Source organism: Sorex fumeus, unplaced genomic scaffold (genome assembly GCF_029834395.1).
Source record: "Sorex fumeus unplaced genomic scaffold, SorFum_2.1 ptg000045l, whole genome shotgun sequence".
Taxonomy (NCBI): Eukaryota; Metazoa; Chordata; class Mammalia; order Eulipotyphla; family Soricidae; genus Sorex; species Sorex fumeus.
The window spans coordinates 14807456-15059104 of NW_026606102.1; the positions used below are offsets into that span (position 1 = coordinate 14807456).

At 44.1% G+C, this 251649-nt stretch overlaps 4 protein-coding genes across 6 annotated transcripts; 2 read left to right on the plus strand and 2 right to left on the minus strand.

The window, feature by feature from the left end:
• Positions 1 to 3526: 3526 nt before the first annotated feature.
• Positions 3527 to 19754, minus strand: PRPF38A (pre-mRNA processing factor 38A). The gene is made up of 10 exons (XM_056122319.1): positions 19560 to 19754; positions 16701 to 16860; positions 13549 to 13670; positions 11197 to 11282; positions 8717 to 8827; positions 7602 to 7714; positions 6847 to 6873; positions 6631 to 6728; positions 6142 to 6190; positions 3527 to 5500 (listed from the first exon to the last, which is right to left on the minus strand). Exons 1-10 carry the CDS (start codon positions 19687 to 19689, stop codon positions 5458 to 5460), a joined length of 939 nt encoding a protein of 312 aa, XP_055978294.1. The 5' UTR covers positions 19690 to 19754; the 3' UTR covers positions 3527 to 5457.
• A 4922-nt stretch (positions 19755 to 24676) lies between these two features.
• Positions 24677 to 51006, plus strand: ORC1 (origin recognition complex subunit 1). Its single transcript, XM_056122220.1, has 16 exons — positions 24677 to 24774; positions 26110 to 26234; positions 28579 to 28757; positions 29871 to 30186; positions 34409 to 34766; positions 36835 to 36933; positions 38399 to 38585; positions 40716 to 40813; positions 41534 to 41635; positions 43889 to 44060; positions 45403 to 45510; positions 45768 to 45917; positions 46377 to 46496; positions 48261 to 48427; positions 48932 to 49019; positions 50794 to 51006. The coding sequence occupies exons 1-16, from the start codon at positions 24677 to 24679 to the stop codon at positions 50983 to 50985; spliced, it is 2559 nt and encodes an 852-aa protein (XP_055978195.1). The 3' UTR covers positions 50986 to 51006.
• Positions 51007 to 51809: 803 nt separating this feature from the next.
• On the plus strand, positions 51810 to 62833 carry CC2D1B (coiled-coil and C2 domain containing 1B). Of its 2 annotated transcripts, none has more exons than XM_056122311.1 (25): positions 51810 to 51909; positions 53319 to 53387; positions 54930 to 55074; positions 56001 to 56107; positions 56354 to 56491; positions 56800 to 56925; positions 57052 to 57211; positions 57325 to 57497; positions 57574 to 57649; positions 57755 to 57859; positions 57944 to 58074; positions 58156 to 58228; positions 58337 to 58464; positions 58615 to 58732; positions 58825 to 58997; positions 59237 to 59362; positions 59812 to 59870; positions 59957 to 60073; positions 60271 to 60344; positions 60430 to 60488; positions 60685 to 60736; positions 61011 to 61110; positions 61219 to 61309; positions 61993 to 62126; positions 62239 to 62833. In XM_056122311.1, exons 2-24 carry the CDS (start codon positions 53328 to 53330, stop codon positions 62119 to 62121), a joined length of 2520 nt encoding a protein of 839 aa, XP_055978286.1. In that variant the 5' UTR covers positions 51810 to 51909; positions 53319 to 53327; the 3' UTR covers positions 62122 to 62126; positions 62239 to 62833. The 2 variants fall into 2 exon arrangements, with proteins under 2 accessions (XP_055978286.1, XP_055978285.1); XM_056122310.1 differs by having other exon boundaries at positions 61993 to 62122.
• A 3417-nt stretch (positions 62834 to 66250) lies between these two features.
• ZFYVE9 (zinc finger FYVE-type containing 9) lies at positions 66251 to 219607 on the minus strand. 2 transcript variants are annotated; one of them, XM_056122308.1, is made up of 19 exons: positions 219482 to 219607; positions 182678 to 182781; positions 173310 to 173415; positions 165545 to 167646; positions 142365 to 142464; positions 139399 to 139575; positions 137538 to 137707; positions 134059 to 134179; positions 131198 to 131320; positions 127781 to 127936; positions 99301 to 99525; positions 96730 to 96812; positions 83130 to 83234; positions 79006 to 79156; positions 75216 to 75296; positions 73709 to 73871; positions 73072 to 73177; positions 68884 to 69060; positions 66251 to 67706 (listed from the first exon to the last, which is right to left on the minus strand). In XM_056122308.1, the coding sequence occupies exons 3-19, from the start codon at positions 173377 to 173379 to the stop codon at positions 67545 to 67547; spliced, it is 4272 nt and encodes a 1423-aa protein (XP_055978283.1). In that variant the 5' UTR covers positions 173380 to 173415; positions 182678 to 182781; positions 219482 to 219607; the 3' UTR covers positions 66251 to 67544. The 2 variants fall into 2 exon arrangements, with proteins under 2 accessions (XP_055978283.1, XP_055978284.1); XM_056122309.1 differs by lacking the exon at positions 139399 to 139575.
• Between the last annotated feature and the right edge of the window lie 32042 nt (positions 219608 to 251649).

The following is a 251649-nucleotide window of genomic DNA, read 5'->3' on the forward strand; positions in this document are numbered from 1 at the left end:
CTCAGGTGGGACACGTGCAAGGCAAGCACCTTATCCACTGCACTATTACTGGACTAATGCTCTGGCCCCCGTTTTAAACATGAAGAAATTGGTGTTTCCCTTACTATTAAAGATGATAGAAGAATTTTAGTATTAGTAATAATTTATATTTGTTCAACTTCCTGATGGGTCAACATTATTGCTATTCCCAGTTTTTCTTGTGTATATATGCACATACACATATACGCTATAGTGTGTGTATACATATATATACATATATACATATACATATATGCATACAATAGATGGGATAAAGGTGCTTTTCTGCATGTTTGGGGGCCACATTCAGCTCTGCTCAGGGATCAGTCCTGATGGACTCGGGGAACCATATGGGGTGCTGGGGAACGATCCTGGGTCAGCTGTGTGCAAGGCAAATGCCCTACCCACTGTACTATCTCTTTGGCCCCAATGTGCACACTTAATTGTAATCACTTTTTTTTTTTTTTTTGCTTTTTGGGTCAGGGTTCCTCCTGGCTCTGCACTCAGGAATTACTCCTGGCGGTGCTCAGGGGACCATATGGCATGCTGGGAATCGAACCCGGGTTGGCCGCATGCAAGGCAAACGCCCTACCCGCTGTGCTATCACTCCAGCCCCTTAATCACTAATTCTTACAAATGGAACTGGAGCAATAGCACAGCAGGTAAGACGTTTGCCTTACACGCATCCGACCCAGGTTTGATTCCTCCATCCTTCTCGGAGAGCCCGGCAAGCTAGCAAGAGTATCTTACCCACATGGCAGAGCCTGACAAGCTCCCCGTGGCATATCTGATTGGCCAAAAAACAGTAATAAGTTTTGCAATGGAGACGTTACTGGTGCCCACTCTAGCAAATCGATGAACAACGGGAGGACAGTGCTACAGTGGACAGTACTACAATTCTTACAAATGGGACTATTAAGTAAAATGTTCTAAGGTACTGTTAACACATTGCTGGAATGCTCTATAGAAGTATTAACCAGTTTGAAGTTCCACTTGGTAAGCTTATAAAACATTTGAGTTATAGGTCCGGAGAGCACCACTGCCTGAGCGCATGCCTTGCACTCAGATCCGGCCACTGCATTGTTCTCCTGAGCACTGCTGTATGTGGCCCTAAAATTCAAGCTAAGACCAAAGCTTCAAACTCCAGATAACTGTGTCCTTACAAAATAGATGTTTATTAAATTTTTTAAAGTTGTATATAGAGGGTTGGAGCAGTAGTTGAGCAAGTAGGGCGTTTCCCTTGCACACAGTACACAGCCAACCTAGCATTTCAATTACCAGCATACCATATGATTCCCTGAGCACCACCGGGGTGATTCCTGAGCTCAGAGCCGGAACACTGCTGGTGTGGCCAAAAAATGAATAAATAAATAAAAACCGTAGTATATAAAAAACAAGTATAAAAAATGAATTATTAATGGACTTCATTCCAACTACTGTTTTTATGCATAATCAAATTTAAATTTTTAAAAGTGGACTTTTTCACTTGAATTTAACAAGAGTACAAGATAAAAGTGAAATAATGTTGAACTTTAAAACTTTTTCCCGGGGCTGGAGCAATAGCACAGTGGGTTGGGCGCTTGCCTTGCACACGGTCGACCCAGGTTCGATTCCCAGCATCCCATATGGTTCCCCGAGCACTGCCAGGAGTGATTACTGAGTGTATGAACCAGGAGTAACTCCTGTGCATTGCTGGATGTGACCCCAAAAAGGCAAAAATTAATAAATTAAAAAAAAAGACTTTTTCCCAAGAGAATCTCACATTCATTTAACATTGTAAAGTCTCATATTCACTATTACTCATTTTAAGCTGCTTTACCAACCTAGAACTTTGTTAGGCAACCAAGCCCCCCCCCCCCCCCCCCCCCCAGGTGGTTATATGCTTTTACAAAGCACTTGAATATTTGAAAGGTCTGTTCTTTTATTTGTTTAGTTTTGGGGCCATACCCAGTGTTCGGAGGCTACTCTTTCCTCGGGGGACCACATGTGCAATGCTGGTGTAAGAATCTTTAATTTTCTGTGCCCACTGGCCCTCTTATTTTTTAAAAGACAGCTTTGGCTGCATATTAACTTCCTGGCAGTTTACCTGACCTTCATTATCTTCTGAAATTACGTGACTAACCAGTATTTCTCAGACCAAGAGATACCTCCCCTATCAGTGGAGGAATCCCTTCCGTTGGAGAACAGGAACTCTTGCAGGCACCTTTGCTTAACGGTTTGATTTCTAGCGGGTGCTGAGTGTAGTTCTCCTGAAAAGGGGACAGAGGTTCCAGAATTTCTAGGTGGGTTTCCTGTTTTCTACATAACTTCTCTGCTTGCATTCACAGAATGTTTTAAATTAAGTGTCCTGATTATTTCAGAGAATTTTTCTTTTTGTCCTTTGGGATCACACCCAGCGATGCTCAGGCATTCCTAGCTCTGAACTCAGGAATTTCTTCTGGTGGTGCTCAGGGGACCATATGGGATGCCAGGGGTTCACTCGGGTCAGCTGCATGCAAGACAAATGCGCTCTGTCCCTCAGAGAATTTGTCTTTTTGGCCATTCCTGGCCTTGACCATTTTTGTTTCCTTTTTTTTTTTATTACTGAAACACCATGAGGTACAGTTTCAGACTTACAAATTTTTGTGCTTGGGTTTCAGTTATACAGTGATCAAATACCCATCCCTCCACCAGTGCCCATTTTCCACCACCACAGGTCCCAGTATCCCTCCCACCCCCATCCCCCCATCTCACCCTGCCTCCGGGGCAGGGCATTCCCTATTGTTTTCCTCTCCTTTTGGGTGCTGTGGTTTGCAAAAGAGGCATTGAGTGGCAATCATGTTTGGTCTATGTCTACTTTCTGCCATCCTGGGAGGATCCTCCCAACACCCTTTATTTGGTGTTCCCTTCTCTATCTGAGCTCCCTTTTCCCCTAGCACGTGTGGCTGGCCTCCAAGTCATGGAGCAAAATTCCTGGTACTAATCTCGGCCACTCTTGGGTGTCAGTCTCCTACTTTGTTACTTTATGTTCCCCAGATGAATGCAATCTTTCTGTGACCTTAACCATTTTTGACCTTTTTGACCATTGCCTTGCACACGGCCAACCGGGGTTTGATTCCGCCATCCCTCTCAGAGAGCCTGACAAGCTACAGAGTATCCTGCCCACACGGCAGAGCCTGGCAAGCTCCCCATGGCATATTTGATATGCCAAAAACAATAACATCACAGTGGAGACGTTACTGGTGCCTGCTCGAACAAATTGATAAACAATGGGAGGATGGTGCTACAGACTGTGCTACAGTGACCATTCTTGGCAGTCGGTCCTTGAAACACTCTTGTAATGTTCAGGGAACCATGTAGTTCCAAGGACTGAATTTGGACCTCCCACATGCAAAGCATGCACTCTAGTCCAAGTTCTTTAAATTCTTTTCCTACCCCATCGTATGTTTTTAAAGAAAAATAAGCATATGTAAACATGTAAGTAGAAACATTTTCTGAGTGGTAGTCTTATATTACAAGTCACCAAAGCTCTTAGGAACATCTTTTATTAGGTCACATATTATCAGTCAGTCATGGAAGAATATGAAACAGATATCCCCCAAAATGCTTTAATATTTCTGCAAAAGTTTTTTAGTAGCCAAGTGAGATAGAATGTTTATCCTCTGATCAGTATGACTTATCAAACTGAAACCTATTGGCAGTTCTTCAGGGTTATTGCTGGGACATGAACTGCTGGTGTAGTTGGATTACTGAGAAATTATTTAATTACTTTTCTCTTTTTAAAAGAGTAAAGTTGGACAAATGAAATTTTTAGCAAAAATTCCTATTCCGTGATTATCTGTACCCATTGGAGAGTTCATTTTGCTCTGTATTCTTAGACCAGATTCAAATAGTACTTTCAGGGAGGAAAAAAAAATACTCATTCGCCTCTGAAATCTTTTTCTGAGGAGTGGAGCAGAGGTATGACTTGTGTTCTGGGGCACACACAGTGCCAGAGATCAATCTGTATTACATGCAAGGCAAGTGCTTTAACCCCTGCACTCTCTGACCCTCAAGATTCTCCCTGGCATAGGATCTTAATGAATTCTCCATCTGCAATAATTACCTAAACATTATCAATTCAGGTCTATGCTGCACTCCAGCCCTCATTTCTAATTGCCTAGCCTTATCTGGCTGACTGACTGCTGCAAATTTATCATTCCCTTAGGTGCTGGAGATGGATCCAAGGGGCTCACGAACAAGGCCAGCGCTCTGTGTCGCCGAGCATTATCCCCAAACTCTTGACTCAGCATTTTTTACATCGAACACATCGTTTTCATTATCACTGAAACTCTTAACACCCGCTCCTAGTCTCTTCCCACTAAAATTTATGACTGTAGCTAGCACTACTGTTGTGCGGTAGTTGAGGTCAAGACCGTGATTCATACTACTATTTTTCTCAAGCCTTTCCAGTTTTGTTGCCCTGCTGCTGTTGACTAGACTTGGATGACACTGCTTTAGGAAAAACATGAACACCACAACTTGGAAATCAAGACTTCTAGGTAAAAAGAAACTCAGTATGGGAATCCTATATAATGGGTATTAAATTTTGCTGCTTCTTGAACAAGATCATCCAGGGGGTATCTTTTTCTTTAATGTTCTTTGTTTGGGTGCTAGAAGTTATTCGTCGCTCTGCTGAGGAAATATCACTGGTGGTTCGGGACTATATATGCTGCTGGGGATCAAACTGGGTTGGCCATACGCTAAAGTCAAGTGCCTCCTATATTTTCTCTCCACGCTGCAGCTAATCAGCTTTTATTTCCAGTTAATCGCTACTGAAAAAAAAAAGTAGGAGCTACTATTTATTTGATGCCTGAATCTAATAACAACAGCAATACAAATACATTTTTCTCAGAAAGAAGCAAAAACTCGAAGTATAGAAAAGTGGGATATGGGTATGTCATATTAATAATGAAAGAATCACGTGGTGACCACATCTCTTCCTTGTTCAGTCTTACCCTCCACGTTGGAAATTCTATCCTCAAATCTCAGTAAAGTTCAAGGTTGGTGCCAAAAGCAGCCCTTCCTTAAATAAGGGATAACCCTTATTTAATGAATTAAAAACCTCAGCACCAGAGCTAGGAGTAATATAGTGGGCAGGCACTTGCTTTGCAAGCAGCTTTGATCCTGGTACACCATATGGTCCATTGAACCCCTCCAGGAGTGATCACAGAGCACAGAGACAGGAATAAGCTCTGAGCACCGCTGCTGGGTATGGCCCCAATACCAGTAACAACAACAACAACAAAAAATCCCAATTATAATAACAAGCACCTCACCACCTCTTTCCCCTGAAGAAAAAAAAAGTGAGAAACTTGGTTAAAAAAGTTGCTGCCTATGGAGTAGTTCTTAATTCTTCCACATAGACCGACTCCTTCAATTCCATAGGAAGTCATTTGGATTAAAAACAAACAGAATCCATTATTCATTCCCTCTTCGACTCTTCTTATGGCTTTTCTTAGATCTGAAATGGCAATATACATAAATCATTAAATTAACAACTCTTGATAACTGGGTATACTGAAACTGATAGGGATGGCACCATTATCTAATGAACCTACTTGCTGGTTTTGTCTCAGGGGAACACAGACAAGTATGCTATGCTATACCACAGAATAAGCAGTACAGAAGTTTCTAAGTAAAGCTTACCAAAATAACTTGTCCAAAGTCCTCAACTGTTAAATGGGACTTAACATGTCTCCAGAAACCAGAAACCAAAGTTCAAGCCTTTACCATTACCACCATTCAAAGCTATCATCTTACAAGGAAAAAAATTTCAGTAATTCTTGGGGCAGTAGGCCTATGCTCTTCTATATGAGGGGTTCTTAAGAAACCCCATGAAAACAAAACATTTGTGACTGACACCTCAAGTTTTTTTGTTTGTTTTTTGCTTTTTGGGTCACACCCAGCGAAGCACAGGGGTTATTCCTGGTTCATACACTCAGGAATTACTCTTGGCCGTGCTTGGGGGACCATATGGGATGTTGGGAATCGAACCCGGGCAGGCTGCGTGCAAGGCAAATGCCCTACCCACTGTGCTGTCACTCCAGCCCCACCTCAACTTTGGAATGGGGCAAGATCCTCCAACTATAGGTCAATCCATACCTTTCAGGAGACTTTGAATGACTTCTATGTCTATGACTACGGTGATGACCTGAGGAAGAAAAGACCAATAGATGAGTAATAGTTTTACTACTCTTCTGTCATATCATCTGCTTTAAAAAGGTCTTTCATTGGCTTAATTTTTTGGCCTTTAACAGGGACACTTAGTGCATCTCTTCAGGTATGTCTATGTGCGCTCTCTGGAGTGGAAACCTACTTGCATTCAGGGTTGATTTCACAAACATCACGTAGTGGTATTTAGTGGTATTTACTATTACTTCATTAGGTCTTATTCTTATAAATTCAGATGTAAAACTGAAGGTCTTTATCCTTCAAGTGATAAGTGTGAAGATATGAATTCTTAATTTCAAATTCTAAGTCCATTTCCTTTTCTAGGCAATATTATGGCCAGACACTCCCTTTACTGCACTAAGCTAACTTTTATTATATACTTTTTAAGATAACAAATAACAAAAGGCCCAAATACTATACCTGGGGACTTGGAGCGGGATCTGTGGCGTCTATCTCGGGATCTGCTTCGGTGACGTCTTGGGCTCTTGCTCCGATGCCTTTCTCGTCGAGGGGAGGGACTATGGATACGATTAATCAGACTTCTGTATCTACCTGATGATATATTCACAGTAAACCACCCCCCCCCAGCCCCCACCCCGGCTCTGCAAATCCGCATCAGAATCACTGTAGGCCTACCTCCTCCTCTTGGGAGATCGACTCCGTCTATGTGGAAGAGAGAAAGAGAAAAAGAGCTTTAGCAGGAGCACTGGATATTGTGGACCACAAATCCTGCCCCAATTCTTCCTTACCTATTATTCAGATGTTTTGCCATGCAACTTTTAGCATTTCTACTCATCCTGGAATGAACTTGCTTTGGCCAAGTGGATATTCACATCTGATAGATAAAACTATCTTGGAAAACTGGTGCCACTGCTATAAAACGCCTACCCTAGCTCAAATATCGGAACAAGATGAGTTGCCCCAGTCATCCTAAGTCAAAGTTATATTGGCCTAGTAAATACCAAGTGGGTAAATGAATATGACTTACACTAAAAAAACTGCCTATTGGAGACCAGTGTAAATAACTGCTGGAAGACTTGTAATGAATTGGTTATTGTCTAGATCTATGATTTGGGGTAATTTTACAGCCGCTTACACACTGGAAAAACATTCTTCACTGGCTGGCTGGCATTTCCCCCCCAGAAGTCTGTATTTCTAGACTACAGCACTTTTTCCTCAAAGCCAGGGCCTCACCTCTGCAAGCCGTGGCACTAAGCCACAAGCCCAGCCCTAGGCTGGAGCACTTGAAAGTCTCCCTGGAGGGACCAGAGAGCTAATACAGCAGGTAAGGGCTTGCCCCACATGTGGCCAACCTGGTTTAATCTCTGACACGAAATATGTCAGGAGTGACCCCAGAACACCAGTGGGTAAAGGTCTGACGAGGTCCTTACCTTCTAGGAGACCTGCTTCTACTCCTCCTATAGCGCAGAGTGGGAGAGCGCCGGGGCTTGTCTAAGTCTCGGTAGCTTCTCCGGCGGTGATCAGGTGATGGCACTCTCTCCAACTGGCAATGAGATAGGAGGGCAGTGATAAGCAAAGGATGCCAGAGCCATCTGTTTATATTCCTAATTTATTTCAATTCTGTCACCTAATTACTTTAAACCAGTGATTTCAACAGGGCAAACAAAACTGTTAAATTCAGAGCCAGAGACTGCAGTGGAAGGGCACATGGCCAACCCAGGCTCAATTCCCAGCACTGCACATATGCCCTTTGCCCTGCCAGGAGTGATCCTTCAGTGCAGAGCTAGAAACATCACTGGGTACTGCCCAAAAACAAAACCAAGACACAAACTAATTCCAGTAATCCCACTATTATTCAAGTGTTACTGCCATTATACTGGGACTAGATTAGTGTTTGAAAGTTAGATTTTCAAATGTGAAAGAAAGAAAATTCCCTGAATGGCTCTTAACATTAGGGACAACCAGACTTTTGTTTCATCTCAGGGGTAATGCACACTTCTGCCTACTATGTAGTGTGCTCTATTCCAAGGTGGCAAAACAAGCTCTAGAAGTAAAAACTAGTTTACAAGAAATAGAGGGGAAAACGGACATGTGAATTGTAGAGACATAACCAGGAAAACTAAAAATATGGAGAAACAGCCACGACTAAACATGCTACAGTGTTACAAGACAAAAATGATGAGAACTGGCAAGATTACAGGATAACTGAAGGGCTGGAGTATCTGCCTTGCATGTTGCAGCCCCAAGTTTGATCCCTGGCACCCTATACTGTCTCCAAGCACTGCCAGGAGAGATTTCTAAGTGCCCAGAGACAGAAGTAGCTCCTGAGTGTTGCTAAATGGAGCCATGAAACAAAACAAATATATGAAGTTGTGATCTGCTTCAAAGTAAGCTTGGTGACAGCTGACCCAGCATAAGCGTTTCTACTTATCATTTCTATAGTTTTACTATGGCATAAACTATAGTTCGAATGATCTATGAGTTGAAGTTTGGAAACAAAACTACTTCTATCCTCTTCCAAACCGTAAGCTCCCAGAAGCCTGACCTTCTCATCCTCCTCTTCCTCTTCTTCACTGGATTCCACGTCATCCATGTCTTCTTCCAGAGCACTAACCCGAGGCTCCAATTGCTCAGCTTCCTCTAGCACGTAGCGTTTCTGTAGAGAACATTGAGAGTTAGGAGACCTCGCGAACTTCTCTGAGTCTTGATGGCCAACACTGGTAGATGAACAATGAAGGCAAGAGCTGGCAATTTGATTCAAACATCCAGATAATTAATGATTTTCAAATAAGGTCAAGTTTCCGAATGGACTTGCTGCATAAGACGTCAGAGCATTTTCTTGTGACAAAGACATAAAAAACAATGTTGGATTCTCTTAGAGTAACAGCAACGTTGTTGTTGTTTGGGGGCCACACCTGGCAATGCTCGAGGGTTACTTCTGGCTTTATACTCAGGGACCACTCCTTGCAGTACTCAGGGGACCATATGGGATGCTGGGGATCGAACCTGGCTTGATCGTATGCAAGACAAGTGCCTTACCTGCTGCACTATTGCTTTGCTCGCTTAACACTTGTATGCAACTTTATTCCTTACAAAAATACTATGAAGATCGGGAGACTGAGGAAAGATGCTCCTCAGTGAAGCTGCCCCTTGGGAAAGTGCTCTCCAGTCACGGGACCATTACAATTTGATCTAGGGCCAGATTCAGAATCCCTAATGCTCATCAGATTTATATTCAATAATCAGAGTTCTTCCTACAAATCATTCCTCCTTGCTACTATCAAGACACATCAGAAACCAGATTGTTCACCTATGGGTTATTTGAAAATTAAGATCAGAACAAAAGATAGACTTAAGGGTCACTTCAGGACATAGAAAAGCTTCTCAGTGAACATTCCTGGTGATTTACGTCAGATTTTGATTCTCAGTGAGGCTTGTTTTGTGCTCTTCTAGGTGCAATACAGACCACCTCACTGACACCAATAGTAGACTTTGAAACTACGCTACAGACCAATTGCACTTCAAGCTTTCCTTTTTTAAAATTATGTATTTCTACAAATAAAAGCAGTTAAGAACAACAATAGTAACAGCTGTTATCATTCTCACAATAAGTCAGTATGAGAATTTTGTCCTGTGAGTAGATTCTGAGGTATGAAAACTCACTGTAGCACTGTCCTCCCATCGTTCATCTATTTGCTCGAGCGGGCACCAGTAACAAGACCATTGTGAGACTGGTTCTTACAGTTTTTGGCATATCAAATATGCTTGCTAGGCTCTGCTGTGCAAGCGGGATACTCTCAGTAGCTTGCCAGGCTCTCTGAGAAGGACGAAGGAATGGAACCTGGGTTGGCTGCGTGCAAAGTAAACGCCCTACCCGCTGTGCTATCGCTTCAGCCCAATGCAAAGCAGCTAATATGGAACTGGAGAGCTACATCACAATTATTTTCAGGATTTTAGTTTTAGAGAATTGTAAGTAGAATTGTAACTGAAGAAGAGCTGGTCTGCTGCCTGTAAGAGCAGGCATTTCCTCAGGATCAGGAAGACTTAAAGGGCGAAAGTGTGAGCTTTTGTATCCAGAATACCAGATTCTACCCCTGAGCGCGCTAGTATGAGCCATCTCTCAGCTTGAAATAATCTTGTGCTGTGTATGGTCCATGAACAAGGAAGAGTGAGCACCATTTATCAAATACTTCTATCCAGTTGGTTTGCTGCCTTGAGCAAATCTATTTTATCTATTCTGTTTTCTACTCTGATCATACTTGGGGTTCAGGGACTACTACTGGCTCTGTGCTCAGGGATCATTCCTATGATGCCTGGAAAACCATGTGCTGGGGAGTGAACCCAGGCATCCTGCATGCAAACATGCACTTGACCCTTCAAGCTCTCTTGCCCCAGTAAAGCATTTTAAAGCTGAGAAAGAGAGATATAAGAAAAAAAATTCGGGTTAGTGGTAGTGTTCACTATTGATTGTGGTGACAGCTCCAAGGGTGTTGTCAAAACTTGCCAAACTATATTTAAATGGAGTTTATTTTATACTTTACTAAAGTCATCTAACAGAAAAATAGCCTTTGTTTACATGAATCTCATTCTGAGCCCTAATATAGAATGCAGAGAAAATGGGTGCTGCTTTCATTCCAAGAGACGTGTTGTCACTTCTTACTCCTCTTAGTTCTCAAACAGTCCCACAAGGAAGTTAAAATCAGAGGTACCAGTTGGCTATGGCCCTGAGGATCACACACTCCATCAGAGCCAGAGGTGACATTCAACCTCATATACACTACGAAAGGGATTCTACCACTAAGTCACATTCCTGACCCAAATGTTTGGTTATAAAGAGAGGTCATACAAATTCCTTGGATCTCAGGGGGAAGGACCATGCAGTCCCAAAGATGAAACTCAGGGCTTCACACAATAAAGCTTATGCTTTACCACTATTTCCCTCGCTCTCAACCTGTTTTACTGTCTGATTTTTCTATTTGCCTGTCTATGCAGAAAGAAGGGTAACTAACTAAGAGAGATTTTTACCTGTAGCCGAGGCAGAATGATATCACAGACTCTCTCGCTGTGCAGTAGTTCATCAATAAACTCATCTACATGCATCAGTTCAAACTCTGAAAGAAAAGTAAGATCAAGCAACTTGGGGAAAAACAAAGTAAAATAATAAAAGATAAGAATCTAGAGATAAAATATCTAATGGATTACTTGGCAAAGAAAGCCTGCCTGCTCTGCAGCTTCACTTTCCCCAACAGTCCCTAGTCAAGCTACAACAACGTTTTACTACACAGAAGATACCATCAAACATGCACTCAAACCACAGCCCTTCTTCCCTTAGTCTCATCATCACCTATCCTCATTCTTCTCTATTTACTAATTTTTTGGTGTTTGGGCCATACCCAGCAATGCTCACAGCTTAATCCTGGCTCTGCACTCGGATCATTCCTGGCAGGGTTCACGGGACCATGGGAACCTCGGTTGACGACAAGCAAGGCAAGCTCCCTACCCAGTGTTGTTATCTCTTCAGCCCTTTATTCATCTTTATTGAGACCATCAATGTATCAGCCTCTTCTAGGGGCCTAGGGAAAAAAACCGAAGTTCTTTCAATTAGGACCAAACAAGCAAATAGAAAATAATCCTGATGGGGCTAGAGATAGCACAGTACAGGGTTTAAGGTGCTTGCCTTGTATGTGTACAAGGTTGTTTGATCCCTGGCACTGCATATGGTCCCCTGACCCCCACCAGCAGTGATCCCTCAGCAGAGCCAGGAGTCAGCCTTGAATACTGCTAGAAACAAAAAGGAAAGAAATGGTACTAAACGGTATAGGGTGATGTGTTTGTTCCTGAATAAATCATATAATTCAAGTATTATTTTTCATGGAAACCCATTACTGAATACAAATCGGGAATCTACTATGGCAAATGGAATAGCAATTTTTCACAATTTCTATAATAAGCATTACCTTAGTCTGGTGGTTCTTAACCACCGATGATTTTCACCCTTCCCTCACTGACACCTACAACAGAATTATTTGGCCCAAATTGTCAACAGAGTAAGAAACCTATCTTAGTTTGAAATAATTGTAAGTAAGCAATTCCATGAAGGTCATAACCATTTCCATGATTTTATTTTCAGTATACTTTTTAAGTACCTGACATACGTGCAAGTTGACATTTAATATTTATTTGTACAATGAACAGTTAATGAAAGCTTAAAGTGGGGTTGGAGTGATAGCACAGTGGGTAGGGCGTTTGCCTTGCATGCGGCCGACCCGGGTTCGATTCCCAGCATCCCATATGGTCCCCTGAGCACCATCAGGAGTAATTCCTGAGTGCAAGAGCCAGGAGTAACCCCTGTGCATCACTGGGTGTGACCCAAAAAGCAAAAAATAAATAAAAATTAAAAAAAAAAGGTAAAGGTAAAAAAAAAAAGCGTAAAGTAGAATATCAAATTCCTGGCCTACTTAGTGACTTGATACAGAGGGGCAAGGTAAATCATTTTCTACCCTTCTGAGAATACTTTAATTACATTACTGGAAACTCACGTTACAAAAAGTGAATTTTTGTGCAGGTATGAAGCTGCCTATCTTGTCTCTTAGTACTTTTCAGCAGGGTTCCTGCATTAGGTTGAGTACATTCACCTAAATATTCCGTGGATTTAGAGTTACAGGAGAGAAATATTAAAGAACTGAAGATCTAACACATGGAAAACTAATTTTGTCCGGGAAGGCTAGGGAAGATTTTTATAGAAAACCTAGAAGTAGACTTTTTTGGTCCTTGAGAGTCCTTTTTTTGGGGTCCTTTTAGGGCTGGAGCGATAGCACAGCAGGTAGGGCATTTGCCTTGCACACAGCCAACATGGCCGACCCGAGTTCGATACCTCTGCCCCTCTCAGAGAGCCCGGCAAGCTACCGAGAGTATCTCGCCCACACGGCAGAGCCTGGCAAGCTACCCGTGACATATTTGATATGCCAAACACAGTAACAACAAGTCTCACGATGGAGACGTTACTGGGCCCGCTCGAGCAAATCGATGAACAACGGGAGGACCATAACCGTGACCTTGAGAGTCACACCCAGAGGTGCTCAGAGGACCAAGTAGTGGTGGTGACAGGGCTTTCCATAGGCAAAGCATGGACTCCAGCCCTCTGAGCATTGCACTGCAAGGCAAGCATTAACATTAGATGCTCCTGGAAAGGTTTGTGAGCGGGAGCAAATGGGTAAACAAGGTCGACAGAAAGCTAGTGATAAAGTAGGGAGATGGAGGGCCTGGATGAAGACAGTGACAACGAAGATTAAAGAGCATTCTTATGTGACAATGTGAAATATTAGTGAAATAAAAACTGGTTCAGGAATTAAAATATAGACATGTTACCATACTCACCCCCATTACGGTTCTGACTCTTGATTTTTCTGTAGTCATTGTAGAGAGGCTCTAAGTACTTGTAGCAATCAATGGCAGTGCCTGTCAGTCTCATGTAAAGTGCACCCAGCATGCGGACATACCTGACAGAGAGCACAGTGAACAATGGGCTTTTCTAAGAAGCTCCTGGATTTTGGGACGGGCTTGTCATGGGAGTAGTGGACAAAGTAAGTTTCTCCTCTTTGGAAGACAAAAGAGCTGATGTTTCAGAGGCATGATGGGGCAGTAGAAAAATAAAGAGACCTAGGTTCAAATTCACATTCTATCCCAGTTGTGGGAACTTGGGAACTGCCCACCTTTCAGGTCTATTTAGAGGATCTATAAACCAATATGGCTAATAGGATCATAAAAGAATCAAATAAATCACTGACTTTGTTTCTGCTTGGGGGCTATACTTGATGGTGCTCAGGGAACCAGAGAGGGCCCAAGTGCAAGGAAAGCATCCTACTCACTTGGCCCCACTTTTAAAGGAGGAGAAACCAGGTGAGCACTGAAGCCAAGTGTGCAAAGAACCAAAACCTGGTGTGCAACTCCCAGTGAGCACCAAAACCGGAAATGTATAAGCCTCATAGCCAAGCCCATGTGTGACTGCGGGGCATAATAATGACAGCAACAGTGGGCAAGTAGAGTAGGGAAGAGAATTTTTTTTCTCACAAGATATAAGTCAATCTTTTGCTAAAGTTTTTTTTAAATTTTTTATTAGTGAGACACCATGAGGTACAGTTGTAGACTTACAAATTTTTGTGCTTGGGTTTCAATTATACAATGATCAAATATCCATCCCTCCACCAGTGCCCATTAGGGAAGAGAATTTTTAAAAAATGGTTTTAAGGCGCTCTGGTCAAGACGGTGGCAGCGCACTGGCAAGCCCCAGGGATGCCAGCTCTCAGTGCTCTGAACATCCAGTGGGGTCATAAAATTTCTGTGTAAGTGAACATGGGCGCCCCTTAGATACCGTCTCAGGGAAAGTGCCATTGAATGAAACTGGCTGAGGATGGTGACAGTGTAGCCGCCAGCAGGCGGAGCAATGCAGCTCTTGGCCTCTTTGAAAGTCGCTGAAGGGGCCAGAGCGATAGCACAGCGGGTAGGGTATTTGCCTTGTATGCGATTACTCGGGTTCGATCCCCAGCATCCAATATGGTCTCCCAAACACTGCCAGGGGTAATTCCTGAGCCAGCATAAACCCCTGAGCATTAGTGGTGTGACCCAAAAAGCAAAAAAGAAAATCACCTGGGCCCTATGTTCCTACCATAGGGCCCAGGTGACATTTCTTCCCCAGACCAGCCCACACCGCCTGCTGCTTATTATGGAAGAGAACTCCCTAAGCACCAATTCTGGAAACCGAGGATGTGGGAACGTGCCCCCTGGTCAGGTTCTGCTGGACTGGTGGCTGTGGTCTGCTTGGAATGCGAACAGTAGCACCCCTGACGCTGGCTCCTGTAAGGGCTGCTGCCATAGTCACTAGGACGAGGGGGCGGGGGGTGGGGGTGGGAGGGGGACAGCACCACCGCCACCAGCAGGTCAGCTTGGATCTGCGAGGAGATTGCACTGCCAGCCTGATGGTACCCATCGGGCTTCCTGACACCCCGAAATCACCATAATGCCTTGGGCTGGATTCCAACTCAGGGCCTAATTTTCCAAGAAATTCAACCACCAAAAGTAAGGTGCACAAGACCCAGGCCCACAAAACATCTCAAGTTCAGTCATACAAACTCATTTATCAACCAAGCTTCAGAGAGTTCATCTCGGACCTGCACAAGGCTGAAAAACCCAGGGAGCAACAGAGGGTGGGAGGGTTAGCCCAGTGCCCACCCAAAGAGAGCCCCTGGCAGCCACTTGCTCCCCAATCCAAAACCATCTCATCCTTGCCCTTGACCGGACCCCAACGTCTTAGGACTGATCTCACCAAGAGATTAACCTCCTGAAAATTCAGGTATGTGGATTTTATAACAAATCTCCAGGCTTTCTCGGAATTGGGGTGGGCTACCTCCCCCCACTTCCCTATACTCTTAAAAGCCTTGGCAGTCATTTGATGAACCAACTCAAGTGCCACCATGTAAGCTTTTCAACAGGACTTGCTTCAGAGACCCATAAATAAATCTCAAAAGAGATCAAAAACGACAGTTAATCTTGGATCTGTGTAGAGCTGACTGAACAACCCAGGGCACATCGGAGGGGAATTAACCCAGTTTCCGCCAAAACAAAATCCTGGCAGCCACTTGCTCCGTGTCCCCAGCCAGACTCCACCGTCTCCAGAGGGACCTCACCAAGATATTAATCTGCTGAAAATTCTGGTATGCAGATTTTGTGACTGAAATCTCCAGGCTTTCTTGAGGTTGGGATGGGCTACCTCACCCCACCTCCCTATACTTTCAGAAGCCTGGCAGTCACATCCCCCCCCCCCCCAAGTCACCACCCAGTTAAAAAAAAGCTACTCCAGCTGTATCTTCCTGATAAAAATACTAAATGCCGTGAACAAACAATGACTCCTTAGTATTATATTGCAAACCATAATGCACAAAAAGAGAGGGAGGGAGAATGAGAGGGAGGGGGGAGGGGAGGAGAGAGGAAGGGAGAGAAGGGGGGAGGGAGGAAGGGGGAAGGAGAGAGGGAGGGGAACGTACGGGGAGTGGGGTGGTAGGGGATGGTGGTAGGAAAACTGGGGATCTTGGGTGGAAAATGTACACTGGCGGAGAGATAGATTTTGGAACATTGTATGACTGAAACCCAATCATGAGTACCTTTGTAGTGGTCTATCTCGTGGTGATTCAATAAAAAAACAAAACAAACTTTTAAGTTCAAAACATACTCATAGGCAAACTAGCTTTCACAGTAACTAATAGATATTGCACTGGTGCACTGCTCTCCCATTGTTCATTGAGTTGCTCGAGTGGGCCCAGTAACGTCTCCGTTGTGAGACTTGTTGTTACTGTGTTTGGCATCTCAAATACGTCACGGGTAGCTTGCCAGGCTTTGCCATGCGGGCGAGATACTCTTGCCGGGCTTTCCGAGAGGAGTGGAGGAATTTAACCTGGGTCAGCAGGGTCGTCCGCATGCAAGGCAAACGTATTACCGATGTGCTACCGCTCCAGCCCCTAATAGATATTACTCACTTGAAATCTTCATTTTTTATAAATTCTACAATGATATCCTTCTCGGGCTGGATCTGTAGCATCTTCAGTGTCAAACACAGGAAAGGAGTTGGCTTTATGTTGCCTCCATAGACACCACCGACAAACCTTAACTCCATGGCTTTATCAACTACAAGTTCAGCTGAAAAACAAATACAGTGCGTCTTAGATTCGTTAGGATTACGATTTTCCTAATGTGAAGTAGAGAGAGATTATTTCAAGGTTTGGTGTTCCTCAATACTTACCAATAACTTAAGATAACATTATAAGTAAAATTAATAATAACTGGCAGTTTACACTGTGAAACTTGATTTCTCTGCTGAGCATGTCATTTATTCTCTAATAAGTCATGAGGTTTAACTTCTAGCATTGTTCCTATTTTCAGGCAGTAAAAAAGCGGGGGGGGGGGGGCTTAAGAAAGGTTAAGTGGGGCTGGAGAGAGCAAGTGGGTAGGGTGCTTGCCTTGTATGTAGCTGACCGAGGTTCAATCCCTGACATCCCATATGATCCTTGGAAAACCTCCAGGAGTTGATTTCTAAGTGCAGACCAGGAGTAACCCCTGGGTGTAGCCCAAAAAAAGTAATTAAATAACTAGCTAAATAAATTAAAGGCTAAGCGATGTCACTAGACTACAACCAGAAAGTGGCAAAGTTTAGCTTTAAATCTGAGCAATTTTAACTTCAAGTCAATGTTTGTCACCATCATCTGTGGGGAAAAGAGTGACCAGATAATGAATGAAACGAAACAACAAACTGAAAATAGTTTTGTAACCTTGAGTATTCTACTCATCCACAGAATGGGGAAATTAACTTTCCAGTGTTTTCGGTTTGGCCTGATTTCATAGGCCATACCCAGCAGTGCTTAAATACCTGGCTGTGCTCAGGAAATCATTCCCGGTGGTGTTCTGGGGAACATCTGTGGTACCAGGGCTCGACCCTGAGTCAGCCACGTGCAAGACAAGCGCCTAAACCTCTGAACTATCTCTCTGGCCTTCCAGTGTTGCTATTTAAAAATCAAATACCAGCTATGTTAACCTTGGGAAATCACTTTGCCTCTCTTTAATCCTGTAATTCAAATTTAAATTAAAAAAGGTAAATAATTTAAGGACTATTATATAAGGACAACACTTACCGTAGTTACTACTATACAAAGCAAATAATGCTAATTATAAATAATGGGAGATAATTTTATAAACTACACTTTAAGATTCTTTAGGATAAATTCTATTCTTCATTCAACATTGACAATTTACAGCAGGGCAGCCACTAAGTACTTAAAACAATCATGTCCCTGATATAGGTAGGGGGATTAAAAAAGAGGAACAGGGCTAGGTAGTATAAGGGGTAGGACCCTGGCTTTGTATGTGGCTGAGCCAGGCTTGATCCCCGAAGTCTCAGACGGTCCCCTGAGCACCACCTGGAGTGTTCCCTAAGAGCAGAACCAGGAGTGAGTCTGAGCATGGTTGTGTGTGGTCCCCAAAACAAACCAAACCAAAAAACAATCGCAACAACAACAAAAAAAGAGGGGCGGTTAGAGAGATGGTAGAACAGGTGGAATAAGTGTCTTGCACGCAGATGATCCAGGTGAAATCCCTGCCACCCCACGATTTCCTGAGCACTCCAGGAAACTAAGAGCCTGGAATAAGCACTGAGCACCACCAGGTCTGGCCCCCAAACAAAAACAAAACAAAGGGACACAATTACAACTCTTCGTAAGTTTACACTCTGGCAAAGCAAAAAACCACTCGATAAAATAACTGAAAGGGTGACTTACGTGCAGTTGGAACACAAAATACAATTAAACTGTTTAACAAGGGTTCACAGTTTCTCCAGTTTAGAGAACGGGGAGTGCATCTTGAGCATGAGGTGTAGAAGAGGGCACAGCTTTGGGAGAAAACATCACGAAAAGATCAAGAATCTCCTTCGGGACAAAACTGACAAGTCTCAGAACTTGAGGTCTGGATCTTGGGAAATTATCTGGGCGGGACAGCTAAATTGGAAAGCATGTAAACATAGCGCGTGACTGTGCTTGACAGTAGCTCATTTAAAGAAAAGGACGGAATGAAAAATCTTACATAATTCCAAAATTTAATGGCAATTCCGAAAAACCGAAAGAGGCACGCACGGCGGACAGCAAAGGGCAGCAGTGGTCAGCAGCTGAACATCCAGCGCTATCAGCCCCACGGACCCCACTCAGCTCTTTTTCTTTGGGGGAGGCAACCGAAAGGGGTGCTCCGGCCTCAGAGGCCGGCCCGAGCGATACTCTGCCACCAGGCTGGCAGGTCAGTGCCCAGGAAGGTACCGTCAATTGGGGGCGGGGGGGCAGGTAAGGAACCTCGGTGAGGGTGCAAGCAACAGCACCCAGCGCCTATCTCAATCTCCGGCCCAACGCGTTTCTTTTAGAACCCGCCGACCACAAGTTTAAGGTCCTGAACAGAATCCGCACGAAGACTGGGAGGCTATCTGGAAAGGTTGTGAGGAACGTTTACCTTCCACTAGGACTCGAGGAAGACCCCGTAACTCGTCTAAACGGAGGGCTTCTCAGAGGAAGCCGGGCAAAGGTCGATTCCCTTTGATTTCGAGCGGGTCGACCTCCCGTCAAGGCTTTCCGGTCCGATTTCACCGCGGTTCGGAATCAGCAGTTATAAACACGGAACGACCCAACGGCGGAAAATGCATAAAGCCTCGTGAAACAAAGTCAGAGCAAAGTCCCCTGTGCCCCCAAAGACTGACTAGATTCCGACGTTTCCGAACGGAGTTTCCCCCCCAGCGCCCCGCCACACTCCCGGTCAGTGCCACTGGGCCCCAAAGCGGCCAAGGAGGTCCCCGCGCTGCCGCTCACCCGTGAGCCCGAAGCACTCTTCTTTCCAGTACTTGGACTCGTAGATTCGCGTCCGAATGATCTTCTCCACCAGATACTGAGGGTTGGTGCCGTGGATGCTGTGCGCATCCTTCACCGTGCGGTTCGCCATCTTGGAACAGCTTCCGCGCCAACTTCCGTCGAGCCCTTTAAGACGTCACGGCGAGCGGAGAAACCCGCGCGGCTCGAAACGAGCAGAGGCGCGCTCGCGCCACAGCCGGGACGGCCATCTTGGGACCGGAAATGCCGCGCCGACGGACGGCACTTCCTTCCGGCGACCTGCGCCTTTGCGTCCCGGCGCACGGGGGCGGGCGCGCGCCGTCGGCACGTGACGCCGAGGGGGCGTGCCGGGCAGGCTGGCTGGTGACGAAACGCGGTGACGGCCCAGGGGGCGGGGCCGCGGCGTTTGGCGCGAAATTTCCTCTGCCTCCTCGCTCCCGGTTCGGCTGCTCGGGCCGGTGCTCGCGGCCGCCGCCTGGGTTCACGGTCCGGCTCGGGCAGGCTCGCGAAGCTACACCCCGGCGGCCTCTCAGGCGGAGGCGCGGGAGCGGAGGGCGTCCTCCTAGCTGCGAGAAGCTCCGAAGCGCGGTGAGTGTGGCGTCCCCCGCGGGCTGCACGGGACCCGAGAGACGGGAGCCGAGAAGAGCTCTGTTGCCCGACTCCCCACTTCCATTGATCGATCGATCGATCGATTGATTGATTTTCATTTGCGCCCACACGCAGCAGGTAACTTACTCAGGGCTTACTCCCGGCTCAAGGATCTGTTCTGGCGGGGCTCCGGGATCGAACCCGGATCGGCCACATGCCGAGGAAAAGGGTCTTAAACGGCTTCACCTCTCCGGCCCTGACCTCGGCCCCTGGTTTATGCATCCGGCCGGTATGGATCCGAGATGAAGCCTGGTAATGGGCCGCTGCTGCGCTTGAAATCCGCCGGGAGCGGCCCCGTTTCTCCCGTCGGTTGCCCGAGTGAACGGTTTCCCGCCCCGTCGGGGCCCGAGCCTTGTGGGCAGGAACCCGAATGTCGCGGCCCGGCTGCTGGGTCTCGGCCGACCTGCAGTCGGTCCTTGGGAATGCACTTTCCCTCCCGTGGGCGGGACTCGGCGGGAAAGGTGGCTCGTCGGAAGTGCTGGTCCCATTTCGGAGATGGGACCGTGCAGAAGAGGAGGAAGCTGGCGGGCGGCTGCGTGTGACTCGGTAGCCTGAGCTCTTGCCCGGATCTTTTCCAAACGAGCCGCACTCAGCTCCTGACTCCCCACCCCTTCCATTCCACGAGAGAGGATGCCTTTTTGCAGCCCAAGTCTAATCTTGGAAGAGAAGAGCTCGAGACGATTTTGGTAGTTGGGAAAAGGCCTGACTTTCTTTTTTTTTACCAGCTGTCAAATGGTGGGGTGAAGGATTCTTAACCTTGGGCTGCTGCTTGTGAAACTGCAGTAGATACCTTCGTTTTCCGTTTTAGCGCTCAAAAATGGTGCCCTCTTCCTTGTCTTGCATGCCGATGGAAATGGGAGCACAAAGGGCCTCTAGAAAGTTTTTGAATTGCCCAGAGTAAAAGGCAAAAATTTTGTGTAAATTGTTTCTCATGGCATCGGATTAAAAGCCACTGCAAGTGACAGTCCCTTGAAAAGAAATGCGAGAGTGAATTTGCCACTTGATAATTTCACACTCAATGCTCAGTAATCCTGAGCAACTGGCAACAATGAGGGGCTAATAAACACTGCTGGAATAAACGACTTTTCTAGCCCCATTTTGTAAGGAAATTGAGGTCCGTTTTGCTTCTCAGTGGGCAGTAACCCTCACTTCTTGTAGAAAGCACATCCCTCACACACGTATCAATATCCACTTTTGCACAGGTGTCTTAAAGTGAAGTGGTTAAGAGTAGTTATTGAAAGTAGTAGTTATAGTAGTTCGAACTATTCAAACTTGAGTTGTCCCGCCATCACTATAATATTATTATCAGCTACTATCATGAAGTGACAGTAGCGTCTACCTTTCTTTCAGCAAATATTTCTTATTGATTACCTATTGTGCACTTAGTATGTACTAGCATTCTTGCAGAATTATTCTGAGAACTAAAAGATAAAAATGTCAAAAATTTTGGCTGAATTCCTTGCTATGTTGCCTGAGTGTCTGCTGTCATTTTTACTACTACTTTATCTGTTTTCACTGCATACTGCCCAGGATAATGGTGTGTATGTTGTAGATTTCTAGTATCTACCACATAAAGAACCTGTCCTGGGTATCTTTAGATACCAAAGCCTGGGGGCCTGAGAGTTAGTATAGCAGGTAAGGCAATTGCCTTACACAAAGCTTGCCAAGTTATTCCTGAGTTCTGCCAGGAGTAATTTCTGAGTAGAGTAGGGAGTAAGTCCTGAGCACTGCTAGTGTGGCTCCCAACTCACCCACACCCAAATAAATAAAAATGACTGTGATTTAAAAAAAAAATCCCTTGCTAGGTTGGATCAGGTCTGCCTGCCTTTTCTACCATGTTGGGGGATCTCCCCATTGATGGTGGCTGATGAAGTGCTAGGTTAAGGGTAAGAAGAGTGGGGTAACAATACAAAGAGACCTGACTTTTGCTCCACCAGAGGTAATTGGCTGTGTTGGAAATCCCCTGCCCCACATATGGGCCTCTGGGCACTGATAGGGGTCCAGCCAGAGCATTGAGCCAGGAATAGCTCCTGACCACACCAGGAATGGCCCGTAGCCTCAACCTCTCCTACTCCCCCACCAAAAGAGCAAAAGAATTTGATTAATTTCTTGGACTTTTCATTGAAAAACAACATACAGGGGTCAGAGCGATAGTTTAGCGGATAGGGCATTTGCCTTGCTTGTGGTCAACCTGGATTTGATCTTCGGCATCCCATATGATCCCCCGAGCATCTCCAGGAGTAACTCCTGAGTGCAGAGCCAGGACTTAACTCCTGAGCATTGCCGTGTGTGACCCAAAAGGCAAAAAAATAATAAAATAACATACATAAAGAAAAAAGGTAAAGGCCCTCCCGTTGATCGTCGATTTGCTCGAGCGGGCCCAGTAACGTCTCCATTGGAGACTTTGTTGTTACTGTGTCTGGCATATCGAATACTCTGGGTAGCTTGCCGGGCTCTCCGAGAGGGGCGGAGGAATCGAACTCGGGTCGGCCATGTTGGCCGCGTGTAAGGCGAATGCCCTACCCGCTGTGCTAGCCAACATGGACAACATGGCCAACATGCGGCCAACATGGCCGACCCAAGTTCGATTCCTCCGCCCCTCTCGGAGAGCCCGGCAAGCTACCCAGAGTATTCGATATGCCAGACACAGTAACAACAAAGTCTCCAATGGAGACGTTACTGGGCCCGCTCGAGCAAATCGACGATCAACGGGAGGGCCTTTATTTATTTTTATTTTTACATAAAGAAAAGTGCATGAATCATCATAAGTTTATAGACCTCTAACACCATAGATTTCTTTTGTCTGTTTCTGAACTTTATATATATATGTGGACTCAATGAAGTGTATTTTCAATTAGTGTCTTATTTCTTTGGCCATTGTTTTGTAAGATTTTTACCCACATATGTGCTGTTGTCCCTAGCTTAATTTCATTTCTGTATAGTGCTACTGTGAAAATTCTGTTCTTAAAGGTATTTGTTATCTTCTGTTCCTTGTTCTGCTGAAATTGCTGGATCATAGGAGATGCTTACAGTCAATTAGCACACAACTACTAGTTTCACAGTAGTTTACCACTTACATGCTCTGCACAGTAAGTCAGGCTGCTTTATGTCTTTATCATACGTGGTATCGTCCTAATGCCGAAAACCAGTTTACTTATTTGCTCACTCACTAATGTGCTAAATTCTGACAGAGACTTGGGGGTGCAGTTGTGAACAAGAAAGACAAGGTCCTAAGACCTGTGGGAGTTTTTTGTGGGGGAGTTAATGTTCTAATGTGAAAAACAAAGTATGAAAATATATAATGGTTATTTCTCTGATACAAATGTGACAGTAATGAACAGGACCCAGAAGGCCAACATATGTGAAGGAGAAGGTGACTTTGTGACTTTCCATTTATTCTTAGTGATTGTCTCTGAGTAAATTCCATTGTCACTGAGACCTGAGCGATCCTGCAAAGACAAACACTGCTGCATGCAAGGGATGTGCCTGCTGCTCTGTCTCTCCAGCCCGTATTTGACAGCTTTCGAGAGTTCTTCAACTTACTTGCCTCTTCTGTGTCTCTATAGATTAATTATATTGGCTGTCTTTTATCGTGAAAAGGCGAAAAGTTACAAGTTTACTTCAATACTTCTGCTTTACATCATCCATTAAAAGAAACACATATCAAAGGTAAATTAGTATTATGTATTCTTGAACACTTATTGAGATTCAGACATCAAATTTTACCAAAAGTTTATTTTATTTTGGATTTTACAGTCCAAATTTATCTTTTACTTGGGCACATCTATTAGTTTTTACTAGTCATCTTTACTGCTTTTTTTTTACATTTCTACAGATAAAATTAGCTTGATTTTAATGGTACTAAGCTATTTAAATTATACTCTGTTCTTAATAGCAACATTGAGGCTTAATAAGTACTAGAGTTAGTAAGTGCTTCTAAGTATTTCTAGTTTCTATTCTTACATCTTTTTTTTTTTTAATTTTGCTTTTCGGGTCACACCAGGCGATGCACAGGGGTTACTCCTGGTTTTGCACTCAGGAATTACTCCTGGCGGTGCTTGGGGGACCATATGGGATGCTGGGAATTGAACCCGGGTTGGCCGCCTGCAAGGCAAATGCCCTCCCCGTTGTGCTAGCGCTCCAGCCCCTCTATTCTTACATCTTAATCCTTATATCTTAACCCTCTTAACCCTCCTAAACCTTACTTCTTTCCCTAGATAGGAAAAGGTATATTATATTATATGCACAATCATAATAAAGTGTCTGTGCTTGAGCTTCATAGTATTTGACTTTTTCCTTAAAGAAAATGTTTTTGTTTATTTCAGTCTAAAATATTTTTGAGTGTAACAGAGACAGAAAAGACTGAATTTGTTGAAAGTAGTAATTGCTTCCTGACATTCACTAGAACACTGTTATGCTAACTCAGAGTTACTGACTTTTACACAGGAGTCATGAACACATCTTACGCTACAAGACTGAGGTCCAGGAATATCTATTCATGGGTTGGAAGGCCATCGCTGGATCAAAAACTAAGGAACCAAATCTATCAGTGAGTGACAGTCCTTTGGGCCTACTTTTCCGAGCTTGACTTATGTTATCAAGTCTGTTCTAGTTATTCCATCCTAAGAGTATTTATTTGGTTATAGTTACTAGAGATTGAAGAATAATAAATATGAGTTTATTATAAGGAGGAATTGTGTTTGATTCAAAAAGATAAATGAGGTAGCATAAATGTAGTGCTTCATGATAAAGAAATATCAGTTAATAAATTGTCTTACGTATAGGATCAGAGCAAAAATGGATAGAGTGTTTGCCTTGCATGCTTCCAACCCAGGTTTAATCTCTGGCATCCCATAAGGTCCCCCAAACCCTCCAGGAATGATCCCCAAATAAGCCAAGAGGAAGTCCCTTGGCACCACTGGATGTGGCCCCAAAATAAAGTCAAATATATAATAAAATACTTAAGATATTTTAACATCGGGGCTGAAGTTACAGTATAGCGGGTGGGGGTGTTTGCCTTGTGCGCGGCTAACCTGGGTTCAATCCCTGGCATCCCATTTGGTCTCCTGAGCACTGCCAGGAGTAATTCCTGAGTGCAAAGCCAGGAGTAACACCTGAGCATTGCCGGGTGTGGCCCAAACAAACAAAATCTTTAATATCTAAGCGAAAATATCTATATAATGCTGTATAATAACAAAGTAGGGTTAAATATTGTTCCTATATTCCTCCCAATCATATTAATGTCAGAATAATTTGATACTGTTTTTGGGAGATTTCATGTTTGGGGAAGTCTTTGTTGTTCTTTGTCAAGAACTGAGAGAAGGGGGCTGGAGAGAAAGAATAGCAGGTAGGGCACTTACCTTGCACAAGGCCCACCTGGCACCTAATATGAGCCCCACCAGGAGTAAGCTGGGTGAACACAGCTGGATGTGGCTCGAAAACAGAAAATGGGGCCAGAGCAATAGTACAGCAGGGTAAGGCACTTGCCTTTCATGCAGCCAACCCGGGTTTGAGCCCAAGCATCCCATATGGTACTCTGAGCCCGGGCACCAGTACTGATCCTTGAGTGCAGAGCCCGGAATAACCCCTGATCGTCGCCAGGTATTACCCAAAAGCCACACAAAAAAAGAACAGAACAAAACTTGAGAGATGTTAGGAAAGGGTTCATATGAAGGCATATGGATTAATTATATTAAAATAATGTATCCAACCCATCGCATCTACTTTTGCTTAAAGCTAGGTAAACTGGTTTGCCGGTAGAACTGATTAGATGGAAACAGATTAGGGTATTTTCCAGCTGCAAAGCACTTTTCTCTATGTTCAGAGAGTCAGAGCAGCTTGTTCCATCTTAAGTGCCTAACATAATTTCTTTTGTTACTTCTAGAGAAATGAGTGTGAAAATAGAAGGTTCAACCAAGATTCACATTCAAGTTGGACAGTTTGTGCTTATTGAAGGGGATGATGCAGAAAAGCCATATGTTGCTAAATTGAAGGAATTGTTTGAAGATGGTAAATTTGGGGTTGGGATGAAAATCTTTCCTCGTGATTGTGGTAGATGGTGGGAGAGGGGAGGAGGTTGATTCTTCTGTTTCAGCAGCATTTAATCTGGGAACCCTGGATTCTGAAGTGGGATCGTTTAAGTACTCGCTATACCTTTGTCCATCTAATAATTTACTCTTTTTCACTCACTAGTGTAGTATTTAGGTAAAATGGGATGGGTATGCATGAATTTAGTTTTTCTGTACTGTGTAGGAGTGTTATGACAGTATTTTTTAGGATGGAAAAAAGAATTCGGAAAGAAGGGAGAAAATTAAAAATAGGTGATGGATGGAACAGGAAATGGCTTAGAGGCTAAAGTGCCCGTGTGGGTGTGAGACTAAGTCAATCGCAGAGTCACTGCAAGCATCAAGCATGATTCTTGCAGCTCTGCCTCTCTGTGGTCCCTGGTACCCTGAGTAATTTTCAGCCAAGCCACACTATAGGGCCAGAACTAAAGGATATGATCTCTGGCCAGCATCATGCAGGAAAAATGAATTGCAGTACTGTGGCTTGGAGTGACACAAGGAGAACATGTGTGAGCATGCATGCATGCAAGCAGAGTATAAATAAGTGGCCACTCCCACTTGTCAGTACAAGTGTGATCCCCAATGAGGGAGCATCGCAACAAGGCGGGTGATCCCCTGGGAGCACCATAACTAAATGCACAAGCACCATGACCTAGTGTGTGTGCCTGCCCTCGTCACTGCAGTCACAGCGTCAACAGAAAGAAGGGAAGGAAGAAAAACCAATTAGAGGACTTGCGCTGTTTAATTTTTCTTCCTTTTGTCTTAAATTTTGACATGAGGAAGTTAGTAATAAATTTGAAAAGTTTTTAGAAAAGAAAAGGTGAATTAGGTCAGGTAGGTATATCAGGAAAACAAAAGTCTTTAGATAATTTACCTAGAAGGACTGTAGGGATCTAAGAGATAGTGCAGTGAATAAGGCACTGACCTTATGCAGCAGATCCAGGGACCAGCATTGCGTGGTACCCTGAGCATGGAGCCAGGAGTAAACTCTAAGCTCTGCCAGGTGTGCACTGCCCCCGGCCCCTCCTCCCTCAGGAAGGGTTTGTGTATGAAGACTAAAAAGACTAGAAGAAAAAAAAGCTGAGGCTGGAGCAATAGCACAGCGGGTAGGGCGTTTTCCTTGCATGCAGCTGACCTGGGTTCGATTTCCAGCATCCCATATGGTCCCCTGAGCACCACCAGTGCTGAGTACCTGAGTGCATGAGCCAGGAGTCACCCCTGTGCATCGGCGGGTGTGACCCCTCCCCCCCCCCCAAAAAAAAAGGCTGTGTTATCCAGAGACTAAGTGCAGAAGGTCAGTAACATACCTCAGAGTCAGGGAGCAGAAGGGAAGGCAGTGCCTGCAAGTGCACATAGCCTCAAAGCAGTGTTGAGGTTTTAGTCGGAAAGGTGGGATGGAAATGCATCTCTTATAAGATGGAGTAAGGAGAAAGAAGAAACATATTTGGTGATTTCAAATTGCTAAGAGCTAAAAGCGGAATGACATGGTAGATAGTACTGTGGAAACTTGTATGCCTAAAGCACGAACTGATAGAGTGGATGAAGTGCTTTACAGTACAAAGTAAAGAGGTGACAGCAATGATGATGTCAAAAATGAGTATATGTCCTTCCCCTTGTAGCTAATGTGAGCACAGGACAAAATGAAAGGTATAATGATAAGGCAGAAGATTGTAAGCATGCCATCTCAGTAGCCAGAACTCTAATTCTTGCTAAAATTTTTGTGTTGCTACTGTTCGAAGGCTTCTTTAGAGTTTGCTTTGCAAGACCATTTAGCTCTTGTGATTCAAAGGTCCTCTCAAGTAACATTTCCGTTAGGAAGTGAAGCAGAGTAAGAAGAGCTTGGACACTGGTAGCATTTGATAATGCTGGTTGGTCCTGGGCATTGACAAACTATTCAAGATCCCTGTAACTTGATTATTTTATTTGGAAAAGGGAGATGGGCACCATACTATTCTTTAGGATTATTAGAGGATCAAAGATAATATCTTCATCAAGCATTAAGTACTTAATATGGTACCTAGTACACAGAAGTAGTCATTAAAATATTCTTGCATTTTTTTGTTCTTATTTTTTTGAGTCACCCACCTGTGATGCTCAATACCGCTATACTCAATACTCAGTGCCTCTATACTCAGGAATCATTCCTGATGTGCTCAGGATACCATGTGGGATGCTGGGATTCGATCCTGGGTTAGCTGGGTGCAAGGCAAACACATTTCTGCTGTACTATCTCTCTGGCCTTGTTCCTGCATTTTTTTTCCTAAGTCCTTTTCGTGACTACCTCCTAGCTTCTGAACTTTATTTCAAGAAGCGTGCTCGAGTACAATGGTTTGTCCGATTCTGTGAGATCCCTTTGGGTAAGCAGCATTTGTTGGGCCGGAAGCCTGATGCGCAAGAGCTGTTCTGGTATGATTACCCCAGCTGTAACAACAACATTAGTGCTGAAACCATCATCGGCCCTGTTCAGGTAGGTGTCACCTTATCCGCAGTTTTATCTTGACTCTTTCTTGTTGCAGCTTAAACTTAATCGCCTCAAATAAATTATTGACTCTAATTTACCTGGCAAAATGCGGTTTTCATCTTTGCTTGCCTGCCTACAGCACCTCATCATGTATTTGTTGGAAACATGTATTATGTGTTAGAGACTTCTAGAGGAAGTAACATTTAGATTAGGACCTGAGCGATGAAAAGGAGTTAGCCAATGTATCTTGGTAGAAAATTATATCCCCCTTACGACTGTAGCAAACATAAAGTGTTGGGAAACTGAAGAAGCTTACTTAAATGAGGACTTCACTTTGAATAAACCTGTAGAGTTCAATTTACTTTAGGCAGATACGGGTTATGAAATGTAATGATGAATCAGGTTCTAAAGAGCTGTAGGCTATACTGAGACATAGATTTGGAGACCAATACAAAGGTTATTCAAGATAAAGGTTTATTCATTCAGGCGTAAAAATAACTGCCCAAATGAGATCAGACCATAATGTGAAGTATGGTTACCTAGTGAACAGATGTTGCTTTAGTGCTAGGGCAGCTACACTTTGATCTAGCATGACCATAGTTATATTTTTTTTTCTGATTATGGGCCCAGCATAATATATGCCACAAAATGATTTATCTCTGTTGCATGAGTAAAATGCAGACATAATCTTAAAAATAGGCAGGACCCTGATAGTGGAAATAAGAACGTAATGAGCCAAATTTGACTAGTGACCACTATGACAAATAGTGATCATTCAAGAGATACAGGGGGCCAGATTGTAGAATGCATTGAGAATGATCTTGCTATATAGGGAAGCCATTTTAGACTGTTAAGGAGGGGGGAATATCTAGAGAAGGTTTTGTGGAAAGGCCTGGCTTGCATGAATAGAATGAACTAGAAAAGAAAGCAGTTAGGGTATGGAGGTCAATGAAGAAGAGTCTGCAAAATTATGCTATGCCATGTTTGTATCTCTTGGTTTCAGAAAAGTGACGTAAAATGCGAACAAACGCTTTTAATCTTAGCTTTCCTGGAGCATTATTTTGGCTCTTTTGTTCCTCATTTTCTCCTATTCATAAATATACCTATTTCTAAATTCAGGTTATAGCTTTAGCCCCAGATGAAAAGATACCCAAGGATCTGAAAAATGAGGAGACATTCTTTGTGAAACTGTCTTGGAATGAGAAGAATTTTCGACCACTATCCCCAGAAGTATTTGCTGAGTGGAGTAAACTACACGAAGACAGCCCGAGATACCAGATGCACAGAAGAGGCAAATCTAAAGGCACGGAGAGCCCCTGGACCACAGCAGAGCATGGGGCCGTAAGGATTGAGTCAAGGCATTCCACCTCCAAATCGCGTCAAACTCCTACCCATCCTGTCACCCCACAGGCAAGGAAGAAGCTGGAGCTTGGCAGTAAGTATGGAATGGGTCACTGGAGGGGCAGTATTGAACATCTAGTTATATGATCAAATAATAACTCATGGGAGAGTGTTGATTCAGTACAGTTATGAGTCAGATTACTGAGTGGACACATGTTGACATATACTGTAGCACTGTAGCACTGTCCTCCCGTTGTTCATCGATTTTGCTCGAGTGGGCACCAGTAATGTCTCACAACAAATTGTGAGACTTGTTATTATTTTTGGCATATTGAATACGTCATGGGTAGCTTGCCAGGCTTTGCCGTGCAGGCATGATATTCTCAGTAGCTTGCCAGGCTCTTGAAGAAGGGTGGAGGAATTAAACTCGGGTCGGCCTCATGCAAGGCAAACGCCCTACCCACTGTGCTATCGCTCCAGCCTGTTGACATACACATGAAATTAAAATTTACCATTTAACTCATTTTTTATTTTAACTATTTAAAAGTAGAGTTTATCGATACTAAATATACTCATACTATATACCCATCGACATTATCATTTGTTTGCTTTGTTTAATTTTGGGGGCCCAGGCCCAGCAGTGCTTGGTGATCTACCCCAGGGCTCCCAAATGTGAAGCAAGTGCTCTCACCTTTTGAATATTTTCCTCATCCCACTGTCATCTAATACTGAAAATCAGCACCCATTAAATAATTTCCCATTTCCCTGATCCCTTATCTTCTGGCAATCACCATTTGACTTCACCTTTGAATTTGACAGATCTTAATGGCTCATCTCTGTGGAATCATACAGTATTGTCCATTTCGAAAAAGCTTATTTATATTAGCAAGATAGCCTCAGGTTGATCCATTTTGTTCTATATGTGAACATTTTTTTCCCTTTTAAAATTGAGTGATATTCTTCCTTGTGTCTCTTCCACATTTTGTTCATTCATTTGTCCGTGGATTGTTGGGAAGCTTTCACAGTTTTGCTTTTGTGACTCTTGATGTAGTAAATATTGGTAGGCAAATACCTATCTGAATTCTTGCTTTCAGATATTTATAAGTGGAATTATGGGATCATTGGGTAATTTTCTCTTAAAAGGTTTTTTGTTTTGTTTTTGGGCCACATCCAGCAGTGTTGAGGACTTACTCCTGGTTCTCCACTCAGGGATTACTTCTGGTGGTGCAGTGGGAACCACATGGGGTGCCAGAGAATGAACCTACCGTGTATAAAACAAGCTTTCTACCTGTTGTACTATCACTCCAGTCCCTATTAAAATTTCTTGAGAAATCTTCATACTGTTCCACAATAGCTCTGTAATTTTTCATTCCCATCACTCATGTAGGGTGCTGTTGTCTCCTTCTTTCCAACACTTGTTCTTTTCTATTTTGACGGTAGCCATCCTAGTTGGTATGAGCAATATGTCATTACACTTTTGTTTTGCATTTCCCTAATGATGAGGGACACTAATTATTTCTTTAAAAACCTTATTTTATTTAATGATAGAACTAAGAAATATGTATCTTAAGCCTCTTTAATTCATACTGCTGTTTCTGATCTATGCCACAGGGTTCCACTCCTCCCTCCATGTTCCAGAATTGGTGTCTCCCTTCACAGGAAGAGGTCTGGGCCTCAGGAACAATTCTTTATTTTTTTTTTTTGAGGGGGTCACATCCAGCGACACACAGGGGTGCATTCAGGTTCTGCACTCAGGAATAATTACTCCTGGCAGTGCTCAGGGGACCATATTGGATGATGCTGGGAATTGAACCCAGGTTGGCCACATGCAAGGCAAGTGCCCTACCCACTGTGCTATTGCTCCAGCCCCCAGGAACAATTCTTACACAAAATATCTTCAAAAGAGCCCTACTGCTACCACACCCAGCACTAAACTTACTAGTCACGTTCTATGTTTATTTGTAGTACTTTCTGCCTTTATTAAAAAAAGTATTTTCAGGGCTGGAACTATATTCAAGTGGGTAGGGCACTTACCTTGCATGCAGCTGACCCAGGTTTGATGCCTGGCTTCCCATATGGTCTCATGAGTACTGCCAGGAGTGATCTCTGAGTGCAGAGCCTGGATCCAGCTCTGAAGCACCAGAGGGTATGGCCCCCAAACAAAAAACCAATTTATTTTTCTCTGTATTTTTGGGTCACTCCTGGTGATGTTTAGGAGCTACTCCTAGCTTGGTGGTTGGGGTCAGTCCTGGTGGTACTTCAAAAAGCAGGCAGTGCTGGTAAAACCTGGGACTCCACAGGCAGACTGTTTCAGCCCTTTAAGTCATCTCCCCAACCTCTAATGTATTTAGAATATGTTCCACTGAAAAATTTTCTCCTGATGATTTACGTTATTAGCAATATATAGCTAAGCTCTTACTTCTATTTTCGGGCATTTTCCATCTTTGCTTTAATTTTTTCTTTTGTTCTGGGGCCCTACCTGGTAATATCAGTGCTTCCCCCTGGCTCAGAAATCACCCCTGGTGGTGGTCTGGGGCCCATATGGAATGCTGAAGTTCAAAGAAGGTTTGGCCACGTGGAAAGCAGGTGCCTTACCCCTGTGCTGTTACTCTAGCCCCATGCTTTAGTTTTTTAAAAAGTGACACATTACCATAACTGAAGAGTCAAATACATTCAAAACAAGTATAGGTAGTTCTCACTTCCTTCTTTACCCTTGTGTCCTGTTTACTCTAGCCTCATGCTTTAGTTTTTTTTAAGAAAGTGACACTTTTTGGGGGCTGGAGTGATAGCACAGTGGGTAGGGCTTTTGCCTTGCACACAGCCAACATGACCGACACAGGTTCGATTCCCAGCACCCAGTGTGAGCACCGCCAGGAGCAATTCCTGAGTGCATGAACCAGGAGTAACCATTGCCGGGTGTGACCCAAAAAGCAAAAAAAAAAAAAAGAAAGAAAAAAAAGTGACACGTTTTTTGGTGGTGGAGAATGGGCACTGGTAAAGGGACAGGTGTTTCATTTTATGACCAAAACTTAGACCCGAAAGCTTTGTGACTGCTCTCACAGTGATTCAATAAATAAAATTATAAAAAATGGGAAAAAAAAGTGACACGTTACCATAACTAAAGAGTCAAATACATTCAAAACAAGTATAGTTAGTTCTCACTTCCTTCTTTACCCTTGTATCCTGTTTCTCTACCCCATCTTTGTATGTAATTACATAGTATGTGGTCAATTTTTTAATTTATAGTTTATCTTTTCCTGTGGATTTTGCAATAATTGGCATCAATATATAGGAACAGGAACATATCTATTTCTCAATATATCATAAACATGCCTATATACAGAGATGCATGTAATTTTATTTCCCACTCTTAATACACTGGAGTTGTATATACTGTATTTATACTTTTCTGTTTTTTTTTCATAGTTGCCACCTCAGTTGGTGTGGGCCTAACAGTTTAGTGCTCAGTCCGTGTTGCTCTGGTGTCACTGGAACCATCCCAGTGGTGCTTGGCAGGGGGACTCACTGTGGGACCCAGGGTCTCACACTTGCTCGACATGTGCTCTGCCACCTGAGCTCTCACCTTGGCCCTCTGGATATATTTTTTTCCATCTTACTTTTTCTTCAGTAAAATTGATCTGCAAGCCACTTTTTGGTTGTTCTGAAAAACTTCACCCTTTTCGGTATCATTATCCCTTTTGAAATTTTTGGTCTACCTGTCTGGTTTTTGTTTTTTTCTTTCCCAGTTTTGGGGACCATGCAGTCTTGGGATTGAACCCAGGGCTCCAGCATCCCTAGAGTGAGATTCAGCCCTTGAGTTAGCTCTCTAGCGTTTTCTTAATACTTCCTTAGCACAAGCTATATGTCTTAGAGCTGAAATGTATTAAATGTTTGGGAAATGAATAAAAACTACTAAAGAAAACAATATGTACTTGTGATAGGCAGAAATAACAGTTTCTTTTGACTGCTCAGTTTGCAAGACCTTGAAACTGTAAGATGTTTAGACTTGACAGTTGCGTAACTGAAGGAGGAGGGTGCTTATTTGGGCACCTGTTTGTTCAAATGAGGTCAGGAAAGAGGTCACTAATCTTCACAGGCTAAACTCTAAGTGCTCTTTTAAGAGTGCTCTTTTGAGAACGAAGCCTCTGAGGTCACACCAAATACTTGGTGTGAGCAGGGTTGTCATACCTGAAGTGCTAGACAGCAGCTCGGAAAACTGAGTTGTTTTTCACAGAAGTTGTTTTCTCTTCGCAAGCTGTGTAGAGTGCTGGTGATAAAATTAATGCTGTGTCTTTGGCAATTTCCCTTGGACTTAGGTTTGCACCAGATACCCAACAGTAGGAATTCCAAACAGACTTCATGGACCTCATTGGATTCTCCTGGGAGAAGAAAACGGAGTGTTGCCCTCTCTGAGGTTACCTCTCCTTCCAAGAGGTCATATTATGATGGACTTCTGACCTTGTCTCCACGTCTGAAAACCCCGGAGAAAACTAGAGCTATTTCGCAGTCATGTACAAAGGATGAGAAGGAGGGCAGATCTGAATGCTGTATAACTTTGAGAACTCGAGTTCCAGCTTTGAAAACTACAGAAACACCTGACAAAATAACGCTTTGCCCTATAATAAGGTATTGGATACCCTCCTTGGTGATTCTGAAACCAGAAAGTATGAAGAGGTGACTGAGACATGACCCTGCCCCCAGAGAGCAAATCTCCATCTTTCAAGTGATAGGAAATGGAAGGGGCTCAGTTAATTCTCTTAGAAGAGTAGGTTGTTTTAGCACGCAAAGTCTGTGTCACAGACAGAAACACTGTTCTCCCGTTGTTCATCGATTTGCTCAAGCGGGCCCAGTAACATCTCTGTTTTGAGACTTGTTACTGTGTTTGGCATCTCCGCATGGGAGAGATACTCTTGGTAGCTTGCCGGGCTCTCCGAGAGGGGTGGAAGAATTGAACCCGGCTCGGCTGGGCTGGCTGCGCGCAAGGCAAACCCCCAACTGCTGTGCTATCCCTCCACATCAGAAGCTTTTTGGAAACAGATTTTAAACCTCTTTCCAGAGATAACAAATTGATCTCCAGGCACTGGGCCCAACAATCTGCATTTTTGAAATGCTCTTTGGGTGATTGGTAAGCCCAACACTCCTATAAGAATCAAATGACTGGTGCTGGGAGCATAGCTCAAGTGGTAGTGCATAATCATACCATGTACAGGGCCCTCAGTTTGATCCTTGGCACTGCCCCGATGAAGAATAATAAATAAGGCAAGACCTGAGCATAGTGCTAGAGTTAAGGCCCTTGCCTTGCCTGTTGCCTACTCAGGTTCACTTCCCAGCACACAATGGTGCCCTGAGCACTAGCAGGATCTATCTCTGAGGGCACGTCAGATATGACCCAAAACACAACAAAATGAAAAGTCCTGGATTTCATTACTGTGGCTCCTTACCACATGTTAGCCGTCATTTTCTTTGTTATTTCTTTAAATGAAACTAGACTCAAAAAATGAGGTACAAGGAGACAGTAGATCTAGAACAAACTACAGCTTGACAGCATTCACTGTTTTATAAATAACAGACTGTAAATAATGTGACAAGCCCCAAATCATGCATTTCACTGTCTCCTGCTAAGAAATGCCAAGACGAGACTGGAACAGTTTGCTTGATAAATGCTGTATATGAAGTATAGAGCTGCTTCGTGCTGCTCTTGAGTCCAGACAGTAAGTTTATGGAGCATCAGAAACAAAAGAATGAGAAACTCTGCTAAGATTATTATGTTCTGATTTCTAGGGCAATGAGTTAGATTTCAATTATTACAGTATGTTAGGGAAACTTTGATCTCTATGTTTGGATCAAACTTCAGTTAATAGCTGTCCCTAAGTATCTGGTCTGAGATTGGCTCCAGGAACTATAGAGATACCAAAAGTCCCGATACAAAATGGCAGAGTAATTACATGCAATTTATACACATATACTTTAATCTAGATGACATAATTTTACACTGTAAATACTACGTAAGTAGTTCCTCCTGTATTGGTTAGGGAATCAGAAAGAAAAGTCATCTGCATGTTCAAATGCAACCATCTTAGACCTGTTGACATGGTATGTTGTTTTTGTTTTGTTTTAATTAGGTTTGGGGTCCTGATGGTACTAAGGGCTTACTCGTTGCTCTGCACGTAGAGGTCACTTCTGGCAGGCTTGGGATCAAGCCCAGGCCAACTGTGTGCAAGGCAAGCGCCTTACCTACTGCGCTGTCACTTATCCCCGTATATAAATTTTTTTTAATCCAAAGTTGGTTGTATTTGAAACCCAGGGATAAGGAGTATTTTTGTTTCATATTTGTTTGTGAGTGCAACACCAGTGATGGTCAGGGCTTATTTCTGGCTCTGTTCAGGTATTACTCCCAATCAAGTCAAGGATACTAGATGTGGTGCTGGATATTGAACCTGAGTTGGCCTGTGTAAGGCAACGTCCTACCTCTAGCCAAGGGTAAGGAATTGGAATTCTATAAATACTTTTAGCAAAGTGTGATCCTTCCAAAATAGTTGTAAGGGGCCAGAGTGCTAGAACAGCAGGTAGGGCACTTACCTTCCAAGAGGCTTGCCTGGGTTCAGTCCTTGGCACCCAATATTGTCCCCTCCAAACAAAACAAAAATAGTTGCAAAAAGAATAAAAGCTAGTCAAGGCTCCTGGTTATCTTCTCGTACCTGCCCAAAATTGCATCCCTTAATTTTGCTGTGGTATCTTGCAGGAAGGCAGAAGAACCAGAAGCTCGGGATGAATGTACTCCCCGTCGGACAAACAGAAAGAGTTCGCTCTTGACCTTGAAGCGGATTAGACAACAGCTTCGGTATGACTGCTCCTTGATAAGCAGGCAAACATTTGTCACTGCCATCTGTGACATCTGTCATTTTATTTCTCATGTTGTTTGTTAATTGCTAATCTAAGATTCATCTTTCATGTCTACAATTCTGTACATTTTACATAAAGTTCATAGTTTGAATGGGGGGCAGTAACCCCTGTTCCCACTCAGCAAGACTTAAGCAATGAACGCTTAAGAGTTTGATTCTCTTAGATTCAGGTTTGAACCCATATCTCAGTTATTACAGTCTCGGGTTGGTTACGTAACACATTCTATTTTTTTTTTTTAATTTTTTCTTCTTTTTTTATTTAATAAATAAAAAAAACCCCTCTTCTTTAAATTAGTGAAAAACCATGAGGTACAGTTATAGGCTTACAAATTTTGTGCTTGGGTTTCAGTTATACAATGATCAAGTGCCCATCCCTCCACCAGTGCCCGTTATCCATCCCCACGGGTCCCAGCATCCCCCCCCCACCCTCATCATCCCCCCCCCCACCCCCCCCGTCCCATCCTGCCTCTGCGGCAGGGCATTCCCCCTTGTTCTCTCTCTCTTCTTTTGGGTACTGTGTTTTGCAAGAGAGGCTTTGAGTGACAATCATGTTTGGTCTATCGACTACTTTTAGCATGCTTCTCCCACCCTGGGAGGGCCCTCACAACACCCTTCATTTGGTACTCTCTTCTCTATCTGAGCTTCCTTTTCACCTAGAGCCTGTGGCTGGCCTTCCATTCATGGAGCAAAATTCCTGGTACTAATCTCAGCCATTCCTGGGTGTTAATCTCCCTTTTTGTTGCTTTATGTTCCCCAGATGAATGCAATCTTTCTGTGTCTATCCTGCTCTTTCTGACTCATTTCGCTTAACATGATACTTTCCATGTAGTACCACTTGTATGTAAATTTCATAACTTCATCTCTTGTAACAGCTACATAGTACTCCATTGTGTAAATGTACCAAAGTTTCTTTAACCAGTCATCTGTTCTTGGGCACTCAGGTTTTTTCCAGATTCTGGCTATTGTAAAGAGTGCTGCAATGAACAAACAATTGCAGATGTCACTTCAACTATACCTTTTTGCCTCTCTGGGATATATTCCCAGGAGTGCTATAGCTGGGTCAAATGGCAGATCAAATTCTAATTTTTTGAGAGTCGTCCATACTGTTTTCCAAAAGGGTTGGACCAGCCGGCATTCCCACCAACGTAACACATTCTAAACCCCCATTTCCTCATCTATAAAATGGGAATAATAATATTTCTAAGTCACAAAGTTAGAGTGGGGGTTATCGGAATAACAGGAGGTGAGCCTTTACGTCCTATTATTATGTGTCAGGAACAAGGACCCATGAAGGGCGACTTCATCCCAGGAGAGGCTGCAACGCCTCTAACCCATACTGGCTTGTTTTGCTTGTATTTAGAATCAAAACATTGACTACCAGAAAATCATGTGTCTTACATTTAGATTTTTAGGAAAACCTGAATGTGACAAAGAGAGTAATGCAAGTGACGAAGAGGAGGAAGAATTCCTGCCAGCAGCAGAGAATTCAGACTATGAAACCGAGGAGGAAGAGGTTCCTACACCACCCGTTGCTAGAAGAACACCCAGACATTCTTCCTTACAGACCCCATCCAAGACACCAAAAAAAACTGTATGGTTCTTTTAGATTGATTTTCCAGTGAAACATTCATGCCTTAATTTTAAAATTGTATAGTACAGGGGTTAAGGCACTTCTCTTAACACACTGACCTTAGTTTGTTATTTTGCATTGTATGTTGTTCTCCAAGCACTGCCAGGAGTGATCTCTAAGTACAAAGCCAGGAGTAAGTTGTGAGCACAACTGGGTTGACCTAAACCAACCAACCCCATCCCACCCCACCACCCCCTCCAAAAAAAATTGTGATGTGATGCTTGGGGTCCCTTCTTATCAACAGCTAGATTTGAGCACAGTTCTGTTATATTCAAAACTATTCCACTTGGATTATTGATGGAGAGGCCCTAAGTGAAATTCAGCACTGAAAATGAGGCCAGTAGATACTATGGTATTTTCCATTCAAGTTCATTTTAGTAGCTGAACTTCCAGAGGGAAGAATAAGAACCCGAGTGCTCATCTTTGTGTTTCCCACAGAATCTTGAAGAGGGACCAGAGAAGTAGTAGGGATTCAGGGTTATGCTTTGCATGTGACAGATCGTCTTGATCCTTGCCATATGCTGGGTGCAGCCCTGGAGACCCCACAGAGCATTGCATTCTCAGCCTCTCACACTGAACCATAACAGATGACCTGAGAATTGCTGGGAGGATCCCTCCCCCACAGGCCTTCTGACCAATGCTTGGGAAACTCCTTCACTCCCCTCCCTACTTTGCCAGTAAATTAGGTCGCAGAACAGTTTTTTCCTGATTATTGCTCAGTGGACTTTGAAACCAGAGCTGTTGGCCATATTGCTTTTTTGGTACCATATGGTACACCTGAGTAGCTGGAAACACTACTTAGTGCTGTGAATAGCAGGGAGGTGACGAGATGAATGCATGTCTTTTTTCTTTGTACATGTGGGGTGTGTGTTTTGCCACTGAGTGTCTCAAGACCCTGAAGTCCAACCCGATAATCTCCGGAGTTCAGAATTTCTTTTTCTTCTCCTGACCAGGAGCTCATAGATGTTTGGCCTTTAAATGGGCAGGTCTAAGTGCTTTCTGGCTCAGGGAGACTGGGGGAGTTGCTGTGGCATGGAACCAGGCTAGAAGCAGAGGGTGGTGGGCGGAAGCGAGTCATTTGTGGAATCCATGTGCAGATGGGGTAGCAGTCCTGCTCCAGTCAGCAGGAAAACACAGGGAAAGGCACCGTTAGACTACACTGACGCCGGTCGTTCGCGAGAAATCTTCTAGACTGCAGAAGTACCATGCTATAGTTTGACTGTCTTTTCAAACAATTCTAGGGGAGAATTATAAGAATTGAACCATTTGTACTGCCTATTCTACCTTGTTTGGGGTAGAGAATTTATAATTTCTTAAATATTTCTTGTCTTCTGGGACTAGAGAGAAAATACATGGTTTAAGACACTTGGTCTCATGCATGGCTGACCCCAGTTTGATTTCTGGCACCTTGTCTGGTTCCCAGAGCACTGCCAGGAGTAAGCCTGGAGCACAGCCATGTGTGGCCCCAAGAGAAGAAACCCAAGTAACTTTGTAATACTCAATCCATGCTTTTTTCATTCCTTTCTCAACTTGATACTGTTTTCAAATCCTAATTATGGAAATTAGACAAAAGAAATGTAGTTTGGGGGGCTGGAGCGATAGCACAGCGGGTAGGGTGTTTGCCTTGCACGCAGCCGACCCAGGTTCGATTCCCAGCATCCCATATGGTCCCCTGAGTGCATGAGCCAGGAGTAACCCCTGTGCATTGCCGGGTGTGACCAAGAAAGCAAAAAAAAAAAGAAATGTAGTTTGGGACTGGAGCATTAACACGGGGTTAAATGCACGCAGCAGAACCCTCTTCGAATCCCCAACACAACACATCGTCCTCCCGGCACCACCAGGAGTGATCTTTCAACATCAAACCAGGAATCAGCACTGGAGCAGCTGGGTGGAGCACAATAACAAGACAAATAAATGGTGTTTTGATAAGTGCAAAGAGTATCCTGCGAGGTGACACAGGGACAGGGCTTTCTGGAAGAACGAAAGAATTCACCGCTTTGCTATACGAGATTTGTTCTAGATGATGTTTTGCTGCTTTTCCCTTCTGAAATGTATTCTCTCTCTCTTTTTTATTCTCTTTTTTAAATGCAGGCGAAGCCTAGAGCAGCACGTGATGCCACACCACAGATTCGCAGCCGTAGCCTGGCTGCCCAGGAACCAAGCAGCATGCTGGAAAAGGCCAGGCTGAGGTGGGGAAGCTTGCACGTGAAAAGGGACCCCCTCCTTTTCACGTAGAAGGGGGTGTTTTATAGTCCATTGTGGACATAGTAAAGGGAGAGAGTTGAGTGCGTGTAGAAAAGAACATACCTCAGAGCCACACAGAGGATAATATTGGGCTTCAGGCTTTTCCCTTACATGTGGCCAACCCTGGTTTGATCCCTGACAACTGCATATGATCCCCTGAGCATTGTCAGGTGAGGCCTAAAAACCGGAAAAAAAAAAAAGAAATTCCAAATAGATCCTTCTCGAGTAGAGCCTAAGGGAGCCAATGTAGAGGTTTCTCCTTCTGGACAAGTTTTTCCAGATTACTGCCCTATTTTCTCAGAGAGAGGTGATTGGTCAGGATATTGCTTCTCAGTTGGAATCTCCTTTATGTGGGGGGAAATTTGTAACCCAGGATCTTGTCAGAAATCAGCCGACTCCTGTGAGATGAAGTTTTCCACACATGATTTGGGGGAGACGCCCCAGGGTCATTTACCCTGGCTTAGAAACACTGAGTTGAGTGGTGTTGAGGAGGGCGTGGGGTGGAGGTTTGCTTCTGATTCTGAGGCCTAATGAAGGGATTTAGGATAAAGGCATCATCTTGGATTTGTGAATGTGTTTTCCTTACCACCTGTGAGTTTGAAGATGGTATAGTCTTTCTAAAGTCTATATATTTTAGTCAATACTAAAACCGTTGCCTCATTTAGGCTGCATGTTTCTGCTGTACCTGAGTCTCTTCCCTGTCGGGAACAAGAATTTCAAGACATCTACAATTTTGTGGAAAGCAAGCTCCTTGACCATACTGGGGGGTGAGTTATATTGAGGCGTGTAGGAGACTGGGGTACAAAGCCTCTGCTGGTAATTACTATAACACCTCGGGTTTATATTTCAACTAAGTAATATTTCCCTGTTATCAGGAGAACTGGCAGCCATTGCTTAACATGAAAGCTTCTAATTGTTTTTTTTAATGTAGGAGTACTGCTATTTATTCAGCCACTGATTAACTGATTGAATTGTGCATGAACTCCACCTTACTTTTTTTTCCATTTTTTTATCATTTTATTTATTGAATCACCATGAGAGCAGTTACAAAGCTTTCAGGTCTAAGTCTTGGTCATACAATGAAACACCCATACCTTCACCAGTGCCCATTCTCCACCCCCAACAACCCCATTATACCCCCATCTCACACCCTCCCCCTACCTGTGGGGCAGATGATTTCCACATTACTCTATCTCTACTTTGATCACATTCAATATTTTGACACCAGACCCATCATTATTATTTGAGATTTTAGCGATAGCACAGCGGGTAGGGCGTTCGCCTTACAAGCGGCCAACATGGCCGACCCGAGTTCGATTCCTCTGCCCCTCTCGGAGAGCCCAGCAAGCTACCGAGAGTATCTCGCCCGCACAGCAGAGCCTGGCAAGCCACCTGTGATGTATTCGATATGCCAAACACAGTAACAACAAAGTCTCCAATGGAGACGTTACTGGCCCCGCTCGAGCAAATCGACGATCAACGGGAGGGCCTTTACCTTTACCTTTACCTTTACCTTACCCCAACATTCAGATATGCTGAAAAGGCAACAGTAGACAATTTGTTTTCTATTGCTGGCTATGAATAACATATGATGTTGCGTGGCTGCAGTAGTGATCACACGATTTTGAAATTTTAACTCTTAAATCTGGAGGGATTTCTGCCAAAACCTGCTGGGTTCCGAGATTTGCTCCTGAGTCTCTGGGATCATGGCCGTTAAGCAGCTTGATCAGGAGCCAGAAAGGCCGTTTGTGTGCGATGACTTGGGGTCTCGTTGGGATGGGGAGGACAGGACCAGCTCCACCCCCATCCTGTGAGGCCCAAAATGTCTCGTCACTGCGGACCCAAACCTGACTGCCCAGTGGCCTCTGGAGGATGACGGCCACCGAGCCACCAGGGGGAAGCAGGCGGAGGGAAAACACCCTTCCCCCCCTGGGGTGGCCTGGCGACAGTAAACTACTGTGTGGTCTGGACGCATTTCTGCCAAAAGCCGCTGGGTTTCGATATTTGTTTGAGTCTCTGGGATCATGGCCGTCAGGCAGCTTGATCAGGAGCCAGAGAGGCCATTCGTGGGCGATGACTTGGGGTCTTGATGGGGTGGGTAGGACAGGACCGGCTACACCCCCATCCCGTGAGGCCCTGCGTGTCTCGTCACTGCGGGCCCAAACCTGACTGTCCAGTGGCTTCTGGAGGATGGCGGCCACCGAGCCGCCAGGGGGAACAGGCCAAGGCACGAAACCTATTCCCACTTGGGTTGGCCCAGCATCGGTAACCTACTGAAGGGACCGGACGCATTTCTGCCAAAAGCCACTAGGTTTCGAGACTTGTTTCTGAATCTCTGGGATCATGGCCATTAAGCAGTTCGATCAGGAACCAGAGAGGCCATGCCTCCAGTTATATAGCTGAGCCGGAGGTGGTTTGTGGGTGTGTTTCCCACATACCTAACTTTTGGCCGTTTACTTTCTTGGTAAACTTTGCCCAAGTTTTTGGGGTCTGGCCAAAGGCACAGCAGCAATTTTGGGGTATCTGGAAGTCTGAAGGTGCCATCAAGCTGCTGACTCACAGGTACAGATTGACCTGCTGGTGGCACCATACCCCCTCTGACATGGTTTTTGATAGAAATAGAAGTTCTGCTTTCAGAGCCTTGCATGTGGCCGGCTTCCCATATGGTACCCTGAGCACCGCCTGGAGCAATTCCTGAGTGCAGAACCAGATGTAACCCCTTGAGCATCACCAGAGGTGGCCCTTCCTCACCCCCTTACTCACAGCCCCCCCAAAAAGTTTTCTGCTTTCAGAGAAAATGCAACTGGCATACAGCATCATTTGGGGATAGAGTGAATCTAAGTATGCAGACCCCGCTCGGACTAGCCTAAGGTGGTCCTTGCTGCCCTATGCCTACGTCTGCTGGGGGAGGAGGAGAGGAGGGCAGCTCTGCTTGTCCTTCAGGACACATTTATAAAAATCCTGACAGGCGAGACAGGTTCTGGCACACACCTAACCCACACGTCTTCCTTCTGGCCTAGGTGCATGTATATCTCTGGGGTCCCTGGGACCGGGAAAACTGCCACTGTGCATGAGGTGATGCGCTGTCTGCAGCAGGCAGCCCAAACAAATGATGTCCCTCCCTTTCAATACATCGAGGTGAATGGCATGAAGCTGACAGAGCCCCACCAAGTGTACGTGCAAATCTTCCAGGTAAGCAGAGCTGCTTGGGCCTCGGTGGCACACGAGAAGGGAAAGGTTTTTTTGTATGATTACTTGTCTATGACATGCCAGGCATCACCCTTTGTGTAGAGGGAACTAAATGGAGGAGGAGGAAGAATGAATACCTTCTAGGATCTTAAAATCTAGGAGCCAGTGAATGAATAACTGGATGAAATTCAGGACTTTGCAATAAAGTGAAAACCACTCACAGAGGAGACAGTGTGATAGACTATATAAAAGATTTAGAGGTTGGTTAGGGTTTGTACTTCTCTGTTTTCATTGACCGACTGTTTTCTTGGATAAGTGACATCTCCGAGTAGGGCCGTGTGGCAGCGGTACATTGGGGCAGGTATGTTTGTCTTGCATGTGGCTGACTCAGCTTTGCTCCCTGACACCATATATGGTTCCCTTCCTGGAATCCACCAGGAGTGAGCCCTGAGCGCAGAACCAGGAATAATTCCCGAACACTACTGGGTGTGGCCCCCCAAACCAAAAATAAGTAAATAAAACCATGTAGTGGTGTTTTTTGAGCGGTAATTTTGGCATCTGGTCTTTTTGTTTGTTTTTAAGATTTACCCAGCCTTGCTCGGTGCTACCTCTTGCTTAGTGCTCAGCAGGTCACTCTTTGACCTGCTGCATTGCACCATTTCGTTTGCATGTTAAACAGAATTTCTCTTTCTTTTTTGGTTTGTTTTTGGTTTGGGGCCATATCTAGTGGTGCTCATGGCTTACTCCTGGTTCTGCACTCGGGGATCACGCCTGAGAGGGGATGGGGGACCATATGGGAGGCTGGGGATTATACATGGGTTGGCCATGTGTGAGGCAAGCACCCTTCGTGCTGCAATATTGCTTCAGTTCTTAAACAGAAGTTGTTTTTAAACTTCTTGATCCTTTCTGTCTCAGCTTAAGGTTTAGGTTAGAGGCTGGGAACTGGGGGTCTGACTCAGTGACAGGGCACTTGCCTTGCTTATATGAAACCTTGGGTTCAATTCCTAGCACTGCCTGGTCCTCTAAGCACCCGCAAGAGTGACCTGCTGAGCACTAAGCAAGAGGTAGCACCGAGCAAGGCTGGGTAAATCTTAAAAACAAACAAAAAGACCAGATGCCAAGAAACGTGGCTCAGTGGTAGAATGCATGTCTCACTTTGGTGTAGTTGATTTCAATCCTCTGTGCCACTAACGAACAAAAACCCAAAGGCCAATGGTAGAGGACAATGAAGTCCTTAGCCTAAATAGCTTCTTCTATTTGAAAATCGAAACCCACGAGTTTAACATAACTCTGTATAACGATAACTTTGCATCTACTGTTTTCTCCCCATTTCTTTCCACTGCAGAAACTGACAGGCCAAAAAGTGACAGCTAACCATGCCGCGGAACTGCTGGCAAAGAGATTCAGCTCCCGAAGTTCTTCCCAGGAAACCACCGTGCTGCTCGTGGATGAGGTAAGGAATTGCCTGTGGCAGGATGGGAAAGGTGGACATGGTTCCTAACGGCACTGTTTCCGGTGCAGTACTGGCCCGGCAAAGAGGCCTCGCTCCCTTATTCTCCTATACTCTTCTCTGGTGGTGACAGGCACATAACGGTGACTTCCTTGCTCCTTGGTGTGTCCTGAAAAGCTTAAGTGGTGGTCACAGATCCTTCCAAGGGGGCCCGGCTTTGTCTGTGGTTGTTCCTGCATCTCTCTCCATTTTTCTGGCAGCTTGACCTTCTCTGGACTCAGAAACAAGATGTACTGTACAATCTCTTCGATTGGCCTTCTCACAAGGGTGCCAGGCTTGTGGTCTTGACCATTGCCAATACCATGGACCTGCCAGAGCGTATCATGATGAACCGGGTATCGAGTCGACTGGTAAGTTCTAGAACTGCTCTCATACAGATCCATAGAAGCTGGCTTAAAGAATCGCAGAAATGTCTGACTAGGGCCTCAGCGGCTAAGCATGTCTGCCTTGCAAGGGTAAGGTCATGAATTCGGCTGTCAGGGCTGCTTCTGGTGCTGAGCATGGTTCCGACAGCTCTGGTGTCTTAGATCCCTGGTGCTGCAAGCAAGAACCGGGTGTCTGAGAGTAACACAACTAAAGGGGCGTAATGTCTGGTGATCACTCCTCGTGGGGCTTGAGGAACCACGTGCAGTGCTGGGGCTTCAAACTGGGATTTTTGGGATACCAGGCCTTACCCACTGTGCTATCTCTCTGGCTTTGTCAATTGTTTTGTGAGGCTTGGAACAGGTTTGGGGGCTCAAGGGTGGCTTCCCATTCTGACTACCGGGGCGTGACCAGTGACGTTGACCCTCTGTCATCTTGCCTCCCAGGGTCTCACCCGGATGTCCTTCCAGCCCTATACCCACAGCCAGTTGCAGCAGATCCTGCTGTCGCGCCTCAAACATTTAAAGGCCTTCGAGGACGATGCTGTCCAGCTTGTAAGCAGGAAGGTAAGCGTGCAGGAAGTTTTTAGGGTGCCATAAGCCAGTTGGTAGGTTTGTGTGGATGGTCTGCTGGATGCTCACATCCTTGTGCCGAAGCAAGGAATGAAGAGAAATTTAGAAAGTAAATCCTGATAAAAGCAAGTAACCAAAGGTAAAGGTAAGGTAAAGGCCCTCCCATTGATCGTCGATTTGCTCGAGCGGGCCCAGTAACGTCTCCATTGGAGACTTTGTTGTTACTGTGTCTGGCATATCGAATACTCTCGGTAGCTTGCCGGGCTCTCCGAGAGGGGCGGAGGAATCGAACTCGGGTCAGCCATGTTGGCCGCTTGTAAGGTGAACGCCCTACCCGCTGTGCTATCGCTCCAGCCCAAAAATGAACCAAAAATGAAACAAAATTCTACGATAACTTTTTACTCTCTTTAGAAGGCTTTGAAGTATGTGGGGCTTAAACTGACTCAGGTAGCAAGCAGCTTTGTTTAACAAAAAGACAATATAGTTCATCAAATAGGGAAATTTGCTTTGAATTCTGACTCTAATTATTGAAGAGTTACTTTAAAATTTCCTGCACCTCACCTCTTTGCTGGAAAAGAATAGTAGTAATATAAAGCTGCCAGAGGTCATCGTGAGGATTAATGAGGTCATGTCTGTCAGGTAAGGAGCAGGGGGCACAGCACTGAATGCAATGTATCGATTCCTGCATTCTCTAAGATCACCAGAGAGTACCAGCTGAGAGACGGTCCCTGCAGCTACTGAGCAACAAAGGTTCGGGACTTCTCTCCAGCTGAGGGAAAGAGACCACACATACTGATTTCCAGCATGTAAAATAATTCTGGGGGGCTGGAGAGATTAAGACTGCAGTGGTTAAGACCTTGTTTTTCATCCTGACCCAGGTTCAGTTCCTGGCTCCATGTTGTCCCCTGAGTTCCATCAAGAATAACCCCTCAGGGGCTGGAGCCATAGAACAGTGGGTAGGGTGTTTGCCTTGCATATGGCCGACCCAGGTTCGATTCCCAGCATCCCATATGGTCCCCTAAGCACCGCCAGGAGTAATTCCTGAGTGCAAAGCCAGGAGTAATCCCCTGTGCATCACTGGGTGTGACCCAAAAAGGAAAAAAAAAAAGCCCTGCGCACAGCCAGGTGTAATTCCCTCTTCACCCCAACTCATAGCTCTCCCCCGTCGCCCAACGGAAAAAAAACTAGAAATAATAATAGTACATTATAAAATGTTTTGAGCCAATCTTGTGAAGATAGTGAGATGCACATTAAATAGCGCTGCCTTGCACGTGTCCAACCCAGGTTCTGTCCCTGGCACCACATATGGTCCCCAGGAGTGATCCCTGAACTCAGAACCAGGAGTACACTGTGAACACTTCCGGGTGTGACCCAAAAACAACCACCACCATCATCCCCTCTCTTTTTTTTTTTTAAAACTTATTCCAGGAAGGGAACGGTGGTGCCAGTTCTAAGAATTTAAGTGACAGATGCATTGGATATCTTACTGCAAATTCGTGCAGTAGGGGTGCCCCAGCTGCAGAATGGAGTCGCAACGGGGCCTCTGAGTCTCCTGGCTACTGCTGATGTTGTCTGATGATGTTTGCAGGGACAGTAGAGCTGATGGTGCTAGCAGAGACTGTCTCAGCCTGTTGGGTGTAAGGGAATTAAGTGAGGTATCACTTTAAAGGCTTTTGCTAGACCACTTCACCCAAGTTCTTGTGTTTTTCTCCTGGGCTGAGATGGCCAGGAAGCCTCAATAAAATGTTCCTCTTGTAGGTAGCAGCCCTCTCTGGAGATGCACGCCGCTGCCTGGACATCTGTAGGCGGGCCACAGAGATCTGTGAGTTCAGCCAGAAGCCCGGCTCCTCTGGCCTGGTCACTGTGGCCCACTTACTGGAAGCAGTGGATGAGATGTTTTTGTCATCATACATCACTGCCATCAAGTAAGATGCTTTTGCTTCCTGATGCTGACCTGGGGCACAAGGCTGGGAGGTTCAGGGAGACGTGTGTCCCTTCTTGTATTCTACCTACATTTATTGAAGACACTTCCTTACAGGCATAGTCTAGTCAGGGACACTGAAATTTAGCCCAGTAATAGATGAATAATTACTGTTTATTGTTTATTTCTAGGACTTTAGCAAAATAAAGTGCTGTAGGTCAAAGATGGAACCACTTCCTTCCCTTGGCTCTGACTGGTACATTCAGCTCAATGCTACATGAGATGGGGTGCTGTTATACAGCCAGACAGTTGCTATGTTCCCTCACTTGCAAAGTGGCTCTTACATATCATTTTGAGACCTTGGGAGTTGGATTCTCATTGCCAAATAGTACAGGAGAAATATTTCCTGGTTTTTTTTCCACTTCTCTAAAGACACAAACCGTTTTTGCTTTACCTCTTGGCTGGTGGTGCAACCACTGAGGAGAATTCACACTTTGTTCTCTTTAAGAAATTCTTCCGTTCTGGAACAGAACTTCCTGAGGGCCATCCTTGCAGAGTTCCGTCGGTCAGGATTGGAGGAAGCAACATTTCAACAGGTGATTGATCTCTTTTTTATTTTAAGTTTTGGGTCTGGGTTTTTTTTTTGTGTGTGTGTGTGTGTGTGTGTGTGTGTGTGTGTGTGTGTGTATGTGTGAGATACTCAGGGGTTATTCCTGCATCGGCATTTAGGAATCATTCCTGACAGTGCCTGAGGGAGCATATGGGCTGCCAGGGATCAAACCTTTGAAAGGCAAGTGCCTTACCTACTCTGAGGGAGGGGGCTAGAGCCATACTTTCATACAGGAATTACTCCCTGGCGGTACTAAAGGGACCATATAGGGATTGAACCTGCGTTAGCCATGTACAAGGCAAACACCCTACCTGCCGTACTATCTATCACTCTGGCCCCCGGGAGTAATTCCTGAGTGCAGAGCCAGGAGTAGTTCCTGAGCATCTCTGAGTGTACCTCACCCTCCCCCCCCCAAAAAGAAGTTATGTCATATTGGGGGCAAAACTTTCAGAACAATTTTATGCAGTTTAAAAGCAAAAGATCTGTCCAAACACTCCTTGGATTCATTATGGTTTATGCTATTAGTGGTTTATTCAAAACTGGTATTTACATATAATGGCCTGCCTTAGCAGATGAATTAGGTTTTGTTTAATTTGGTCTTAGGGCCAGACATAGCAGGACTCAGGGACCATGTGTGGTGCCAGGGATCAAACTCAGGTCATCCTTATGCAAGGCAAGCGCCTACCCCTTTACTATCTCCAGTGCCAGAAAAGAACTGGTAAAGACATTTGAGTATAATTGGATTATGTATGACTGTTTTCCATCTCAAAAGCAAGTTAGGAGAATATAGCAGCTACTTCTTTCCTTCCTTTTTGCTTTTCTTCACTTTATATTTTTTGTTTCACAGTAGGGGGCAGTATTTATTCATATTACATATTAAGACACTGACATCGTTCCTCATAGTTGAGTTTCGGGTATACAATATTCCCACTTTGATCCCACCACTAGCATCAACTTCCCTCCACCCTTGTCCCCAGGTTCCCTCCAGTCTCCTTCTTGTCTCTTTAACGGGCATGACAGCATTTAATAAAAATAAATAAATAAATAAGTCGGGCCAGAGCAGTAGTACATAGTGTGTTTGCCTTGCATGCGGCTAACCTGGGTGCAGTTCTTGACATGCAGAGCTCACAAGGAGTGACCTCTGAGTGCAGAGTCAGAAGTAAGCCCTCAAAACCATTGGATGCAGCCCCAAAACAACAAAATTTTCCCTTTCCTTTTCCCCTCCCCCAGTTGTTCCTCTGAATAGGAATCACACTTGGCTGAGTGGTGTGTTATTTACGATGCTCACTGGGGTTCCAACTCATGGTTGTGACACCGGGGATCACAATTGGCTCTGCTGGTCTGGGAGCAAAAGTACAGCGGGTGAGGCACTTGCCTTGCACACAGCTGATACAGATTCAATCCCCAGCACCCCATGTGGTTCCCTGAGCACCACCAGGAGCAATTCTCAAGTGCAGAGCCAGGAGTAAGCCCAAGCTTTACTAGGTATACTCCTACCACCTTTTTTTTAAAGCACACACACACACAGTAACTTGCTTGGGGCTTGCATTTTTTAGTAACTGAATGAAGATTCGGAGCTGTCCTCTAATTTTGAAGCCAACACTGCAGTCTGCTCCTGCATTTATGCCCCTCTGGGCATCCTTTGTTACCCATGAAGCACCTGGACTAGAAAGTGTCTGATTTTCCTAAAAGAATAAGCAGGATTGCTTTTCCTTTTAGCCTTTCTTGCAGCTGACTTCAGATTTGCTTCTTGTGTCTAGATTTACAGTCAGCACGTTGCATTGTGCCGGATGGAGGGTCTACCCTATCCGACCATATCAGAGACCATGGCGGTGTGCACTAACCTGGGTGCCTGCCGCCTTCTCCTCATGGAGTCCAGCAGGAACGACCTGCTCCTCCGGGTGCGGCTCAACGTCAGCCAGGATGATGTGTTGTACGCGCTGAAAGAATGAGGTGTTTCAGAGCAGTGACTGATCAAGGATCTGGATTTCATCTCAAATGTATATGAAACTGTCATGTGTTTTGAGACTTTTTTTTGTCCTGGTGTTTGGTTAATTTATGGATATTATAAAATGGCATTTGTAAAATTAATAATTTGGAGACGTGGGTTGGGGAGGCCCAAGGGGAGCACACACCAGAGGCCCTGGTCCAAGTATCCAGAACACGCGTGTCTCCCCCGAACCCAAGATGATCATAATGAAATGAAATCATTCTGTAATATGTCCTCTGGCTTTTCATTTTTGTCATTTCACATCACGTATGTTGGTATGCTAAATTGCACATTTTCGTTCTGGGAGTAAATATAAAACTTGGTTACATCTGAGAAATAACTAGATGATCTATCTGAGCAATCATCTAAGACTGAAAGGAGGTACTGAAAACTGTCCCAAGCAAACAGGAAGATCTTTGAATCTGCTAACCTGAAAACAGGCCAGTGTCAGGGAGTGGCTACTTCTGGAAGATTCCAGCTCCACTCACTGCATTTCTGGGTGTTAAACGGTGTCACGAAGAGGTGCCCCCGTGACACTGCCTGGCTGAAGTGTTAAGTGCCCTTTGCAGGGAACAGGTGCGCTCAGGTAGCCAAGGGAGGATTCTAAAAGCCCTGAGAGGGGCTGCAGCGCCCCGCGCCGGGGCCCTTCAACGGAGCTACCTGCCGGCCGGCGCCTGCGCGCCCCGCGCCCCGGTCACCTGTCGGCGCGCCCCGCCCTCTCGCCAGGCGCATGCGCGAGCTCCGCCGCGCGCGGGCCGATCACGTGTTCGGCGCTGGGCGTCTCCCGGGGGGCGCTTCCTGTCAGTGCGGCGGCGGCTGAGGGGCCGCGGGAGCCGGGGCGGTGCCAGGCGGGACAAGGCCGGGTTGGTCTCGGATCCGCCGCGAGGTATGCCACGTCCCCGCCCCCGGCGTGGGGAGCTGCGGGGCCGGCGGGGATCGGAGGCGGCGCTGCCCCCACCCCCGCGCGTCCCGCTGCCCACGCTCCCGAGCTGGCCCCGGGGCTGCCCGGCCGGGTGGCGTCCCGAGCCGGCCCGGCCCCCGCGCCCAGTCCGGTCACGGCGTCCGAGCGAGCCCGGGCGCCCTCTGCCGTGCGCCCACGCCTCCGCGACCCCCGGCGCAGGAATCCTCTGGTCTGCAGCCGGCGCCGCCCCCGCCGGCGCGGGGACCGTTGCAAGCAGCGCCCGGCGCCCGTGCGCCCCCCTGCCCTGTCGCAGACCGAGGCGGCTTCCGAGCCGCGCCCCGCCCGACGCGCGCAGCCCTCAGCGTAGTGCCCGGCCGCCTCCCCGGCCCCGGGCTCGCCGCCTCCCCCTCCTGCCCTCCGTGCGGCGCGCTGGACCCACTCCCACCTCCCACTGGATGCCCGCCGCCCAGCACCGCAGTTCCTGGTGCCAGGCACACTTTCTGCCCCCAGACCCAGCATCAGGTGGTTCCTCCGCCGTAATCCCATTCGCTCCCGCGGCTGCTTCCCCGCTCAGCGCCGGCCTCTGGCTCAGCACCTGCCGGGCTGCGTCCCCGCTTGAGGCCGTCGCCCCGAAGGTCTGCTGGACTGAGACCGGACGCCCCACCCCGCCTCCGCCCCGACCCCACGCCCCAGCCCTAGCTCGGCGCCCACCCACAGCTGGGCCCGGCAGCAATGAACGGCTGTGAAGAATCCGAATGCCGGGTCGGGTTTCTCTAGCGCAGAACCCTCCGGTGGAACTTTGTGCAGGGGCAAAAGTGTCCGATATGTGCAATGACCACATCCAGGCCCCTGGTCATCTGTGTGTAGCGTGGCTGGGGAACTGGATGCTGGACTTGACAGAATTTGCATTTTCACTGCTGTGACAAGACAGCTCTAGAGCCTTTATGAATTCCACCTGGCCTGTGGCCGCCCCGTACCCAGAGGGACTTTCTTGAATCCGTCTTTCCCCTTTCAGCCTCTGGGCTTTACAGCCATAGTTGTTGTCTTTGACATGTTGTTGGATTTCGGGTAAGTGCTCAGAGGCTGGCTCCTGGCACTGTGCACGGGGCCCCTCCTGACAGTCGGGGACCATATGTGGCAGCCTACCTGTGCTACTGTTCTCTCTAGTCCCATCAATAACGTCTTAATATGTGCCCACACTTCCTGCCACCCCCATTCCAGGTGGTTCCATCCTCTGGCTCCCTTGTTGTAGGCTACGGTGCTGTGCTTCCAAGATCTGGGCTAGCTCCCCTTTTTCCTTTTGTGGTGGTCACTGACCACATGTCCACAGGTAACTGCAGCTTGGGGGACAGTGGGGAGTGTAGCACGTTCCAATCTCATCCATTCCCCAACAGATTCCCAAGATGCCAAAACCAAGGAAGGGCCCTCGAGCCGGTGGTCAGGGTGTGGCAGCTGCCAAACAGGTATGGATGTGGTCACAGCCTCCTTCACCCCTAAGCTAGTCTGGCCTGCGGGGGGCACAGGGCAAGTAGGGGGGCCCTGGAGTACAGCTTGGGCAAACTGGGTCACCTGATAGTTTTTCCAGTGCTGCCCTTGGGTTGGCAAGTGCCTGAGATCTCTTTTTTGTGTGTTTTTGTTTTGCGGCCGTACCCCCGTACCCGGCAGTGCTCAGGGATTGGTGCTGGGGATTGAACCAATTTTGGCCATGTGCAGCGAGGCAAGCGCCCTACCTACCGTACTGTCCCTTACTGCCCCCTGTTTGTATTACCTTAAAAGAGGCAGGTAAGGTGGTGGGATAAAGGACCGAGACTCAAATCATAAGATTTTGTTTCAAAAATCTGCTCTGCTGCCCACAACGCGATCTCAGTTTTATCTGAACATAAAAATAGTACGTGGGGCTAGAATTTCTGTTTTGCCGGACCGAGAGTTCTGTGGCTAGAGGGTAGTGATGGCAGCACAACGGCCTGAAACTGCCACTGAATTGTGGCATAAAATGGTTGGACTGAGTGGAGTTCATGCCCAATTCAATCAGCCTAATCAGTGACTGAATAAATAGCAATACTCCTACATTAAAATAGCATTGTAGCACTGTCCTTCCGTTATTCATCGATTTGCTCGAGCGGGCCCGGTAATGTCTCCATTGTGAGACTTGTTGTTACTGTGTGTGGCATATCGAATATGTCACAGGTAGCTTGCCAGGCTTTGCCATGCAGGCAAGATACTCTCGGTAGCTTGCAGGGCTCTCCGAGAGGGGCGGAGGAATTAACTCGGGTCAGCCGGGTTGGCCGCGTATAAGGCAAACGCCCTACTCGCTATGCTATCACTCCATCCCACGTTAAAAAAAAAAAATGGTTGGACTGAAGGGACAGTAGTACCAGAAAGAAGGTGCCATGGGCAGGGCACTGGCCCTGTGCATTTGGCTGACCTGGGTTCACTCCCCAAGCACCACCAGGAGTGATCTCTGAGCACAGCCAGTGTACCCGCCAGCTTCCCCTCTCCACGTGGTTAAGACGATATTTTTTTTGTTTTGCTTTTTGGGTCACACCTGGCGATGCTCAGGGGTTACTCCTGGCTTTGCACTCAGGAATTACTCCTGGTGGTGCTCAGGAGACCATATGGGATGCAGGAATTGAACCTGTGTCAGCCACGTGCAAGGCAAATGCCCTACCTGCTGTGCTATCACTCCGGCCCCCAAGATGATAATTTTCATGTTTATGTATATTTTTACCATGCAAACCAATCTGGGCCTTCCTCTGAGAATTGTGGGGACAGATAGCCAGGTGGCCTGCTCAGTGCAGTGCTCGGCGGCGCTTGCCGTTATTATCATGACAGCACTGTAGCCTTCCCATGGCCTTTCTACTGCCACCAGGAAGATAAGTGTCCCTTCTTGCACACTGGACTCACAGAGCTTGAAGGAACCGCTAGCCGGGCCATCGGGAGCTCAGGGCCGTGGACTGTCTCTCCCTGTCTCCCCATGTCCTCCCTGACACCTTCTCTGCTCTCAGCTGGGGCTCTTTGTTGAGCTCAGTGAGGACGACATGCTGATGGGCGTGGAGGAGCCTGTTGATGACGCGGACCTGGAGGCTGAGCTGCTGGCCCTCACCGGGGAGGCAGGGACCCCAGATCGGAAGCCAAAGCCCCAGGGGCGGGGTGAGTGTGATGTGCCCAGGTGTGGGGCTGGCATGGGACTCCAACTCACCTGCGCTTCTCATAGCACTGCATGACCCCTCAAACACTGCTTGGAAGGGCCTCTGCCATCACAGAGAAAATGGCCCTCCCTCTCTGCACTGCCCTCCCGCATTAGACGGGTGTCGCCTACCTCCTAGACCAGCACTTCAGCTCTCAGGCTGGCCCTCGTTGGGCCCCACGGAAAGTAGGCCGAGGAGGTGTGTGTTTTGGGCACAGGGGCAGGAGAGAGAGTGAGGCTCAGGAGCATTCCTTGCAGGTAGCTGACCTGGGCTTGATCCCTAGCACCACCTGGTACCCAGTGCATTGCCAGGTGTGGCCCTGGAGCCCACTGAGCGGTAGCCTGAGGAATCCCCGCATGGTAGAGCCCAAGCAGCACCCCATACTCAGACCCTGTTGGCTGTAGGTGGCTGACTGTTGCTGAGCTCGCCTGATCAGCACCAGGAGGAATTCCTGAGTGCAGGGCCAGGAATAAGCCCTGAGCATCGCACTAAAACAAAGTGCACAGTCTTTGTATCAAATGAATAAGCAGATCTCTCTCCCTGCCTTTGAAGAGACCAGAGAGCTGGGGCCTGGCACTGTGGGTCTTCGTCTCTTCCGACCAGGCTCCCAGAATGGCACCTGCCATTCCATGGGCCCCTCTGCAAGGCGGGAAGGGGTGCACTGGTCTGAGAGGACCACAGCTCTCCTTTCTCTCAGTGCAGCCCTGTGGGGGTTACACAAGCCAGGGCCTGACCACTAGCTGGCTCCCAGAGGTGAGCAGGCATGTGGCGGTGGCAGGGCCATGAAGGACGGTGTTCACGGGGCACACCCACCATCACAGCACTGGAACCTACTCGGCGCCTTGGCCCATGGCTGCATCGCCCTGACCCTTTGTGCTCCTCACCCAGCCCCTCTGCCTATGGCGCACATCGAGAAGTTGGCGGCAGACTGTATGCAGGACGTGGAGGAGGAGGAGGAGGAGGAGGAAGGGCTGGAGGAAGATGCAGACTTGCTGGTATGTCTGCTGCCGGGCCGTCTGCGGAGGGGGCCAGGACATGTCCCTGTGTGCTGGTGTGTGCTAGTCACCCCTTGTGGGCTTGTTCCTAACCCGACTGTGACACTCGACTCCTGTGAGCCCAGCACACGGGGACGCTCAGAGCGGGGACATCTTCATGGTTTTCAGGACTGAGCTTGACTCACTTAGTCTCCCAGCTGAGGGGGTGGTCCTGAGGTGCAGGCTCTCGGCCCCGTGTCTCCCCAGAGTGAGCTGCAGGAGGTCCTGGGTGCGGAGGAGGAGGGTGAGGAGCCGGCCAGCGCAGGGGAGCGTGAGGAGGTGCAGGAGGACGCCGAGGCCCCGGTGTCGGCAGCTCCCCTGGCAGCACCAGCCCCTGAGGCCCAGGTAGGTTCTGGGGCTCCCGGGTTCGGGGCGCGCTCGCGGGCTCTCACAATCATTGTGCAGTGCTGCCCGAGCAGAGGCTGAGCACAAGAACGCCTTCGTGACAGGCGGGCCTCAAAGGCCTCTCTGTTCTCCCGGGCCGCCCCCCGCCACCGCTTCCTGGCTCCACAGATGGTCTGGGCCTGTGTTGGCCGCGGACACAGCCTCTGGCCTCTCCCGGGTGTCTTTGCCCCGCGCCGGGAGGCCTTGCACCCCATCTTCTGGAACCCTCGTGGGAGCAGGCAGCAGGGCCCTGACTGACCCCTCTGCAGGCTGCAGGGCCTCCGGGACTGCAGGCGCTGCTGCAGGATCGGATCCACAACTACCGGGAGGCCGTGGCCAGTGCCAAGGAGGCTGGGGACGCGGCCAAAACCAGGCGCTGTGAGCGGGGCCTGAAGGTGGGCTGGGCTGGGGGGCGGGCAGGTGGGCGCGGGGGGTGGGTCGAGGCGGCCCTGCACCGCTGCCCGTCCCCCGCACTGTCCAGGCTGAGGTGGGGGGTCTGGGTTTCTGGTTGTCGCCGTCAGACTCTCGAGTCCCAGCTGGCTGCTGTGAGGAGAGGCAGGCAGGTATGCGAGGCAGAGATCCCCCCTCCGGTGGCCTTGGGGAGGAGGACCGCAGCACCCCTGGAGAGCAGTAGCCGGAGTTCTGAGGCCGACGTGCCAGCCTCCCCCAGCCAGGAGCCAGGTATCCAAAGACGCCGGCCCTTCCCAGAGAGGCCCCCCACTCCCGGGGGGACCCCAGGCCAGCCCCTTCTCCCTGCGCCTCCTGCCTTCTCTGGACCAGTTGCTTCTCTGCAGCCAGTCCCTCTGCACCAGAGACGAGCGTCGCGGGCAGCCCCAGCATGTCGGCTCCGGCCCCGGCCCCTCAGGCGCTGCTGCTGGCCCGCCAGAGAGAGTACAAGCTGGCCGCCTTGAACGCCAAGCGGGCCGGAGACCTCGACCGCGCCCGGGAGCTCATGCGCATCGGGAAGGTGGGGGCGCCCAGGGCAGCTGGGCAGGGGGGGGCGGGGGGAGGCGCTGTGCTCAGCCCGCTTTGCTCTGCCCCAGAGGTTCGGCGCGGTGCTGGAGGCGCTGGAGCAGGGGCAGCCTGTGGATCTGAGCGCCATGCCCCCCGCACCGGAGGGTCAGTGAGTGGCGGGGGACCTGCCGGGGCTGGAGCTGGGGGTGGGGGAATCAGGGTCGGCAGTGGCTCAGCACCCCCACCTACATCTCTGCTCTGCGACCCCAGATCTGAAGTCCCTCCCGCAGGCTCCCAAGGCCCACACGGCACCCGCCACCCCAGCAGTGGAGCGAGTGCAGCCAGTCATGGCCCCGGACACCCCAGTAAGCCCAGGTAGGATGGGCCCAGGGGCCCGGGCTGGGGCTGGGGGGCTTGGGGTCTGGCGAGAGCCAGTGGCCGATGTGCTTCCACCTGCAGGCGTCCCTGCGGAGCCCCAGACCGTGCTCGATGCCCTCCAGCAGCGGCTGAACAAGTATCGCGAGGCCGGTGTCCAGGCTCGGGCCAGTGGGGATGAGCGCAAGGCCCGGATGCACGAGCGCATCGCCAAGGTGGGCCTGCTGCTCAGCCCCCGCCGGGCCGTTCTGTTCCCCGTCCTGGCCATCGGCCCACACAGCCCCCTTCCCTCCCAGCAATACCAGGACGCCATCCGGGCACACCGAGCGGGCCGCAAGGTGGACTTTGCTGAGCTACCGGTGCCCCCAGGTGAGCGGGACTGGGCCTGGGGCTCTCGGAGGGGTGGCAGAGGGGGCTGCGAGTCCTGGGAGACCTGCCCCGAGACCCCCTCAGCCCTGAAGCCATCTTCTTCCGCAGGCTTCCCCCCAATCCCAGGCTTGGAGCCCGCAGCAGGCAGCGAGGAGGACGCAATGGCGGCAACTTTAGCAGCTGCTCAGAAACTGGCTTCGGAGGATGCGGCCCCAGCAGAGGATGACGAGAATGAGGTTTGGCTGAGGGACGGGGAGGCTGAGGCCAGTGACAGGTCCTTCCTGCTGTGGCTCCTGTGGGGGTGGCCTTGAGTTAGCCTTGGAGATTGTACCAAGGGCACAGGCAGTCCAGAGCCAGGGCCGGGCACATCTCTGCATCCCCGACAGGAGGAGGCCAGTGCCCAGGCTCCGGTGGCCAAGAAGCCAGCCCAGCCACTGACCCCTGCCTCCCGGCCCCTGCCCGAGCCCAGGGCCTCCAGCTCAAAGGAGTCACCGAGTCCCTCTGGTGAGCGGGAGGAGAGGCGGGGGCAAGCGGGGGCAGGTGGGGGTAGGCGGTACCCAGCAGGCGTGCTGCAAGCCCCACTCCTTCCCCTGCAGTGCGGGAGCAGCTGGCACTGCTAGAGGCACGGAAACTGCAGTACCAGCGGGCAGCGCTGCAGGCCAAGCGGGGCCATGATCTGGAGCAGGCCAAGGCCCATCTGCGGGTGGCCAAAGTCCTGGAGGCCCAGATGGCCCAGGTCCGGGCGGGCCACCCTGTGGACCTCTCCAAGGTGAGTCCCTCCCACTGATGCCGCGCAGGCACCAGCCTGTGGACAAGATGGGCAAGGGAGTGGGAAGATGTGGGCAGCCCTCTAGGCCTCTACCCTCAGGTAGTGGCCTGTGGCCGGCGGCAATTGGGAGGCGGGCAGCAGAGCCTGGGGTCAGCGCCTGCTTTGCCTTTCTACGTTTGTCAGACTTGGAGGACTAATCTGACTCTTGGGGGCCCCTGAGGGGCTTTGTGGCTGCGCAGGTGCCTTCACCGTTGACGGACGAGGAGGGGGGCTTCATCCTCATTCACCATGAGGACCTGCGGCTCTCGCAGAAGGCTGACGAGGTGTATGCCCAGCTGCAGAAAATGCTCCTGGAGCAGCACGAGGTCAGCGCGCCGCCCTTGCCCTCCCGCTCCCCATCCCTGTTCGGAGAGGGGGTGCAGACTCCTCTTGGGAATTCCACTCAGTAGTGTTGGAGGGGCACGATGGCAGAAGCCGCGAGGGAGGCAGAGGGACCGGATTTCAGCATTTGTGAACCTGTAGACAGAAAAAGTCTCGGCGTGTCTTCCTCTTGCTGAACTTCTGCAGAATGTTTCTGTCAGCACTTGAAGCAAAACTAAGAATTTGCTAAGTAAATTTGGGAACTCGCCACCCTCTGGATAGCCAGAACAGAAGAGTCCACCCATACGTGGGGAAGGGAGATGAGAGGGGAACGAACCAGGGCATGTGTTGGCGGGGTGGGAGGCGGGGGGCACAGCAGAAGGTGGGGAGCTACCAGCAGGCAAGCCTTGAGCTGTGCTCTAGGCTTGGCCTTACTTGGGGCTCCGGTTTCCAGAAGTGTCTGCTGTTCTCCAAGCAATTCATGCACCAGGGCAACGTGGCCGAGACCACCCGGTAAGTGCTGGGCCTGGACTCTGGCCCGGATTGTGGGGGTGCATGGACAAGCGGCCCTGCTACTCGCCGTGCTTCCTCCTTGGCAGGTTTGAGAAGCTTGCTCAGGACCGCAAGAAGCAGCTGGAGATCCTGCGACTGGCCCAGGCCCAGGGCCTCGACCCTCCCGCCCACCACTTCCAGCTGAAGACGTTCCAGACCGTGAGGTGCTGAAGTCTCGGGAGACGATGCGGGGCTGGGAAGGAGGCCTGGGCTGCGGCCTAAGGGGGTCACAGACCAAACACGCTCCTAGCTCAGACAAGCCTTGCTCTCCTGGAGGCTGTGCAGTGGGGCGGGCGTTGGGAGACGGCCCTTTCCCCGCCGTTCTGCAGCTAACTCTGTCCTTGCTTCCTCCCTGCTGTAGGATCTTCTCAGAACTCAACAGTACAGAAATGCACCTGATCATCGTCCGGGGAATGAACCTCCCAGCGCCCCCAGGTAACCTCACACCTGCCCCTGCTCCGGGAAATTCCTGAGGAAGCTGGCCACTGGCTCTGACTCCAGCTCCCTTTCTCCATCCTAGGGGTGACCCCTGATGACCTGGATGCGTTTGTGCGGTTTGAGTTCCACTACCCTAACTCGGTGAGGTTCCAGTGCAGGAGGGATCTCTTCCTTGCCCAGGCTCTGCGCTGTCTCCCTGACCCAGGAGGGTCCAGGAGCCTTGGGCACGTTCCCAGTAGGGTTCTCTCCTCTTACTACTGACTTTTCCCAGAGTCCTTGGCCCTATAAGCCCTTTTTCTCAAACCACCCTGACTCCTGCCATCTCACTGATTTTTAGGATCAGGCTCAAAAAAGCAAAACAGCTGTGGTGAAGAACACAAACTCTCCAGGTAAAGTTCCTGCACAGGCAGAGCTCTGCAGGCCAAGCATATGCTTTGCATACTGGAGGGCAAGGTTCTCTCTCTGGCACCACATGGCCTCCTGAGCACCCATGTGTGACCCCCAAACAACACCCAAGTCCAAGTGGCTCTCAAAGGCCCGGACCAAGATGCTCTGCTGCCCTCTGGTGGCAGCCACTTGAGTTGCAGGGGAGGTCTGGCCTGGGCCTCCATTCCAGTTTCAACAGTTGCGCGGAGCCAATCCTCTTGTCTTCCCCACTTGTAGAGTTTGATCAGCTCTTCAAACTAAACATCAACCGAAACCACCGGGGCTTCAGGAGAGTGATTCAAAGCAAAGGAATCAAGTTTGAAATCTTCCACAAAGGGTGAGGGCCTTGTCAGTCATGTGTGCCCCGTGGGCTGGTGGTGTCCTCCCCGCACGGCTCCTGTCTTCCCCGTGCGCCTCAATGGTCTTCTGACTCTTGGCTCCCCAGATCCTTCTTCAGAAGCGACAAGCTGGTTGGCACAGCCCACCTGAAGCTCGAGCGCCTGGAGAATGAGTGCGAGATCCGAGAGATCGTGGAGGTGAGTGGAAGCAGCAGCCACTAGCACTGAACAGCAGTGACTCTTGTGGAGATTTCCCGTTAAAAATATCCCTAACTTTGTAAAATTCCTATTTCGCAAGAGGTTCTGCAATGTTCTAGGCCACTCAAGTCCCCAGGGGTGGTGAGGACAGTGGTCATGATTGTCGGATTCCGTGGCACAGGGACTGGGTCGGGGTGGGGGGCTGCTGTCTGGCCGAGAGAGCGGCTCTGGCCGTGCAGTTGACGAGATGTGTGAGGACCAGAACCCAGCAGGAACAGCACTGTGTGCCCCAGTGCCACACGCGGGGCTCTGCTGGCCTCTGACCACTCTGGACACTGAGATCTAGGCAGGACCCCACCCAGCGAGTCTGCGGGTGTGGTTCACAGTAGGGCCTGGGATCTGACCCTGCTGGGTGTGGTCTGCACGAGGCCGTCCTCAGCCCCTTGCCTGTGCAGGGCTGCACTGCAGCCTTCCTGGGCCGTGGCTGGTGCCAGAGCATTTCTTGGGCCATTGCCATGGCGACCCTGAGGAAACTGGATTGATGGCCAAGTTCCTCCTGCTCTCCCCTCCGAGCCTCTGGATGCCACCACTGCCAGCAGAAGAGCATGTGGCCATGCGTGCAGTGGAGACAGTCGGTACCTCACCTCCTGCAACAGCGGGCATTTCCCTCTGCTCCCTCACAGGTCCTGGAGGGAAGGAAGCCCACAGGGGGCAAGCTCGAGGTGAAGGTGAGGCTGCGGGAGCCCCTCAGCGGCCAGGACGTGCAGACGGTCACCGAGAACTGGCTGGTCCTGGAGCCCCGAGGCCTATGACGTGGGTAGCTCTGAGCCAGGCCTCGCCCCTCACTAGACCTGGGTGTTGGGGGCCCTCCCTTCTGCAGTCTCTCAGGCGTGCTCTGCACTGTGGCTGACCTATGCCTTGTCCCGCAGGCAGTGTCCGGCCCTGCAGTGTCGCACGGGCAGCTCTGTGCTCGCCCGGTTCTGCTGGCTGCCGAGGTGATGCTGCCGTCCAAGTGCCAGAGAGTGGGGCGCAGTGGCTCGGCTCCCCGCCCCTGGCCCAGCCTTGCTGGTGCCAGCTCTCCGGGACCTGCCCCGCAGCTGGCTGGATCCTAGGTGTCCCCACTCCCAACCCACCCGGTGATGGCAAGTACACTCTCACTGCTCTGTGCCATGTGGGGCTCCTAGCCCCGGTGCAGCGACGGTGGCAGCACCTCCCGTCCCTGCTGCGTCGTTTCTGGATGTGCCTTTGGAGCTGTAAGGGATGCAAGTGCCAGCATGGGGTTTGGAGACGCCTCCTGCACTGTGGCCCCAGCTGGCCCGTGGCGGCCAGTCCCCGCTGCTGTTCCCCGGCTCTGGCTGTGCCTGTGCCTTGGTTCCTGAAAGCTGCTGCATCAGCCTCTGCTTCCCACAGCGCTCTTTGAAGACAGACGTGACCCTCACATCTTGGATTTGGTCCCTGCACCTAAGACTCAAGACTGCTCGCTAGAGGGGGAAATACAGCTGTCTGACAGTTTGCACAGCCGTCTTTCTTTATTGAGGAAACTGGGTTTGAGTCACTGCTGGGTTTCAGCACACGCAGTGCCCATCACCACCCTGGCCCGGGCACAGAGCACCGCCATCGAGGTGGGGGTGGGGCGTGGGGGGCTGCTCTCGGGAGAGGCCGCTGACCTCACAGCCCAGCAGCCCCTACAGAAAGTCCCGCAGTGCTTTCCAGGAACACCTTAGGGTTTATTTTCCAGAATGGAGGGAGACATGAGGGATTTGTAGTTGCAACTGATTTAATATTCAAAACTGCAGAATTCTACATTTCTTAGAAATAAACTTGAACGACCCACCTTCCCCGCCCCTCTTTTTGAGGCATTAAATGAAGGTTCACAAAGCATTCCTTAAGATCGCTCTTGAAAGGCTGTAAGTGAAGGAAATACATTCAGCTTACTGGTCACTACAGTATTGCATAAGCAAGCTCAGGGGACGAGCTTCTGTGTCTTTTTGGGGGGTTAGGGCTGGACCATGCTTCCTTGCCCTTATGAGCAGAGCTTTTATTGGGTAACAGCAGGGATGACAAATGACTTTTTTCCTGAGAGCTTTCAGTCTTACTGATCTCAGTGACCTGCCATAGTTTCCACAGATTTGAGATATAACACTTAATTGCAGTCGCGTCTATGTGTCGAACAAACAGGAAAATTCAGAATGAAAGGAAGGCCTGTGAGCATTCCTGAGCAGCGTTCTTCAACCACCGGTCTGAGGCCAGGTGTCGGTCCACAGGTGCAGGAAGTGAAAACCATTGGGCCATTGCCATGGTCCTAATGCCAGGCCACAGTACCCAGCAGGACAGGTGCCTAGCAGTCTGCAGCTGCACACGGGTTGAGGGACGCTGGCCTAGAGGAAAGTAGCCAGGAGGGTCCTGACTCAAGCTAGTCCCCCACATGCCCTATACCCAAGAGACCTTGGGGCCTCTGCTTGTCTTTGAAAATTAAAGAAGACTTATTTTTTGGTGGGGGTGAGGGGTCCTCCCAGCTCTGTGTCAGGGATTGATCCCAGCAGCGAAACCCTGGCCTCCCATATGCAAAGCAAGCATGCACGCAGCCCACTGCGCTATCCTAGAAAGCTGCAACCATCTAGGCATGCCTACATTTGGGCCCCTTCAGGAATTATCTTTTTGCAGCTGGGTAGATTTTCTGTGGCCCCAAAGAACTCCCTTCACATCACTCTTCCATCACCCTGTAGGCTGTGGATGCCAGACCACGCCACCCACTGGAGCTGGAGGCTGTGCACTGCCAAGGTGCTCGCTGCAGCCAGGCCGGGTGTGTGGGGCCCAGCCATGGTGGGAGGAGCCTGCTCGAGCCACATCTGGTTCTAAGATTTGCCCAAATGAAACTCACCCAGCGAATCATTTGAAAATGTAAATTATCAGGGATGGAGCAGGAGTACAACAGATCGGGAACTTGCTTTGCTTACGGCCGACCCAGATTCGATCTCTGGAACCCCATCTGGTCCCGTGCCTGATCAGGAGTGTGAGCGCTGAGCTCTGCCGGGTGAGGCCCAAGTCCTGCGTCCCACCTCTCCCCCAGCCGTAAATTACTGAAAGGGAAACTTTCTGATATGGTCAACTAAATAAGACATGGGAGAAATATAAGACCCAGGAAATCATACAATCGGAGGAAAACCTTTTGCAACCCTGTTTTCTTGCAGCACCACTCTGAAACATAGTTGCTTCCAGATTTTGAAAGCTCATTTCCCAGACACAGGCAGCTCCTCCTAAGCTATCTCCCTTCTTAAGGAAAGGAGCTGCTTTACAGGATGGAACGGGAGAAGATAGTGGAGCTGGGGAGCTTGCATGTGGCCCAGCCCCATCAGATTCTCCCCTTGCTGGGCGTCGGTTTCCCAAAGCTCTCCTGGGCCTCTTGGTAGCCTGCGTGCCTTGACAAGGAAACAGTTCCATGATCATTAAGTTCGAAAACACTGTCACAAATTTACTGAAAATGTTCAGCGGATTATCTGAAGCAAATGCGTTTGATAAGAATTTGGTTTTAAGATAGGAAGTCAGGTAAAGAGCAGCTGCCTCTCTTATACGCAGCTCTATAGCTCTACATTCTAGAAAATTCTGTCATATGCCAGGTTCACAAGACGATACTCCTGAACAGTAAAGGATGTCTTGAGCAGCTAGGAGCAGAGCTGACCGCAAGGAGTCGGGCTTGAGGAGGAGAATCAAAACGCCCGCACGTACGGATCTAAAGGAAACGGGACAAGAGAGGCAGCCCCATCCACACTCATACTGCACCTAGAGTGAGCAGGACACCCAAATACCTGTCCCTGTTAGTGAGCGTTTCCTGCTCCTGTCAGATGAGTGATGATGCCGGACAGTCTTTCAAGCGCTGTTCTGTGGGCGCTTTTTCCCCTCTGAAGCTCTGACCATGAAGGGAGCGGCCACATCCCTGGTTCTCTGCAGCCGCCATCACCACAGCCAGTGACAGGGGAGGTCAAGTATGGGGCTCCCACTGCGAAAGAGGCCAGTCCTAGCCAGGCCCACGGCCTACTCAGAAAGCTGCTGCTGCCTAGATGTAGCCCCCATGGCCTGCTGAGTTCCCAGGGGACTGAGCCCCAGTGCCTGGCACAGATGCTCGATCACTGTCCTCCGGGACGGCATGCACATCCATAGGGTTCCGGTAACTGCTGCTCTCTTGAAGGAGAGCCACTCCTCCCTGTACGCGCTTCCAGAAAACACCACCAGCAGGAATGAGCTGCTTCAGAACAGTGAACAGATTTAACTTAAGGACTATGAGGTCCCTGTGGTCTGTGACCAAAATAATTTGGTTTGTTTTTATGGTGCTGGACTGAACCCAGGTCCTTCCACATGCCAGGTGAGTGAGTGACTCCCACGGAGCTCTCTCCCAGCCCTCCAAAACAGTACGGTCAGGACATGACAAATAACATGGGGAGGTGAAGGCCTGGTGTTCAACACTAGTTCCAGTAAAAGAAATCTAAGCTCCTTGGAGAAATTGCTGATTTCCAGGATGAGAGATCATCTGCCATGTTAAAAAAAAAAAATTCCCAAAGTGGTAGTATGGCAAAGGATACAGGAGGGCTCTTAAGGGGCTTCTTCTGGCAAAACGTAGGACATCTGAGCAACTTCAGCAATGCAGGGACGGGGGTGGGGGGGCTCAGTTAGTAGAGCACTTGCCTTACATGGATGAGACTCTGGATTAAATCCCTGACATCCCCCAAATGAAACAAAATAAAAACGCCCACCAGCCTCTCATGAAACTTAAATACACACAAAAACATGATCACCAAGAATAACTGGAAAAGGTGGAGAGAGGCTATAATTTGAAAATCAGTTTGTAGCTGTCAGTAAAAGCAACTCAGACAAGAACCATCCACTAATGCTAATCATTCTAAGGGGGAAATTTTGATAAGGAAAAGATTTGCATGAACTATGATCTCTACACATACTGTTTATTAGTTCCAAGGGGGAAAAGACAGCAGGGAGACTGGACAACACTTGGACCAGAGGAACTGGACGGGCCATCATCAGTTAGGTGCTGTGGCTGTCACAAAGGTCACAGCCTCACAAGGATTCCCACCGGAACATCTAAGCTAATTCCAGCTAGGATGACACCATCAAATTCAAAACGATGTGTTTCTATCTTTAAAGGGATTGGGGGGGGGGGGACCTACCATTACTAAAAATAGTGATGCGAAAGATAACAATGAGTTTTTCCAGCTATCTGCCATGTCTGACCTTAGGCTGAAGCTTTACTGGAGGGGGACATGCCTTGAAAGTCAGCCTGGACAAGCGGGAAAGTGCTCTCCGCAGCCAGCGTGGGGTGTGGCTCGTAGGGAGGGCAAGAGCCCGGAACAGCTTTCCCAGAAATAAGCACTCAAGCACTTGGGGGCAAAGGTCAATGCGACAAACACTCCAACGGCTCCACTGTTTCTGGAGAGAGGACAGTGATCAAGCAAGGGAGGCAGAAGTTAGCGTGTGGCCCGTCTGCAGGAAGTCCGGGCAAAGAGAGCATACCTTGGATTTTCTGTACTTGCAACTTTCCTGGAAGTTCATTCCCCACCTCCCCATTAAACTGTTCTTGAAATACTTGAAGTCTGCACTCTTAACTAAAATTGGGTGGATTCCGTCAGTTCAGTATCTGCCATTCACCTGTGTCCCCCGCTCTGGCTAGAAGAGAATCCCGTGGGTGTGGGATTCATTTCAGCCACAGTCTGGAGAAAGCCAACACCTTTGTGTGGCTTCTCCCTGGAGCAGTGTGCGGCCGGCGAGGAGCCTGGCGGGGACTTCTCCTCAGAGAATGCTGTACAAAGAGTGCAAGACTGATGCTTCGGATTTTATTTCCCCTCTGCCTCCCGCCCCTCCCCTGGCTGTGGGTGTACCCATTTGAACATTTCTGCGCATGTGACCATAAGTCTGGAAACGGAGGAGGAGCAGAATTCTCATCTAAATAGTAACAGAGGGGGTTAGCTGCGAAGATAGCGTAACTTTGTGCAGTAACAGAAGCTGCCCAGATCTTTTTGGTGGACGATGCATAGAAGACTTAGAATTATGGAACATCTGTCCCCCCAGCCCCCCTCTCCCAGCCCGATTCCCCACCTCCCACCCCCAACCCCCCCCCCATTAATAGTGTTAACAAAAGCTTAATGATCTTCCAGTTCTAAAGTGCAAATGGTTTGGGTGTGACTGCTGCTGCAAGAGGTCTGAACAGAAACCAATGACGTCCTCCTGTCTAGGCGATGTTTTCCAGGATATAGAAGATGAGTTCCATGACCACGGGGCCCTCACTCAGCTGGCAGGCCCCTCCGTGGATCACCGGCACCAGAGCACTGTCCAGGTCGTTCATGTACTGCGAGGGAAGGGGCTGCCCGTTGCTCCCTGCTTGATAGCCAACCTGCAGCACGGAGAGAAGGGGCAGTCACCAAACCCCCCCCCCCCCCAACTCCCCGCAGGAGCCAGGGCCCTGGCAGCCCAGCAGCTAGGGAGAGGGAAAAAGGCAGTGACCACAGAGTCCTCCCTGAACCGCCACTTATCACTGTAGCACTGATTCACCCTGAACATGCTCCTTAGGACTAAGAGACGCTAGCTAAGACATTCCATCTATCACGGTCTTAATTTCTCAGAAAGAGGGTGTGAAGGTGGGTGCCACATGGAGGTTTGTAATATCAGAAGCAATGTCTAGAAAATTAAGACTGGCTGTGAAAATTAAAACAAGAAATGTACTTGGAACACAGCAGGAACTGAACACCTATTGTTTTTTGTGCTGTTGTTATTTTTGAGCCATGTCTGGCAGTGCTCAGGGGTTACCCCTGGCTCTGCACTCAGCAATGTTCGGGGGACCGTATGGGATGCCAGGGATCAAACCTGGCTGGGCTGCGTGCGAGGCAAACACGCTACCAGCTGTACTATTGCTCGGGCCCCAAACACCTCTTCTGCTCATCCACGCAGTGTGTTCTTGAAACATACAAGGAGGGACTCTGAGATGAAAGAAACAGGGCCCTGCCCTCAGTGCTTGTTTTTTGCTTCATGCGAGCCCTTCTCTCTCCAGACAGGTGATCAGGACACACGAAAAAGGAGCCTGTCTCATCTCTGGCGTGATTACCCAGAGAGGCTGCGAGTGAGCAAGGGGGCATCACAGTGAAAACTTGGTGACTGAAAACAGAGAGAGAGAGAGAGACAGAGACAGACACAGAGAGAGACAGAGACACAGAGAAGAGAGAGACAGAGAGAGGGAGAGACACAGAGAGACACACACAGAGACAGAGACAGAGAGACAGAGATAGAGAGCTGATCCTTATTCCGCTGATAATGACAGTACTCTGTATCTAAGCAAAGATGCTGGCACATATCATGGGGATCTTCTCAGCTACTGGTACAAGGAACAGAGGGTGTGTGTGTGTGTGTGTGTGTGTGTGTGTGTGTGTGTGTGGTAGCAGGATCATAATTACAAACAGCAAACAGGAAAGCGAGCGGGCAGAAAGACTGAAAGGAGACTCAGCAGCACTGGCAGCGGGAAGGCCAGACAGACATGCTAGGGCCGGCTCTGCAGGGCCCCCAAAATTTCTTTCTACCTGGTCAGAATCCAGGGTCACACGCAGTCCCAGTTTAGTCATCCCATCTTCTTTCAGAAGCTTCAGATGCGGGCAGAGAGCCAGGCAGAAAGCCTTGGCCACATGCTCGGTCAGTCGGCTGTGATCCGCGGGGTCACTCAGGCAACTGTGCTGGTCATCGTTTTCTAGGAAAAACACCTGTTCCCCACAGAAGAGACTCTGAACTCTGTGCCCAAGAGAGGGGCAAGACACGAGCATGTCAGCTCCCAGAGGCCCCGATTCCTGTGAGGGGCAAGGTTGGCCTGTTCCCCGGGTCTGGGCCAGGGCGCCGGGGCCTGTGCTCTCAGAATGAGAAAGGGCTTATGGTTTGCACTGCACCTTTAAAAGGTAAACCTGACGCCCACGAACTACCTCTGGAGCCATGTAAGCCCTTTCACTGACCATGATCCAGAGAATCAGAAATAATCAAGTGGCAGAATTTCTCCCAGATACTGCACAAGGCTGAGTCATCCCAGGGCAACCTGGAAGGGGACAGGTGAACACAGCACCTGCCCAAACAGAGCCCCAGGAGCCAAAAATCTCCACACTCCACAATCACCACCATGGTCCCAGTTGGACTCCATTGCTCGGATGAGCCTCATCCAGAAATTAATCTGTTGAAAAACTCAGGTATGCGGGTGTTGTGACTAAAATCTCCAAGCTTTTCCAGGGTCAGGGATGGGGTATTTCTCCCCATCTCCCTGTACTTCTGGAAGCCCTGTAGTCACGTATATGACCCAAATCTGCCGCCCTGTTAAGAACTTAACTCCAGCTGTATCACCCCATTAAAAATTTTGGCCAAGCACAAAAATATATAAATATATATAATATATAAATTTGTAAATAAATATGTTTCAAAAACTCAAGCACAAAAATTTGTAAATCTATAATTGTACCTCATGGTGTTTCACTAACAAAAATTTTTTAAAAAATGTAAATAAAAAAAAATTTGGACACACTTGGAGCTGCATGACATCTCAAACTCTACAACACTGATAAACCAGAAGTAGCACACCAGATTGGATGGGAAATAATGCAGCAAGCAACCAATCTGGATTAACAAAATATACACACAGAAGGCTTACCCTGTAACAACATCCTAGTAATCTCTTATACAAGGATTTAATGGCTCCACGGTGAGATACAACAACTTTCACTAACTTTCTCCTAAGGAAACATTTTTTGATCACCCTTTTAGCAAATTATTTATAACAAGCAATGTAAAATAAATTCCTGAGGGCCTGCTTATGGGGTCAGGCTTGGGGTAGTTGGGAAAATTGGAAAAAATGGTACTACAGTGGTGGGATTGATATTGGAATATTGAATATCTGTAACTTAACTAATGACTTAATAAGGTCATATAAAAACACACAAAAAAAACAAACAAAAATAAATGGTAAACCTTATGGGGCTGAAGCGATAGTATAGCAGGTAGGGTGTTTGCCTTGCAGGTGGCCAACCTGGGTTCGATCTCTGGCACCCCATATGGTCCTTTGAGCCTGCAGGAGTGCTCCTTGAGTGCAGAGTCAGGAGTAAGGTATCACTGTAGTACTGTCCTCCTGTTGTTCATCAATTTTCCTGAGTGGGCCCAGTAACGTCTCCATCGTGAGACCTGTTGTTACTGTGTTTGGCATATCGAATACGTCATGGGTAGCTTGCCAGGCTTTGCCGTGTGGGCAAGATACTCTCGGTAGCTTGCCGGGTGAGAGGGGCGGAGGAATCGAACTCGGGTCAGCCGCATGGGCCATATGCAAGGCAAACGCCCTACCCGTTGTGCTATCGCTCCAGCCCCAGGAGTAAGGTTCTATGAGATAAAGTTCACCCAGATAAAAATCCAGTAGATGGAATGATAGTGCAGCAGGCAGGGCATTTGCCTGGCATGCAGCTGACCTAGGCTTGATTCCCGGTACTCCATATGGTCCCGAGAGAACCACCAGGAATGACCACCAAGTGCAGAGCCAGGGGTAAGCCTTGAGCATCACGAGGTGTGGCACAAAAACCAAACCAAAACAAAGAAAAACAACAAAACTCCAAAAAAAACACCTCTGTGCGGACAGTTTCCTTTGCATCTGACCTCAGATTCACACCTCAAGGTTCTGACTCAGCCCTTCAGGTTCCAGGTCACTCTCAGAAGCAGGTGAGGGCAAGCCCAGAATCTTCCGTCTCCAGCCTCCCAAGACAGAGCCGCTCCTGCCTGGGGCCCACAGAGGTGGAGGCAGTGCGGAGCTGGGTCCTCACCGCGGGCACTGCGCTGGGCACAGCAGACTCAGAGCGGATAGAAGCTCAGGAACAAGTGCTCCCAGGTGAGAATTGCCAGTGCGTCTTTTTGAGGAGAGCGCCAGCCTCTCCGGTCTGAGGAGCAGCAGGGGTGCAGACAGCCCCGGCTCAATCGGGAGTTCCCATCGAGAATCCTCCTGAGGGGGCAGCTCTCATGCCCAGGAAGAGGGACAGCAGGAGAGAGCTCCGCCTGGGAGCTGGTCTCTGGACTCAGCCTGGCCAGGAAGCAGCCTTAGCCGGCCACTGGCTCCCCACTCTGGGAATGTCAGGTTCTGTTTTGCGGGGGGCTACACCTGGCAGTGCTCCTCTCGGGGGGTGGGGGGAACATACGTGGTGCCAGGGACTGAACTCAGGGCAGCCAAGAGCCTTGCCCGCTCTACTATCTTGGTGCCCCCTTCACATACCCCCGCCACCCCCAGGACCAACTTCTCTGTAAGTGACGTCTGGCAGGAGCTCCAGCCTCGAGAAAACGCTCAGAGAGCTAAAGTCTGGGGCGAGAAGCGGTGCCCCCAGAGGCCTGCTGATGGAGCAGGAGGTGGGGGTCGGGGTGGGGGGCTCCAGTCTCTGCAGACACAAGCATGACGCCATGACATGAGATGAGAATGAGAAATGAGAAAAATCAGGCAGGCCTCAGGTTCAGTTCCTGGAACTGAAACAGTTTCGGTTTCCCAGAAATTAAACAATGTCGCCGGCCTGACCCCACCTGGAAAGTTCCTGGGTCCAGCAAGTGCGCTCAATTGCTCACAATGTACCAGAAACCATAGAGAATGTAACCATACACTGTTACTGGAAAATACTGTTTAGCTATTGGCTGACCACTGCTGCCATAGTGCTTGCTAAACTTTGAAACCTATATAAACGCTTGTGATTTGGAGTGGGGGTCCTTGTCAAGACTCCACTGTGTTGGATGAGACTTGGGCCCTAGCTCAACCTAGCAATAAAGTGCCTCTGCTTTTGCCTTATCGTGTGTGGAGTTGCTCTCTCGCAACTGGGGATCTGAAATTTGGGCGCAACAGTCTCTCTGTGAACCCGCGCCGAAGGCTTAGCTGCTCTTGGCCTCAGATACTGTGTGTGTAAAATGGAAAACATTCCAGTCACAGAACTTTTTTAAAAATTAAGACCCTTAGGGGCTGGAGAGTACAGTAGGCAGGGTGCTCTGTGTTGCATGCGGCTGACCCAGGTTTGATCCCAGGCACCACATGTGGTCCTCTGAGCCCCGCCAATAAGCTCTCAGCACTGCCAGGTGTGGCATCCAAATTAAATCAGCAAAATCAAGACTTGGAGATAGGAAAGGAACCCCAGAGATCTTAGCAGGTAGACAATGCTTCATCTTACAGATTTATAAGAGGGGTTTCAAAGGAATGAGGAGGCCTTGCTCTTTTATTCCCAGAGACTAAACTTGCTGATCTTTAAGCCTCAGACACATGGACAGGGGCCCTTCCCTGCCCCTAAGTGCTAGCCTGGCCCTGCCCAGTTGGGAGCTCAGGAGACCCAGACTGGGCTTGAGTCGGGTCTGTACTGTCACTAACTTGCCTTGTAATCTTGGACAAGTTTCTTGGTCACTAACTTTAGTTTCGTTACTGAAAGGAGATGTCTGATTTCAAGACTGTGGTCACTCACAAGAGCTGCTAAGTGAGGCAGTACAATTAGCCCGTCTTTGAGACGACAGCAGAGATGAGACCCTGGAGAAATGCCCAGAAGCTGCTGTGAGCAAGATCACCAAAGAGACCTGGGGGGGGGGGGGTGCACTCATGGAGAGACCTGGGGTGCTGCCCTTGCTGGCATCTTCCTGGAGGGCTCAGACTACCGAGGAGAGAAACTGACTTTTCTCTTGTACCCGAGGCATGGTCCAGATGAATCTCTGTCCCAGGGGGGTCCAGCATCAGCCCTTACCTCTGTCCATCGGATCACTTTGCCGTTGGCTTTATACTCTGACCCGTGGAATATCTTCACACTCGTTATGGACTCCATGGACTTCCCATCGATTGGACTGATGACACTGAAATGATAAAATAAAGATGCAAAGGAGATCCAAGCACCTTGGAGGCCACTCACCCGGTCCGGCTAATGACACCGGGTAGGTCATCTTGGCATGAAGCCAGACTGCAAAACCCTCCAGATAGTGCCCCCAGGAAGGGCTGGACAGGGATGCCTGCCTGAGGTCACACCTGTGTACCAGAGTTGCGGGCCAGGGGCTGGTTCTCTCGAAGGGGAAAGAACCGTTTCCTCAAACCCACACTCTCTCCCAGCGCCCACCCAGGAAAGGAGTGTCCAGCCTGGCGGCACAGGAAGAGGTGGAAGCCCCTCACTTAGGTCAGTGGTCAGCAGGCCATGAGAACAGCCTCTTGTCCACATCCGTCGCAGCTTGCAAAGGGGCTTGGTAAAACACGAACGGTGTTGGGAGCACAGGCGGTGCGGGCCCCTCAGCGTCCCTTTCCTTCTCACTCACAGGCCACGGCAGAGTCACGTGTCCCTGTTCCGCAGACACAGCCTGTCCTGGAAACCAGGAAGCATCAGTGTGGGCACTCACCCCTTGTTGACATTCTTGTCGTCGTCCACCCACTGGATGTGGAGGTGCTCCTGGGGCTCCTCGGCGTCCGCCTTCCCGCAGGTGACGCTGAAGTCCTTCATGTCCCGCAGAGCCTGCCGCAGCGCCTCCATGTTCTCAGCGGTGATCTGGACCATGACGCCGTCTGCGAGTTAGCACCGAGACAGAGACAGGGCGGGGAGAAGGTCAGCGCCTGCCTGGACGGGGGTCCTGGGTCTGTCTCTGCATGAGGAGACTGCAGGGAGGTCTTGTGCCCTAAGCTGAACGTCTTAAGGTCAGTGCTCGGAGAAGGAAGCACAACACCCCTACCTGACAGAGGACATGCCTGGGGGACTCCCTTTGCACCCACAGGGCTTTCTTCTGAGGCTGTGCACATGGGGTGCACCCCCTCCCGAGTGGGGGACTGAGTGGGACTTTCCACGCAGCCTCTGCCTGGCAGCGGAGATACTATGAAAGCAGAAACCGTACTGGGCTGCCAAGCCAAGCAGTGTACAGCCAAACGCTGCTCATCATCACTGCGCCTCATCCCAGGCCACGAATGAATCTCCAGATAATCCCAGCCCCAACCGCCACATCACCGCCAGGCTTCCATGCATCTGAGGGAGACCACGGGCATCCTTCTATTCTCTGGGGTGGCAGTGGCAGAGGGAGTTGGCACCACGCTCAGTGGTGCTAGGGGCGACGCCTGGTCTTTGGGGATGAACCAGGCTGGGCCGCATGCGAGGTTAGCACCTTAGCGCCTGGACTATCTCTCTGGACCATGGACATCCCTGTGCAGGATCAGGCTAAGCCTGACTAAGAGGAATCCGCCAGCACAAGAATGAGTTGTATTCAGTCACTGAGGTCTTGGGTTGATCTGTTATGTAACAGGAGTAACAGATCAAAACACAGAGAACAACAACTGGCAAAGAAAAGAAACAGTCTGTTCATGAACTCACTTAACTCCTGTTAGAACACATGTCATGTCCACTTACAGGGAACCGGCTGCGGCAGCCCTTCCCCCTTCCCGTGCCCAGAGGCAGGTCACAGTGTTCTCGTCTACCTAGTCCCAGCTGCCTTTCGAGGTGTACCTGAACTCAGACTGTGCCCTGGGGTAGCAGTTGCTGAAGTTCGGACAGGCTCTCCCCTTCCCTACGTCACTGTCCATCCTAAGTGTACCACTCACTCACTTGGCTGGCGCGCTGAGCACCCACTAGACGTTTGAAAGAGCTCAAGGCTGAAATGCTACGGAATCACAGCACTGAGAGTCAGATGGGGCCAGAGGGCGTGCACAGGGGTTCCCGAGGATTCGTCACAGGGGGAAGCCTGGAGGCCAGAACAGCGGGCACAGCAGGGGCTGCCGCACCACGGTGTCCTTGGACCCACGCTGCCTGCCCCGCTGGCTGCTTGGGAGAAGGTCTGGCCAAGCTGCTTCTCTCAATGCCTCTTGTTTTCAGTTGTACAGCTGGAACCTGACGAAAGTGCAAGCGAGAAATAAAGCATCCTTTACCTTCCACAATACTGGACTTGGCAAGATAGCCTGAGGAGGATTTCAGAGCGCCACTGAACACGAAGAAACTGGCACCAGTCACTGAAACAGGAAGAGAACTGAGTCAGTGACTCAAACCCTGGTATGGAGAGACTGAGAACAAAAATGAAATACTTGCCAGGAACTCCGATCATCAAAACCCAAAAACAAGGCTGGAGAGAGAGCACTGTTGGTGAGGAGCTAGCCCAGGTTTGATCCCGGTACCATATGGGGTCCCTGAGTACCACCAGGAGTCATCCCTGAGCACAGCGGGGTATGCGCCTTGTCCCCCCCTCAAAAAAAAGGCAAAACAAAAAATGCCAACTCTATATAGAGCAATATTTTCATGACTGTCATTCAGATGCTTATGATAGCTTTGAGAATGACGTTTTGAGAGATGTGCCCAGTTTTGTTTTTTTTTCTATCTCCAATCAAGTATCAAAATACAATCAAGTATTATAAGAAATCTTTTTGGTCTAGAGTTTAACAAACTACAACTTATCTGACCTGCAGCTTAATTTCGTGAATAGAATTTTATTGGTTCGGGGGACTGGGGAGAGAATCTACAGAGGTGAAGCATGGGCTTTGCCTGCATATGACCTGCAACGATCCCCAGCAGACTCAGGCCACATCACCATGCTGGGTGCCGCTGGGATTGAGGTTGGGCCCCAGACCACTGGGGGAGGCCTCTATTTCAAAAGATTATGGGCTCATTCTCTGCTGCCTGCATCACAACCTATGATATTCTGTCTCTGTTTCTGTCTCTGTCTGTCTCTCTTTCTCACTCCTTCCTAGCCCCATCTACATTATTCCAAATAAAACTATTCTACTTTTAAAAATACTGGAATATAATCATGTCCATTTGTGTGTGTGTGTGTGTGTGTGTGTGTGTGTGTGTGTGTGTGTGTGTGTGTGGTCTCTGCAGTAGTTTAGGAAGTATAACAGAGTTGAGTAGCTGGCAAAAACAAGCAAACAATAAACAGACCTTCAAAATCTAAAATATCTGCAAATCACCAATTTACAGGAAAAGAATGCTGAGCACTGATCACTGGCTCCCAAGCTTCTTTAGATCAACGACAACTTGAAGAGTGGGAATTTTTTGTTTCATTTTATGTTTGGGCCGCACCTGGCAAAGTTCAGGCCTTACTCTTGGCTCTGCACTTAGGAATTATTTCTGGCAGTGCTGAGGGGGTGATATGGGGTGCCAGGGATCGAACCCGGGCTCACCTCATGCAAGGGAAGTGCCCTACCCACTATACTATGGCGTCAGCCTCTAAGAATGGGATTATTTTTAAAGAACAAATCAAATAATTATTTAAAAGACAAATACCTGCATCATTAACTCTCCATAAAATAAAGGATAATTATATTGAGGTGTTTGAGGGTTTTATTTTTATTTATTTATTTATTTATTTTGGCTTTTCAGATCACACCTGGTGGTGTTCAGGGTTACTCCTGGTTCTGCACTCAGGAATTAACTCTTGAAGGTGCTCAGGAGACCATGTGGGATGCTGGGAATCAAACCTGGGTTGGCTGCATACAAGGCAAATGCCCTATCTGTTGTACTATCACTCTGACCCCAATTATATTTAGTTTTATAAAAACTTTATTACCCGGGGCCAGAGAAATGTGATTCAAAGGGCGGGAGCACAGGCTTTGCCTGCTGAAGGCCTGGGGTCCATCCCCAGCACCGCATAGTCTGTGGGGCACCGCTGGGAGCCAACCTCAGGCATCACCAGTATGGCCCTGAATTAAATATACGAAAAGAATAAAACAGTCTGAAAAATGAAAACACTGGGGTTGGAGGGATAGCACAGTGGGTAGAACTCTTAATTTGCACATGGACAACCCACATTCAATTCCTGGCATCGCATATGATTCCCAAGTCTGTCAAGAGTCATCTCTGAGCAGAGTCAAGAATAGCACTGTAGCACTGTCCTCCCATTGTCCATCGATTTGCTCGAGCAGGCACCAGTAACGTCTCCATTGCGAGACTTGTTACTGTTTTTGGCCTATCGAGTACGCCATGGGGAGCTTGCCAGGCTCTGCCATGCAGGCGGAAACCGCTCGGTGTGGCCCCCAAACAACAACAACAAAAAAAACACCACACTATCTTTATTTCACCTGTTTTTTTTTTGTTTGTTTGTCTTCTTGGGCTCCAAGAGTCAGTGTTTAGGGCTTATTTCTGGCTCTGTGCTCAGCCATCACTCCAGGGCAAGAAGGACCATATGGGGTACTGGGAAATAAATCCGGGCTGGCCTTGTGCAAAGACAAGTGTTCTACTCACTGCACCATCTCTCTATCCCCCTAGTGCACCACGTCTTAAACATGACAGCGATAATCCAGCTCCCACACCTGGCACAGTAATGTCTCTCCCTGGTGTACTGTCCACGCCTTTGGCAGGACCCTTCTGAGCAGGAACCCAGAGCAGCACAAGGAAGCCACTTCATTTGCAGGGAATCTCTGGGTGTAGACTGTGCTCAAACCCAAACCTAAGACCCCTCAAACTTCTTACCCACGACTGGACGCTGGGTCTAGGCTTCTGTAGCTACAGAGAATCAACTGAATCTTACTTCCACACAGTCAAAAATCTTTAAGTCGAGAAAGTCATTTCACCTTCTTCCAATGCATGCTTTCTGGGTAGATACTTAGACATTAATCCCTTGGCTAGTCTGCAGATTTCTCACAGTTTAGAAACCCCTGAAGGCCCTCAGGCTTATCAACAGAGACCAACTGCATTTGTGCTCTCTGGTGTTTACCCAGGCACCCCGGATGGGAGCTGGCTGGATCCCTCCAGCTCTCTGCACTTGTCACCTTCCTTATTTCAGTGAGCAGACTTGAATGTGTCTCTAGCTATGCCAAACGCCTTCTATGCCTTTGCTAGATCCTGATCTTAAACTTAAGCGAAAGGGCTGGGGAAGTAGCATAATGAGATGAGTGCATGCTCTGCATGAAGGAGGCCCAGACTTGATCCTCACCCTCTGAGCACGGAGCCAGGAATAGGTCCCAAGCACCGTCAGGTGTGGTCCCCACAAAATTAAACCAAAATGAAAGACAATACAAAGGTATACTAGAGACAGTGACATCCAATATGTACTCAGCTCACTGAGTGGTCTCTGGCCAGAGATACCACACACACACACACACACACACACACACACACACACACACACACACTTTCTCTCTCTCTCACACACACATACACACACACACACACACTTTTATTTTTGTGTGCAGAGAGTGTACCCTGGAAGCTCAGGGGCTACTCCTGGCTCTGTGCTCAGTTGGGAGTGAATCCTGACAGTGCCGAGGGGATCACATGTAGTACTGGGAATCAAACCAGGGTAGGCTGTATTGCAAGGCAAAGGGCCATCCTTCCTGTTTCCTCTCTCCAGTCCTGTGAGACCACACAGAAGTCACCTTTAGAACCCTGCCAGCCTGCTAAAGAACATTCTCTGGGGGCGGTCACCTGACCAGTTCCAAATCTACCTCAACACATTCTTAGGGTGGGGCTAGTCTTCCACTTCCAGCAGCCATGCTGGTCCCATCACCACACAGAAAGGATTTTCAAAGTGCCCCCCTCAGTAACAGAAGGCCCATCTGCAATTCTGGGTTGCGTCTGGCTACTTAGGGACATCAACTGGAGGAAAATGCTAGGAAATGCTCACTTAATCCCACTGGTCACTGTCCCCCCTTGGAAGGAGAGCACGAGGGAGAAGACACATGTTCCAGGCCAGTGCCCCGCCCCGCTCACGCCTGCTCTAGTTCTCACCCTTCCGGGGCTGGTTGTGAATACTGATGGCCTGAGTCTGGTAGTTGCCATCGTCATTCTGAACGCACACGAGGTGGGAGTCGGCCTTCTCGTTGAAGCACGCGCCCCCCGCCAGGACATGCTCGTTGGACTTGTTCATGGCTTTCATCATCTGCAAAGGAGGAGAACACTCTCATTCTATCAAGAGCAGGCTGGATGGGTTTGGCTTTTTTTGCTTCATTATTTTTTTTTACATAAATTCCTTCACCTTTTTTCAAAGACGAAATAGAATATTATATATTAAAATGGCAAAAAGAGCGGAACTGACAGTACGGTGGGTAGGGGACTTGCCTTGTACCCAGCTGGCCCAGGTTTGATCCTCAGTACCTCATATGGTCGCTCAACCCCACCAGGAATAATCAATGATTGCAGAGGTAGGAGTAAGCCCTGAGCACTGCCGGGTGTGACCCAAAAGCCAATAATAATGATAGTAATAAAATTAAGTGGCAAGGGGTTCTTTAATAATAAATAATAAAAAAAAATGTGAAAAGTCACAGTCCCTTTGAGAGAATATCCTAACCCCACACCAGGCTGTTTTTACCAGGGCACCTCGGAGGGGAACAGGTTGAGTTTCCCTCCCCACCCCAAGCAGAACCCCAGCAGCTGAAAACCTCAGCCACCATGCTCAAGGCCACTCTCTCCACATGCTAGGATGACCTCACCCAAGAGGGGACAAGCCTCACCCAAGATGGGATGAACCTCACTTGAGAGAAGACCAGCATGAAAACCCAGGTATGTGGGAACCTGTGACTGAGATCTCCATGCCCACTCGGATCGGGACTGGGTCTCCTCCCCCTAGGCCCCCAGTTTTCCAGTAGCTTGGCAGTCACACCCACAAACTGGCCCCGGTGCCATATAATCTCACTAATGGCCAAGACCAAGAGACTATAAACTAAAGCTCCTGGAAGACAGCGCCACAGAATTTCATGGAGTGTTTGCAGCCATGAGACCTCTACCTCAATTACTTATCAAAAAAAGTATCACATATTTGTTTGATTTCTAACATACTTGCTGGTATTCTCTTATATTCGGGTTTAAATGGCTCCAGAATGAAATACAACAACCCTCACACACTTACCTTTTATTGTGGTGAGAAGATGCTCGGTGGTAGGACTGGTGTTTGAATATTATCTGTAATGAACTACTGTGAACTACTTTTATAGGGAAAAAAAAAAGAAAGAAAGAAGAGAAAAGAAAAGAAAAAAAAGAAAGAAAAAACCTTTCTTTTTTGGTTTTTGTTTTGGGGTCATACCCAGCAGTGAGTACTCAGGGCTTACTCCTAGCTCTGTGCTCAGGGATCACTCCTGGTGGGCTTGGGGACCATACTGGGTACCAGAGATTAATCCTGGGTCAGCAGTGTTCAAGGCTTACTGCCTTACCTGATGAGTGTATCTGGAACACAGCCAACCCGGGTGTGACCTCCAGCACCACCTAAAGATCCCCTGAGCCCTGCTAGATGTGATCCCTGAGCACAGAGAGAACTAAGAACAACCTCTGAGAACCTCCTCCCACCCCAACCACCGAAAGGAAAGAGAGGGACCTGTAGGAGCCCAAGACTTCTGGTGGTCTCAAAGCCCAAAGTAACAGGGCTGACTAGGAGTCATTTGTCACTCTTGTCAGAGGGCAGGAGTAGGGGCAGTGCTGAGCTCAGTGGGGACCAGCTGCTGGGGTCAGTGGACTTACAGCAGCTAGGGGCGCCTTCGTGGAGACCCTTTCATTTCCATTTCTTCCAGGGGTGAAAGACGCTCTTCCAAAGAGCTTTATTGATTCCAATCCTCGTGACTGGGGATCACTGCTCTCCCCAGCAATTCTCCAGGGCCCCTTCCACCAATCCCTTTTAATCTTTTGGAAAGAAATTATCAACTTCTCTTTCCCTAAGGTACTGGATGGGACTGCATTTCTTGGAGACCAAAAACTAAAACATTTCTCAAAGAGATTTCAGGGCCATCTGTTCTTGCTAGAGATACAACGAATCTTGGAAATCAGATATATGTGTAGCTTTGAACTGAAATAAACCTGAGCTCCTATTTTAGAATCCCAGAGTGGGAAAGAATATTAAGGGCCATTCAGTTTGTATTATAAAATATAGGGAACTGTACAGATGTTTGATTTCACAGTATCTACCACAATCAACAAAAACTATTCTAATCCTATCTCTCCAGCTTTGGTAAAGGGTTAGCAAAACTTTATATTCCTTTTTGCTTGTGTCTCTGTTTTTTTCTTTTTCTTCTTGGGCTACACCCACGATGCTCAGGGGTTACTCCTGGCTCTGCACTCAGGAATTACACCTGGCAGTGCTAGGGGAACCATATGGGATGCTGGGGATCAAATCGAGGTTGGCTGTGTGCAAGGCAACGCCCAACCTGCTGTGCTATTGCTCCAGCCCCTATGTTTTCGTTCTTTCAATGACCTGAAGATGGAACGTTCACTGCATTACTAGTAATAAGCACTTTAAATTTTTATTCATTTTATTTATTTTTAAGGTTTTGGGCCACACCTGGGAGTGCTAGGACTTATTCTTGGCTATATGCTACACTTAACAGAACCATAATGAAGGGTTCATTTTTAGGACAGAGTCTGAAAAGCTCTAACAGTCCTCACAGAATCTCCATAAAAATGGTGTAATGACTTCAACCATGAGATTGGAGAATACTAAACTGGAGTCTGTGAAAATCAGTTTACTACGGTGGTTAAGAACAGGCATGCTGGGGCCAGAGAGCAAGCTCATGGTACTGAGTTCTTGCCTTTGCACGCAGGGACCCAGGTGAAGGGCAGAAGTTTGCATCAGCAAGGAACTGGACGCTGCAAAGGCAAGAGATCCAAAGAGAGCCAAGCAAAGGAAATAAGACACAAAAAGTGAGGGGAGAAAAATTCTGTGGTGATTCAACGAAGTAATTTATGCAGAAAGTCCAAAATAATTCAATTATGATGCAAAATAAAATTATTAAACACAGCAGAGTTCAACTGTCCAAGATTGTAAAAGACAAAAGCATGCTGAGTTGAAATAAAAACGGAATTAAAAGGGAAATTAATTTTCTAAATCAAATAAGAAAAGTAAGTGATATATAATAGACAAAATTCACTGAAAACCAAATACAATTTCAAGTTAATCTGAAAAGAGATTCTGAACCTAAACCTAGGAGGATAAAGTTTGGCTCTCTCCTCAGGGATCACCTCTGGCAGTGCTGAGGGGCCATATGGGGGTGACAGGGATGAAAGTCCAGGTAAGCCTTATCCACTGAACTATGTCTCGAGGGCCCCAAAACATTTTTAAATTCAAGAATGACATAGCAAATGGGTAAAGAGTTTGTATTTATATATATACTTGCATTCACATATGCGTAATATATATAAGTTCAGCTTAATTTTATTTATAAAAATATAACTTGATTTAAGATAAAATCATTTGTTTTGGAACCTTAATAAAAAGTTAGGAACTTGGGGGCTGGAGCGACAGCACAGTGGGAAGGGCGTTTGCCTTGTACGCAGCCGACCTGGGTTTGATTCCCAGCATCCCATATGGTCCCCCGAGCACCGCCAGAAGTAACTGCTGAGTGCAGAGCCAGGAGTAACCCCTGAGCATCGCCGGGTGTGACCCCCCCCAAAAAAAGTCAGGAGTTGTGCAGTTGCCTTGACTTGTGCACCCACAGTGACACCAGCATGGGCATTAGCATAACCATTACCTGGCGTCGAACACCTGAATGTAGTTCAGTTAATGAAACACAATGCAGGACTGATGTCAACAGAGAGCACAGAAGAGACAGTGAAACTAACATATACTTATCGTCAAAGTGGAAAATGAAATGATTCTACCTCCAGTATTAATACTACATCTTAATCAGAATACAAAGCTATCAATGATTACCAAAGCATCAGAAGGTAAAAATCACCACCAAAGAAGCAATTAATGACTAACAGATGACAAATATGAAATCTTGCCTTTCTGCAATGAATTCCCCATTATTGTTAAGTCATACAATTCTAAGAACTGATTTTACTGACAATTAAAAACTGTCACATTCAAAATTTACATAAATCATGTATTTTTCACAACCAGAAAAATATTACTTCATAGTAAATCTTACCTCATTGTATCTATTGCTGGGAATTTTGATGCTGGTTTTTCTAACTTCCATATCAACTACTAATCCCTGAACTACTGGCAATGTATATTGGTAATTTCTGAAGTCCTGGACAAAAACACAAGGAGAGAGAATAATCAATCAATGGCAAAGATTGAGTCATAGTAATACAATGAGCATAAACGAAAAGAATGTCGATAATGAAGGATCTTATTGATTTAAAGAATAAGAAAATGTGTAATCAAAGTCCTGCTGTGCATATCCTAGCTTTCCTGTTAGACTGTAAACACCTATAAGAAAAATAGACTAAACAGTTTCATTTCTCCTTGAAAATATCTAACAAATGTGTGACTACTTAGTTGGCATTTTAACCACTTCCCATGCTTTTTTCATCATTAGTTATTAATGGATCTTCCTTCTAAAGTAAGCTGGAATAACAAAAGTATACTTAAATCTTTGGAAACATATATGGCAGCTGACACTGGAAAAAATAAATAATACAAATTGGCTTTAAAAATGGAAAAACAAGGGTCGGTCCAGCAATCTCATGCTACCATTAGGACCAGAACGGTCATCACGATCAGGGACAGCGAAGACCTGAGGAGCAGACACACAGCCTCATGAGGAAGGCCCACTCCTTACTCATGCTCGCACACACGCACTCACACACTCAATCACACTCACATACTCATATACACAATCATTTATGTATACTCACACACTCAGACACACTCAGACACATTTATATACTCATGCATACTCACACTCTTATATACTCACTCACACATTCATACACATACTTACTCACACATTCACGCTCACATACTCATACATACATACACTCAATCACACATACATACACACTCACACTCATGATACAAACTCACACACACATTCACACACACTCACTCACATACTGGTCCCCAAAGATGCACAAAGAAGGGAAGACGGATGCTGGGGACATATGTCTATTATTACAAGGGTCATCTAGAATATTTGAGCATTGGCCAAGGATACCCACTACTTCTCAGTAAAGAACAGATGACAAGAGAGCAAGGCTAGAAGGAGATTTAAATAAATATAATAGGGTCAGAAAGATAGCTCAAAAGGCTGAGTAAATGCTTTGCATGCAAGATGCCCAGGTTTGGGGTCAGAGTGATATTACAGTGGATAGGGTGTTAGCCTTGCATGTAGCTGACTCGGGGCGGACATCCCAGCATCATATATGGTCCCCCAAGCATCACCAGGAGTAATTCCTGAGTGCAGAGCCAGAGTATCCCCTAAGCATCTTCAGGTGTGACCTAAAAAGCCAAAAAAAAAAAAGTGGGTCTAGGTCATTGCTGACCACAGAAGATTAGGAGGGAGGCACTGAAAATTTGAGGACAGAACGTGCAAATGGTCATCTACAAAGAACTGAATGTGCTACAGAAGAGGAAAGTTTGTCAGGTTCCTAATGAACACTGGCCATTAAATTGAGGAGCTTCTGCACCTAAAAGGAAACAATACCCAGAAAACAAAGACAGCCCATGGAACAAGAGAAATTATTTAGCCAACACTCATCTGATAAGGGGTTACTATCAAAGATATATTAAGGCACTGGTAGAACTTTACAAGAAAAATACATTTAACCCCATTGAAAAGTGGGGAGAAGAGATGAACAGAAACTTCCTCAAAAAAGAAATACAAATGGCCAACAGGCACATATTGAAAATATGCTCTGATCATTAATCAGGAGGGAGAAGCAGATCAAAATAACAATGAGATGTAATATCTCATGCCACAGAGACTGGCACACGTCACAAAGGACAAGAACAAGGAGCAGAGCAATAGTGCAGCAGGTAGGGTGTTTTGTCTTGCACATGGCCAACCCTGACCCAGGTTTGATCTCTAGCATCCCATATGGTCCCCCAAGCATCACAGGATAATACCTGAATGCAAAGCCACAAGTAATCCTTGGGCATCCCTAGGTGTGGCCCCAAAACAAAACAGAAAAAAAAAAAACCCAAAAGAATAAGAACCAGTGCTAGCATGGATATGGGGAGAAAGGAACTCTCATTCACTGCTGGCAGGAATGTTGACTGGTCCAGCCTTTCTGGTAAACAATAGGGATATTTCCGTAAACAATAGGGATATTCCTGAAAAAACTAGGAACTGAGCGTCCGTTTGACCCAGCAACCCACTTCTTGGAGTAACCCCCAAGGACTCAAAAATAAAATGAAGAAAAGACATTTGCAGTCCTATGTTCCTTAAAGCACTATCCACAATAGCCAAAGTCTGGAGACAATCCAAATGTCTAAGAATAGTTGACTAGATAAAGACGATGGTACAGGGGCTGAAGCGACAGCACAGCGGGTAGGTCATTTGCCTTGCACGCAGCCAACTGGGGTTCGAATCCCAGCACCCCATATGGTCCCCTGAGCACTGCCAGGAGTAATTCCTGAGTGCAAAGCCAGAGTAACCCCTGTGCATAGCTGGGTGTAACCCCCTCCCCGCCCAAAAAAATCTATGGTACATATACACAGTGGAATATTACTTGGCCCTGGGAAAAGATAAAGTCCTGAAATTTGCTGCTACACAAAGGTACCGGAAGAGTATCATGTTGAGAGGTTAATCAGAGGAGAAACATGGACACAGAATGATTTCTCTCATACTGGAGGACACAAAGAAATATAATAGCAAATGAATACCCAAGGCAATGGAAACAAAGATCATGAGAACTGGTCTTTAGTAGGAAACATGCCAACTGAAGGAGCTGGAAAGGCGGGGAGGCAACGATGTTGGTGGAGAGAAGCATTCAAGTGAGGGGGTGGGGTGCTGAATGATGGTAGTGCTACGTATGAAACCTTATCAGCAACAGTGTTGTAAATCACACTGCAAAAACGTGCTTACACCTCTTGTAAAAGCAGGATGGGAAGCACATGAGGGCAAGGATTAATGAAGGGAACTGGACACTGGCGAAGGCATCAGTGTTGAAACAGCCTATGCCTGAAACCCAATCATGAATAACTTTGTAATTTCATGAATAACTTTGTAACTTTGTAATGGTGACCAAATTAAAATGTAAAAAAAAAAAAAGGGTACTGGCTATGAATTTAAATTGAGGCTAGTAAGTGTGCTACTGCGGGCGCACAGAGCCACAAGCACTGCTGAGTGGGGCCCCTGAAAGAAACAATAACAAAACAGAGATGGAGAGAGAGAGAGAGAGAGAGAGAGAGAGAGAGAGAGAAAGAGAGAAACAAGAGGTCCAAAATGGAGTGAGTTATGCAAAAATCACGAAAGACTTTCCTTATCTAAGCCCAGGGACATTAGGTACAACACAGGCTTGAGAACAGTGTTTATTTCTGGGCGGAAGCCTCCACTGAAACAAATCTTTACTGATTTGCCACTGTTTTTCACCTGTATCAGATCTGGACTCGGGCTACATGGGGAATACTATTAGTATCAGGAATACTAAGGCACAGTCCCATGCGTGCATTAGAAATGCGAAGCCACAGTCCCATGCATTTATCAGGAACACTAAGGCACAGTCGTGTGTGTGTATTAGGAATATTATGGCACAGCCAGTATAACCTCTCTGCACCCAGCACCAGTTTTAGAGCTGGTGTTTTCCAAAGAGAAAAGGACCTCACCTCCTCTATCTCTCCTCCCATCCCACTCTGGTAACCATCCTATTCTTCCCAGAATCTGAGTTCCTTTTATAGTGTTTGTTATTTGCTTTGGTGATTCACACCCCCACATGAGTGAAGTCAGCCAGTAATTCTCTTTTTCTTGATGCGAGTCAAGAATTACTTCCTGGGGCTGGAGCAATAGCACAGCGGGTAGGGCGTTTGCCTTGCACGCGGCCGACCCGGGTTCAATTCCAGCATCCCATATGGTTCCCTGAGCACCGCCATGAGTGATTCCTGAGTGCATAGCCAGGAGTGAACCCTGAGCATCACCAGGTGTGACCCCCCCCAAAAAAAAAAGAATTACTTCCTTATTTGCATCTCCTAAAGCACAATCTACGTGCCTCTCGGAGAGCAAGCTACTGAGAGTTCCTGCCCGCATGGACAAAGCCTGGCAAGCCCCCATGGTGTATTTGATAGGCCAAATACAGTAACAACAGGTCTCAGTCCCCTGACCCTGAAAGAGCCTCCAATCGTTGGGAAAAGACGAGTAAGAAGAGGCTGCTAAAATCTCAGGGCTCCCTTTTCCCCTCGCATGTGTGGTTGGCCTCCAAGCCATGGAGTAAAATTCCTGGTACTAATCTCGGCTGGAGCGATAGCACAGCGGGTAGGGCATCTGCCTTGCACGCAGCCGACCCGAGTTCGATTCCTCCGCCCCTCTCGGAGAGCCCGGCAAGCTCCCGAGAGTATTCGATATGCCAGACACAGTAACAACAAAGTCTCCAATGGAGACGTTACTGGGCCCGCTCAAGCAAATCGAATCTCGGCCATTCTTGGGTGTTAGTCTCCTCTTTTGTTACTTTATGTTCCCCAGATGAATGCAATCTTTCTATGTCTATCCCTCTCTTTCTGAGTCATTTCGCTTAACATGATACTTTCCATGGAACACCAAATAAAGGTGTTGGGAGGATCCTCCCAGGATGGGAGAAGCATGCTGAGTGGACTGTAGACCAAACATGATTGTCACCCATTGCCTCTTTTGCAAACCACAACACCCAATAAGAGAGAGAGAACGGGGGGGGGGGGGGGGGATGCCCTGCCGCAGAGGCAGGATGGGATGGGGGGGAAGGGGGGTTGGAGGGATGCTGGGATCCGTGGTGGTGGGAAATGGGCACTGGTGGAGGGATGGGTACTTGATCATTGTATAGCTGAAACCCAAGCACAATCTGTAAGTCTACAACGGTACCTCATGATGTCTCACTAATAAAAATTAAAAAAAAAATCTCAGGGCTGGGAGGAATAGAGATATTACTGGCGCCTGCTCAAGTAAATCAACGATCAAGGGGATGACAATGATACAGTGATACAGTGATATAGCAAATTCACCTCAAGCTTCATGCATGTTGTCATGAAAGCACAGTTTGTAGTAGGTGAGTATTATTCTTTTTAGTAGTTTATCTTTTTAGCAGTTGAGTATTATTATTACACTGACTACAGAAACCACAACTTTGGTTTGTGGGTCAGACCCAGTGTTTGGGGGTCATTCTCAGCAGCGTGCAGGGTGTGGTCCCAGAGATGAAACCCAGGCCTCTGCCTGTAAAGGATGCACTCCAGCCCTTTGAGCTATTTGTCTAGTCTATAATATATAACTTCTTTTTATTTTTTTTGGGGGGGGAGAAGGCACACCTGGCAGTGCTCAGAGCTTACTCATGGTTCTGTGCTCAGGGACGAAGCTTGGTGGTGCATGGGGGACTAGATGTGGTGCCAGGGATCAAACTGGGGTTGGATGCAAGCACACCAAGCCTCTTTTTAATTTATTTATTATTACTATTACTATTACTATTACTATTATTATTATATTGTTGTTTTTTCAAGTCAAGCCTCTTAGCCCCAATAATATCTCTTGAGCCCTAGTCACAATCTTATCTAGTCATCTGTTGGTTGGCATTTAGGTTTATTGCATGTTCTGGCTACTGTGAATAATGCTGCTATAAACAGAGGTACAAATATCCAAATTAATGTTTTTGTATCCTTTGGACAAATGCCTAGGAGTGGCACTGCTGAGTCACGCAACATTTCCATTTTTAATTTTAGTTTTCTGTTCTCTGTGTACCAGGGATCAAACCAGGGCCTTGCCTATGAAAGGCACGTGCAGCACCACTGAATCAATCACACACACTGCAACTGACATTCCCACCGACTGCCTCCACCCGCTCCTTTCCATACATGCCTGCTTGATCCCTGTTTTCCATCTGCAACACAGGACAGACTCACAAGTATGAGATTCTCTCAGTGTACTTTAGATTGGCATTTCCCTGATGATAAACGATGCTGAGAATTTTGGCATCTGCCTAGGGGATTCTGTATGTTTGGAGAGGTGTCTGGCAGGTCTTGTGCTCATGACTGGGCTGTGTTATTTGATTTTTGATGCGCTGTGAGGGCTTTCAACTCTCTTTGTTGGGCCTATTCTGTACCAGTATCTTTGCCCAATTCGCAGGTTGCCTTTCTGTTTTTGTACTTGTTTCTTTACCTACAGAGAAATCTTCACCCACACGCTCCCTACTTTTTGTTATAGTTTTTGTTTGGGGGCTATGCCAGCTGGTGCTTAAAGCTTCCTCCTGGTGGGGATTGGGGGCCATACTGGATACTGGGAGCGGAACATGGGTGGGCCAGATGCACTGCAAATGCCCCTGCCTCAGTGCAATTTTTAAAATTTTTATTTAAATTATTTTATTTAAATTCATTTAAATTTTATTTAAATTATTTCATTTAAATTTATTTAGTGCCGTCTCCTGCCCCCGCGCCTGACTGTCCTCGCTCGCCGGGACCCCTTGGAGGGGTGCGGGTTGAGGGTTGCGCTTTCCTCCCCACCCCGACCAGGGCTCCGGCAGCCAAAGACCTCCAGGACTAGCCACCACCATGCTGAGACCACTCTCCGCACACATGAAGGTACTGGCAGAGAGACAAAGTCACGCGGGTTCCGGGGCCGAGATCTCCAAGCCTACTCGGATTTGGGCCGAGCATCCTCCACCCAGATCCTCCAAATTCCAGTAGGCGGGAGTCACACCCACCAACTGGCCCCCTGGTGCCGTGTAATCCCACCAACGGCCAAGACTCAGAGACTATAAAAACCAGCTCTCGGAACCTGGCGGCCGTGCGACATCTTATTATGACATCTCATTATCTCATTCCTACTTTGGACAAACTGGCAGGTTACCAAATGTAGCCTGCCCACACAGCAGAGTCTGGCAAACTCCCCGTGGCGTACCCAATATGCCAAATACCAGTAACAATGATGGGTCTCATTCTCCTAAAGAGCCTTGAATATAATCTCAGGGCTAGGATGAAGGAGACGTTACTGGGGCCTGCTCGAGGCAATCGACGAATAACAGTATGATTTGTGATTTGTGATTTATTTCACTTCATTTAAAATGTTTTAGCATCCAGCAATGCTCAGGATATACTTCTGGCAGTGCTTAAGGGGCCATATGGGATGCAGGGGATCAAACCCAGGTGAGCCACATGCAAAGCAAGTGCCTAACCCACTGTACTCTCTCTCCAGTACCATGAAAAGCTTTTTATTTGATGTGATCTCATCTGTTTATTCTCACTTTTATTTATCTGAGTTGAGTCTTCAGAAAAATCTCTGTGGTCAGAATGCACCTATGGGCGTTAGAGCAATAATACAGCAGGGAGGGCACTGATGCTGCATGCAGCCAATCTGGGTTCGGTCCCTTGCACCCCGCAGAGTAGACTGATCCCCACCAGGGGGGATCCCTGAGTACAGAGTCAGTAGTAAGTCCTTAGTATTGGTCAGTATGACCCAAAAACTGTCACTGTCACTGTCCTCCCGTTGTTCATCGATTTGCTCGAGCGGGCCCAGTAACGTCTCCATTGGAGACTTTGTTGCTACTGTGTTTGGCATATCGAATACATCATGGGTAGCTTGCCAGGCTCTGCCGTGCGGGTGAGATACTCTCGGTAGCTTGCCGGGCTCTGCTATCGCTCCAGCAGTAGGGCATTTGCCTTGCACGCAGCCAACATGGCTGGACCCAAAAACAATCAAACAAAATTCATCTATGCTTTATGTATTTTATGTTTTCCAGTCTTATATTAAGTCTTTAACCCAATGTGTGCTATTTTTTTTCTGTATGGTTTTATAGGGTTATTCAGTTATTCATTGAGGTTTCTCGGGAGTTCAAGATGCCGCTCTGCTTAACGTTCATTGATTTAAAGAAGGCCTTTGATTCTGTTGAGACGGAAGCGGTCATTGAAGCCCTAGCCAATCAGGGCATTCAAGCCCAATACATCAGGATCCTCCGTGAGCTGTATTGCGGATTCACTACCAGGATCTCACCATTCTACAAGGAAGTGATCGTTGATGTCAAGAGAGGGGTGCGGCAGGGTGATACCATTTCACCGAAACTCTTCAGTACCACCCTCGAGAACATCATGCGACGACTGGAATGGGAAGGAATGGGAGTGAAGATAGATGGTCGGCAACTACACCACCTCCGCTTTGCTGATGACATTGTTTTAATAACAACAAACATCAGCCAAGCGGCACAAATGCTGGCCGACTTTGACCGTGAGTGTGGAAAGGTAGGACTACAGCTGAATCTTACGAAGACAATGTTTATGAGAAACAGCCTCGTTCCTGATGCCCCATTCGCTCTCAATGGAACGACCATCTCCGAATGCAACAGCTATGTGTACCTAGGTCGAGAGGTCAACATGACAAATGACCTGGCACCCGAGCTGCGCAGGAGGAAGAGAGCGGCTTGGAACGCCTTCAAGAACGTCGAAGAAATAGCTAAGAGGACGAACAACCTCCGGCTCCGGGCACATCTCTTTGATTCCACTGTTCTTCCTGCATTAACATATGCCTCAGAGACCTGGGCCCTACGCAAACAAGATGAGAACGCTATTCAGGTCTCCCAAAGAAGAATAGAAAGAGCTATGCTTGGAATATCACGTTTCACTCAAATGAGAGAACGAATCTGGAGTTCTGACATCCGTCGACGATCAAGGATCAGGGACGCTGTTTCATTTGCCAAGGTGTCGAAAATCAGATGGGCTGGTCACGTAATGAGATTTAAAGACGACCGTTGGACTAGAGCTGTTACTGATTGGATTCCACGGGATGTCAAGAGACCGCGTGGCCGCCCACCTACCAGATGGTCAGACTTCTTTGTCAAGGTCATGAACGATCGGTTTGAGGCCCTCCATGTTCCCGGAGCGAAGAGATGCCATTGGGCTACACTAGCACGCGACAGGGACAAATGGAGACGTTACTGGCGCCCGCTCGAGCAAATCGACGACTAACGGGAAGTTAAGTGATTAAGTGATTAAGTGATTCAGTTTCAATTTGTTTACAGTTTTTAAAAAATTTTTTTCTCAGTTTTCCCAGCACTATTTGTTGAAGAGGCTTTCCTATAGCCATTGTTTGGCCTTGAGTCCTCTATTATGTATTAAATATCTTTATGTGTCTGAGCTTAATTCTGGACTATCGATTAGTTTCTGTGTCTCTTTGTTTCAGTACCATTCTGCTTCCATAACTACTGCTTTGTTGCATAGTCTGGAGTCAGGACTTTAGTCTCAGGATGACCTTTAGCTACGCAGGATCTTCTGTGTTTCCATACAAATTTTATAATAGTTTATTATACTTCCCTTAAAAATGTCTTTGGTATTTTGATAAAGATTAAATTGAACCTTAAACTGCTTCAGTTCATATTCATATTAATATTTTAACAATATTTTTTAGTCCATAAAGACAGAATATCTTTCTATTTCTTTCTATCTCTTATTTCTATTAACAATATCTTAGAATTTTCTATCTGTAGGTGACAGTGCCTGGGGGACCATAAGGGATTCCAGGGATTGAACCCACATCCTTGACGACACAGAAGTCTTCTATCTGAAGCTCTCTGACACCTACAATGGGTTTCAACTTGTGGCTGGTCCTCATCGGTGTTCCCTTTGTCATAATAAGAGTGTAATTGAAACTGCAGAACCAGAATTAAGTTCTGCTAGTTACTCCGAGGTGTGGGAAGCTGGCCCTTTAACTGACCAAGGGCCTACGTGCCCGTGCTATGTATGGTTATCTTGGCCTACGTGACCCTGAACAAGCAGGTCCTGACTTGTGCAAATCTGGTACTGCATCTGCTCTGACCACAGCCTATGCATATCCTGAGCTATGTGTGGTTATCTAAAAGAAAACATTTGTCACAGCTAGCCCAAGAATAAGAAGTAACTGACATTGACTAACCAAGCATATGAAACATGTAGTTTTTGTAACTCTCCTAACCATATATGATATGACCTAGTGATGTAATTGCCTTCCGTGATGTAAGTATGGTTTCCTGCGTTGCAAAGTATATAATACCCCTGCTGCCCTGAATAAAGTTTTATCCTGTCCTGTCCTATCCTTTCTGCTGTCCTATCCTATCCTGTCTGCTGTTCTGTCTGCTCTGTCCTGTTTTCTCTGCATTATGCCTCTTGTGTCTTGTGTTCATTTGGTCAGTCCCTCCCTGCACCTATGGACCCTAGGGTCACCTCCGCGGGCTGGAGAGTGGTCTGGTGGGGGCCCCCAGCACCGAGGTGATACTAAGAGCCCACAAGCTTGTACCTAGTTGGTTAGAAGTGCGAATTGCCTGGGAACCCCTGAGCTTGCAGGCTCCCAGAAGGAAGGGCAGTCTTGTGAGGGGCTTGGCCCTTACCCTGGCTGGGTGGCTTAATTCCAAATAGTCAGAAGTCACTGCAAGTAGTGGGGAATAATTAGCTCTATAGTAAACATGGCTTTAGTTCCACTTTAAAAATCTTTTTTTTTTTTTTTGGCTTTTTGGGTCACAACTGATGATTCGCAGGAGTTACTCCTGGCTTACACTCAGGAATTACTCTTGGTGGTGCTCAGGGGACCATATGGGATGCTGGAAATTGAACTCAGGTCAATTGCATGCAAGGCAAATGCCCTATCCACTGTGTTATCACTCCAGCCCCTCCACTTTACAAATCTTAACAGTTTTGAAACAGCCAAAATGTTGCTAGTAAAATTAACTACACTACTTAGAACTCAATAATATTTCAATGACATAAAAATATCTAACTTCAAGCAAAATAAAATCACAATGTCTGGTAATGAACAAAAAATTCTGAGAGAAGGAATGGTTTGTAAAACACGTGGAGATGCTTAGGGGCTACTTTTAGTTCTCTGCTGAGGGAAGAAGCCAGAGGGTGCTCAGAAGACCGCAGTCAGTGCTGGGGATTCAAAGTGGGGCCAGAGGGATGTAAGATAACCACCTTAATCCCTGTGATTAAGACCATAATGAAAGTTTAGAAAAATACCAAACAAGTGAAAAAGCAGAAAGACACAGCTCAAAATACGGGCGGAAAAAAAAATCAATTAATGGAAACAGAGAGAAATAACATAGACATAAGCTTTTCTAAACAAGGCACTGTAAGAGTTACTTGAACTATAATCCAGATTTCTAAAAAGTTAAGTACAGCTGAATGGACCAAAAGTTGTGATCTATATACGCAATGAACTATTATGCTGTGGTAAGAAAAGATGAAATTGAGGTGGAGCAATAGCACTATGGGTAGGGCAATTTGCTTTGCATGAGGCTGACCCGGTTTTGAACCCTGGCATCCCCATCCCATATGACCCCCCAAGCACCATGAGGAGTAATTCCTGAGTGCAAAAAAAAAAAAATCGTGCAGTTCACTGTAAAATGAGTAGAACTGGAGGGCATTATGTTGAGTGAAATAAGTTAGAGGGAGAATGACAACTATTAGATGATCTCACTACCATATACAGCGAGGGGGGGGAACCCCAAGGGAGTAGATAGAAATAAATGATGATATATACTTGACTTTGGATTAAAAAACTCCAATCACCAAGCAAAGAATGCTGGAGGGGAATGAAAAGGTGGACTTGAAGGAACATAGAGACTGGTGGAGGGTCCTGGACACTTTGGTGGTGATGAGTTTGTGGTAACTGTCCACCATGACCATAAATATGAAAACCATTGTAAACAGGCTACCTCAGCTACAACAATCAATAAAATAATGCAAATCAGGAGACAGAGGAACAATGACTTGCAAATACTCGAAGAACAAAACCATCACCCGAGAATTCTTTTTTATTGGGTCACACCCGGCGATGCACAGGGGTTACTCCTGGCGGTGCTCAGGGGACCATATGGGATGCTGGGAATCGAAGCCGGGTCAGCCGCATGCAAGGCCAACGCCCCACCCACTGTGCTATCTTTCCAGCCCCATCACCCAAGAATTCTTCATTCGACAAAATATCTTTCAAACACAAAGGTAAAATAAAGGTCTGAGAAACAGAAATGATGAAACAGCTCATTGTGTACAGACCCACACTACAAGAAATGTTACAGGAAATCTTTTAGGCAGAAGGAAAATGACACCAGATGGGAATACAGATTTATACAAAGGAATGCAGAACACTGGAAATGTCAACTACATGGGTAAGCCCACCATAGTTTTTTTTTTATACGGTTAGAATCTTTTGAAAAGAAAACTGGCAAAAAAAATAAATAAAAATAAAAGACAGCTGTATAACAGTGTGAGAAAATAAACTAATCGAATTCTCCCGAAAGCAATTCATAAGCTGGGTAAATGTGTTTTAAAACAACAACAAACATTTCAGGACTAGAGAGATAGTACCGGGGTTAAGGTGCTTCCCTTGCACATAGCCGACTTAGGTTCAATCCCCAGCACCACAGATGTTTCCCTAAGCACTGGCAGGAGCAATCCCTGGGCACCGAGTCAGGAGTAAGCCCTGAGCACTGTTGCATGTGGCCCCCAAACCAACCAAACAAAAACCAACCATTTCATGGCTGAGATTAGAACAACATATCAGGGCATGTTTATTAATGCAAACTACTGACTTTAAACATAAGAGCAGTAGAGCTGATTTTGTGACCTTCTTGCCTGGGCCTGAGCACACCCTGCTCGCTAGTTCATCTACAACAAGAAAGTGAAGAAGCCCTCTCAGCTGGACTAGGACAATGAGCTTTACTACTTGAAAGGCGATTCAGAGTGTTGTCAGGTAAAGTAGTAACATCAGTGGCTAGTGGGGGGGTGGGGGGCATGAGGAACACAGTTAGCTCGAGGAGACTCATCTTTTGGGAGCAATTGCCAGGCAGGAATAGTAGGACACTTTTGAACAAGGAGTTCTGGGAGGTGAGAGAATCAGAGGAAACTTCATAAAACTCCAACTACACAGCATTGCCTTTAGGCTTTGCACACATGCAACAGACCTTAATTGGACGCATGCTGACCAATGACTCTGCGCCACAAAGGCTCAGAGCCTGCACACACACAGAAGGGCCCAGCAGGAAGGAGAAACATGAGTTCTAAATCTCAGTCCATAAACAATGAACCGAGGTATCAGTGCACAATCTATCACCAATCTTTGGTAAAGAGTAAGCTCTGCAGACACAGAAGACACTCCTAGGATATCAGCCTTAAAATAAAAACAAGGCAATGTGCTAGGTGCTTAATGACACAATACCTCCAGTTCCCGCACCAATCCTACAAGATCATTTAAATGGAGAGTGTGGAATCAGGACTGGAATCCTGTATTATTTTACCCTTGAGTTGCACATTCTTTCTTTTCTTTTTCCTTTTTTTGGGGGGGTGGGGTGGGGGAGTGCAGAACACTGGCTGTGCTCAGGGCTTACTCCTGGCTCTATACTCAGGGATCATCCCCGGTGGTGCTTGGGGGACCATACAGAGTGGCAGGGGCCAAACCCGGGTTATCTGAATGTAAGGCAAGCAAGCGCCCTCCCCACTGTACTATCGCTCAGCCCAGGCTACATCCTTTCTAAAGAATCCAGATGTTTTCTCTCCTCCAGCACAAATTCTCACCTGCCTGAAGCAGCAGGGCTATGGCAATCAAAATTCTTAAATCCTCTTTCTTCTCTGATGCAAACCCTTAAGGAAAATGAGAACAAAACCCTGCAACTTACTGCAAGAAGATTCATGATGGTGTGTCCCGTCTCTCCAAACAGAGGCTTCCGGAACCTGACACTGAACAGCGGGCAGGGGTACACTATGCAAACGAGAAGTGTTAGAGTGAGCTTGGCAGCTTATCATTTTGGTAAAAGAGACATCATGGCTGATACTTTTAAAAAAAATGTAACAATGCATAATTAACGCACACAGTGTTTAGGGCCTGAAAAGTATTTAGCATGGTAGTCCCACAAATTAATCCTGAGCTTTCTACAAACCATGCCAGAGTGTGTGTACATGTATGTGTACATACATAAATTTTAAGTCCAGGTCTCATGATTATAATAGTACTAATCTTTTGTTTGTTTTGGGTCACATCTGTCAGTGCTAAGGCCTTACCCCTGGCTCTGTGCTCACTCAGGATCACTCCTGGTAGATCTCGGGGGACCATTATGTGGAGTTAGGGATAGAGTCCAGATTGGTCACATGCTAGGCAGATGCCTCACTCACGGGGTTATCTCTCCAGCCCTGTATAATCGTGTTGATTTTAATGTTTTAGGGCACAGGGTGTTACTGTGCCTCATCCACCACCAGAATGACTATTCCTCTCGACCACTGTGCCTCCATCCTTTCCTTCGTGCCTGCCCTGCCACTGGTGGTGGGCTCAGCAATGTGGGCAGGATCTCGGGGCTGGTTTTCACTGGCCATGGTCTATTTTTCCCTTGATTTCTCTACTTTAAAATTTTATTACTATTATTTTAAGCAATAGTACCAAATACTGTTTCAGATCTGAGTGCTGCTATCCCCTGCTCAGTACCAGCAGGCCACAATCCCTCCACTATTAACTGTCCCGCCCCCTAGCACACTCAGATCCTAGTTACATTGGCCTCATCACAACTTATTTCCAGTGGGGACCGTCTAATCGCCTCCTTTGTATCTTTATACTCCACTTATGAGTGAGGTCATCTGGCCTTTGTCTTTTTCTTTCTGATTCCCTTCACTTAGCATGACATTCTCTGATTCCATTCAAGTTGCAGCAAAATGCAAGATTTCATCTTTTGTCATTGCTGAGTAGCATAAGCCTTTGAAGGCATCTGTTTCCAAAAATGAACCATGAGATCTGAAGAAACACTCTTCTTTAAACTAGATTAATAAGATTCAGGAAATATGTTTCTCCAGATTCCGTTGAACTCAAGACTTTTTAAGCTTTTTTTTTTTAATGTTTTGGGGTCATATTAGGCAACGTTTCGGGGTCATATTAGGCAGTTCTCAGGGCTTAATCCTGGCTATGCTCTTCGAGACCACCCCTGGCACTGCTTGGGGACCATATGTGGTACCAAGGATCAAACCCAGGTTGGCCACATACAAGGCAAATACCCTACCAGCTGGCTACCACATTAGCCCCTAAACTCAAAACGTCTATGAATTCACTCTTACACTTCTCCCACAAAGATCTCATTAGAAAAGGCTCATTTCTTGAACTTCCAGATTTCAACTACATATACAAGACAGAAAGACACACATATTGTTTTTGTATAAACTGTTTTCCTACTTCACCTAGCTAATTCATACATGCCTTCATAGATAGTTCAATCAGATACATTTTGGTCCAAGAAATGATTCTTATCCAATTCCTCATACTTAGTGAAGTTTGAGCCCATCTTGGAGGGCCCAAGGAATGTGGGTAACTATGTGCTTTACCAGATCATTCCATCATAATCATACTTCTATATATTCCTTGTAAAGACTCCTAGGACCCTGTAACCATGTCTCAGTCAGTTCAATTCCTAGATAATAAATTCCCATTTAGATACATGGTAGAACAAAATTAAATTCTTGTTGAATAAATAAATAAATAAAGCATACACTGCTTTGTGGTTTATAAAATAATTATTTACTACAGCATCTGATCCTCTAAACAATCCTATTTTATGCAAAAAGGCACCTCTTATCTCTAGTTGCAAAAGAAATAGACAAGACAACCTGAGTGTCTTTCCCTAAGTTATAAAGCTAGTAAAGTGGCAGAGCTAAGAACCTTATTCAAGTGGGTCTGACTCCTCGACTAGGGCAATTCTGATTAAGCGATGACATAAAATTCAAAATACATTGCATTTAGATCTTAATGTCATTCAAAAGTTACAACTTGGTCCTCCTATTATAACCATAGGCAAGGAAACTCTTCTTTTGCTCACCTTACCGACTAAGTAATCTCTATAATACTAGTTTCAAGTATCTTTTTCTAGCACATAAAATACAACTTATGAAAACATTTTCCAACTAAATGACAAAATATGCATGCCATGCTATAAAAATACAGTGAAGCAACTTTTTAAGTTTAAATTCATTTCTTCTATAGAGAATTATGCATTCATCAAAAAATTGTAAAACCCGTATGTTTACGAGGCAATAATCAGTAACTTTATTTGATAATTTCAGTCCTTCCCAATATCACTAAATAAGTAGAGACAATGGCCAAATTCAGCTTCATTATTTCAAGACTATTTCTGTTAAATACTGTATCACAGCAGGATTCTGAGTACTTCAGGCCTTAATTTGGTCACAGTGTAAGAAGTTATTTTGATACTTACAGCGATATTCAGCTCCAAGTCTCAACATCAGTCGGATGGGAAATACTTTAGCCCAAGGAGTTTCCCACTTCTGGATGAGAATCCCAAACAAGTAAGGTGGGGTTGGGAGTACTAGGTCTTGCAGGGACTGGTAGGTAGAGGTCACATATAAGAATCCACCATGCTCTTTACTGCCGAGGAAACTTTGACTGAAGAAGGAATGTCCCAAGTTGCCCACAACATTTCCTAGAACAAAAATGTTCATTATTTCCTTATGAATAAATCATCATCACGTTCTTCATATTCATCATTACTTAATAGTAATGAAACACTATCAAACACTGACTTCTGACCATCTATCAGGAAAGACACACATATAAAGTTGTTTTCTAAATAAATGACATTTGTTATTAAATGAAAACTTTCTCCAACCCAGGCTGGATCCCCAGCATCCCATATAGTACCCCCAAACACCACCAGGAGTGATCCCTGAGTACAGAGCCAAGAGTAACCCTGAGCATAGCCAGGTGTGGCCCCCAAACAGAAACAAAAACACCCAAATAAATAAAAAGTTTCTTCCAATTTTCAGGGCTTTGGTCATCAGACTGTAGAAGTTGGTCAAGCCAAAACACGAAGGTCTCCCTCAGTGAGACTGTCCAGGTCTTACGTGGGAATTACTGGCTCTACCCTTTTCCCACTGTGGCCACCTTTCAACTTCCTTTCCTTCCTGTGGCCCACGCTATCCCAATGATGGGTCCCGTAGTCTCATGTTGGGGTGCTCATTTGTACAATTTTCACCTGTGGCCTCTTGGAGTATCCTGGGAACCCACAGGGGGCCATATGACTCCCAGCTGAGAAATGATGCTTTAGAGTCTCAGGATAGAAATTACTGCCTCAAGTTTGGATCATAAAAAATATCCCTAAGATTAGGTATCTTGGGGCTGGAGTGAATAGCACAGCAGGTTGGGTGCTTGCCTTGCATGAGGCTGACTCAGATTTGATCCCCGACATCCCATACGGTCCCACAAGCACAGCCAGAACTATCCTGGGCACAGAGCCAGGATAAGCTCTGAGCAATGTCTGGTGTGGCCCCAAACAAAACAGATTAGATATCTTGCTCTCACAGGATTTACTACCTCACTGGGTGAATAAAGTCAACTCATGAATTAATGCATTTGTAATCTTCCTTTGAAACCTATGAAAGGAATAACAGCAAATGTAGAAATGTCCATAAGAGAAGCTAATGCCCACTTTCCTGGAAAACCAGGGTCTCTCTACAGAACAAATGCGGCACATAGTTGGTGACGTGGGCAGCTAAACAGACAGCAGAGTCACATGTTAAGGGGTCGTACCTACCCCCATAGAGCTAAGGGGAAGTTCGCAGCCAAGACCATGTCCATCTGCACAATGTCAGCTGCCAACTTCAATGAGGGGTAGAACTCCTGCTCCAGGACTAAGCAGGCCTGGGCTGCAGAGCTCAGCTGCTAGTGAAGGTCAGTAAGAACAGTTAAACAACCCGTATCAGGGAAGCAGAATACACTTCGGAGAAAATCACAGATTTTGGAGTCACTGAGACATGGATTTATATTCTAGTTCAGTTACATATAATATTGTGTATATAATCTTATGTAACTGGGGATAAACTACTTCTATAAGCCTCTAGTTCTATAGAGACTGGGGAAATTTTACTGAAGTTCAGACCTGTTATGAAGAACAAGTGGTAGAACAGATCTGCATTTCTGCACACAATGTGTTTTTTTAAAATGTGGAATACTGGAACCAGAAAGATAATACAACGGGCAGCGCACTTGCCTTGCAAGAGACCAGCCCAGGTTTGACCCCTAAAACCTGATATGGTTCCCCCGAAGCTTCACCAGTTGTAATCCCTGAGCACCACTGGGTGTAGCCCCCAAACAAAAAAATTAAATATTACTTTGATGGGAGGTCTGGGCCACATCTGGGGGCATTCAGGGGTCACTCCTGCAGTGTTCAGGGGACCATATAGTATTAGGGACCAAACTGGTCAGCTGTGTGCACGGCAAACGCCTTATCCCTGTAGCACTGCATGTTGTTCTGACCATGGACTATTACTCTTATAATACAAAAACTATCAGTTATACATTATGTGCAATTTTTTTCTTTATCTGAGTTTTTTTTTAAAGTTTATATAGATTTTTTAAGGGGGGAGTGTTACAGTCACACCTGGCAGTGCTCAGGGCTAGTCTTGGCTCTGGCTTAGAGATCACTCCTCCTAGCAGTGTTCAGGGAAACATATGTGGTATCAAGGACTGAACTAAGGTCAGTCCATACAAGGCAAACACCTTAATCTCTGGACTATCTCTCTGCCTCCCAATATTCCATCATTTAGCCTGAGGGTACAATGGAGATGGGGGAGGGGGCTAAAGGGATGAATGATTTCTTCCTCCCACAATGGAGAGTCATAATAACATATCTCTTGGGCTCTGATGCAGTGTAATGTTTATGTTTCCAAGATTACCCAAGGGAGTCCAGCTCAGAGGTGAGAAATATGTTGCCTTAATGCTCAAGGGAGTCACACATCACTGCTGTGCGAGAATGCCGCGAGGGACTGGAGTCTATTACTGGCTTTTTTCCCTTAATCACCTTTCGCCTTTGGCCACCTAACAACCCTCTCTCCATATCCATACTCACATTCAAATTCTTACTCTGTCCCCACTTAAATTATAAAATCCACCTTTTGTCCTTTCATTAGTTTCTTTCTTAAAAAGATAGATAGATGTGGGCTGAAGAGACAATGTTGCAGCGTGCCTCACAGTGACTGACCTGAATTTAATCCCTGGTACCCCACATGGTCCTCTGAACTCTGCTAATAGTGACCCCTGAACACAAAGCCAAGACTAAGCCCTAAGCACTGCTGACTGTGAAACCTCCCCTCCACACACACAAAAAAAGACTAATTAGAAAAAATAAGTAGAAAGGAAAGGTAGTACAAGGATTAAGGCTTTAGCTTTGCGCATGGTCAGGCCTGGTTTGATCCGTAACACCACATATGGTCCCACACACACTACAAGCAGTGATCCCTGAACAGAGTCAGGAGTGATCCCTGAATGCTACTGGGTGTGACCCAAAAACGAAAAGGAAAGGAGAATTCTTGCTCAGAGTGATAGTACAATCAGTAGGGAGTTTGCCCTACACAGCAGCCAGATTTGATCCCTGGCACCCTATGTGGTCCTCCAAGCCTGCCAGGAGTGATCCCTGATAAGAGGCAGGAGTAAGCCCTAAGCACTACAGCATGTGGCCCCAAAACAAAAGCAAACAAAACAAAAGCAGAACTCTATAAACCTAAGGAGTGATTAAATTTAGACTCTCTCTTACCACCTCCTATACAAACAAATAACATTATCTAAGTAAAATATTGGAAAAAATAAAATAATGGGTATGAGAATATGACACCAAGGACATAAAATCTACTATACACTTATTTATATAGGCACCTCTCTGTGTGAAAATTCAGCACAATGAACCCACTGAAAAAATTACCTGTACCTGAGATCTGAAAACATATAATTAACACCAACTTTTGTTCTTGAGATTCAGTGATCTGGTATGGAGGTGAAATGCTTTACACAATAGTTTAGAACGCAGTTTTACATAGCATCATTCAGGCAATCACACTTTCTTAAGACACATGCACGCACACATTGACACATATAATACATATGCAACACACACACATAGCAAGGGGATGTGGCTCAGTGGTATAATGCATGCCTTGCCTGTGAGAGACCCTGAGTTTAAGCCATGGCATGGCACCACACTGCCATACCAAGGGCAACCCTGGCACCACTCACTCTGACCACCTGTTCACAAGTATGATACTGGCACTGGAACAAAGTGTGTGATCCAGCGACTCTGCAACAATAATAGCTATGTATGTGTTTATGTATAGTCTGTAAATTTCTCCTTTTTCTGTTTTTGAGCCCACCTGGCTACGTTCAGAGTTTACTCCTGGCCCTGTGCTCAGGGATCGCTTCTGGAGGACTCAGGAACCATTTGGAATACAGGGAATTGAACCCAGGTTGGCTGTCTGGAAACTCTACCCCCTGTACTATCTCTCTGGCCCCAACTTATAATTTTCAAACCCAAATCTGGAAAGTAAAATTTATTTTCAAAGTGCTTGCCCATAGTCATCTTTGTTTAATAAGATGCAATCTTAAACAGCTATGTGACAAATCCCTTTGATTTTAAAACATAATCTTAAACAGCTATGTGACAAATCCCTTTGATTTTAAAACTTAATGATCAGTCTTCACATCAACTCAAATAGAATAATTTTCATACAGATGGTTTACTTATTTTTTAAATATCCTTGAACATTAATATTTAAGGCACCATAAATCATCAGAAAAAAATTAGATCATCTCTCAGACACTTTGGTAGATAACTGCAATTAAGCACAAATACTTCATAAGAGGCCACTTCCTACGTTCAGAGTATCTGTGGGATCTTAAAAGGCTCAAGATGTTTATTCTCTCTAATGATTTAAAACATAAAATTCAGAGAAGACACAGCTGGATTTAAAGCTGCTTACCAGCTGTGTGTGTCTCTGTGGGCATATTTAGGCTCTCGGTGTCTCTCAGATACACTCAGTACAATGCACACAAGGACAGTATATATGCCATAGAGTTGTCGTTAAAAAGAAATTAAGCAGTGTGCATAAAGCAATGAACAAATTGCACAGCACGTAGTAAATAATAAATGTTAGGTGGCAGAGATTACCTGGGCCACCTTGGTGATACTTTGAGGGCCTCGAGGGCTAAACCCTGCAGTGTTAGGGGGCCCATATGGTGTTGGGGATCAAACCAGGATCAACTGCATGCAAGGCCTATCTTTCTGGCCCCTATATGAGAAACTTAAATTAACTGAAAGTTCATCTGGATTAAGTCACCAGGTAGAAACAATTAAAAGATACAAAATAAGGATGTCATTAAAAGAAGAGTCCTGTGACCAAAGGAGAAAAGTAAAAAGAAGGTATTTCGAAGTTAAGTGACAGAAATTTTCCAAGTGACCTGCTTCTGTGACCTAAGGTACTTCTTTCTCAAGTACCAGAAACACTGCACCTTAGAGAAGCACTTGGGCTGATCTAAATAGGATTTTCCTTTGAATCTAACCCCCATGGGAACAAGAAGTCAGGACTGACACGAACAGCATTTTTATTAATAGACTTGTTCTCTCAGGATTCCTTTCTCCAGGCACTTTTTTCCTCCAAATAATAAAAGATGCTTCCTGGTGACATTGCACCAATTTATTAATTCTGTTAAGCCACAGCTGTTTTTCTTTCTTTCTTTTTAAAATTAAGCCCTTTTCAATGTTCTGTTTATTCTAAGGACATATACACAGAGCTGAGTTAAATAAAATTCTTGCCCCCACAGAGCTTATATTCAAATGTAGGAAGACAATTTTAGCTAAATTCATGATAAATACTTTGAAAAACTAAATAAGGAAGAAAATGTAATGCATTATGAGGGGGGAGGGAGTAGGGGGATAGGAGGAGGTGGGAGGAGGCAGGGGAGCTCTTTCTTAGCCAAAACAGTCATGGAGCATCCTGGAAGAAACATCTGAATACAGACCTGCATGAAGAGAAGAAACCAGATAATAAAAATCTGAAAGAATAGTGTCCCAGATCTGGGAAGAGTTAAGTAAGAAAGTCAATCCTTGAAATTAAGGCTGACAGTTTAAAAGGTCCAAGAGATGATCAATACAGCTGAAAATAACAAAGGAGTGAATGGTGTGAGGTAAGGTCAAAGGAGTCCATGGAATAGCACACAGGAACTTGCAAGCCAAAGGAAGAGACTGGAGTTCTCTCTAGCTGCAGTAGGATGCCGCTGGAAGGTCCAAGTCCATGCAATTGTAGCCTCATGCCTATCACCTCACCCCTGTACACAAATATGCCCTCAATTCTCAAGGAGTAGATGCTGAATCCCCAAGGGCTGGAAGGAGAGAAACATGTCTACAAACGTGTGAAAGAAAATAAAAAGCAGTTTTCAAATGTCCAAGTGATTAGCTTGCAAGGTTGATCAATCATTTTCGACTGTCTTATAACTAACTGCTCTCTTGCTTTGTTCTGAAATTAACTTCAAAAGTCAAAAATAAAAAAAAGTCAAAAATCAGAGAGAGAGAGAGAGAGAGAGAGAAGAAGAAAAGTGTCTGCTATAAGCGGCAGGCTGGAGGTGGGTGGTGGAGGGGTGATTGTGGGAGGGAAACTGGGGACCCTGGTGCTGGGAAATGTACAGTGGTGGAGAGGGATGGGTGTTGGAACACTATGACTGAAACTTAACCATGGAAAGCTTTGTAAGGATGTATCTTACAGTGAGTCATTAAAAAACCATAAAAAATTACAATTAAAAAGTTAAAAATCAATAGTAATGTACTTTATTATGCCCCTGCAGATATTAATTAATTCACTTCAATGTTTCTTTGAATTAATATTGGAAGAGAGAAATTTTAACTTGGAAGAATTCACGGAAATGGGGCTGGAGTGATAGTATAGCAGGTAGGGCATTTGGCTTGTACACAGCTGACCCGGGGTTCGATCCCTGGCATCCCATATGGTCCCCCGAGCACAGCCCGGAGTAATTCCTGAGTGCAGAGCAAGGAGTAACTCCTGAACATCTCTGGGTGTGACCCAAAAAGTTAAAAAAAATTACTAAAGAACATGCCCTAGAATCCATCACAGAAAGACAAAGAGAAAAATTATATAAGAGAAGTTAAAACATACTTAAACTGACTTCAGAAGCTCCAATTTCAAAGTAATATTTCAAAACACAACAATATTGGGAATGAAAGAGGGGTAATATTCAGCGTTAACAACTGATAATTTTCCAAATAAGAAAGAATGTGTTAAGGCTGGAGAGATAGTACAATGGGTACTGTGCTTGCCTTGCACAAGGCTGACCAGAGTGTGATCCCTAGCATCCCATATAGTCCTCCAAGCAGAGCCAGGAGTAACCTATGAGAATTGCCAGAGTGGGGAGGAAGGAGAAGAGGGAGGGGGAAATGGAGAGGGAGGGGAGAAGAGAGAAAGAGAGAGAGAGAGAGAGAAAGAGAGAGAGAGAGAGAGAATTTGTTTTTTTAAATATTTGACCAACAGAATAGAATAGAGTGCAGAAAACAGACCTTATGTGGATTAAGGTAAAATAACTTTCTCACACAGTGAGACCAGGGACCAGGGGTCAGCTCAGTGGCTGTAGATCCTGACCCCACCTGAGGTCACAGAAAATCTGGCAATTGTGAAAAGACTGAACAGGAATCTGAGTAGTTTCAGGCACCACTGGCCTGTACTGCTTTCTGGCAGAAAAGAGATTGCAAGCAGAGAAAGTTTAAGAAGTCATAACTTTGGACTCCAGCCTTGCAGGCATCAATCTGACCCCGAGCGCTGGTGTTGCTTCCTGAGCACAGTCCTGTCTGCCTGGCAGCTCTGCTGTCCGGGATCCCCAGCACCACATGCCACTTCCTGCTGCACCGCAGCCAGGTGTGTGGAACACTGCAAATAAAAGACACACAAGCACCATGGCCGGCAAGTGTGAAAGTGTGTGAACACCACAAACCACCCATCAGGGAGTACCACAACCAAAATGCCAGCAAGCACCAGAGCTAAAGGAAGACAAGCCCCCAGTTAGCACTGCAGAAAAAGTGGTAGCACCACAATCAGATAATCGACACCCCCAGCCAGCACCACAACTGAAAAATGTGTGAATATCACAGCCAGGCTGGTCATTACAACAACAACAAAAAATTAATGAAGGGAAACAAGGAAAATAACAGGACCATACCAATCATTCAATGGGAGAGTTTAGGAGAAAGAGAGAGAGAAAGTGTGTTAATGCTCAGTCCTTAGAAGCCTCTCACCCCAGTTTCATCCTCAGCTCCATATGGATTCCCGAGCATCATCAGGTGCAGTTCGATTCCTCCGCCCCTCTCGGACAGCCCGGCAAGCTACCGAGAGTATCTCGCCCGCATGGCAAAGCCTGGCAAGCTACCCATGACGTATTCGATATGCCAACTACAGCAACAACAAGTCTCACAATGGAGATGTTACTGGGCCCACTGGAGCAAACTGATGAACGCAGGAGGACAGTGCTACAGAGCTACAGTGCACAGGTGCAACCCTGGAGGTACCTGGGCCACAATTCCAAGTAATCCCTGGAACTGCAGGACCCAAGCAGTAGTGCATCTTTGGGCCCTTCCAATGAACTGCTTGCTCAGCTGACGCATATCACTTGGGGGCTGGGGAGGGGGAGAGGAGTACACCTGTGCCTCCTAAGCACTGCTTGGGACACTCTCCCACCACCACCCCCTCGAAAAGAATAAACACAATTGGAACAACCGGATATATACCCTGTACAGAAATCAACTGAAAATAGACCATAGGTAAAGGTAAAGGTCCTCCCGTTGATCGTCGATTTGCTTGAGCGGGCCCAGTAACGTCTCCATTGGAGACTTTGTTGTTACTGTGTCTGGCATATCGAATACTCTCGGTAGCTGCCGGGCTCTCCGAGAGGGGCGGAGGAATCGAACTCGGGTCGGCCATGTTGGCCGCTTGTAAGGCGAACGCCCTACCGCTGTGCTATCGCTCCAATAGACCATAGATCTACATGAATGAATTACAACTGCCTGGCTTCTGGAAAAAAAAAGAGAAGAATTTTGTGACTCCAGGTTTAAAGCAATGATGTCTCAGGAAATTAAAGTATAAACTATGAAGTAAACACTGATAAATTAGACCTCAAGAGTTACAACTCCCACTCACTAGAAGATAGTGAAGAAAAGCAAAATTAAAGTCATGGATTGAAATAAAATATTTCCAAAACATACGGACAAAGGACACGAAACCACAATTTAAAAAGTACTATAAACTTGTAATAAAAATAACGCAATCATTAAGTGAACAAAGACTGACAGATGGCAGGTAAGCTTATTCAGGAGGCTCAAGTATCATTAGTCAGGAGCGCAATGCTAAAATCGAACCATAATACCGGGTGTAAGGATGGCTCAGTGGTAAAGACCTAACTGGCGATGGTGAGTATGCACCATCCCCATGAGATTTGAAATTCCTAGTGCCGCAGCAAAGTGTGTTCTCTCCAGTGCATGGCAAACAAGCACGTGGGGTAGCACGGTCACCCAAGTGTGCGTGAGCATGTGATGAGGCACAAACAGCTTTGCAAGCAACACAAACAAGTGTGTGCAACAACCAGTCACCGCAAAAACAAAGGGGGGAGATTCGAAAACAATCTAAAAACACAATGAAGGATCACTATACTCTCATTTTAAAAAGAAGAAATAAAAAAGTTTTAAGAGGCAAGACTGGAGTATAAATCCAGAACAACAAAAAAAGTCTGTCCACAGCAGGTAAAGGGAAAAACAAGCGGTGGGCCATCCATCCTTCCATCCGACAATACGGACGACTCTCGAAAGTAGTACGCTAAGGGCCCGGAGATGGCCCAAAGGACTGGAGCAGCCTTCCTCGTCGAGTCCTGGCGCTATCTGGTCATCCGAGCACCACCCTGGAGCCCCAAGCACATGGATGTCTGTGTGAGTGCAGGGGTGCGGGGAGAAAAAAGTTCTATGCTAAGTAAGCCGAAAACGAATGTATCATTCTATTGATTTTCTACAAAACACAGAACTATGATGACAGAAATCAGATTATAATTGCCAGGCACAGATGGCAAGAGGGGATTAAAGGCAAGGGAGGAAAGGCCAGAGTTAGACATGAGGGAAATACCGTGACATGTCTGCCTAGACTACTCAAATTACACGGCTGGAAAGGCGAAGAATACTGCATGTAAAGTCAATAAAACAAGACTAAAAAACAAAACCAGACTTTTAACGGGGGCGTGCAGAAAATGAACAATAAAGACAACTCTCCCAAAAGTAGACACCAAAGAGAAAAAACAAATAACTACCTATTTAAAAAGAAAAAAGAAAAAACCCTAAGGGCTGGATGGTCCAGTGGGTAGGGCACTTGCCTTGCAGCGCCTGACTCAGGTTTGATCCTTGAGCAGAGAGCCAGGAGTAAGCCTGGAGCACCTCCAGGTTTCCCACCACCCTCCCAGGCCTAAAAAGAAGAGAAAAAAGCATACCGTAGGGGTTGCTAGAAGACAAAGCAGTGACTCCTTCTAAGTACTTGCGAAAAGTCGTGAAAGAAACAAAAGAAACAAGGAAGACAAAAAGGGAAGGAACTATGAAACTAGAGTTCTATGACTGACTGCATAACTCTCCAGGCAATGACAAAATAAAAACAATTTTGGGGAATGGAGAGATGGTTCTGCAGGTAGGGCATGTGCATGCTGCTGATCCAGGTTCAATCCTCCAGGACCCTGAAGGGTCCCAAGTCATGCCAGGAGTGATTCCTGTGCTCAGAGGCAGGAGTATGCCCTGAGCAGTCAGATATGGCCCCAAAACCAAAAGAAAATTTCAGGACTCGGGACATAGCTCAAGAACCAAAGCGCATGTTTTGCATGCAGAAGGCACACACAATTCCACAGAGTTTCCTAGCACCGCCAGGAGTGGTCCTGAGCACTGAACCTTGGTAGCCCCTGAGGACTGCTGGGTGTGGTCCAAAAGCAAGAACAAAAACTCAGATACATAAAACTTAAATTTAATGTAGTTTTTTCAGTAACAAACTTTTATTAAGAGAATCAAAAGATGTATCTAAGAAAAGAAAGCAAGACCTAATGGAAAAATGTGACACTGAAATCAAAAGAGCAACCAGGGATGTGGCTTGGTAGGCGAGCACTTGCCCCATATATGAGGCTGTGTTCAATCTCCTGCACCACTAATACATCAAACAAAATTTAAAAGTATATAGGCAACAACAAAAGGCACAAGAAAAAATGCTCTACATCGCTAATCATCAGGGAGATACAAATCAAAACAACAAAGAGATATCATCTCACTTCACAGAGACTGGCATTCATTCAAAAGAACAAAAGCAACCAGTGTTGGCATGGATGCAGGGAGAAAGGGATGCTCTTTCACTGTTGGTGGGAATGCCGACTAGACCAGCCTTTTTGGAAAACAATATGGGCATTCCTTCAAAAACTAGAAATTGAGCTTCCTTACGACCCTGCAATACCACTTCTGGGAATATATACCAAAGGTGCAAAAAAGCATAGTAGAAATGACATCTGCACCTGTATGTTCATTGCAGCACTGTTCACAATAGCCAGAATCTGGAAACAACCCAAGTGCCTGAGAACAGACAACTGGTTAAAGAAGCTTTGGTACATCTACACAATGGAATACTATGCAGCTATTAGGAAAGATGAAGTTATGAAATTTGCTGATAAGTGGATGGTCATGGAGAGTATCATACAAAGTGAAATGAATCAGAAAGAGAGGGGCAGACACAGAATGACTGCACTCATTTGTGGAATATAAAATAAGACTGACACTCAAGGACAGTAGACACAAGGGCCAGGAATATTGTTCCATAGTTGGAAGCGTGTCTCATGAGCTGGGGGAGAAGGCAGCTGGGAAGGCAGTTTAGAGAAGAGATCACTAAGTTAATAACGGTTGGAGGAATCATTCGGGATGGGAGATGTGTGCTGAAAGCAGATAAAGGACCAAACATGATAGCCTCTCATTATCTATATTGCAAAACATGATGCCCCAAAGTAGAGAGAGAGTATGGGGGAAACTGTCTCCCATAGAAGCAGGGGGAGTGTTGGAAAGGGCGGGGGGCATACTGGGGACATTGGTGGTAGAGAATGTGCATAGTGGAGGGATGGGTGTTTGATCACTGTGTGACTGAAACTCAAACATGAAAGTTTTGCAACTATATCTCACAATGATTCAATAAAAAAATTAAATTAAAATTAAAATTTAAAAAATTTTAAAAGGAAAAAAGAAAAGAGACAGCAAATAAAGTTGTCTTGATTAATGAATATTGATTTTTGATACTAATTTTATATTGAATGTTAAACTGACATAAATATGAACATTATTTTTTTTATTAAAGGCAAAACAAGGCAACAATCCTAAGACTGGATAAAGTGTTAAAGGAGCAGATAAAGCATATTTCACTTGTCAATGAAATATGTCAATACGAATCCTGTATGGAGGGCAAAATTCTGTTTGCCTCCTGGTATAAGAGACTTGTTTTTTTGTTTTTGTCTTTGTTTTTATTTTTTCAGTTTTTATTAGTAAAACACCATGAGGTACAGTTGTAGACTTACAAATTTTGGTGCTTGGGTTTCAATTATACAATGATCAAATACCCATCCCTCCAACAGTGCCCATTTCCCACCACCACGGGTCCCAGTATCCCTCCCACCCCCATCCCCCAACCCCCCCTGCCTCTGTGGCAGGGCATTCCCCTCTGTTCTCTCTCTCCTTTTGGGTGTTGTGGTTTGCAAAAGAGGCATTGAGTGGCAATCATGTTTGGTCTATAATCTACTTTCAGCATGCTTCTCCCACCCTGGGAGGATCCTCCCAACACCCTTTATTTGGTGCTCCCTTCTCTATCTGAGCTCCCTTTTCCCCTAGCATGTGCGGCTGGCCTCCAAGCCATGGAGCAAACCTCCTGGTACTAATCTCAGCCACTCCTGGGTGTTAGTCTCCTATTTTGCTACTTTATGTTCCCAAAATGAATGCAATCTTTCTATGTCTATCCCTCTCTTTCTGACTCATTTCGCTTAACATGATGCTTTCCATGTAGAACCACTTGTATGTAAATTTCATGACTTCATCTTTTCTAACAGCTACATAGTACTCCAAGGAGACTTGTTTAATTTCCTGAGTGGAGGCCACACTTGAGACTAGGAGGGGAAGTCGCCTCCATTAATACGAAGATTATCAAAGTGTGAATGACTTAAAATTTTTACATCTATCTTGATTCTCAGAGCTGGGAAGACAGCTCAGGGTTCAGGAGCCAATGCCTTGCAAGCACAAAGCCCCAAGCTCAGTCCTCGGCACCGTGGCCCTCCCATACAGCCACAGGTATAGGCTGGGTGGCTCCCAGAGTCGGGGCCTGAGCACTTCTGCGTCCTGGAGCCTAGCACTGAACTGCCTCTGGACCCTGCTTAGGAGAGCCCCCCATACAAAAAGACTAATTTGGGTTGAGAGGTCAGTGTTGCTGATCTGAAAGACAGCAAACTTCTATGCTATAAACTCTCTATGGAGTAACAGGGTAAGGAGCCTTGAGGAGCCGAGGGTTTCCAACCTACTAAGAAAACTGGACCTGCAAAGATCTGAATTCAGCCAACTGTCAGACCTGAGCTCCAAAAGATGACCACAGCAAGGCAGTGTGGCATCTTCAGCAGGAAAGTCAGCAGAAAAGCTATGTCTGAATCCTTGAATGAATATGTGAATATATGAATATGTGCTCAGCCTCATTAATAATTAGAGAAATGCACATGATCTTGTGAAACCAGAGGTCTCTACCCTACTAAGCAGCAATTCTGCTGTGAAGTACAGATGTACATAGTGTTCAAAGAGCATGTCTTTAACAATAACAAGCTTTACTAATAATAAGCTAATACAAACAGCAACTTGCTCATCAGATGATGAATAAATTCTCATAAACATAAGGAGTATGTATAAGACATGAAATGTAAGTGAGCTAGGATCATTAGAAATACCAATGGAAATAAAAACTGTGGTTAAAAAAAAACATATAGACCGTTATATCAATCATGCAGTTTAAAAGCCTGCAGGATAGAGCTGAAACTCTTAAGAAAACAAACATTTGCGAGAAAATAATTTCAAAACACAAGGACAATATTGCCCCCAGATCAAATACGGTGGCTAAGCGGAGGTTGGTGATGAGAAGTTTTGGAAGAAAATGCAATCAGGAAAGTCAAAAAGAGCTCCTGTGATTCAGTCACTTTTATTTCCCAAGTTGGATGTTCGTTTATGCGTAACTGGTTTGTAGTTATGTTTTATAGCTCACATAAATACTAAATTGTGTATCCATTTATGTACTTCTGTATATACCAAATAATGTTTTAAAGGTAATTAGAGGCACTCAAAAGAAACTACCATTACCCTCAGGGAAGAACTCGTGAAGAAAATGGCCTTTGAATAAGACCTAAGAGAAACCACAGCAGTAAAATAGCTGTGGGGTTTGAAAATAGCATAGCATGGGGGCAGGCACCAAAATCATGGGTAAAGATGAAGAAAATAATAAGAACATATAAAGAGTCGAAAATGATTTATTCTGGCTAAAATGGAAATTTGGGGAGATTACCAGAGTGAAGTAAGACCTTCAGGTCATATAGAACACACCTAAAGAGTGGAAGGCATGGACATGGGAAGGGGATCTAGGAAGAAAGAATTTACATTCTAGAATCTCCTAAGGTATTTCAAAACCAGAAGCATCTTGAAACTCTCAAGAAGTGATTTCTCGAGGCTGGAGCGATAGCACGGCGGGGAGGGCGTTTGCCTTGCACACGGCTGACCCGGGTTCGATTCCCAGCATCCCATATGGTCCCTTGAGCAATGCCAGAGGTAATTCCCAAGTGCATGAGCAAGGAGTAACCCTGGTGCATCGCTGGATGTGACCCAAAAAGCAAAAAAAAATTTTTTTTTAAATATGTGATTTCTCAGAAAGTATAGTTTCTGAGGCCAGAGCACATATTTTGCATATGGGAGCCCCAGATTCAATCACCTGCCACGCATGATTCCCCAACCACTGCCAGGAGCAACGTCCTACCCCTTACTTGTGAATAGCCACCAGTGCTTCTAGAGGTGGCGCCCAATAATAAGCAAACAAAAAGTTCCTCCCTTCAAATATGGAGAGCAAAAATGTACGGTCAAGAGATTATGTATGCGAAATAAGAAACATTTAAGCAAAAACACATGCACAAGTCCTATTATCCACCAGATCATAACACAAATATCAAGATTCTTTTTTTTTTTCTTTTTGGGTCATACCTAGCAATGCACAGGAGTTACTCCTGGCTCTGTACACAGGATGCTGGGAATCAAACTCTGGTTTGCTGTGTGCAAGGCAAATGCCCTACTCGCTGTGCTATTGCTCCAGCCCCGACACCAATACTTTTTGAGATTAGTACTGGTAAACAAACTTTCATACTCATATATGATTCACCTCCGTGTTGGTAACGCTCAGAATTCCACACACAGCCCTCATCTCTTCACACTGGCCTGTCTCACTCATAATTGTGGTTTAATTATTATATCAACATTGGGCCCCTCAAAGCCACATTTTAGCCCCAATCTACTTCCATGAATTTCATACTCATGTTCTGTTACTGTCCTCCCATTGTTCATTGATTTGCTCAAGCGGGCCCAGTAACGTCTCCATTGTGACACTTGTTACTATGTTTGGCATGTCAAATATACCACAGTAGCTTGCCAGGCTTTGCCATGCGGGCGGGATACTCTCGGTAGCTTGCCGGGCTCTCCAAGAGGGGCGGAGGACTCGAACTCGGGTCAGTCATGTTGGCTGCGTGCAAGGCAAACGCCCTACCCACTGTGCTATCTCTCCAGCCCACTCATGTTCAACTTCTACATATATATTCCAATTTGTTGCCACTGTTTCAAGCCCAATACACTGAACGAAGAACACACCCTCTCTGCCTGGAACTGGAGTTGTGTACACCATTCTGCCTAAATAAAAACTGGGGGGGGGGGGGGAAGGGGGAGAGAACCCATCTCTCTCTCCTTTGTCAAGTCTGCTCTTTTATTCACTATCTACCTGAATAAGAACATAGGTCCCTCAGGTGCCCAAGTAAGAAATCTGAAAACAATTTTCACTGTTTCCTCCCTTCAATACTAAATCATATTGAATTAAAGCCTCACTTTCTTTTATATCTGAACACTTTTTTAAAAAAGGCATCAGGGAACAAACCCAGAGCCTCACACATTAAGGTATATGCTTTACTAAGTCACAGTCTGCTCCTCTTCAACACTTTTTAAAAAAACTGTTTTTATTGTAGTTTAATTAGGTAGCATTGTTGCAATCATTTTTATCACTGACAGTTTGGGGGCCAGAGAGACAGTACACAGGGTACAGGTGTACTTGCACACAGTTGACCCCAGTTTGATCCCTGGCACCGCATGTGATCCCCCAAGCACCACTAGGAATAATCCCTGAGCACCACCAGGTGTGACCCCAAAATAATAGTTATGGTTTTGATGTACAAAGTTCAGGCACCTTCACCATCACTTAAGTGCTTAAGACCCTAAGTAGGGCCACTGTCCTCATGTCATTTCTAGTCTACCTCTTCCTTCCCCTCTCACTGTCCCTCCTAATTTCACACTCGGCCAAGTGGTCATCATTATTAGATACCGTCAACTACCCTATTTGGTCGCTCTCTATACCACAGCTAAGTGAGATCAGCGAGCGTTTGTTCTCTAACTCATCTCAATATGATGCCCTCCACTAACAGGCGTATGAAAAACTGCTCGACATCCCCCATAGTTATGGAAATGCAAATCAAAACAACACAGATATCATCACACACCAGTGAGAATGGCACGTATCTAAAAGTCTGGAAACAGACAGCATCGGCGGGGGTGTGGTGAGAAACTTCATTCATTTCACTGGTGGTGGGAAAACCATCTGGTTCAGCCTCCATAGAAAAAATGTGGAGATTTCTCAAAAACAATTGGAAAGAATTCCCATTATGATCCAGCAATGCCAATTCCTGGCATCTATCCCCCAAACACAAAAACATTAATTCAAATGGATACATGCGTACCTTTGTTCCCTCCTGCACTTAGTACAATAGCCAAGTTATGGAAATGAGCCATAAGCCCAATTACAATTGAATGCATCAATTAAAGATGAATGCATCAAGTGATGTATGTACAAAGTGGAATATTACACAGATCTAAGGAAGGATAAAAACATGCAATCTGTAGCAAGATGCGTGGAACTAGAGGGTATGATGCTGAGTGAAGTCAGAAAGAAAAGGATAGATGCAGAACAATCGCTCTTTTACGTGGACTTAAATATACACATCAAGGTAGCAACAAAGAGCCAAAGAATTGACCCACACAACTGAGTTAGGGGGAGGTTTTAAAGAGAGGGACACTGGAGCCCTTTGGCGGGGAAGAAGTACACTGGGAATGTGTCTGGTGCTGAATGGTGCATGAGAAACCATCATTAACAGTATTGGAAAGCACAGAACTTCAATCAAAACAAAGACCAAATTATGCCCCACAGTTCCATCCAAATGTGATAAACTAAAACATATTTCATCTTCCCTTAGAGCTCAACAGCATTCCATCACACATACATATATAACCATAACTTTTGTTGTGATTTTGTTTTGAGGGTATACCTGGCATGCTCAGGGATAACCCCTGCCAGGGCTTATAAGCATAACTTCCTTAACTACCCACCTATTATCGGACATTTATTTCCATTTTTTGGCTATTATACTGCACTGCAAAGGACATAGATGTGCATATATATTTTTTGAATTAATACTTTTGTATTTTGTTTTTGGAACCATGTCCAGTGATACTCAAGCGTTATTCCCGGCTCTGCACTCAGGAATTACTCATGGTGGTAATTGGGGCCCATATGGGATGTACAAAGAATTGCACCAGAGTCAGTTTCATGGAAGACAAGAGCCCTACCCACTCTACTATATCTCTGGCCCTGTTTTTGTATTTTGAGAGCAGATGCCAAGAAGTAGAATTTCTGGGTCAGGGACTGGAGCAATAGCACAGCGGGTAGGGCATTTGCCTAGCACGCGGTCAACCCGGGTTCGATCCCCAGCATCCCATATGGTCCCCTGAGCACCGCCAGGAGTGATTTCTGAGTGCAGAGCCAGGAGTAACCCCTGTGAATCGCTGAGTGTGACCCAAAAAGCAAAAAAAAAAAAAAATCTGGGTCACATGGAAGCTCTACTTCATGATTTTTAGAAGTCTCCATACTGATTTTCAAAAAGGTCAAACACGATATTCCCACCAACAGCTAATGAGATTCCTTTTTTCATTGCTCCAAGACTTCTTGTTCCTTTTTCTTTTGATATATGCAATTCTCTTCGGTGTGAGATGATATCACATTGTGTTTTTACTTGCATTTCCCTGGTAATAAAAGTGGCAAAGACCACTTTTTAATACGACATCTGTCTGTATGTCTTCACTAAGAAAGTGTCTGTCCATTGATCCTCTTCCCATGTTTTGCTGCTGAGCTCTGTGAGTGCTCTATATATCTTAAATATTATCCCTTTATCCAATACAAAATGTGCAAACTTCTCCCATTCGTAGGGTGTCTTTGGATTTAGTCCAAGTTTCTATTGCCATGCAAAAACTTTTCAGTTTGTTATAGTCCCTTTTGTGTATTTTTGTTTTTGTTGTCTTTGCCAATCAAATCACATCACTGAAGATACCACTGAGGTTTACATCCTAAAGAGTTCTCCCTTGGTTTTCCTCTAGGATTCGGTCCATGGATACTGGTCTAATCCCAGGTCATTAATCCACTTTGAATTAACTTTCATGCATGGAGTGAAACAGGCGTTTAACTTCTTTTTTTCTTTCTTCTTTTTCTTTTCTTGGCTTGTGGCTATCCAGTTTTCTCAGCACCATTTGTTGAAGAGGCTTTTTTTGTTCCACTTCATGTACCCAGGTCCTTTGCCATAGATTGTAAAGGTAAAGGCCCTCCCGTTGATCGTCGATTTGCTCGAGCGGGCCCAGTAACGTCTCCATTGGAGACTTTGTTGTTACTGTGTCTGGCATATCGAATACTCTCGGTAGCTTGCCGGGCTCTCCGAGAGGGGCGGAGGAATCGAACTCGGGTCGGCCATGTTGGCTGCGTGCAAGGCAGACGCCCTACCCGCTGTGCTATCGCTCCAGCCCATAGATTAACGATCCATATATCTGAGGATTTATCTCTGAGATCTCAATTCTACTCCATTGGCCCAAAACTCTGCCTTTATTTCAATATGACAGATTTGTTACTAATGCTTTACAGTATAATGCAGAGTCAGGGAACTCAATACCTTCTACCTTTCCCCACTCCCCCTTAAATGAACTGTTTTGGCTTTTCTGAAGAGTTTTATGATTCCATACTAATTTTAGGAACATTTGTTCAAAGTTCGTGAAGAGAATTTTGTTAAAAGATTGTACTGCATCTGATTAATGCTTTGGGTAAGATATCATTTTAATGTCATTCCAATCCTTGAATATGGAATGCTTTTCCATTTCATGGTGTTCAACACTGTCACCACATAAGCCTTGATAGTTCCCTTCTGGGTTCCTGCAACAGCTTTTTAAAGTGTCCATTTGATAGTGTGTGTGTGTGTGTGTGTGTGTTTGTGTGCGCGCATGCACAAGCACACACGCACACACCCACACACAGTGCTAGAGGTTGAGCCCTGTACCTCACACGGGCAAGGAGTGTGAGGTACACGCCTTGCACGTGTATAGGGATATAGCTCTAGAGCTGAGCTACATCCCTAGCCCCACTTTAAAGCACCAATTTTAACATAACAAGTGCTGATGAGGCTATGGAAAAAAGGAGTTCTTGCATCATGATGGTGAAGATGTAAATTGGTACAGAAAACTAACAAACAGTTCCACAAAAAAGTGAAAACAGAGCTACCATATGGTCCTGCAGTTCCATTTCTGGGTATTTTCATTTCTGAAAATTTCATTTCTGAAGGAAATGAAAACATTAATTTAAAAAGGTATCCTTACCCCATGTTTACTATGATTTATAATAGCCAAGATACAGAATCAACCTGAGGGTCCATCAAAGAAAACATACATAAAGAAACTGTGGTACTCCTGGGAATATATCCCAGAGAGGCAAAAAAAGTATAGTCGAAGTGAATCTGCACTTGTATGTTCATTGCAGCACGGTTTATAATGGCTAGAATCTGGAAAAACCTGAGTGCCTGAGAAGAGATGACTGGTTAAAGAAACATTGGTAAATCTACACAATGGAGTACTATGTAGCTGTTAGAAAAGATGAAGTCATGAAATTTACATACAAGTGGTACTACATGGAAAGTATCATGCTAAGCTAAATGACTCAGAAAGAGAGGGATACACATAGAAAGATTGCATTCGTCTGGGGAACATACAGTAGCAAAATAGGAGACTAACACCCAAGAATAGCCGAGATAAGTATCAGGAGGTTTACTCCATAGTTTGGAGGACAGCCACACACGCTAGGGGAAAAGGCAGCTCAGATAGAGAAGGGAGCACTAAATAAAGGGTGTTGGGAGGATCCTCCCAGGATGGGAGATGCATGCTGAGAGTAGACTATAGACCGAACATGACTGCCATTCAATGCCTCTTTTGCAAACCACAGCACCCAAAAGGAGAGAGACAACAAAAAGGAATGCCCTGCCACAGAGGCAGGGTGGGATGGGGGGTGGGAGGGATACTGGGATCAGTGGTGGTGGAGAATGGGCACTGGTGAAGGGAAGGGTGTTTGATCACTGTATAACTGAAACCCAAGCACAAAAATTTATAAGTCTACAACTGTACCTCATGGTGTTTCACTAATAAAAATTAATAATAAAAAAAAGAAACTGGTATGTCTACGTAAGCACACTCATAAACATATAAAACTGGATATTACTGAGCCATAAACAAGCAATCAGGAGCCAGAGAGTAGTACAGTGGGTGAGGTGCTTGTCTTGCAATCGCCTGACTCGGGTTCAATCCCAGTCACCCTGTATGGTCCCCAGAACCTGTTAGAAGTAATCCATCAGCACAGATTCAGGAGTAAGCCCTGAGTAACACCAGGTATGGCCTCAAAACAAAACAAATCATGAGGTTGAAGAGGTAATAAGTGGGCAGGTCATTTGCCTTGCCTGTGGTTGACCCAAGTTCAATTCCTAGAACCCCATATGGTCCCCTAATCACTAGCAGGAGTGATGCCTGAGCACAGAGCCAGGAGAGCACAGAGCCAAGAGTAAGCCCTACGCACTCCTGGCTGTGACTCAAACTACCCTTACCCCCTTAAAACAAAGAGAAGAAAATCATGATTTGTAACAATAGTGATGGACCCTGAGGACATGATACTAAGTGAAATAAGTCAAGACAGAGAAGAATAAATACAATATAATATTATATTTAAGAAAGCAAAAAATAACTCATAGATAGAGAAAAAAAGACTAGTGGTTGTTAGAGGCAAGAAGTAGGTGGTAGATGAAATTAAAGAAGACAATCAAAAGATACAAACTTCCATATATCATGTTACTGTAACCTTTGAGAGACAGTACCATGGATAAGGTGTTTGCCTTGCATGCAGCTGACCCAGTTTGATCCTGGCACCATATATAGTCCCCTGAACCCCAACAGAGGTGAGCCCTGAACACAGAGCCAGGAGAAAGCCCTGACCACTGATGGGTGTGGCCAGAAATGAAAAAAAATTGTCCAGTTATAAACAAATAAGTACTAAGGATGTATGTAGAGACAGTGAAATAAATACATTTAAAACTGTTTTGTACATCTGAATGCTGCAAAGCGGATGAATTTTTTTTTCTGGCGTTTGGGTCATACCTGGAGATGCTCAGGTGTTACTCCTGGTTCTACACTCAGAAATTATTCATGGCAGTGCGTGGGGAGCCATAGGATGCCAGGGATCAAACCCGGGTTGGTGACATACAAGGCAAATGCCCTGCCGGCTATACTGTCACTCTGGCCTGGGAATAGACCTTAACAATTCTCTTCACACAAGATATAACTGTCATATGGCAATGAGTTCAGGTCTGACCTTGTCTGGGCCGGGTGCTGTTCGTTTCTTTACTGATGAAATGGCGTGTCGGATTTCGGAAGGGAGAACGTTGGGAACGACATATCCATCCTGTGGAATCTGGTATGTCAGCAAGTGGATATGGCTATCGAAGAGATCTGAGTAGAAGTCATGGATAATCTTCTACAATGCTGTTCTGGAGGATGTGATAGATCCATCAGGACGTCGGAGGGCAGTCATCTTGGTCTTGTAGTTGGCAAAGGACAGGCGGGCGTTACGAATACTTTCCCTGGCTTCTGCCGCTTCTACCAGTACTTCTGCTCTTCTCTCTTTGAGGTCTTCCTTGATCGCATCTCTGCACTGCTTTGCAAGCTCGGACTTTAGCTTGCGGTTGCCTGAGGCATGCACCAAACCACGTTGGTGAATAAGCTCAAGAGTTTTCGAAGACAGGCGTTTTTTGGTGGCTATCTCTCTCTTGGCGTTCCTCGCACAATCATGGAGGTGCTGAACCAGTCGATCGTATTCCTCGTCAATGTTGTCAACAATGGCATCTTCCCATGTTGCCGCAATAGTGCCAAAGAGCTCCCAGTTGGTGGTTGTTCTGGGAGTTCTCTTTTTAAACTTTGCAGCCCTTTCTCCCCGCTCTGTGAAGTAGAATTTTGCATGAAGGAGACGGTGGTCCGATCCCGTTCGGAATTTTGGGACAACAGCGACATCGGTCAGGCAAAACTGTTGATTGAATATGATGTGGTCTATTTCGTTGTGGAATCATCCACCGGGAGACTCCCATGTCCAACGTTTAGATTCTGCCTTCTGGAACTGTGAGTTACCATGGATGGTCTTGGTCGACATGATGAACTCAGACAGTCTCTCACCCTGTTCATTCCATTCTAGGCCATGGGTCCCGATGTGAAGTTCTTCAGCTGATCTTCTCGGTCCTATCTTGGCATTAAAATCACCCACAATGATCTTGTAGAAGGTGTGGTCTTCTTTATAGAACTTCTCCAGCTCCATGTAGAACTTCTCAATTTCTCTTTTATCATAATGAGATGTTGGTGCGTAGACAACGAAGATAGAAACTGCCAGCAGTGAGCTACATCTATTCGAATGTAAACATCCGATTCGGGTTATTAGGCATTCGAATGAATCAATGCTCATGGCCAAGTTTGTGTTGACAAGGACACTGACGCCTCCGACACCTCTTTTATCACATGTTCCGAGGAACAATTCTCCAGTGTTGAAAACGGCATGGTGAGATTCGTGCATTCTTGTCTCGGTCAGACCAATGATGTCGTACTTGATCATTCGCGCTTGTACCATCAGGTCCTCTATGGATGCATCTGATGCTAGCGTACGAGCACTGAAAGTACAGACGATCATTTTTGTCTTCCTTCGTTGTGGCAGCCTAGTTCAGCCTTGACATTTTATCGGCCTCTCCTTTCTCATCCTTCTCAGTGCTGCCTTGTCGGTGAAGCCTTCAGGGTCAGGTGAATGAGACCAGTTGTAATTACTGGTTTTGGCATATCGAGTACACAACGGATAGCTTGCCAGGCTCTGCCGTGCGGGCGGAATACTCTCGGTAGTTTGCCAGTCTTTCCGAGGGGGATAGAACACCTGAAGAACCTGCCGTCAGTACTCATCAATACACTGGCTCGGCTCTTCACACGCTACCTGTCTGAATGCAAGGTTCCATCCCAATGGAAAACCAGCAGGACCGTACTACTGTTCAAGAAGGGAGACATCCATGACATTGGCAACTATCACCCGATCTGCCTATTGTCTGTCATCTACAAGTTGTTCACTCGAGTCATCCTAAATAGGATTGGCAGAACACTAGATGAAGGTCAACCATGCGAGCAAGCCGGGTTCTGCAAAGGATTCAGCGCCATAGACCATATCCACATGATAACCAAGCTCACTGAGGTTTCTCGGGAGTTCAAGATGCTGCTCTGTTTAACGTTCATTGATTTAAAGAAGGCCTTTGATTCTGTTGAGACGGAAGCGGTCATTGAAGCCCTAGCCAATCAGGGCATTCAAGCCCAATACATCAAGATCTTCCGTGAGCTGTATTGCGGATTCACTACCAGGATCTCACCATTCTACAAAGAAGTCATCATTGATGTCAAGAGAGGGGTTCGGCAAGGTGATACCATTTCACCAAACCTCTTCAGTGCCACCCTCGAGAACATCATGCGACGACTGGAATGGGAAGGAATGGGAGTGAAGATAGATGGTTGGCAACTACACCACCTCCGCTTTGCTGTTGACATTGTTTTAATAACACCAAACATCAGCCAAGCGGCACAAATGCTGGCCGACTTTGACCGTGAGTGTGGAAAGGTAGGACTACAGCTGAATCTTACGAAGACAATGTTTATGAGAAACAGCCTTGTTCCTGATGCCCCATTCGCTCTCAACAGAACGACCATCTCCGAATGCAACAGCTATGTGCATCTAGGTCGAGAAGTCAACATGACAAATGACCTGGCACCCGAGCTGCGCAGGAGGAAGAGAGCGGCTTGGAACGCCTTCAAGAGCGTCGAAGAAATAGCTAAGAGGACGAAGAACCTCTGGCTCCGGGCACATCTCTTTGATTCCACTATTCTTCCTGCATTAACATATTCCTCAGAAACCTGGGGCCTATGCAAACAGGATGAGAACGCTATTCAGGTCTCCCAAAGAAGAATTGAAAGAGCTATGCTTGGAATATCACGTTTCACTCAAATGAGAGAAAGAATCCGGAGTTCTGACATCCGTCGACGATCAAGAATCAGGGACGCTGTCTCGTTTGCCAAGGTGTCAAAAATCAGATGGGCTGGTCACGTAATGAGATTTAAAGACGACCACTGGACTAGAGCTGTTACCAACTGGATTCCACGGGATGTCAAAAGACCGCGTGGCCACCCACCTACCAGATGGTCAGATCCTCATCAAGATCATGAATGACCAGTTTGAGGCTCTTCATGTTCCTAGAGCGAACAGACGCCATTGGGTTACACTAGCACACGACAGGGACAAATGGAGACGTTACTGGTGCCCGCTCGAGCAAATCGACAATTAACGGGAAGTTAAGTGATTAAGTGATGGCAATGAGTGTTAATGAGACTTATGCTCATTTTACAAGCTAGATAAAAACATCAAATCATGCTGTATACTTAAACTGAAAGTCATATCTCAAATTATTTTAATCAATTCTATCAAAGCATGATTTGATGGAAGATTTAGTGTGCAATCCAAGAGTTATGATGAATAAAAATAGTCATGTAACCCCTACTACAGTCAAGGTACAGAGTATTATCATTCAGAAAGGAGCCAAGCCTCTTCCGTAGTCATTTCTAGCATCTGTGTCCCAACTTCATCCCAGACGAATGCTGATCTAATTTCTATCTCAACAGCTCATTTTCCCTGTTCTAGAGAATAGAATTATATAACCTTTATTTGGCTTCTTTTGTTCATTATAGAGTCTATACTGCAATGTAAGACAAGTTATTAATAACCTGCACGTATCAGCAGTTTGTTATTGTTGAACAGTATTTCTGTGCTTATCTGCTATAATTTGGTTTGTCTATCTATTACTCTGTGTGTGTGTGTGTGTGTGTGTGTGTGTGTGTGTGTGTGTGTGTGTGTGTCTCCATCTGTCCCTACACCCAGCAGTATTATGGGATCCTAAAACCACTCTCTGGCATGTTTGACCCACAATACCTGGGTGGACCCACAGCCCTAGCTGGGGGTGCTGGAGGGATGGGAGCAAGAGGTATCCTGGGTCAGGCTCAGCCTCTCTCGTGCAAAGCTTGAGCTGCAGCATTGAGCCACATCGCTAAACTATACAATTGTTTCTGAGTTGTCTACCTGTCACAGGGGACTTATGAAATGTGTAAGTTTTCAAACCACTTATAGAATTAGCTTTCTAAAACACAAATCTAATGATGTTACTGTCTACTTTCACTGGTTTTCATTAGCCACTGAATCAAGGCCAACCCCCTAAACCAGACACTCGTGCCTTAAATCTCCCATGCCTTAAATCCTAATGTCTAGCCAAACTCCAAATGAATAATTACTTGAGCCACCAATGCTCTTTTTTATTTATAAAGTTTTATATTAAATACATTCAAATTACTAGAAAAGTAAATGTTCCAGGTCACTTCCAGAACTAAGTTTAGGTCCTGGGGATTATGTGGCCTGATAGCACCAAACAGATAAACCCTGTACAATTTGGAACTGAGACTGGGTAAATGATGAAGTGTACTTCACAAATATCATGTGATCTATTTCCAACATGCTGCTTTGCCCTCACATATTATTATGCCTAAATTATTACAGAGACTAATTAAGCTAAAGGCCTAATCTTCCATGGTTAAGCTATAATCATTCTTTTTTTTTAAATTTTTTTTTTTTGGTTTTTGGGTCACACCCAGCAATGCACAGGAATTACTCCTGGCGGTGCTCAGGGGGACCATATGGGATGCTGGGAATTGAACCCGGGTTGGCCGCGTGCAAGGCAAACACTCTACCTGCTGTGCTATCGCTCCAGCCCTGCTATAATCATTCTTGTTTGTTTTTGGGTGACACTGGGCAGTGCTTAGTTCTGGTTCCTGGCTCTGTGCTCAGGAATCACTCTTGGCAGGGCTTCAGAGACCATATGGGGTGCCAGGGATCAAACCCAGATCAGCCCCATGTAAGGCAAATACTGTATTCATTGTATAATTGCTCTGGGTCCTCTAATTATCCTTAAGATGCAAAGTTTTGGGATTTTTTTTGAGTCACACTTGGCAGTGCTCAGTATTCTGGGGACCACACAGCACCAGAGATCAAAACGGGATTCCAGCATGAAAAAAAAAAATACACTCCAGATCTTTGAGCCATCTCCCAAACCTTAAGACAGAATATTTTATCTTGATTTTGTCTTCATCAAGAGCATTTCCATGTTATTAAATTCTATTCATAAATATTATTTTTAATGGCTAAAACATGTTCTGGAGGGCCAGAGAGATATTACAGGGGGTAGGGCATTTGCCTTGCACACAGTTAACCCAGATTCAATCCCCAGCATCCCATATGGTCACCTGCACCCATCACTTGTAATTCCTGAGAAGCTAGGATTTACTCCTGAGCATCTCCATTGTGGCCCTCCAAAACAAACAAAAGCATGTTCTAAAAGATATAGATATCTAGTAAGTCTAACACAATAAAAATTTTCTGGGGGGTTAGGGGGAGGAAGGCGCACCTGGCAGTGTTCGGGGCTTATTCTAGCTCTGAACTCAGAGACTACTCCTGATAGTACTTGGAGGGCCATAAGAAGCGTTGGGGATTAAACTCAAGCGGGCCACAAGTACAGTAAGTGCCTTACCCTGCACTATAATCTCTGGCCTCAGAAAATCAAACTTTTATCTAGAGCTGGGCAATTAGTTACCTCTACATTTTCACATACTAAATTTATGTTAATTCTATAATAAGCACTTTGAGATATACAAAATATGTTTTATATTTTGGGTAATTTCTTTAGGACAAAATTCCACAAGTGACATTACTACAGTCAGAAAGTATGCCTAATTTATGGGATTAATATATGCATAAAATATTATCAAGCAAAACAAGACATGCCTTGTTTTACCTTGTTTTAATACCCTGGCCACTCTAACATCCCTCTCCAAGAATTGTTCCTCTTCTTTTATTTTTTTTAAGTGTTTGGGCTACACCTAGCAGTTTTCAGGGCTTATTCCTGGTTCTGTGCTCAAGGATCACTCCTAGTGTAATCAGGAGGCCATATGGGGTGCCTGGGATCGAACCCGTGTCAGCTGTTTGCATTGCAAGTGCCCTACCCTCTGTACTCTCTCCAACCCAATTGTTTCTGTTCTACCTCTTCTATTACCTATCTGTTTCAGTTCTTATACAATACTCCTCTCTAACTTATGAACTTTTTCAACTCTCCAAATTTGTCAACATATTACCTTTTTATTTTTCTGCTATAGCAATTTATCTAGCTCAATTACACTACTTACTACATCTGTTAAATGAAGGGGAAGCTATCTTTGTAATGTTAAATAGCAAGCTCAAAAATTAGTATTCTTAGTCCTTTTCAACATTTAATAGGTATTTACTTTTACATGATTAAAGTTAATATTTATACTTGCAGCTGGAGAGACAGTACGATTGGTAGGGCTCTCACCTTGCACGTGGCCAACCTAGATTCAATCCCCAGCACTACACGTAGTTCCTTGAGAAGAGCCAAGAGTAATCCCTGAACACAGAACCAGTAATCCCTGAGCCCAGTCAGGTGTGTCCACCCCTTATGAAAGAGGAAGAGAATGAATAACATTTATAATTTTAAAACTTTAGGGGCCAGAGTGATAGTACAGTGGGCAGGGCATTTGCCTTGTATGCAGCTGACCCAGGTTCGATCCCCATCACCCCACATGGTTCCTCAAGCACCACCAGGAGTAAATCCTCAGTGCAGAGCCAGGAGTAACTCCTGAGCATTGCTGGGTGTGACTCCCAAAAATAAAAACAAAACAAAAACCCAAAACAAACAACAATTATAATCTGTTCATGTTAGTGGTTTTAAAACTTAAAAATTAGTGATTAAACTTCCTCCTCCCAGATATCAGTATCAGGACCCCAAAAATTCTAAGAGGAAAATATTTTTGCATCAAGTTTAAGGAATTCTCTTACAATTTTAGTCTTTGTAAAATAATACCAACCATACCTGGACAAGTACTAAAGTATATAATTTCCTTAAACACCAAAGTCCAATGTCAGATTTCCAAATTCAAGCCCATTATTTTACATCTGAGTCCAAAACAGTTTTATCATTAAGGGTGTCTTAATCATAAACATTCCCACCTGCCAGAGCATCCCGATAAAGCTGCACAAAATGATTAAAGATATCTTTCGGCAAACACTTTTCATCTGGTAGACACTGTAGAAGAATGACTATCTCAGACTGACCCACGGCGTGCATTCCCTTGGTTGTGAAACACCAGCATTTCCTATTCACATCTACAGAAGAAATAAAAAAAAAAGTAAAGACATTTCTTTCAATCCTCCACTTTAAAAAAACAAAGAAATCTATATTAAACTACAGTGCAAAGTAATCGGTCTTTCTCTACAGTATTCCACTGTCAATTGTGAACTGCTGATCTCAATTCAAATATGAACTAAGACAAAGAACTAATACAGATTAAAAAAAAAATACCACTACCTCTAGTTCTCTGCAAACATTTAAGAAATGCAACTATGAGGGGTTGGACAGATAAGACAGGGGTTAAGGTGCTTGCCTTGCACGTGGCCAACCCTGGCTTGAGCCCTGGCACCACATAGGGTACCCTGAGCACTGCCAGGAGTAACCTCTGAGTACCACTGGTATGACACGCCCTCTCCTCCCCCCAGAAAAAACTAAAAAGTAAAAGAGGGCCAAAGCAATATTACAGCAGGTATGGTGCTTGCGTAGCACAAGGCCAGCCCGAGTTCAATGCCCTGAGCCCTGCCAGGCATGTTCCCTGAGCACAGGGCCAGGAGTAAGCCCAGAGCACTGCTGGCTGTGGCTCAAAAGTTTAAAAAGAAAATAATAAAGGAAAAGACAATGTTTTATGAGGGAAATAAGAGAAATTAAATGCACTTAAAATTTATAATTTCTCAGCTAAACAAACAGCACAGGAGCTAACATGCTTGTATTGCATGTGGCAAACCCAGGTTTGATCCCTAATACCACCAGGAATGATCCCTGAGCACAACCAGGTATGGCCCAAAAAGCAAAAAAAAAAAAAAAAGAACCACAACAAAAAACCTTTTAACTCCTATTATTAAAAGGTGCTATAGCAGGGGCTGAAGAGATACTACAGTGGGTAAGATGCTTGCCTTGCATGTGGCCGACACGGGTTCGATCCCCAGCATCCTGTATGGTTCCCCAAGCACCACCAGGAGTGATTCCTGAGTGCAGAGCCAGGAGTAACCCCTAAGCATCGCCAGGTGAGGCTCAAAAGCCAAAAACAAAAATAAAAAATAAAAGGTGACATTGTTAAAAGAATCAACATTCTTTTAAAAATAAAAATGAACTGTGTATAACTAGACCATAATGATGAAAGTGCTCATTCCTTGGGCTTAGAGAGTTAATACAATGGGTAGGGTACTCGCCTTGCACATGGCCAAACATGGGTTTAATTTGGTATCTCATATAGTCCCCCAAGCACCTCCAGGAGTAGTTCCTGAATGCAGAGCCAGGAGTGATTTCTGAGCACTGCGGGCTGGCCCCAAAACAAATCAAACAAAAAGTGCTCATTCTTACCTATATTTAAAAAATTCCTTTATCATGGGAAATAAGAACAGTAACAATAAAAATCAGCATTTAAATTTCTGTATTCAGATTTTGACCTAAAAATAAGTATTTTTTGTTTTGTTTTCTGGACCATACCTGTTGCCGCGCACGGACTACTTATGGCTCTGTGCTCAGAAATGACCCCTGGTAGTGTCAAGCTGGGGTTGGTTGCATAGAAAGCAAAGACATTACCTCCTACTAATCTCTTTAGCCTATACTTCCTTCACCTTAAGGTTCTACAGGGTCCTAATAGCATAAGCCATGTGCAGTTAAAAACTGGGCTAGAGCGCCACTCAATGCCTCTTTTGCAGACCACAACACCCAAAAGGAGAGAGAGAACACAAGGGATTGCCCTGCCACAGAGGCAGGGTGGGATGGGGGTGGGGGTGGGGGGGAGGGATATTATCCATGGTGGTGGAAAATGGGCACTGGTGGAGGGATGGGTGTTTGATCATTGTATAACTGAAACCCAAGCACAAAAATTTGTAAGTCTACAACTGTACCTCATTGTGTTTCACTAATAAAAATTTAAAAAAACCAAAAAAACAAAACAACAGGGCTAGAGCAATAGTATGGAAGGCAGGGTTACTTGCCTTGCATGTAGCCAATCCGGGTTCAATACCCGGCACCACATATTGTTCCCTGAACCCAATCAGGAGGGATCCCTGAGTGCAGAGCCAGACGTCACTCTGAGCAATGCCAGGTGTGGCACAAAAACCAATAATAATAATAATTACAATAATAATATGTTTAATCATTGATACCATCTGTACACTAACACAATAGGATCCCCCAAAGGGACTGAAAAAAAGAGTCAAATAAAAGTAAGGATACTGTAATAAAACTGAAACTAATAGGAAACCACTTCCTTTCACTTTAAGAACTGCTTTCTTTTACTTTAATAAGCCTATACAAGAGTTTCTTAACACAACCATATTAAGATGATAAACATATCAGGAATTCTAGTTAGCCAAAATTTCTAAACACAGATTATAAAACTAGATAAGGTAAACTGAAATTATGACCAAATTATTCTTAACAATGACACTAGAAGAAAGCATGACAGGCTTTAATAACTGACAATGTATATAAAGATATGATCAATAAGTAAACCAAAAATCATCAATGTAGAGCTATGAGAAAGTAGGATAGGAGTGTTTCTGCCTTTCAATATCAACTTAAAGCAAGTACTTAGTGGGAACTCAAGGTCTATCTCCCAATGCTCCCTTCCTCTTCCCAAAATTCTGCCTAGCATTCATCCAGGATAAAGGCGTTCTCTATGTTCCAGTATCATCTTGGAATCAAGTTTCTAAGTTAGTGTCCTCCCATTCAGATGCCCAAGAACTAGCACCAAAAACCAAGAAGTTTCTTTTGGTTATCAACGAAGTTGATTTAGTACTTACATATGGAAGTAATAAGTACCTACAAATGTACTAAAGGTTCACTGTATTAGTAACTAACTCTTCTCTCCAAATAATTTTGCATCATGATTAAGGTTTCTTAAATGTCTGAGGTTTAAATATAACACATACATCATTTACACTAGTTATTCTGAAAGAGAGTTGTGATTTAACATACTCATCTGAGGAAGAATTTAGCTCAGATCCGTTCAAGTTTTGTTTGGCTTGCCTCCATGAAGACCTCATGTAACTCATTCCTGTGACTTTTTACTTTGCTTTGTTGTTCTGAGGTCAGAAGACCTGGTGGTGCTTAGCCCCTGTACCATCTCTCTGGAGCTACCCCTGTGACTTCTGAAAGGCAGTTTCCGCTAGTCCCACAACTATCCTCTTGGATATATGCTATTTTATAAAAACCAATTTCCTCAGTACCCAGTTTTCAATCTGATGTGATTCTATATAAAAATACTACTATGTAATACATTAGAAAGCATTATTTATTATCTATAAATAGCCCATCCAATGTTGAAAAGCAAATGTCTAACTTACAGTTTACAATTTTAACCATTGATAACAAATTTGCATTTAAAACAAATACGAGTGGGTCAGGGCCACCATCCTCCAGTTGCTGCATGACTGAGATCTGTGAAGGTTTCTCTTCCACAGCATAGTCTGGGAGGGGAGAGAAACAGTGTTAAAGACTGGTAACAGGCATAGGTCAGAGAAGAAATCTTACGGTCAAATGTGCTGGTTATTCACAGCAGAGGCAAGCATCTGACTTCCAGACAGAGTGAGTGAAGGTTTGTACCCGCTGTCCCGGCGTAATGTCCCTTTCACTCTCAGGAGAGACCCAACCCCATTAGAAAGGTAACATGGTTCCTCCAGACTCCTTCACACAACGTTTTATGCCATAATCTAAAAACAATCCACTAATTAACACAAGAATTCTCCAATCATATTACATGTTCTGAGATGAACATTAAATAGTCTATGATATACCAGAAACCAGTAACAGTTTAGTATCTCTGAAAGGATGTCTAGGGGTGGAAGTTAAAAAAAGAAATCCACTTTTCATTCTATATACCCTTTTATATTCTATGATTTTTTTCATTAAAAAATTAAAATTTACCCACACCCTACAACCATCACCGTTTAAGTACATCGATCAGCCCAGCTTTATAGACCCATGACTAAATCTTTCAAGAGATCAACTAGCTGCAAAAATTCATGGATACACTGGTCTCCTGGCTGAAAACTGGGGCATCCTCAGCATGAAAATGGGCAAGTCCTTCTCCTACCCCAACCCCAACAGCCACACTCACATCCCAACAGCTGCCTCCATGCCAATGGCCAGACTCCACAGTCCCACAGCTGAGCTCCACAGAGACTCCAAACTGCCAAAAATTTCAGGAACATGGGTTTTTTTGGCTGAGAACTCTGGGATATTCTCCAGGTAGGGGTAGACAACCACCCCTCCTTTACCCCCGCTCCATCCCCCCCAAGCCACACCCACATCCCACAACCATGGGATGGTGTGAGCCATGGAAGCCCACTCTCCAGTTAAATGTCCTGAAGTTTCTGGAGTGTCTGGCCATGATTCCTGCAACCTCTACAATACTTACATCGCAGTAGGAGCACACCAAATTAGATGGGACAGAAAAACTAAGCTCAATAAACAAAAACATTAACAGCAGGCTCAACAAGCAACAATAGTTTAGTAAACTCTCAGACAAGGATTTAATGTTCCCACTGTGAGATATAACAATTTTCACAATTTTTCTTTTACCAAAGTATTTTTTGATAATTCCTTTAGCCCTTTAGTTGTGACAAGCAACATAAAACAAATTACTTTGGATCTGAAAAGGGGATTGGCTTGGAAGTGGTTGAAAAATGAGGAAAATGGCTGAGAGGTGGTCGTACTGGTGGTGGGATTGGTGTTGGAATATTGAATACCTGTAATATATGCACTATAAACAACTCTGTAAACCACGGTGTTTAAATAAAGTGAAAAAAAATTTTCTGAATTTAGATTTTAAAAATATTTGCCTAGAAAACAAACCAGAAGTATCATAAGTGAACTAGTTTCATGAAACAAAGATTTCTCTAAGTCAGAATTCTGTATCGGGGCTGGAGAAACAGTACAGCAAGCAGGGCACTTGCCTTGCATCTGGCAGACCTGGCTCCATCCTTGGCACCACATATGGTCTCCCAAGCCTGACAGGAGTGATCCCGAAGTGCAAACCAAGAATAAGCCCTGAGTACTACTAGGAATGGCCCAAAAAGAAAAAAAGGAAAAAAAAAGTAGAATCATTGCACTTTAGAGCAGAAAAGATATATTAAGTCAGGAAACAAAAGGATGAGCAGAATATTAATAAAGACACTCTCCTGAAAATGTACTGACCAGGTAATGATCCAGATATATCAACAAATTTTTATATAAAAGTAAAATAAACCTCCTTCTGACTAGATAGTAACTTAATTTACCAAGATTCAAAAAACAAATTGGGTTTGTTTTTGTGCCACACCTGGCAGTGATCAGGGTTTACTCCTGGCTCCACAGAGATGGATGACTCCTGGGGGTTCATGGGGAAACCATATAGAGTTCTGAAGACCAAACCCAGATTTGGCATGTACAAGGTAAGGGCCTGTTTGCTCTACTTTCTCTATGGTCTCCAAAAAAATATTGTTAAGAGTTAAACTGTTTTGTTTTGTTTCAGGGTTTACCCCTGGATCTACACTCAGGGATCACTCCTGGCAGGGCCTGGGAGACTGTATGGGGTATCAGGGGTCATCAAAAAAAATTTTTTAGCACAAAGTTCTCTACTTATTATATGTATAATTCAAATAAAAAATTAACATGATGATTCAATCAGGTAGACAATCCCAGCACAGAACCTAAGCGATTCTGAGTATAATGTGCTTTGAAATATAAAGAAAATATGGCAATGAGCGATAGCACAGCGGTAGGGCGTTTGCCTTGCACGCAGCCAACATGGCCGACCCGAGTTCGATTCCTCCGCCCCTCTCGGAGAGCCCGGCAAGCTACCGAGAGTGTCTCGCCCGCACGGCAGAGCCCGGCAAGCTCCCCGTGACGTATTCAATATGCCAAACACAGTAACAACAAAGTCTCCAATGGAGACGTTACTGGGCCCGCTCGAGCAAATCGGTGAACAATGGGAGGGCCTTTACTTTACTTTACTTTTAATGAATGAAATGACATTATAATAGAAAAATACAAACATCTACCCTGAAACAGTAAGCACAGCAATACAAGTTTTCACAGCATTCAGTAAGTTGCTTTTTGGTATTGCTATTGGAGGGCAAGTTTCACTCTGACTTGATTTCTCCAGGCCTGAAGGCAATATCTGGCATATATAATAATGTCTGCTTAAATATGTCAGTCTTCATACCTCCTTTCACGCCAGTGGAGATGAGAATGGGAGGAAGGCCATCTTCTGGAATAAGGTTCATTGCACTTCCAACAGGACTTCCAACTTGGGTTACACTTCCAGAGAATAAAGAGATATCCGTCTAGGAAAAATTAAAGTGAGGATTACAGAGAGTTTAGGACTCTGGCAGAATCCAGCCAAGAAAAAAAATGGGAGGGGGCTGCTGTGGTAGGCTGAGTCTCCTCTGGGGCACCTCAGAGTGCGGCAGGTGAACCCGGGCAGCTGAAAACCTCCATAATTCAATCACTGCCATGCTTATGGCAGGACTCCACTGGCTTGGAAAGAGCCTCATCCAGAAATGAATCTGTTGAAAAACTCAAGTATGTGGGTTTTGTGACCAAAATCTCCAGGTTCTCACAGAGTCGGGGATGGGCTACCTGCCCACATCCCCATGTTCTTCTAGGAGCCTGGCAGTCATACCTCTGCTGTCATATAAGCTCATTAACCGGCCATGATCCAGAGACTCATAAATAAATTTCAAAAGAGATCAACAAGCTTCAGAGACGCTTCTGGACCCCAGAGTCACAGTCCAGTTAAAAATTTAACTCTAGCTCTCTCACCTCTTTCAAAATTTTAGAATTCCTGGAGCAACAGCTCAAATTCTATACCACTGATATACCAGGAGTATCACACCACATTGGATGGGACGTAAAGTAGAAGGAAACCAATATCGATTAAGAAAATATTAACACACAGGCTTAACCTGTAACAACATGTTAGTAATCTCTTATACAAGGGCTTAATGGCTCAGGATGACATACAACAATCTTAACATACTTTCTTCTAAGGAATCCTTTTGGATCATTTTTAGCAAATTATTCATAACAAGCATACAAAATAAATAATTTAGAGTCTGCTATCAGGGCAGGCTTGGGTGGTGGTTGGAAAAGTTGGAAATAATTGTGGTGGGAAGGTGTAATGGTAGTGGGATTGGTGTTGGAATACTGAATGTAAGAAATCATCACAAACAACCGTAAAAACAAAAGAAACTACATAAATTTCTTTCAGTTTGGGAATATTAACTAATACGTCACATCACATTTTCAGGCATCTCTTTTATTTATGAGTTTTCCTGAACCATTTTATTCTTTTCCCACTATAATGCCATAGTCAACATATCATAAACGTTTTTATAATTAAATAATTCTGTAATGCTAAAAAGAAAAAAAAAGGTGAGGAGGGGCAGGGAGAAACTGCACAGTGGGTATAGTTCTTGCTTTGCACACAGTTGATCTGGGTTCAATTCCTCGAGCCCTCCAGGGGTAGCTTTGAGCACCATCAGGTGTGACCAAAACATCAAACAAAGAATAAAAATGCATAAGTCAAAATCTAGAATTCATGCTTTTATTTTTCACTAACACAGTGAAAAATAATATCGTTTTTGCTTATCATCAAATCACAATAATTAGAGCTATTGTAGCCTGGATTAAAGCTTTATTTACCACGGTTTCTTCTGACATAAAAAGAAAAGCTGTTTATTTGTTTTGTTTGGGGGCCACATCTGACTGTGCCATGGGATCACTCCCAGCAGGGCCCTGGGAAACATGGGGTGCCGGGGACTGAACCCAGGTCAGGGTGGCTGTGTGAAAGGCAAACATCCTATCCTTTGTACTATCTTTCCAGATCCAAGGAAAACTCTTGTTTCCCTTTTTCTGTTTTAGGACTACACCTGCCAATGCTCACGGGTTACTCCTAGCTCTGCATTCAGGAATAACTCCTAGTGGTGCTCAGGGTACAATAAAGGATGCCAGGGATCAAACTCAGGTCTTTCTTTGTGCAAAGCAAGCACCTTACTTGCTGTACTATCTCCCCAACCCCACAAGGAAAGCTTTTAAAATTTTTAAAAACTGCAGCAGCAACAAAACAAAATGCTAATATAATATTTTCTTATAATTTCTGAAACTTGAATGAGACTACTTAAATTCTTTGGCGGGGGGGGGAGCGGGAGGGGCAAACCCAGAGATGCTCAAGGTTTACTACTGACTCTACGCTCAGGGTGGGCTTGGGGGATCATACTGGGTGCCAGGAATTGAACCTGGGTTGGCTATGAAGGCAAACACCCTACCTGCTATACTATCGTCTGGCCCCCTCTTTTTCTCTCTCTGTCTTTTTTTCTTTTTTGCCACATTTGAGAGGTGGTCCAGGCTTACTCCTGACTCAGTACTCAAAGATAGATCATTTCTTGGGTTCATATGGGATGCATGCAATTGAATCCGGACTGGCTGTGTGCAAAGCAATGTCTTATCCACTGTACTGTCTCTCCAGGAAAAACCTGATCCAAACTTTGATCCTTTTATTAAAAATTAAAAGATGGCCATGTCCTTAACTGGAATTGACAGCATTACCTTCGACTATCAAATTCAAGGGGTCACTCAGCAGTTGAAAGGGACTCACTAAGGATCCTAGGTGAGGCCAAAGAGATAATGAAGCAGTAACAAATTGTGTGCTTGCCTTTCACACAATTGAGCCTGGTTCCATCTCTACACATTGCATATGGCTCCCTGAGCACTGCCAGGAGTGATAACTGAGCACAGGGTCGGGAACAGGCTCTCCCACCCCCAAAAAAGGATCCTAAGTTAAGACTGGTCCTAGGTGGTTCTGTTCTCTCAAAAAGAGAGCAGATGATCTTCGTCCCTGATGAAAACCAGGCCTCAAGATAAAAGAATTCCAAAGTCTGACTAGTGTATTGTGGAAACAAGGAAGAAGGGCTGAGCCAATCTCTGTAGATAAATGATGAGTCTTACACCCATTAGGTCAGTGGTTTTCAAGTTATGTCTAAGATTTGGGATCCTTTTAAACACCTGGAAATGAAAATACAACAAAAACAAAAATTGAAATGCTCAAGTGGAAAAGAGAATTCTTTAGTCACGCGGACAGTGCCTGGCCCACCCACTATCAATGGGTGGGTAACCACTGACTCTGTGAAACAAGTTTTGATGGTCAGTATATTAGGAGCCAGGTTCTCCACGCTCCCCAGAGAACAACTTTTTTTTTTTTCTTTTTGGGTCACACCGGAGATGCACAGGGGTTCCTCCTGGCTCTCCACTCAGGAATTACCCCTGGCAGTGCTCAGGGGATCATATGGGATGCTGGGAATCGAACCCGGGTTGGCAGTGTGCAAGGAAAATGCCCTACCCGCTGTACTATTGCTCCAGCTCTCCGAGAGAACAATTTCATAAAAATCTTTCTCCTGAGAAGACACCCAACTCAGGAGCAAACAAAAACAACTGATTTTACATTTACTTCATCCCTACACATACACACACACACACACACACACATTCATTCTCTCTCTCTCTCTCTCCCTCTCTCTCTCATATACTCCAAAACCTATAGAGTCCCACAGAAAGATCACTCACCTTAAAAAAAAGGCAAAACAAAGGAAGCACAACGCTGAGGAAAGCATATACTCACTGTCAGCTGTAGTTTCGTTTTCTTACCTCTGCAGGTAGAGGGCTGGTAGTTACTGGCTTGACTGGGTCATGTGACACAGCCAAGGTGCCTGCAGAAGAAGTTCCATTTGTTGTTAATTTGGCTGCATCAGCAACTTCTCCATTAGGCAAGATGCCATCAGCAAACCAGACTCGCCTTTGCTCTCTGGGCTGAGCCACTTGAAGAGCCAGAAAAATAAGAGAGGCATAAGTGTGACATTTGTAGGGTTTCTGATACCAAAAAGAGACAGTCACTAATTCCAGTTGTACAAAGAAATCACCACTTTGCAACTTATAATCACAAATATCAGAATTTAACTGTACATAGAGGTTGCCACAAATTAAAGTATACATTTAAATATATTGCTCACCTCTATAACTAAGATGAAAAAATTTAAAACACTTCTCCAAATATTAAGAGGACTGGATATTTTTTATGTACAAGACCCACGGTTTAATACCTGGCACCCTCCAAAAATTAAAGAGTTTTTAATATACTTATGATAATGTCATATATTCTATTTCCATTTCACATTCAGTAAAAACTAAGGAAGACATTTAAAAGCCTAGGAAATAAATAGGTTTAAAAAAATCTAAAAAGAGACATCCATATTTCCTAAAAGTATGAGGCTTCTGCAGAAATTCAGTATTTGAAAAATTAGTAGAGTATTTTAAAGGGTGGGGGATACCCTCAAGAATGCTGAAGACTTTTAACTGGTAAAGGAAGAGTTAGCAGAAATCTGTAAGACAGGGAAGCAAACAGACCAGATCTTTGGCTCACGTGTACCTGAAGAAGAAAAAGACTGATCTGGCAGTGTACACGCAGTTAGCATTCTAAAAGGACAAGGGGGAAATCTGGAAATCTGAGTCTGATGAAATGGTCTCTTTAAATCAATTTTCAAAATCCACTTTGCAAAATCCTTCAGACACCCAAAACAAAGAGAAATTAGAGAACAAAAAGAACAAATGAAGAGAGTAAAGACTTTCGAGAATAAAGACTAAACGCATAAAAATACAAGGACTATGATTAAGGGATGGTCTGAATACAGGGAGAGAGGAAAAAGATAATGTCAAAAGAAGTCTTTGATCTTCAAAAGGAGAGGAGAATTACTTAGCAAGGGGAAGGGACTATTACTAGACAGAAAGACAAAACTAATGAAGGAAGCCTGATTTTAATTATCAAGGGAGACTTCTTAACAAGATCATCTTAAGAAATATAATTGTTATTTTTACTACGCATAATACTCTGAACTTACAAAAGTACCTTTCATCTGACAATATCATAACTGTAAAGGTATAATAAACTGAAAATAACTTGAGCCTATAATTTTCTCCCTATCGTAGGATATAATCTGAATAACAGTTCTGAATTTTATAAAGGTCTATGTACCTAACACAGTACTTTCATATTTTTCCTATTTTTTAATGTACAAATTAAAATGAAAAAAATGGCATGTATATTTCAAAAGGCAATATTAGAAGGAACTGGTGAGAGGAAGGAACTCTCACCACTTTTCATCACTTACTAATCCCCTACAAGTACATTAAGTTAAAGCATGATGCTCGGGTTTTGCAAGCTGACTTCAATTCTACATTTGTTTTCAAGTTAAAACAGCATAAATACTCCATCCTAAGATAGAAAGGGGATCAGCATATTTTTAGAAGTGCCTCCAGAATACCAGGCAACACAGTCTGAGTCTTAACTTTCCCAGAAATAGTCCTGACACATTTCTCACCTTGTTCTTCCACTTTAATATCCACCCAAAAGGACTTATCTGCCGTGTTTTAAAAGACTTGTGCTGTAAAATCACATCAGCACCTTTTCAGAAGAATTTGGCGAAGAAAAAGAGAATAGCACATGATCCCCTACCTTCTGCTCCAGGGTGCTTTAAAACTCCCACAGGTACCATCACAGTGGGAGGTGGAGAGCTCAGGGCTCCTGAGGCCTGAGCTTGCTGCAAGGGAGGGATAGTAGAACAGTATTCAGCAGGATTGTTAGGGTTAGGGCTCTGGCTTGAGGCACTCATCATGTTCTCCCAGGCTTGAGCTGAAGCAAATACAGACACAATCAATGTGAATGGATTGCAAAATATGGACATCAGACCTCCATAATACTGGGTCAGTCATGTAACTCCTTCTCACTAAAACTCGCTGTACATATCCCAGAGAGGTGGTATTAAGGAAATAGGAGTTTTTATTTTTATTTGTTTTTGGTTTGGAGGTCACACTCAGAGGTGCTCGAGGATCATTCCTGGAGGGGCTTGGGGGAACCATGAGAGGTGTTGGGGATTGAACCCGGGTCAGCTGTAGGCTGTAAGCAAGGCAAGCTGTACTATCTCTCCAGCCCTGGAAACAGATTGTTTTATTCAGATTGTGACACCATTTCATTAAGTACACTATTTGGAAGTAGCAAGTAAGAATTACTTGATATTCTGATGCAGACTGACAGCAAATCAGTTTGTTAATGACTAGGTGTCTGATTCTTTAAAGGAGACCACTCGTTCCCTCTGGAGGGGGAAAAGTATCAAAATTATGAGGATTTTCAAATGAGATCACATTTAAACACTGGAAGGGGAAAACATTCAGCGCCTTTGGAAACTTTAATTCAAAGAATCAAAATCAGAGACAAAGGCAGCATAACTATTGTACGCTATTTATGTTTCATTTCTAGACTCTTGGAGTCTTTTTACTTGAGGTTAAATCTCATTTGAAAAATTTTGAAGCCTACAGCTCATGAGAACACATCTCAACATTTTTGTGAATTCTGTTTTTATGTAATCGTAATCCTGTGTAAAAATATTCAGCAAAAACAACCACTTCACATCTTTTGTGTGTCTCAAAAGCACAGGACCCAATTGAACATGAAAATGTGCCAATATTACCTAGGTGCCTTCAACTAAAATGAATGATTACAAATATGTCAAGATTTTATATATTCGATCATGTTACTAAGTAAACACTGACATATCAACTGTTCTCTTTAAATAAGATGATAGTTGCTATAGAAATGAAAGGCACCAAATTTTATCTTCTAGGTTCAGGTAATATCACATATCCAGCAATGGAAACCATCCATTTCTGAGATTTTTTTCTTTAAAGCCATTCAGTATCTAAGAATGACCTATATAAGATTTTGAATATTCATTGCTTCCACACTGCAGGACAAGGCTAGTAACAGTAGCTAATGTTCCTTTGAAAGCACTGCAGGAAGAGGAGAGGAAGAGAAAAGAGAAAAGGAAAAAGGAAAGGAAACACTGAAAAGCATCAAATGAAATATTTAGTAAAAGACTGGGCTAAGCCATGCAAGAGGGAAGACACTGGAAAACCAGGAAAAGTATAAATGATTTGCAGACCCCCCCTCTTACGGGCACCCCTGACTTAATAAAAAGTATTCTACATGAATCCTTTGCAGTTCCTTTGTCTTTAGCTATGCCAAGTTAAAACAAACAAACAAACAATCAGGTTGGAAGATCTCATCAAATAAAAAAGGCGCTTAATTAAGCAGCATGCTCTTATCTGTGGAACTATGTCTGAAAACAAAGCAGGAATAAAAACCACCAATTAAGCAACTGAGTGAAATAACCAACATCTAAAAAGTGACCCTTAAAAGTAAAGAGAGTGACTCATTTTTTATCAAAATGATGAGAATTCAGAAATGGGAGGGAACTGAATGGATCACAGGAGATTAGAACAGACCAGATTTAACTGACATGCAATAGGTTAATAAGCTAGCGACAGGAAGACATCACCAGGAGCAACACAGACAGACAGAGCAGGAGGGGCCGTGGGCAGGGAGTACCTGCCTCAACGAGGCACATGACCCCAGCGCAGGCAGCAGTGCTGTCCAAGTTCAATGTCTGACATCTATTATGTCAACTGTGCTGGCAACTGTACAAAGATGCACTCAAAGAGAAAATACCACACCTCATCGATTTGACTGTATAAGAGTACTGTTTCTTTTTCTTAAAACTGAAAATGTTGTTCTTGGATTCATTTTTAGCCCCCTAAAAGATGGATACTGCACTGCACTAAATAAACTATACTAACCGCTAGTAACATTCCCACATAATCATTATTGTTATAACCGTTCAAAATCTTTATCTCTATGACAGAAGGTAAGTAGTGTAAGTAGTATCAAGGAAGTAAGTGATAAAAATACAATTTTCTATTTGTTCCTATACTAAAATATTAAGTTTTTAGAGATAAAACAGTTAAGAACACTTTTCTAGTTTTTTTTCGTTTTCCTTAAAAAAAAGTTCTCTTGAAGAAAACGTCAGCCTGGTTTTAATATTTTATCGTTTAAAGGGTTAATAGCTATCTCCCTATCCACTCTGGTTATTGCACAGAAACTTTAAGCATTACATAGCACCATATTTGCAAAAGAACTTCCTTTGTCCTACAAAACTTACCTGAATTTGGCATTCATTCTATTAGGCATTCATTCTATTAGTACTCAAATGCCAACGTATTTTCAAAACATGAATACGGGGATGGAGAAATAGTACAGCAGGTAAGGCACTTGCCTTGCATGCAACTGACCCAAGTTCAGTCCCCAGCACCCTATACGGTCCCTTGAGCCCCACCAGGACTGATTCCTGAGTGCAGAGCCAGGAGTAACCCCAGAACATCACACCAGGTGTGGCCCAACAACAACAAAAAAAAAGAAGAAGAAGACGAAAGAAAAGGAGAAAACATATAACTCAGTTTTTCTCTGAAAGTTATGACATCTGAGATGATGAACAACTTACAGGAAAAGGCAGGGGGGAAACAACAGTCTTTTCATAGAAATTCTTTTTGTTCTTCATAATTATGACCTGACACTGTTGTAATACTTACCATTCATTAGCACTGAATGGCAGATGACACATACTCTAGCTTCCTTTCTGTCCATGTATAATAGTTTACATTTCAGGCTACAGCAGGACGCACAAAAAACCTGCAGGGAAAAAAACTTATTTAGGACTCCCGTACCAAAGACGTGAACCAACAATGACCAGTACTGACTGGCAGCTGTACACTGCTAAAAGTTTCAAAGGTAAATGCAGCTGACAAGTTGAGCATAATGACCATGCCCAATAACAAGTCAACAGTAAGGGCACTGACAGGCAAAATAACAACAACACAACAAAAACCAGCAAATACAGGAGGGGTGCGGGTGAAAACTGAGCTGCCCTTAGGCAGAAGATCTATTCATAATACTGCATCACACAGATGCATCACACAGTGCATCACACACTGCTTGCTACCACTGATGTGGGAGCACCGCCGCTAGTGTGAACCCTGGTAGCATACACGTGAGTACCACAAGGACCCCTACCAAACACTGCAAAACAAAACTGTATGAGCACCATAACTAAGACCCGTGTGTGTGCACGCACCAGAGCCTAAAAGGCTGAGTGTGACAGCACCACAAGCCAAAGTGCAAGACCCTCACCATGCAGGAATTACACCTGGTCACTAGAGCCAGGGGCCGGAGCGACAGCACAGTGGGTAGGGCGTTTGCCTTACACGCAGCCAACATGGCCGACCCGAGTTCGATTCCTCCACTGCTCTCGGAGAGCCCGGCAAGCTACCAAAAGTATCTCACCCACACGGCAAAGCCTGGCAAGCTACCCGTGGCATATTCGGTATGCCAAACACAGTAACAAGTCTCACAATGTTACTGGGCCCGCTCGAGCAAATCAATGAACAACGGGGTGACAGTGACAGTGACATCAGTCAGTACAGTAACAAAGGGAAGAGAAGGGGGCTGGGGGTAGAGAGAACAAGATCCTCATATGTCTGAGAATTAAGCAATAAATGGCTCATGTACCAAAGAACAGATGACAAGGAAAAATAAAAAATAATATTAAAAACAGAGTGGGCACTGTGGGTTTTAACTTCTGCGGCTTTCTATCCATATGTGTGGGATCATAATATCAGCTGTTGGACCTGGTTTGCTGCAAAATCAAGGAAAGATAAAGATAAAAAACTAAATTAGTAAAAAAAAAAAAACATGCACAGCCCATCCCCAGGAAATTAGAGCAAGTCACCAAAACTGGCCACATGAGTTGCCAGCACCATTTCTACCTTCCAGGGCTGAATTCACATATTTTTCATTCTCCCCTTAAACAGATAACAAGACTCCCTTGAGCTCCCTTTTAAAAATTATTTTTCCTAACAACTCATTAGTCACTTGTAACAAAGGTTTTACACAGGAAAAAAAGCTGTCCCCAGGAGGGTTACTGTCACTGTCGCTGTCCTCCTGTTGTTCATTGATTTGCTCGAGCGGACCCAGTAACGTCTCCATTGTGACGATTGTTACTGTGTTTTGGCATATTGAACACATCACGGGGAGCTTGCCAGGTTTTGCCATGCGAGCAAAATACTAATCTAGCTTTTTTGGCTAAGCAGTATACTGTATCTTATAAGGATAAACCAATATATCAGCCCATATTTTAGACAAAATAAAAGGTATAATTAATGTATCTAGCTACTATGATTACCAATTACAGTTTCCAGAGGATTTACACTGTCAAAAACCCTAGTCTGAATGCTTAAATGACTTGAACAAGCTCATGCTAAAATGTATGAATATGAGATAGTCAACATACACTGTCTCATTTAAACTCAAAATTTCTACGGAGACACCTATTCATAATTAAAAGTGAAATAAACATAAGTAAAACTGCTCATTTGTGCATAAGTTAGAGAAATCTTGTCTGTTCTGAAGCTGAAGAAAATAGTTCAAGGGTTAAGCCACTTGTCTTGTATCTACAAAACTGGCTTCGACACCAGTACAACACCTGGTCCCTCAAATATTGTCAGGGATGGCTACTGAGCACAGAACCAGAAATAGCTCCTGAGCACCACTGGATGTGGCCCACCTCCTGCCCAAAAAACAGTTTCTGTTCAGAATCAATATGTAATACTACTGCCACATAGCAAACATTTTGTTTGAAAAGAAAACTTTCCCTTCTTCCTTGACCACGACTAGGAATACAGCCAATCACCAACTCCTGCTGGTTCTCCTTTAGGGTGCTCCCCTCTTCATATCCAACACCGATGCCTTTATTATACCAGGCACAACCACCACAACACAGTTTCCCAAAGTGGCAAATACGGTGGTGGGGTCAGGGTGAGGGTGAGTGGAGAGGAGGAAATGGGGAGATGGAGTGATTACGTAGGGTGCAATTGGGGGTGGGTGCTTTCAGGTCACTACCTTAGAGAGAGTAGATCTCCACGACAGTGCTGAGTGATTTTTTTTTTCCTGGAAAAGGGATGATAGTTTGGGAACTTCTGTTCTAGAAAGCTTCTTAAACTTTTCCGTTTGTGACCCCTTTTTGCCTGAGAAACTGTTGAGTGATCCCAGGTATAAAGCTAAATAAAACAGGTTGACATATCAAACTTTTACTGAAATTAAATCATAAATGCATCTTAAAATTCCACAGTTTAAGATGCTAGGGTACACAAGTTGGTCATTATTATCAATTATCTGTCCTACTAAGCTACAGATGTTTTTCTAATTCTCCCATGCAAATATGGAAAAAAGAGAACTTTCAGAAAAGTAAAGCTAACCATGTTAGAGACCAGAGAGACAGTAAAGGACTTAAGGCACTTGCCTTACATGCCCTGTTCAAATCAGTGGCACCACATATGACCCCCCAAGCATCGCTAACGTTCACACCTGAGCACAGAGCCAAGAATAGCTTCTGAGCACTGCTGGGGATGGACTCAAACCCAAACAGATATACATATGAACACATAATCCCATTAATCTTAAAATCCTTTAACAGCTTTCCTATTCAAGAGATAAGACCAAGAAGTCAACATTCACTCTACAAACATTTGACTCCCTTTCATGTTTTGGTAGCCAGCCAGGCTACCTACCCAATTAGGTGTGGTAGAGAACAAAACAGACAAGTTCCCCATACAATTGTGGGATTTGCCGTCTATGAAGCTTACAATCTAAAATCAAATAATTATACAAGTGAATGTAAAATTACTAGTTTCAAAAAAAGTTACATGGTAAATAAGATCATGTAATCTAGGCTTGACCTAGAGTGGTAGGTTGGTAAAAGTATTATTTAGGAAATAGCAGAGATTAAATCTGATGGTGCATAGCAACAATAATAAGCAGAAGGAATAATGTGTGGATCCCATTAGGCCTATTAGGGAAAGAATCGTGCCTCTCTCAAGGAACTTTAAAAGCTAAAGTGCCTAGAAAGCCTGAGACTTATGTATGGAGTATGATGAGGTCAAACAAAGTCAAGATTCTATAGGCTTTATTGTTGGTTTTGGTTTTTGTTTTTGGTGGTGGGGGCGCACTCAGGCAGGGATCACTCCTGGTGAGGCTCGGGGGATCACACAGGGTGTCAGGGATTAAATCAGGGCCGGCCATGTGCAAAGTATACCCACTGTACTATCTCTCATTTTGGTCTTAATCGAACAACTGAAAATCACATAAATGTTTTAATGAAAGAGAAAGACATTGTTTGGTCTCCATAGCTACAGTGTAGAGATAAAAATGGAGGATAGCAAAATGGATTTGGGGTGGTCCAATATATAAAAATTAATTAACAAAGTACACATTAACATAATGAATGGGGGGAAGCATCATATGAGTTTCAATACCTTTTTCATAATAAACACACACAAATACAGCACTAATAAGGAAACAACACAATGAAATGCATAGATGAAAAACCAAAAAAATTAACATACTTTATGGTGAAAGACTTCTTTTCTAAGATCAAGAACAAGGCAAGGATGCATACTTTTATCATTTTTTATTCAACATGGAAGTACTAGCCAGAGAAATTTACCAAGAAAAATAAATGACATCCACATTAAAAAACTAAAATTATTTCTGGGTACAGATATAATCTTTTGTATAGAAAACCCTAAAGAGTCTATTATACATATACACAAACTTAAAACTGATAAATGAATCCAGCAAAGTTGTACAAGTCACCAACACAAACTGCATTTCTATATGCAACTAATAATAAACAATCTGAAAATGAAGTTACAAAAGGAACTCTAATTACAACATAAAAAAATAAAATCGACTGGATAAAAGATAATAAAGGACTAAGTCATAATATCTAAAGAGCTTTATCATGGGGAAAAAATAAAAAGCTTCAATAAGTTATCAAGGGGCTGGGAGACAGAACAGTTAGGGCACATGTGTCCGATTCCTGGCACTGCACAGTCCTCTAAGCATGGTCAGGTGTAGGTACAGAGGCAACTGAGCATCACCAGGTGTGATGATGGATGCCCCAGTACCATCAAGGGATGAACCTGGCACCCTGGGGTCCAAGCAGCAAACATCCTTGGGTCCTCGCACTGAACGCCCAGGCCAAAAATCACCAGTGGGTGGAGGCCCTGGATCTCCCGAGTACTGCTTTAGAGGCTTCTCCACTTTTTGCTAACAAAAATACAAATGTGTCCAAGAGAACACAAGCAACAACTCCCCTAAGTAAATTTCCTGAAAAAAATTTTAAGTGTCCAATAATGAGGTACTAAATATCACTCCTGATAGAATAATAAATAAAGAACCAGAGAGATAGTACAGTGGGCAGGGCTTTTGCTTATATACAGCTGACCTGGGTTTGGTGTCTGGCACCCTATATGTTCCCCCCAAGCCCTATCAGGAGCGATTCCTGAGTGCAGAGTCAAGAGTAAGCACAGCCGGGTATGGCCAAAATGTAAAACAAAAAACAAGAATTAAAGAATAAGACATTCTTTTTCTTTTTCTTATTTTTCCAATGCCAGGATCAAACCCACCTCCAATTTATTTTTTAAAAACCTGTGTCACGTAATGATGGTGAGGATCAAGAGAAGATAGGAACTTTCTCTTATATCTGCTTGGTGGTAGTATAAATTGGTAGGCTAATTTAACAACATTTAATTTTTTAAAGCCCTCTACCTTTGATTCAGTATGAGATTTTAAACATCCACCAAATCAAACATTTCCTGATAGTAAATCATAAAGAAATGTATTTAGCTATATACACATGTGCAAATAGACACAACAAATATCTGACGCGTTCAATAACTAAAAGTCATAAACAACCCAAAAGTTCATTACTAGAGAAGTGGTTAAACCACCTAAAAAACAATGAAATCACTATATGTAATGACTGACCTGGAAAAGTAAAGCAATATAGTCAATGGGCAAGAGAAAACACATTCTCAATTTCTTTCAGTTCTTCCCTTCCATTTCTAGCTTAAAGTTCTTTTTAAATTTTTAAAGAATTTTTGGTTTTAGGGCCACACCCAGCAATGCCCCAGGGTTCTACACTCAGGAATTACTCCCAGTGGTGCTTGGGGGACCATATGGGATGCCGGCGTTCAATCCCAAGCCAGCTGCATGCAAGGCAAATGCCCTACCCGCTGTACTGTCACTCCAGCCCTCGAACTTAAAGTTCTTGAAGCTAATGTTTCCATACATCACTGCAATTTTATGGGCCCAGGAATGCTCCAGTAGTAGAGTGTCTGCCAGCACCACCCAACATACCAAGTCAAATGTTGGTGACCCCTCCCCTAAGGCCCCTGAAACAACAACAAAGTGTGCACTTACTGATGCACTATAACCAAGTTTGTGTGAGCACTAAAACCAAGTGCGCAACCTCTGCTGAGCAGCACAACTACAGATGGGAGCACCACAGAAGAGTGTGTGAACTCGGGGGCACCGCAACCAAGTGTACGAAACCACCCGGCTGGGTCACTGCAGCAGCAGCAACAACAGAGAGAAGGGGGAGAGGGGAAAAGTTTAAATTGTCTGAATTTTATTTTTAAATTTAAAAGTCTAAATTCTATTATAAATTTACCAATGAAAATTATCATGCACTTGGAAGAGTACTTCAGAAATTATTTTCAAACCAGGCAAGAAATAGGAATGCCATGCATGGGAAAGCATAAATAAAATTCATTTTTAATTAAAAATACTGTCAAGTTGCAGAGTAGGATGGAGAATATGGCCTTTTCCTTACTTTGGGGAATGAGGGTTTAGCCATATTGAACAGCACTCCTGGCTCTGGGATCAGGGGTCACTCCAGGTAGTGCCCCGGGGAGCAAACGCAGTGCAAAGCAAGCGACTTAACCCAACTACTATCTCTCCAGTGCAGCACTCTCTCTACCTACCCTCTCTCCCTCCCAGCCTCCCTTCTCTCTCTCTCTCTCTCTCTCTCAGGGGCCCATGTGTGGTGATGACCATTGCATTTTAGGTCTCATACACCAGGAAGCACCCTACCTGCTGTACTCTCTGCCTCCCATTACCTTTTCTTTCATGTGTGGAAGGAGGGGGGTATTTTCTTTTTCTTTTTTCCTGAGTAGTTTCTGTATTTTAGAAAAGGAAAAAGATTAGAATATGAGTTGATGATAGGGGCCAAATCCTGTCTCCCCAAAAAACATATGGTGAATTCTCAATGCCCAACATTTCAGACCTCGTCTGGAAACATGTGTTACCATTACAAAGTTCAGTTATTAGGATGGGATTCCTGGCTAGTACAGGTTTGAGGGGGGGATCTGGCCACAGTGTACACACAAAGTGAATTCCATGTGCACAGTAAGAAGGCATCTGCCCTCTCCCACAGCCCTCAGATGGTCCGACCTGTCACCATCTTCACCTCAGACTTCTAAGCTCAGGAACTGTAACACAATGAATTTCTGTAGTTTAATTTGCCTAGTAGGTTTTATTTTGTTAGAGCAATCCTAGCAAACAGCCAGGACTGCACTTTGGGAAAATAACCTAAACGAGAATGGAAAAAAAATATATATGCCACAAAAAAACAGGTAACCTTTTTATGTGGGAGGGGCTGGGCTGGGGTTGTAACCAGGTCTTCATACAGATTTGGGTGGTTTTTTTGTTTGTTCGCTATTTTAGTTGTTGTTGGGTTTTTGTTTGGGGACTATATCGGGTGGTAGCCAAGGCTTATTCCTGGCTCTGTGGCTCAGCTCAGAGATCACTCTTACAATGGCAATGCCCTGGGATGCTGGGAAAAGGATGCATTTCTGAGCCATATGGTCACGTGAACCCTGCCAGGAGTGATCCCTGAGTGCAGAATCAACACGAAACCCTGAGCACTGCCAATAACCAAAACAAACAAAAACCACTGCTTCCTTCTTAGCAAAACCACTGCACAAACAAATGTTTGAACAGAAAATTAACAATAATGTGTACTTGACCAGAAGGGCTGTACCATACATATCCAAATTCACAACTTTTAAGAACAACAGACTGGTTTCAAGTAGCTTAAAACTTTTTGTCTCTGCTTGGGTCATGCCCAGTGGTGCTCAGAGGCTACTCCCTGGCCCATGCTCAGGGGGGCCATGCAAAGCAGGGAGTGGAGAAATGAATCGAATGGGGTAGGAGTCCATGCCATCTTCCACCTCACTCTGGTTATAATGAATAATGTGCCAAGTTTTATTGGTCAGCTGTTTGTGAATGATGTTAAATGTCAGGATGTATCTGACATGCCGAATTACAAGGAAGAGGAGGATTTATAATAGATATGCTAGTCAAAGATCTGGCTAAGTATGGGTTAAAATATTCCACATGTGGGACAGGAAGAAAGCAGAAGTGCAGAGCATATAACAGGCATTTGTGAGGCCTTCAGTATGGTCCCTAAGACCAGAGTCTCCCCTCAGGTGGCCCTGGTGGCTCCCAGCACTGTAAGGTCTTAGACAGCCTGGAGATCAGAAAAACCTCCAGCTACCTTCCCCAACCCTCCGCCACCTCCACACAGCACCACTGGAAATGGATTCTGTTAAAATAAAAAAAAGGGTAAAAGAATAAAATGTTTCATAGGTGTGTTTACATGCAAATTTCTTTATTGTGGTACTTCTGGAGTCCAACTTTAACATTCACTAGATAAATGAACTTATGGGAATAATTTAAACTCTCTGAGCCTATTTTTCTCACATGTAAAACTGAAATAGTAAGACTTCTGAGGATTAAAGGAGCTAATATTGTAGAACATTATGCATAACAGGTGCTGAGTGAGTGGCGGTGCCCTCCTTTCCCTTTCCTTTCAAAATTTCTCACTCATGGCTTTCCACATAACAAACCCTACTGCCAAATTCCTGAGCAAGCTTTAGACTCAAGTATCAGTTTGTGCCTATTTATACCCCTTACAGTGTGAACAACACTTATTCCTTTGCAATTCTTGAAAATTCAAATCATCGAGTGCTCACTTCTTTCTTTCCAAGTTAAAAAGAGGGTGGAAAAATGATGTTCCAGGTCTTCAAAAAGCCCTGCAACTGTGACAAAAATAACTGCCATTCAAGAACAAAAAACACGAGAGAAATGAGCTCATGAAGAACCAATATCCTGCTAGTCACAAAGATCAATAGAAGCGACAACTTGCAATCACTGCTTTTTTTTTTTCAATAGTAGGTTCCCTAGGTGGTGCTTGGGGAAACTGGAGGTCACTCCTGGTGATGGCCATCCGGGCACTGGGTGCCTATTTAGGAACATGACGCTGCTGCCCAGAATGGGGACACCTGGGGGCCAGGATATGCCCAAAGGTGGCGGGGTGGGAATAGTAGCACACAATACAGAAACTGAACTTGGAGACTCCCACATGCCAAGCACGTGCTCCACCATCCTGAACTGTCTTCCAGCCCCCGACTTATAAATATTCTTAAGTGCAGAAAAATATTTTACCTTTAATTATGTAATTATTTTAAAGATTTTAAAGATATTTTATCTTTGCTCGAGCAAATCGATGATTTAAAGGAGGGCCTTTACTTTACTATTTTAAAGATAATAAAGATAAAAAATATTTTATCTTTAATTATTAGAAAACACCAAAAATCCAAATAAAACAGTTGAATCAGGTTCCATTCATGTTTCTATCCACCTGCTCCAATTTTACAGTTGCTAACTGAAAACAACAGCAATTATGAGAGCTATTCTAAGAGTATATTGCAGGAAGAGTTAGATGTGACAAAACAAAGGACAATACCCAATATCCCCAATATCAGAACTGAAGAAAACGTTTATCATATCATTTCCTTGAGTATATTGTAAAATTTTCCCTCCATCCTGTTACTGCCTTATAAATAATACTTCTACAAAGGAATGTTTTGTATATATGTTTAAGTGTGTCAATTTAGAGAATGCGAGCAATTAAAAAACATCTCTAAAGAAAAATTAAAATAAATAAATAAATAAATCTCTACTTTTGCAGCCACATTTTGAACACTTCATTATTAAAAAATACAACTGAGCTTTACTTAGAGAAATTTGCTTAGAGAAACTAGAGGGGCAAGACAAGAGGGAGACGTGTGAGAACACAGGCTTCTCGACGGAGCAAGAGGCAAGATGACACAGCTCTCACAGAGGCAGGCCAGGCTCCAGGGCCGAGAACACTCCTAGACACTTCCTGTTAAAAGCATTTTATTATAGAAATTTTCAGCAATATAAAACAACACCAGGTCAATTATATTAGAGAATGCCCACTGGAAAAAAATACACAGTAAGCCTGCTCCCCCTTGGTGGCTCGGTGGCTGCCATCCTCCAGAAGCCATTGGACAGTCAGGCTTGGGCCCACAGTGATGAAATTTGTTGGGCCTCACGGGATGAGGGTGGAGCCAGTCCTGTCCTCCCCATCCCAACAAGACCAAGTCATCGCCCACCAATGGCCTCTCTGGCTCCTGATCAAGCTGCTTTACGGCCATGATCCCAGAGACCCAGAAACAAATCTCGAAACCCAGCAGCTTTTGGCAGAAATGCGTCTGGACCACAAAGTAGGTTACTGTTGCCAGGCCACCCCAGGGTGGAAAGGGTGTTGTCCCTCCGCCTGCTTCCCCCTGTCGGCTCGGTGGCTGTCATGCTCCAGAGGCCATTGGACAGCCAGGTTTGGGCCAACAGTGACGAGACATTTTGGGCCTCACGGGATGGAGGTGGATCCGATCCTGTCCTCCCCACCCCAACAAGACCCCCAGTCATCACCCACGAATAGCCTTCCTGGCTCCTGATCAAGCTGCTTAACGGCCATGATCCCAGAGACTCAGGAGAAAATCTCGGAACCCAGCAGGTTTTGGACAGAAATCCCTCCAGATTTAAGTGTTAAAATTTCAGAATTTCAAAATTGCGCAGCCACTACTGCAGCCATGCAACATCATATGTTATTCATAACCAGCAACAGAAAACAAATTGTCTACTGTTGCCTTTTCAGCAGATCTGAGTGTTGGAGTAAAATCTCAAATAATAGTGGTGGGTCTGGTGTCAAAATAACAAATGTGATCAAAGTAGAGAGAGAGTAATGTGGAAATCGTCTGCCCCAAAGGCTAGGGGGAGGGTTTGAGATAGGGGTATACTGGGGTTGTTGGTGGTGGAGAATGGGCACTGGTGAAGGAATGGGTGTTTCACTGTATGACCGAGACTTAGACCCGAAAGCTTTGTGACTGCTCTCATGGTGCTTCAATAAAGAAAATCATAAAAAATAAAAAAAAAAAGTAAGGTGGAGTTCATGCACAATTCAATCAGCTAATCAGTGGCGGAATAAATAGCAGTACTCCTACACAAAAAAAAATACAGTAGCTGACATTTGTGGGACTGGACAAAGAGTAGGGCACTAGCCTTGCAACTCAGCCATCCTGGGTTCAATCTCTGGCACCATGTATGGTTCCCTAAGCCCTCAGGAGTGACCCCTGAACATAGAGCCAGGAGTAAGCCCTGAGCACAGACAGATGTGGCCCAACAAACAGACCCAAAAAATCCAAGTAGACATTCTTCAGCATATGCCACTACCTGGGTGAAATAAACATCAAAGGTAATTCACCCCCATTCTTTCTCCGTTTAATCACTGAAAAATAAATCTCAGATGTCTTCCTAAAATATTTTAAGATATATCTCTAAGACAGCAACTATTTTTAATATTAACCCCATCAAAATCAACAATTTCTAAGTATCAAATGCCCAAGCAGTGTTAATATTTTTAGTACTCATATATGTACATTGTTTATGTATAACATATATATATGAATGTATATGTTACTTTCTAAGCAGACCTCAGAGAGTGCTTTGAGGTTTATAGCGAAAGTGAGCAGACTTTCCATTGACTCCCTGCTCCACAACCTCCTAACCCCCACCAAGGAGACATCTTTGTTCCAAAAGAACAGAAAACAACCTTCAAAAAGAGAGGATACCATCAACAAAACAGCCATAGAATAGGAAACCACCTATTCACAAAACTGAAAGGAATCCAGAACTGTTACAGTACAGTGAGAAGAGTCATATAACAAAAAAACTTGCAGAGAAGTCTGGGAATCTGGGCATACAAGGGCTTCTCAGATTATGTAAGGAGAGCCATGGAAAACCCCGGGAATGGAGTAACTTATGTAAAGAGAACTGTAGAAACAGAAGAAAAGGAGCCCAGGGCTGAGTCACTGCTATCCAGCAGAGGTATGCAGAAAGCCAAGACAATGTGGTAACTTAGAAGTCAAAAGAAGAATGAAGTTTTGTCAAAAGATGGGCTTATCAGGGGCTGGAGAGAGCACAGCGGGTAGGGCGTTTGCCTTGCATGCGGCTGACCCAGGTTTGATTCCCAGCATTCCCAGCATCTCATATGGTCCCCTGAGCCAGGAGTAATTCCTAAGTGCAGAGCCAGGAGTAACCCCTGTGCATTGCCGGGTGTAACCCCACCCCCCAAAAAAATAGATGGGTTTATCATCTATGTAAAATGCAGATGAGAGGCCAGTAAGACCCATCCCAAGAGAGGGACTGATGGGAGTTTGCTGTGATAAAGTAAAGCGATGCAGCAATGGATAAAGAAGCCAGGGTGAAAGGGGTAGTGGGTGAAATGGAATATGAAGACAGCTTTTTCAAGAAGTTATGCCATGAAGAAGAACAATAATTTTTTTTAAATGAAGATGGTAGTAATGAACACATTTTTTTATATTGATGGGAAATACTATCTTAGGTTTCATGACTTAGGAAAGATGTGCTATGTGTTTTTGATCAAAAGCAGAAAAAAAGTCCTTGAGAAGGCCACTGGGTTGGGATCAGTGCATATGCTGAGGATTTGCTCTTTCTCACAGAAGAGAAGGTGGAGACAGACTGGATTTATGGATTTAGCAGTGGAATAAAAATAAATTACACATCTAGTTTATACTTCATATAGAGCATAAAAACATTGAGAAGAGTACAACTAGGCTAGATGAGGAAGGCTTGAGAAGAGAGATTGACCTTTGAGTGCGAAGTTAAAACCTACTAGAGGATTAAAATTTTAATAGCTCTGTGAGATCTAATATCAGTCTTACAGTCAAACTGTAGTAGGCCAGTTCTGATTCATGGGATGGGGTTACTATTTATACATGAAGTCAGTATGAATCTGTTGTATTATTTTTGTAATATAAGCAGTCTGAATTTCAGAAGCAAGAAGAGTTCAATAGGTCTGATCTATGTTGCCACCTTTCCTTCCATTTCCACTTATTTGCTCATTCATTGATAGATGCAGCGAGCATTTATTTATTGCTTAGAATTGTGTTTTAAACTGGGTTGGGGGGGATGGGGAGGACTACATTAAACATACTGCTTATATTTCAATAGAAGACAAGCCTTGAATACATGAAAGAAGATAAAACAGCATCTGTTCTGCAACGAAAAGCATAAAGATCACTGTAACCTACAGTGGGCAATGCTGCCTCCAGGGGCAATCATGGTCTCAGAAACAGTGGGATGGGGTGATGGTAATTTTGTTTATTCACTTATAGATTCCCAAGTGGGCATGGAGTGATTTGTTTTAATCCAAAAAGAGCTTGATAAACCAAATAAATTTGGACACCTCATATAGAAATGATAGTGGTGATGGTGATAAAGAATATTAAATTGCTAAATTTATTTCATGTACCAGCCCCTTCCAATAACTGGTTCAAAACCACACAGTTTGTAAATGGCACTAGGATTCAAACTCATGCACTTTGACATTTATAGTCCACTCTCAAAAGCGATATGCAATGGGTTCAAGAATAAACAGAAGGGGATAGAGTAATAGCACAGCGGGTTGGGCGTTTGCCTTGCACGTCGTCGACCTGAGTTCAATTTCCAGCATCCCATACAGTCCATTGAGCACCGCCAGGGGTAATTGCTGAGTGCAAAGCCAGGAGTAACCCCTGTGTATTGCCAGGTGTGATCCAAAAAGCAAAAAAAAATTAAAAAATAAAAGAATAAACAGAATAAGGGAGTGATTATTGAGTTTTTTAATAAAGGTCACTTCTCATAACAACTCCTGCACTATGATCTCAGCGCTCCTGGGGAAGCTGATGTTTCTTTAGCACATTCTCTGTGATGTTTATTATCTAATTCAATCTTCTACGTAATGTTATCTCAGTCTTACAGTTGAAGAAATTGAGATGGTGAAATTAGAAACTGATCAGTTTGTTGACCATCTGTTGACCATTTCACTCATGTTGTTGGCCTGTAAATAGAGTTGGGAATAAGAAGACAGTCCCCAGTTCAGCTCCATATCAACCACTTCCCTCATACAAACACACAAACTCAGTTTTGTGCATCTATTATCCCACTGTGTTGCCTCTGGTCCTTTGTTGCTATCACGATATGTCTTTATCCCTTTCCTTTGAACTGATTTCTATTAATGATGGAGTCAAAATACAGTGGATATTGATGGGTGAAGGGGTCAAAAATTATAAGCTCTGAGTTACAAAATATGTAAGTGATGGGGAGGTAATGTGCAATATGGTGATTGCTGTTTGGTGTATTTTACTGCACATTTGAAAGTTGCTGAGTTGATCTCAAATATTCTATCAACCCAAAATTTTGTGGCTATGTAGGAGAACCTGGTAATTAACACTGTGACCATTTAACAACATACTGAATCACTGTGCTGAATATAATGTTATATTTAAATTATATTTCAAGTAGAGAAGAGGAAAAAAATAGAGGAAGCTTGAAGGCACACTGAGAAGTAAAAGAACTAAGTCTGAAAGGCTATTTACTGTATGAACCCAACTTAAAGACATTCTGGAAAAGACAAAACTACAGGGACTGCATAAAGTTCAGTAACTGCCAAGGGTTTGGGGAGAAGGAGGGTGGAATGTTTAGATGAAGCAGAAGAAACTTTTAGTGATTTAGCATCCATAGGATATATAATGGGCATGTATCTAACCCCAAAGCATGGTGTAACACAAGGAGAGAACTCTAAATGAGAGTATATATTTCTTTTCTAGGACTTAAGTTAACAACAATATGCTAGCCCATCAATTTTTTAATTTGTTTTTCCTTTTAGAGGTGCCAGGAATCAAACCCAGACACTCATACACACAAGGCAAGTGTTTATCCCTGAGCTACATAAACCCATCAATTCAAACATATGTACCACATGACTGCAAGATGTCAATAATGCAGAAAACTCTGTGTATGTGTGTGTGGGGGGAGAGGTGTATATAATTTTGGCTCAAATTTTCTGCCCTAAAAATGGTTTATTGATTTTTTAAGTGCATATGTCTGAGAGCTAGATTATGGTTACATAAGTGTAAAACCAAAGGTTACCATCTTTCAAAACAAATATTAATACTTTTTAAAAAAGGTATCAGACCTTGGGGCTGGAGCAACAGCACAGTGGGTAGGGTATTTGCCTTGCACGCGGCCGACCCAGGTTCAATTTCCAGCATCCATATGGTCCCCCAAGCACCACCAGGTGTAATTCCTGAGTGCATGAACCAGGAGTACCTCCTGTGCATCACCGGGTGTGACCCAAAAAGCAAAAAAAAAAAAAAAAAAGCAAAAAAAAAAAAAGAAGGTATCAGGCCTTTTATCTCAAAAAGTGTATTTTATTCTAAATTTTATTCTTTTTTTTTGCTTTTTTGGGGGGGGTCACACCTGGCGATGCACAAGAGGTACTCCTGGTTCATGCACTCAGGAATTGCTCCTGACGGTGCTTGGGGGACCATATAGGATGCTGGGAATCGAACCTAGGTTGGCTGCACACAAGGCAAACGCCCTACCCACTGTGCTATTGTTCCAGCCCCTTATTCTAAATTTTAAATTTGAACAAACTATTTTTAGTATTTTAATTCTTCAAGGTATCATTTGTTACAAATATGATAAGACACAAATATCAAAATATTGTATGTCTTTATAGATATGTCTTTATAGCATACTGATAGTACTTGCCTTGCAATTACCCGACCTAGGTTCAATCCCTGGCACCACTTATGGCCAGAAGGTCTCCCTGAGTACAAAGGAGTAAGCCCTGAGCATTATTGGATATGATCCAAACTCACCCCCCCCAAAAAGGGGGGGGCAGATTTAGAAACTGTAGGTTGCTATTTTATTTATACACTTAACATAAATTTTGTCAATATAAACAAAATACATATAACCTTAAAACAATATGCTTACTTTTATAAATGCTCAAGATTTAAATATCTATAATCCCAGTATCTGAAAGGAGAACCATTCTATGATTATATTAAAAAAATAATATATATTATTTCTCAATGTTACTGTGACACACATATGGTCAAACTTTTTAAAATCTGTAAGTGATGGAAACCAAGAGACACAGACTTTATCAACAAAACTTAGAAAGATGTCTTTCAAGAGGGCAGGCTGGAGAGGCTGGGGTGGGTCTGGGAGGGAACCTGAGAACACTGGTGGAGGAAGTGGACGTTTGTGGGGATTGGTGCTGCAATATAGTATGTCGAAAACTCAACTGTGAAGAACTTTATAAATTACAATGCTTCAAAAAAGTTTTAATTAAAAAAAAAACTAAGTGATGAAGATCATGTGTCTAGAGGGATTTTGAGGAAATTAGTATTAGAAAATGAATCAAATTCTCAGTGCAGCCCATTTAACTGACACACTGATAAATCATTCTGAGCTGATTTTCAGGAAACACACTTTCTGCCTGAGGACCTTTTAAACATTTAAAAATGTTTAAAGGCATACTCTTCCATAAAGTGTCCTCAGATAACCAGAAAGTTTTGGAGTAATTTTACAGAGATAAAATTACCAGCTCTAACTAGCAGACTCTTTCAGTTTACTTTTCTACTTATTTGTTTGGGGGCCACACCTGGCAGTGCTCAGGGGCTACTCCTGTCTCAGTGCTCCAGAAATTTTTCTCCTGGCTCTGGAGCCATGCTCAGGGAAGCCCACGATGGCTGGAATAAAACCTAAGCTGAGCACACACAAAGTTTTGCCAGGTGGGTCAGAGAGATAGTACAGCAGGTAAGGAGCTAGCCTTGCACACAGCTGGCCAGGTTTGATCTGTGGTACCATATGTGGCCCTCAGTCTCACCAGGACTGATCCCTGAGCACAGAGCCTGAGTGGGTGTGGCCCCAAACCTTCACACATCCCCACACCCTCACTCCCCTCCCCTTTCAAGAACAAGTTTTGCCTGCTGAACCCTCTCGTTTGTTTTGTTTCATTGGGCCACAGTCGGTGGTGTCCAGGAGTGACAGCTGGGACCATAGCTCAGGCAGGGCTTACTTGGTCAGCTGCAAGGAAGAGCCTTACCCTTCTGTGTGCTCTCCAGCCCTGCTTTTGTGTTGCTGTCAGCATCAAGGTTTCACACACTAGCTTTCAGAAACTCATGCACTCAAGAGAGATGGTTCATGCACACTCCCTTTCTGAGATAGAAGAATAAGCTCATCAGATCCATCCCAAGCGCATTTCTAATTGTTTCTCCCAGACCTCTCTCCTCTGTCCTATCTATTCAAACCAGTAACGCAGACAAATTCATCTGTTTGGGGCTAGAGCGATAGCACAGCGGGGAGGGTGTTTGCCTTGCATGTGGCCGACCCAGATTCAATTCCCAGCATCCCATATGGTCCCCCAAGCACCACCAGAAGTAATTCCTGAGTGAAGAGCCAGGAGTAACCCCTGTGCATTGTTGGGTACATCCCAAAAAGAAAAAAAAAGTCATACTTTTTAAGTCAATTTAAGTAGAACAAATGAGTAGAGTGATATAATTACTGTCACAAAATCTCTCCTCATTCAAGGAACTGAAGTCCATAATGTCCTTTTACTTTATAGTTCAAGAACTGATAGGTGAAGTAAAACCTGAAAGCTTGCGAATTCTTCTAGGCTTCTCTGTCCACCAACTGAAACCACATCACTTAATATTACTGTTTGACTTAAAAGTTCAAATACTCCACAGGCTAAAGAGAAGGTCAAAGAGCTGGAACATACGATTTGCATGCTGGATCCTCTAAGCTGAGGTCTCAGTATTAGTTAAAAAATTTTACCTTTAAGGGCCAGAGCAATAGTATGGGGCAGGCACTTGTCTTACACATAACTGTCCTGGGTTCAACCCTGACACCCCATATGTTCTCTGAGCCTGCAAGGAATGATTTCTGAATGCAGAGCCAGGAATAAGTCTTGAGGACTGGCAGATGTGACCCAAAAACCAAACAAACAAAAACAACAAAAATCAAAAAGTTATTCCTTTAAAGGCTATTTTAACATCTGTTTCTATCAAATAGTAGATAAAACAGATTAACCAACTGGAACCTAGTAAATAATAAGCAACTATATCAATGACATTAATAATTAATAAATCTACAAAGTCTTACAAATAACAAAGTAAAAATAAGCAGCTTTTATAAAAAGAAATTATCCATTTTCAACAAACCCCTCTTAAACTTAAAAAATTTTTAGTGTTTTTTAAAAATCACATCACTTGTATCACTTATATCACTTGTCAACCTGTTGCTCATTGATTTGCTCAAGTGGGAGCCAATAACGTCTCCATTCATCCCTGCCGTGTGCTAGTGTAGCCCAATGGTGTCTGCTCGCTCCAGGAACAAGAAGAGCATCAAACCGTTCGTTCAGGGTCTTGACGAAGAAGTCTGACCATCTCATAGGTGGGTGGTCATGCGTTCTTTTGACATCCCGTGAAATCCAATCAGTAATGGCTCTACTCCAGCGGTCATCTCCAAATCGCATTATGTGTCCAGCCCATCTGATTTTTGACGCCTTGACAAATGAGGCAGTGTCCCTGATCCTCAATCGTCAATGGAGGTTGGAATCCTGATTCCTTCTCTCACTTGAGTGAAGCATAATACTCCAAGCATAGCTCTTTTGATTCCTCTTTGGGAGACCTGAATCGCATTCTCATCCTGTTTTCGTAGGGCCCAGGTCTCTGAGGCGTATGTTGGTGCAGGAAGAACAGTGGAGTCAAAAAGATGTGCTCAGAGCTGGAGGTTCTTCGTCCTCTTAAAAATTTCATCAACACTCTTGAAGGTGTTCCATACCACTCTCTTCCTCCTGCATAGCTCAGGTGCCAGGTCATTCATCATGTTGAGTTCTCGACCTAGGTACACATAACTGCTACATTCAGAGATGTTTGTTCTGTTGAAAGCAAATGGAACATCAGGGACTAGTTCATTTCTCATGAACATTGTCAGTGAGATGCAACTGCAGTCCGATCTTTCCACACTCACAGTCGAAGTAAGCTGGCATTCATGCAGCTTGGCTAATGTTTGGTGTTATTAGAATGATGTCATCAGCAAAGTGGAGGTGGTGTAGTTGCCGACCATCTATCTTCACTCCCTTTCCTTCCCATTCCAATCATCGCATGACGTTCTCGAGGGTGGTGCTGAAGAGTTTTGGTGAAATGATATTGCCCTGCCGAACCCCTCTCTTTACGTTGATGATCAATTCCTTGTAGAATGGTGAGATCCTGGTGGTGAATCCCTAACACAGCTCACGGAGGATCCTGATGTACTGAGCTTGAACGCCCTGTTTGGCTAGGGCTTCGATGACTGCTTCAGTCTCAACAGAATCAAAGGCCTTCTTTAAATGGATGAACATTAGACAGAGCAGCACCTTGAACTCTCGCAAAACCTCAAAGAGCTTGGTCACCATGTGGATATAATTGATTGTGCTGAATCCTTTTCAGAACCTGGCTTGCTTGCATGGTTGTCCTTCATCTAGTGTTCTGCCAATCCTATTCAGGATGACTCAAGTGAATAACTTGTAGATGATGTACAACAGACAGATCGGGCAATAATTGCTGATGTCATAGATGTCTCCCTTCTTATACAACAGAAGAGTCCTGCAGGTTTTCCATTGGGATGGAACCTTGCATTCAGACAGGTAGTGTGTGAAGAGCCAAGCCAGTGTATTGACGAGTACTGGCGGCAGATTCTTCAGGTGTTCGGGTCTGACCTTGTCTGGACCAGGTGCTGTATGCTTCTTTACCGACGAAATGGCGTGTTGGATTTCAGAAGGGAGAATGCTGGGAATGACATATCCATCCTGTGGAATTTGGTATGTGGGCAGGTGGATGTGGCTATTGAAGAGATTAGAGCAGAAGTCATGGATAACCTTTTCCATTGCCCTTCTGGAGGATATGATAGATCCATCAGGACATCATCTTGGTTTTGTAGTTGGCAAAGGACAGGCAGGTATTGTGAATACTTTCTCAGCTTCTGTCGCATCCGCCAACACTCCTGCTCTTCTCTTTGAGGTCTCCCTATATTGTTTCTCTGCACAGCTTTGTGAGCTCGGATGTTAGCTTGTGATTGCCTGAGGCTCGTGCCAAACCACATTGGCGAATGAGCTCAAGAGTTTCTGAAGACAGGCGTCTTTTTGTGGTTTTCTTTTTCTCAGCATTCCTCACACAATCATGGAGGTCTTGAACCAGTTCATCATATTCCTTGTCGGTGTTGTCAATGACGGCATCTTCCCATATTGCCGCAATAGTGCCAAAGAGCTCCCAGTTGGTGGTCGTTCTGGGAGTTCTCTTCTTAAACTTTGCAGCCCTTTATTCCCTGCTCTGTAAAGTAGAATTTTACACAAAGGAGACAGTGGTCTGATCTGGTTTGGAATTTTGGGACAACAGTGACATAGGTAAGGCAAAACTGTCGACTGAATATGATGTGGTCAATTTCGTTGTGGAACTGTCCACTGGGACACTCCCATGTCCAATGTTTAGATTCGGCCTTCTGGAACTGAGAGTTACCATGGATGGTCTTGGTCGACATGATGATTTAGACAAACTCTCACCCTGTTCGTTCCATTCTAGGCCATGGGTTCCGATGTGGAGTTCTTCGGGCAACCTTCTTGGTCCAACTTGGCATTAAAATGACCCTGTAGAAGGTGTGGTCTTTACAAAACTTCTCTAGCTCCGTGTAGAACTTCTCAATTTCTTCTTCGTTGTAGTTGGATGTTGGTGTGTAGTTGATGAAGATAGAAACTACCAGCAATGAGCCACATCTATTCAAGCGTAAGCATCCGATTCGGGTTGTTAGGCATTCAAATGAATCAATGTTCATGGCCAAGTTCGTGTTGACGAGGACACTGACACCACCGATGCCTCTACTGTTGCATGTTCTGAGGAACAGTTATTCTCCAGTGTTGAAAATGGTGTGATATGATCAATGCCTTCTTGTCTCAGTCAATCCAATGATGTTATACTTCTGCACTTGCACCATCAGGTCTTCGATGGATGCTTCTGATGCCAGCATACGTGCTTAAAAGTGCAGTCATTTTATTTTTTTTTTAATTTTCTTTATTAGTGAAACACCATGAGGTACAGTTGTAGACTTACAAATTTTTGTGCTTGGGTTTCTGTTGTACAATGATCGAATACCCATCCCTCTAACCAGTGCCCATTTTCCACCACCACTGATCCCAGTACCCCAGTGCAGTCATTTTAGTCCTTCTTCGTTTTTTGTTTGTTTGTTTTTGCTTTTTGGGTCACACCCAGCGATGCTCAGGGGTTACTCCTGGCTCTGCATTCAGGAATTACTCCCGATGATGCTTGGGGGACCAAATGGGATGCCGGGGATTGAACCCAAGTCAGCCATGTGTAAGGCAAATGCCCTACCCGCTATGCTACCGCTCCGGCCCTCCTTCTTCGTTTTGGCAGCCTAGTTTGGCCCTGAGATTTTAGCAGCCACTCTTTGCTTGTCCTTCTCAACGCTGCCGTATTAGGGGTTCTTCCAGGGTCAGGGGAATGAGGTCCATTTTTGTTACTGTTTTTGACATACTGAATATGCCATGGGTAGCTTGCTAGGTTCTGCTGTGCAGGTGGCATGTTGTAACGATCTGCACGCTAACATGCCACACACCTTATGCATGGATGTGCTGCTCACGTACAGAAAGTATTGGCCAGATAGACAGAGTCAATGCAAGGAGGCCAGCCCTGCACCTGCCTGCATCTCTGGGCAGCACCTGTTGGTTCGCTCTTCACCGGTTGGCACTGTTGCCACCCCCTTGCCATGATGAGGCATGATGTGACAAATTACATCGAAATGTCAAAATATCCATGACAAATGAAGCTTCATAGAGGATGGATAACCATGATCCATTACAAAATTTTATATAGGAAAGCAATATGACTATATAGAAGTGGCAGTAACTTGAGTTTACAGGACATCTTTCTGACGAAAGTGATTTGTTTTATTTCTATTTTTTAAAATTTATTTCCGATCAGACAAGAGACTGACTAAAGTTCTAGAGTTAATAATAACAAAGCTGAGGGGGCTGGAATGATAGTACAGCAGGTAGGCCATTTGCCTTACACACTGCTGATCTGGGTTCGATTCTCAGCATTACATATGGTCCCCTGAACACTTCTAGGAGTTATTCCTGAGTGCAAACCCTTGAGCATCACCAGGTGTGGCCCCAAAACAAACAAACAAAAAGAATAAAATAATAATAATAACAAAGCTGAAATTTGACATTACGTCTGATAATAAACCCTCCATTTTCTTTGGGCTTTTTGTTTTCTATTTGTCTTTTGGTCATACCTGGCTATGCTCAGGGATCATGCCTGGTGGGACTCAGGGGATTATATGGGATGCCAGGGATTAAACCAGGTTACCCATGTGCAAGGCAAGTACCCTACTCCTGTCCCACATTACATTATTTTTGAAAATGCAAAAGCTGCTTGGATCAGGAATATTGTATTGGTGCTAGGACACATGACCAGCACACACAAGTCCCTAAGTTCAACCCCCAGCACCCCCTGGTGTGGCCTTGATGCTCCCCTTCCAATATTGCTTGGTATGACCCATGTATTTAAAATAAAATCATGGGCCAAAGAGATAGTACAGTGGGCAAGGCATTAGCCTTGCATATGGCCAACCTGGGTTCAATCCCCAGCACTTTGTACAGTCGCCCAAGCAACCCTCGGGAGTGATCCCTGAGCACAGATCAAAGAGTAAGGACGGAGTACCACTGTGTATGTCCCAAAAACAAACAAAACAAACCACCTTTCTTGTTTACAGCTTTTGTTACAAAAACCAAACTAGTAAGTTACTTGATGCGTTACTAACAAAATTAAAAAGGAATATGGAGATTCCTTACTTACTCTATTCCTTACTCTCCCATGGAAGTTAAGAATTATCAACTATTTGTGTAATTTTATCATCTAAGATCTTTGTGTGGGAAAGCAAGGAGCACAGAGAACAGGGTTTCCAAGCTCAAACAGCTCAGCTACCAGGATCTCTTAGTAGGTGTAGGACATCAGGGATTTGAACTCATGACAGTAAGCTTGCAAGGTTGTAAGGTAGGCACACTAAGCCACTGTGCTATTCCTTTGGACCCAAGCTTTAAAGACTTAACTCTATTTTGTACCAAGGTTGTATGAGGGGTAAAGGAAAATACATGTTTCTGTATACTTAAAATGTCTAATTACAATGCCAAAGAAATTGACTGAATATACAGTAAAATCATCAAACTCTCAAAAATTAAAAAAACATAAAGCCAATGACAAATAATCCTGTGAAAAAAAGAGTAACTTCCTTATTTCAAACTATTTTATTAACCAAATATCTTTCAATAGAGAAGCCACAAAGTTAGCACTTCCTCAATTTTCAACTCCTTAAAAGAACTGGTTCAGCTTAAATCTCACAACAAAACAAACATAAACACTACGAATCAGCAAGGCAGTTTTATATTTACAAATTTTCTATATTGGGTTTTTAAAAGCAACTTATCATGTCATTTCAAGCAGAAATACGTTTGCTTTCTGGTTCTGACTGGGTTCTAACTGAAGAGCATTACGGAATGGGCAAGCCAGACCTCTGAGCCTGATGTGTAACAACTTACCTTCCCACATGCTCTGCAATGATGCCTCCTTTTCGTGAATGTAAACCTGGCTTCACATTTCATGCAATTTGGAGCCTGAGAATCCGGCACCCATACAGGAGCCACCTCACCCAGAGTGGTGAACGGCTTTCTGGCAGAAATTCCAAACTGACCAGCTCTAAGATCGTTATCTGGGCTATCTGGAGGTAATGCAAGGCACGGTCTACTGGATATCCCAGCCTCATAACTTTCTAAATGTTCCCCATTTGTATCAGCAATAGAGACGTTTCCCAAAGAGGCATTGCATACATTGGTTGCTGAGTTTTCCCCTAATTTTGCTTTTCCAAGAACGTCATTCTTGTTTTTAATGTTATTTCCACTGTTTGCAGGAAGATCATTTTGTAAATGGTCTGACAATGGCTTTGGAATTTGAAGTTTAAGATTAGAAGGTTGCTTGGGTCTTGCTCCACCGAAAGGAACGCTGATAGATTGCAAGTTTGCAACTATCTTGGGGGAAGATTGCCCAAGCACTGATGGAACTTGACTACAGAAATTGTGTAAATAATTCTTTTTCAAGTCACCAGTACTGTTTAAAAGTAATCCACTCCCTTCTGTGGCTTCATTTCCTCTCTGTTCATAAATATTCGAGTAGCATTCTGACTTGCTCTCTTCTATTTCTTTTTCTTCCGTTACTGAATCTTCTTTGGAGGGTAAAGTCTTTGGAACAAAACAAACAACTGGGCTCTGCATTCCATAGGAATCACAACAATTAGATAAGGAATCAGCTGCTGGTGTGTCCATAACGGTGGAGAAATCACAGCCTTCACTTTCATCCGTGCAAGTTCCTTTTAAATCTAGACCTGCTTCTGCCATCCTATCACACCCTCCACTACCATTACAACTGACCTCAAGCTGACTCAAGTTTGGAAACTTCTCGTTTTCTTTATTTACTTGGCTGTCATTCACCTCCTTTAGTTGAGTCAATTTCCAATTTGTCATCTCCTGAGATTCAGAGAAATGTTTTGTCACATTAGGAAGTTTTGTAATGCCAAGATTTTCTTCATGTTCAGAACCGTCATGTTCATTAGTTCTAAGTTCTCCAGGCACAAGGCTATCTGAAAACTGCTCACACTCGTCTTCCTTTGCAGATGCACTGGACAGGTCTGATTTGAGAAGCAAGGGTGGATCAGACTGAACGGTCTCTTCAGTTCTCCTCTCCTCTGCTGGCTCTTTCTTCATCAAAATCTCCTCATTCGAGTGGCAAAAGGAGTTTGGACCTTTTAGATCCCTTCGAGAAGAGTTGGTGTTGCCGGTGAGAACCTCCTCTGGCATGGAGCTCTCTTGCTCTTTAACAACAGGCCCTTCATCTGCTCCCTGGGATGAGAGTGCCGAATCCACTGTCAAACTCGTAACCGCAGACGTGGAGTGGTCTTTATCTGTATTTTCATCATCCTTTGACTGTGCAAGGGAACAACCACTGGCTAGAATATCAGATGCAGCAGAACATAGATGTTTAACTGAATCCCCCTCTGTATTTGGTCTATTTAAAGGGTCCACTTGTTTTTCTGAATTCATGTCTTTCTCAGTGGACCCATTTATACTAAAATTAAATTGATCAGTTTGTCTATTTTCATTGTCCAGTGAGCAGCTAAAAGCATCCATAAGGGATTGACCATTATAATTATTACAACCCTGCAAATCGCTTTGTAGTGTCCTTTTATCACAGTTATGCATAACGGCTACAACAAGAACATTCTTATCATCTGGCAAACAAGCTAGGTTTCCACATTTTTTCTCTCCCACTTCAGCAACACTGCATTGATCATCTCGATTACAGTTCCTCTTGAGTAACTGGTCTTCTGGAACAGCACTTTCATCAATCCACATTGTGGTGACCTCTGTATTCAAACTACGGTCTTGTCCATTAGCAGAATGACCCTCTCCCTTTGTGTCTAGAGGAGCTGACTGAGCTAGGGAGAAGACTTTTAGTTGAGGTTGTGACTCATTAGGGATTGCAGGTTCATTCACACTGGCCAACGAGGAGTTAAATGATAGTCGGTGAGATGGGGAATCTAGAATCTTATTCCACTTTGTATCCAATAAGATAGGAGAAACTGTTTCATCTGAAAAACAAACATGATAAATTTACTAGTAATACTAGGACTAAGTTAATAGTAGTAATACTAGAACTAAGTAATAGTAATACTAGGATTAAGTTAATCAGTTATATATGCATACTTATAGATAAAATACTCCTAGCATAGAGATGCAGATCAAAACCACAATGAGATATCATCTCACACCACAGAGACTGGCCCACATCCAAAACAACAAAAGCAATCAATGCTGGCATGGATGTGGCAAGAAAGGAACACTCCTTCACTGTTGGTGAGAATGCTGACTGGTTCAGCCCTTTTGGAAAACAGTATGGACAATTCTCAAAAAATTAGAAATTGAGCTTCCATTTGACCCAGCAATACCACTCCTGGGAATATATCCCAGAGAGGCAAAAAAGTATAGTCAAAGTGACATCTGCACTTGTTTGTTCATTGCAGCACTCTTTACAATAGCCAGAATCTGGAAAAAACCTGAGTGCCCAAGAACAGATGACTGGTTAAAGAAACTTTGGTACATCTACACAATGGAGTACTATGTAACTGTTAGAAAAGATGAAGTCATGAAATTTACACACAAGTGGTACTAAGCGAAATGAGTCAGAAAGAGAGGGATAGACATAAAAAGATTGCATTCAGGGGGCTGGAGCAATAGCAGAGTGGGTAGGGCGTCTGCCTTGCACGCGGCCGACCCGGGTTTGATTCCCAGCATCCCATATGGTCCCCCAAGCACTGCCAGGAGTGATTCCTGAGTGCAGAGCCAGGAGTAACCCCTGAGCATTGGCTGGGTGTGACCCAAAAAGCAAAAATAAAAAAAAAAGATTGCATTCGTCTGGGGGACATAAAGTAACAAAATAGATTAATACCCAAGAATAGCCGAGATCAATACCAGGAGGATTACTCCATGGCTTAGAGGCCAGCCGGGCATTCTAGAGGAAAGGGCAGCTCAGATAGAGAAGGGAGCACCAAATAAAGGGTGTTTGGAGGATCCTCCCAGGATGGGAGATGCATGTTGAAAGTAGACTATGGACCAAACATGATTGCCACTCAATGCCTCTTTTGCAGACCACAACACCCAAAAGGAGAGAGAAAACAAAAGGGAATGCCCTGCCACAGAGGCAGGGTGGGATGGGAGGGCATGGGGGTCGGACAGATACTGGGATCCATGGTGATGGAAAATGGGCACTGGTGGAGGGATGGGTATTTGATCATTGTATAATCGAAACCCAAGTACAAAAATTTTTAAGTCTACAACTGTACCTCATGGTGTTTCACTAATAAAAATTTAAAAAATTAAAAAATTCCTAGCATATCTGAAAATAGAATATTCCTAAAATAAAGTTTTCTAATTTTTAGCTAAGAACAAGAAAAAGATTTGATTATATCCTGTTTATACCATTATCAAATTACATCATTCCAAACAATAAGGATTCTTCCTAAAACGAGTAACATCATTTAAAAAAATGGCATACAGGCTGCACTAGAGTAAGCCCAGTAGTGGAGAAGGTACTGGGATTGGCCAGAGGTAACTAATGTCAGGTAGAAAAAAGTCAGAACAATGATGTGTGTGCTATACATGAGCAAATGAGTGAAAAGAAAAACATTTCTTTGGAAATTTTTTTGGAAACACAATGCCCTGTAATCGACATCATGGGATCTATTCATCAAAACTATACGCTTAAGATCTACATGTTTGGATGCATGAAAATTTTATCTCTAACATCTATTTTAGGGGCAGGAGCAATAATTTTATGGGTACTCTTGCCTTGCACAATGCCAACCCAAGAGGTAGGGGATTTGCCTTGTGTGCAACCAACTGGGGTTAAATCCCCAACAATCCAAATGGTCCCCCAATCCCTACCAGAAGTGATCCCTAAGCACACAGCCAACAAAACAAAAACAAAATGTTTTCATTACCTAAAAAGTAAATTAGAGCTTGCTATAGTAAGGAAAATTCTGTCCATAACTATGTCACATTACACTATACTTAGGTTCATATTTAATTTTAAAATTTCATTATTACCAGAGGATTAATGATAAGTACGATTGACAAAATGTTATTTTTTTTATTAGTGAAACACCATGAGGTACAGTTGTAGACTTACAAATTTTTGTGCTTGGGTTTCCGTTGTACAATGATCAAGTGCCCATCCCTCCACCAGTGCCCATTCTCTCCCCCCACTAATCCCAGTATCCCTCCCATCCCCTTCATCCCCCACATCCCACCCTGCCTCTGTGGCAGGGCATTCCCTTTTGTTCTCTCTCTCCTTTTGGGTGCTGTGGCCTGCAAAAGAGGCATCGAGTGGCAATCAGGTTTGGTCTAGAGTCTACTTTCAGCACGCTTCTCCCATCCTGGGGGGATCCTCCCAATACCTCCCATTTGGTGCTCCCTTCTACATCTAGGCTGCCTTTACCGCTAGAGTGTGAAGCTGGCCTCCAAGCCATGGAGTAAACCTCCTGGTCAAAATGTTACTTATTTACTTCAATTCTACCAATAAGCATACTTTCATATAAATTTTTTGTTTGCTGGGGGTGGTTGTGGTGTCTCCCAAGCTGTGTTCAGGAGGCCCGAGGTTACTCCCAGTGATCTTAGTCAGCCAAGCCTGGCAGCTCCAGTGACAATACAATGGGCAGGCCACTTAGGCTCAAGCTTAAGGAGAAAGAGCCATTCAGGGTCTGTTTATTTTTGAACAGATCCTAACCATGATGTCTATCTTTCCAGATACACTGCTGCAGTGTTAAGAGAACATTTAAAATGCACTTAATGATTTCCTGCTACAGTAAAACTTATAATGACAGTCCTGAAGTTGTGCAGGTGTACTTCTCCCTCAGTAGAAACTTTAAGCTTAAATGATCCTCTTTAGCATTTTGTTAATCTCTTAAAGCAATTACTAAACTATAACTAAAGGCTTATTTTTACCTGTCTTTCTCAACAACTGGTGTAGTAGGTACACAATAAACATATGTTACTATAGCACCTGCCATTATAAAAGCACTGAGCTTGAAGAACATAAAAATGACTTTAACCTCCAAGAACTACATAATCTCATTGACAGACTATGAAACAGATACAATATATGCAAGTCCATAACCAGTAGTACAGGACAGCATATGTATTTGAAAACAACTAGGCAGTAGTGGTAAAGAAATTCAGAAGAATAGGTTTTACAAACTGAGGAAGCAAGCATGAAATTCTATATGGAAGCAGGAAGGAATAGGCTTCTTTAAAGACAATTTTTCTGGGGCTGGAGCAATAGTACATTGGGTGGGCCACTTGCCTTGAATGTGGCCACTCTGCATCAGCATCCCATATGGTACCCTGAACCCCACCAGGAGGGACAGGGACTCTTGAGCGCAGATCCAGGAAAAAACCCTAAGCACTGCCACGTGTAGCCTAAAAACAATCTTAATAAAGACAATTTCCCCCTCCTCTTTCTAATTTTCTTTTGGGAGGAAGGGTCTCCCAAGCAGTGCTCAGGAGGCTCCTGGCTGCTCCTGGCAATTCGTGGCCAACCAGGCCGGTGAGCCAAGGCAAGGACACTAAGATGAGGCGCTGCTCTGGCTCTGCAGTGCTGGGGGTTATCTGGGCCACACTGGCCATGCTCAGGGGCCTCCAGGGCTACACCTACGATGTTTGGGGATTAGAAGGTGCCAAGGAGCTAAGTGGGGTCAGCCACATACAAAGTGATCTGACCCCCTCAACCCCGAATTTAGGGAAATTAGCTCTCTGGCCCTTCCAAGACAATTTTATGTAAAATTGGAAATGGGGCCATTATTAAGTATTGTTATTAGGAGACACATATCCCCAAACACAACATTCTGAGAGAGCAGTAAAATCACTTGGCAGGGGGTGGGGGCAGAGAGATTGTACAGCAGGAGAGGGCTTGCTCTGCATGCAGACCCAGGTTTGTTTCCTGGTACCCCAAATGGTCCCGTAAGCCCCGAGCACAAAGCTAGCAGTGAGCCCTGAGCACCAGTGGATGTGACTCAAAAACCAAAAAAGAAAAACACTTTGGATTAGAAGATAATTTACGTGGGACCAGAGAGATAGTAAGGTTGTCTTGCTTGCCTTGCATGTAGCCAACCTTAGTTTGACTCCCAGCACTGCTTGTGGTTCCCTGACCAGGAGTGATCCCTGAGCACAAAACAGGAGTAAGTCCTAAGTACCACCAGTGATGAGAACAATTATCATATTACAATAATAATAATAATTTTAAATGAAAATAATTATTTCATAATAATGATAATGATTACATTATTATTATTTCCAAGTGCTATTGAAAAACAACTGAAGTAACTAGAAATATAACCATTACTAAAATCATGGGATTTTAGACAGACTAACTTGTTATATGCAATTTTCTTTCAGAAATAGTGTATGCCAGGGAAGTAAGGTAAGGTGAAAGACAGAGATTTAATTAAGGCTAATTCATTCAAGTCATATTGAAAACGGAATTAAAGAAGATCTTCTCTAAATGAGTGACTCTCAAACAGCCATACTTATGGATGTTGAGCATGTGTAATTTGATTAACCATACTGGCAGTTATTTTTAAAAATGAAAATCTTTTATTTTTTAATTTTTTATTTATTTATTTTTTGCTTTTGGGGTCACACCCGGCGATGCACAGGGGTTACTCCTGGCTCTGCACTCAGGAATCACTCCTGGCGGTGCTCAGGGGACCATATGGGATGCTGGGAATCGAACCCGGGTCGGCCGCGTGCAAGGCAGACGCCCTACCCGTTGTGCCAGCCCCCCGAAAAAATGAAAATCTTTTAAAATTAAATTTAAAATGTATCTTTACATTACTCATGATACAATGTAACAAACAGCTATTTTTCTTAGTTTATTTTGTAATGTAATTACAAATTTTAATGTTTTTACAGAACATAAATTGGCCTGTAAAAAATTGGCTAGATGAGTAGCTAGAGATTCAAGCTATAGTACAGTATTTCCTAGAATCTAATCTTGCCACTAGCAAGGTAACTTTGGGGAAGTTTTTAATTGAGTCACACCCAGCTGTGTTCAGCAACCACTCCTGGCTCTGTGCTCAGGAGACACTTCTGGGGCCACTCAAAGGTGCCAGAGATCAAAACGGAGCAAATCATATGCAAGACAAGCACCTTAACCTCTGTACTATTTTCCAAGTCCTCATGGATTTTTCCCCCTCTAGAACTTTTACAAAATTAAATAAGGGGCTGGAGCAATAGCACAGCTGGTAGGGTGTTTGCCTTGCACATGGCCAACCTGTGTTCAAATCCCAGCATCCCATATGGTCCCCTGAGCACCGCCATGAGTGATTCCTGAGTACAGAGCTAGGAATGGCCCCTGTGCATCGCCGGGTATGACCCAAAAAAATTAAATAATAAATTTCATGTAAATGACTTCGCATAATATCTGTCTCATATAGTTAGTACTAAGAGTAAAAGCTAGTCCTTCCTCTGGGTATTATTATACAACATTATCGTTATAACTGTGAGTAGACGTAGTTTTTTTAAGTACCGCATAAACGTATATCTTTTATTATCTCTTACATGCACTTAAATAGATTCACCAAGGGACAGATGTTGGAACATTGTAATGACCAAAACCCAATCATGAACAACTTTGTAACTTTGTATCACAGGGTGATTTAATGTAGAAAAAAAATAGATTGAAAAAATAAATCCTCACCTTCGTTTTGTTCAAATTCGTCTAACACCTTGTCCAGGTTGAAGGCTTCTGCCTGAAAGTAATTCTCCATCGGTAAGGAAACACCACTAGAGAGATTTACTTAAACCTGGAAAGTAGATCAAATTTGTATTACACATTCAAATAGTATCATTTATAGAAGCTAACATCATACTTAATTCCAAGATCAGAAAAAGACAAAAAAAAATGCCCACTTCTGCCACTTAACATAAGCTACTCAACATAAGCACTGAAAGTTCTAGACTGCAATGAAGAAAAGTATCTAAATCAGAAAGGAAGTAAAACTACCTCTACATGCAAATGGCATGTGCTTAAAACCTTAAAGACTCTATCAAAAAGAACTAATTCAGTGAAGTTATAGTATAAAATGTCAACACAAAAAGTAAGCAAATATACTATACTAATAATAATCAGAAAGAAAAATTAAGAAAAACAATACCAAATTCAGTCAACAGAAAGCTCTAGAAGCTGGGTTGTAAAAATGGTATGGTGGGTAAAACACTACCTTGCACATAGCTGACCTGGGTTTAATCACCAGCACCCCATAATGTCCCCAGAGCCCTACCAGGAGTGATCCCTGAGTTAGAACCAGGAGTATGCCCTCAGTACAGCTGGGTGTGGCCACAAAACAAAAACAGAAATAAAACCCTCCAAAACACTAAGATAATACTAATAAACAAAGATAGGGACCAGAGCAATAGTGCCAAGAATAGAACTCTTATTTTGCATGTGGTTGACTCAGGTTCAGTCCCCAGCATAAGGTCCCTGAACCCTGCCAGGAGTGATTCCTGAGCACAGAGCCAGGGATAAACCTTGAGTACTGCTGAGCTGAGTGTGGCCCAAAACCAAAAACAAACAAATAAATAAACAAAAAGAGTATAAAGATAATACTTTGAGCTCATGAACTGGAAAATTCATATTACTAAGATATTCATGCTACCCACAGCAATCTGCACATTCAATGAATCCCTATCAAAATTTAAATGTCATTTCTTTACAGAAACAGAATTGTTCTAAAATGTAAGACCCCAAAAAGTCAAAACATTCTTGACAATGAAGAACAAAGTTGGTAGCATCATATTTACTAATTTAAAACTCTATCACAAAGCAGAAAAATTAAAAGTGATTTTTAGAACAGACCACAAATCAATGAAACAGACCTGCCGAAATAAACATATATGAAGCCAGAAGGATAGTACAGTGGGTAGGCTGCTTGCCGTGCATGCAGGCAATCTGGGTTCGATTCCCCACACACCAGATGCCCCCCCTCCGCAAGCCCACCAGGCATAATTCCTGAGTGCAGAGGCAGGAATAGCCCCTTAGCATTGCCCAATGTGGCCCCAAAGCAGTAACAACAAAAAGTTTCTTTTGGGCTAGAGAGAGCGTACAGCAGGAAAAACGCTTGAGCACCAGTAGGAATGAATCCTGATGCGGGGGTTAACCCTGAGTGCAGGAGTATCCCCTGAGCACAGGTGGGTGAGGCCTCAAACAAAGAACACTTTTCTGTTGGGTATATCAGCATAATCTTCCTGTTCCCTAACTCTTTCCAGTTCTCCCATTCTTTGACATCCAAATAAAATAACTAAATTACCATTTTTTAAAAAAGAAATAAACACCTACCTACATAGACAGTAAGTCTGTTTTCCCCGTTTTCATTGAGGTACTATGATTTACAATACTGTTCATTACTCATGCATTTACGATTTCAGCACCGCACACACCTGCCACTAGAGTGCGCGCTTTCCCCTACTAAATGTCCCAGTGACCCCCTCCCAGGAGCCCTCCTAACACCCAAGGAAGCCCAGTTCCATGGACTCTCCAGTCCTGTTGCCTTTAGCTATCTGGAGCTCCCTTGCTATGTTACTTTGTATCCTGTACAAGTGAGAGACCATTCTGTATATATCCCTCTCCTGGCTGACTTCACTCCGTATGATGCCCTCTGGTTTTATCCATGTGGTGGCAAATTGCATGATTTCATCTTCTCGTATAGCTAGCTATGTAGCAGTATTCCATTGTGTAAGGTAAAGGTAAAGGTAAAGGCCTTCCGTTGATCGTCGATTTGCTCGAGCGGGCCCAGTAACGTCTAGTACACCACAAATCCTGTACCCACTATCTGCTCTTGAACACTTGGGTTGTTTCCAATCTCGGCTATAATGAATAGTGGTGCCATGAACAAAGAGGCACAAATGTCTTTTCGAAATAATGTTTTGGTGCCATGGGGGTAGATACTGAGAAGTGGAACTGCTGGATTATATGGAAATACAATTCTCTCTTATTCTCTCTCTTACTCTCTCTCTTATTCTCTCTCTCTTTCCCTCTCCCTCCCTGCCTCCCTCATTCTCTCTCCCCCCATATTATTTAAACACAGGAGGCAAGAACATAAAATGCAGAAAGAACAATCTTGGGTCAGAGAAGTAGTACAATAGATAAGGTGCTTGCCTGGTACATGGCCCACCTGGGTTTGATCCCTGGCGCCACATATTGTCTCCTGACTCCAGCCAGGAGTGACCTTTGAGCACAGAGCCAGAACGAAACCCTAAGTACCGTTGGATGTGGCCCAAACCCCCAGCTCCCCAAAATTTGAAGGAACAATCTCTTCAATAGTGGTGCTGAGAAAACATGCAGAAGAATGAAACTAGGTAACTGTTTTACACAATTCACAAAATTTAACTCAAAATGTTTTAAAGACTTCAATGTAAGACCTGGAGCCATAAAACTAAGAAATGATAGAAAATAAGTAGCTTGATATCAGTTTCAGGTGATGAGTTTCTGGATTTGACAACAAAAGCAAAAAAAAAAAAAAAAATGAAACTATATGAAACTAAGAAGTCTCTGCATAATAAAGAAAACACAATCTACAAAATGGGAGGAAATTTTTGTAAATCATATTCTGATTAGAGGTTAATATCTAAAGTATATTTTTAAAACTCTCATAAGACTTAAGAGGAAAAACACTACTTTGATTTTAAAATGGGCAGAGAATCGAAGGAGTCATTCTCCTAAGGCATAAGTGACCCACAGGTACTTGAAATGGTGCTCGATATCCCTAATTATCAGGGAAACCAAAATCAAAATCACAGTAAGAGATTTTCCATATCCGTTAGAAAGGCTAAGGGCCAGGATGATAGCCCAGGGCTCAAGGTGCTTCCTTTGCACAAGTCAACCCTGATCCATCCCTTGCTCTACATGATGCCCTGAGCACTGCCAGGTACGGTCAAAAAACCCAAAATAAATAAATACATAAATTAATTTAAAAGAGAAGGTTGTTATAACAAAGACAAGAAATCACAAACGTCAGTGAGGCTGTGGAAAAATCCTCAGAGCAGCTGTACACTGCTGGTGGAAATATAAATGTGTTTAGGGGAGCACATGGACACACAGTACAATGGAAATGATGCTATTTGCAACAACTTGGGTGACTCTTGATGCCATTAGGCCAAGTGAGATAACCCAAACAAAAAAATACAAGTAATCTTTTTACTGTGGACTCTAAAAACAAAACTTCACAGATGCAGAGAACGGTCTGATGGTTGCAAGAGAAAAACAGAGAGACTGAGAGTTCGCTTGGACAAAGGGTAAGGTTAAGCAAAAGGTATGAATATTTAGTTATAAGACAAACAAGTACCTGCAATACTCTGCGCAGCCCACTGACCACAGTTAATAATGCTTTCCTTATTTTGAAAGTTCTTGGCAGAGTAAATCTTAAGAAGTTCTCAACACAAGAAAAACCTGTAACTCAGTAGGGCCATGGAGATCACTCAAATGGCTCGTGTACATGTTTCACATGTGGGAGACCCAGGTTTAATCTCTAGCACCACACAGACCCTGATCCTCACACAGCAGGGAGCAATCCCCAAGCACTGAGCTGGAAGTAGCCTCCTAAGCCCCCAGTACCCGTAGATGTGGCCATAAACAAAACAAAAAGCTCTAGCTGTGGGAGATGACAGATGTTAGCTTTTATGTCAATCAGTTCACAATATATACACACATATAATTTTTTGTTTGGGGGATGCATTCGGTGGTTCTCAGAGCTTACTCCTAGCTCTGAGTTCAGGAAATACTCCTGGTGGGCTTTGGAGATCATCTGGGGTTCCAGGAATTGAACCTGGGTCGGTGTTGTGCAAGGCAAGCACCAAATCCACCATACACTGCTCCATCCCCAAATCATTATGTTTTACCTTATACTAATGCAATGCTATATGTCAACTATATCTCAATAAAACCAGAAAATGTCAAAAAATACAAAAAAATTATGATATATAATGCATAAATCTCGAATATACACGATAAAAGGTAAAGGTAAAGGCCCTCCCGTTGATCGTTGATTTGCTCGAGCGGGCCCAGTAACGTCTCCATTGGAGACTTTGTTGTTACTGTGTTTGGCATATCGAATACGTCACGGGGAGCTTGCCAGGCTCTGCCGTGCAGGCGAGATACTCTCGGTACCTTGCCAGGCTCTCCGAGAGGGGCGGAGGAATCGAACTCGGGTCGGCCATGTTGGCCGCTTGTAAGGCAAACGCCCTACCGCTGTGCTATCGCTCCAGCCCGGGGATAATACAAGATAAAATCTTACAAATCTAAGCATGGTAAACTACAAACCTTGTCAGTCCTCTGGATATACTGTAATATCTCTAATCTAATAAAGTCTAGGAACCCTATAAAGTTACAATTATCAAAAATAAACTAAAAGTAGAAAGCAAATTTGGTGATCATTTCAACATGACAAGTTCAAATGTTGAGAGAGAAATAATTTTCCCTGAGGTAAAAGTAAATTTCTAGGGCAGAGGGACAGTCTAGTGGGTAGAGCAATTGCAGGCAGCTGACTCAGGTTGAGTCTCTGGCATCCCACATGGTACCCCAAACCTACCAGGAGTGAGCCCTGAGCACAGAGCCAGGAATAAGTCCTGAGCACTGCCACGTGTGACCCAAAACCCAAAACCAAACCAAAACAAAAAAACCCACATATCTATCAGAAAAGAGTTTACAGAATTCCTCTAAAATGAGAAATGACAATTTTGAGCAAGCCTGGGGGTAAGGTACAGTAATTCCAAACTGCTAATGCTCTGACGGGCTGGAGCGATAGCACAGCGGGTAGGGTGTTTGCCTTGCAAGCGGCCAACGTGGCAGACCCGAGTTCGATTCCTCCACCCCTCTCGGAGAGCCCAGCAAGCTACCAAGAGTATCTCGCCCACATGGCAAAGCCTGGCAAGCTCCCAGTGACACATTCAATATGCCAAACACAGTAACAACTGTCACTATGGAGATGTTACTGGACCCACACAAGCAAATCGATGAATAACGGGAGGGCAGTGACATTGAATGCTCTGACTTCATAATTCTTTTTAAATACTTAAGTATTATTTCTGTCTTTCTCAGTGTTAACTGACGGAAGAGTATTCTATGGACACAAACACTAGGTGTGCCAGCTATTTAACAGAATGCCAAGAGTACCAGTTAGCTATTAATTAATATTTTCCCAGTTTTCACTCCACTGTCATCCCCAAACTTATTTATATCCTTAATTACTTTTCAAACTGAAAATTCTGCTTGGTGTATTACTTACTGATCTATAAGGAGAGCTATAGGATGGGAGATAAGGTTATAATTCCCCCAAATTACAATTCCTTCTATGAATAACTTTCACTGTATCACTGTATCGCTGTCATCCCGTTGTTCATCAATTTCCTCAAGCAGGCACCAGTAATGTCTCCATTTGTCCTAGCCCTAAGATTTTAGCAAGTGCCACACTGGAGGCTCTTTCAGGGTCTGAATAACTTTAAGTCAATTATTTTCTTTAATCTACAGCTTCTCTGAGACATAAAAATGTCAACATGATTTTTTTAACCTATTTTTATAAAATTAGCTCAGAAGATATAGTTAAATCTAACTTAATCAAATAATTGCCTATGATTCTTATTTCGGCCATTTCTACTTACTGATTAGTTGGTACTAGGTGATTTAATTTTTGATAGGGGTCAGATAAACCCCGATAGGTTTAGAAGTTTCACCTCTCTGTGGCGAACTAGGTTTGATTCCTGGTACCACATATAGTACCCCAAGAGTCCTGAATGCCACCAAGTATGGTCCTCACACAAAAATTAATTTTGACAGGCAAAAAAAATTACATGTTTTTTCTTAAATCTAGTTTCTGTGACTAATAATCTACAGTTCAAAATAATTTTCATGAGGCAGGAGTGGCAGTATCATAGTAGATTCAACAGGCCATACCAGTGATAGCATAGGCACCTGAACATACAATAAGAGCAATGCATTATCACCCCATGAACGTGGAAATCCATGAGTCTCTATCACATGACTGAATGACTCACAGGGATGCTGAAGAATGGGATGCTTACATAGTTTCAACGTTCTTCTGCACAAAAAATGTATTAATTATCAAAAAAAGAGAACTTTAGTGTTATACTAAGTGCTTCCCCACATGGGAAATACCTTTTCCCTTCTCTTCTACTTTCCAAGAAACTTTTCTACTTTCTTGAAAAAAAAAAAAAAGAGTCGGGGCTGGAGAGATAGCACAGCGGGTAGGGCGTTTGCCTTGCACGCGGCCGACCCGGGTTCGATTCCCAGCATCCCATATGGTCCCCTGAGCACCGCCAGGAGTAACTCCTGAGTGCAGAGCCAGGAGTAACTCTTGTGCATTGCCAGGTGTGACCCAAAAAGCAAAAAAAAAAAAAAAAAGAGTCTATCAGAGGCAAGTCTGGCAGACCCCATGTTACGTTAGTGACCAAAGTGAAGGGGAGCAGTAAGGGGAGCAGCGGAAATCCAAGCTCCCTGCTGGGTGATAATTAAAGGACAGAGCAATGCTGAGGTTGGAGGAGGTCGTGTGTACGTGGGGATAGAGGAGATGGGAACTCACTCAGGAACTTAGTCTTTTATTATTGCTGATTTTTAATCATGTATTTTAATTGACAGCCTGATGCAGTGGATTAAAAAACTTCCTAAGAAGATAACAGCTGTGGAATAAGATTTCACCAGGAGAAGGCAGAGAACGGCACATCTTTCTCATGTTCCCACATGGAAACACAGCAGAAGACACACCTTGCCAAGTGCAGGTCCAGGCTTCTGTTGGAGAGGGCACCACTGGCAAGCTCCCTGGCTCTCCTCTCGAATGAGGAGGGAGCGCAGTCTCCTGTGACAGTGTCAAACCAAGGCTCTCTGCCAGCTTACAGGGCTCACCAGGAACCGTAGGCAGACTATGCAGCATGCCATTAGTGAACGACATCACCAGTTTCATAATCATGATTTCATCCCACCCCTCCACCCCATACCTGCCCCTTAAAGAACCATAAGACCCCTCCAGAAATAAGACTTGATTCCTAGTTTTAATAAGTCAGTTAATTCCATGGGGCTGGAAGGATAGCACAGTGGGTAGGGCACTTGCCTTGTGGTCAACCCGGGTTCTATCCCCAGTATCCCATATGGTCCCCCCAAGCCTGCCAGGAGTGATTCCTGAATGCAGTGCCAGGAATAACTCCTGAGCACTGCTGGACGTTGACCCAAAACCAAAAAGAAAAAGAGAAAAAAAATGAACAATGTTCGTAATTCCTCCTCTACAGAATAGTTAAAAACTTCCAGTTTTCCATCTGAAATCATTGCTCTTCAAAACAAATATAAAAACACAAAATAAAATAGTGCAATTAAATTTGTACTGATGGGGCTGGAGAGACAGTACAGTGGGTAAGGTAACTGCCCTGCATGTGGTAAATCTGAGTTTGAACCTTGGCATTCCATCTGGTCCCCTGAGCAGCAGCAGGAATGATTCCTGAGTGCAGAGCCAGGGATAGGCTCTGAGTACCGCCAGGTGTGGCCCCCAAACCAAACCCCAATTACAAAAATTAATTTGTACTTATAACTAATTTTCTGCCCTCAAAAAACTTTTGGTGAGTTTTTACACAACACCTCAGAGGCCTAAAAGACATCAGCCGGGTAGCGATCTCACAATTTTCTCTCAACAGTTCTCTTTTCTCACAATTTTCTGGCCACAGCACCTGCCCTGTAAGTATCAGGCCAAGTGTCCTACCCCTGCCCCACACCACACGACGAGGGCTTCCAGCACCACTATCCTGCGAGCACCACAAAGTGTGTGGTCTCTGGTACCTGGCAAACAAAAAGTGCGTACAAACAAAGAATGAGCGCCGTGCAACCAAGTGGACGAGCCCCAGACAATGGAGCAGCAGCAGCAGCAGCAACGGAAGGAAAGGAGAGGGGGAGCCTTCTGCTTGCTTCCCTCCCGCACGCCCTTCCTCTCACTGCCGTGTTCTGATGCCTGGCTATGGTGTTTGCTTTCAGCCGTGGTGCTCGCCGGGGTCCCACAGCAGGTGTGTGGTCCCACACTCGGCTGCAGTGCTCATCCAGGCTGGACTCCTTTGGTTTTGGTGCTCACACACATGCTGGGGGTCTCTGCAATGCTTGCCGGGGCTTGATCGTCCTAGCTATTATGCTCACCCACATTGATGCGTGAAAGTGCTCACTGATGAGAGGAGGGCCATGTTCCTCTGCTGTTGTGCGGACACACACCTGCTGTGAAATCAGTTACACGCCTTCGCATCGCAGACAGCAGGGCAATAAGGCTCAAAAAGCAGAACTATCAAAATCACCCAGGATTGAACTTGTGGCCCAAAGCTTGCAAGGCAGGAGTTCTAACTACTGAGCTCCAGTGGGGAGTGGGAGGGAGGGCAGTTTTTTTAACATAAAAAAAAAAAGCTATTCAAATTCAAGAACATATTCACACGCACGGAAATTGCCTTTTTATGCTCAGATAAAAGTTAGCATTAACTCACGGTGATTCAATAAATAAAATCATAAAAAATGAAAAATAAAGTGGGGTGGAGTTCATGCACAATTCAATCAGCTAATCAGTGGCTGAATAAATAGCAGTTCTCCTACATAAAAAAAAAAGTTAGCATTAAGAGGAGGATGTATACCCAGGTAGAAAAATTAGCATTTTGACATAATCTAACACCTCAATTAGAACTTAAGTTAAATCTTCTTGAAAAACCGCTGATTCATACAAAGAGGCAATGCTATACAGGAAGCAAAGAGCACACAGACGTGAGAATTACTTTCTATGATCCAGCTGTTCTCGCTGTTTTCTTTTGTTGATGTTGTTTCTTCATTTTTGCTTTTTGGGTCACACCCAGCGATGCACAGGGGTTACTCCTGGTTCATGCACTCAGGTATTACACCTGGCGGTGCTAAGGGTACTGTATGGGATGCTAGGAATCGAACCCGGGTTGGCCGCGTGCAAGGCAACTGCCCTACCTGCTGTGCTATCACTCCAGCCCCATCTCACTGTTTTCTTATATGAGAAACAAGAACGATGGTTTCCTTACCTTTTCCCCTTACACGTGTGATGAGGAACAGCTATCCGTGTGCTCGCTCATGATGCTTACTGCACTGCCAGCCAGTCCTGCTGATTCAGAGTGCTCCGCTGATCCTAAAGGAAAATCACAAGACTCGTTACATTTGCTAAAGCAGCAAGCACTGATATACTCATCTAAACCTAGGCTAGTCAGACAAAGTTATGGAGCATAAATAATAGATTAGGATTGCAGATTCAAGACTTGGCCAGCATGGAATGCAGCAGCAGAAACATTTTATATCCAAGAAGGCCAAATATTAAATGATCCAATAAATAGTTTAGAACTTTACAGACTTCGCCACCCTTGCCAACCCCCTCATAGGTAACGAGCCACCTGAACTTTCTAGGAGCCAGGGTTCCAGAACTTAATTCCCCCAGGACCTCTGCTCAGACCCCTGACCTGATGAGGCAGCTGCAAACCCACAAAAAATTAAGAGCCAACCTTCACTAATGGACAATGACCACAGCCCTGGAAAGAAGCCAAACACAAAATCTCCCAGATAAGGATTTCAAAGTGACAGTGATGAGGCCATTCACTAACTGAAGAAAACAAAAGAGAGATTTAAACAGGGAAAAGGAAATATCAGAATTTTCCCATCAGAAATTTAAGAATGTATTGGAGAACTAAAAAAGCACAATCAAGGGAATAAGCAGCAGAATAACAGAATCAAGGGAACAAATCAGTGGGTAAGATGCATCAAACCACACAAAAGGAACAAAGGAAGAAAAGATTAATAAAGAAAATGTCAGAGCTCTTGGACAGCTTAAAGAAAAAAACTTTCAAATTTTACGGGTCTGAGACAGAAGAAAGAGAGACTGGGGAGGAACTTTTAGCAAGAAAAATCATAACTGTTAAGGTTCCCATGCAGATTGTTGTTGTTACGTCACTATCCCCTCCAACAATGCCCTTCTGTTATTTCAGGTCCACCTCATTCCCCTACCTTGTCCCTCATTCTGGTATTCTCAAACAATCCAGGGTAGCACTGTTCTCCCGTTGTTCATCGATTTGCTCGAGCGGGCACCAGTAACATCTCCATTGTGAGACTTGTTGCTGCTGGTTCTGGCATATCAAATATGTCACGTGTAGCTTGCCTGGCTTTTGCCGTGCAGGCTGGATATTCTCGGTAGCTTGCCAGGCTCTCCAAGAGGGGAGGAGGTATGGGGCAATACTGTAGTAAACCCTGAGCACTGGGTTACAGGCCTGAGAATCATCAACCCTTTATAAAGCCAAGCAGGAACAACTCACAGCTTGTATGTTTTCTGTGCTCAGGGCAGAGCTCTGTCCTACGAGTGGAGGGAGGATTATATGGTGATTCTGTATTTTACTTTCAAAAGAAACTCTAAACCATTTCTCCTAGCAGTGACACAATTCTCTAAACAATGTGCAAGACTTCCCATTTCTCTACATCCTTACCAAAAACTTGGTATTTAAAAACATAATCAGTATTGGGGCTGGAGCGATAGCACAGCGGGTAGGGCGTCTGCCTTGCACGCAGTCAACATGGCTGACACAGGTTCGATTCCCAGCATCCTATATGCTCCCCCGAGCACCGCCAGAAGCAATTCCTGAGTGCATGAGCCAGGAGTTACCCCTGAGCATTGCTGGATGTGACCAAAAAAACAAACAAAAAAAAATCAGTATTTTAATCTGTTCTTTTTAGGAACCTTAGCACGGTAGCACTTCTTCCCGTTGTGCATCGATTTGCTCGAGCGGGCACCAGTAACGTCTCCATTGTGAGACTTGTTGTCACTGTTTTTGGCATACAGAATATGCCAAGGGGAGGTGGCCAGGCTCTGCTGTGCGGATGGGATACTCTCGGTAGCTTGCCGGGCTCATCCGAGAGAGACAGAGGAATCGAACCTGGGTCGGCCGCGTGAAAGGCAAACGCCCTACCCGCTGTGCTATCGCTCTAGCCCTTAGGAACCTTAAGAGTTCTAAAAGAAGGCAGTGGGCTGGAGCAACAGTACAGCAGGTAGGGCGTTTGCCTTGTATGCGGCCAAGCAGGGTTTGACATCCAGCATTCCATATGGTTCCCTTCCCCCCAACACTGCCAGGAGTAATTCCTGAGTGCAAAGCCAGGAGTAACCCCTGTGCATCACCAGGTGTGACCCCAAAATATAAATAAATAAATAAATGGCAAAATTTTTGTAAGTTTCCTGTATATTATTGCAATTTATTTCTGATTTAAAATATTTTGTCATAGAAAAAATTATAACTGAAAAATTCCCCCAAACTAAAGATCAACTTAGACTCTCAGATACAGGAAACTCTAGGAGTACCAATCAGAATAAACCCAAACATAAAGATACAAGACATATAGTAATTAAAATAGCAAGAGTCAGATAGAGATACTACTAAGATAATAGCAAGAGCAAAACTAAATTTCCTATATGATAGTCAAAATAAAAATCACAACAAATCAATTAACAAAATCACAACAAATCAATGAAATAAAACCCCACAGGCATCAAATAATGATACTGCTACTTAGATTAGGTCAGAATTCAAGCTCAATGGTTCAACAGAAAACTCACTGACAAATGAGCTAAAGTCGTTTTTGGTCACTAACTGGCAATGCAGGATGCACTAAGTGATCTCAAGTAAGGGGGTAAAAGATACTAAATTTTTTTATTTCTACAATTTTATTTAATGTCAATATGAAAGGACATATGTACACCTAAGGTCAGGCACAAGACCTGAATGTCCACACTCATTGCTAAAAGGCACAGAGTAGCTAGATGGATGGAAAACCTTAAACCCAAAATTGCTGCTTTATAAGAGACTCATTTGAATGTTATGATAAACACAGACTTAAAGGACTGGAAAACAATCACACAGGTAAAGAGTAAAGTAAAAAATGGTGGGGATGGTCACAATTATATATCAGATAAAACAGAATTCAATCCAAAAAAGTTAAGAGATCTTATACATGGACATTATAATGTAATGTTCAAAATATCTACATGCCAAGAAGACAACGCTCATTATCATGGCTGCACCAAAGGATCGTCAAAAACAACTACTTGCAAACTGAAACCCAAGCACAGAAATTTGTAAGTCCACAACTGTACCTCACGGTGTTTCACTAATAAAAATTTAAAAAAAAAAAAAAACCTACTTGCAGGCCTGAAGCAACAGCAACACAACAGTGACGGGGATTTCAACACCACACTCTCACTATTGGATAGATCAACCAGAGAATCAATAAGGAAACAGCAGTCTAAAGGAACAAACAGAAAAGATGGACTTAAAAGACCATCTAGAGGCTTCTCCAAAAAGTTGAGCAGACATACCTCTTAGTGCCTATGGATCATTCTCATGGCAGATGATATGCTGTGATACAAAACAAGTTTCTCTACAATTAGAAAATCAGAAATCATATCAGGTACACCCTCAGAGCATATGCTTTGAAAGTGGAATCAAATGACAAACAAAAGCTAATCGAAGAAAAAACTCAAATACTTGGAGGTTAAACACCACTAAACCACTGGGTCAAAGAAGTTTTAAAAAAGCTACATAGTGGAGTTCATGCCCAATCCAATCAGTTTAATCAATGGCTAAACAAATAGCAGTATACTTACATTATTTAAAAAAAATACACAACATATTTCTGGATAAAATGAGAATGAAAAGGGCTGGAGCGGGGCTGGAGTGATAGCACAGTGAGGAAGGCGTTTTCCCAGGTTCGATTCCCAGCATCCCATATGTTCCCCCAAGCACCGCCAGGAGTAATTCCTGAGTGCAGAGCCAGGAGGAACCCCTGAGCATCACCGGGTGTGACCCAAAAAGAAAAAAAGGGAGGGCTGGGGTGACAGTACAATGGGCAGGGTGGCTGCCTTGCACACAGCAGAGTCAGGTTTGATCTCCATATCCACATATTGTCCCCTGAGCCGGCTACAAGTAATCTCTGAGTGCAGAGCCAGGAGTGAGCCCTGAGCGCCGCTGGGTATGGAGCCTGACCAAAGAAAAAAAGAAAAAAAATTTCCCCCAGAATAAAAGTCCCAGGCCAGATGTGTGCACTAGTTGAGTTTTCCAAACTTTCAAAGATTTCCTACCCATCCTTCTCAACCTGTTCTAGCAGTAGAAAAAACAGGAATACTCCCAGTTTTATGAGATTAATATACCTCGATACCAAAAGCACACATTAGTGAAAAAGAAAACTTTCAGACCAACATCCCTGAAAAACATAAATACAAAGATCCTCAATGCAATAAAATATAACAATGTGTTAAGCACATCACACATCATGATGAGATGGGACTCATCCAAGAAATGCAAGGATAGTTTAATATAAACAAATCAACTAATGTAATATACCTTATGGGCTGGAGCAATAGCACAGCGGGTAGGGCGTTTGCCTTGCGCGCAGCCAACATGGCCGACCCGAGTTCGATTCCTTCGCCCCTCTCAGAGAGCCCGGCAAGCTACCGAGAGTATTCGATATGCCAGACACAGTAACAACAAAGTCTCCAATGGAGACGTTACTGGGCCCGCTCGAGCAAATCGATGATCAACGGGAGGGCCTTTACCTTTACCTTTTAATATACCTTATTAATAAGAGGAAGTACCAAACTACATTGTCATCTCCACAGATACAGAGAAAGCATTTGACAATGCCCATTGTGGTGAAAATCTTGAGAACTTCAATTCCCATGGGGACTGAGAGAACATACCTAAATATTGTAAACATCATACACAATAATCCCATGCCTAATGCCATCCTTAATGACTTAAACACTCAAAGGCCTTCTCTTCTATATCGCTGTTAACATGCAATAATGCAACAGATTTCTGTGCGCAAATTTTGTGGCCTACTACCATTCACTGTCACTGTCACTGTCCTCCCGTTGTTCATGGATTTGCTCGAGCGGGCCCAGTAACGTCTCCATTGGAGACTTTGTTGTTACTGTGTCTGGCATATCGATACGTCACGGGGAGCTTGCCAGGCTCTGCCATGCGGGCGAGATACTCTCGGTAGCTTGCCGGGCTCTCCGAGAGGGGCGGAGGAATCGAACTCAGGTCGGCCATGTTGGCCGCTTGCAAGGCAAACACCCTACCCACTGTGCTATCGCCCTACTACCATGTACTATATAATTTTGTTTCTAATAATTTTAATGGGGTCTATAAGGTTTTCCATGTGCTAAATAATCTGTAAATAGTGAGTTTGACTTCTTTATCAATCTTAATTCCTTTGATTTCTCTTTCTTGCCAAATTAATATAGTAATGACTTCCAATGCTATGTTGAACAGTAGAAGTGAGAGATAATAGGTCTATATATGTCTTTTCACATTGTGTTCTTGGGATGGACCACTGCTTAAAGCCCTCTAAAAACAGAACTATATTTTGTGGGATACTTTAATGATGACAGAAAACATTTTACACAAAGTGCCTTTCATAGACCTGATATGTAAGTGCTTAACCAATGGTAGATTCAATGTTAAATGCAATCTTTGTGAAAAAATTAGGAGAGGGGCCAGGATGTAACTCAAGTCATCGAGCACATGCCTGGCACGGAAGAGGTTCTGGGTTGAATATTCAGCATCATATGACACCCAAGCACCAAGTAACAAATAATTAGAGAGACTGGAGAGATAGTACAGGAATAAGGTGCCTGCCTTACATGTAACTGATCCAGGTTTGATCCCCAGACCTATTTATGATCTCCTGAGTACCATTCAGGTAATGACCCTTGAGCACTGAGCCAAGAGCAGTCCATGAGCACTGCTAAACATGTCCTATTTTTTAAAAATATTATGAGAAGGGCAAAAAGTGTGATTGGAATCATAAAACTCATCAGCAGACTGGTTTGTTTATACAATTAATCAAGTACCACTGAGAATTATTTAGTCACTAAAAGGAATGAATGAGCTATGGTGGAGGGATGTTAGCACTTTGGTGGTGGGTATAGGTAAAGGTAAAGGTAAAGGCCCTCCCGTTGATCGTCGATTTGCTCGAGCGGGCCCAGTAACGTCTCCATTGGAGACTTTGTTGTTACTGTGTCTGGCATATTGAACACTCTCGGTAGCTTGCCGGGCTCTCCGAGAGGGGCGGAGGAATCGAACTCGGGTCGGCCATGTTGGCCGCTTGTAAGGCGAACGCCCTACCCGCTGTGCTATCGCTCCAGCCCTGCGGAGCGATAGCACAGCGGTAGGGCGTTCGCCTTACAAGCGGCCAACATGGCCGACCCGAGTTCGATTCCTCCGCCCCTCTCGGAGAGCCCGGCAAGCTACCGAGAGTATTGGATATGCCAGACACAGTAACAACAAAGTCTCCAATGGAGACGTTACTGGGCCCGCTCGAGCAAATCGACGATCAACGGGAGGGGGTATAGGATAGTAACACTATAACCCCAACTTATAATACTCATACTCTTGTAAGTCAGTGTTATCTCAATAAAAACAAAAATAATAATCCATCATAGTCACTGGTTATAAAGGATAAATTTATATCTAAACAATTAAAGAAATAGAGAATAGAGTTTTCTGTGCCAGCATCACAAGCTGGGATATGTATTTTCTCTCTCGCTTTCTTACTATCCTTACATTTTTCTAAATAAAACTATTTTACTTTTTTAAAAGTGGGGGGGAGGGGGCTGCAGAGATAGTACAGTGGATAAGGTTCTTGACCTGTATGCAGCCAACCTGGGTTCAATCTCCAGCACACTAAACAGTCTCCTGAGCATGGCCAACAATAATCCCTAGGCAGAGTCAGGAGTAAGACAACAATAAGCACAGGTATACCCCTTACCCTCAGCCAAAAAAAAGAAAAGAAAATTGAGAAAAAAAAAACACAAGAGAAAAGAACAAGGGCTAGAGCAACAGCACAGCAGGTAGGGCATTTGCCTTGCATGCGGCTGACCTGGGTTCGATTCCTCTGCCCCTCTCATAGAGCCCGGCAAGCTACCGAGAGCATCATGCCCGCATGGCAGAGCCTGGCAAGCTACCCGTGACGTATTCGATATGCCAAAAACAGTAACAACAAGTCTCACAATGGAGACGTTAATGGTGCCTGCTCGAGCAAATCGATGAACAACGGGAGGACAGTGCTACAGTGCTAATAAAAAAATAAAAAACAAAAAAACAAACAAAAAAAAAACAAGAGAAAAGAACAAGAAGTAAATGGGTTAAAGCAAGTACAGGAAGTAAGTCACTTGCCTTGCACTTGACTGACCCGGGTTTGATCCCTAGCACCATATATGGTCCCCTGAGTACCACTAGGAGTGATCCCTGAATTCGGCCAGGTGTGACCCAAAAACTAAATAAATAGTAAATAAATACAGCAATAACAAAGTAAGTAGTTATTAAACTTTCTGAAGAGGCTATGGTCATTGGATCCTTAAAAAAAAAAAAAGTTCTTGAAAGGAACACTCCCAGTTATAGTGGCAGAGAGGAAATGCGCTAATCTTCATTATCCCTGCAGATCAAGACAGGTAGTAGAAGGTCCTACTCATCAAGACAGAATAAGAGAATCTGAGAAGCTGACACTGTTGCTGCCCTAAATTCACACAGGGGTTCAACTTCCAGAATATCAATCTAGCATCTTTCACAGTGAATTCTCCATCAAGAGCTCTTAGAACAATGTGGTTGCTTCCACCTGGTACACTCTGACAAAAAAGGAATTTAGCAAATAATAAAGACCATAGTAAGCATATCAACCCTATGTTTTTTGTTGTTGTTGTTGGGGTTTTTTTTTTTTTTTTTTTTTTTGCTTTTTGAGTCACACCCGGCGATGCTCAGGGGTTACTCCTGGCTCACACACTCAGGAATCACTCCTGGCAGCGCTCGGGGGACCATATGGGATGCTGGGAATCGAACCTGTGTCAGCCATGTTGGCTGCGTGCAAGGCAAACGCCCTACCCGCTGTGCTATTGCTCCAGCCCTTCAACCCTATGTTTATATTCGAAATCTCCAGAATAGCAACTGACTTGAGAGTGACACCAAAAGAACAATTTTCATGTCTGAAGTAATGAGTGTCTAGGCCATATAAGCAAATTTATATAAGCGGTAGAGGACCAGAAACCACTCAAATAAACAACATCAGAAAGCAACATAAAGACTGTTCGTTTGAATCATCAGCACTATGTTAGCCCAATTTCATATCTCTAATTTCTAGATAGTTGTTATCTAGTGGATTATCTTCACCAACAGAACTGCTGCCTCTCCCCCCCACCTCACCTCACAGATTTTTACTTCAAGTTTAAGTGCTTTGTGGAGGCATCACTTCAACCTACTCTGTTTCTTTTCCTCATATACAGAGCCGCAATGCATTCCTTTCTATTCTGTGAAATATCCTAGCATCCTCATAAAGCTCTCCTTTGTCCTCAGTAAGCTACAGCTGTTTGCTTTAACTTGCAACAAGAATCTTATAAATTATATTTTAAAAGACTATATCCCAACAGTGTGTCATAAACTGAGAAAGTATCAAGTATCAAAATAAGTTTCAACCTTAACTTCATGCCTAAAATTTCAAAGATCAGCCAGTAACTCAATTTTTCTGAGATCTACAATAATGAACAAGAGGTAAAGTCATTGGCAGCAGAGTCTTATTTCCTGGATCATTTAGGCAGCAGACTGGCAGGAAGATATAATTTCTATGCCACAAACTGTGTGCATAAGAATGTATGCAGTGTTAAGACTTGCTGCTGGAAAACTGACAATGGGGATATGAAACCAGCCCACAGGGACTTAAGAACCGGACTCAAAATCAGCAAACTCCTTTGGGTTTAGGCTAACCCTTATCTTACAAAAACCGCTGGAAGGAAACTAACACGTAAACTGAACATTTAACCAGAAAGCTTCCTTCAGATTTACAAAAATGTTAGAATATGTAAGTATGATAGAAAACTGGCCCATAAAGGGATTTTGCTGGCCACTTGGACACCCACCTATCTGCAACCTGCCTTCCTAGTGGGCCCTCAGAGGGAAGAAAAGTTACGTATGCACCTCTCGGTCCTTTTCCTATTAAAATTGCTTCAGTGACCATGCAAGAAAGGTGCTTTTCTAGAATGGGAGTTGACCATTTTTTCAATCTACCTGCCTACTGCTCATACAGCTATTCTCCATGTCACCTGATTGGTGCAGAAGCAGCATGAAACTGATACTTAGGCTGACATCTAGAAGGAAGAAGAGGAACAACCTATATAAGCATCCTCCTGGGATCATTGCAAAATCCACACCTAATTTGGGATTAATTGCAGAAAACATTCCTGAGCAGGCCAGAGACAGAACAGTGGGCAGAGCGCTTGCCTTGGATGGGTTGACCCATTCAATTCCCGGTACCCCATATGGTCCCTCAAGCCTACCAGGAGTGATCCCTAAGCAATACAGGGTTTGGCAAGAAAGGGAGGAGTGGGGGAAGAAGGGAGGGAGGGAGGCAGGCAGGCACCCTTATAGTGAGAAAGCTCGTGGACTTCCCAAGACAGCCAGTTGGCAGGGGCCTCCATGGCCTGTCATACTCCATTTAGCCCTGGAGAACATGTCTGTGACTGAGGGCCTACCCACTCACTTCAGAAGCAAGCTGACAGGTTCCCCAGCATGCCCGGGCCTGTATGACCACAGCATTTCTGCAAGCAAACCAGAATGAAGACACCAGTTCCCAGAACATAAGGGACACAGCAAAAGCAGTTCTACATACCAAGTTTATACCAACATAGTCCTGCACCAAGGAAAAAGAAAAGGCGCAAATAAACCATCCAATCTTATATCCTAAGGAATTAAAAAAGAACAAATGAAATGCAAAGTCAATGTGCAAACACCATAACCAAGCACACAACCTTCATCACTCCACAATAACAACAAAAATAACAACAAAAGAGAAGGGAAAGAAAAGAGAAAGAATGTTTAAAAATCGAAAATTAATTTTTCTAAAGTTGGGTTCAACAAGTACCAGATGTTTGATCTTAGACAAGTTACTCTATCCTTGTGGCTCAAGTTCCTTGCTAATAAACCAATAGTAGTAGAGTAGTAGTAGTAGTAATAATAATAATAATAAATGAAAGTTGTCATTAATAAATGTTGTGTTGTTATATAGTGATCAATAGTTTTCTTAACATTGTTATATAGTAACTATATGCATATATGCAACCACATTTGCTATTATGAACTTTTATTTTTCCCAATGAGTTAAAAATCATTTCATTACCAAGTCACCGAGAGTATCTTGCCCGCACAGCAAGCCTGGCAAGCTACCCGTGACATATTCAATATGCCAAACACAGTAAAAAGTCTCACAATGTTACTGGCCCACTCAAGCAAATAGATGAACAATGGGAGGACAGTGATAGTGACTAAGTCACCATTTCTCTAATTAATAGTAAAATATGTTATTTTTTGTATCTCCATTCTATAAACACCTGTTTATAAATCTTCTGTTTCTGCCCATTGCTGTCATTCCATGAGCTGTACTACGGATTCACTACCAGGATCTCACCATTCTACAAGGAAGTGATCATCCATGTCGAGAGGGGTTCAACAGGGTGATACGATTTCACCGAAACTCTTCAGTGCCACCCTCGAAAACTGCGACAACTGGAATGGGAAGGAATGGGAGTAAAGATAGATGGTCATAACTACACCACCCACCTCCACTTCGCTGATTATATCGTTCTCATAACACCAAACATTAGTCAAGCGGCACGAATACTGGCCAACTCCGACTGTGAGTGTAGAAAGGTCAGACCACAGCTGAATGTCACGAAGACAATGTTCATGAGAAACGGACTCGTTCCTGACGTTCCATTCGCTCTCAATGAAACGAACATCTCCGAATGTAACAGTTATGTGTACCTAGGTCGAGAAGTCAACATGACGAATGACCTGGCACCTGAGTTGCGTGGGAGGAAGAGAATGCCTTCAAGAGCTTCGAAGAAATAGCTAAGAGGACCAAGAACTTCTGGCTCCGGGCACATCTTTTCAACTCCACCATTCTTCCAGCATTAACATATGCCTCAGAGACCTGGGCCCTATGAAAACAGGATGAGAACACTATTCGGGTCTCCCAAAGAGGAATTGAAAGAGCTATGCTTGGAGTATCACGCTTCACTCAAGTGAGAGAAAGAATCCGGAGTTCCGGCCTCCATGGACTATCAAAAATCAGGGACGCTGTCTTGTCTGCCAAGGTATCAAAAATCAGATGGGCTGGACACATAATGCGATTTGGAGACGACCGCTGGACTAGAGCCATTACTGACTGGATTCCACAGGACGTCAAAAGATCGCATGGTCGCCCACCTACGAGATGGTCGGACTTCTTCATCAAGACCCTAAATGATCGGTTCGAGGTTCTTCATGTTCCTGGAGTGAGCAGATGCCACTGGGCTACACTAGCATGCAACAGGGACGAATGGAGACGTTACTGGCACCTGCTCAAGCAAATCGATGAGTAACGAGATGTCAAGTGATCAAGCTGTCATTCCCACAATGCCTGACAGAAATGTTTTAACACAGAGGAAGTTGGGGTGTTTGTACTTAGTAATTTGTTGGAGCATCTCCTGAGCATCAAGTTCTTGACTATGAAAAATGGTAGAAATATTTCCTAGTTAGATACCTAAGCTCTGACCCGAAGGTGATTGAGTTCTAAAGTGGTGAAGTCAGAAGACCATCCATACTGACTACTGATTTGCTAAGAGATCTTCCAATTTTGCTCTTTAAAAGGTTTTGAATTGCTTAGACTTAAGGGAAAGAGGTAAGAAAATACTCCCCAACCAATAAAGAGTACAGCTAAAGGCTTCGGGACTATTTCTATCTTATCCACTCATCTCCTGAACACCTGGTATAGAATATGGTACATAACAGACCCTGAATGAACAATGATTGTGTGAACCAATGTAAAATCTCCTTACTAGGTTACAAACTCCTTGTAGGCAAGGATGGTGTCATACTTACGATGCTGTCATTCCCACAATGCCTGTCAACAGTGCTTTTACACAGAGGAAGCACTCATGTGTTTTTACTGAATAGATGGCTATCACTGTACCTGCCTGCAAGCTGCTGAAGTAAACAATGGACAATAAGCAACTCCAAAGCGCTTCACCCCAGTACATTAGAATAATTTCCTTTCAACACACCAGACACAGGTGTTAGTGTCTCCTGTGTGGGTTTTTTTTCCTCTTCCACCTGCCTGCCAAGTAGAGATCTACTTTGCTGGTGTTGCTTGTCTGGCAACTTTCCAGGCTATCACTCCTGGAGATCTAGGCTTGCAGTTTCATGTGAAACAGCGAGACAAAGCTATGTAATGGGAGAAGAGCAGGATCCTCAGAGGCAGATGACCTGTGCTTGAGCGCTAGCATTCAACCGTTTATTAACTCTGTGACCTTAATATCTCTCAATCTGTTTCTCTCGGTTTGTAAATGGGGATAACACTGATAATATCTAAACCAAGTGGGTCAGAAGTCTGCAATAATAACTGTAAAAGCAAGGAACAATGCAGAAATGTTTTTATAAGGTATTCTACAAATATCTGTCATTATTCTATAAAATATGACTCAAGGTCTCCACAAAAGGAAACCTACAATTAGGGCAAGGATGTCTGGGCTACAGTTGCCGCTCTCAAAGCCTGACATATTGTTGAATTCAAGACTGAAAGAATGAAACAAAAGGACTGGAGAGAGAGTACAGCGGGTGAGGCACCTGCCTTGTATGCATTCAGTCCTCCAATTCCATCCCCAGTACCACATATGATCCTCTGAACAACACCAGAAATGATCTCTGAGCACTACACAACCACCCCCAAAAGAATGACAGAAAATTAAAAGTGCACTCCATCAGTGACCTTACCAAAATTAATAAAATTTATAGTTTCAATTTTCTCATATCACCATGTCAAAAGATAGTTCTAAGAAGTAAAAAAGAAATAATACACATAGAATATTTCATCATGGATACTTAGTGTCTATCTTCTAAGCCAGACAGGGATTAGGACTTGGAAGTATAAAATGTTGATACAGCTAACAATTGAGTGACAATAGGTACTGAATCAAATTCATCTAGAAACCAATCAAGGAATATTACATTACTACTGCCCTTTAATTTCAATAAAAGTTAATATTTTGGCAAATATCACGGCAAATAGATTATTTAAATATACTACCTCTGTCATATTTAAGCAGCTACAGTTCACTGTGACTCACAAGAGTACGAGTGCTCATACAGCACTGCCCCATTGAAGTTACAGTCTGAAAGACAAGTGTTTCCTTACATAATTTGTAAATAACAGTCAAAATCATTTCATCAAAGCCATATCAATACAGATTCCACTTATTGTCACAAGATTTAAGATGAAAACAATGTTTTACTTATTTAACAGCTCAATATCTATTCATTTCAAGTGCACATGAATTGGAAGATCATGTTTTAAATTAAATAAAGCAAGCCCCAAAGCTGGAGAGACAGTACATCAGATCAGGCATTCACCTTGCACATGGCCAACCTGGGTTCAATCCCCAACATCGCATATGGTTCCCTGAGTACTGCCAGGACTCATTCTTGAGTTCAGAGCCAAGGGTAAGCCCTCACATAGCCAGTTGTGGCCCCCAAACCAAACCAAAAAAAAAAAAAAAACAAGCCTTGAAGCATTGGAAAGAAATAAACTCATACACATTCCAACCACAGTGGAATAAAACTAGAAATCAATTACAAGCAAGTTTAAAGAATCGTTTAATATGTAGAAGTTACATATTTTACACAGATACTAAAAAAAACTCACTAAATTCTACATTCTATTTACAAAGTTAAGTGAATGTGCTAGTAAGATTATTATAACTTAATAAGGCTACTTTATAAACTGTAACTAGAAACAACTATCATGTTCATCTGCCAGAGTTTTAAATCCAACATGCCTGCTCTACCACATCCATTAGTTACCATATAAACCCCTGCCATGAACTGTTAACGATGGGGTAGAGAAGTTTGTTACCAGAACTCTCACAACATGTAAATTTGAGATCAGTTTAACTGTAAACTATTCATTGTGTTTGTCTGTTCGCTGGGTCACACTGGTTCAGGGGATGACTGTGCCTGGGATAAACTCAAGGCTTCTGTGTACAAAGCACATGAGTTTTCGCCAATGAAATTACAAAGTCTGTATCAAATAGTCTATACCAAACATCAGCTATGCGAACTACTGAAAAAAACAAAGCAAGCTTGCTGTTTGGGGGCTAACGTGAGTGGTAGGGGGGCCACTTCCTGCTCTGTGTTCAGGGGATCATGCAGTGCCAGGATCAAACACAGGCTTCCCACATGGGAAGCATGCACTCAGCCCATCCAGCTATCTCTCCAGTGCAGGAGATTTACTTCTTTACATGGGGGAGGGGAGTGGCTATACCCAGCTCAAGAGCAATCCTGACTCTATGCTGAGGAGTATGGCAGTCCTGTTGGTGCTGAGGGGGTCCACATATAGCGCTGGGGACTGAAAGCAGTTGTCAAACAGCACAGCTAGTCGAGCACTGGCACTGCATAAGGTCCGCAGAGCCTGTCAGGAGTGATCCCTGAGTGCGGGGCAGAAGTTAGCCCTGAGCATAGCCAGGTGTGACCCAAAAACCAGAAAAGCAAAGCAACCAGCCTCATCAGGATGCTAGGAGACTGCCTTAGCCCCCGGACTCTCTCTTCAGCCGCTAGAAACCTTATTTTTTAACAAAGGACCTTAAAATCCTCAGCAAAGTTCGATAATAAAATTTGCAACTCAGCAGCATCTTTTATTTGGTTTGTTAACAAAAACTAAAATTCTGTAATTGCCTGACAAAGCCAGGCAACAAAATATTAGACACCCAGAACATTTCCCAAACGTATTATATGTATATACCATGGGCATCACGGTCCTCCCGTTATTCATCAATTTGCTCGAGCGGGCCCAGTAACATCTCCATCGTGAGACTTGTTGTTACTGTGTTTGGTACATTGAATACGTCACGGGTAGCTTGCCAGGCTCTGCCGTGCAGGCAAGATACTCTCAGTAGCTTGCTGGGCTCTCCGAGAGGGGCGGAAGAATCAAACCCAGCTCGGCCGGGCCGGCTGTGCGCAAGGCAAATGACCTACCACTGTGCTATTGCTCCAGTCTCATATGTATATATACATATAGTGATATATAAGTGTACATGTATTGTTAATTTGAAAAGCATCCTGTTTTAGTTTGCTTTGTGGAGGTTCTTTTTCAGGGGTGAGTTAGGGATCTTGGCTAGTTTTGGTGCATGGACTGAATCTATGGCTTCATATGTAAGAAACATATGTTTTAATACTGAACTACTTCCCCACCCAAATCTGCAAAGGTTTTTAATAAAACATTTCATGGTAAACATTAGTAGCTCTTTAAATAAAAAATTCATTTTCAGAATTCATTATATTGACATTTGCTGAATAGTCAATATAATTTATCTTTGTAGAGGACAAAAGAAAAAAAAAGCCTGACTTAAATAAAATTTTCTTAAAAGCTATTTAAGATGTAACAAAAATGTCATGGTGACCTGTTAATGCTATTTTTAAAAATACTACAAATAATATTTGAACAAAAATAATGCTTGCTTCAACACCACCCTAAGCAAACTATAATAAGAACAACATGCCAGGGAGGCATCCACACTTGTCATTAAAGAAACACCAGAAGGACAAACAGAACTATGAAATAGCCTCATTTAAAGTAGAAATATTCTCAAGGGGAAAATGAATAAAACGAGGCCAGGGTTGGAGCAGACACCTGGCAAGCACAAGGCCCTAATTACATCTGGGCACCACATGCTCACACCTCAGCACTGCCATGTGCGGCCCTGGTGGCCACTGGCCTCGCATCATCAAGCCAAGCACTGAGCCATCAGACCCGCTGGGCCACTCTAGCTAAGCATCGCTTGGAGCAGCCCCTCAGCCACAGAGCACTACTTGGGAGGATCTCCCAAAAGACAGCTGCCAAATTCACTGAATTCTGCATGAATTTACAAAACTCCGTGATGTGCTATGTACTGCCACACCTGCTTCAGCTGGACAGTTGTTTAAATTTTTTTTCTTTTTGGGTCACACTAAGCAATGCTCAGGGGTTACTCCTGGCTCTGGCTCTGCACTCGGGAATTACTCTTGGCAGTGCTCGAGGGACCATATGGGATGCTTGGGAATCGAACCCAGGTTGGCCGCGTGCAAGGCAAACGCCCTACCCACTGTGCTATCACTCCAGCCCCTAAATTTTATTTTTACAAATGGAAAGGTTCTTGGAATGAAAAAATACATTACAGTGGGGTAAACACTTGCTCTGCATGTGGTCAATTCTGGTTTGATCTTCATCAGGGGGTTACTCCTGAGCACATTGTCAGGAGTAGCCCCTGAGCACTGCTAGCTATGGCCACAATCACCACCATCCTTCCTACTCCCCACCCAAAAATGGCAATGTTCTCTGAGAAGTCTGCGTTTGTAAAACAAAGCTGAGAGAATGATTAACTATAGCTTACTACATAGTATACCACTAGAAGAGCAGTCTTCTAGTAAGTAAGCATATAATATATAGTACACTACAGTATACTATGCATATAGTATCGACTATTGCCTTCTAGACTAGTCATCTTAGTTTCTAACTATAAAGTAGTTCTGAAAATATGTCAAAATTTTCAAAAACTCACATTTTGTGGTTAATCTTCACAATAAATGACAACTCAAAACTAATATGGAAAACACTGGTCAACGTTAATTATATTTTTGAAATATTCAGCAGAGCAATTGGGAGGCTGGAGGCAAACAACTCAAGAAATACACATTTTTTGATGCTTCAAAGCAGAGAAATAGGGCTACAACTGGATACCAAAAGTAAAATTAAGTTCATAAATTCTAAGATTTTTAAAACTCATCAAGAACAAGAAGTCACATCTGGCAATATAGGAAGTTGCTTTCCCTTGGACACTGGTAAATTTATGAATGAGCTGAACAGTCTACCTTTCAGTTTAGTTTATAAATTCATCCAACCACATCTCTAATCAACATCTATTTACTTATCACCAACCATGAATCTCAACAGCTGTGCTGAGATCTCTGATAGCAACAAACTTTTAGGTTAGTGGAAAGACCCAACAATACAATAAAATTCACAACAGATGGGTGCTCAGAGATATTGCGCTGAATTCAGTTATTGATAGTAAGAAAAACTGAGAGGTATTTGAGATGAATATGCAATCTAATGTTAATAGATTCTGTTGTGTAAGATTTCATGTTACTTGCCTTAATTAATCTTTTGCCTTTTTTTAAAGTTACATATAAAACTACAATATATTTTTATGATTTTTTCTAATTATCTTTCATTTTAAATGTATTTCCTGTAAAAAAGATTATTTTTAACAAATTTTTCTGTTCCTGGAAAAAAGAAATTCAAGTATATAAACTTTTGAAGAGTTTGAGAAAGTTAGTATACAATCTTCTTTGAATGTTCGGTAGAACTCAGTAGTGAAGCCAACTGATCCTGGACTTTTGATTTGGGGGAGATTTTTTCTTACTATTTCAATTTACTTACTAGTGACATGTCTGTTAAGATTTACTATTTCTTCCTGATTCAGTCTTGGAAGATTGCATGATTCTAAGAATTTATCCATTTCTTTTAGGTTGTTCAGTCTGTTGTCATAACAGTTTCATAAGATCTTTAAAAGCTTAATTTTTATTTCAATTCCCAGCACCCTATCTGGTCCGCTGAGCACCACCTAGTGTGGCCCCCTCAAAAAAAAAATTTCTAAGTACTTTTAAATTGACTGAATGGGCCAGAGTAGTAGTAGAGTGGGTAGGGCACTTGCCTTGTGTGCCTCTGACCCAGGTTCAACCAACAGCATCCCTGAGCACTGCCAGGAGTGATTCCTGAGTGCAGAGCCAGAAGTAAATCCTAAGCATCTCCAGAAGTGGCCCCAAAACAAACAACAAAAACAACAACAACAAAAATGACTGAGTGTTCTATTTGTTAGTGAGTGCTGTTCTAACAATGTAGAAAAACATAACACAAATGCTCATAACTAGTGTGGTCACCTGGAGATTAATTTATGTCCCAATGCTCTTTATCTTTTCAATCTCTCCCTCACATGGTATAAATACCTTCGGGTATCTTTTAATAACAAGTATCTTCTAGAGCAAAATTTAAAATCTCTCCTTCAGCTCCACAATCCCCTCAAGTTAATGACATTTTGGCGTTCTTTCACAATCAAGTTCTTTCTTTTCTTTTTTTTTTTTTTTGAGCTACATTAGTGGTGCTCAGGGTTTACTCCTGGCTCTGCACTCAGGGATCACTCCTGGTGGTATGCAGGGGACCCTGTGAGGTGCTGGGGATCAAGTCTAGGTCAGCCACATGCAAGGCAAGCACGCTACCTACTATACTATTTACTATCTCTCCAACCTCTTCTTGGTCATAGTTGAGTATTTTACTCATTTTGACTAAACTGTACAGAATAGTATTAAAAAATCGGGGTGGGGGGGATTGGTGCCAGGAGTCAAACTTAGAGCTTCATATATGCAAGACTCTATCTTGCTCTTCCACTGAGTCACATTCCATAATCCTTTCCTTTCTGATAGTTCACTGTGTAGTATGTACAGAAATGCAACAAACCTTTTCATATTGATTTTGCCACAAAATTTACTCAACTTATGTCTAAAATTTCAGGGACAGTCTTTACGGCTCTCTCTCTCTATATATATATAATGTAATATATATACAATGTAATATATATATAATGTAATCTGTAGCCAGACAGTTTTACTTCTTTCTGAGTTCATGTCTTTTTCTCTTGTCTAAAACTTCTAAAACTATGTCAAATGAAAGTGGTAAGACTGGGCATCCTTGTCATATTCCTTTTCTTAAAAGAAAATCTTTCCATCCTTAACCACTGAGTATGTATTAGCTACAGATATATATGTGTATATATATATATATAAACCTTTATTATGTTGATGTATTTTCCCTCCAAACCTACTGTTGAGTTTTTATTATAAATAGGATTGCTACAGGGCCAGAGAGGCAAGTGAGCACTTGCCTTAAATGTGGTCCACCCAGGTTTAATCCCCAGCAATCCATACAGTCGTCACCCAAGCCCAGGAGGAGTGATCCCTGAGCACAGACTCAGAAGTAAGCCCCAAGCACCAGTAGGTGCGGCCCCAAAACAAACAAACAAACAAACAAAAAGAATGTTTAATTCTTTCCAATGTTTTTCTGTATCTACAGAGATGATTTCATGATCTTTACCATTTTGTTAATATAGTGCATCACATTGGGAATATTGAAAAATCTAAACATCTCTAGAATAAATTTCCAGACTTAATATCCTATTAATATGCTGTTGAACTTAGTATACCAATATTTTGTTAATGGCTTTTATATCCACATCTATCAGAGATATTAATCCATACTTTGTGGCATCCTTGTCTGGTTTGTGTATCATAAAATGAGATTAGACATTTCCTCCCTCTTTTATTTATAAAAGAGTTTGAGAAGAACTGCTATCAAGTCTCTGAATGTTTGGTACTATCCATCAATGAAGCCATCTGGTTCTGGGCCTTTGTATATCGGGTTTTTTAAAAATAATTATTATCGGGGCTGGACCGATAGCATAGCGGGTAGGGCGTTTGCCTTGCACGCAGCCAACATGACCGACACAGGTTCGATTCCCAGCACCCCATATGGTCCCCCGAGCACCGCCAGGAGCAATTCCTGAGTGCATGAGCCAGGAGTAACCCCTGAGCATCGCCGGGTGTGACCCAAAAACCAAAAAAAAAAAAAATTATTATCATTATAGTTCCAATGCTCTTACTAGTAATCAGTCTATTCAAACTATTTTTACATTAATAATAATAATAAATAATTGTGGGGGGGGTGTCACACAAGCAGCATTCAAGGATATCTTGCTCTCTGTCAGGTTTCACTCCAGTTGGTGCTTAGGGGATACGCAGGGATCAAACCAAGACCATATTCAAGGCAAGTACCTTAACCTCTGTACTATCTATGGCTCAGGACTTTCTATTTTTTCATAATTCTGTCTTGGTAAAATATACAAGTCTAATAAGAAGCTATCCAGGGGTTAAATTGAGAGTACAGGGGTTAAGTTCTTGCATGCAACCAACTCTTCCATTTCTTTCTTTTTTTTTAATTTTTTTTCCCTTTATTTTATTTTATTTTTTTTTACAGTTGTAGATTTACAATTTTTTGTGCTTTGGTTTCAATTATACAATGATCAGATACCCATCCCTCCACCAGTGCCCATTTTCCACCACCATGGATAATATCCCTCCCACCCCCATCCCCCCATCCCCCCTGTCTCTGTGGCAGGGCAATCCCCTGTGTTCTCTCTCTCCTTTTGGGTGTTGTGGTCTGCAAAAGAGGCATTGAGTGGCAAACATGTTCAGTCCATAGTCTACTTTCGATAACTCTTCCATTTCTAATCTTAAAGTTGGCATTCACTTCTGGCAAGCATGAATGCAAAATATTGTACCTTGATGTGAAACCCTCAAACACTATCACGGCCAAATGTACGAGTACCACAACCAAAAAGGTGAGTTCCTTGGTCATTGCAAATCAACAAAGGGAAGTAATAAAAATACGAAACAACAACAAAATTTAAAAATAAAAGAGAAAGGGGCCAGAGTGATAGTATAGTGGGTATAGCATTTGCCTTGTACACGGTTGACCCAGGTTCGATCCCTGGCATCCCTTATAGTCCCTCAGACTATGAAGTCCCTCTGCTCCTGAGAACAGAACCAGAAGCAACTCCTGAGCACAGCCTGGTATGGCCCAAAAACAAACAAACAAAAAAATGTTTAATTTAAAAAATAAAAGAGAGATAGGGTTTGGGAGAATTAGTGGAAGGGTGGGGGGGAGTTCTGTTTTAGAATGCTAAGTGTGAACTAAAAATGAAACTAAAGCCTTGACTTTTTCAATATATGCAACCATTACATCATATAACAAAAATACTTCTGCAAAAAAAAAGAAAAAAAAGTCTCAGCTTTCCTGATTGACAAATCCATTCAATGAATATACATTTAAACAGGTCAATATCAAATTGAGAAGAAGATAGGGAGCAAAGACAATCCATTACAGAGGTGAGGTTAACTTCCCAGCTGACAGCCCAGGCAGAATCCTCTCCCTTCCAGTCCTGGCAGCTGCCATGCCTGACCCCTTCTGCCAACCTCTTTGCCTAGCCAGCCACCTCCACTCCTTAATTGTGTGGCCGTAGGGAGTTAACGATAAGGACTCACCCTCGCTACAGCAGGAACACAGCAAACAATGGACAAGGCACACAGAACCCCACCAAGTTCAAATAACAACCTGGAACCTCTACCAGTATCAACTAGTTCCATAACTTTCAGAGAGGGACTTTAGTGAGGGAATTTTGTGACACCATATTGAGGATGTCTGGCTCAAAGAAATGATGGCACAAGTAGTTGGCAAATCACAAGAAAATATGAAGCAGAAATGAGAATTCTACATTCAGAAGTGTCTAAAATGAAGAATATGATTAGTGATATTTTAAAAAAATGCAAGATTGTCTGAGTAGCAGAATAACAGCAACTGAGGAAAAGATCAAGGTATTACAAAATGAGATGCAGGAAACCTCTAGAAATCAACAGAAGAAGGAAAAAAGTTTCCTGTTATTTTTTATATTTTGGCTCAGGGCCACATCCAACAGTCAGGAGATCACTCCTCAAAGTGCTAAGGGGACTGTGTGGGATGACTGGAATTGAACCCAGGTCGGCCATGTGTAAGGCCAACACCCTACCTGCTTTACTATTGTTCTGGCTCTCTTAAAATGGTCTTAATTCTTCTTTCTTACTCTTACTAAACAATATTTGTAGGATTTATCTATTTCATGTTAATTCATAAACGCATTAGCACAGAATTATTTACACTATTAATTTCTTATATAACTACAAAAGAGAAAGATACTTTTTCAAAAAAAATTTTCCAACTTATCATTGATTTACAATTTTGTGAAATATCAGTTTAACCTCTAGTCATCTATATGTGGTAGGCGTTACTACCTCTACAGAATTTTTTTTTAAAGATCTTCTGCGTATGGAACATATAAAGAAACATAGTAGGGAACAATAAATGGCCAAAGTCATGAGAATTGGAGATTTTTGTCTGCAGAACTGAGCTTACATGGGGGTGGAGACTGGAAAGTGTCTGTCCTTGGGAGGAAAACAGGCACTCTGGTGAGGGGTGTGCTTCTGGAATGAGGTATGCATGAAAGTATAATTAACAGTATAGTAAATTCCAGTACTTCAATAAAAACGGTAAAAAAATAAAAGACTGTAACAGCAAGCTTCTTGATCAAATCTCATTGCAACAATTATAACAGAAATCTCCACCTAATTCATGTTCACATGATATAAATATTTGTTTAACTATTATTTGAGGTACCTACTCTGTTCCCAGCACAAATTTAAGCACAGGGATAAAGCAGCAAGTAAACATGCACAATACTGGTTCTAGTGAAACTTTTATTTAAATGGAAGGAAATGGTTAATAGGCAATGTAAATAAGTAAAACAAATGTCACTAGAAGCTACTTGCTAAGCAGAAAAACATCAGTGAAAATACAATTTTTTTTTTGGAGGCTACAATTTTAATTAGACAGGTCAGCTAGAAATCACTGATAAGATGCCATTTATGTCAAGGCCTGAATATCAGGAAGCTTCTGTACCAATATCCAGGGGAAAAGAATTTCAAGAAGAGCAAACAGCAAGGAGAAAAAGCACATTAAGTGAAGGGAAAAGTAGATGGGCAGGAAGGGGGTTTCTGGAGGAATTAGATTAATATTGGCAAACTACCAATTTCCAGCAAAAACCGATACAATAAGATTTTCAGTAGACTAAAAGATTCTTGATAATCCATCAAGAAGTCACTACTAAGAATCTAATCTGTAACACAAATTTAATTTTTTCTATTTTCAAATTCACTTATAAGTGATGTTAATAGTTTCCTTAAACAAGCACTATACTAAATGAAAATAGTACCACCTCGCTCCAAAATTCCACAAGAAAACTATGCAGTGGAGACAAAAGGCACACAATAGTACAATGCAACTGAACTTCTCATTCAAACTGCTAAAAATACACCAACAATTTCCAAGATTTATTTGCCTTCCCCCAAAGGAGTTAAAAAAAGCAAAGATTTTTTTAATTGTTTTTCTTTTTGAGCAACAAAGAGCTCTGTTCCAAAAAATCTCATAATATTTAGTAGTTAAAAGACTGGCTAATAGATTAGCTAAACTACTATTTAGTAGTTAAAAGATTACAACTCTCAACTCTTTCATAAATGATTTGCTAATATTCTGTGTGACACAATGGAAAGTACAATATACTTCTGCTACATGCCAAATTGTGATAGTTGTCTCAAGAAAGCACTTGGATCATCATTTGATACATGAGTTCAATAAGGATTGCACAGAACATCACCTTCAGGAAAAGGAGTTAAGGAGCGAGCACAAGTAGCAGAAGTTTCAAAGAAGGGGTGATAAGTAAACGTGCTTTCTTCAAAAACTGATAGTATAGCCGGAAGACAACTAAGTAAATATTATTTATTTCTGTGGTGCTTTCTTCAAAGATTCTTCTTATAATGTCAAATAGCCTGCTGTATTCTAGAAACTGTGCTGCCTAAATAATTAAACTGAACCAAAACTTATAAGGTTTATATTGGAAGAACCCACAGGATTCAAAAGCAATGTGGCCCTAATATCAGCAGAATCCCAAGAGCAGTGTACTGAAAATGAAGTATTCTGAAGTCAGTTGCCAGATCGATGTAGATAACATACACTTGAATTCACCCTTTATCTTCCCTTATTCTCATTAATGACTCTGTGGACCCTGTCATCGAGTTCAATCATATTTTTTCCAGGTTTCAAATGCTTAACTATGTCCTTCCATGCCCATGAACTCATCTACACATGCAAAGACACCCCCGAACCCCCACCCAAGCAGACTGTTCCAGGTTCCCTTAAAGGTGCCAGCAGACTTTCATTTCTCTAACACAAACTTAAAGGAGATCAATGGGACTCTTTCATCAAGTTGCTGGTCTTTCTGTTCCCCAATGATGTCTCTTATTTCATTTCCTTGTCTAATTACATTGCTATTTCCTCCGTCCTTAGTGACAATGAAGGTTTTATTTCTAGCTTTATGTTTGGTTTTTTCCTTTGTTTCTTTTTTTTTTTTTTTTTGTATTTTGGGCCACACCCAATTGTGCTCAGAGCTTATTCCTGGCTTTATACTCAGGGATCACTCCTGGTGGGCTCAGGGAACCACATGGGGAACCAGGGATCAAACCTGTGTCCGCCATATGTAAGGCAAACGCCTTACCCACTCTCCTGTTGCTCCAGCTCCACATGGATACAATTTAAAACAAGAGGCCAATAGCTCCTAATTTTTTTTTAAAGGCTAACAGATCTATAACATTGCGGTTGTAATGTTCATATTGGTTAATTCTTGGGGGCTACAGAGATAGTGCCAGAGGCTAGTGTACATGGGTACAGCAACAGTATCCATCGTTCAAACTCCTGTACCACATATGGTCCCAATGGTCCCATGAGGACTGCAAGGAGTCACTCCCAAACAAGAGTCAAGAATAGCCCCTGAGCACCACAGTGGCCCAAAAATGAAACCAACACAAAAATAGAATCTATGTTGGTCTGTTCTCTTATAATTATTGAATCATCATGCATGACAAAGATATAAATTTATTCACATTGAATTACAGATATACAATGTTCCAACACCAAATGCTTCACCTAGTGTCCACTTCCCTCCACCAATGTTCTGAGTTTCCTTCCCACACTCCCCATCTCCCAATGTCCCAAGTTTCCCTCCCAGAACCCACACCTTGGCCAATGTCCCCACCCCTCAACCCCACCTCTATGGCAGACACTTTTTTCTTTTTTCCTTCCCTTCAGGTACTGTGGTTTACAATACTGTTGCTGAAGGGTATCGAGCATGCCCCCTCAACTCCTTTCGGCACCATGTTCTTCTCCAGAGGAACCACTTTCCTTCAGCATTGTTGTAACATCGGTCTATTTTAATTTAATTTTGGAATGGTAAATGTGTGGAGAAAGATTAAAATAAACATAAAAATTTACAAGTTTAGGAGGAGCTCCTAGGTTGGAAATGGGATCAGAGGAAAACAAAAGAGAGCCCTGGACAGGAGACTCAGACGGAGGAGCAAGCCTGGCCAATCCTTTCCCGACTCCCTTAGCCTCTGCTCCACTTCCAGAGTCCTCTGAGCAAAGACAATGGAAAAATCACTGCTAATGAACAGAGAGTCCCCATAAAGCTCAGGAACAGCCTTGTCAGTCCTTTCCACTTCGCCTCACTAGTCCCAACTCCATTTCCTTTGTATCTCTAAGAGCAAAGACAATGACTAAATCTCTGATTTCTCTAGGAAGAATCTACAGAGACGTGGAGTCGCTGAATCACCCCAGGTAGCCCAGGCAGAGATCCCAAGCAGCCTTCAGGATAGGGGCTGGCTGAAGTCCAGTGTGTTGAAAGGCCTAGTGCCCCACCCACAGCCGGCATCCTCCAGCATGTAAACAGCCCAGCTTCACGGCTCCAGGAGTAATCTCCAGGACTAAGAGACTGAAGCCACTGAACTGTCTCAGTTCCACAGCTCCAACTGCATGACATCTCCAAATTTCACATTACCAACTACTCAGTAAGAGCAAATCAGATGGGAAAGTTGAGTAGAATCCCACTAAGCTCAATGATCAAAAACAGTAACAAAGAAGGCTTAACTAGCACCAAAGAGGTCAGTAAAACCTCAGACAATGATTTAAGTGACATAATTGTGAATTTTCACCAATTTACTTTTACTGAACAATTTTTTAATAATTCCATCTGCCATTTTGTTGTAACAAGCAATATAAAGAAAATACTCTGTTCCTACCATGGGGGCAGACTGGGGGGGGGGGGGTGATAGGAAAGTGGGGACATTGGTGGAGTGAAGGTTATACTGGTGGTGGGATTTGGAACATAATGCCTGAAACAACTGTATTATGAACAATTTTGTAAATAAGAGAGTTAAATAAAGTTTCAAACATGTGAAAAATAAGGATCTCTTTACTCTGGACATTGCAAAAAAATCACAATTTTAGGGGCCAGAGAAAGATTACAGAGTGTAAATCGCCTGCTTTATACACAGCTGACCTGGGTCTGATCCCTGGCACCAAGTACAGCCACCAAGCCCCACCAGGGTGATTCCTGAGCACAGAGCCAGGAGTGATCCCCAAGTACAGAGCAGAAGTGAGCCCTAACCACCACTGGACTGAGTATGGCTCCAAAACAAATAAACAAAACAGCACTGCAAGAACTGAAAAGATGAATGACTTTCCCAAGGTCACCTAATTTCTGATCCCCAGAAGTTAACACAAACATCTGGGAGGAAAAAAGAGATCATCTGTAACACAAATAAAGTCACTTTATTTCCTTTTTTTGCTTCCTCCCTCCTGCCTTTGCTGTCCTTGCTGTGATCAGGAGTTGCACACACATGCTCACTTGTGGTGCTCACACATGTGGCTTTAGTGCTTGTTTGCCAGGGGCATAGTTGACAAGCGGGGTAACCTCTACTCTGAGTCTTGACCTGTGGATCAAAGATTTTAGCAGAAAAGACCAAGAGAAAACTAAAAATGTCTCCTCATCACCAGTCAAAATAGTAAGTTAAAAGCACTGAATAGAAGGTGGTGGGAGAAGTGCCAGAGGTTAGTGCCGCCCTAAAGGGTTTTGAACCTGAAGGGATAGCATCAGTTACGCTTGTTTCATTCTAGCTCTGCAGAAACCAGCTAGGTGGATCTTGAAGCAGGATAAGTGACTTGCCACAACATCCATTAAAAAACATCCCATTAACTGCTATCAAGCTGATCAGCAATGACATCATGGTGACTGCGCAGGACGAGCAACAGCTACGTACGCTGGTGCAGTATTATACGTTTATTCCAATGAGTAGGAGAAAAACTTCACACAAATTCAGGGATCTGCCATTTCAGGGAAGTTTTCAGTGTCCAGTGGGCAGGATCATGCTAACACAACCCCTCCAAAGCTAATGACAAGCTGCTGCACCTTGCACCCACCACTCTTTAAAAAAATAATAACAATAATAAAAGGTAGACCTTCTGATTCTGCAGGTAAAACATCTGTAACAAAGTAACAGGTCTGAGTGGCAGGAAGGCTGCCCACACTGAGTCTGGGAAAGAGCTTTACAGCAAGTCCAGGTTGTAGTACAAGCAGTCCCACTGCTGCTGAAGGTTTCAGATCTTAAAAGAAGCAGAGGAGTCTACAGCAAGCCTCTATGGGGGAAATGACAATGAAGGCCCTGAGGCTCTGCAGGAAAGTCACGCGGTAAGGAAAATAGCTCTGTGCGTGCTTCCGGTGTACAGCAAGAAGAGAGAATGTTTTTGACCATTAGGCACCATATGTTCAGAATTACCCACAATGAGCTGGATTTAACAGGACTCTCCAAGTCATAAAGTCAAGTGAACTCAGCAACAATCTCTTATGATGATCAGTACCTCAGAAAATCAAACACAGAGCCAGAGAGAGAGTAAAGGGGTTAAGGCATCTGCCTTGCAGGCAGCTGATCCTAGTTTGATCACTGGCACCACATATGGCCCCCGGAGTACCGCCAGGAATGACCCCCGAGCACAGAGCTAAGAGTGATCCCTGCACCACTGGGGATCCACCCTCCTCCACTGCCGCCAAAATCAAAAACAAACATTGTAAGCTAAAAGCCAAGACTTCTGTGACACCTATCACAGTTATACCAGTACCCTTTTCTCAGTTTACATCTACAGTTGTCTGGGGTGGGTTTACAGGAACAAAATATGAAGGAAAGAAAAAAAATCTTGACTTATAAATAGGTCAGCTTGGTATGTGAATGTAAGCTGGGGGACGGGGAGCCTAAATCACCTTCACTATGCTCACAATGAGAGTTGACCTTGACAATAAAAAGGATGAGACTCCAAATGTATAACTGGTCATGAATTTTGTACAGAAAGAAGTGAGACCACACATGGACTCAATGGCATTAGCAAATGGGCTGGCTAACTGGTCAGAAAGCTTGAAGCAAAAATACAGTGCAATGGAGACAAGAAAGTAGAGGCAGAGGTGAGTGGTGAACACATGGACATGGGCACAAGGTATGAAATCTTATTCATTATTCATTAGTCATGTCCATCAGTATACATCCAGTGCAAAAGAAATGGTGAAAAACAAGTACACAAAATGGCAACCAGCCATCTGAGGCATTAGCTGATATCAGCCACAAAAACTGACAGCAGGTGAGGCCTACATAGACCACTCATCTTAGCAGAAGTGATCATGGAAGCAAAGGAGTAGGGACTCCACTTACCAAGGTCCAGCAGGGACACTGTCCAATCTCAACACTGACCTGTGTGCCACAGAAACCCCATTAAGTCCCCAATGGCTCAAGTGGGCCAAGAGCTGCTATGTGGCAAGTTAACCACAGAGAAGGAATTGTAGAAGTGGGCCTAAAACATGGCATTCAGTGGTCTTTTCCTGCAACAGCACCAATATGAAAGCAGACAGCCCTAAGAATCTTGGAAGGACCTACTGAAGACACGGCTGATGCACTAGCTCAGCAGTGAAAACACTGTGAGGTCTCTAGGGTGCCGTATACGCATGAATTTTCAAACTTCACAAACTGCGAAAGATCCACTAGCAGACTCTGTGTATCCCACCCCACAATGCTCGGCTCTAGGGTATTAGAAGTGCTGCACACGCTTTTGTCAGAAAATACATCAAGAATCATACAGAACGACAAGTTACATCCACAGCCTGGGTATCTGAGCCTCCTTGTAAACCAGGACACAGGTGCCAGAAGAGGAATGGCCATCATAGCCAGATTACTACATAATGGAAACGAGAAGGAAATATGCAGACACAATGAAACTGGCACCACTGGGAACCCCCAATCAAATATGACGCTCAACAGAAGCAGAACTGCTGTTACACAACAAGATCAAAATGAGACGTGCAGGATGCAACTATGTAACTGGCACCACTGGATACCTGCAACCAACTGTGACTGTGACTGGACAACGTATCCATTTCTAGCATCTGCTAAGAAGATGGTTTTCAGACCCAAATACTAAGGGTCATCCCTCTAACACAGGAGTGGAGAACATACCCCTTCCTGGTAATATCAGATTCATAAAATGATTCTGTCTGGCTCTGGTGCACAACAGACAGATATGCAGGTTTCTCATCAGCTGCCCACAGCCTCCCTGCCTGTACTGTATGACCTGCAAATGTGATAGATATCCAAATGACCGTTGGCAGAAGAAAAGGATTCTCTGCCCCTGCCATAAAACTAAGGCCAGCAGAAATGCTGAACAAAGACAGGGAAATTTAAACTGGATAATGGAGGAGATAATGTAAGCCATTCTGGCACTGGGACCGGCTACAGATGGATGCTGAAAACTGTTTCATGAACCTACTTCTAAATTTCCCAACAAGAACCGAAGTTCAGATGACTCCGGAGAAGTGACTTTCATAAAATGTTAGGAGGCACAGATCCACGCAGTATCAAAAAAAAAAAAAAAAAAAGAGGATACATGGGGTCATGTGATAGTACAGGGGTAGGGCTCTTTCCTTGCACACAGCTGACCCAGGTTTGATCCCCGGCACTCCAAACAGTTACCCAAGCACTGCCAAGAGTAATTCCTGAGTGCAAAGTCAGGAATAAGCCCTGAACACAGGCGGATATGGTCAAAAGAGAGAGAAGGGGAGAGAAGAAGGGGAGGGAGGGAGGGAGGGAGGGAAGGAAGGAAGGAAGGAAGGAAGGAAGGAAGGAAGGAAGGAAGGAAGGAAGGAAGGAAGGAAGGACAGACTCTGGCAGTCACTAGGCTCTTCCATCAAAAATGAACTTTCAGGGGCCAGAGCAATAGTGCAGCAGATAGGGCACTTGCCTTGCATGTGGCCAACTCCAGTTCGATCCCTGGCATCTCATATAGTCCCCCAAGCACTGCCAAGAATAATTCCTGAGTGCCAAACCTGAATTAACCCCTGAGCACTGCTGGGCCTGCCCCCCTCAATCCCCCCCCCCCACACACACACACACAGAGACTAAAAAAAAGAAGAAGAAAAGAACTTTCATTTAGGTTCACGGCGTTAGCAAACAACCTCCTGATGCACTGTGTTCAGAATTCAAATCCCTTCTACTTGATACCTACCCTCCACGAGAGGATATGAAGCAAGGTGAATATGCTAGAACCTGACCTTTTCTTCCAAGGGCAAATCTCCTCTCCTAGCCCATTTTTGCTCTGGAGCTCCCTGTTGGTTTGGCTGAGATTTTTGTTTGGTTTTATTTGTTTGTTGTTTTATGTGCATGATGGACTGGGGTTCTCTTTGGTCAATTAGAATTCCTCTCCCTTGGGCTGGAGATCACACCCAGTGTGATCCAAAAACAAACAGAAAGAGATTTCCTCTCCCTTTCCTTTCACAGCCAATCCATTCTACCCTCCACAGACACTCCTGCACTACTAACTCCATCTTAGTGTCTACTTTAAGGGGACTTAAACCAAACACACTATACACCATGTCATTATCTCTTTCTGCAGTGTCATTTCAATTAACACACTCAAGTATCACTGCTATTCCCATTTTAAAGGTTTGAAAATTGAGACACAGAGAAGTTCATTAGTTTTTCGAATATCACAGAGGAAAAGCAGTGGAATTAACATTAGAAATTCAGGCAGTTTTATTTCCAAGTCTGCATTCTTAATCACCATGATCAGAAAAACAAAATATCCTTTCAGCTTCAGATATTAAAATATAGAAATTACTTAATTTTAAAGTGCAAAACAAAAGGATAAACATTAGTGAAAAAAGCAATTATGGGTAAATCTCTTTTTTCCCAAGTGATCAGTAATCAACAATAAAATAAGAAACTTCAAGAAGTAATATTGCTCTAATAGGGTTCAAATCAGGACACAGACACTCATGAATAACTGGGGATTTAGCTCAGCAGTACAGTGCCTACTTTGCATGTATAAGATTCAATCCCCAGCTCCCACCACACACACACACACACACACACACACACACCAATGATATTGTGAGAGTAATGTTTTACAAAACAGAAAAGTTGGTCTTGACTAACTAAAACCTGGAAAGAAAAAAAGAGAAAAATGTAGAAATATACATATATTTTTGTTTTAAAAAAATGGTTAGGGAGTCAGAGAGATAGTACTGTGGGTAAAGTGAATGCACGCTTCAAAACAGTTCAATCCCTGTCACCCCATATGGGTCCCGAGCCCTGCCAGGAGTGATCCCTGAACAAAGACTCAGAAGTAAATCCTGAATCAGGGTAAGTCCACCAGGGTGGACCTTCCTCCCAAAAAAGTTCGCCTGGATGTATTACTAAGTAATGGTGGGGTCAAGCACTTACTATGAAAGTAAATCTGGATAATGTATTGAATAGAGTTAAACAAAATTCCTGAATACAGCCCCTTTCCTGTACATAATGCTACATAACAGCAGTATACTTTAATGGCAAATGTCTTCAAGGCCAGTCAACTAAAAGAGCTCTCCTGGTAAGGGTACTTCCTAAGCATTACGGAAATAGTTAAGACAAATATGGAACATACTAGTAGGTTTACATGACGACAAAGAATGTGTATTCTGGAGCCAGAAATACCCAGATTGAATCAAGTATATTATGGGCTTAGGAAAGTCAATTACACAAGGAAGAGAAACAAGGCAAGAGGAATCAAGTAGCACTTTGTGAAACTGGAATCTTAAAGGATTGAACAGTGTGGCATGCAAAAACAGGAGGGAAAAATAATCAGATTGGATCTAAAGTACAAAGGACTGGGCCAGATTAATAAAGCTCAAGCTTGTCTTTTAGACACTGAGCAGAAATTTTCAAAAACAGAAGGTCACAATGTCAAAGTTAATTTACTCCAGCTACTGATTTTTAAACAAAAACTTCTGGACAGGGCTGGAGACAAAGACAGTGGTGGGGTTAAGACTTACTACGCAAGTGGCAAATCCCACTTTGATCCCTAGCACTGCATATGGTTCTCTGAGCACCACTGGGAGTGGTCTCTGAGCATTACCATAACGATCCCTGAGCACTGAGTCAGGAACAAGCCCTGAGCACTGTGGGGTGTCCCCCCCCCCAAAAAAGACTATGAACAGTAATAGTATCACCAGAATCAGAAAAAAAAGGTTTAGATCATTGTTTTTCATCATTTTCTGACTTCGGCCCCTCCCATCCTACCACTTAGCAGCCCCGAGTTTCATGCCAAGTCCCCTCATTTACACAATTTTCATCTGTGGTCCCACTGGATATATATAATATCCTGGATGTAAAAGGTGTGTTTTGAAGTTTGAAAGTTTTTCTCGAACTAGCAGCATTCTAGTTCAATTGTTGTTTGGTGTTGCTATTCTCATGCCACTGAAAACAGAAAGAGGCTGGATCAAAGAGACATTACAGTGGGTAAGACACTTGCCTTGCATGCAGTCAACCTGGACTCAATGCCTGGCATATCACATGATCCCCTAAATACTTTCCAAAGAGATCCCTGAGCACAGAGCCAAGAATAAGCCTTAGCACTGCCAGGTATGGCCAGAAAAAAAGAAAACAAAAGGAAGTGAGATGGGGCCAGAGGTAAGGCACTTACTTGTCTTGTATATTGCCAACCCTGGTTCTATCCAGCATTTCAGCAGCAGGAGTGACCCTTGAGCACTGAGCTAGGAGTAGACCCTGAGTACTGCTGTTTATAAACCAAAATCACAGGAAGGGGGGTGGGGGTAAGGGGAGAAGGGAATGGAGGATGAAAATGAAAATTTACATAAATACGATGTTCTCATAAAATTTTGACTGTGCTTGCTCTTTATTTTGATAAAGAAAATTTTGAGATGTATTTTGTTGTGTGATGAAGTAACAAAATATACATTTCCTCATTCAATAAAATTAATTCCTACAGATAAACTAGAAGACCTTAATCATAAAAAGAGGTAAGGCATGCCACACTAGTTCCAGAAAAAAAGTCTCCAGAACTGCTGTTTTTTTTTTCTAATTTTGTATGAAAATTATGGCATCCAAAACAACGAAACAAATGTGCAACAAACCAGTGGAATTTTTTAAGCTCACCCAGTTCAAAGTCAGGTGGATCTAAAGCAAGTGGGGAAAAGAGTCTTTCTTCATCACATCACATACCCTAAGGTGACCATGATCAAAAGGAAAAATAACAACAAGTGTTGGTAAAGATGTGAAAAAATAGGACAGTGGGAATTAAAATGGCGTTATCACTTTATGAAAACAGTTTGGCAATTCCTCAAAAGTTTTAACCAAAGCATTGCCATTTAACCCGGGCAATTCCTCTCCTGGGTCATACGCCAAAGAAACAAAAACATTTGTATGGGAAACGTGCACAGCAACCAAGAAGTGGAAATATCCCAAACTGATAAAGTAATAAATGTTGTATATACATGCTGTGAAACATTATTTGGCATAAAAAAAAGAAATGAAGTACTGGGATGGAACAACAGTACAGTGGGTAAAGTGCTTGCCTTGCAAGCATTTGACTGGGTTTGATCCCTAGCACTTATGGGCCCCCAGTTCTGCCAGGAGTGATCCCTGAGCAAAGAGCCAAGAGTAAACTCTGAGTACCTCCAGGTGTGGCTTCCGGAAAAAAAAAAAAAGAAATGAAGTTCTGACACTAGCTTCAATATGGACAAACCCTAAAAGCATTACACTAATTGAATGAAATTAGTCATGCATTCTATTTATACAAATGTCCAGGATAACCAATAATCTATATGAAGAATCTAACAATCTAAATGTCACACTGCTTTAAGAGCTGAAATAAGGATTTATGTCCACATATCTGTCTATACTCTGCACCAAATCATGTAATTTACAACCATAAAACACACCAGACCTTTAGGAACATACTAATTTAAAATCTAGGCAATTATCTTTGTACCTTGCAACTATGTGTGGCTAGAACAAGGTATCAAATAAAAGCTTACTGAATACAATAAACAGTCACAGGTTAGCAAGAGAGAAAGAAATGGGATCATCACTCATTTCTGTCTTTCCAAAGGAGTTAATATAAAACTATCACTTACGAGATAATTAAACAATAAAACATGGAATCAGAAATTAAAAGAGAAAGGAATAGACATATTTTTATGACACTGATATTTTTCAGTGTCAAGCCAGTGGATAAGACATAGGAGTCTTACAGAGAAATCTAGCATATTCCACTCAATTATAGTACTTGCCTGACCCTGCCCTATAACAATTAAACATGTCCTACTTCCCCAAATAGATAATTGCCAACAGAGACCTTGTTCACTTTTGTGTTTTCCAGAACAACAAAGATAGGATCTGAGACTTAATATTAGTATCCACAATTTTATAAGGTTCTTTAATTGATCAAAAGATGTTTCAGATAATATTTATCCTAAAAACCTTGTACGATAAACATAGTTTTACAAAGGCACTGAGGTACAAGAAGTTTACGTGACAAGTGGCAGTCATCCTTCTCTATAACATCACAGATTTCCACAAAAGCCTCTTACACATATTTATTCATTGAATCTGCAGTCCCTCAAAATTTCAACATTTTCCTAAATATTTAACCTGCTAAAACAACTATATTGCCACTTCAAATTTATCAAGTAGGGGCGGGAGAGATACTACAGCAAGTAAGGGTTTGCTTTGTACCTGTCTAACCAGGGTTCAGTCCCCAGCATCCCATATATCTCCTAAGCCCCATCAGGAGTGATCCCTGAGTGTAGAGCCAGAAATAACACTTAGCATCACTGGACGTTATGCTCCCCACCCCACCCCCCAAAAAAACTGATCATTTTGCTAGAAAAGATACTTCTCATTCAATTTAGCTTTAAAAAAAGTCTCTTAGCTCTTAGACTTAAAACGGTGAGTCTCAAACTTTAGTAGGACCTAGAGTTAAGAGCTGTATAAAATAAAAGATCCTTGGACTACATCAATCTCTGGAAAATCTAATTCAAGGGGACAGGAATTGCTTTAAGCATTTTCAGCTGATTCTAATATTGGTACTCTTTGATACATACTGAGAACTGAATTCAGACTTTTAAAAATCTAAATTAACGTACCAAGACAGTCAAAATAGTTTAATCAAAGCAATTTTTACAGTATAAGTATATAAATAAAATCTCATAGAAACAATACAAGATGACTCTCTTATAGGACAGATCCTCAAAAACATTTACTGTACCAAACCTCCTGAGGCCTCAGGAGTTTTACTTGCTTCAGAGAGTAAGGAAGGATTTTTGGCTACTTATTCATGTTACTGTTTTAATTGATTACATTTATGTAATGTGATGCAATCATTACGTTACTGATTGTAATGCAATTGAATAAAACATTTGTGCAGGTTTTATATATGTGACTGGATGCTAGACAGTAAAATCGAACAATTACCTTTGAACCTAATGAAAGAAATAATCGTTTTAGGGCTACAAGATAGCTCAAGGGACCAAGTGCGTAAGGGAGGCCTAGGTTCAATGTCAGGTACCGCATATGGTCCTAGGAGCAACTTCCATGGACAGAGCCGGGAGATATCCCTGAACACCACCAGGTGTGGCCCAAGGCCCCCTCAAATATGTAGCAACTTAACATCAACAGTACAAAACATTTTAAATTTAACCAAAATGCACCATAGGATTGAGTCTTATCCTGTTATGAAACACTGAAAGTGAGCACCTATCTTTCCGTATACTTTTCAAATTTTCAGCTACTAGCACGCTAAATTTTGTAATAATTAGAAAACATTTGGAAGTACTTTTTAACCCGACAGTCTTCACCACGTAAAACAAAAATAACCTGGATCCACGCTTATCAAAAACCAAAGAGCTGATTTAGAGTATGCAACTACAATCCCTAACTTGTTTTTCACCTTAATACCAGACCAAATCAGTCAACTTCTAGATTTCCGAATACATCCCGTTTCCATCAGATATATATATATATATATATATATATATATATGTGCACTAATAAGGGCAGTCATCACAAGACTTAAAAAAAATCCTCTTGTCATCCATTCTCTGAATCTCTTTCAGCGGAACATTTCTGAACTGAGAACTAGGCATTTAAATATAAACTCCCCCTGGCTGAGAAGGGGGGAGGGAAGAGCCCTCCGTAAAAGCAGATACATTATATAATAAATAGACGCTATAGGATAACTCTTATTACCCAGCAGCTAGGAAACTTAACATTGCACAGCGGGGACGGGGCTTTCTCCAGAGCCGACCAAAGCTGAGAGGCCAAAAGGTAACCGGCGGCGGCAGGGATGAGCCACCAGCAGGCGATGAAATTCCACCTAAACCCAGACGCCCAAGGTGGTTCCCGGCCGCCGGGAGCCGCCGGCCGCTCTCCGGGCCCGCAGTCAGTCGGCGCCCGGCGACGCCCGGCCGGCCCTGCCCCGGGACCCCGCGGGCCTGCCCGGGGCGCGGAGAAGCCGCGCTGTTGGCAAACAAGCGTCCGAGCCGCCCCCGGGAGGGCCGCGCCAGGCCGGGCCCCCGGCGGCGCCCGGTCCGGCCCGCGGCCAACCGGAAGGGGGCGAGGGTCCCCCGGCCCCGCCCTCCACGCGCCGGGCCGGGCCGCGCCGGAACCGAGGCCGGGCCGCGGGGGGCTGCCGGCGGCGCGGGGCCTAGTCGCGCCCCTCGCGCCGCCCGGCTCCTCGGGCCGGGCCGGGCCGGGCCGGGGCAGCGCGGGCCGCGCCGGGCCACGCCGTCCCGGGCGGCCGGAGGTCGCGGCCGCGGGGGCGCCGCGCCGCGCCGCACTCACCTCACGCTGCGGCCGCCGCCGCCTCAGCATGGCCGGGGGCTCGGTCCCCGCGCCGGCCGCGTCGCCTCCGCCTCCCGGAGGAGCTGTGGTGGCCGCCGCCGCTGCTGAGGCCCAGCGTCCGCCCAGCCGCATCGGGCTCCCGGGGCGCCGCGGCGCGCGGATCCCGGGCGAGCGCCGCCGAGCCGAGCCGGGCCGGGCCGGGGGCGCGAGGCTGCGGCGGGACGACCGGGCGCGGCGGGAGGGGAGCCTCGGCGGAGCCCCCAGCGTCGCCGTGCCCGCTCCTGCCGCCGGCCCACAGCGCCCCCTGGACCCCACGCGCGGCTACGGCGCCGGGACTGCGGCGGCCGCCCGGGCACGAGCGCGGCCTGGGACCGCCGGCCTCGCGCCCCGCCGCGCGCCCGCCCGCCCCGCCGCTGCCCTCGCCTCCCGCGGCCCCCGGCCCCGCACATCCCGCTCCGTCCCCTTCTCCCCCGAAGCACGCGAGCGTTCGGCTCTCTCGGACCCGCGCCCCGGAGCAGGCGTGCACGGGAATCCCCGCCGATCGGGACTCGGGTGGCGGTGGGGGCGGGGGTGGTCCTTCTGTAACCCCTTCCAGGTGTCGGGGCGAGAAAGGGGGACGCGGAGCGAACCTTTTCCGAGCACACAAGCCTCTCCCACAGCGGGAGGAGGAATTTGGCTTTGACCTCAACTTGCCGGGATCTGCTTACTGCGCAGAGCCTCAGAATTTGCCGGTGGAGCCCAAACTCTTAACCCCTGAACGCCCCCCGCCCCAAAGAGGAGGACGGGAAATGCCTGCGTTTCATATGTATGAATTTATGTGAATACGCATCCGTGTATACATACATTTTAAGAGGAGAGCCACGAGAAGGGCAAAGGAGTTGTCCGGAAGTTCACAAGCAGCCCGGGGTCAGGCTCAGGGCGCGGGGTGAGGTGTGCGGGCTGTGGGGTCACAGTGTGGACCAGAACCCCGTGTTCCAGTCCACTCAGACGCCAGGGTCAGACATCAGAAACAGGACTGTCGGAGGAGACGGGAACTCCCCCCAACACACACACACACACATTTTCCAAATAATATCCCTTTCACGTGTACAAGGAGCAGGGTCATTTGGGGGACTGCCTGAGACTACCAATTCCGGTTGTCAGAGTTCGGACCCTGGGCTAGTTCTAGAATATTTGAGCCTAGGTTTTCTCCTGCCTTCATTGCTGATTATGAAAACTGGAGATAATTTATGTAAAGAAGGTACTCAGCATTCTTTGTAATCTCTCACCCCCACTCCCTCCCTCCCTCTTCCTTCCCCTCCTACTTCTCCCCTCCCTCTTCCTCTTCTCTTCCCCTCTCACCTTTGGTGTGGTAAAAATTTCCCTAATGGATTTATGTAACATCCTTCCACTTTGTAGAATAATAAAGCCTAATACATTAGATCCTGTGACATTCTGTTGCATAGCAGATGTCAGCATAGAACCAGTATATTTTTTTCTGTATAAAGAAAATGATAAATCAACCTCAGTTCACCTTCAAGGATAGCCTAGTAATAATAAATCTTTCTGTGGGGAGCAGCACAACTGGCGGTGCTCTGTGGAACTGCTCCCAACTCTGCCCAGGAAAGAGGGGCCTACTCGGTGTCCTTTAGGGCCATGAAGTGCAGGAGATCCAGCTACAGGCTCCCACATGCGAAGTATGTACTCCAGCCTCTTGAACTATCTCCTTCTGTGCTCAGGGATCATTCCTGGCAGTGCTCAGTGGACTGTATGTGGTGCCAGGGACCTGACTCAGACTGGCGACATGCAAAGCAAATTCCTCACCTACTGTTATTATCTCTCTGACCTCTTTGTGTTTAGCTCATACCCAAGGGTGCTCAGGGTTAAGATAAGCATGGTACTGTGGGGGAGGGGCAGGCATGGAGGTCACATGGTACTGGAGATTTACTCCAGGAAGCACATGCAAAGTGTGCATACTAGCTCTTTGCGCCATCTCCCTGCGCACAATATCTTAATGAGAAAATTATCTAAGGTCTCTGGGAACTTTCAAATAATTGAGCAGTCACTTAGAGAAAAGATAACCATATAGCTCTTTTCCAATCAATGAAAGCTGTTCCTGTTCAATCCCAAGTGTGCCTTTCCCACCTACTTCTGCATCACATTATCAAAAATCACTTCCCTTTTTGTAATGAGAAACTGGGGTTCATAGAAAGGTTGTAATTCATTGGCACAACAACTCCATGAATTCAATGCTATGGTTCCACCATTTTATGTGTGAATTATATCTAACCTAATGAAAAACTGGACCTAGACCCTGAGAGTCCTTCATTCTGCCATCTGATACCCTAATGGTCTTTTTAAAACAAAATAATAACAAAATAATATCCATAAAATGCTGTAAAACTGATTTACTATTGCTGAAAACTTTAATCTAGAAAAATAGATCCTTTAATTTAAATCAGTTTGGCAACCTAACATTAGCACTGTGCTTTCCAAACCTAGTTCATACCACCACACGAAATTTGCATTTATTTATGAATAATCATGCTCCCCAGGGTGGAGCTACAACAACATGAAGATGATTCATTTGTTCCCAGGATGGTTTTCTTCTTGCTTCACTCCTTCCTTCTGTTTGGTTATTTGGCTCAAAAAGGTTCCTTTATCATCACTACCAGCTCCCAGAGTAAAGGAATCCTCATCATCCAATCCTTTCATCTTCTATAATTTCATTCTGTCACTCTGACCCAGTTTGCTCTTTGCCCTTGAAATGTCTTTCATCTGTTTTTTTTTTCTTCTCTACCATTTATTTCCTTTTTGTTTTTAACCTGCCTTGCTGTGCAGCCAATGGATTTGGTTATCCCACTCAATTTTTCAATGATATTCACTACTCTTCACTGACTGAAATATCTCTTTAGGACACAGGGAATAAATCAGTGCAGAAGTCCCTGCTTTGCAAATCTAAGACCAGGAATGTCAACCCTAGTGCTCCCAATATGCTCCAAGTGTGCTCCCCTCTGCTTTGCTGTCTGGGACTCCTGACAGGTACCACGAAAGATATTTAAGCATCGAGTCCAGGAGTGAGCCCCCTGGCGGACGCTGCAGCCAAACTGTGGATAAGCACCACAATTAAATGAATTAAATCCCCAGCCAGCACACGTTCAAGAATTGAAACTTGAGTGTGCAACCCTGGTGAGCACCACAACCTACCACGCGCGACCCCTGGTCATTGCAACAATAGCAGTAGAAAAGGGAAGGGAAGAGAAAAAATGAAACAATTTGGAGCCAGAGAGAAGCCTGGGTCTAATCTCTGGCACTTAATGATTGGTCTTCTTGATGTTCAACTGCCAAAAAATAAAATAGATAGTTAACCCCTCTATATTTTTAATAGGTAAAATATTTCTTATTATCTATATGGTTGGTTTCCAAGTTTTCATTTTGTCCCATAGACATGCTATAGAAAGCATTTATAATGATTTAGACTCCTGATAGAGTAGAAAGAAAATAGGAGCATCTTACTGAAACTTCAGGGCTGGGCAACTTCAAAGGAAATGATATCTAAATAGAGTACTAAGAATAGCAAGTACTAAACTAAATGAATGGGGTGGAGAGGTAGGACGAGAGTGGAAAGGATAAGAGCACATTCCAGGTCACAGGAGTTTAATGTGTAATAAACTAGACGCAAGAGGAAGCACGATGTGAGACAGTTGCTTAAGCCCAGATTTATAAATGACTTTTGTGGGATAAGGGTGGAGTGAGGTGGGTAATAGGCCATAACCAGTGACGTGTAGGGACTATTCCTGGCTACATGTTCAGGACCAACTCTAGGCAGTACTCAAGGGAGCATAAAAAATCCATGTGGTGCCCAGGATTTGAATCACAGTCATGATTACCACAGCTTTGAATCACAGTCATGATTACCACAGCTGCAAGCAGAGTAAGCATTACCTCCTGAACTATATCTCTGGCCCAGATTTACAAGTGTTGAGATTAAACTGATTCCTCCTCAAGGATTCGCTAAGGATGAATCCCAATAACCTCATAGTGAGGGGGCCAAATCCCAACTATGTGATGTCTAGTACCATCAAGCTCAATTCTGTGCTTCTTCATCAGGCTCATAATGTCCAGTTGAGCCCAGTAATGACTAGCTGGTTGCCTTCATCAAACGACATTGGAGGTGCCTTAGATCTATGCCCAACAACCAGGAATGGCATTACTGTCATTAGCACTGTGCCATACTGACTCATACAGCTATCTTCTGGGCTCTGAAAACATTAGGATGCACTTGATATTGAAGGTTTGCAGTGTGTTTTTCACAATTATATATGAGGCAGCCTGGCATGCTTAGTTTAATAGAAAGCACTTAGCTTAGAGACTGGAAACCTGAGTTCATGCTAAGTTCATGTTAACATGGACTTTAGTGAAGGGAAAAGTTAGCTCAGCCTCTGAATCTCAGCCTTACCATGAGATGTTTAGTGTTTAGTAAAGTCAGGGCTCCTTTAATCAGCAACCCATTCTATAGCGAAGAAACAATGCAGTAGTGGGAAGAACCTTGCATGGAAGTTAGCAGAACTGGTTCAGTTCACAGCTCTATCAAATTCAGGCTGTTTGAACAGAAGAAGTCACTTATTCTCCTTCAGTCTTGTTTTTCTGTGCAAAGCGATAGCACAGCACCAGCCCTTGAGCTAACAACTTTTCAAAGTCTCTTTTCACTGTCATAGGGACCAGAGACTTTTGCTTATAGACTGAGCTTACATGGGTAGGCATTTACTAGAGGTTGTTGGGGCTCTGCTAGAGGGACACAGGCTCTTTTGTGCTTGATGTGACATTGGCATGACATATGTAAATAAATCCTCTTTCATGGGGCCAGAGTGATAGTAAAATGGGCGGGGCATTTGCTTTGCGGGTGTCAGATCAGGTTCAATCTCTGGTATCTTGTATGGTCCCCTGAGCACTGCCTAAAGCAATTCCTGATGCAGAGCCAGGAGTAAGTCCTGAGCATTGCTGGGTGTGATCCCCCCACCCCCATAAAAAAAATTTTTTTTCTTTCATTTTCTTTCCAATGTATATATTCTCTCATAACCCGAAAGCCAAATAAACAAATAATGTTTTGGAAAACAGAGTGGACCAGCCAAGTATTCAGCACCCATTACAACCTGATGATTCACAAGGTTTATTTATTTTGTGTGTGTGTGTGTGTGTGTGTGTGTGTGTGTGTGTGTGCTTCATCTCAGTTATGCATTTGAGCAATGATTTGTTTTTTTTTTCTTTTTGGGTCACACCCAGCGATGCACAGGGGTTTCTCCTGGCTCTGCGCTCAGGAATTACCCCTGGCGGTGCTCAGGGGACCATATGGGATGCTGGGAATCGAACCTGGGTTGGCCGCGTGTAAGGTAAACGCCCACCGGCCATGCTATCTCTCCAGCCCCTTGAGCAATGATTTGTGCATTCTCATAGGGCTGTACATAGAGCTCTACAAACACATGAGCCCTAACAATCATCCAGACTCCCTAGGAACACACTTAGAAGGAAATCACGCTTACACACACACACACACACACACACACACACACACACACATCTATGCAAAGGATTCTGAGGAATGTATGCGCTGAGAGCATGGATGGGATGAAACTAGCTTATGCTGGCTGACCTAACAGAGCCAATTTTTAAATGGTAAAAATTTTTGTGGTAGGGGGAGAAAAAATGTCATGAAACTATTTCCTCCCTTCTCTTTTCATTTTTTGTTGTGATATCCAAGAGTTACACACTTCCTTACAGTGCTCTAAGTCAAGTCTCCCCCCCCTTTTTTTTCGCTCTTTGGGGGAGCATACTTGGTATTGGTATTGTTTGGGAACTACTCAGTGTTCAGTGCTCAGGAAATTAAGTGGTACTGGGGATCAAAAACCAGGCCTCCAGCATGCAAAGCATGTGTAATAAGCTGATTTTTAAACATGGACATTTTAAAAGTTTAGTTACATAACTTACAATTAAGTAAAGGCCCTCCCGTTGTTCATCGATTTGCTCGAGCGGGCCCAGTAACGTCTCCATTGGAGACTTTGTTGTTACTGTGTCTGGCATATCGAATACTCTCGGTAGCTTGCCGGGCTCTCCGAGAGGGGCGGAGGAATCGAACTTGGGTCGGCCATGTTGGCTGCGTGCAACGCAAACGCCCTACCGCTGTGCTATTGCTCCAGCCCAATTAAGTAAATTATAACAAAACACAAAAATATAGGAAGTTCTTGCTTTGCACAGTTCTGAACTGTACGAATAGTAATTAAAAGTACAAACTTTGCTCTCCAAGGGTGGGAAAGATGGGGGTATACTGGGGATATTGGTGGTGGGGAATGTGCACTGATGGAGGGATGGGTGTTTGATCATTGTGTGATCAAACATGAATGCTTGTAACTATATCTCATGGTGAATCAATAAAATTTTTTTAAAAAGGAAAAAAATTAAAATTTTTTTTAAAAAACCACTTTGCTCTCCAGTTCACAAATCACTGTGTACATAAGATGTAACTAGCGATAATCATGTTCTTTCAAAGTCTGTCAGTGATTGGTTACTGAACATCTGTTATTCAATTTTTGTACAGATAGTAAAAGGTATATTGTGTTGTATCTTTTTCTATATTGGTAAAGCACACATGACAGAAATTTTACAGAAATTAATAATCAAAATGGAATTGCTCAAAAAAGACTGAGATAGGGGCTACAGCGGGTAGGGCATTTGCCTTGCACGCGGCGGACCTGGGTTTGATTTCCCACTTCCATATGGTCCCCTGAGCACAGCTAGGAGCAGTTCCTGAGTGCAGAGCCAGAAGTAACACTTGTGCATCGCCAGGTGTGACCCAAAAGTTAAAAAAAAAAAAGAATGAGATAAATAAACAAATGTTAAGGCAGAAAGTGAAATTTTAACTGATCCTAAATGGATTATTAGGGCCAGAGAGACAGTACAGGGTTTGCCTTACCTACAGCTGATCCTGATTAAATTCCCACAGTACATACAGTTATATGAACACCATGAGGTGTGGCCTAAGCCCCAACTCCACACCTCCAAAAGAAAAGAACATAAATGGAAGGGCTGAAGAGACAGTACAGCTGGTAGAGCCTTGCACGCAGCCAACCCTGGTCCAATCTCCAGTATCACATATGGTCCCCTTAACACTGCCAGGTGTGACTAAAATTTTTTTGACAAAAATTGGAACCAGAGTGGGCTAGAGTGATAGCATAGCAGGTAGGGCATTTAAAATGCCTTGCATGCGGCTGACCCAGGTTCGATTCCCAGCATCCCATGTTGTCCCTCGAGCACCACCAGGAGTAATTCCTGAGTCCAAAGCCAGGAGCAACCCCTGTGCATCACTGAGTGTGACCCAAAAACCAAAAAAAAAAAAAAAGGGACCAGAGAGATAGTTTAGTGAACTAGAGCACTTGCTTTGCATGCAGGAGATCTGGGTCCAAAACCCGGGCCCACAAGTTCCCTCTGAGCATGGCCAGGAGCAACCCCTGAGCATTGAATTTTTTATAAAAAAAAAATTTGGTTACTCATAAGTTATGCAACAAGAAAGTAAGCACTATTAAAATAACTCTTGATATATTTTCACTTAAAAACATTATCACATTTTAGGGGGTATGGTGCCACCAGCAGGTCAGTCTGTACCTGTGAGGCGAGTGCATCAGCAGCCTGATGGCACCGTCAGACTTTCAGATACCCCAAAATTGCTGCTGTGCCTTTGGTTAGACCCCAAAAACTTGGGGCAAAGTTTACCAAGAAAGTAAATGGCTAAAAGTTAGGTATGTGGGTATGTTAGACACACCCACAAACCACCTCTGGCCCAGCTATATAATTGGAGGCATGGACTCTCTGGTTCCCGATTGAACTGCTTAATGGCCATGATCCCAGAGACTCAGAAACAAATCTTGGAACCCAAAGGCTTTTGGCAGAAATGCGTCCTGTTCCTACAGATTACTGGCGCTGGGCCACTCCAGGTGAGAATAGGTTGCATGCCTTGGCCTGCTCCCCCTGGTGGCCCTGTGACAGCCATCCTCCAGAGGCCACTGGACAGTCAGGTTTGGGCCTGCAGTGACGAGACATGCGGGGCCTCATCAGATGGGGGTGGAACCGGCCCTTTCCTCCCCATCCCAATGAGACCCCGAGTTGCCGCCTATACACGGCTTCTCTGGCTCCTGATCAAGCTGATTAACGGCCACGATCCCAGAGACTCAGAAACAAATCTCGAAACCCAGCGGCTTTTGGCAGAAATGCATCCGGACTGCATACAAGGTGGCCGCCACCTCAGAGCTTATTGGAAAGCCAGGTATGAGCCAGCGGTGATGGGGCAGCTGCAGTCTCACGGGAAGGGGGGCGGTACCGGCTCATCCTTCACGCCCTACCAAGGTTAGGAGTTGCCCCCCATGAGTGGCTCTCCGGCACAGCCATAACACCAGGCACATAGAAACCAATCTCGTAATTATCTGTCTCTCTGCAGAAATCCCAAAATCATTATATGATTCTCATAACCAACTATAGAAAACAAAGTATTTCACAATGCCTTTTCAGCAATTCTGATTATGGGGGAGGGGAATTCTAAACAATAATGGTGCATCTTTTGTCAAAATAATAAATGTAATCAAGATAGCACAGCGGTAGGGCTTTTGCCTTGCACACAGCCAACATGGCCGACCCGAGTTCGATTCCTCCGCCCCTCTCGGAGAGCCCGGCAAGCTACCGAGAGTATCTCGCCTGCATGGCAGAGCCTGGCAAGCTCCCCGTGACGTATTCAATATGCCAAACACAGTAACAACAAAGTCTCCAATGGAGACGTTACTGGGCCCGCTCGAACAAATCGATGAATAACGGGAGGACAGTGACACAGTGTGACACAATCAAAGTAGATAGAGTGTTACGTAGAATTCATCTGTCTCACAGGCATTGGGAGGGGTGGGAGGGGGGTATATTGGGGTTCTTGGTGGTGAAAAATGAGTACTGGTGAAGGGAAAGGTGTTTGATCATTGTATGACCGAGATTTAAACATGAAAGCTTTGTAACTTTTCCCACAGTTATTCAATAAATAAATATAAGAAGAAAAAAAAATCACCACATTTTGAATCTGTTGAATTAAGTGTTTTATACCATTCACTGAGAGAAAAAACAGTCTTTTTGTTGTTGTTTTGTTTTAGGGCCACACACTGACAGTGTTCAGGGATTACCCCTGGCTCTGCACTCAGGATTTATTCCTAGTGATGCATAGGGGACCATATAGGATGCTGGGGATCAAACCCAGATCGGTTGCATGCAAGGCAAATGCCCTACCCACTGTACTATCACTCTCCCACACTATTCTGGGAGAAAGAACATTCTTTTGAATTAAAAGTGCAGGGTGACTTAAATGCAAAAGAATGTAGTTGAACCCTATTATAGTCATAAACAGAAATGATTAAAAATGGATCAAAGACCTGTATGTAAAATCAAAATCCATAAACTTCTAGATAAATGAATGTTTTTGGTGGGGAGGACCTCCCCCCAGAGCACTTCCCTGAGTCAAACCCGGTGCCCTGTGCATGCTATGTACTCTAGACCTTTGTGTTATCTCCCCATCTTTGAAAAAAAAGGCTTCATGACTTTGAAACAGGCAATAATTTATTGGATATAACACCAAAAGTACAAGCAACCAAATGGAAAAATAGATAAACTGGACTTCAGAAAAATTGAAAACTTCTGTGAAATTGTTCATGGTAAAAACATTTAATAAGTTGGCAGATGCTATAGATTAGAACTTGCTTTGCTAATTGTCAAGAAGAAAGTGATTGGTTGCAGAGTTAGCTCAATGGGTTGAGTACATGCTTTTTTTTCCTTGGTTTTGTGTTGTTTTGTTTTGGCCACACCCTGCAATGCTCAGAGGTTACTCCTGGTTTTGCACTCAGGAATTACTCCTGGAGGTCTTGGGGGACCATATGGGATGCTGGGGATCGAACTTGGATTGCCCACATGTAAGGCTAATGCCCTATCCACTGTATTATCACTCCAACCCCTTAAGTGCATGCTTTGTATTGCCCAGGATCAATCTTTGACATAGTATGGTCCCCTGAGCACCTCTAGGAAAACCCCCAAGCACCTCTGGGTGTGGCCACATTTATCACTTTTGGACCATCCGCCAAAAGTGATAAATGAAATGATAACAACACTGTAGCACTGTCGTCCTATTGTTCATCGATTTGCTTGAACGGGCACCAGCAATGTCTCCATTGTGAGACTTGTTACTGTTTTTGTCATTTCAAATACTCTATGGGTAGCTTGCCAGGCTCTGCCGTGCGGGCGAGATACTCTTGGTAGCTTGCCGGAATCTCTGAGAGGGACAGAGGAATCGAACTCAGGTCAGCCGCATGCAAGGCAAACACCCTATCCTCTGTGCTATCGCTCCTGGGTTCTGCAGGAGAATTTTGCTCATTTGTGTCTCACCCACTTGAAGTAAAAAAAAAGTAAAATGTAATGATAATAAAGCAAGCTCGCGGCCAGCCGGCAGAGCCGGGTTGGATTCCTCCGCCGCTCTCTGAGAGCCGGCAAGCTACCAAGAGTATCTAGCCCATAGGGCAAAGCCTGGCAAGCTACCCATAGAGTATTTGAAATGACAAAAACAGTAACAAGTCTCACAATGGAGACATTATTGGGCCTGCTCTGGAGGACAGTGCAGTGCTACGTTGTAGCCTGTTACATTATTAAGGCACACACACACAATAAAAACCTTAAAATAATTACTCAGCATTTGAAAATTATATGATTAAACAAATAAGTCACTTATTATTGACAAGTTATATGCTAATAAATGTCTTTATTGTTCCATTGTCTTCATACTTGGTAACATAAACCAAAATATTGATCCATATTCCAGTAAGAGTTGCAGTGGTGTAATTATATTCAAACATGTCCCAGGATATCACCAACTTGAAGGGACATCGATGATCTCAAAGCCCTGGACCTGTCCAAGGTCACAACCAAATAAATGGATAATCAATACCTGAATTCTTCACAGTGTGAGGATGGACAGTGAAGAGGTATGAAACAGTATAGTCAAGTATAGCTAATAAATAGTACTTCTTTGTAATGTTGTGTAATGTTGTGTACCTGCCCTGGGACGAGGGAGCAAGGAGAATCAGGATATAAGAACAGACAGCCTGGGCTGGAGCAATAGCACAGCGGGTAGGGCGTTTGCCTTGCACGTGGCCGACCCGGATTCAATTCCCAGCATCCCATATGGTCCCCTGAGCACTGCCAGGGGTAATTCCTGAGTGCAGAGCCAGGAGTAACCCCTGTGCATCGGCAGGTGTGACCGAAAAAGCAAAAAATAAAAAAAATAAAGTTAAAAAAAAAAAGGACAGCCAGATCTCCTTACTAAGCAGAGTGGGATGTCTTATTTTTGGACTTTCCTCTCTTTACAACCTAAGCATTGAAAGATTGGAGGAGATATTTGGGTGTCTTTCTTCAATCAGGGATTAAATAGAAGACTTGTTCCATGAAAGAGAATCATGTTCAAACCTGGCCTCAGTTACTTAGAACATCACTACAATCTTATTTGTCCATAATCTCCTTGGGAGAGGAGCCAAGAATTATTAATAATAACAGATTTTTTCTTTCATATACTGCACTTTACAATTTATGAGGCTTTGTTCATGCACCATCCTGTTTTGTGCCCCATCAAAGCTCTGTATGGTGAGTAGGATTGGAATTATTGAAACTTTTATACATGAGGAAATGAGGTTCAAAGGAGTGCCAAGTTGATGAAGCCAATTTTAGTACTGGAACTCAAGTATAATGATACAAAATGTGTCTATTGCATTTTGTATCTATTTTGTATGTATGTCTATTGCACTAAAGTACTGTAATACTGGCATAGAAGTATTCAGAAAATCATCACGGTCACTGTCACGGTCCTCCCGTTGTTCATCAATTTGCTCGAGTGGGTCCAGTAACATTGTGAGACTTGTTACTGTGTTTGGCATATAGAATACATCACAGGGAGCTTGCCAGGCTTTGCGGTGCAGGCGAGATACTCTCAGTAGCTTGCCGGGCTCTCCGAGAAAATTATCAATGTCATTAATAACAAAATAGCTACTGTTGATGAGTACTTTTGTATCTCATTGAGATAAGTACTTTATAGTATTCTAATTTAATTTCCATAGCAGTTTTTTGAGGTTGAATGATAAATACTCCATTTGAAAATCAAGCCAAGTTTTGGAGGCAGAGATGTAGCTCTGTGGTAGAGGACAGAGCGCCTGCCTTGTTGAGATCCTATGTTTGATCCCTGGCACCAAAAAAAAAAAAAGAAAAAGGAATCCAAGTCTTGGGAAATTTAAAGATCCTCTTCAGAATCACAAAGCAGGATGTCAGTGCAAGGATTTGAGCCTGAATCTGTTTCCAAAGATCCATACTTTTAAGATAAATGAATGCTTTTCTTTTTGATGGTGCCAGTCGTCTGTGGTATGAGGTGTTATCTCATTGGGATTGTTTTTGTTTTGGGTTCACACCTGGTGGTGCTCAGGGGTTACTTCTGGCTCTGCACTCCGGAATCACTCCTGGAGGCTTCAGAAGAACCTATGGCAATGCCAGGGATCAAGCCCATGTTGGCTGTTTGCAAGGCAAGCACCTTACCTGCTGTACTATTGCTCTGGCCCCCTAGTTATTTTAATTTTCATTTCCTTGATGACTAATAATAGAGAATTTTTCATGTGCCTTTTAACTATTTGGTTTTCTTCACTAAGAAAGTTGTAATTCATTTCTTCTTCCCAGTTTTTGATGGGGTTAGATGTCTTTTTCTTGTAAAAAGCATGAAGTCATGCACTCGGCTGATAAATGGATTATCTGGAGAGTATCATATTGAGTGAAATGAGTAAGAGGGAGGTGGACAGACACAGAATGTCCTCACTCGTATATGGATATAAAGAAATAACTAAAGCCTAAAAGCAACAGAAATAGGAGAAATGGTCCTTAGTAGGAACCTTGCCAAGGATGGGTGGGGAAGGGAAGGGTGGGATCAGTCAGGGAAGGAACACTAAGACAGTGATGGAGGGAGGGGGTCACTCGGGAGGAGGGCTGGGTGCTGAAAGGTGGTATAGTGATATGTATGATACCCTATCAGCAACAGTATAGTAAACCACTAATAGGAAAAAGAAAAAGTGACTGTCATAGAAGCAGGCAGGGACATATAAGGAGACTAGGTTCATTCATGGACAAAAAGTGGACACTGGTGAAGGGATAGGTGTTGAAACATTGTACATCTGAAACTGAATCATGAATAACTTTGTAATTATGTAATTCATGGTGATTAAAATTTTTTTTGAAAAAGAATGGCCTCTAACAGAGAGAGGCATTTTTGTTTGTTGTGGAGTGTTTCAGTGGTTATGTTTAGCAGTAATGTAAGTGAAGGAAGGAAAAAAAGAAAAGAAAGGAAGCTAAATCCAAGAAAATTGTAGAGAAAGCTGCTGCTGTTCCCAGACTTCAGAGAAAGCTTTCTCAAGAACAAACTATATTTGGAAGTTTAAAAGGTTGATATGCAGGAAGAAAGGTGACCTGTATTTCCAGCCAGGACATTTTTTCCCTTTGTTTTTGTTTTTGGTTCACACCAGTGATGCTCAGGGCTTATTCCTGGCTCTGTGTGCAGGGATCATTCCTGGAAGTGCTCAGGGGATCATATGGAGTGTCAGAAATCCTCTATCCTCAGATGCCCAGACCCTGATGCAAAAGGTTAGAGAAAGTGTCTATAAAATACCTGTGGAAGAAAAGCATAAACTTTCACTAAAGGAAAAATAATGACATTAGAATTAGAATTAATTAATTCTAATTAGAATTAGAATCACACGGCAGAGTCTGGCAAACTCCCCGTGGCGTACCCAATATGCCAAATACCAGTAACAATGATGGGTCTCATTCTCCTAAAGAGCCTTGAATATAATCTCAGGGCTAGGATGAAGGAGACATTACTGGGGCCTGCTCGAGGCAATCGACGAATAACAGGATGATTTGTGATTGTGACTGAGAATTAGAATATTGGGCCAAAGAGAGAGCTCAACTGGCTAGAGCACATGATTTGCATGCAGAAGTCCAGCTTTAATCCCAAGCACTGCCAGGAGTAATCCCCAAGCACTGAGCAGGGAGTAACCTTGAGAACCACTGAATCTGACCCAAAACTTTAAAAACCAACAAACAATGAAACAAATTATAGAAAGTCATTCCTCTGTTCTCTTCATATTTTTGTGAAGCAATCCCATCGAACAGTTTATTTTAAAATAAAATGCAAGGGGAAAGCTTTTTTAAATGTAATGTGGCAGAGGTGCTGACAGATAATACAAGGTATAGGGTGCTTGTTCTGCACGCAGCTGACCTAGGTTTGAGTCTTTGCATCCTGTATGGTCCCCCAAGCCCTGCCAGGAGTAATTCCCAAGTGCAGAGCCAGGAGTAACCACTGAGCATTGCCAGATGTGGTCCAAAAACAAAAACAAAAATGTAATGCAGTACGTAAGGGATAATTCAGTGGCAAAGCACGTGCCTACCACAGGAATTTAAGGTTTTGGGTTCGATCCCCAGTGCTGCCCACAAGCGCCACGCTCAGCCTCAGCGGCTCTATTGTATGGGGACCTTGGTTCCACAACCAGATGAGTCCAAAGGCTGAAACTTAAAAGGCGTGCAGTTCTGGTGAGCTCCATCATGAAAGATGTACTAGCACACAACCAGGAGAACACTCCCGGAGAACACATGAGTGAGTACCACAGGACTAATAGTTTATTTTCACTGTATCACTGTATCACTGTCATCCCACTGATCGTCGAATTACTCGAGCGGGCTCCAGTAGCGTCTCTATTCCTCCCAGCCCTGAGATTTTAGCAGCCTCTTCTTACTCGTCTTTTCCCAACAATTGGAGGCTCTTTCAGGGTCAGGGGAATGAGACCTATTGTCATTACTGTATTTGGCATATCATATATGCCATGGGGAGCTTACCAGGCTTTGCCCGGCAAAATAAACTTGGAAGTTTATTTTTAAAAGTTTATTTTAAATGCAAGCCCTGGAACCAGGTTTGTGATGAGCAAGTACAGCAAAGAAACAGCAACAAAGGGAAGGGAAAGGAGAAAATTGCAAAGTCTCCCTTCCTTGTGGCTGATACATTATTAATGCTCAATATTTATTATAATTTGTTGATAATAAATCCCATAAATATACTAAGAATTCTCTCTAAAATAGAAATCTGATTCAGAATCCTCTCCTGCTAAAAATACCTGTGGTGGTTTCATTATATACTAAACACAGTATGAAGTACAAACTTTATACTTTCACTCAGAGAGTGTTTTTTGGAAGCACTGGGCCATACCTAGGGGTTACTCAGGGATGACTCCTGTCTCAGTGCTCAGGGATCACTCCTGGTGGTGCTTGGCGGACCTTATACAGTGTCAGGGATTAAACCAGCATTGGCTGAATGCAAGGCAAGTGCTTACTCCCTGGACTATCTTTTTGGTCCTCATTCAAAGTTATTCCTCTGGAACTAACCTGCTTTTGCAGTCCAGAATTGCTGGTGTACTGAAAAAAGGCTAAGATTTGGCATCTAGCCACTTAGCTTGTTTCTTCCTCAGTAGTACTGGGATATAATTTCTACCTTATAGATTAAATAATAGCATCTTAAACTAGATACTAATTATTGCACTTATTAAGTACAGGTTAGTCTATAAAAATTTGACAAACACTATCATTTTGTTTTTTTAAGTTTATTTATTTATTATTTTTTGGGTCACACCCGGCAATGCACAAAGGTTCCTCCTGGCTCTGCACTCAGGAAGTACTTCTGGTGTTGCTCAGGGGACCATATGGGATGCTGGGAATCGAATCCAGGACAGCTGCATGCAAGGCAAACACACTACCCACTGTACTATTACTCCAGCCACCAACACTATCATATTTAATCTTCACAAGAGCCAATGAAGTATTTATATTTTTGTAAAAGAAAAATAAAAATTGGAGCAGGAGAAATAGTACAGCGGGTAGGGAGTTTGACTTGCATGTGGCCAATCTGGGTTTGATCCCCGGCATCTCATATGGCCCCCTGAACTTTGCCAGGAGTGATCCCTGAGCACAAAGCCGGAGTAAGCCCTGAGTATAGCTGGGTGTGGTCCAAAAAACAAAAAAAAAAAAGAAGAAGAAACATTTAGAGAGATAAAATAATTTTTTTTTTTTACTTTTTTGGGTTACACCCGGTGATACACAGGAGTTACTCCTGGCTCTGCACTCAGGAGTTACTCCTGGCGGTGCTCAGGGGACCATATGGGAAGCTGAGAATCGAACCCAGGTCGGCCGCGTGCAAGGCAAACGCCCTACCCGCTGTGCTATCTCTCCAGCTCCAGAGAGGTAAAATAATTATTAAATATATTATTTATCAAATATAACACATACTAACACCCAGGGCTGTTATCACAGCCCCTGACATCCACCACTGGGCTATCATGTTTCCCTGGAGGGTCTTGTTTAAAAGGATTTTCTTGACAATAAGGCTGTGAAGCTTGACTGTCAATCACTGTCATTGCCTCCTCGTTCCTTGGATGAAGTGTTCTGATTACAAAGACCAATTTACCAGTCTCAAAGGCACTTTCATAGCTCTATTCCCTTGCTTGTATTATTCTCTCTGCCTGGTATGTTGTCATATCCCTCTCAAAATTATACCCAGGTAGGAGATCACCTGCTATGTGAAATCCTTACTGACATGTCATGTGTCACTCATCTCAATAACAGGGATCAGCCTTTGTATTTGTTTCTTTGACTCTTTCCACTTGGTAAAATGTCCAGAAATTGCTTAATTTACTAATTTTAGATTATTTATTTTAAATGTAGTAATGGACTGGAGAGATAGTATAGTGAATAGTATAGTGGGGAAGGCATTTACTTTGCGTGTTACTGATCTGGATTCAATCTCTGGTACCCCATATTATCCTTCAAGCACCACTAAGGGTGATTCCTGAGCACATAGTCAGGAGTCTGCCTGAGTACCACAGGGTATGGCCACAAAAGCAATAAATAAATAGGGGATGGAGCTATAGAACAGCAGGTAGGGCATTTGCTTTGCACACAGTCGACCCGAGTTCAATTCCCAGCATCCCAAATGATCCCCTGAGCACCGCCAGGAATAATTCCTGAGTGCATGAGCCAGGAGTAACACCTGTGTATCACCGGGTGTGACCCAAAAAGCAAAAAAAAAAAAAACACATACATAAATGAATAAAAGTACAAACTTGGCGAAAGCAAACAAAAGTTTTCTTTTTGGTTTTGATTTTGACCCAACCTGGGTCAGTCACATGCAAAGCAAGTGACCTACCAGATGTACTATATTTCCAGGCCAAGGTATTTTCTTTCTAAAGGGTTTTCAACAATTCCAGGGAAAATATAAAGTTGGTTGTTGGGTGACACTTAGAAGAAAAATGGCAGTAAAGTTAAATCCATGTCTGTCAGATATTATCCAGTGACCTTAGTCCTGACTAAAGCAGATAGGCAAGTGCTCTTTTGAACAGGAGTGAGATAATAACATTTCCATAATGCTCACAAAGTTCTTTTATGTACAGTATCTGCAGGAACCTTTATCCTTGTCTTATAAAAAAGGAAAAGGAAGGAGCTATTTCACAGCTAGAATCTTTTAAGAACACAGTATCAATCAACTAAATAACATCATTTCGAGGATTCATCAGAAACCCTGTGAATTTTCTTCAAATTTCCTCCTTCATTTCTTAAAAATGTGTGAAATGTTATTTGGGCTCTTCAACTTTTTGACTGAGACTTTCAATGTTAAATATTTAACCTGAGGGCCAGAGAAATAAGGGATTAAGGCAAGTGGCCAAGCCATGTTCCCTGTTACCACCTGGTTTCCCAAACACAGATAAGCACAAAGTAGCCCCCCAAAATCACTAGATGTAACTTAAAAACCCAAAGAAGAAAAATTTTAATGGAAAAGAGAGGATGTGGTATGTAGGAGCTATTTTAATTTATTTGATTTAGTGTGAAAAGTTTCAAATATATTCTTTTGCATCCCACAGTCACTGCTATGTAAACAACCCAGCTTCACAGCTGCACCACTATTCTTGGAAGAGATACAAGCCAGGAGACCAAAACTCACAGGTTACACAGGTCTTTGGTCTGAAAACTCTGCATCATCGGGAGAGGGAGAGACTGAGTCCCCACCCTGCCGAAGCCTTGGCAGCGGCACCCACACTGCCACAGCAGTCACCATACAAATGACCCAACTTCACTTCATGATGAATCTCTGCAGAGACACCAAGCTGATGAAACTCTCAGGTTCCCAGAGCCTGGAGTTCCTGGAGCATGCAGTCACATATGCAGCCGTGCAACACCTCCAAATTCCACAATACTGACAGATAGCTAGTTAGATGGGAAAATAATAGCAGAGAAGCCAACTTAAGCTCAATAAGCAAAAGCAATAGCACAGAAACAACTCAGTAAACTCCCAGACAATGATTTTTTTAATTGTTGTTGCTTGCGGCAACATCTCACTACGTGTTCATCCCATCTGATTTTCGACGCCTTGGCAAACGAGACAGTGTCCCTGATTCTTGAGCGTTGATGGAGGTCGGAACTCTGGATTCCTTCTCTCATTTGAAACGTGATACTCCAAGCAGAGCTCTTTCGATTCCTCTTTGGGAGACCTGAATAGTGTTCTCATCCTGTTTTCATAGGGCCCAGGTCTCTGAGGTGCATGTTAATGCAGGAAGAATAGTGCATCGAAGATATGTGCCCAGCCGTTACCGACTGGATTCCATGGGCTGTCAAAAGACCGTGTGGCCGCCCACCTACAAGATGGTCAGACTTCTTTGTCAAGACCCTGAAACATCTGTTTGAGGCTCTTCGTGTTCCTAAAGCAAACAGATGCCATTGGGCTACACTAGCAGGGACAAATGGAGATATTACTGGCGCCCGCTCAAGCAATCGATAATTAACGGGAAGTCAAGTGATCAAGCTTTTGGGCCACACATGATGATGCTCAGGGGTTACTCCTGGCTCTACACTCAGGAATTACTGCTGGCAGTACTCACGCGACCCTATGGGATGCTGGGGATCAAACCCTGGTGCCGCATGCAAGGCAGGTGATCTACCTGGGGCTGTACTATGGATCCAGCCCCAGACACTGACTTTAACAACACCATTATAAGATATAATAATTTTCACTAATTTTCTATTACTGGACTATTTTCTGATAACTCCACTCTTTCATTGTAACAAGCAATATAAAATAATTTTGTGCCGCTATGGGGACAGGTTTGGGGAGTGGGTGAGAAACTGGGACAATGGTAACTCTGTGGGATTGGTGTTGAAACACTGAGTGCCTGAAACAACTGTACTATAAACAATTTTGTAGACCACGGTATTTAAATAAAGTTTAAAAAACACTCTTCTGGGTTGAGGGTGGAAACTATATAATCTAATTAGACATTTATATATATAATATTATTAAAATATGATTTGATATTTAATCCCTTCGGGGATTAAACTTGGGCCTCATACATACTCTATCACTGAGTTCTGTCTCTGCCCCTCAAAATTGTTGTCTCCTGACTTACAGTGCAATATCGAAGAGTGCTTGCTTTTAACCACTCAGACTATCAGTTTTCTAGATTCTAGCATCCAGAAGAACCTTGAATTCCATTAGCAAACCTTGAGTTTCAACCAAAAGAATCTGGAGGTACCCTACTAGGAAACTATATTTCTAATAGCAGCATCATTTTGATACTATCTCTATGTCCAGTGATAGAATGGAAGGCTTATATAATAGAACCAGCAGTTCCAAATACAAGTTATTTAATTCTAATTTAATTGAAATTAGAATTCCAAATGAAGAACTTTAATTTACGCTCAGTAACTGGAATCCAGACTCTCTTAGGAAAACGGCAGCCTCAATTCTATACCTCTAGGTAGGATCCCAATAACAAAATCTGTGTTTCTAGTTTCTGTGAAACTAGCCCTTTAATAGCATAACTTCAGTTTCTGAGAGTGCAACATTGAGTTTCAATTGGAAGATTCAGATTTGGGCTGTAAATGGCTGTATCTGAAATCATATAAGCAGATTCTTGAGTTTCAAGATGAGAAATAGGGTTCCAGCAATGAAGTCTTAAATTGTAGTAGTAAAATGTGAGGTCTTAGGTAAATAATATCTTGTATTCAGAGAGCATGACATGGTGTTCCAAAGGTAGGATGTATGTGATTTCAAGAATATAACCTGAACATAAGATTCTCAATATGAGAATCTTCAGCCATGAGAATAGGAACCAGAGTTATCAAAATATTAGAATCTGGGATTTAGGGAGTAGAAACTGCAACTGCCCGAATAGAAACTCTATTTCCAAAAGCAACATTTGGAGTTCTAATAAGTGGAATATGTTTGCCAAATGGGGAATTACAGAGTATGACGCTATAATTTCTAACTGCAGATTTCTAACTGCTGGGTTCCTAAAGTAGCACAGCACTGTAGCACTGTCCTCCCGTTGTTCATCGATTTGCTTGAGTGGGCACCAGTAATGTCTCACAACAAATTGTGAGACGTGTTGTTACTGTTTTTGGCATATCAAATACGTCATGGGTAGCTTGCAAGGCTTTGCCGTGCAGACGAGATACTCTCAGTAGCTTGTCGGGCTCTGAAAGGGGTGGAAGAATCAAACCCGGGTCAGCCATGTCAGCCGCATGCAAGGCAAACGCCTTACCCGCTGTGCTATTGCTTCAGCCCTAGTGGAATCAAGAATAATTTGTTTGTTAGTTTGTTTTTGCTTTTTGGGTCACACCTGGCGATGCACAGAGGTTACTCCTGGCTCTGCACTCAGGAGTTACTCCTGGCGGTGCTCAGGGAACCATATGGGATGCTGGGAATCGAACTCAGGTAGGCCGTGTGCAAGGCAAACGCCCTACCCACTGTGCTATCTCTCCAGTCCCTCAAGAACAATTTTTAAAAAATAGAATATGTACTTCCATTCGTATAATCAGGTATTGTCAGAGTAAATCCCAGCCCTGGAACTACAAAAAAAATTATAGATGCTGGAAAGACTGTAACAGGGGTTCTTTTGCCTTGCATGTAGTTCAACCCCTGGCACTACTTGTGGTCCTCTGAACACTGCTGGTTTTGATCCAGAAACTCCTCCTCGACCCCCACACCAAAAGTTAGAACTTGGGGTTAATGAACTAGATCCTAGGGATTCCAGTAGAACTGGAAGTTGAAGAATTATAATAAAGGAGTTATGAGTGGATTTTTTTTTTGTTTTGGTTTGATTTGGTTTTGGGGCCACTGATTGTTTCTCAGGACTTACAGCTCAATGCTCAGGAATCATTTTTGTTGGTGCTTCATGAATCATATGTGATTCCAGAGATTTAACTAGGTTCATACAAGCCAAGTTCCTTAACCTCTGTACGATCTCACTGACCCAACTTTTTGTTTTTGGATCACATGCAGTGGTGCTCAAAAGACTACTCCTGGCTTGGTTTCAGGGGAAACTTCTAACAATTTGGGGGCACCATAAGGGTCTAGGGAATCAAATCTGGGCTCCCACATACAAAACATGTACTCCAGCATTTCGCTGGAGTTATGAGTGGACTCGTTAGTTTTGGGTTTGGGTCCATACCCAGCGATGCTTAGGGCTTACTCCTGGCCCTGCACTCAGGGATAACTCCTGGTGGGGCTTGGGAGATCATATAGGGCGCCAGGGATCAAAGCAGGTGGTCACAAGCAAAATAAGTGCCCTACCCACTATACAATCTTAATTTTTATCTGAATTTTCAACCCTCATCCCATGTTAATGAAAGGGCTTATTGTGCCTCATCAAAATGTAGTTTCTATTTTAGTGAAATAAGATTAACTGAAAAGTAGGATTTCAACTACAATCTCAAAAGTATGAAAGAATTGATGTAACCTCCCATTGTTATTAGACAATTTGGCTCTGGCATGTTTCTTAACCTTTTTCTGACTTTTCCCAACTTTTTCCACCTCTGCCCCTCCAATCTTGTTTTCTTCCTGTGGCCCCGTCCAACCAGCTGACTTCCGGGTCTTGTGCTGTGACCTCCACCCCCACTAATGTGATTTCTCATTTGTGGCCCCTTGAATATTCTGGGGGCCACCAGAGGGCCATATGGTTGGTTCCCAGCTGAGCAGCGCTGGTGGAGGAAAGCAGTCAATCAACAAGCTGTGTGATTAGGACCTATGTTATGTGTTTGGGGGCCCTTTTGTCCTGAGTATCTAATCATGAATAAACCAATACAAGCCCAACCAATGCAGGACACAAAGTAATACAGAGCTAAAATGTGGGGATCGACATTATTCAAATGGGGGTGTTGCTCTGGGGGGTTGGGGGTGAGAGATCAATACCAGATGTCCTCAAATGTATTTGGCTGGGGCTGGAGAGACAGTACAGCGGGGAGGGTGTTTGCCTTGCACGTGGCCAGCCCGGGTTCAATTCCCAGCACCCATGTGGTCCCCCGAGCACCACCAGGAGAAATTCCTGAGTGAAAAAGCCAGGAGTAACCCCTGTGCGTCACTGGGTGTAACCTAAAAAGAAAAAAATATGTAATTGGCCTACCACCCCTTTCCAGAAACAACAAAAATACCTTGCAGGGGCCAGAACTACAGTACAGTAGGTAGGACACTTGCCTTGCACTAGGGCAACTTGGGTTCAATCCCTAACATTCCAAAGGGTCACCCAAGCCCCGCCAGGAGTGAGTCCTGGGCACCACCAGGCGTGCCCCCCCCAAAACCCCACTGAGCCCCCAGAAACCTACTTTCTTTGAGCAAACTAACAGAAAACACCCCCAACTGTAACCAAGGTTAGTATAGCCTCCACCCCATGGATCTACTCCTGGGATAACTCCTGGTGGGGTTTGGGAGATCATATAGAGTGCCAGGGATCAAACTAGGTGGCCACATGCAAGGTGGCCACATCTATCTCCACAGGGCAGTACTCCCACTCTGAGTAATACTGGAAGGACCATTTCAGAGGATACATAGAACGTAAATAGGCAAAGGAGAGGCTGGGCATCTAAGGTGGAGAAAATGTGAAAAGAAGCCATAAAAGCAGGGTCAAACATGGTCTGCATTTGCCATTTTTAGAAAGAAAACCTGGAATGCCAACTAATCACCAGGCACAATATAGATCCTAGAGAAGTAAAAAGAAAGCATTAGTACTGTTGCTCCTGGGGAAATCATGTGGGAAAAAAAAGCAGTGACTTTGAAGTCAGATGGGGGGTTGAAAAGCAGGCTTATTACACTTACTAGCAATGTGACCTATACGTCACTTTATTTATTTACTTATTTTTATTTTTTGCTTTTTGGGTCACACCCGGCGATGCTCAGGGGTTATTCCTGGCTCTGTACTCAGAAATCACTCCTGGCGGTGCTCAGGGGACCATATGGGATGCTGGGAATTGAACCCAGGTTGGCCGTGTGCAAGGCAAACGCCCTACCCGCTGTGCTATTACTCCAGCCCCCTATACATCACTTTATATCTCCACATCTGTATGAAAAGGATGATTAGTCTTTCCTTATGGGTTGTTGTAAGGATTCATGTTTGTTTGGGGGTTGCGCAGGGCTTACCCAGGGCAGCTGTGTGCATGACAAGTGCCCTCCCTGTCCACTGTACTATCTCTTCAACCCCAGGATTCATGTTGTGATTTTAAGGAACCAGAAAGTAAAGGAATTAATCTCTTGCCTTGAATTCAATTTACCATTGTTTGATCCCTGGCATAGCATATGTCCTGAGCACTGTGGGAGTGATCCCTGATGAGAAAGCCAGGAGTAACCTCTGGGTATGGCCCCAAACAAAACAAATTACATAGACAGGTGTTGCATATTAACCCTAAGTGTTTTAGGCTTCATCAGTGAATTGTCCCATTTATTTTCTCCTCAAGAAGCTTACAGTGCTCTTTTGAGCACCCCTAATCCCCCAAGTTTATATACATATATACACATACACACATACATATATGTATATATATGTAGGAGTACTGCTATTTATTCAGCTGTATTTATTAACTGCTACTTATTAACTGACTAAGCTGATTGAAACAGGCATGGACTCTGCATTTTTTTTTCTTTTTGGGTCACACCCAGCGAGGCTCAGGGGTTACTCCTGGCTCTGCACTCAGGAATTACTCCTGGTGGTGCTCGGGGGACCATATGGGATGCTGGGAATCGAACCCGGGTTGGCTGTGTGCAAAGCAAACACTCTACCCGCTGTACTATCGCTCCAGCGCCACTTTTTTAATTTAAAGAGATATTTCAAAGTTGTTCACAATAATTGTTTACATTCAATATTTCAACACCAATCCCACCACATTGCACCTTCCCACAACCATGACTTTGAATCTTCCCACTACCACCCCAGCCTGCCCCTTAGGCAGACGCTAAAGAATTTTTGTATTGCTTACCATGAATAGTATGTGTTAGGTGGCCAGGAAAGTGGCTGAGAGCTGTGGGACCCAGAGCATTTGGGGTCCGGAGGCATATCTGTGGCATGCTGCTCTCTTCCAAGATTCATTTGTGGTTTTTATTTACTTTTGCTTATTTGGGTCATACCCAGCGATGCACAGGGGTTACTCCTGCCTCTGCACTTAGGAATTACTTCTTGTATTTCTTGGGAGATCAGATGGGATGCCAAGGATGAAGCCCAGGTAAGCTGCAAGCAACGCAAATGCCTCCCCCACTCTACCAATCACTCTGGTTCTCCAAGATTCATTTGTGAGTCTGTGAAGCCTGCAGTTTTCAGTCACTGGTCCTGCATACCTGTTTTTTTTCAGCGGATTCATTCTCATGCATGGGGGCTCAGGATGAGCCTGTGATGGTCAGCCGTGAGTATGGCAGCAACTGGCTTATGGAGGTTTGCAGGTGCCGGGACCCCCAAGCTTAATTTCACTTTTCCTTTGTTTTTTACCTTTCATTCTATTAGCTACTAGGTTTCCCAAACAAGGCTTCGTTATTTATAGTCAAACGTGGCGATTAGTTTTTTAAAATCTGTAGCGAAATACTTTTCTCCTTCCCCTATAATCTTATATTTTACTTTATAGCAGTGTTCTTTGCTTAAACACAGAAAAACCATTAATGCTCTGCTCCTAATATTTGGGAGTTGATTGACTCTGAAATATATCTTCTCCTGGGCATCAGTCATAATTATTTGACTCATGCTTCAGTTGCCCTAGTTCCTAACACCCTAAAAGGTGGGTCCTGCCAAGGGACTTGCAAAGCTATCCCGACATTGAAATGGACAGTTTGGAAAGCATAAAGCACAGTCTGATGCAAGCCATGATGACTTAGAGACAGGGCCACATCAGGCAGGAAAAGATAAAACTAGTCTGAGGACTTAGTCTGGGATTTATGGTAAAAGCCCAGCTAACTTTTGCACCCAAGTCCAGAGAACTAAGCTTTGGAATCTCTGTGTTTACACAAATAACTGCAAATATTATTACAAGGTAAACTTCTTTAGTATATGCTAGCAGCAAGGGAAAGAGAAAAGCAATATAGAAGCTTGTCTCCCCTGAGTGAATTTCTTAGTGTAGAACCTAGGAGACAGAGCATCTCCTTGTGTTAATCCCCCAAGAGAACTGCCTCCACTGAAATGTTTAACTTCTGTAAATGATCAATCACACCTATGAGTAGTCCTGTACCTCGAACCCCCTCTGATGGTCTATGTAGGCTATTCAGTTTTGGAATTACATGGGCCACTGTGACCAACTATTTGCAAGTCCCCTATCTCTTTATTCCTCAGCTGGGGAGGCCTGGAAGGCACTCTTGGCCACTGAATGCATTGTGCACTTCAATTTGAGCTGGTGTCCCTGGGCGGGTGTGAAAGCTGTGCACATCTGAATTCAGACAGGGGTCAAGGAGATAGTGCAATGGGGTAGGTCAGATGCTTTGTGCACCAGAGGCCTAGGCTTGATTCCTGGCACTGCATGGTCCACTGAGCACTTCTGGCCGCGTACTTAGTCGTTTTTAGTCAGAGCTGATGTAAAAGGTGGGCCTTCTAGTAGTAACGGGATTTTGATCTGGATGTGCAGGAATCAGGTGGCAGAACTGACCCATAAAAGGTTGGACTTAGTGTGAGAATGGCAGCCAGGCAGGTCTAGCCACCAGGGATTTTAGACATGGCTCAAAGAACATGATCTTCATAGCTGAGAGAATATGATTTATTACTAAAGTAAGAATTGAGGAACAAAAGTTAAACACTGTAATTCAGATGAGACATGTTAAGGAGTCAAATTCATGGGAACAGTCTGATGGTGATGAATTCTGGGGAGGGGAAAAATGGAGAACTGTTTAATGGGTATAGTTTCAGTTTTGCACTATGAAAAAGTTCTAGAGAGCTATAACACGACAGTGTAATGTAAATATATAAAGTATTACCTAACTATCCTTTTTGTTTTGCTTTTTGGGTCACACCCAGCGATGCACAGGGGTTACTCCTGGCTTTGCACTCAGGAATTACTCCTGGTGGTGCTCAGGGGATCATATGGGATGCTGGGGATCGAACCTGGGTCGGCCGCATGCAAGGCAAATGCCCTTCCTGCTGTGCTATTGCTCCATCCCCTACCTAACTATACTTTAAAAATGGTTTATCATGATTCAAGTATCTTTTATTTAAAAAGAAAGAAGGGGTAGGTAGTTCAGCAGGTAAGGTGCCTTGCACATTGCTGACCGGTTTGATCCCCGGTTTGATCAGCACCACATATGGTCCCCTAAGCAGCACTCAGTAGTGCTTCCTGAAAAAGTATCTGCCACAGAATCAGGCTGGGAGGCAGGAGGGAAACTAGGGTCATGGTGGACGGTGGACACTGGTGAAGGGATTAGTCCCAGAACATTGTACAGCTGAAACTCATTCATAAAATCTACTTTGTAATTCACAGTGATTCAATTAAAAAAAAAAGTTCTCCCCTAGGGCACAGCCAGGAGTAAATCCTGAGCATGACTGGGTGTGGCCTGATAGTAAAACAAAAAAAGAGCCAATGAGGAGAAAGCTGCTGTCAGTTTTCCTACTGGAAATTCACAATTCTTGCATGTTCTTAGATCTAGATGTCATTAACAAGACGGGGTTTTGCTTTTCTTTGTTCTTCCCCAAAGAATCTATTCCCATTCATTTAAATAACTCCATGCTGCAGTAAGGAAAATACCCAGATCCTTTCCTAAGGTTCTCTGATACAGAGCATAAGTTTACACTGATACCCAGGAACTTAAAGCATTCTCATGTCTACCCCTCCCCTCCTCCAAAAAATAAAGTAAGACACATGAGTCAGATAATAAATGGAGCCTTTGGGTCAGGTCTCCTGAAGTGATTCCACGTCCAGATATTTTCCCTATTCCTGAATGTATCATTGGAACTGGGCTGGAGAGATAGCACAGTGGGTTTGCCTTGTACACGGCCGGTCGGCTGACCCGAGTTCGATTCTTCCACCCCTCTTGGAGAGCCTGGCAAGCTACCAAGAGTATCTCACCCGCACAGCAAAGCCTGGCAAGCTCCCTGTGATGTATTCGATATGGCAGACACAGTAACAAGTCTTGCAATGTTACTTGGCCTGCTCAAGGAAAATCGATGAACAACGGGAGGACAGTGCATCATTGGAACTGGCATACATCCAAACAGTACAAGCATCAATTTGGTTTTTGACCTGTGCAGGAACTACTGGGAGGTAGTAAGAAAAACAAGTGGAAGCCCCTGAAACTGCTACTCAACAAAAGAACAAGGTTGTATTTTAGGAGAATGCTTTTAGATAGGTTGCATTTTAGGGGAATGCCTTTAGATAGGTTGCATTTTAGGGGAATGCCTTCCTCAGAGGCACAGCAAGAAAGATGTTCCTTTTTTTTTTAATGTAGGAGTACTGCTATTTATTCAGCCACTGATTAGCTGATTGAATTGTGCATGAACTCCACCTTTTTTTTTTCTCATTTTTTATAATTTTATTTATTGAATCACCGTGAGAGCAGTTACAAAGCTTTTGGGTCTAAGTCTCGGTCATACAATGAAACACCCGTACCTTCACCAGTGCCCATTCTCCACCACCAAAAACCCCAGTATACCCCCATCCCACACCCTCCCCCACCTGTGGGGCAGATGACTTCCATATTACTCTCTACTTTTATCACATTCAATATTTTGACATCAGACCCACCATTATTTTTTAGAATTTACCCAAACACTCAGATCTGCTGAAAAAGCAACAGTAGACAATTTGTTTTGTATTGCTGGTTATGAATAACATATGATGTTGCGTGGCTGCAGTAGAGGCTGCGCGATTTTGAAATTCCGAAATTTTGACACTTAAATCTGGAGGGATTTCTGCCAAAACCTGCTGTGTTCCGAGATTTGTTCCTGAGTCTCTGGGATCATGGCCGTTAAGCAGCTTGATCAGGAGCCAGAGAGGCCATTCGTGGGCAATGACTTGGGGTTTCGTTGGGGTGGGGAGGACAGGATTGACTCCACCCCCATCTCGTGAGGCCCAACAAGTTTTGTCACCACGGGCCCAAGCCTGACTGTCCAGTGGCCTCTGGAGGATGGCGGCCAACGAGCCACCAAGGGGGAGCAGGCGGAGGGATAGCACCCTTTCCCCCCTGGGGTGGCCCAGCAATAGTAACCTACTGCGGGATCCGGACCCATTTCTGCCAAAAGCCATGCGGTTTCGAGATTTGTTTCTAAGTCTCTGGGATCATGGCGTTAAGCAGCTTGATCAGGAGCCAGAGAGGCCGTTCATGGACAATGACTTGGGGTCTCGTTGGGACGGGGAGGACAAGACCGGCTCCACCACCATCCCGTGAAGCCCAACAAGTTTCGTCACTGCGGGCCCAAGCCTGACTGTCCAATGGCCTCTGGAGGATGATGGCCACCGAGCCGCCAATGGGGAGAAGGCGGAGGGACAACATCCTTTAACCCCTGGGGTGGCCCGGCGACAGTAACCTACTGTGGGGTCCGGACACATTTCTGCCAAAAGCCACGGGGTTTCGAAATTTGTTTCTAAGTCTTTGGGATCATGGCCGTTAAGCAGTTTGACAAGAAACTAGAGAGGCCATGCCTCCAATTATATAGCTGAGCCGGAGGTGGTTTGCGGGTGTGTTTCCCACATACCTAACTTTTGGCCGTTTACTTTCTTGGTAAACTTTGCCCCAAGTTTTTGGGGTCTGGTCAAAGGCACAGCAGCAATTTTGGGGTATCTGGAAGTCTGAAGGTGCCATCATGCTGCTGATGCACTCGCCTCACAGGTACAGACTGACCTGCTGGCGGCACCAAACCCCCGAGATGTTCCTTTTTCCTATTCCCGTTTTACTCACTAGTCTGGCTTTTGTAAAACTTGATAAATTAGGGTAAGAGAGTGTCAAAAAAAAAATAGTAATACATCAGGTCTGGATAGCACAGGAAGTAGTTTTTTTTGTGTACAATCTCTTGCTACCTTGATCAAGTTTATTTCTAAGTAGTTCGTCCTATTATAAATGGAATTTCCCCCCCAATTTCCTTTTTGTAAAGTTCATTGTTCACATACTGAAATGTAACTGATTTGGTGTCTTGCGACATTTTAGAATGTCTATTCATTTGGTACACTTAAACAGAACAAGTGTGCCTGCAGGGGAAATTAATCCCACCTGATATGGGTGAGTGGTATGCCATATACCCAAAGCTCAGACTCAATACTTATTGAAGCTGCAACCGCTGGAACTGTGTAATGTGCCTGTGGGGATGGGGTAGGGATTAGCAGGTGGGGAGGGAATATGGGAACACTGGTGGAGGGAAGCTGACACCAGTGGTGGGATTGATGCTGAAATATTATATGCCTAAAATTCAACTATCAATAACTGTAAATCACAGTTCTTTAATAAAAAATTTATTAAAGATGAAAATCATCACCATATTCAATTCTTCACTGATAAGGTCTACAAAATTGTGAAATGGCCCAGGTTTACAAAATACTCAGTCATTAACTTTGTAGTATGATCACAAGCAGACCACTTGTTGGGCTCTATTCTAGATGTTGGAGACGAAAGATGTATTACAGATCACCTTCTATTAAGACACAAGTGGAAAAGTAGGAAACTAAAATAATCTTAATGTTGTACTAAACATAAATGTGTTAAGGATCAGAAGCTTACAAAAGAATGGCATGTTGGAGGTAAACAACATGCTCATATATTAAGTTTAGTTTGGCTTCTGTGCAGAGGATGAATTAGAGGGAGCAAGTGACCAGAAAGGAGGCTGGAGTAATCCAGGCAATATAGGCAGGATTGGAAGTGACACCGGCATGGAGCTCTGCCATGCTTAGAACCAGGAACAAAGTTCGCCCATGGCTTAAACAATAGCACACTGAATTTTTCATCTTCACCTTAATTATTGAGAGGGTTCTGGAACCCCGAAACCCTGGCATCGCCTTACAGATTCATGGAGCAAAGCCCTCACGCACTATGAACAGGGCCATTAATCACTCTACAGTTTCTGAAGGTGGTATTCTTGGAATACGAGGATTATGAATTGCCCGTAAGAGCTGTACAAGGCAGCAGACTTTCTGGAAAAATAAAAACATAGTAGGTAGTGGGACTGGTCTCTCTCCCCAAACAACGCCCATTAAAGATCATGTTCCATCATACCTTATTTATGAATATACAGCAACTTAGAGTTAAAAAATGAATTACGACAAAGAGCCAAAGCAAGCACATCCCAATGTGCTTTCACAAAACACCTGGTAGGCTTATTAATTTAATGGAATCTTATGAATACAAGTTACTTAAGTTCTTGATGTATTCTTCAATCATTAAATTACTTAACATAAAAAAAACCACAAATATATATGGTCCTAGCTGCTTTGTAGTTCCCCTAAAGAGGTAAATAAGTTTTATAAAACATTAAAATGTCTAGCCATAAAAATTAGACCATGAATCAATTATCTGCAGACATTTCTTGAATTCCCCCAAATTTTAAGGTTAATTTTCCCCAGAAAATGACTATATAGTTATTGTGGCAATAAATGCAGCTTTATAAAAAGATACATATTTTGAAACTGCTTTTGTCATATATAAAAAACTATATAGCAAATATTTATACCAAGAATGCTATAATTTATAAAAATTTTGTCAGTGCTCTTACTTATGCCTACCTGTTCTTTGGGATGAGTCAGGATCTCGGTTTGCTTTGTCCAGAAAAAGGGAAAGTAAGAAAATACAAACCAGAAGAGTATTTTCTCACTGCATAACAAGGACTAGCCAGTCAGATCCACTGTCAAGGCTGGCTGGTTCAGCTGTAAAGCACATATGCCGTGCAGACATAAGAACTTGGTTTGACCCCTGGCACACCAAAAAAAAAAAAAAAAAAGGAAAAAAGAAAAAGGGAAACTGAAGGGGAAAAAAAACCCTAACAGTTGTCAAAGTAGTAAAAGAAATACTGACCAGTGCTCCTCTGAGTAAGTAGTTAAAAAGTGATCAAAAGTGAAGAGGGCAAAGTATATGCACCATAAATGTTTTCTGGGTATTGATAAAACCAGACACCTACAAAAATATAAAACTGCTTCCTTAAGATTTTCTAGAAATGAGATTCGTAGAACAGCAGGAATGGAAGGAAGTTTAAGATTCAGAAACACCTCATTTTGACAGGATGAATTCCAGAGTAATTAGGTACCCACCAAAGGTCACATAGTTAATTCAGTAGTCTGGACTGGAAAACAAGTCCTCTCAGATGAGTGCTCTTCATTTGCCTACACTGCCCTGTCTCCTGTATGTCACTATGTCAAGTCCCCACTGCTCTTTCTGCCCCACGATATACCCCTTAGGAAGAGTCAGAAGAATTGGATTATAGACTGCATAAGAACATGTATTGTTCTTGAACAAACAAACAATGGATGAAACATTATTTCTAATAATGACCAGGCTGAAATTCATTTGGAGTTTGGGAGTACAGGGTAAATACAAAAGAAGTAATTCTGTAGACAATAATAGAAGCAGAAGAGGAAATACTATCCTCTTTTGTACTCTTATTTTATTACTGTATTTTATTTTGTAATTAAGTCCATATATTAGATAAAACATAACAGGAAAAATGAACAAATTTATAAACTGATGTCTAGATGAAAAAAAAACACAAGAGCTTGCCTTTGTGTTCATAAACTTCGTGATATGTTGGTGGTCTTGCACTTTGGATATCAAAGATATCTAGACTGAAAGAAGT

Coding starts and splice junctions, on each gene's coding strand:
- CC2D1B (XM_056122311.1), top strand. CDS start 53,328: ATGCCAAAACCAAGGAAGGGCCCTCGAGCCGGTGGTCAGGGTGTGGCA. Junction 56,108..56,353: donor AGGAAGATGCAGACTTGCTG/GTATGTCTGCTG, acceptor GTGTCTCCCCAG/AGTGAGCTGCAGGAGGTCCT. Junction 59,363..59,811: donor TGCTCCTGGAGCAGCACGAG/GTCAGCGCGCCG, acceptor TCCGGTTTCCAG/AAGTGTCTGCTGTTCTCCAA.
- PRPF38A (XM_056122319.1), bottom strand. CDS start 19,689: ATGGCGAACCGCACGGTGAAGGATGCGCACAGCATCCACGGCACCAAC. Junction 8,828..11,196: donor TCATTCTGCCTCGGCTACAG/GTAAAAATCTCT, acceptor TGTTCTCTACAG/AAACGCTACGTGCTAGAGGA. Junction 6,729..6,846: donor CGATCTCCCAAGAGGAGGAG/GTAGGCCTACAG, acceptor TCGTATCCATAG/TCCCTCCCCTCGACGAGAAA.
- ZFYVE9 (XM_056122308.1), bottom strand. CDS start 173,379: ATGGAGAATTACTTTCAGGCAGAAGCCTTCAACCTGGACAAGGTGTTA. Junction 142,465..165,544: donor ATTGCAGAGCATGTGGGAAG/GTAAGTTGTTAC, acceptor TTTTCCCTGCAG/GTTTTTTGTGCGTCCTGCTG. Junction 83,235..96,729: donor CCATCATGAATCTTCTTGCA/GTAAGTTGCAGG, acceptor GTTTTTGTCCAG/GACTTCAGAAATTACCAATA.
- ORC1 (XM_056122220.1), top strand. CDS start 24,677: ATGAACACATCTTACGCTACAAGACTGAGGTCCAGGAATATCTATTCA. Junction 45,918..46,376: donor ACCGGGTATCGAGTCGACTG/GTAAGTTCTAGA, acceptor CTTGCCTCCCAG/GGTCTCACCCGGATGTCCTT. Junction 48,428..48,931: donor TCATACATCACTGCCATCAA/GTAAGATGCTTT, acceptor GTTCTCTTTAAG/AAATTCTTCCGTTCTGGAAC.